Here is a 288,358-nt window from a genome sequence, read left to right as displayed (position 1 = left end):
GGGGAGTCAAGTAGGCTTTGTGTATAATGTATATTTGTGTCAGTCTGTCTGATAACTTAGGGGACATCAATCTGGTCCCTTCCAATATTTCATCCCAGTCTTCCTCCCCTATGGGGCCTATGTCTTTTTCCCATTCCATTTTTGCCTTTTGTGCAGTGGCATTTGACCTACGGTTTCTAATCTTTAGGTATAGAGTCGATACAAGTTTAGAGGGTTCTTCTCCCAGAATCCGACACCACTTCCATATTTGGTATTTGTGTTTTTAATGCATGACGAAGTTGCAAGTACTTAAAGGCCATCTGGTTAGGGAGTGTATATTCTTCCTTAAGCACCTGAAACTGCTTGAGTCTGGAGTCAGATAGCACCTGATGGATGTATATTATGCCATATGTAGCCCATACTGTCGAGTCTGAGAGGTATTCTAACTCTTGTAGGTGTTTGTTAAACCATAGTGGGGTGTGGGTGTGAATTTTCCCAGTGTTTTGCTTTTTCAGCGTGATTTCCCATATTTTTTGATGATGGAGCAGCATTCCCATATTATACCTTGGGGGTTTTTTAGTAATTTGTTTCCCTCTAAGGATAGGTTGAAGTGGGGTAAATGCTGGGTGACCCGGTTTGTTACATACTAGGGATCTATACCGTTGCATTTCCTCTTTATTAAAGTGATATATATGGGAGAGTTGAGCTGCCAGGTAATAATCTTGTAGATCAGGAAGGGACACTCCTCCCCTGTCTGTGGGGTTCTTTAAAACATGCCAAGCCAGAGAGTGGCCTAGACATGGCGGTGTGAGGACACATACTTACAGGGCTCCCGGCCAGTGGTAATCCCGCAGCATATTACTGCACATTACCGGTATTTAACGGCACCTACCTGCCTCCTCAGACGCCCGAGGAACCCGATCGCCATCCACCCCCTCCGGAGACCGGCATGGACCGTTACCTACGCTCAATGCAGCCGGCGGCTTCCACACCAATGGCCGCAAAGATGGCGCCGGCCCGCCACACAGCACGGGGCACAGCGGAGGTCTCCAGCGTTGCTGATCCCCCTCCACAGACAGCAGACGATCAAACCATGCCGCCCTTCTCACCACCCAGTGATCTTTCGCCTGGAATCAATTGTTCAGAGGATGGAGACAGCCTTGAAGGGCGAAATACAATCTATCAGACAGGATGCAGCGGTGCTGGACTCCCGTGTCACTGTGGTAGAGCAGGAACAGGTTATTGTATCCCAATCTGTGCAAACCCTGCAGACATCCCAATCCGAACTTACTGACCAAATCATACAGCTGCATCTACTTCAAGATGACCTGGAGAATCGCAGCCGCAGGCAGAACATCAGGCTGAGGGGGTTGCCCGAAAGTGTTCCAAACTCAGAATTGCGCTCATCAGTGGTTAATGTCTTTAACCGTTACCTAGACCGCCCGCCAGACTCTGAGATTATCATTGACAGAGTTCATAGGACCCAGGGCCCTCGACCGGATACATCTGACAGACCAAGAGACGTCCTATGCTGTTTACACTCCTTCAGCCTCAAGGAGGATATATTACAGCAGGCTTGGCGGGTGGGAGTCCTGGAATTTGATGGCGCAGCTGTCCACCTTCTACCAGATGTTTCCAGAAAAACCCTCCTTATGCGACGATCACTCAAACCTCTCCTGGATGGTCTTGGGGAGAAAGGTCTGACGTACAAGTGGGGGCACCCGTTTCACCTTATAGTCCGTAAGGGCCCAGACACCTTTTCTTTGCGTCACCCTTCGGAGCTTCCAGACCTGTTCTCCTTTGCCGACATGGAACCGTTTCCAGTGCCCGATTGGCTGCAGACAGTTATCGCCAAAGATCCGATGCGCCAAGCTCTCCCGGGTAGACCACAAAGGGCCCACTACGGTCGCCGTGGCTGTGGGAACCACTCTCAAGCTAGACGGGTGGGGAACTCTCGCTCACAACCCCTGAATGCAGAAGTGGCGGGCTGATCCTACACACGCAAATTGTTGACACGCATCCAGCTCAGTATTTCCCTATTTCTTGTTTCCCAGGTTGAATTTTGAGTTTAAATAACTTTACTGTTGCTTACGGGTGACATGCCAGGAACATTGTGTGTAAGGCCTGCAAACTGGGGGCCTTCCAGCTTGCCATTCAGCGCACACTGGTCCACGGATGAAAATAGGCCTCCCCTTTGCACTGATCATCCCACATAATCGTTGGCTTGTTTCCAATGTGACAAACCCAGTACTACGCTTGGTACCTTCAACTTTGACCCAATGCCTTCACACTGGTGTGCTCTGAAAGTACAGCTGGAGCATTGGTTCCTAGCCTACACGCAAGAGCAATTTCTCTCTTTTTAGGGTTGGGCTCCATTGCCGAGTAGACGTATATTTGGGGTGGGTTTTTTTTTTCTGTTTTTATGACCACGCCCAGGCCCGGAGTATTGGATTAGTGAGGAGGCTATGCCTGATTGTGGAACCGTAGACATAACAACGTATCACTTGCCATAGAGACTTGTATGTATGTGCAAATGTGAGTAGGTAACTGTTCCTTTAACTAACACCCTGCCTTTTTTACAGGTTTTACATTTTGGTTACAGTTTTTCGGGTACCACTTGGATGCCGTGGCCCTGCCTAGATTTGGGCGCCGTGCGGCTTCGGGGCTGGGGCGCGTGACCGGTGCTGTCCTAGGTTAAGGCTTGCTACTAAAGCAAATACTTTGTGATTTCGGCTCGTAAATCCGTCTTCACCAACTTTTTTTTTTTTTTTCTTCCCCAACCGGGTAACAATAATGGTGCCTTAATGGCATGACCACAAAGGCTGCGGGGGCCCATATGGCCGGGGCCCAAAACTCAGCTGTGCCTTACTACTCCCTGCAATAGGCACACTCTGCCCAGGTGGCAGTAGCTTCTCTCTGCGGAGTATACATTCTTGACTACTAGATCTCTTCTCTTCTTATCTTTCTTCTTCTTTCTTTTGTCAATCCTTTTTTTTTTTTTTCTTTTTCCTCCCCTCTCCCTTCCCCCATTTCCCTCCCCTCCTCCCTTCCCCGCGCACCCCGGGAGTCAACGCAAGTTGACCTAGACTTAGACAACATGACTGTCAAGATCCTCTCATGGAACATAAAGGGGATGAATTCCCCGGAGAAGCGTACTAGTTGTCTTGCCGAGCTCTGGAGACAAAGAGCGCATATTGCATTTCTCCAAGAGACTCACTTTAGGGCAGACAGGATACCTAAACTAATTAACAAACACTTCCCAATGGCCTATCATAGTCCGTCTTTGTCCTCTAAATCTAAAGGGACGAGTATACTCATTTCTAAGTCCCTCCACTGGCAATTCCTCGAAGAATTCCGTGATCGGGAGGGCAGATTCCTCCTCATAAAGGGAAAAATTTGTTCTCAGACCTTCACTCTTGCGAACATCTACCTTCCGAATTCAAATCCTCTCCCCACCCTTGAGGCTTTCTTATCCACTCTCGACTCTTTCCTCGAGGGAACACTTGTCTTAGGTGGGGATTTCAACCTAACATTGGACCCTCATAAAGACTCCTCCTCGAACCTGTCTTCCCTCCCTAAGGGAACCCGACTTCGCCTAAAAGATCTTTTACACTCACATCAACTAATCGATATCTGGAGAATAGTACACCCTCAAGAACGGGACTACACCTTCTATGCCACCGTTCCTGGGTCTTACTCCAGAATCAACCTTTTTTTCCTAAAACACTCAGCCATCCCCATGGTCACCAAGACGGATATAGGCCACATAGCACTTTCCGATCACGCCCTAATTCTGTTGGAGATGGCTATTTCACAAGCATCCCCCAGGACATCCACGTGGCGACTTAACGAGACGCTCCTAAAAGAAGCCGAGATTGCCGCTGACGTCCTTCGGGAACTCAAGTCATACCTTTCTGTCAATAAAGACTCTGTAGACAACCATTATATGGTCAGCGCATAAGTGCTTCATTAGAGCTATACTAATCAAACACGGTCATGCGGCCAAACAACGTCGTGCTAAAACCTTGTCTGACCTCTTGGCGCAACTTCACACTTTGGAACGTCAACATAAGAGTCGGCCCAATAGTGCTACCGAGACGGAACTGGTCCGTCTTCGAGAAGCTATACGAGACCATTCCATGTACGAAGCGAAACATGTACTACTGAAGGCCCGTCGTTCTTTTTACGAATACGGCGATGAATGTGGTCGGCTCTTGGCCAACGCTTTACGCGCGAAGCGTTCTCAGACATACGCTCTTCTCTCGTCATCGGGCTCCAGAGTCCATTGGTCCCCGGAGCTGGCGGACACTTTCCGTGCTTTTTACTACAAGTTGTATAATTTGGATCCAATTTCCGCCCCTCAGTTGCTGCCCCAAAAAGCCCTACACATTCGCAAATAACTTCAAGAGACTGACCTTCCTACGCTGACGACAGAAGAGCGAGTAGATTTGTCCAAACCTATTACCACGGAGGAATTTGCAGCCGCAATAGCTGACACCCAGCCCGGTAAAGCCCCCGGACCGGATGGTTTTACCCTCCCATATTACAAATTATACCTGGACACTTTGGCACCTTCATTTCTTGCAGCCTTCAATTCGGTGATCGACGGACACAATCTCCCTGCAGACATGCTGCGCGCCTCTATATCTGTGATCCCTAAGCCGGGTAAAGACCCACTACTATGTGCCAGTTATAGGCCCATTTCACTTCTGAACTGTGATATGAAACTATTCACTAAAATCCTGGCCTCTCGGATGAATGCCTTATTACCATGTCTAGTCGGAATAGACCAAGTCGGTTTCATCCAAACTAGAGAGGCCAGGGACAACACCACCTGGATGCTGAACATCATAGAAAAAGTGAAGCGTTCCCGAATACCCCTACTGCTCCTTTCCACAGATGCCGAGAAGGCTTTTGACAGGGTGGAATGGTCCTTCCTTCGGGAGACACTTAAATTCGTGGGTATGCCAAATTCCATCCTGTCATGGATTTCGGCCATCTATGATAATCCCACAGCGACTGTTCGGGTAAACGGCTTTGACCCCAGCCCTTTCTCTATCTCGAACGGCACCAGACAGGGCTGCCCCCTGTCTCAAATGCTGTTCATCCTCTCCCTGGAACCTTTTCTACGCCATATCATAAGTAATCAATCCATAAAAGGCATCCAATCGGATCAATGTCAACACAAAGTTGCGGCTTACGCCGACGACCTTTTGTTCTACATTACTGAGCCCCTCACCTCTCTACCCTCCTTGTTACAGGAGCTGAAGCGTTATGGCACCCTATCTAATTTTAAGGTTAACTTACAAAAATCAGAGGCCTTAAGTGTTTCCTTTTCAGATTCTACCATATCTAACTTACGCCCCTTCTTTCCATTCAAATGGGCTGCCCGCTCAATACAATATCTAGGAACAAAAATCTCTGCAAAACTACAAGACATCGTCACCCTCAACTTTCAGCCCCTTTTATCTACGCTCGCTGCTGATCTTGAGAGGTGGAACTCCCTGGCCCTTTCCTGGTTCGGCCGCTGCAATATACTTAAAATGAATGCAATGCCCAGACTCCTGTACTTATTGCTACCGCTGCCCGTTAAGATATCTCAAAAAATTTTTCATGCCGTTCGCTCATTATTCATCAGATTCATCTGGCGTGGAAAACACCCACGTCTCGGCAGAACACTCCTATTAAGACCAAAGATTAGAGGCGGTCTCGGATTCCCAGATCCAGCTCTATACTATACTGCGGCACATATGACCAGGGTCGTGGACTGGTGCCGTCACAGTGATTTGAAGCTCTGGGTGTCGCTGGAGCAGGAGGCAGCCAGAGCCCCACTGGCGGGACTACCTTGGGCTGGGAAAACTCTTGCCACCCACTTGACTACTCATCCACTGATTGGACCAACTCTTATGGAACTGAAGAGGTTTTTCCGATTAGCCTCATTAAGAAACTTTCCATCCCCACTGACGCCACTTATTGGTCATCCGGATTTTCTGCCTGGCCTCACTGACCCGTCCTTTCGATCGCAAGCCCCACAGGGACTCATGAGGGCCTCTACGCTCCTGCGATCCTCCGGTTGGCTAACTACAGAGAACTTGCTCTTAGGTCAAGCACCACTCCAATTAGACCACTGGAGGATCAACCAACTATTTCACTTTCTTGGCTGACTGCCCAAATCAACCCACTTTGTCAGAAAGCTCCACTCTTTTGAGGAACTCTGCTTGGGTGAGGGACCGATTCGGAGGTCCTTATCAACCTCCTACAAATCCCTGTTGGACCTTCACGTCACTGAAGATCCCCCATTCTTAGTAAAATGGGAGAGAGACTTGCAAGTCACCTTCACAGAACCCCAAAAAGAACGCATACTCTTTTTCGCACAGAAATCCTCTATGTGCAGCAAATACCAAGAGACCTCATATAAAATAGTGACGCGCTGGTACAGAACCCCTTCAGTGCTAGCTAAGATATTTCCTTTACAAAGTGACCGCTTCTGGCGCTGCAACCTACACCCAGGCACTCTATTACATATTTTCTGGGACTGCCCTGTGCTCAAAACTTTTTGGCAGCCGGTGCTTAAGCTCGTACAGAAACTCACGGATATCTCCCTTCAGGATAATCCAGCTGCGGTTCTTCTTAACCTTACTCCCCTGTCAAGGAAACTTTACCACAAATCCCTCCTCAAGCATCTCCTTAATGCGGCTCGGGCTAGCATTCCACCTCTTTGGAAGAAACAGTCTGCGCCAACGGTGGCCCAATGGTTCACAAGGGTGAAGGACATTGAGCAGATGGAGGATCTGACCTCTGCGTTGCGGGATAAGTCAGAGGAACATAAGTCCAGATGGTTTCATTGGAACCTTTTTCGCTTCTCCGGCGAATTCCACCAATACTTGTCAGGATCCATCGTCTAGGATCTCCATCGACAGTTCAGCATTAACGAATTTGGCTCCCCGGGGGCAACCGCCCCTCCCCTCCTCCCCCCCTCCCAGGAGTGTTGTTTGTTTAATTTTTATTTTATTTATTTATTTTTATTTTTTTTTTTTTTCTATCTCTCATTCTTTTTCTCTCTCCTCTGTCTTCTCTCTCTATCTTTACTATTTCTCTCTTTCTACAAAAAAGACACAAAAAGTGATGGGCACAGATGTTTAAGTTTACATTATATTAGACTTCAGCGAGTGGTATCTCAGTCTAACTGAATAATGACCTTCACTCACATGTAACTGTTAAGTTTCTGACTGTTATACTTGACGTGTTCATTACAGTTTAAATGCAATGCGAAGCTATCGTTATATTTGTATCTGTGTCATATCTTTAACCACTTCAATACCAGGCACTTAGACACCTTCCCGCCCAGCCCAATTTTCACCTTTCAGCGCTGTTGCAATTTGAATGACAATTGCGCGGTCATGCTACACTGTACCCAAACAAATTTTTTATCATTTTGTTCCCACAAATAGAGCTTTCTTTTGGTGGTATTTGATCACCTCTGCGGTTTTTATTTTTTGCGCAACAAATAAAAAAAGACCGAAAATTTCGAAAAAAAACAAGTTTTTCTTTGTTTCTGTTAAATTTTTTGTAAATAAGTATGCTTTCTCCTTCAATAATGGGCACTGATACGGCGGCACAGATGGGCACTGATACGGCGGCACTGATGGGCACCGATGAGGTGGCACCAATGAGGTGGCACTGATGAGGTGGCACTAACGGGCACTGATGATGGGCACTGATAGGCGGCACTGATAGGTGGCACTGATGGGCACTGATAGGTGGCACTGGTATGCGGCACTGATGGGCACTCATAGGTGGCACCGATGGGCACACATAGGCGGCACTGATGGGCACTCGTAGGTGGCATTGATTGGTATATATGGGTAGTACTGATGGGTACGTATGTGTGGCACTGATGTGTGGCACTGATGGGCACTGATAGGTGGGCACTGATGGGCACAGATGGGCACTGATGGGCACTGACAGGTGGCACTGATGGGCAATGACAGGTGGCACAGATGGGCAATGACAGGTGGCACAGATGGGCAATGACAGGTGGCACTGATAGAGCATTGCTGGGCAGATCTGGGCATATCATGGACATAATAGTGCCAATCAGTGCCCATTTGTGGGCACTGATTGGCACAGATTGGGAACATGTGGATGGCCATGGGGTACATACCTGGCCATCCACGTTGCCCCTTCCCTGGTGGTCCTAGTGGCATCCCTGGTAGTCCAGTGGGGTGATCTGAGGGGGGGCTGCGCTGATAAACAATCAGCGCAGACCCCCCCTGCCAGGAGAGCCACCGATCGGCTCTCCTCTACTCGCGTCTGTCAGACGCGAGTGAGGAAGAGCCGATCAACGGCTCTTCCTATTGGCAGCGTGATCAGCCGTGATTGGACATGGCTGATCACGTGGTAAAGAGCCTCCGCCGGAGGCTTTTTACCAAGATCAGTGTAGCGGTGTGTCAGACTGACACACCGCTCCACCGATCGCCGCGATGCGCGCCCCCGGGGGCGCGCTGTGGCATGTTATCCTGCTGGACGTCATATGACGTCCAGTCAGGATAACACAACCACTTCCCGGACGTCAATCCGCTATAGGGCGGGCGGGAAGTGGTTAAATAAAAAATTAAAAGAAAAAAAAAAACATGCCAAGCCAGTTTGTGTCTGCCATTACCCCATACAAATGAGTTTAGAATGGCTTCCATTTGTTTAAAAACTTTTAAAGGGATATAGAGAGGGGCATGCCAAACCATATATAGTATTTTGGGTAACAAAATCATTTTTATTATATTTATTCGTCCCATTACTGCCAGTGGCAGCCTGGACCATGTCTGTGTTTTGGATTTTATCAAGTCAAATAGGGGTGTAACATTTAGGTGTATGTAGTCCGTCAAGGTCCTGGTGATCTCCACCCCCAGATACTTAATTTTCTGGATAATGGAAGAGTTGGGTTTGTTTTGGGGGGGGGGGGGGAGATGTCCAGTGGGAGGATTTGAGATTTGTCCCAGTTAATACGCAATTCCGAGTAGCTACCCATTTTTTCAATAATTTCGAGTGCTGCCTGTAGTGAAGGTCCTTGGTCTGCCAGGTACAAAATTGTGTCGTCAGCAGTCCTCTCAGTCCCTTTAGTCCTCTCAGTCCCTTTATATTAGTGTCTGCTCTGATGGCAATTGCCAGTGGCTCTGCTGCCAGGGCATATAGTAGGGGGGACAGGGGGCATCCCTGTCTTGTACCCCTTTCCAGAGGGAATTGCTCTGAAAGCCAGCCGTTAACAAATACCCTTGCTTTAGGTGTCTGGTAAAGAAGCTTAACCCACTGTATAAACTGGGGACCAAAGCCATAGTTGTGCAAGCACTCCCACAGATACGGCCATTTAACGGAATCAAAGGCTTTGGCGGTGTCAAGTGCTACTACCACCCTAGTTCCGCAATCGTCATGTTGAGCCTGTATGTTCATATATAGTCTCCTAATGTTCATGGCAGTGTTTTTCCCTGGCATAAAGCCTGTTTGGTCAGGATGTATTAATGTAAGTATAACTGTGTTCAATCGATTGGCCAGTATTTTAGCTAGTATCTTTATATCCACCTGTAGGAGTGATATAGGCCTTTATGACTCAGGGTAATGGGGGTCCTTGCCCGGTTTAGGGAGTACAATTATTTGGGCCTCTTGCATGGATAAAGGGAGTGAATTTGTGTCAAATATGGATTGATAGAGATCCTTGAGTTTAGGTATGAGCGTATCCGAATATGTTGCATAGAACTCCAGGGGTAGTCCATCTAGTCCTGGAGCTTTGGACTTGGCCAGTTGGGCAATCACATCGATAATATCCTGTGTAGTTATGGGTGCATCTAGCAATTTCACTTGTTCTGGTTTCAATCTAGGGAATTGGATGGTGTTTAATTACACCTGAAGTTCCGTTTGTGTATGTGTTGTACGGGATTTATATAGGTTTTTATAGAATTGTAAGAACTGGGATGCTACTTGAGAGGGGTTTGTAATGATATTTCCCTCAGTGTCTTTTAGGGAGACTACTACCGGGGGCCTATCGTCCATGTGAGCTAGATAGGCTAATAACCTGCCTGCCCTCTCCCCCTGTTCATAAACTCTTTGCTTACAGAAAAATATACTTTGCTTGGCCTTTTCAGTGCATAATTGTGTTACCAAGCGGGACTGTATTTTTACCCTGTCTAGGTTTTCAGGGGTGGGATTGGAGTTATAAGTTGTTTCCAGCTCTTGTAACTTATCCGATGTTAGTTGTAGTGTTAGATTGGATGACTGTTTTAGTTTATTTATTCTGGTGGTAAGAATCCATCGAGCCTATTCCTTAAAGTCATCCCAGAATGTATTGAGGGAGAGTGGGATTCTAGGTCTATCCAGGAAGTATTTAAGCTCTCTTTCAATGGAGTCATGGTCTGTAAGGGCCGACAGCCAGTGGGGGGTCAATCTCCATGTGCGTATAGGGGGGGCATTCCCCAGAGATACTGTCACCCAACATGGGGAATGATCCGATAACATCCTTGGTGCAATCCCTGACCCTGTGACTTTAGGCAGTAGAACCTGGGACACCAATATAAAGTCTATTCTAGACATGGTATTATGGCTAGTGGAATGGCATGTATAGGCTCTGGTTGTAGGGTTGTTGTGCCTCCACACATCTACTAGGGCAAACTCTGTCATGGTGCAAGATAGTCTGGTCTGCATGGGTGCCCCTAGGGGATCCCCTATTTGTGTCAGTCTGTCTAGATATGGAGACATTGTCCTGTTAAAGTCTCCCATCCAAATTGCTGGTATTGTCGGGTGCTGCGCTACAAATGCTAGGCCCTCTGTAACTACATCAGATTTATATGGAGGGGGGATGTAGCCAGCTATGATTAGCAAGGGGGTTCCTCCAACAAGTGCATGCATAAAGATATATCTACCCTGCCGGTCAGTCTCCAGAGCAATTAATTCAAACGGGGTGGATTGAACACCATGACCCCCCTGGAAAAGTTTGCATGGGTGCTGTGATATGCCCATCCCACCCAGGGGCGCCTCAGTGCTGCCTGCAAATGCCCAGTAACATGTGTCTCCACCAGTGCAACAATATCTGCCTTTAGTCTTTTAAGAAATGTTAGTATAGCTGTTGGTTTAATTTTATCTCTCATACCTCGCACATTCCATGTCATAAATTTAATATCTGTCCCGTTGGTCATAACCTACTCTGGGTACATATACCGGCAGGGTAGCGTATCCTATTAACACATATTGCCTATTCATTTTAAGAATATCTCTACAATTTACACAATAACCGTATAATTTCGGGCTCTTTTTCCAATACAATAACTTGCGCACAACGGTGCAACATTTCCCAATGCTCTGATCTACTGATCTGGCATTTTCCTTCCCTCCCAGCTTTTCACCTCCCTAACTTGGTGAAAGCATACTGTACCCATGAACCAGTGTTCGAATTTTCTTCCAGTCTTCCGAACTGACTGGAGGTGTTCTACTTAAACCAGCAACCTTTGTATGATTTAGCGTCCAGCAGTCAACGTTGGCTGGAAAGTTCAATATAAAAAAGAGAAGAAAAAAATAGGGGTTGCATACAAAACGGGGGCGATTATTCACTGTGTGAGGCATGGATAGTGCACAAGGGATGTCCTATGTGTCTCTTGCTCTGTCTGAGTGAGACTCCCGCTGCAAGAATATGTAGTCATCCTGATGTGCTAGATATTTGGAGCCGCAGCCCTATAGTATCTACATAAATGCGCTGTGGGGGCAGTACAATAGACAGGGTGATACTCTCTGTGGTTCAAGTATCTGCAGGACCAAAGCCGTGTACACAGGAATATCAGCAAACTGAGGGTTTCCCCCTTCCCCCCAGAGATGTCATAAGGGGAACGGACCCTCTATCTTCAGGAGAGGGAGTCTCCGGTTTCACATTCAGTAATGTGTGGGTCGTAAGGATGGGGGGGAGGGGTGAAAAACAGAGGGAGGGGGAGGCTTTCGATCTTTTGTGTGAAAAAATAAAGGATGAGGTGAATTTACCCCCCCACAGCAAGGGGGACAGTTAGAAGAAAAATGGAGCCTGATATCTTCTGCCAATGGCAACAGTACTCACAGTATCCGGCTGTGTATCCGATCATCCATCCGTGCGTCCGCGCCGGTCCAACCAGTGTGCTGCCGCCTTCGGGTCTTCAAAGAATAAGGCCTTGCCATCCTCCTCCACTCTCAGTCTGGCCGGGAACAACATAGCATATTTAAGGTGTGCCACCCTGAGTCGTCTCTTGACATCTTGGAACTGTGCCCGCTTTCTTTGAACTTCATTAGAGAAGTCAGGGAACACCGCAACATGGCCGTTGCACAGGGTGATGTTACCTTTCTCTCTGGTCAGCTGCAGGATTTTATCTCTATCTTTAAAGTTGAGGAACTTGGCAATGAAGGTCCTGGGGGGGCTCCCACCGGTGGAGGTTTAGCTGGGATGCGGTGCGCCCGTTCCACTGCGAACATGACTGAGAAGGCTTCTCTTCCAAAATGTTGGATCAGGAGGGATTCCAAATATTCAGCAGGGTTGGTACCTTCAGGCTTTTCAGGTAAACCGATGAAACGGAGGTTGCATCGTCTCAAACGATTCTCCATATCATCTTGGTGAGCGTGTAGTTGGTGGATCTGTCGCTGCAGGTCCTCCGTGGTGTGGCTCAGCGGATGCAGGATATCCTCTGCTGCTCCAATGCGTGTCTTGGCCTCGGTTACCCTGTCTTTTACCTTAGATAAGTCCTGTCGCAGCAGGGAAATGTCAATCTTGACCTCATCTATTTTGGCGGTGGGTGTCCCCTGCAGCGTCGCTATAGCATCCAAGACCTTAGCTGTGTCTGCGCTTTGATGGTCCGTTGCTGAGCATGTGCCGTTGCCATCCTTGGCCTGTGGGTCTTGATCTTGATGGCGGTATTTTGCTAACTTATCCACTGCTTCGGAGATCCTTTTTGGTGGAGACATGCTTCCTCACTGCTCCGGAATGTGTATCCCCAGGCCCTCCCCAGGTGGAGCAAGATGGCCGCTGGTCCGGAGGTTAAGCTGGAGCCACGCTCCGCTTCCAAGACAGTTACAGACTGTGGGTATGTCTAGGCTGTGGGTGCAGACAATCTGAAGGCCCCTCTAAGATGGAGCGGAGCACAGTCCGGATAGGAAAGTCAGGAGAACACACTGTGGCCACTGCCGGGTGTTGCAAGATGGCCGCCGCTCCGGGGAGTAGGCCGAAGCCGCGGCCTGTCCTGGGGGCACCAGAGAACGTGGATGTACAGCAATCAGGACCTGCCAGGGAGGCTCGAAACACCTGCCCAGGCCGCCACCGGGTGCAGCAAGATGGCCGCTGCTCCGGAGGCTAGGCCGAAGCCACGGCCTTTCCTATGTGTAGTACCGGTCTGGAGGCTCCGGGCGGCGCTTCAGCGTTCCAGCAAGGCTGCAGGCTCCAAAAGCAGGGGAGAAGATGGATTTTGTCCCCAGATGCAGTGTAGAGTGTCGGATGGTTAGGATGCTATCAGGATGTTGAAAACGGAGTTTTGGTCAGCAGAGCTCTCTCAGCCTGCGACCTACTCCATTGCTCGCCAGGCGTGTCCCATAGACTTTAACGGTGTTCGCGTGTTCAAACAAATTTTTTGCCTGTTCGCAAGTTCTGGTGCGAACCGAACAGGGGGGTGTTCGGCTCATCCCTAGCCATGAGTAATCCATCTTTCGTGTAACTCATAAGGAAGTTTTTGTGCTAAAGAGTTAATACCTCTAGCAGAGTCAAGATAAGAAAGGCCAAGTAAGTCTCCTTCTGCTTTAGCAACTTGTAACTCCATACACAGGTCACTGAATTCTCTGAGTCTTTGGTAACCTCTGCTAGGTAATTTTGGGAAGTCTTCTATCCTTTTAAACAGTGTACACTCTATAGCCTCTGGTGAGCCATAACATTTATCCAGTCTGTTCCAGATGTTTGCAAGGCCTATCTCAGGGTGGTTTATATTAATGTCTCTGATCCTTTTGGCATGTTCAGCAGAATCATTGCCAAGCCACTTTACGAGGAGTTCTATCTGTTCCCTGCAGGATAGATCTAGACCTTAAATGACACTCTGGAAAGCGGATCGCCATGCCCTGTAGTGTTGAGGGCAATCACTAAATTTGACAAGTCCTTGGGTAACTAACTCTCTTTTGGCCAGGAACTTGGCAAAGTCTACAGTAGCCTGATTGGCATTGGGGTAGGCTGCTGGTGTATTGTGAAAACAACAGGAAAAAGACCAATGATGCTGCCTACTAATCAGAGGTGAATATGAGCGCCTCAACGGTTTATCTCCTACCTGCTCAAATTTAACACCTGTCTATATCCTCATCCCTGATTATGAGTCGTGAACAAATCACATATCACAGGGTGATGATCCTCTAAACTTTTCTAACAGCATACAAAAAAATATTGGAAAAAGATTCCAGACAGCAGTTCTTCAATGAGGACCCTACTGATATATTGTATTGATTATCTTTATTGAAAAACCCTTTGATGTAAAAGTACATATGTAAACAAAATAAACTACACAAGGACTATTCCTCCCTCCAGCCAATGATAAAAATAAAACAGACGTCTTACAGGGAACATAGGTGGCCACCTTGCCTTATAAACACACACCTCTCTCAATCGCTCGTCTTGCATACACACACAGACAAAAGTCTTAGACCCGGGTCAAATGGATGGATTATAGCCAAAGCTGCTCAGATGCTTTGAAAATAGACTAAAAAGTCCATGGGCTTATAATCAGAACGACTGTCTGTATAAAGTCTGCATTGATAGATGAGAAATCCACCCATAGGATCGACCCAGATATATCAGTTGTAAACCGACATCCAAAGCTATAGACAAAAATAATTCTGCGCTGCCAAGATATAGAATGAGCAGCTAACACAACCAGCAAGGTAAACAACAGTAAAATATAAAATAAGTGTAGCGCTATAAAGAATATGTAGAAAAGTCCAATGTCATAACATTAAACCGGCAGTCCAAAGTAGACCTGACAAAGAAGAGACTTCCTGGGGAATGGGACAGAAAGATCTTCAGGAGCTAGACACTTCAAATTCATGTAACATCTTTAGTAAAAATATACACACCACCACCAATATTGAAGAGGCTTACCAGATATAGTGGACATACGCCAAGAGGGGTCAGATAGGCTTAGGTGGTGAGTGTCTGCAGACGGCCTGGAGGAGTGATGAAGTGGCTCTCACGTTGCTGTGTCAACCAAACGGATGTCTGAACCGAGGAGTGTGGAACAGCCGACACATAGACCGGGTCCCTCGGAGTGATGTTGTAGACCAAATAATAAAAGGGCAAAGAAAGAAAGGGCCAAATAGTGTAAATCCTTATAAAACTGAGAATTTTATTAAAATGGGTATACACTCACATGCAGATCCATTAAAAGACAGCGCTGTAATAAAAGTGGCGACAGTGGGGTCCTGCCCGACGCGTTTCGTCTTCATAGACGTCGTCCAAACTATGTATCACTGTTAACTACGTGAGTCAGCGATTAGTGACCGGTCGGGTTAGAGTCCACTGATGTTTGCCATATAATAACATATATTGATCTCTCACCGTTTTGGCGTCTTGATCTGGTTAACTCTCAGTCCTCATATGTCCCATGCTACTGCCGTCTCCTTGCTAATCACACACCCGCGCTGGGAACCGTGCACTCCCAGCAGTATTGGTTCCTCCAGATGAAAGATACGGTGGGTCGCAAGGTTCAAAGTCAGCCGACTGGACCGTGTTCAGAGGCTCTATCAGCAATGATGTAACAGGCCACTTACAGAGGACAGTGGGAAGAGAGGATCTCTGTTGAGTTGGCGGTTATGGTCAATCCAAAGGTGGAGATATACAAAGGTGGTTCCAGGCTTTTGGTGGGCATCCAGAGGTCCCAGCCACTACTCACGTAGTGGCAGGATGCTTACGCGTTTCACCTGTTCACAGGTTTCCTCAGAGCATGCGTGCTGGGTCAGGATACGGGCTTTAAATAGCCAGACTATTGATAACAATTAACAATTAAAACCATCCACACCTGAACACCCATCACTACGTCATTCACCACAAGTGCAAGATTTAAAAACCAGTATAGGTGCGAACATACAACGTTGTTTAAATAACAAAAGTGTATCTATAATTTCCTCTATAGATCAGAAGATCTGTCACTCTTGTTGAGCGATAGCAGCCTTCATAGGGGATATATGCCTGAGCATCCCATGTATGATGGACACATGCAAATTTCTATGATTAATAATGTATAATAGATATCTACATGAAAAGATGTCCAGTTAAGGTTCCAAAAATACCGAAAGATTAAATTCATTAATTAAGCCAGAAGGCTGCAGACTTTTTAAATAGAAGATCCACATCTTCTCTTTTTGATACAGAATCCTATCATAATCCCCCCTTCTAGTTGGCAAGTTCAATTTGTAAATGCCCTTACATTTAAGCCCACTTGGTTCACCATCATGTACCTTCAAAAAATGTAATGAGAGGGGGCGATCGTCCTCTTTGTTGATAATACTCTGGACATGTTCACCAATTCTAGTCTTGAGCTGTCTCTTAGTCTTACCGACATAGATTAGTCCACATGGACAGGTCAACATATATATTACGTGTGTTGTAGAACAATTAATAAAGTTCTTAATCTTAAATTGTCTATGACCATCGGAACTGGTGAACATGTCCGTCCTATCAACATACTTACAGATATGGCACCTCCCACATGGATACATGCCTTTTAGGGGTGGGAGACTCGTAAACCAGTCTCGTCTTTGAGGGCTACTATACTCAGAATGGACCAAACAGTCTTTGAGGTTCCTTGCCCTCCTGGCTGTGAGGAGTGGTCTATCACCCACAATATCTCCTATAATTGGGGCCTCAGACAGTATTTGCCAGTGATGGCTTAATACCTTCCTGGTTTGTTCCCACTGTGCTCCATACCTAGTGATAATCCTAATTGGGGCCAAATTTGCATTACCTGGCTTACTCATTGTGTTTTTTGTTAGAAGGGACTGTCTATCGGACTCTAAAGCTCTTTTTTTAGCTTTTCTTATGGATTTGTGGGAATATCCACGATCCCGAAATCTCCCATAGAGGTCCTGTATCTCAGAGTGGAAATCTCTCTCACCCGAGCAGTTCCTTCTAGCCCTAAGGAACTGGCCAACCGGGATACCCTGTATGAGGGATCTGGGATGATGGCTTGAAGCCAGAAGCAGAGTATTAGCTGCCGTGTCTTTTCTAAATGTCCTAGTCTGAAGTTTGCCTCCCTCAATGTTAATAAAAAGATCAAGGAAAGACAAAGTCTCAGAATTATAGGTGTAGGTCAATCTGATGTTCCTATCATTTCTGTTTAATTCTTCCATAAAGGTGACAAGGTCCTCAGACGTACCATTCCATAGCATGATCACATCGTCGATGTACCTTAGCCACAATAAACAGTGGCCAAGGTACATCAACGAGGGATACACACATTCAAGCTCCCACAACCCCAAATGCAGACATGCATATGATGAGGCCCATGGAGCCCCCATGGAGGTGCCCCTGATTTGTCTGTAGTAGACCCCCAGAAACTGGAAACAATTGTTATCCAGCATAAACTGTAAGAGGTCTATGATAAATTCATTTTGAGTGGCCTGAAATGGAAATTTATTGTCCAAAAAATATTGTGTCGCTTTAAGACCCCACGTGTGTGGTATTGATGTATACAATGATTCCACATCAATTCCAACAAGAAGCACACCCTCTGGTACCAGGATATCTCCCAGTTTCCCCAGGACATCACGTGTGTCTTGTACATATGAGGGAAGTTCGCATACTAGTTCTTTAATAAGGGCGTCTACATATTTGCCTATCCTCTCGAGGGGACCTTGTATAGCCGAAACTATAGGTCTCCCTGGGGGGTCTGTCATGGATTTGTGGAGTTTGGGTATTGTATAGAATGTAGGGATATTGAATTCCTGAACACTGAGATACCTATATTCTTTACGTGTAATAAGACACTCTTCCAGGGCCATGTGAAGTTTAAAATTAAGATTGACAACAATTTGAGAAAAAGGATTTGTAGAGAGCCTCCGATATGTGGTTTCATCCCGAAGGAGGCATAAAGATTGATTCTCATACATAGTGCTGGATAGGAATACGGTGTTGCCACCTTTATCACTCCCTTTTATCATAATATCGGGGGCTTCCTCCAACTCTCTCAGAGCTTTTCTTTCCTCTTTAGTAAGGTTGTCATGTCCCTTGTAATTCCAGTTGATTTTGGAAAGGTCTTTTTTCACCTGTTCCAAAAAGAGCTGAATCCTTTTGTGTTTAGAAAATGAGGGCATTTTCAGTGATTTTATTGGTAGTTTCGACGGGCGGGAGCATATCTGTGAATGATCCGGAGTCTCTGTATCAGAGTCAAAGTCTTGGTTTTCCTCCAAAAGAGCAACCAAGGCTTCCAAAGACTCGCGTTCTTCCCGGCTTTGCTCATCTATTTGTGTGGACTGATTACCCCTATCCGAATGCCAATACCTAAAGATCACCTTCCGCAAGAACAAGTTCAGATCTTTAAAAACCTCAAACTCACTCATTGTTGCGGTTGGTGAAAATGACAGGCCTTTTTGCAATAGGGAAATATGATGTTGATTAAGGGGAAAATTGGTGAGGTTAACCACCCTGTAGTCAGATGGCAGCCCATCAATCCCCAGGGTGGGTATACCTTTTTGTTCATTATTCAGGGTCTTCGTGACCCTGATCTTAGTTCCCGTTGACTCCCCTTTGTCTCTTTCTCTCTTCCCTTGTTGGCCTTGATCTGATTTTTGCTCATAGTGGTGTCTTTTTGGTTGTCCTTTCTGGGGTTTTGTGCATCCATACTTTGCCCATCCTGATCTAAAAAAACTACTGATTTATCCTGCCGTTCCGGATCACTATCGGTAGAGGAATATCTAACACGACTAGTGTTCGATTTATTCCTCCTACCTCTACGTGATCTACTTCTCCCCCTGGGTATTGTAGGATCAAACATCTCTCCCTTCTCCCAATCCAGAAGGTTCTGTTTAAACCTTTCCTGTTTCGTAGTTTTAAGAATTTTTTGTGTTTTTTCAACTTCTCTTTTAAGGAGATCATTACTTTTAATAAACTCTGGATCGGTCTTAAATGGCTCAATTAGCTGTACACTGATGTCAATTTCCTTTTTAATTTCTTCTAATTGTGCTTGTTCCTCATCTACTATCATTTGTAGAATTGTTACTCCACGCTCAAGACAACTGTTTTTCCATAATTCAAGAAATCGTGGTGTATGCAGATGAGCTGCGGGGATGACTTTTTCACGCAGTCCTCTAGGGATTATCCTATTTTCAATATGTGATTTTAGCGAGGAAATGTCCCACTTTCTATTGAGGAATTTAATAGTGAGTTTCTTATGATTTTTTAATAGTTTTTTCAGACTATCATCAGTATTATGGGGAACAGAAGCATCACAAGAAAATGCTGTTTGTATCTCTAGATCAATTTCCTCCGCTAGAAGATAGGCCATATTTCTAGATTGTTTTTAAATGTGGTACAGCGCTGCGCTAAAGACAAACTGGGAAAGCAGCCAACACACCCGTAGACTCAAGGGCAAAAATAACAACGAAAAAATACAAAGTGTGGCGCTAATAGTAGCAATGAATGAAACTAAACATTAAGTAATATCACACAATGACAATGTGAACCAAAATTGATACGTGAACACAAGTGACAGTGACTAGTAAACAAAAATAATAAATCAATATATGTGTTCAATACAAATATTGAATATAATCTGAAACAACAAAGGAAATATGTGATAACAGTGCATAAACAGTTATCTAATGTAAAGTCCAAAACACCAAAAATTCGTGACATCAGTGTATGAACGGTTTTAGGCAGGTGTTTTCTTATAGGTGTAGAGAAACTTTCAACCCAGTAGCCTGGTAGGTACGTGGACCATAGAAGATCAGAGGTGCACGGAAGTTTAAAAACAGTGCCAGGACCATCACCAGAAGCTATGGAGGCTTACCGGAAGTTGTGGCCTGAAATGGCGTATGCCATACAGGTCAAAAAGGCTTAGTGACCAACAGGTCTAGACGTATTATCCGGTCAGAAGTTATCGTCACACAAACCATGGGGAGGAAAAATCGGTCAACACGACTTCCACATTGATAGATATACCACCGTAGACCATGCGAAAGATTCGTATTACATGTGAGGAATAAAAACACTCACATAGTGTAATAACGTAAAACTTGGATTTATTTAAAAAGTAACATTAAAAAACAGACTCACATTTTTTGCAGATAAAATTAGCGTATCAATCGTGTAGCGGTAGTTGTGAGGGATCCACCCGACATGTTTCAACTGAGAAGTCGTCTTCACCCCAGAAGACGACTTCTCAGTTGAAACATGTCGGGTGGATCCCTCACAACTACCGCTACACGATTGATACGCTAATTTTATCTGCAAAAAATGTGAGTCTGTTTTTTAATGTTACTTTTTAAATAAATCCAAGTTTTACGTTATTACACTATGTGAGTGTTTTTATTCCTCACATGTAATACGAATCTTTCGCATGGTCTACGGTGGTATATCTATCAATGTGGAAGTCGTGTTGACCGATTTTTCCTCCCCATGGTTTGTGTGACGATAACTTCTGACCGGATAATACGTCTAGACCTGTTGGTCACTAAGCCTTTTTGACCTGTATGGCATACGCCATTTCAGGCCACAACTTCCGGTAAGCCTCCATAGCTTCTGGTGATGGTCCTGGCACTGTTTTTAAACTTCCGTGCACCTCTGATCTTCTATGGTCCACGTACCTACCAGGCTACTGGGTTGAAAGTTTCTCTACACCTATAAGAAAACACCTGCCTAAAACCGTTCATACACTGATGTCACGAATTTTTGGTGTTTTGGACTTTACATTAGATAACTGTTTATGCACTGTTATCACATATTTCCTTTGTTGTTTCAGATTATATTCAATATTTGTATTGAACACATATATTGATTTATTATTTTTGTTTACTAGTCACTGTCACTTGTGTTCACGTATCAATTTTGGTTCACATTGTCATTGTATGATATTACTTAATGTTTAGTTTCATTCATTGCTACTATTAGCGCCACACTTTGTATTTTTTCATATTTCTAGATTAAAGTGCCGTGTGGGTAGCAATCATGAACAAGTGAAAAGCCTCCAAAGAGGATGTGTATCGAAACAGAAGGTCTCGCAATATCGGTCCAATTTAGATTGAGAACTGTATCACACCCATACAAATCATTATGCAAAACGTGTTAATAAAACATGGGCTGGAGAAAGGAATATAAGGGGAGGCATTGCAATCAAAAGGTCAAGAAGGGAAGTCTAATCCCAGAGAGAAATATATTATAATGAAAACAACAGGAAAAAGACCAATGATGCTGCTTACTAATCAGAGGTGAATATGAGCGTCTCAACGGTTTATCTCCTACCTGCTCAAATTTAACACCTGTCTATATCCTCATCCCTGATTATGAGTCGTGAACAAATCACATATCACAGGGTGATGATCCTCTAAACTTTTCTAACAGCATACAAAAAAATATTGGAAAAAGATTCCAGACAGCAGTTCTTCAATGAGGACCCTACTGATATATTGTATTGATTATCTTTATTGAAAAACCCTTTGATGTAAAAGTACATATGTAAACAAAATAAACTACACAAGGACTATTCCTCCCTCCAGCCAAAGATAAAAATAAGACAGACGTCTTACAGGGAACATAGGTGGCCACCTTGCCTTATACACACACCTCTCTCAATTGCTCGTCTTGCATACACACACAGACAAAAGTCTTAGACCCGGGTCAAATGGATGGATTATAGCCAAAGCTGCTCAGATGCTTTGAAAATAGACTAAAAAGTCCATGGGCTTATAATGAGAACGACTGTCTGTGTAAAGTCTGCATTGATAGACGAGAAATCCACCCATAGGATTGACCCAGATATATCAGTTGTAAACCGACATCTGGAGGAACCAATACTGCTGGGAGTGCACGGTTCCCAGCGCGGGTGTGTGATTAGCAAGGAGATGGCAGTAGCACGGGACATATGAGGACTGAGAGTTAACCAGATCAAGACGCCAAAACGGTGAGAGATCAATATATGTTATTATATGGCAAACATCAGTGGACTCTAACCCGACCGGTCACTAATCGCTGACTCACGTAGTTAACAGTGATACATTGTTTGGATGTCGGTTTACAACTGATATATCTGGGTCAATCCTATGGGTGGATTTCTCGTCTATCAATGCAGACTTTATACAGACAGTCGTTCTGATTATAAGCCCATGGACTTTTTAGTCTATTTTCAAAGCATCTGAGCAGCTTTGGCTATAATCCATCCATTTGACCCGGGTCTAAGACTTTTGTCTGTGTGTGTATGCAAGACGAGCGATTGAGAGAGGTGTGTGTATAAGGCAAGGTGGCCACCTATGTTCCCTGTAAGACGTCTGTCTTATTTTTTATCATTGGCTGGAGGGAGGAATAGTCCTTGTGTAGTTTATTTTGTTTACATATGTACTTTTACATCAAAGGGTTTTTCAATAAAGATAATCAATACAATATATCAGTAGGGTCCTCATTGAAGAACTGCTGTCTGGAATCTTTTTCCAATATTTTTTTGTATGCTGGTGTATTGTGGTGCGGTGTAAAGGCATACCTGGTAAAAGTCTCTTCTTTAGGCGCGCTGGGTTCAAACTTACATAGGGTTGGCAGTTCGTACCGGCTCGTTGCATACACCTTTGGAGTGAAGACTGGTGTTTGATGCTTGTATGAAGGCTGGGTACCTTGTGGAGTTGAAGGTTTGGTTGGAACTGGAAAGGCTGGAACTCAGATTTTTCTTGCTTGTAGCGCTGGGGTCCCAGGTTGTCTTGTTGCTGCTTTATTTGATGTGACTAACTGACGTCATATTTAATTGCTTGTTGTGGGATGCTGCTTGGATCCCAGTGCTGGTAGACATAATCTGACGTGCGAAGAATCTTCTTGGTCCTCCTCTAGACCAGGTATGCTGCTGCCTACTCTTGGCTCATTGTAGACGGCTACTTCTAAAGCTTCTGCTTCTGCAATGGCGGCGGCAGCATCTCATTCCACTGCCAGCTTCTCCATGTTAGCTTCTAAGATAGCTTGCTGCAGTTTCAGAGATGCCTCTTGCTGAGCTCTTTCTTGTTCCTTCTTGTTCATCTGCAACTCTTGGTCTGCGAATGCGGTCCTGGCTTTCGCTGCTTCGGATTTCGAACGGGCAATAGCTGCTGCATTTGCGACAGATGACTTAGATGAGCTTGCTCGTGAACGTGTTTTGTAAGACGATGTCCTACTGTGAGACATGGCTGCGGGGAAGAAGCTGTCTTGCTGTATAGAGACCATTCTAGTGTCGATGCTGCTTGACAGAGCACGTCTCTGTGTAGCGTGGCTGCTTGCTTTGCCTGCCTGTTTCTTTAAGGCTTCTGACTGCATGGATACTGCGTAGCTCCGGGCTGTACAGACTTCCGAAGTTGGCTTATATTCCCTTCAGAGGTCAGCTTAAAAATGTCACTGTTCTGTCTCTGGGACAGCTAGCTAAACTTTCTTATCCCATTAACTGTAGATACCATATTTCTTTGATCTCAGTTTTATTAGAACAAGCCAGGTGAAACTACAAATAACAGAAATAGACTTCAATAAGTATAATATTGCATACAATACAGCATACATTGCAGAAACAACGATGTACAATACAAGATGTGATAGTAAAAACGTACTTTTTAAGTTCTCTAAGGGGTGATGACGATAGATTGAGAAAGACATGTCCACCGCAATGTTGCAGTCCTACTAAAAATTGCTGATCGCCACCATTACTAGTAAAAAAAAATTACAATTCCATAAAAATATCCCATAGTTTGTCGACGCTATAACTTTTGTGCAAACCAATCAATATAAGTTTTCTGGGATTTCTTTTACCAAAAATATATGGCAGAATATATATTGACCTAAATTGATGAAGAAATTAGATTTCTTCCTTTTTTTTTTTTTTATTGGCTATGTTTTATAGCAGAGGCTAAAAAATATACTGTACTTTTTTTTTTTCAAAATTGTCAGTCTTTTTTTTGTTTCATACATTTTAATCTTTTTTTTTTATAGCGCAAAAAAAAAAGCAAAACCGCAGAGGTGATCACACACCACCAAAAGAAAGCTCTATTTGTGGGAAAAAAAGGACAATTTTACTTGCAGTATCGCAGAAAATGGCCTGGTTGGGAAGGGGGTAAAACCTTTCCTTAGCTGAAGTGGTTAACCTATCCATTTTCTGATTGCACTTTTATTTTTGTTTTATTGTTCTCATGTTTTAATGAATCAATTCCATAGATTAAAAGTCTATAGACTGAAATGTAAGGAAAGCATGCAAAATATTACAATATAATTAGCTATTTCAATAGCTCTGGATTTTGCTAAGCCCCCCGCCCGCAGACCCCGACAACCAACGGCCAGGGTTGTCGGGAAGAGGCCCTTGTCCTCATCAACATGGGGACAAGGTGCTTTGGAGTGGGGGAGGCGGCAGGGCGCCCCTTTCCCCAAAGCACCCACCCCCCCATGTTGAGGGCATGTGGCCTGGTATGGTTCAGGAGGGGGGGCACTCGCTCGTCGCCACCTCCTTTCCTGACTGGCCGGGCTGCATGCTCGGATAAGGGTCTGGTATGGACTTTGGGGGGACCCACACGCCGTTTTTTCAGCGTAGGGAGTTCCCCTTAAAATCCATACCAGACCTAAGGGACATTGTCGCCTCTTTCTTGCTCTCGCTGCAATAGGAAAATGTGTTTTTCCTATTGCAGCGAGCGCGAGATGTATAGTACCCTGTCGCCGAAAAACAGCTCGGAAACATTGTGCTGTAGCTGCCCTTGCGTCGTATTTGGTCCGTCAGACCAGCATACAGATGAACGTGCTTCCCGACAGGAACTGGGTCCAGCAGAGTTCCGGCAGGAAGATTTGAAACATGTTTCAAATCTAAAGTCCGGCGGATTTTCTACCGAAAAGGTCCGTCGGAAGTCCGATGAAGCCCACACACGGTCGGATTGTCCAACGGATTCGGTCCATCGGACCAGTCCGGTCGAAAAGTCCGCTCGTGTGTACAGGGCATAAGGCTCTGTTCACATATATGCAAATCAGATGCATTTTCAAATGCATCTGATTCACAAAACATGTGAACTGGACTGACTTTCAATGGAGCCAGTTCACCCATGTCCAGGGCGACCGATTTCGGGTCTGGTTCAGGTGCGAATTCAAAAAAAAAGCCCAACATGTCAACTGGCCCAGCCACTGCCCAAATTTGAACTATTGCTTTTTTCCCTCAAATTAGAGCTCACTTCTAGAGAGACATAAAGAGTCTCCGGTCCTCCACTTATAAGTGGAAGCTGGGGCTCTAACATACTCTTTAGATAAAGCCTCTAACCACTGACTGTGGCTTATATGCTCTGGTCAGTTTATTTAACCACTTCAGCCCAGGAAGGATTTACCCCCTTCCTGACCAAGCCCTTTTTTTGCGATACAGAGCTGCGTCGCTTTAACTGACGATTGTGCAGTTGTGCAACCTTGTACCCAAACAAATTGACATCCTTTTTTTTCCCCTTTCTTTTGGTGGTATTTGATCACCTCTGTGGTTTTTAATTTTTTTTGCGCTATAAACAAAAAAAGAGCGACAATTTTGAAAAAAAAGCTATATTTTTTACTTATCCCAAAAAATTATATATAAGTCTTTCATAGTTTAGGACAATATGTATTCTTCTATATATTTTTGGTAAAAAAATTGCAATAAACGTATATTGATTGGTTTGCGCAAAAGTTATCGTGTCTACAAAATAGGGGAATTTTATTACTATTTTTTTTATTAGTATCGGCGGCAATCTGTGATTTTTATCGTGACTGCGACATTGCGGCGGACAGAACGGACACTTTTGACACTATTTTGGGACCATTGACATTTATACAGCGATCAGTGCAATAAAAATGCACTGATTACTGTGTAAATGTCACTGGCAGGGAAGGAGTTAAACACTAGGGGAAGTTAAAAGGGTTAAGTGTGTTCCCTCAGTGTGTTCTAACTGTAGGGGGGTGGGCTCACTAGAACATGGACAGAGATCACTGCTCCCGATCACTGGGAGCGGTAGATCCTGTCATGTTGCGAGGCAGAACAGGGAAATGCCTGTTCTGTTCTGCCCGCGGGTTCTGTGGGACCCGTGGGCATGCTCCAGCATGGTGCGGCGGGCGCGAGCGCACGCCCGCTAGCCGCCGAACACAGAGTGATGTACGGGTATGTCGTTTTGGGCACCCATGCCACTTGCTGACATATATCTATATAAGTGCAGAGAAGGGCAACCAAACTGATAAGAGGCATGGAGGAGCTCAGCTATGAGGAAAGATTAGAGGAACTGAATTTGTTCACTCTTGAGAAGAGGAGATTAAGGGGGGATATGATCAACATGTATAAATATATAAGGAGTCCATATAGTGAACTTGGTGTTGCATTATTCACTTTACAGTCAACACTGAGGACAAGGGGGCACTCTTTACGTCTAGAGGAAAAGAGATTTCATCTCCAAATACGGAAAGGTTTCTTCACAGTAAGAGCTGTGAAAATTTGGAATAGACTCCCTCCAGAGCTGGTTCTGGACAGCTCAGTAGATTGCTTTAACTCCTTCAGATCTGCGCTATAGCCAAATGATGGCTACAGCGCGGATCTGCTTTGCCGAGAGGGCGTCAATTGATGTCCTCCCCTTTGCAAGCTGGCCGCGCCCCCTGCAGGGCGCGCACGGTGCACACTGTGATCACCACAGCCAATGAGACTCGGGTGATCACAGATCCGAGTAAGAAGTCAATCCCGACCCCTTACCACGTGATCAGCTGTTAGCCGATGACAGCTGATCACGTAATGTAAACAGAGGATCGGTAATTGTATTTTTTTCTTCTCACGCTGACAGCGTGAGGAGAAAAAAAAAGCCAATCACCGGCTCCTGTTGAAGGGACATCGGTCCCGAGCAGGGAGCGGCGAAGCAGCCTCATATGTGCCCTCAGTGCCCACAAGTACATCAGTGCCACCTATCAATGCCCAGGAGTGCCACCTATCAATGTCCACCAGTGGTGCCTTATCAGTGCCACCTAGCAGTGCTGCCTATCAGTGTCGCCTACCATTGCCGATCAGTGCCCATCACTGCCACCCATCAGTGCCCATCACTGCCACCCATCAGTGTCCATCAGTGCCAGCTATCAGTGCCACCTATTAGTGCCCTTCAGTGCCACCCATCAGTGCCACCCATCAGTGCCCACCAGTTCCACCTCATCACTGCCCACCAATGCCACCTATTAGTGCCCACCAGTTCCACCTATTAGTGCCCATCAGTGCCGCCTTATCAGTGCCCATCAGTGTCGCCTTATCAGTGCCCATCAATGCAGCCTATCGGTGCCCATCAGTGCAGCCTATCAGTGCCCATCACTGCAGCCTACCAGTGCCCATCAGTGTAGCCTCATCAGCGTACATCAATGAAGGAGAAAAATTACCTGTTTGCAAAATGTATTAACAAAATATAAAACGGTTTTGTATTTTTTTTTAATTCTGTCTTTTAAAAAAAAAAAAAAACCCAGAGGTGATCAAATACCACCAAAAGAAAGCTCAATTTGTGGTAAAAAAAATTATAAAATTTTAATGATTTAATTTGGGTACAGTGTTGTATGACCACGCAATTGTCATTCAAAGAGTGACAGCGCTAAAAGCTGAAAATTGGTTTGGGCAGGAGGGGGGTTTAGGTACCTAGTAAGCAAGTGGTTAAGAAAGGCCTGGATTCTTTCCTAAATGTACATAACATAACTGGGTACTAACATTTATATGTAAAGTTGATCCAGGTAAAATCCGATTGCCTCTCTGTGATCAGGAAGGAATTTTTTCTCCTGCTGTAGCAAATTGGATCATGCTTTTCTGGGGTTTTTTTTCGCCTCTGGATCAACTGTGGGTATAGGATTGGGTATACAGGATTGTATGATATTTTTTATTAATTTATTTATTTATGTTTGAACTAGATGGACTTGTGTCTTTTTTCAACCTGACTAACTATGTAACTATATCGGCGTGAGCCGGTCAGCAAGTGGTTAAATCTCTGCAAAGTGACTCACAAAACAGTACATCAGTATTGTAGAACCATAAACACAAATGTCTGACACCCTAACGCTATCTTTAGATAAAGAACATTACTGCACATTACTCACTGTGGCTCATATGTCCCTATCAGTTTATTTAGTTAAGTTAAGTTAAGTTTAGTTTACGCAAAGAGTCAATATTTTCAGTGTTGACCCTTCATTTTCGAGACCTCTGCAATTTGCCCTGGCATGCTGTCAATCAACTTCTGGGCCACATCCTGACTGATGGCAACCCATTCTTGCATAATAAATGTTTGGAGTTGCTCAGAATTTGTGGGGTTTTTTTGTTCACCCGCATCTTGAGGATTGACCACTAGTACTCAATGGGATTAGGGTCTGGGGAGTTTCCTGACCATGGACCAAAAATTTTGATGTTGTGTTCCCCAAGCCCCTTAATTATCACTTTTGCCTTATGGCAAGGTGCTCCATCATGCCGGAAAAGGCATTGTGCCTCACCAAACTGCTCTCTGGGGACATCTGGGGATGTTTTTGTACCATTCTTTATTCATTACTGTGTTCTTAGGCAAAATTGTGAGTGAGCTCACTCCCTTGGCTGAGAAGCAACCCCACCCATGAATGGTCTCAGGATACTTTACTGTTAGCACTCACCTTTTCTTCTCCAGACAAGGATGCCCCAAATCAAAGGGGATTCATCAGAGAAAATAATTTTCCTCCAGTCCCCAGCAATATAATCCCTGTACCTTTTGCAGAATATCAGTCTGCCCCTGATGTTTTCCTGGAGAGAAGTGGCTTGTTTGCTGCCCTTCTTGGCACCAGGCTATCCTCCAAAAGTCTTCTCCTCACTGTGCATGTAGATACACTCACACCTGCCTGCTGCCATTCATGAGCAAGCTCTGCAGTGGTGGTGCCCCGATCCCGCAACTGAACCAACTGTAGGAGATGGTCTTGGTGCTAGCTGGACTTTATTGGGCGCCCTGCAGCCTTCTTCACAAATGCAGTGGAAATGTTTTTTAATGGGATTTTATTTTTTATTTTATTTCAGGTACGTCAATTTACACAGCACTTTACATATACATTGTACATTCACATCAGTCCCTACCCTCAAGGAGCTTACAATCTAAGGTCCCTAACTCACATTCATACAAACTAGGGACAATTTAGACAGGATCTGATTAACCTATCAGCATGTCTTTGGAGTGTGGTAGGAAACCCACGCAGGCACAGGGAGAGCATGCAAACTCCAGGCAGGTAGTGTCCTGGTTGGGATTCAAACCAGCGACCCTTCTTACTGCTAGGCGAAAGTGCTATCCACTACACCGCTGTGCCGCCATTTGAGTTAATTTTCATGGCAAGGAGGGAATTTGCACTTAATTGCAATTCATCGGATCATTCTTTATAACATCCTGGAGTATATGCAAATTGCCATCATAAAAACTGAGGCAGCAGAGTTTGTGAAAATAATATTTGGCTGTAAATCTGTATTGCAGAGTCATAAACACAAAGGGGTTTACCACATCTCACTCCTGGAGTTATAACATGATTGTGAAGCATGCGATTTTTTAAAACTAAAATAATAATAATAATAATAATAATAATAATAATAATAATAATAATGTCATAATTACCTGTTGTTACATACTTACCATATGACAGTACTTACAGTACCAATGGCTTTGCATAGCCCCGATCCTCCTCTTCTCAGGTCTCTGTCGGTGCTCCTGGCTCTCCCCCTCACCAAGTGCCCCCATAAGAAGCCGCTTACTATGGGGGCACTCATGCAAGCTCAATCCTGAGTCTGGCTGTTTGCAACTATTCTATTTGTATCTCTGCTCACAGGTTTTGACTGACAGCAGCAGAAGCCAATGGCACTCACTGCTCTCAGCCAAGCATCTGAGATAGGCGAGAGGGGAGAAGAGCTGCTGTAGACATGCATAGTGCTGGACCGAGATTGGGCGGAGGTGTGCATTTGAGGGGGGCATGGGGGGGGGCTACTACTAAAAGGTTTTTTACCTTAATGCAGAGAATGCATTAAGGTAAAAAACCTTTTACCTTTACAGCCAATTTTTTATTGCAGAAACATAAATAAACTGACCAGAACAATGAGCCCCAGCCTCCACTTATATTATTTATATTTAAGTAATTCGAATTAAGGAGAGGTTTTCACCCTGTGGTTTATTCGGTGAGTGGGTATGCACACCCTTGTTTTTTTTTTTTGAACACTCTAACCACTGCAAACACCTTCTAGTCATTTGTAGTTTGTCTATGGGCACTCTTTACCCCTAGCAGCAGAGCCGATGATAAGCCAGTACAACTGGCCCTGTTGTACCGGGCCCGGCCAGCAGGGGATCTGACAGAAGAATGCATGCAGAGTAGAAAAAAAAAATTCTCCAAACAGCGCCCCTCCTGCAGCAGCGCACAGGGCCGATCTAAGTGCAGAGTCCTTCTCCTCTCCCTCCGCTTGTGTAACTAATCACACACAGAAAGAGATGGAAATCTCCCTCTGTGTCATGGAGCTGGGGTCTGAACTGTTTGGCGGCTGTCCACTCACTGTAACAAAGCCCCGCCTCCTAGATCATGATAGACGGAACACTGATCCAATACAGGGAAATTAAATCAGTGTTCTGTCTATCACAATCTAGGAGGCGGGGCTTTTTTACAGCGGATGGCCGCCGAACAGTTCAGACCCCAGCTCCATGACACAGAGGGAGATTCCAGTGTAATACTCTGTGTAATCAAGGTACTGGCAAGGCTGCAGATGGGGACAGTGAGGCTGAAATGGGCACAGTGAGGCTGCAGATTGGCACAGTGAGGCTGCATTGATGGCACAGTGAGGCTGCATTGATGGCACAGTGAGGCTGCAGATGGGCACAGTGAAGCTGCAGATGGGCACAGTGAGGCTGCATTGATGTGCACTGATGAGGATGAAATGGGCACAGTGAGACTGCAGTTGAGCACAGTGAGACTGCATTGATGGGCACAGTGAGGCTGCATTGATATGCACTGATAAGGCTGAAATGGGAACAGTAAGGCTGCAGATGGGCACAGTGAGGCTGCATTGATGGCACAGTGAGGTTTTATTGATGGGCACTGACCAGGCTGCAGATGGGCACAGTGAGGCTGCATTGATGGGCACTGGTGAGGCTGCATTGATCTCTTGTATCATGTCCGCAGTCTCTGACCATCTCCTGTAGTAAGTCTGCAGCCTCTGACCATCTCCTGTAGTATGTCTGCAGTCTCTGACCATCTCTTGTATCAGGTCTGCACCCTCTGACCATCTCTTGTATCATCACAGTATTTCTTTTGGATAATAACTGGCTGGGGAAAGATAAATATCACTTGAAGACAAACCTGCACTTTAATTCAAGGCGGGGTCTGGGGAGGGGCCAGGTGTGGGGCTGAAGGAGGGATCAGGGGCGGGGCTGAAGGGGGCCCCATCATGTAGGCTGTATGGGGCCCCATGATTTCTATCATCGGCCCTGCCTAGCAGACACCCTGTTTGGCCAATCAGTCTCTGGGGAAGTAAATGATGATCTCTGCTTGATAGTATTTTACCAAGATAAGGTACTCAGTGCCCTCTTATGGTATTAGAACAATAGGTGAATAGATTTTGTGACTGCCATCTGACATCTATATGCATCTTAAAGAGTTAATAATGGGATCATTGGAATATGCATATTAAGCAAATGTTTTAACACTTTGAGAAGAAATAATGGTTTAAAGAAGAGCTCCAGTGATTTTTGTGTTTATCAACAGTCAGCAGCTACAAAAAGCGTAGCTGCTGACTTTTAATAAACACACACTCACCTGTCCCAGGAGTCAGTGATTTGGTCACCCGAACCATCACTTCTCTCCCTCTCCTCTCACCCTGGAGCTGGCATTTCAACTGTGGGCACCCGGCTGTGACAGCTTTCGGCTTAATAGCCGGGTGCTCACTGCACATGCACAAGCCGTATTGCGCCTCTTGAATGGTACAGCGGTCTTCTGGAACCTGTGACATGTCCCAGAAGACTGCAGGGAGGGGGAGAGGAGAACTTCTGCTCGGATCGCCTAGCCTGAGCAGAAGTGGGGGCATTTACCTGTCAAAACCAGGGGGAGTGCCTAAAGTGGAACTTCCCCTTTTGAGTGAACTTGGGTTTTTGAGTCTTGTAAATAATTGTTTGTTTTCTGAAAAGCAACTAAAAATGCCTTGAAAAGAGCTTCATATGTTGGCCTGAAATTTAAATATGAACCATTTTTTATACAATATTTATTATTTAGTTACCTAAAAAAAAATTTGTCAATGTATTTTATAGTCCTGGACATAACAAATACAGTAAAGGTAGAAAGGAACTGTGGAGAGAAAAGGTAAAGTAAGCTGTTATAGCATCCAATTGTGGCTGGCAGAAAAGACATTTTTTCAGTTTTCTGCTCAGCCTTCTCTGTTTCTATTTAACATTAATTTTTCTTGTTTGTACAGAAATATGACAGGTGTAAGAAAGGTCTGCAGACAGCTGTGTGAACCTGGCCTAGCTTCCGTATATTTTTCGGTTCATCAAAGCGAAACACTTGATAATTTTAATATAGATAAGTGGATTTATTGTTTTTAGGGGAAAAAAAATCCACAGTACCCAGAAATATTATACACATTTGCAGTTCAGCCTAATTGTATCTTTGGTCTATAAAATTGAATAGTCCTTTGCTTTTTTAAGGAGACTGTAAAACTGAAGGCTTAGTTAGCAAGAGATATTAGGACATATTTATATATTAAGAGGCTACTGCATTTGGAGTGATTGTAACATGCACACAGAACAAATGATAAATTAGCAGCTTTATTAAACCCTTTGATAGGTAAACACACAGACTAACCAGAGAAAATGACACATTCAAGTGTAATAATTATTTATTAGTGGTCTTAGCTGAACCAGCTTTTCTACAAAGACGTGCTAAGTGCTATAGCCAAGTGAAGATTTAGAGACCCTGCAGAAAATAAACCAGTTAAGCTGGAAGACTGGCTGTGAATGGATATAGCTTAAGTTCCAACTAAGTTGTCAACAAAAAACCTGCCATTGTCAAAGGAAAAATGAAACAGCCCTTACAGGATATACTGCATCTGTGACAGCACTGTAGCTCCCCAGAACAGTCCTGAAGTGATGACCCTAGTTGCACAAACTCTGCTTCTGGTTAAAGTCCTTTCATAGATCACCCTCCACTGGCATCAGTAGCAGCAAGGTTAAATTACTTGCACATTTATTTTAATTTGGTTTATTGTTTGGTTTCATGTATTGTATTTTTGTGCATGTTGGTGCATTTAAACTAAACATAAAACTCTAAATAAAAGTTGCTGAAAGGTAGAGATTTTGGCAGCAGGGACATTACATAGCTCTTCTGCCAGAAATTTTACCTATTAATATTTGGTTTTATTTAGTTCAACTTTACCGACCAAAAATGTACTAAATGCATGGCATGAAGGGATGAGAGCACCAAGCTGCAAGAAATGGCCTAGTTATACATTTTTAATGCTGCCAGGCAACTTACTGAATAAACTGCTAACCAGAGTTTAGAAAGTCCCAAATGAAGGGGGATTCTACCAAGCATTTTTTTAATTTTCTTTCTACACTGTATAGTATATGCTGTGCATAGCTTCACATTATATCAAGTGCTCACGCAGCACACAGGGTGTTCAACTTTACTTGGGAACAATCATGCAAATCAGAAGTTCTGACTACTTTCTAATCTGTGTGTTTGTTCAAGATCAGTAAATCCAAGGTTAGAAATGTCAGCCCCAGTATTTCTCTAGTACTGGAAATAAAAAAAGATGTATCTCTGCACTGTGGTGGGGCGGCAGCTGACACAGATAAGATTATTTAGAAGTTTGGTATATTACTTAAGAAAAAGTGTGTAGCACCAAAAGTAAATGAACAGCAACAAAATACTGTGTTATAAATGGACAGCACATTGAAATAAAGTCCAAAAAAGTGCTGAAGTGAAAAAAACGAAAATCAACAATTGAAATAAATATAATGGATAAAATATAGATTTAAATGCACAGTCCCATGATAGGATCAGCATCATAAACTTATTGGTGAAAGCACAAAGTTCAGTGCAAAGATGGGTACAAAAAAATTGGCGGTGACTTGAAAAGTGAAGAGGTGATCCAGTACAGTTCTCCACAATCAGTGCACCCCTGTGAAATGGACACTCACAGAAAAAGCTGGCTGCCGTTACAGCAGCAAACATGCACTCAGTGTAGATCCCCTATTTGTTGTGGAGAAGGCTGTTCAGCAACTTGCAACATCCAGATGTAGCTGTGGTAAATAAAGCTGACCAGGAGCCAGATGAAGTCTCCATAGTGTAGTATTTATTGGATTTGTGTGTTGAAAGCCAAAATAAAATAATCATAAAAACATATGGCAATGGGTGCCACTGCCAACCCTGTATCGGACAGTGGGCTGACGTCAGCACTAGTGTCTCCTACCTGACGCATTTCATTCAATAGGATGTTATCAAGGGGTCCTCTAGGTCAGACATCAAACTAGTTTATATAGCCTCTCAAATCTGTTCAAATCACCGTGTCTCCTTAGAGAAATTGTAAACAGGAAGTGATCCATCGGCCATTTTGCCAGTGTGTGTCCATTTCACAGGGGTGCGGTCGATGATTCTGGAGCACTGTACTGGATCACCTCTTTAACTGGTTTGACGTCTGCATGAAGAATGCATGAAGATAAAGAAAAATTGAGCCTTTAGAACCACTTTAAAGGTAGGGTTATAAAGTATGGTAGCTAAGGGCAGGTGCAGTGAAAGCAACCCCCTGAACATTTCACCTGATCCCAAATTTTCAAAGAATGTTTAATTATTGGGTTAACTATGGAATTTCAGGTCACTGGGGTTATCCAAAGAATTATATTTATTACTATGTGGGCTATCAAATAAGCTTATATACTTACCCATAGAGGTGTGTTAAAGGTTGTATGGTAATAGGCCAAGGGAGCTTTTTGTGCCATTCGGTAGTAATGTATGATCCGTGGTATTGCCAGAACCCCACCAATTTTTGAGCAAAGAGAGGAGGTTTGGGTGAAAGACATGGGAAGGAAGGAGAAGATGGGGAGACCAACACTATCCTAGTGCCTCAGCCTTCAGAACATGGGAACTCATAGACCCACTCTCTCATACAGAAAGCCAAGACTGACCATCAAGGTGAGAAAGCCATCGATTGAGTAGATTGCGTGGACTCAACACAATTAATAATGTGATTTTTATTTAAGACACAACAAAAATGTTGTAATATACCAAATGCATTAAATAGAAATTGATTTAAAAAAAAATATAGTTAATTGCAGCAGCTTCTTTGACATTTTTTTTGTCAGCTATCTGGGTAAGAGATGTGCATAAATGTAACACAAAACATATCCTTTTAACAGTAATCAAACTTTAACTGGTAGGAAAGTGGAAGTTGTTACAGTGCAAAGTCTAGTGAATAAATCTTTAGCAGGCTTTAAGAGAATCAAGAGCTGTGCTAGCTCCCTGAGCCAGAAAGCTGTCCAAGGTATAGCCTAGAGCTGGCTTAACAGTACAGAAGCTTTTACTAACTGTTTCTATTGGTGATTCAATGTATTTGTAAGGTGCATTAAATTAGATCTAAACCAGTATATCTAACGCTAACATAAAAAAAATGTATTATATTACAGTGTACCAGTCCTTTTTACAGGCTAGGAACATTTACAGCAAGTATGGATAAATACCTGAATCCTTCTATCCTCTTATGTACTGAACTAAAATCTCAAACAATGTTACTAGCTTTCCAAGCCATCTTCTGTGATAAAAGGAGAGGGGGGAGACATTCTATAGTGCTGTCCTAAGGTGATAATGTTGCTCCTCTATAGATACAGTACAATGAGGGAGCCTTGTCACCCTAGCATAAGAAAAGTGTAACTGGCAGAGTGCCTGTGTGGAAATATAGGAAAAAATGTATAATAAATAAACTAACGCTGCCACCACATCTATGGAACAGTAAGCTGCAAAATATAGAAAATTTTGGTGTAGGGTTTGGATACACTTTAAGTTTTCCTGGTTACCAGGACTAACATCACAGAGACCACACCAAAACATGGCTGATTATGAGGTCCTATTCAGTGTGAGAAAGTGCATCACTACCTTACCTTGACAGTAGCCACTGGGCATTACATCACTTGCAATATCAGTGAACACGGTCACTGTGGTTTGAGGTCTGGTGAGCTGTGATGTTAATAGACCTTATTAACCACTTCAGCCCCGGAAGAATTTACCCCCTTCCTGACCAGAGCACCTTTTGCGATACAGCACTGCGTCGATTTAATTGACAATTGCGCGGTCTTGCGACGTTGCACCCAAACAAAATTGACATAATTTTTTTCCCACAAATAGAGATTTCTTTTGGTGGTATTTGATCACCTCTGCCATTTTTATTTTTTGCTCTATAAAAAAAAAGAGCGACAATTTAGAAAAAAAAGCAATATTTTTTTCCTTTTTGATATAATAAGTATCCCCCAAAAATATGTAAAAAACATTTTTTTTCCTCAGTTTAGGCAGATATGTATTCTTCTACATATTTTTGAAAAAAAAAAAATAAAACGCAAAAAAAGAGTATATTGATTGGTTTGCACAAAAGTTATAGTGTCTACAAAATAGGGGATAGATTTATGGCATTTTATTATTAACTTTTTTGTTATTAGTAATGGCGAGGCGATCTGTGACTTTTATTATTACTGCGACATTATGGCGAACACATTGGACACTTTTGACACTATTTTGGGACCATTGTCATTTATACAGCGGTCAGTGCTATAAAAATGCACTGATTACTGTGTAATGCCGCGTACACATGATTGGACTTTACGGCATACTTGGTCAGGCAAACCTGAGTCGGACAATTCGATCGTGTGTGGGCTCCAGCTGACTTTTTTTTCTCAAAAGTTTGACGGACTTAGATTTGAAACATGTTTCAAATCCTTCCGACGGCCACTGTCATACGAAGTACTGCCTCCTGGATGGGCTCCTATGATAGACTGCACACAGTGGCCGTGCCATATAAGTGAGAGATATTTGTAATCCGGCGGTGCTGGGGACTTCTGGTCACCCTAGGCTAGAGGCCAGCAGGACCCACAGGTCAGTGGCCAGCAGAACCCACAGGTCAGTGGCCAGCTCCCAGCCAGACCCACAAGCTGCGGACCTGTGGGTCCTGCTGGCCACTGACCTGTCGGTCCTGCTGGGAGCTGGCTGCGGACCTATGGGTCCTGCTGGCCACTGACCTGTAGGTCCTGCTGGGAGCTGGCTGCGGACCTGTGGGTCCTGCTGGCCACTGACCTGTGGGTCCTGCTGGGAGCAGACAATAGCCTATGGGTCCTGCTGGGAGCCGACCATGGCATGTGGGTCCTGCTGACCACTACACTACACACTGACCACTACACACTGACCACTACACTACACACTGACCACTGCACTACACATTGACCACTACACTGACCACTACACTGACCACTACACACTGACCACTACACTACACACTGACCACTACACACAATACACTACACAATACACTACACAACACAACACTATCCACTGACTTTCTGGCTGCTCCCTCTCCAAAGACCACATCTACTCCCCCCGGGCCAGCAATAAAACTTACGAGGGAATCTCTTACCTTATCTTCTTTCATCTGCTCTACCTCTGCGCAGCCGCCTGTCACACTGCCAGACTGCCTTCCCCTGATGGGGACATGATCTTGGATCCGAGGAGGATACAGCAGCTACAGCTCCTTCAGCCTTCGGGCCAGCCCCGCTCACCCTGCGATTGAGAACTGGCCAGCCCCGCCCGCTGCACATGACCCCTTTCGCCAAATCACAGGGCGCCAGGGGCTGACCTGAGGCTTAACATGGCGGCCGGAGCACCGGGTCACAGGAAATGGAAATTAGAAAGATGGAGACAAGGGTGACACATACACAGGCGTGGGATTTCGCCCCCCCAAATGTTGCGGCCGGTGCCATGGCCCCCCTCACACCCCCCACGCTATGCCACTGGTCAGACAGTACTTAACAAGGAGGGCACACAGTAAAATGCTTGGCTGGGGTCCCTGTGCAGGTGGTGCCCCCCAGGCAAGTGGGGCCCCCGGGCAACTGCCCAGCGTGCCCATGAGAAAAGACGGCTCTGGACGTACCTGTACGCCCATTTGCGCAGCCGTACCATTGTGCTGACGTATATCGTCGTGCACTGGTCGGCAAGCGGTTAAAAATAATAGTCTGTACTTTGCATTTTCTACTCCTGCAGGTGTCCACAAGATACACTTTCCTGGAATCACCCCAGGCAGTATGTGGTGTGCGAAGCACAATCCAATGACAATGGGAGAGGTATAATCAAGAATGAAATGAACAGAAGAAACACATCACCCTCATCTGCAGTAAGTGACAGCTTGGAAAAATGATAAAACTTTATTTTCACTGTATATATACAAAATTCCTCAATGCAATGCCCTGTATTGCTACACAAGATGTAATTAAAGTGGAACTTTAGTCAGAAAATGAAGTCCTGCTGGATCACTTTAGGCTGGCCCCTTTTGCAGGTATAGCTGCAAGTAAAACATTAAAAATAAGCTCCTATACTGTTTATAATCCAGTAATACATTGTCTCTCTCTCTGCACATGCTCAGTTGCTTTCTATTTTAAGCATTTTTAGGCAGTGCTGAGTTTGTGGAGGCCGATCTGCTGACAGCCTTAAAGTGAAATTAAACCTTCCTCTCCTTTACAGCTAAGGAAGCTGCTTCTATTTGATCTGCAACTGCCATTGTGCTGCACATGTGATCAGTTATGACACTGGCCATTTGATGGTTTGATACTTAGGTTGAGGGCACAAGAAAATGTGACAGTTAGCAATCCCAGCATTCTAGAAATGTAACTGTCATTTGAAACTGTTTGATTGGTTTAGTTCCGCTTTATGATTACTGCTGTTCAGGGGCTCTGGGCTTCAGCAAAATTGCAGTTTCCAGCAAGAAAAAGCAGGAGCAATGCTGGAGGCAATTTACAGAAAACACTCATTTTGGTAGCAGAATTATTAATGCATACCTCTCAACTTTGTGAGATGGGAACAAGGGACACCTATTAGCAAAAGTATGTAGGCATAGGACACACCCCCTGCCACACCTTCAAAGGAGAATTATACAAAAAAAAAAATTAAACCCACAAGTGCTTTTTTTTTAACCACTACTATTCCTTTATACTGGCTTTTGGAATTTACAAATGCAGCAATTTAGAAAATGAATGAAAGGTTTAGTACTGGGAAACACTTTTTGAAAGATGAAGTGCATTTTATATACATCTTGTGACAGCAGGCAGGTAAAACCACCTGGTTGCATCCAGGATGGAAAATATGTATGCCCTAGGTTCAGGCTTTATGCTGACTTATACCACTAGGGGGAGTGCTGGGAGTCCTGCAGGGGAAGAGTTAATGAGCCCAGCTGAAGTAAGTGGGCTCATTAAGACCTATAGAAAACACCCCAGAATGCTCAGGGAGATGCTCCATCCTGGAACTAGTTCTGTGTTTGTGTAGACTGGGGAGTGTGGTATCTGTCCTGTGCGGTGAGTCAACGCCTGTGTGGCAAACTTCTGAAATAGGGACTGGGGCAGCAAAAGATAGGAAATCTACATGTGTAGTAAGCGGTCAAGCTGACCAGGATTTCTTTTCATGTTTCTTTTTGTTTTGCTGTTATTTTTCAATGCATATAGTCTAAATAAACCGCACCTTTTTTTCACTTATAACACTGTCTGCTGTGCCTGATTTTGTGTGGTGAACCCATCCGGGGGGGTCACACACACCCGCTGCCGAGCTAACCCCCTCACAGTTGGTGGAGAAGCAGGGGCAGTTTTTTTTTTAAGGCCAGCATGGAGGAGATACTGAGACAGCTGGCTCTAGCAAATGCAAATCAGCAGCAGACAAATGCAACTTTGCAACAGAGCCTCGCAGCTCAGCAGCAAGCTCACCAGCAGAGTCTGGAAGCTTAGCAACAACCCCAGCAGCAATCTGAGACCTGCTTCATAGACCTGTTGCAGAAGCAAGATCAGAGACTTCAACAACAAATAGAGACATTAATGCAGCAACATCCGCAGACCAGTGAGGCAAGTGGTTCCACTAATACCGCATCCTTTGGTGTGAGCCATTTACTGACAAAAATGACTGGAGAGGATGATCCGTAGGTGTTTTTGACCACATTTAAAAGGACTGCTGAAAGGGAAAAATGGCCTAAGGAGCAGTGGGCTGGACTGGTGGCCCCTCTGTTAACGGGGGAATCGCAGAAAGCCTATTATGACCTAGAGCCTGACCAAGCAAAAGACCATGTTGTGCTAAAAATGGAAATATTGGCATGGCTGGGTGTCACCCTGGCCGTCTGGGCTCAGCGTGTACATAACTGGACTTTCCGGCTTGGAACCCCCCCCCCCCCAGGTCTCAAATGTATGATCTCATTCACCTGAGCAGGAAGTGGCTGCAGCCAGAGACTTTGACCGCACCAAACATTGTGGAACGTGTTGTTATGGATCGTTTCCTGAGAGCTCTTCTACTGCCATCCAAAAGTGGGTAAGCCATGGAGACCCAGAAACTGCAGATTAGCTTGTGGATCTGGTTGACAGGTACTTGGCTACAGAGAACCTGACCGCCTCTTCCAGGGACTCACGGACTTTCCACCCTAAGACCAGACCATCCCCTGTGGCGGGTAAGATGACTCCAAGGGGTGAGGGTGGAGAGAGTGAGAGGGTGGGAGTGCTACCTAATGTCTGGCGGGAGCAGCCGGGGAAGCCAAGGCTGCAAGAGGCAGCGAAAAAGATTATTTGTTACCGCTGATGGCAAGAGGGACATATTGCAGCCAATTGCCCAGTTGAGGATAAACCTATGCAATGTCACTTTATAAGGGACAGACGTCAGTCGCTGTTTGCGACAGTTGCATGCACTGCCATTCGGGGACCTGAGAAACATTTATGTAAAATGTATATTAATGGTAGAAATGTGGTTGTGTTGCTGGATTCAGGTAGAATAGTGACATTGATAAAAGCTGAATTAGTTACTACAGAGGTCTCTGGGAATAACAAGGTGGCTGTTATTTGTGTGCATGGGGACACTCGAGAGTATTCTGTGACTACAGTGGTTTTTGAGACCCCCAAAGGTAACTTCTCTCATCAGGTGGGATTGGTGTCTCACTTCCCACATGATGCCATTGTGGGAAGGGATTTTCCATAATTCTAGGAACTCTGGGATTGTTCTGAGCCCCCCACTGGTGCCCCTATAGACCAGGAAGGTGATAACCAGAATTCCTCTGAGAGTGGTGAAGACTCTCCAGAATTTCCCTTGTCGGTATTGGCGGGGGAAACTCGAGAAACTGGGGAGGAGCCAACATCCTCAGATGAAAACATGCCGTCTGTGGAGTTTTCGGATCTCGAGGTTCACAGGGAAAATTTTGCCACAGCACAGTTAAAAGACCCCACCCTAATAAAGGCACGGGAAAATGTGGTGAAAATAGATGACGAATTAGTGAACCCAGACAAGACTTGCCCTTACCCGTACTTCACTGTGGATAGGGACCTGCTGTATCGAGTGGCTTAAAGGGCAGAAGAAACCATTGAGCAACTTGTGGTGCCCAAACCTTACAGGAAGTTGGTGTTAGAATTGGCCCATGGGCACATTCTTGGAGGTCATCTGGGGACAGAGAAAACCAGAGAGGGAGTATTGCAGAGATTCTTTTGGCCTGGGGTCATAAAGGAAACAGAAAATTATTGTTCCTCCTGCCCTGTGTGTCAGAAATCGGCACCTATGCAACATTTCCGTAACCCGCTGGTACCTCTTCCTATCATTGAGGTCCCCTTTGAGAGGATCGCAATGGATTTGGTAGGTCCGATAATGAAGTCTGCTAGGGGGCATCAGTACATTTTAGTTATATTGGACTATTCCACCCATTATCCGGAAGTGATTCCTCTTTGAAATACCTCGGCCAAAACTATAGCCAAAGAGCTAGCTCTTGTTTTTAGCCGCGTGGGTATTTGTAAGGAACTGCTTATGGACCAAGGTACACCCTTTCCCGGGTTATGAAAGAACTATGCAAGTTGTTCAAAGTGACACAATTATGTACATCTGTGTATCATCCCCAAACAGATGGGTTGGTTGAAAGATTCAACAAAACCCTAAAACAAATGTTAAAGAAGGTGGTGGATAAAGATGGAAAGAATTGGGACTGTCTAATACCACATTTGATGTTTGCCATTAGGGAGGTACCCCAATCCTCTACGGGTTTCTCACCCTTTGAGTTACTCTATGGGAGACACCCAAGAGGGCTGTTGGATATCGCCTAGGAAACTTGGGAAAATGAGAGTTCTCCCCACAGGAGTGTGGTTGAGCATGTTGCCCTGATGCAAAATAGAATTGCACAGGTAACGCCAATCGTAAAGGAACATTTGGCCCAAGCGCAGTTAGCACAGCAGAGAGTGTACAACCGTAGGGCAAAGACCCATATCTTTTCCCCGGGGGATAGGGTATTGGTGCTAGTCCCTACGGTTGAAGGCAAATTCCTGGCCAAATGGCAAGGTCCATACAAAATAATTGAAAAAATGGGTGAGGGGAACTACAGGGTCAGACAGCCAGGAAGGCGAAAGTCAGAACAGATGTATCACGTCAATCTGCTGAAAGCCTGGAGAGATAGTTGCAGAGACTTTGTCACCGGCCCAGTCTGATTGCTTAGTTCCTGAGTTTGGAATCCCAGTTACCTTATCGAAACCCCAACAACAGGAGGTTAAAGAGTTTGTACTTCGCAACAAAGATTTTCTCTGAGCTGCCGGGACATACATCTGGCGTAGAGCATGACATTATCACCCCGCCAGGAGAAAGGGTAAAACTAAAATCTTATAGAATACCAGAGGCCCGATTGGGAGGCAATACGTGGGGAGGTTCAAAGGATGCTGGAATTAGGTGTGATAGAGGAGTCCCAGAGTGACTGGTCCAGTCCTATTGTACTAGTGCCCAAATCTGATGGGAGCTGACGGTTTTGTAACGTTTTTCGACAATTGAATAAAGTTACAAAATTGGACACCTACCCCATGCCTCATATAGATGAGTTGATCGACCAGCTGGGAACAGCCCGATACATGACAACTCTCGATCTCATCAAAGGGTATTGGCAAATTCCCCTGGCCGAGTTGCTCAGGGAAAAAACTGCGTTTGTAACCCCAGATGGGGCGTTCCAATATAAGAGAATGCCGTTTGGGTTACAAAATGCACCGACAACATTCCAGCGGAAAATGGACAAGATTCTGGGCCCCATCAGAAGTATGCTGCAGCTTACCTGGATGATGTGATTATCCATAGCACAGATTGGGTCTCACATCTGCCAAAAGTGCAAGCAGTCCTAGACTCTATCCGGGAAGCTGGGTTTACGGCCAATCCAAAGAAGTGTACCAGTGGACAAGAGGAGGCCAAATATCTTGGGTACACTATTGGGAGGGGAGTGATAAAACCCCAAGTCGATAAAGTCGAGGCCATACAGAGCTGGCCATGTCCCAACAGCAAGAAGCAGGTACGAGCCTTTCTGGGAATCGCTGGCTATTATCGGCGATTCATTCCCCATTTTACTTCTCAGGCTGTGCCCCTCACCAACCTGACAAAAGGGAAAGAGTCTGTCATGGTTAAATGGTCCCCAGAGGCTGAAGCAGCATTCCAGTCCTTAAAAACAGCCTTATGTAGCCAGCCACTGTTGTACTCACCAGACTTGTCTAAGGACATTGTTGTACAAACTGATGCATCAGACGTTGGGTTAGGAGCAGTGTTATCCCAGGTCTGGAACGGGGAAGAGCACCCGGTCATTTACCTCAGCAGGAAATTGAAGTCCCATGAGGTAAATTACGCCACGATTGAGAAGGAGTGTTTAGCGATGAAGTGGGCTCTAGATTACCTTCGGTACTATCTGCTAGGTAGGCACTTTGACTGGTTACTGATCACGCTCCTTTAAAGTGGATGGCTCAAAACAAGGAGACCAATAGAAGGATAAATAGGTGGTTCCTGGCCCTACAGGAATTCAAGTTTACAGTAAAGCATCGCCCTGGCGTTAAAATGGGGAATGTGGATGCTTTGTCTCGGGTACATGTGTGCCTGACTGCGTGTGTTCCAACCCCAAGGTTGAAACAAGAGGGGGGGGTATGTGACAGCAGGCAGGTAAAATCACCTGGTTGCATCCAGGATGGAAAATATGTATGCCCTAGGTTCAGGCTTTATGCTGACTTATACCACTAGGGGGAGTGCTGGGAGTTCTGCAGGGGAAGAGTTAATGAGCCCAGCTGAAATAAGTGGGCTCAATAAGACCTATACAAAAAACCCCAGAATGCTCAGGGAGATGCTCCATCCTGGAACCAGTTCTGTGTTTGTGTAGTGTGGTATCTATCCTGTGCGGTGAGTCAACGCCTGTGTGGCAAACTTCTGAAATAGGGGCTGGGGCAGCATAAGGCTGCACCTGGTTGTTAAATAGGGAATCTACGTGTGTAGTAAGCGGTCAAGCTGACCAGGATTTCTTATCATGTTTCTTTTTGTTTTGCTGTTATTTTTCAATGCATATAGTCTAAATAAACCACACTTTTTTTTTTTTCACCTATAACGCTGTCTGCTGTGCCTGATTTTGTGTGGTGAACCCATCCAGGGTCACACACCCGCTGCCGAGCTAACCCCCTCACAATCTATATAGATCAGACCAAAATGAGGGACAAATGAGGAGGAAACAGGAACAGAGGGCCATTGTTCCAAATCAGGGACAGCCCTTCGAACTCAGGGACAGTTAGGAACTATGTTAATGTGGAATGTATGTTCCTTGCTAAAGAACATTACTTTTTATCAAGTTAATATAGGTAAAGTTCCGCTTTTAAAGTGGATGTAAACCATCACATTGACCCAGTGAAGTGAACAGTCCCAGATGATACACAGAGATTAAACAAATCTCCCTACATAAGCTGTACTGGCAAGCACAACATTTCTGTGACTATACAGTTAATTTCCTCTAGATGACGCATGTGTGCTTACTTGTTCATTTATTTCCCCCATCATGCATTATTACATGCTAGCTTCCTGCCTGTTTTTCTTGCAACTGGAAGAAGATTATCTGTGCTGTTCTTGCAAGGTTTAAAGTGTTTTGTTTGTGTGTAAAGTAAGCCATCTACCAAGAATCTTCAAGATACAAAACTCCTCTCTTAGCTCACAAGCAGGCAAAAGTGGTATCTGTTATAAAGTTACAGGTGTCTGTGTTTTTAAATGTAATTCACTGTATGTCTGATTTGTCCTGCATATTTCTCTTTATTTAGTTCTACCATGTTGATGTAAGTGTTGGTGTAAGAACTTAATGTGTACATTAAACATCTGTGAGACAAGAACCTCAGCCTTCTCATTGTGACTAAGGGCGGCATATACGTTTTACATGTATATCTGCTGTCTTCAGCTTTATATACTGTTTAGAAAGTGCACGTCCTGTTTTCTCTTCCTGTTCCAGCAGGGGGAGGAGAGTCTTGCCATACACTGTGAGACAGCTGATTGGAGGAAAGGCGCACACACACCCTTCTCCTCATAGGCAGAGACTTGCAGAGCTGTGCTGTGAATTGACCAGCTTTCTGCTAATCTATTTATAGCACCCACCCTGACACAAATTTCAGGCTGGTTTTATCTCAGTTGACAGAGAACTTGTCAGAAGTTATCATGCTGATAACAGAAGAACGGAGCAGGAGAAAGCCACGGGACTTAGTACTTTGAAGAGAGATAAGAAAACACTGCAGTTATATGTGCCCAGCTCAAATTTCACGAATCGGGTTTCCATCCACTTGCAGCAGCTAGAATGACCTTTTTTTTAATATCAATAATGCAGTATTGGCAATGATGTTTATAACATATAGACAAAGAGGCAGCAAAAACCATGGATTGTTCCAGTACCCCAAGAATGTTAAACAATGTTTATAAATTTAAAATGTGCTCATATTTTTTCTCAGCTTACACTGAAGTGGCAAACTGCTGCAGCTTGCCTCTGCTCACAGCCTTTGCAATGCATAAAAGAAGAGAGATACATAGTAAATCTTTCCTAATGCCTGCTTATTCTGTACGTTAGCATTCACTGCTTTAAAAGGACACTGTTACACTGCTATTTCAGTGTAAAGTGTCAGTGTGTTTGCAAGGGGCCCTCCCTTAAGCCCTAAAACTCACTATATCAGTAGTAGCGGCCACTGCATTAGGGGCGCAGGGGCTCCACCCCTCCCAATCCATGCGCCCAGCCCCTAATCTACATGCAGGGTGCCTAATGCATGGATTTCAAGGTGTTTTTTTTTTGTGTTTCTTTCTTAAAGCACGTGATTAGAGCCTGAGGCTCTGACTTCAAAAAGGGTGGACTCAGGGCACAGAGCACTGTGCCACAAGCCCACCCACTTGTGTGACAATAGCGAATTAATATTTGCTATTGTCTTCCTGCTTCTGCTCCCGGGTAATCAGGAAGCAGGTCTTAAGACCCGATTGGGCGAGAGGAGAAGTGATCGTATTGGCTGGCTGGAGCAGAAGCAACGGGGAAGCCACCGAGGAGGAGACACAAGGGGAAACCGCAGAAGCTGCCCGCAACCTGGATGGTGTAAGTGAGGGGCTGGTGGGCGGATGGGCGAGCGACGTGGGGTTTGTTCACCAAGTGAAGGGGGGGGCTTTGTTTGCCAAGGGGTGGGGGGTTTGATCGACCGAACGGGGGGGGGTTGGGTGTTTTTTTTTTTTTTTTTTTTTGCTGCCCCTCCATAAAATTGAGCATCAGCCGTCACTGATAAAAAGTGCTCCCTCACTGCTCTTGCCTACATTGCAATTCCTAGTGTTGGATGATATGGAGAGTGATGATGTAACTCCCTCACTCATGTGAGAGTGCTTGGGCCTAGGGTATAGAAATCTCTACCACTATCACAGGGGGAGGGGTAGAATGCTACTCCATTAACAATGACTGAGGGGTGATTGCTGAATTAGTACAATGTGTTGTAATTGTACTCATTGTGAAATTATAAGGAAGAAAGAACTTTTATAGTTGCTCTCAGTTCTGTACAGGCACACCCTGCACTACTGTAGAACTTTGTACTGTTGGTACATATGTGTGTATGGAAGGATAAAAATGGACTTTAACGGCACGTATAGAAAAATATAACAATTTTTAATAGTTCACATACATAGACTACATGTTAGAAGGCTGGCCGGAGGCTAGCCTGAATTTGTAGGAGGAATCTGAGGGCTATATACCCCTCCTCCTCCTCTATATGATCCTTCGTTGGCTCATTTTTGGGTTAGCCGACACGTCATTTCCGGGTTCACGGGGCATTCTCGCATCACTTCTGTTTTTTGGCTAGCAGAGCAGCAGCGTGGTCGGCTGCGGGGGTCTCGTTGTTTCCTTTTCCCGGCGCTTGCGGTTCTGGATGGCATCAACGGAGGGCCCGCAGCGGATGTCACCCATCCTGCTCAGGTGTCAGCCCATTCTCAGCGGGGGGTCAGCCCGATCGGGGGGAGGGGGGGTCCGTTCTGTCGTACAAGGGATATATACTGTATAATGGTGATGTCCATCCCTCCCCAGTACAAGGTATAGATAATGGTAACGTCCATCCTTCCCCAATAGTAGGTGCTGGCAGTGATCTGAGTTACCAGACACACCCTTGTCAGCAGTGATCGGAGGCCGGATCCCAGTGCAGGGGGGGGGTTGGGTGTGTGTATTCCCCGGCTACACTCCGGGCAAAGCACCATCACCAGTTGTGACTGGGGGAGGGATGGAGGCGATCAGCTGACACCGGGCACGCTGCACACACATCACTTCCTTCCAGTTGTGTTATGTAAGCTGAGCGCTGATTGGCTGAAGGAGCGTCTTCCTCAGTGCGGCATGTCTTCTCCCCTGTGATATGATGTGACAGCCCAGTGACTGCTGAGGGCTCGCTGTTATGACACACTGTCCACTCAAAAAAAAAAAAAAAGTCCCATTGTTTATCAGCGTTAATAAAGTGGGTGTAAAATAGGTTCCGTTTTGTCGGTATCAATATAGTATTTTAAAAATAAATAAATAAATACCAGAACCTTCCAGCAGAACTTATCTGCTGCAGTCTACTTTTATAAATACATACCCTCAGCCTGCTATGACGTTTTCTGTTCCTGTTTTGACTGACATTTCAACAGATTCCATCATTCATGCTAAGGAGAGGGATGGACGAATCCCCTGCTGGGGGTATTGTACTCTAACACACAGTGCCAAATGGTGTTCAGCCAGCAATTTTTCACCCAGCTCCTGTGATTTTAATTCCAGAATGTCAGGTGGGAGGGTGCCCACAGGGCCACCGACTGGGTGCATTTTGGCCAGTTTGCTAGGAACTGGACAAAAAAAAACCAAAACAAAAACATGGCTCTCAACTGTCTCATTTACAGGCACTGCCCCTGGTTTGGTACCAGGTCTTTCTTCCCCCCTCTCCTCCTTAATTCTCCATACAAGGGAAGTTGGGCTGTAGCTTACCACAGATAACTTGTTCCATGGCAGTGGTGTTGTGCTGCCCCAACGGGGCATAGAATTTATATAGACTGTTTTCCTAACCATTTTCTACGGATGTTTATATTTAATTCACATGCTGCCATCTAGTGACCTTTTGTGGTAATGCACTTGTTTTTTCATGTTTCTTTTCCCTGATGTTATGACACACTTCCTTTTGTATGTACACCCTTTTTCCTGTGATTGTACTTTCTGTGTCATGGATGCAGCTACAAGCCACATGTAGCAGGGCACATGTATTCTGTATAGTAAGCTACATTAATCTTTTGACTACATAAATACCACAACCTATTCATCTGTTTGTATCCTGTCATCCGCTGTATCCTGATGTTCAGAATAAAAGCACCTCTGTGGAGGTGAGTTCAAACTGTCTGAGGATTGTCCTCAGTGATTATATCTTATACAGGCCAGGCATAGAGGTCTCACAAGGGATAAATCGCTTCACAGCAATCGGAGTAAGAATAGTCAAAAGATGTATAGAATTCCCACAGCCTGCAGTGTATATGTGTGCACCTGTTCTGCAATCAAGCTCCGTGCCATCCGTCATCTTGTGAAGCACATGGTCGCACGAGTTTACTGCACCTCATGTGAATGTTAAACTGTCTCTCTACATTGAACTGTGTTGCCCCACCTGTCTAAGCTGCTGTTTGTCTTCTTAAAGAGACATACATTTTTGCAAGAAATGGTACTAAGATGTCTAGACAAGACTGTGAGCACCCTTTTGTGGCTGAACCAATGCAGATTCAACATGCCTCTGGACCCGCAGATGTACAGGGAGCAGATTCTGCAGATATTGCCGAACAGAGTGTAAGACCCAAACATCCAATAAAACTTACACAGAACTATGAAACCACTAGAGATGAGTTCTCCAGCAATCTGTCAGACTTATGGGACAGAACTTCATATTGCATATCATTTTTTTCACACTTAAATGATCAACCAGCTGAACTAAGATTCTATAGATTGCTTATCTGCCGTGTACCAGCAGCTGTTTGCAAAATACAGAGCTTTCTTGCAGGACTGTAAAATAGAGGAGTCTTCAGCAGAACTGACCAGCGCCAATGCACTAAACCAACAAAGGGATCTGTTAGTGCAAAATGCCCAGTGTAAGGCAGAGCTCCGCATTGCTCAACTGCAGGAGACCAGATCTCACAGATCCACATCAACAAAGCACACTGCACGTTCTTCTAGATCCTCTCACTCTAGAAGTTCAACATTAAGCAACAAGCTAATAGAGGCCCGCGCAATTCTGGAAGTAAATAAAGCGCAAAGCTCCATTACCAGAATGGAAGCAGAAATAGAAACACAAAAGGCAAAGATGTAAGCTCAACAAGTGAGGAAGATTCCCAATTAAAGACACAAAAGGCAAAGATGAAGGCTCAACAAGCAGAGGCAGATACCCAATTAAAGATTCTGTAAATGCAAAAGGAGGAAGCAATTGCCTTAGCAAGGCTGAGGTTCCTCAAACAATCGATGGGAGAAAGTGCTAACTTAGACTGGTCCATCCCAGTGGAACTGCAAGACACAGTTGAACGCACCAGTGAATATGTACTAAAGCATAAGGTTTCCAATTATACAGAGTTATCTCCTGTATGCCTTACTAACAACACTGTTCTGACTCTCAGCAGAGAGACCTCTCAGCTTCAAATGCCTGAGCCTCTTCAAGTCTACAACACAAGTGCATCTATGCAGCAAACCGCATCACCTCTTGCTGACAACAAGGTGACTTCCAGCATCAAGCCACAGCCAGCACAAACCTTAGGGACTACACCACAGTTAAACGCTCCTGCAACATCATTTCATCCTGGTAAACCTCACCCTACTTCACCAGAGAACTTTCACACCCCAGGGGTTCCACAAGTTACTTTGGAACCGAAGAGTGAGAGATCAGACTTGAATGACTTTACAAGATATATGGTACGTCATGAGCTCATTAACACTACTCTCTCAAGGTTTTGCGACTGTCTGGAGAACTACAGGGCCTGGAGATCAACCTTCAAAGCTGCCATTGCTGATCTCAACCTTACTACCAAGGAGGAACTTGATTTGCTCATAAAGTGGCTGGGGCTAGAATCTGCAGATCATGTTAAAAGACTGAGAACAGTGCATATTGACCACCCAAATGCAGGTCTTGTTGCTGCATGGGCAAGACTTGAGCAAGCCTATGGTAGCTCTGAAGCCATAGAATATTCAAGAGACTGCAAAACTTCCCAAAAATAAGGAACAAAAACTACCGCAAGCTCCAAGATCTGAGTGACCTTCTCATGGAGCTGGAGTTGGCAAAGACAGACCCACGCCTACCTGGACTATGCTTCCCGGACACTGCTCATGGTGTCAATCCAGTGGTGTCTAAACTGCCATACAGCCTGCAAGAGAAATGGGCACAACAAGGCTCAAAAGAGACTATAACGTATCTTTTCCTCCATTTGCATATTTTTGCAGGTTAATCAATGATCAAGCCTGGACGAGAAACGATCTCAGCTTCAGCTTCATTGAACCCAACTGAAAAAAAAGTGTAAGGTTCCCCACAGGGCTTTTTAGCAGCAAATATTTTGTAAAAATCACAGATTTATTTCAAAAAATGGTTGGACACAAAACATATATAAAAAATTAATTAAAATATGAGCTCTGGTATATACAAGGCGTGACAAATTAGGCTAGGAAAGGTTATACATCAAGGGTGATACATTGTTACATTTGGAATTGCACCATCCGATGTATGGAAATGCCCCAATGCATTTCGACCTCAAAGGTTATGGTCTTCTTCAGGGGGTTCTTACATTTCCTTTCCGCCACGAAGACTCGCTTAACCAGAGACTTCTTTAAAACCAGATAATCCCCTCAAGTGCGATCCTGTACCCACTGAGAGCCTGTCCACGCCCTCAACCCAAGGGGGCAACCCCGATCTGTGAGGCTTACAAGTGGTCACATGTTTAACGGCCCCCCCAATGGGGAATCAAATGGGCAGGAGCACCTTATTGCGTTGTTGAAGTAATTGTGTGTTCAGATCAGAAGAGTATAAATACTGCATCCATCCATCCATCCATCTTGCAAAGCATATATTTGTGCTCTCCCTAGGCATCGTCAGACATTCTCAGAGTACGCAAGCAGTGCAATGGACCTGATGATGCCCCTTATGCACAAAAACTTGATCTAGGCTGGGTAATTGTGGGCGACATATGCTTGAATAGAATGCATACGTCATCCGAGATCCACTCCTTCAAAACTTACATGTTAGGAAACAAACGTGCATCCCACTTCAAACAGTGCCCTCGCCATTACGAAGTAAAAGAGAAGCCTCTTGACATCATCCAAGTACCTGATGTCACTCCTAACCTTTGTGATGACAACCTAGGTACCACAGTGTTTTGTACTACAAGCGATGACAACAAAATAGCCTTGTCAGTCGAAGACAGAGAGCTCATCAAAATAATGGACAAAGAGTTCTTCCAGGATGAGTCTAACAGCTGGGTTGCACCATTACCTCTTCGTGCTGCAAGGGTTAAACCCCCAACCAATCGTGAACAGGCTCTATTCAGATTCAACTCACTTCAACAAACACTAAAGAACAGGCCTGGAATGAAGGACCATTTCATCGCCTTTATGAAAATGATCACGCCGAACCAGCTCCACTACCAAAAGACCAGCTTTCAAAGTGGGAGTCCTGGAAACAATCTCTACATGCCTTAGATGGAATCCATATACCACGCTTCTACACTTCTGCCTCCCTTGCCACAAGTCAGAGGAAAGAGCTTCACATCTTCTCAGATGCATCCACTGAGGCCATAGCAGCTGTCGCTTACCTCAAGGTAAGAGATTCTTCTAATCAAGCCCACACAGGGTTTCTGTTTGGGAAAGCTAAGTTATCACCTAAGCCTAAACACACGATTCCCAAGCTTGAACTTTGCGGGACTGTGCTAGCTGTAGAAATAGCAGATTTCATACTGCGTGAGCTAGACATTCAGATAGATGACGTCAGATTCTGCACAGACAGAAAAGTTGTTCTGGGCTACATATACAACCAGACTAAACGTTTCTATGTCTGTCAGCAACCATGTAGAGAGAATCAGGAAATCATCTAAACCTGAACAATGGCATTATGTTCCATCTGAAATTAAACATGCAGATCATGCCACCAGGCCAGTGTCTGCAAGTGTCTTTGCAAATTCTTCTTGGTTAACAGGTCCTGAATTCCTGCTGGATCATCCAGAAGAAACCACAGCTGATGTCTTCAGTCTTCTAGAACCTGACAAGGAGCCAGAGATTCGTCCTGAAGTTAAAACCCTCATCACCAGAACTGAACAAAGACTCGTCTTGGGCTGTCAATGCTTTGAACGTTTCTCCAAGTGGAGAAGACTTGTATGCACCACCGCAAGGTTAGTTCATATTGCAGATTGCTTCCACACAAAACTCACAGATGCTCACTGTCAAGGTTGGCATGTGTGCCAAAAGCTTCTTTCTGCGAAAGACATTGCTGAAGGTGAACTGATCATAATATGCAGTGAACAACAGAGTGTCTTTGGCTCAGAAATTAAATGTATCTGTGACAAAAGGGACAATGCAAAAAACAGTCCAATTGCCAACCTGAATCCATTCATTGACAATGATGGTATGTTAAGGGTTGGTGGACGTTTAAACAAGGCTGAGTTGAGTGAGCAATAACAGAATGCTCTCATTATACCTGCTCGCCATCAAATTACCACTTTGCTCATAAGGCACTACCATGAAGGGGTTAAGCACCAAGGTAGACACTTCACAGAAGATGCCAAGAGCTGAAGGCCTTTGGATTATAGGAGCAAAAAGACAGATCACAGCTACACTACACAGCTGTGTTCAGTGCCGCAGACTGAGAGGGAAACACCAGCAAATGTCAGATTTGCCAGCTGACAGGTTAAGTACTGACCCACCTTTCACTTATGTTGGTCTGGATGTCTTTGGGCCATAGATGGTAACAGCCTGCAGAACTCAAGGTGGCCAAGCAAATAGCAAACAATGGGCAGTGTTGTTCACTTGCATGAATGCTTTAAGACGATTCCTAGCCATCAGAGGACCAGTCAAGACACTAAGATCTGACTGTGGAACTAATTTTGTTGGAGCCTGTCGAGGCCAATCCAAGACTTTTTAGCTGAAAGGCTCTACATGGATTTTCAATCCTCCTCATTCTTCCCACATGGGTGGCTCATGGGAGAGAATGATAGGCATCACACGTAAAATATTGGACTCAATGCTTATGGACTTTAACTCCACAAGACTTACCCACGAGATTCTAACCACCTTCCTGGCAGAGGCATCTGCCATAATCAATTCAAGACCACTTGTTCCAGTGTCCAAAGATCCAGAGACCCCAACTATCCTTACCCCAGCTACTCTTCTTACCCAGAAGCTTGGGTCTGTTCCTGTTCCACCTGGAAACTTTGAAGCAGGAAGTCTGCGCTATGACCAGTGGAAGCTAGTACAACACCTCGCCAACTGCTTCTGGAATCATTGGAAGATGGAGTATCTTTCTACTCTGCAAGGACAAGGAAATGGCAATGGTTGAACCCTAACATACAAGTTGGAGATCTTGTTCTGCTTAAGGACCAGCAAGCTGAAAGAATCGAATGGCCCATGGGACTTATTGTAAGGAGCGTTCCTAGTGATGACGGTAGAGTATGTAAGGTGGAGGTGAAGGTTTCAAGACAAGGGACTGTAAAGACTTTCATCAGACCTATCACAGAACTTATTCTGCTCTTACACTTTGGAGAATGAACTTGTTTGCCTACGCTACTGGGTCCTACCTGTGATTTCAAGAAGAAAGTGTTGAACTTTAGTTGATATAACTTAAAGCCTTAAATTAAGAGTTATTGTTATTGCATTATATGCATGTTCTTTTTATGTCATTCGGGTCTTTAAGACCTCTAGCAAATTGCACTGTTTGTTGTTTGCAGTTTTCCTAACCATTTTCTATGGACGTTTATATTTAATTCACATGCTGTTCCTAGCATTTCCTGTCACAGCATTTCGATCATAGCTTTTTGTTCCTAGCATTTCATTCGTAGCATTTTCTGTCATAGCATTTTGTTCGCAGCATTTTTTGTCGTAGCTTTTCATTCATAGCATTTCCTGTCATAGCATTTTATTCATAGCTTTTCATTCGTAGCGTTTCCATCGTAGCATCACCTGTCGTAGCATTTCGTTCATAGCATGTCCTGTCGTAGCATTTTGTTTGTAGCATTTCTGTTAGCTAGTGCTCACATCTAAGATCTGTCAAGTCTACAGATCCATAGGGGCTGAGGTTTAGTTTTTAATTGATTGTCATCCCACAATCTTCTTGCCCGTATACCATACGTCAAACATGCACGTTCACCATTACACCTTTACTACTACCCACCACGGTCTGTGGATACCTCAGCCCCGAGTGTTCATTTTTAATTACCTGTTTTGGCGCTGCAGGTTACTCGGGCTCACTTACTGCATACACTAGGGTGGTGTTGTCATTAGGCTCACATTCACGCGCTGTTGGTCTTGTCATTTCTGCACCTACATCCTCATACTTGTCAGTTACGAAGGGGTGTTGTTTCATGGGCTAGTTGTCTGTTCTCATTTTCTCTAGTTTGTGTTTTCTTTAGATCAGGGCATGTCGCACATTTCAGAAACGACAAATTCGCATTCATCTCTCCAACGCCGCATGGGGGTTCAGTGCATGGTAGCACCCCATCTTTAAGGGGTCGGACCATACCAAACTCATAGCTGAGTTTCATCGCTGGGGTACCCCTTTTCCTGGCCTCAGCTAGGGGGGCCAGTACTCTTCAGTTTATTATTCCCAACCTCTTCCATCCACCAGTCCACCATGCTACAATTGCTAGACAGGATGGAGGGGATCATAGCCCGCTCGACTAGAGCTGAGGTGTCAGCTGCACCCCCAACTCCTGCTCTTCTCAGGACACCTTCAGGTGATGTTGGAATTTCTTTACAGTGGCAGCCCCTTCACCTTTAGGGGGTTACCTTCAATGTCCCCAGCCCTTTCCATCTCTGCCTATATCAGGTAGGACATTCTGGTAGGCAAGATGTTAACCTGGCCTCTCTTCCAATAGCATCTTGGGACATTCCGGAGATCAAAGCTTTGCTTGCGGGGAGGTCTTGGTGGTGCTCAAAGCAAGGATCCCAGGCGTAGCCACAAACTTGGCATGGAGGAATTCGTTCTGGCATTCGGTAGATTTTGTCTGTTCTGTCAGCCCCGGTAGGACGGTAGAGCTAGATCCATACTTATATTAGGTGGTGGCTTAATTCCAGGTGGTGACATCTGGGAGCAATTTTGACATGCAACTTTTCTGCAGGCATTTCACCAACCAGGAATCCCCTGTGTGTGCCAAGTGGCAGTCATCAGCCCAACTTGGATTTTCAATAGGTTTTCACATGGGCCTCATCTCTCTCCCGTCAGATTTTTTGGATGTAGTTACTGGGCTTCAGCTGTCAGTCATGCTTCTATTGTCTGTGAGTTGCTGTAGGCCAGAAGTTTCCAAGGGGTTTGTGATTTGTCCAATTCTTCCTCCACCTTTCTGCATGGAGGGTCAGGCCCATTGGGGTGGTCAATGGCTATATTTTTAACCAATATCGGTCGTTTTGCGATTTGACTGCGCCTCTTTCATCTACATATTCCTAGCCTCAATTCCTCATTCCCTGGGTACAACGTTCGTTGGAGTATTTGTCTGTGGGTCTGGCTGTCCAGCAGTTAGACAGGGGTTCTTGGCTATCCAAGCTGATATTACAATGCATTCAAACTACTTCCTATCAGTCCTGCCCTCTGGCAAGTTTGCGCATACTTCGGCATTGTTTGTTATTGGCCCAATACTGGCAGCAACTGTATTTTTCTTTTCAGATGGTTGGCCACAGCCTATAAAGGTATATTGGGGCCCTTTCTCGTCTTGTTCTTCATGCAGGTGGACATGGCTAGGCCTGTCTTTCAAGTTTCACGTCCTGGGTCAGTTTCATCAGTAGGAATTACAATGGTGCAGCCGGAGTTTCTTGACTTTATATCAAGTAGAACTGGTGGGCAAGCCTCCTTGCACACTGTTGGTCATGGATCAGGCACATCCTGGTCACAGGTGATTGATATGGCTATGGTTCTTTATCCAGAATATTCTGAGGGCTTCAACCAAGAGCTGGAAGGTTTTTTAGGTTCATGTCTCTGGCTTTCGCTGCATATTGTCTCTGCGATTTGGCCTCATCTGCCAATGCTATCAAGTATCTATCAGGTGACCAGCATTTCAGGCCCCTACAAACTCCTGACAATCCTGTCCATTTTTGCAGCTCACCCTCTCTAACGCCGGATACACACGAGCGGACTATACGGCAGACTTTGCCCGGCGGACTTTTCAACGTACTTTACAACAGACTTTCTGAATGAACGGACTTGCCTACACACAATCCACCAAAGTCCGTCGAATTCGTACGTGATGACGTACAACCGGACTAAAATAAGGAAGTTCATAGCCAGTAGCCAATAGCTGCCCTAGTATGGCTTTTTGTCCGTCAAACTAGCATACAGACGAGCGGACTTTTCGACCGGACTCTATTTCAATGGATTGATTTAAAACATGTTTCAAATCTAAGTCTGTCCAACTTTTGAGAAAACAGTCCGCTGGAGCCCACACACGATCGAATTGTCTGACGAAATCCCGTCCGCCGGGCAAAGTCTGCCGTAAAGTCCGCTCGTGTGTATGCGGCATTAGTCATGTTAAGGGATATTCAGAGAAGTCAGGGATGTTCTCTTTTGGCACGGCTACCGGTTACCGGACAGGTTTTCGTGGTGTTTCAGACTTCCTGTCCTACCCTTGGCGCAGATCCCTGTTAGTGCTTTAGGCAGTTCCCTTTTACTACGCTTACAACTTCCCAATAATTAGAATAGATGGACAAGCCAGGGGTTCATGGTAATATTACTGCACCACAGTAACGCTGTCAGATTAAAGTATATGTCCTTCTCTGCAATTATTCCTCTGGTCAGCTCTTTTCTTCCTTTCCCTATGCATCCTCTCATTACAAACGGTTCATTCTCGCGTCCAGGTTTACTTGCCAGATTAGGCTCAATTCCAAAACCTTTTTCTGGATATTCGTTAGGATTGGAGGCAACTTTTGTAGGTCCCAAAAAAGGGGGTCCCTTCTTATTTCATCAAGTACATGGGGCACTGGAGTTCCTCCTGTTTTAGCAGTTACATACGTAAACCCCTATTCTGAAGTCATCCGGGCATTCGCTATTTTCTGGACTGATGGTTGTTGCCGGCCCTTCATCAAGCTTTCACATCACACCTACTTCGTGTCTCTTTTTGCCCTCTTTTAGGCACACCTCAGGTCTTGGTAGTTAGGGTTATCAAATTTCCAAGTGAAGACTCCGACTGCAAGTTAGAAGGCTGGCCGGAGGCTAGCCTGAATTTCTAGGAGGAGTCAGGGCTATATATCCCTCCTCCTCTATCTGATCCTTCGGCTCACTTTCGGGTTCCCACCCACCCGTTTCCCCCATACTTTCATTATTTCATTTACTTTTCTTACATATTCATTCAGGGTTTGCTCTCTTTTAGACATACTGACCAGCTAGGCCAAGGCACACCTCAGGTCTTGGAAGTTAGGGTTATCGCATTTCCAAGTGAAGACTCTGACTACAAATAGTGTACACATTCGATAAAACATATTAAAATAAATTACAGATAAAGGAACATATTGATCAACCCAAGAATTTGAAAAGCCACTAGTATACTTCCTCTGGGACTGTACTTGAACGTGGGCTTTTCTGACGTATATCAGGTACGGCTTACACTATTGGGGTGTTCAACGGTCCTAGAAGAGTTAAAAATTGCTCGACACAAATGTGTGTATCACACCTGTTATCACATTTACTACTGTCTCCTAATGCAAATTTGACATGCAGATTTTATTAATAGACCAATATAAATAAATGTTTCTTGTTTGTCTTCAAAATCTGAACTAAATGCAGTGACATTTATGTAATAGAATTAGGCTGTCCAACAGGGAATAAACATGCACATGGGAAAATGTCTCCCCCCTTTCTTCTAGTCTCACAGGTGTCTCTCATGAGTTCACATCATTAGAGGCATATCCTTCCAACTCATGCTTTAATCACAGCATTGCACTAATAGCATCACCAATGGGCAAGATTTAGCGACAGAAGAATCGGCCAGTCAGAGCTTCTGCTTCCACTTATTTGGTAGCTTCCTTGTAGATCTGCAGCTGTTGAATGGATGATGAAGTGAGTGTTGCCTTGGCATAAAAAGTAACTGTTTTGCCTACAGTAAGTGCTATATCATTCGCACCTGACTTGTCCTACACTGCTAGAAGTTTAGATCAAGTGAAAACTATTGCCTTCAGGTCTGCTGTAGTCGACCAATAGTGTGGGAAGACCAGGCAACGTCCATGATGGCTGAACCGTTTCAAGGGAGAGCCCTCTTCATCAGAGCCAAAATAGTGAATAGTGTTTAAACTGTAAAATAAAAATATATATTGGTAATGTACAAGGTCAGTGGTCCCTTTCTTGTTGTTTTTCAGTCCATTAGGATATGCATTGTCCTGAGGGGGCAGCAAGGCCACTGGCGCTGACAAAGATTACATATACTGTACGCCTCCTATGCTTACCACTCGAGCGCAGGAGAGTAGCTTTTAGAAGATAAAATTTAACTGAGCATAGGTCTGCTTTAATCTGACATCATATATGAGAGGATTCTTTTGAATTTTTGGCTTGAGGGGGTAGTATGTCTTGGTAAAACAGACGTGTCAAAATAAACCAAATTCAAGTCAGCTTAACAATTTCAAGACCAGACTGTTTCACCCCCGTCCTGCCCAGGCCATTTTTCAGATTTCAGCGCTGTCACACTTTGAATGACATTTACTCATGGAGTACTATACTTAATTAATTGTATATAATTTTTGGACCAGATTTGTGATATTTATTCACCACAGTTTTTTGGGGTTTTTTTTGCTATATAAAGGGAGAAAGACCTAGCATTAAAAAAAAAAAAAAATGTATAACAAAACTAAGAATACATTTTGTAAATAAATAAGCTTTCTTCATAAAAATAGGAAAAATGTATGTGCTGTATTTATTTGGTTAAAATAGCCAAAATCAGTGCATACTGTATTATTTATAACAGTGGTCCCCAACCTTTTTGGCACTGGGGACCGGCTGCGTGAAAGAAAATTGTGCCAGGGCCCGGGGGCACAATATATCAGAGCAATAGCTGGTGTTGGCGCGTTAATCATCATGGCACCATGGTTGTTATGGCGTCGGGATGATTGAACCTCATTATTTCTATTATTACATTGTAATATAAAATCAAATATTTTAACTCACCATAATGCAGTGGGAGCCCCGAGTGCGTCACTTGCCACGTCACCTGCCACTAGATGCAGCTTGTCACTTGCCATGCTGCCTGCCACCAGATGAAGAATGTCACTTGCCATGTCCCCTGCTACCAGATGAGGAATGTCACTTGCCACATCCCCTGCCACCATATGAGGAATGTCGCTTGCCACGCTGCCTGCCACCAGATGAATGCCACTTGCCACGCTGCCTGCCACCAGATAAGGAATGTCACTTGCCACTCTGCCTGCCACCAGTTGAGGAATGTCACTTGCCACCAGATGAATGCCACTTGCCATGCTGCCTGCCACCAGATGAATGCCACTTGCCATGCTGCCTGCCACCAGATGAATGCCACTTGCCACGCTGCCTGCCACCAGATGAATGCCACTTGCCACGCTGCCTGCCACCAGATGAATGCCACTTGCCACGCTACCATGTTACTATGTTTTTATTGATTCCTGCTCTTGGACAATTTTTGTTTTCTTTGCATATCTACTTGGATCCTATTTCAGTCCCATGTGCTCTGAGCTGTGAAATCCACACTCTTCTGTCATCCATCTGGACTTTGGGTTCAAAATTCCATCTGTCACAGGCATCCCAGCCCCTCCAATTGAGCACCACCACAGTTTCAGATTCCCATAGACTGTCACAAGAGCTCCTCATCTTAAAACCAAGTACTGTTAACTATTTGTGTATATTTCATACATGTGGATTTTCCAGTCCTGTTTATAGCCATTTCATTTGAATTTTTTCTAAGAGTTAGGCCATAGGACTGCCACAGATTTGTTATCAAGTTCTGTGAACTATTTGTTTACAGTTTTCATGTGTATCTCCCCAGTCCTTTATACAGCTACTTCATTTGAATCTTATCTGACACTTATTTTACCCTTAGTGATCCCCCACATTAATAATTTTGGTTTATGTCATATACCAGGACTGTGAGCGCCTAGTTTTTATTGCTTGTTTCAGGGCCAGTACAGGCAGTAGCCAGAGGTAACATTGCACTGGTGTGTTGGTGATCAGGAAGACTGTCGCTGGCTGAACTGGTCTGGTGACACTGCAGACTAGTGTGGTAGCAATCAGGAACACTGTTGCTGACTTACACTAGTCTGGTGACACTGGGGACTAGTATGATAGAATTCAGAAACACTGTTGCTGACTTACACTGGTTTGGTGACACTGTGACTGGTGTGGTGACAATCGGGGACATCATTGCTGGCTTACATTGGTCTGGTGTTAGTTCCACTAGTGTGGTAGTGTTAATGAACACGGTTGTTGGCATACACTGGTCTGGTGACACTTGAACTGGCATGGCAGTGATCAGGAAAAATTTTGCTGGCTGTACTGGTCTGGTGGCAATCGGGAACACTGATTCTAGCTACATTGGTCTGGCAACACTGTGATTAGTGCTGTGGTGATCACTTGTGACTGGTTGCACTAAAGTATTACTAAAACCAGTAATATGAAAATAGTTCATCTGCCCCACTCACAGTTCCCACAGCTTATAACTCTTCTTTTTACATTAAAATACTGCCACTATATACCTTTTTGGATGATCTGTATACCACGGTTACATGATAAACTAAACAGTTTATCCAGTGCTGAGAGTTCAGGTAGGAGGTGATTTCCACTACAGTCTGTATACACGCCCACATGTATGATGTCAATATTATGTGACCTGGCTAGCTCTGAGAACAAGTAAATGTTCTCTCCAGCATAAAAGACAAAACTGAGCATGTGCAGGTCGGCCACCCTGACTGTGTTAGCTGGCCTTCCCCAGATAGACAGTGCAGAAGGGAGGATCTATGCATACAGGATAAAAACAGCCTTTTTACACAATGCAGAGGATTAACCCCTTAAGTTCCACAGTGAGTATAACAAGCATGCTATGCTGCATATACAGACGGATTTTACTGTTGTGGGTTTAGTAACACTTTAAGGCTTGGTCACATGGGAGGTTGGGGGGGGGGTAAAACTGCAGCTCAACCCTTGTCCCCTTTTAGCACATCGCAGCTGTGATGCTTTGATTCTCAGCTGTGGAAAAAATTATGTACCCCTGACAATCGTGACCCATTCAAGTTAATGGGGGTGCTTGTGTGGGGTCCAAGGAGTTAATGCAGGTGGTGAGGAGGTGCCTCCTCACCCCCTGTCAAATGCTCTCTGAAGAGTGATCTGAACATGGATTGCTCTTCAGAGAGCATTGTACAAGGGAATGAGTCCTTATGATGCCCTATGGTGACAGTATGACTGGTGTGGCAGTGATCAGGGATGCTGGGACTGGTGTGGCTGTGATCAGGGACACTGACTAGTGCAGGGGCGATTAGGGACTCTGTAATTGGTGAGCGGGGATTAGGGACTGTATGAAGCTCTGTCATCATGTAAAGGGCACAGTGTTTGCACATTTGCTGAGTGAAGAACTACGAAGTGTTGAAAAGGTTGCAAACCTCTCTGTGGAAGTTGTACCAATAGGTAAGCCTAGAATAAGGCTTACCTATAGGTACTGTAAATATGTCCTAAATGTGCGCCATTTAAGAGATATTTACTGTGTTTTGCGCCATTTACTGTATTTTGCGCCAATGATGTCATCTGCGCATGCTCTGTGAAGAAACAGCCCTTCTAGCCGTTTCTTCACAAGTGAGTGCCTTGACTGGTGGCTCCTGTGCACATGCGTGGGAGTGACGTCACACGGCTCCGGCCAGTCGCAGAGCCGGAGTCTGAAGCCCCAGAAGGAAGAGGGGCGAACATGGCTGCGGCCTGTAGGAGGAACAGTGCGGGCGTCGTTTGAAGGTAAGTGTCACATAATGTGCTAGCATGCGATGCATGCTAGCACACTATGCTTTTACTTTGCAGGGGCAAAGGAAGGAAGTAAAACACATCAGGGTTTACTTCCTCTTTAATTTTGAGCAGAGAAAAGTGCTTTTGCAGATGTCAGCAGTGACATCCGCCGCTATCTGATCCTGTCCTCAAAATCCAGATGGATGGTGGTCCTATTTTCTATCCATCTGGCGGATTGGATAAGATAGGATTTGATGAAACCGGACAGGCGGTTCGTTCTCATCCGATTTCCCCATAGAGGAAAGCAGAACCTGCCATCTGCCTGCTCAGCGGGGAACAGTGGATCGATTCTCCGCTGAGCAAGTGGAGTCCATCAGGTGGCGCTCGTGTGAAAGGGGCCTTAGAGGGTCACCTGAGTGACAGAATCTGAATCTGCTGGGGTTTCTGACATCACATTCAAGATGGCGGTGCCCAGAAGCAGTCTCAGGGATTTTGCATGTCTATACAAGTGAGGCTAAAATATGTTAAATGCAAATATCTTATGAAAAGAAGGTGTTGAAATTATTGGTATGGCGACAAGGTCTCTTTAAGAAAGAAAGTTTTTTCTATAGGTTTCTAATCCTGAGTGCTGTTTGCAAAATTCTGATTTTTGTTTTTTACCTCAGAGTTGCTTTTATTGCCAAAATAAGACATAATAAGCAATCAAAGAGTTTGAAATCTAGAAACAGCAAACTAATGAAAGAAAATGCTAAGCCTTAATCATGTAAATCAAAAAGGGGGTATTACACCTTTGTAAATAAGTAACATAATAAAAAAATTAAAGGATTAAAAAAAAAATATATAGATAATATTTTTTTCATTGCATTTCATATAAAACTATATTTATAACAGGCCCTGTTGCTTTTGTGAGTTGAACCTAAAACTGTATTTGGAATTACTGGTTTTCGCACAAAGGAAATCTCTAGTTGTAGTATAACTCAAAGACGTCACATCACATTACTGGGAGGGATTTTTCTCTTAGCCTGTATTTTCCCACTTTTCATCCCGCCCTCGTGTGACAGGTCAACTACTGATTTCACCTGCAGTGAAAACTGATACTGGCTTGTGTACACTGTTTGTCATTGCATTTTGAATTGTGTAGTGTAATTGGCAAGGTGCCTGCAGCAAAATCCTTTCTACGAAACTCAATTCATTACTAGGTGCAGCCAGGACAAGGCTGTGTGGAGGTGTTGCTAACTACTTCTCACCAGTAAAATCTACAGGAAGCAACTTAACATTACATTTATGCAGTAAGGGAGGTACCCAGGAAAAAAAAAAAAAAAAAACAACCTGTCTTCACCAGGAAGTAAACTGAGCAGATATTCCAGCGTTCAGATTTACCTAGATACCATGTTCAGCAAGGTGTTTTCGTCATTCTTTAAAAATTTTAAAGACAGTGCTGGCTGATTCAGGACTACAGTTACCCCGCTAAGTATTACATTTCTTTCTGCGAATAATCTGTTTTTGCTCCTAACTTAGTTTTTAACCCTACAAAATCACATATTCTGTCCAGTTGCCTGCAATCTATTTTTTTCCACAGCACCTAGGATCATTCTGAAAATTTCACATCAGCAATGTTATTTCATAATACACAGCTACGACCATAGTGGTAAGGAAATATTTGTTCACTTACCTGGACTTGGAGTACAGGATCTGACTCTTGAACCTGAGTATGGGAAACTATTGTAGGAAAAATTGCAGCTGTTGCTTGACAACGTGCCCTTGCTTCTTTATAGAAAAGGCAGATAATTATAAACCAGATCAACCCACAGTTTTTGTGAATAACCATGTTGGGGATCAGACCGACCAACGTGTATCTTTCGCCTATCCGGTAGGACCTCCAAATGTAATTATAAATACTCAAAATAACAATGACTTATATGTGGCTTTATATGACTACAACGCTGTCACAACTGAGGAGTTAAGCTTTAAAGCTGGGGACCAATTGAAGATTCTGGACTTTACACATGAAAGCTGGTGGAAAGCTAGGGCCCTTGTTGCTCGTGGAAAATCAGAAGGTTACATCCCAGCCAACTACGTTGCTCTTGTCGCCAGCATCGAATCCAAGCCGTAAGTCTGCCATTTTATTACCGAACAGCTCTGATTAGTTAGTAGGTTGCATATCTACTTTGATAAATCATGAAGTATAAATGAAAATGTGGAGTTGTGTAATTCAATTAGAATTTGTCACCCCTTTTTCTGCATTATGTATAGATATTAGACATGATATTAAGGTGTCCTAATTATCATTGGTTTCAGCCTTCTTTTGCCAAAAACTGGGCATTCGGTGAGGACTGTTTATACGGCCCTCTCTTTCTACAATCTGTATGTATAATAGAGACCATTTTAAAGGGCATTCCTGGGTACAGAGTGAATTGGACCCTATCTTGCTGAATGCTGGTAATATTAGAAAATTCATATGGGTGTAGAGTGGATTGGGCATTTTGTTTTTGTTTTTTGCTGAAAACTGGGCATTCAATGAGAAATGATCATGTAGCACCTGTTTTACACCAACACAGAGCAAGTGATTTTTGTTTTGTACTGTACATGATACTGTTTTACTTGCACTAACATCTACATTTTCAGGGTGTACCCCTTCTTCAAAGCAGTACTGCTTGGACTTCAAAGAACGGGGTACAACCCAAAAGCTTGCCATGGAAATTTGGTTGTTATTGCAAATTAAAACCGTATTAAAGTATTGTTTTTATTGCTAGCGCACTAATACAATCACCTCAAGCATGTTTTGAACAAAACACTTTTAACATTTACATAGTATTTTATATGTGAAGACATGCTCTAGGAGAGAAGGTGCCAGATTGCATTACATTATAAGCGCTGATAATTTTGAGTCACCCTGCTGAGTAGATATTATTATCTCTTAGTACAGTAACATGCCTCTAGAGATGAAAAATGGGTGGTAATATTAATACCAGCATAATATTTTCAAGAAAACATATTCCCTATGGGATAGGGTACCTTGGAATAATTACCTAATGGGACCTTCATTTTTCACTGCCCCTAATAAACAACAGCAATACCACTATTGTTATAACTAATTTACGTAGCACTGACAACATTCACAGCACTGGTGCATGACTTGCATCACTTGGTATTGAGTCTGAACAGATTACATTACTAGACTTCTGCTTTAATATATTTTAATTAAAAACTGATGGTAAAATTATAGTGCAGGTATCATGTACCTGGTGACAACTGTAATGTTGTGGAAGCCTCTCTTGCACCACCTGCCCAGCACTCCTGAAGGTGGAGACAGAGAGTGAGGGCACATAGTGGCACAAGTGCCAGAGTAGCGGCAGCTGGGCAACAAGGGACTGAGGCAGCAGGGAGAGCAACTTCAGGAAGCAGGCCAAGGTCAGGAACAACACAGCACAGAACACAGCAGTCAAAGACGAGTCCAGTAAACAGGCCGAGGTCAGAGAGATCACGTGAACAAGGTTAATGCAAGAGCAAAGGCTAAATCCAGGAAAAAACGGTCATATACAGGTAAGCAGGTTCAATGGATCAGGTCACAGAAATACAGGTAGAAGCTGAAGACCATTCAGCAACTGCTCATGGTGACAGGCCAGTTTAAATAGGCCATTGGACTCCAAGTACACATGCTAATTCCTATGTGTATGTGTGCAAGTGCATGCACGAATGCGAGCACGATGAACTGAAATAGTACATCTATTGTCTCTTTGCCTAGAAGTATTAGCATGTGAGCAATGCGCACACACACACACACACACACACACAAATATGAGCATAAACCCACACTGGTTTTCTGGTGCTGGAAATCAGCCAGGTATTATCAAAATGTATATTTTGTCACATATAACAAAAGAAAGGAAATGTTCTCCAATAACAGATCATTGCTAGTGGGAGGTTGGAAACGAGAGATTACTAGGGCCTTAGCAACTTCCACAGAAAGGTGGCTATGTGGCAGAGTAGTAGCCACCCCCTAACAATTTTCCAGGCGGTACTTAGTAAAGGCATTATCTCCCTAACTGACATCACTTGTCTAATAAGGGTACCCCTTGTATGAAATCATAGCTCTAATAAGGAAATATTGTACTTAATGGGTCACTGAGATGTCAGATATTCTCATTACATATGTACCAGCAACCTAAAAGAGGACCTGAACTCAAAAAAGGTGAAGATTTAGAAACGTTAGTTGTGCCTAAGCAGCTTCCTAAAAATCTCCTGAAATAAAGCAGACCACTTCTTGGTATGTTAGTGTGCTTAGATGTTCCTGTGCCTACAGCCTTATGCCCTGTACACACGACCGGTTTTGCCGTCGGAATAAACTCTAAAGGTTTTTCCGACGGCGTTCCGACGAAATTCCCCACAAGCTCTCTTGCATACACATGATCACACCAAATTCCGACCGTCCAGAACGCGGTGACGTACAACACGTACGACAGGACTAGAAAATGAAAGTTCAATATCCAGTAGCCAATAGCTTCCATCTCGTACTTTCTTCAGAGCATGCATCGTTTTTGGTGCGTCGGAACAGCATACAGACGAGCGTTTTTTTCCGATAGTAATTTGTTCCGTTGGAAAAATATAGAACATGTTCTCTAAGTCCGTCTGAATTTTCGACAGAAAAAGTCAGATGAGGCATACACACGGTCGGAATATACGATGAAAAGCTCCCATCGGACTCTCTGTCAGAAATTACGCTCGTGTGTACGCGGCATTATTACTGTTTATCTGCCATGTTAGATCCCGCTGGTTTCAAGTATTATTGGAGGACATGCTGCACAATATGGGAATGAATCTGGTAAGTAAAATTCTATCCCAAAGTAAACCATCTGGATTAGGTCATCCCTAGTCAGGACTGATACATTCCTATATAATCAGATGACAGTTGCACTTTGTGGGTCATAGTAATCTGGCAACCATGGTCATTCAGTAACAAAAATGAAGGTCAAGACAAATGGCAGACAGGACAATCAGCAGAAATAAGGAGGCAACTAATGGTAGTAATATAATATAAAAGTGGATTGTGCTAACTTCTGTGCATGATATCACTGCTGAAATATGCAAAAATAGGATATCTATCCTATGTAGCGTGCTTTTCTTATTCAATTAATATTGTGTCAAAAATATACTGTCCACTTAGTGTTACTAGTGATAAAATAATATTCAAAAAAACTACCAAAAACTGTTTAAAGTGCTAAAAAGTATAATATGACAAAGTGTTAAATGTGCAATGTGCCAATATTACTTAGTGACCATCAAATATCACATATCACCATGCATATACAGCGGGGACGGAAACTATTCAGACCCCCTTAAATTTTTCTCTTTGTTATATTGCAGCCATTTGCTAAAATCATTTAAGTTCATTTTTTTTCCTCATTAATGTACACACAGCACCCTATATTGACAGAAAAACACAGAATTGTTGACATTTTTGCAGATTTATTTTAAAAAAGAAAAACTGAAATATCACATGGTCCTAAGTATTCAGACCCTTTGCTCAGTATTTAGTAGAAGCACCCTTTTGATCTAATACAGCCATGCGTCTTTTTGGGAAAGATGCAACAAGTTTTTCACACCTGGATTTGGGGATCCTCTGCCATTCCTCCTTGCAGATCCTCTCCAGTTCTGTCAGGTTGGATGGTAAACGTTGGTGGACAGCCATTTTTAGGTCTCTCCAGAGATGCTCAATTGGGTGTAAGTCAGGGCTCTGGCTGGGCCATTCAAGAACAGTCACGGAGTTGTTGTGAAGCCACTCCTTCGTTATTTTAGCTGTGTGCTTAGGGTCATTGTCTTGTTGGAAGGTAAACCTTCGGCCCAGTCTGAGGTCCTGAGCACTCTGGAGAAGGTTTTCGTCCAGTATATCTCTCCTTGGGAATATGTACTTGGCCGCATTTATCTTTTCCTCGATTTCAACCAGTCGTCTTGTCCCTGCAGCTGAAAAACACCCCCACAGCATGATGCTGCCACCACCATGCTTCACTGTTGGGACTGTATTTGACAGTTGAGCAGTGCCTGGTTTTCTCCACACATACCGCTTAGAATTAAGGCCAAAACGTTCTATCTTGGTCTCATCTGACCAGAGAATTTTATTTGTCACCATCTTGGAGTCCTTCAGGTGTTTTTTTTAGCAAACTCCATGCGGGCTTCCATGTGTATTGCACTGAGGAGAGGCTTCCACTGGGCCACTCTGCCCCAACTGGTGGAGGGCTGCAGTGATGGTTGACTTTCTACAACTCTCTCCCATCTCCCGACTGCATCTCTGGAGCTCAGCCACACTGATCTTTGGGTTCTTCTTTACCTCTCTCACCAAGGCTCTTCTCCCCCGATAGCTCAGTTTGGCCGGACGGCCAGCTCTAGGAAGGGTTCTGGTTGTCCCAAACGCCTTCCATTTAAGGATTATGGAGGCCACTGTGCTCTTAGGAACCTTAAGTGCAGCAGAAATTTTTTTGTAACCCTGGCCAGATCTGTGCCTTGCCACAATTCTGTCTCTGAGCTCTTCAGGCAGTTCATTTGACCTCATGATTCTCATTTGCTCTGACATACACTGTGAGCTGTAAGGTCTTATATAGACAGGTGTGTGGCTTTCCTAATCAAGTCCAATCAGTATAATCAAACACAGCTGGACTCAACTGAAGGTGAGATGAGAATCATCTCAAGGATGATCAGAAGAAATGGACAGCACCTGAGTTAAATATATGATTGTCACAGCAAATGGTCTGAATACTTAAGACCATGTGATATTTCAGTTTTTCTTTTTTAATAAATCTGCAAAAATGTCAAAATTCTGTGTTTTTTTTTTTTTTTTTTGTCAATATGGGGTGCTGTGTGTACATTAATGAGGAAAAAAAATTAACTTAAATGATTTGAGCAAATGACTGCAATATAACAAAGAGTGAAAAATTTAAGGGGGTCTGAATACTTTCCGTCCCCATTGTTTACTACATGCTGCAAAAAATGTCCTCAACATATGCATAAACACTACAGCCCACTAGATGTCCTCAGTGAGTGATTACTTCTGTGCAATGATGTTATGTGCTACCAAAAGCTATTTAAAGTGCTAGTGCTACAAAATATATATAAAAAAAAAATATTAATAGTAAGCAATGTGCCAATATTACTAACAAAATATCACATATCAACATGCATATGTACTACATAGTGCAAAAAAATATAAATAAATGTCCTTGACATATGCAAAAACACCACAGTACACTGGATGTCTTCAGTGAGTGATCACTTCTGTGCAATGACGTTCCTTTTCAGTATATTGTGCTCCTAATTCACCACTTATCGTGACTTCACCACCACCTCATGCAATGGCCACTTACTAGATGTAATCAGAATAAACGCCTTTGGTTCATTAAGGATAACCAATCCGTTTGTGATGGTCCAATAGCAGCCTTTCCAAGCAATGTATTAGTATCTCTTGCTCTGTTCAGTGCTCATAAAGACATATGGAAAGCCATCATGGTATAGTATGTAATTTCATTATATTAAAAAAGTTAAAAACATGGTTAAACTCACATGTTATGGTGCCCTTGAGCCGGCACCAAGCAAATCCAGCAGTGTATATGGAGAGCGGTGTCTCAGTTTGTTTCTCCTCCTTCACTGTCTCCTCACACAAATCAAAACAATTATCAGTTCATCGATCTTTTCACATGTCTCCAAATATTTGTTTAAAATACCTTTTTCAAAAAAATTTATACCTTTTCCAAACAAAAAAAATCTTTTATATTATAAGTAAAATGTAATAAAATACCCAATAGATTTATTCTAGATCTAACTAATCTCTGAAGGCCACGGATCAATGAATTAAATAATGAAAAAATAAAAAAATGATAAAATATATAAAGAGAGAGAAAAAATATTAAAAAGAAAAAGAAAAAATAATAGATAAAAAAATAAAAAAATATAAAAAATAATATAACAAAATAAAAATAAAGATGAAATTTAAAATAAAAATAAAAATATAAATAAAAATTAAAAAAATATATAAAAAATAATAAATGAGTCAGTAATCTTCTATGAAACAATTTATATTAGTTCCACGCTCATCCCTTGAGGTCTGATCGTATTGAGTTTAAATATCCAGTAGGTTTCATTACGTGATACCTCTCTACGTAAATTCAAGTTTCTCCAGTTTTGTTCAATTCTATCTATGGCATAAAATTTGAGTTGTCGTGGGTCCTTGTTATGTGCATCCCTTTGGAATATTATTTTATCACTAGTAACACTATGTGGACAGTATATTTTTGACACAATATTAATTGATACAGAAAAGCACGCTACATAGGATAGATATCCTATTTTTGCATATTTCAGCAGTGGCATCATACACAGAAGTTAGCTCAATCCACTTTTATATTATATTGATACTCTACCATTTTTGTGTAGGCTTACATGATTGCAGCAAACTAGTAAATTTTTAGTTTTGTGCCGGTAGCACATCTGGTCGGATTACAAGTAATGGTAGTAACCGGGACTGGAAAACATACAAGAACAGGGGTTGAAATACAGAGAACCTATATAATGCACCAACAATTCCTGTGGGGAATAAAGCTTATCCATGAGGAATTGGCTAAACCACATACAGGTGAGAGTGTGGAAGGTGTACATGTGCAGGCTATCCGGTAGAAGGAATAGCTGTCAAGAGATACTGAATGAGTCCATAGCCCAAAAGGTGAAAGAGTACACAGCAAGATACAAAGTCGCAGCGATAATTCAAAACCATTTCCTTATACCTATCATCATTATTGTCTTTTATAACTTGCCTTATGCACAGTTTATGATGCTGTGTACTCTTATTATATTCATTTTCTCCTGGTATTTATGTTTTTTTTTTTTTTTTTTTTTATTCCATCAATTTTTTCAATTCAAGGTTTTTTTTGTCTTTCTTTTTACAATTCTGTAATTCATTGATGATTTACAGTATATTCGTTTAAATTATGAATTTTAAACTGTCAGAGAACAGGGACAGAGGGGGGAGAATAGAGGGGATTTTGAAATTTTGTTTCTGCAAATGTCTATGAGAATATTTTTCCCTTTTTTGGAGATTTTTCCTCTCGCTTCCTGTTGTGTCTACAGGACAAGAAATGAAAAGAATTCTCTTGAATGAAAAACAAAAAAAAAAAGAAAAAGATATATAGTTAAATACTTAAGGACTGCATGCGTGCCGGCAGCGGGCTGCTTCTGCTGTGATTATTTACAGCAGAAGCCAATCTGCGGGTGCCGGGCAATGGATGCCAGGCACCCACCAATCGTCTGGCAGAGACACAAGGCAGAGCTCTGTTCTGAAAGGGGGTAGTCGTGGATTTTGCATCCCAGCCGAGCTGGGAATGAAATCAATCATTTCCCTCAGTAAAAACAGCACACAGTTTACACAAAAACACTGTCTGGGCACACAGTTAACCCTTTGATCACCCTAGATGTCTAACCCCTTTCCAGTCAGTTTCATTAGTACAGTGACCGATCACTGTATGTGTGTCACTGGCTCCCACAAAGTATCAAAAGTGTCAGTGTCCGCCAAAATATTGCAACCTCATTATGAGTTGCTGATCACTGCCATTACTAGTATAAAAAAATTAATAAATAATACATTTCAGTATATATACAGTACCATAGTTTATAAAGACTATAACTTTTGCACAAATCAATCAATATAGGCTTATTGGGATTTTTTTTTTTTTTTTTTTTTACCAAAAATATGTAGCAGAATACATAGTGACCAACATTTATGAAGAAATTAGATCTTTTCAATTTTTTATTGGATGTTTTATAGCAGAAAGTAAAAAATATAGGTTTTTTTTCAAAATTGTTGGACTTTTTTTGTTTATAGCACAAAAAATGAAAAGGCAATGGTGATCTACTACTACTAAAAGAAAGCTCTATTTGTGGGGAAAAAAATGATATAACCGTGTTGCATTACTGGGCAATTGTCAGTTAAAATAACGCATTGCCAGGTCGCAAAAAAGGCGTGGTCATGAAGGGGGTAAATCTTCCAGAGGCCAAGTGATTAAAGTAGTGCAATAAAAATGTGCTGCTTTTTCAGATAAAGATGAACCAGTTAAGGGGGTTAGGGATATTTTAGAAAGATGCCCTCTCAAGGGTTCTGCTGAAAAATTTCTGCATTCTTTTCTGATAGACCAGGAGTGTTTTGGAATCTTCAAGGAATATTTTGTTTACTGCCAAAGAGAAATCGGTGTTTTTTGCAGAGACCACATTGTAGCAAATGATCGCCCCTCTTTAAGTGGTCAGGAGAAAAAAGTGCACCAATAGAATAAAATACATTTATTGCTGTACTTAAAGGAGTTGTAAAGGCAGAAGGTTTTTTATCTGAATGCATTCTGTGCATTAAGATAAAAAGCCTTCTGTGTGCAGCAGCTCCCCTAATACTTACTTGAGCCCCCATCTCTATCCAGCGATGTCCACGAGTCCCTTGGCCATACTCTCCCTCCTGTTAGGCTGACACAAAGCAGCTGTGCTATTGGCTCCTGCTGCTATCATCCAAACTTAGCCAATTATGAGAGAAAGAGAGAGAGGGGACGGGGACAGGGCCGGGCTGCAGCTCTGTGTCTGAATGGATACACGGAGCTGCAGCTCGGCTTGGGTGCCCCCATAGCAAGCTGCTTGCTGTGGGAGCACTCAACAGGGAGGAGGGGCCAGGAGCTCCAGCCAGGGACCAGAGAAGAGGAGGATCCGGGCTGCTCTGTGCAAAACCAACTGCACAGAGCAGGTAAGTATAACATGTTTGTTATTTTAATAGAAAAAAAATGAGATTTTACAATCACTTTAACCACTTTAAAGCGGGGCGCGTTTAAAATATAATATATATATATATATATATATATATATATATATATATATATATATATATATATATATATATATATATACATATATATATAATTTTTTTTTTTTTTTTCTTATTTATTTTACCTTTTAGTCTTTATTTTTACACTGTTTAAAAAAAAATGTGTCACTTTTATTCCTATTACAAGGAATGTAAACATCCCGTGTAATAGAAAAAAAGCATGACAGCACCTCTTAAATATGACATCTGGGGTCAAAAAGACCTCAGATTTCATATTTACACTAAAATGCAATAAAAAAAAAAAGTTATTTAAAATAAATAAATTGTCCCTTTTAAGAGCTATGGGCGGAAGTGACGTTTAGACATCGCTTCCGCCCTGCAGTGTCATGGAGACGGGTGGGGGCCATCTTCCCCTCACTCGTCTCCATGTCAGCCCAGGGGACAGACGCTATCGCCTCCGCTGCTGCCGATGGCTCCGGTAAGCGGCGGAGGACACCGGATCACGGCGGGATGGGGGGCCCTCTCCCGCCACCGATAAAAGTGATCTTGCAGCAAATCCGCCACAGAGACCACTTTTATCTTGTAGCCTACCGCCGGCTGAACATGGGGATACTGGGGTTATGGCATCTAGCTGCTGCCATAACAACGATATCGGACGTACATTGGCGTGCGGCGGTCGGCAAGTGGTTAACAACTACGCTATAGCTGAATGACAACTACAACACGGCTCGATAACTCTGGGAGGGCGTACTATGACGTCCTTCCAGAATTGCGCTCCCCCGAGGCTCACGAGAGTATCCGTGACTGCTGGGTCCTGGGGCGCACACATGTTAGTATCCGTGACCGCTGGGTCCTGAGGACCCGGCGCATCACGGGTCACGGTAAATGGCCGCTGACACCGGCCGTTTATCACGTGATCGCTCCATCAAATGATGAAGTGATCCCTTGTAAACAAACCAGCGTCATATCCGGTTCCTCGGTCCCTTCTCTGTACCGATCGGTACAGTGTGAGTGGAGAGGGGAGAGATTGGGTGCAGCAGAGCTGTGGGCTGGATCTGTAGTGCCCACAGCGCTGCTCTGTGCCCATTGCAGCCTCATCCATCCATCCATCCATCCATGCTCAGCCATCCATACTCAGCAATACTCATCCATCCATTCATGCTCAGCCATCCATACTCAGCAATACTCATCCATACATCCATCCATGCTCAGCCATACCATCCATCCCCATCCATCCCCATCCATACTCAGCCATACCCAGCAATACTCAGCCATACCCAGCAATACTCAGCCATACCCAGCCATTCTCAGCAATACCTACCCATACTCAGCCACACTCAGCCATACTCAGCCATACTCAGCCATACTCAGCCATACCCAGCCATAATCAGCCGTACCCAGCCATACTCAGCCGTACTCAGCCATCCCATCCATACTCAGCCATACTTAGCCATACTCAGCCATACCCAACCATACCCAGCCATGCTCAGCCATACTCATTAATGCTCAGTCATTCCATCCATACTCAGCCATACTCAGCCATCCACATTCATGGTTCAACCAGGCTCAGCCATCCCCATCCACGGCTCATCCATCCCCATTCATGCTCATCCATGCCACATCAGTTTTCATCCATGCCACATCCATGCCACTACAGTGTCTCACAAAAGTGTCATAGGTAGTCAGATTTAAAATGTATGCCCCTAGAACACCTGATGGTGCTCTCTGCATGTTGGGCTTTTGTATGTGGCCAGGCTGTAGAAAAGTCTCCCAAATGTGGTATCACCGTACTCAGGAGGAGTAGGAGAATCTATTTAGGGGTGTCATTTTTGGTATGTAGATGCTATGTATTAGAAATATTGTATAAATAGGCAACTTTGTGTAAAAAAAAAAAAAAAAAAAAAAAAAAAAATGCATTTTCATTTTCTTTCCCCATTTTCCAAAAAATTACATGTTCAAAAGACTCATTATGCCTCATAGATTATAAGTTGGGGTGTTTTCTTTCCAAAATGGGGTAATTTTTGGGGCGTTTCCATTGTCCTGGTGCTCCAGGGCCTTCAAAGTACAAGAGGTAGTCAAGAAATTATATGTGTAATTTATACTCCTAGAACGCCTGATGGCGCTCCCTCCATATTGGGCCCCTGTATGTGGCCACGCTGTGTAAAAGTCTCACACATGTGGTTTCACCATACTTAGGAGGAGTAGTAGAATGTGTTTTAGGGTGTAATTTGTGGTATGCATATGCTGTGTGTGAGAAATAACTAGCTAATATGACAATTATGTAAAAAAAAAAAAAAAAAAAAGAAAAACAAATCTTGATTTTGCAAAGAATTGTGGGAAAAAAATACAACTTCAAAAAACTCACCATGCCTCTTACTAAATACCTTGGAATGTCTACTTTCCAAAAGGGGTAATTTGGGGGGTATGTGCACTTTCCTGGCATGTTAGGGTCTCAAGAAATTAGATGAAGAAGCTGTCAGTACTTCAGGTATGATCAATTTTCAGAGATTGGCACCATAGCTTGTGGACTATAGAGTAACTTTCACACAGACCAAACAATATACACTGATCTGGGTTATTTTTACCAAAGATATGTAGCAGTATACATTTTGACCAAAATGTATGAAGAAAAATGACTAGTTTGTTCAATTTTATAACAGAAACTAAGAATTTTTTTTTTTTTTTTACAGAATTGTCAGTCTTTTTTTTTCTTTTATAGCGCAAAACATAAAAAAAACAGCGGTGATTAAATACCACCAAAAGAAAACTCTATATCTGTGTGAAAAAACGGACATATAATTACAGTGTTGCATGACTGAGTAATTGTCATTCAAAATGTGAGCGCACCGAAAGCTGAAAATTGGTCTGGTTAGGAAGGGGGTTTAAGTGCCAGTGGGTAAGTGTTTAATAGGGACTTCTTTCTCCACATTTCTCATGGGTAGGGCAGCCTATTGAAATGAATGGGCTGCCCTACACGCAGCCCGCAGCTTGAAGCTCGCAGCCAGCAACCCGCACAGATCTGTTCAGCCAATAATTTCCCTAATGTCAAGTAGTACTTGAAGGGCCACCCATGGGTTGAATTTTGGCTGATGCAGCAGAAGTCAGCTGAAATTCAAGCTGTGTATGAGGACCTTTACATTTGTAGGAGTATGGCCCAAGAAATCTTGAAAATAGCTATTTTATTTTGTCTTCCATAGTTTAAGTGGTATTGGAATAAAGTGTAGTGATTTGTCTTGCCTTTATTAAACAGTTTCCTATACAAGGTATATTTTTGTTGATGCAGGGCTTATGGCAAAGCCACTGTTTATGAGTTGCTAATGACATTTATAGGTTGCTCAATAAACTCTACATACGGTACTTAGTTTGAGGCACAGCTTTGTGCACACAGATACTATTGCAGGAATCTCACGTTCTTGTTCTATTTCTGTCATGACTTATTTTTCTTTCTGTGACAAGGTTTTTTTCCTTCTCTGAATTTCTGTTTTCCTTTTTGTGATTTTTTTTTTTTTACTGCTATTTTATGCTTTTATGATTTTTGTTAAGCTCAGACATGAGGAAGTCCATTTGTATTTCTCATTGCCAGTAAGTATGTTAACACTAACATATTCCTGGAACATTAGTTGTGGTCTTTCAACAAAGCAATTGCGCAAGACCAGTAACAAACAATCCAAGACCATCTTGCTGCTAAAAGCTGACCCACAATTGGTTGTCATCCCTGGAGGTGCATTTGTAATACAGTTTTGTGACCTTACCATGATCAAACTGCGGCTTAGAAAAAAAAAAATGACCAGCACATAGCTAAGCACATATTCTTAGAAGCCCAAAGCAAGCAGAGCACAATTCATTTCAATTGATAGAAAAAAAAAATGGGCACTCCCCACAATGCAGGAACAGTGTTATCACTATTCCTTTTATTATTTATGAATAGGCTCTCTATTTATTATTGTGCATATTTGTATAAACCGCTTTTTTTCCTGTGAAAAAATGTATCACCTTTTTATATAGCAAATTTTAGCTGTACATGTAATATTGCCCCCGTGTTTGCCAGATTAAGTCACGCTTGCTACTTTTTCTAGGTTAAACAAAAAAAAGAATACAGAACAAAAGAATAATGCAGAATTTTATATTTTTACAGGCATTTTTATAGTTCCAACAATTTATGCAGCACTTTATACATTATTATTATACAGGATTTAAATAGCGCCAACAGTTTGTGCAGCACTTTACAACGTTAGGGCAAACAGTACAGATACAATATAATTCAATACAGGAGGATTTAGAGGTTCATGTTCTACATTTGTATCCTTTCTTTCCCTCCAGGAGCCTACAATCTAAGATGCCTTCCTCACATGCATACATACACATACTAGGACCAATTTAGATTGGAACCAATTAACCTAATGCCATGTGTTTAGAGTGTGGAAAGAAATCCATGTAAGCACAGGCAGAGCATGCAAACTCTATGCAGGTAGTGTCCTAGTTGGGATTCAAACAGAGGACCCTACTGCTACAAGGCAGTATACTTAGAACTAAGTTTAGTAACCTATTTTCTTAGCATTTCTTATGTTCTTGATTATGTTTGTTGACCTTTTCATATTTCTTACCCCTCCCCTATTTTAAATTTGCTGGTTGCCATGCATGAGTATTCTGTGTACATATGGGACTTTTTTGCTGGACTACATGCCATCCAATGAATTACCTGAATCATCCACTTTTTTAAGTTTTTGGCGTGCAAAAGTTCAATAAAAAGTGCCCCCGGCTCACATCATCTGCTCCAGATGACCTGTGGTTGGTGGTTTCTCTCAGTCTGATCATGTTACTGCCCCTTGCAGACTTAACTAGGCAGCACTCATATTATTAGGTCAGTGCTGCCTAGAGTTGGTGGATCAGTCTGAGAATCCCCACACCTGGTATTTCCCCACCAATGTACACCACTTTATCATCATTGTCACAGTACAGACTACATTCCTAAGTGCTCATTGAAAATAATAGTTCTCTGCAGGGAACCTTAAGTCCAATTGAAGGGAAGTACAGCACACTAAGATCCTAATTCATGGCCATAGGAGATTTCTATTTGCGTCGAAGGGCAACATGCTGGAACTTGAAACGCATAATCTAAAACTGGTATCCTGAAGATATCACCCCAGACTGAAATTTAACAACAATGTAAAAAAAATGCGACTTTATATATAATTCTTAGTAGACCGAATAACACTTATAAATATACGTAGACATAAAAAAATTCCAGATGGTTTATTATGTCAACATTAAAAAATCGAGGCAAGAACACCTCAGATATAAAATAGTAATATGTATTATTATTATACAGGATTTATATAGCGCCAACAGTTTGCACAGCGCTATACAGAAATGGAAATAATAGTGCCTTAACAAATTGTTAAAATGTAAACGTACTTCGCTTGAGCTGCTTTTTCAGGACAGAGGCACCAATCTTTAAAAATTTGAGATACAACTTTAAAGAAATTAATATTTAGAGAATGTCAACTCTTACACCCAACAGTACAAAAATGAAAAAAAAAAGTTAAAAAATAAATATATGTTTTTTCAGGACAATAATAATAATAATAACAAAATATAAACTTCAAGAAAAAGTTTTCCATACTGCTCAAAAAAGAAGAAAAAAACACCATCAAATATATAAACAAACAGAACACAGACCTGTCTGACACATTATGTCAGAATGACACCAGGTTTGTGGTCAGTTTACCCCAGCCTGAGGGGAGGATACAGGGGCACAAACACATAGATTCTGCCACAAGATTCAAGAAAAAATTAAAAGCTGAAAACTGGAGAAAAATAAACTAGAAAAATGCTGGATATTGACAAAAGGCAAATACTCTCAGGTAGAGGTGCACTAAAAACCCAACAGTATGGCCATCAACTAGATGGTGTGCTTATATAATAAAAGCACTTGATATTTCTATATATTACATCAAGAACAATAGGGGAGGGGTACCAAGGCAAAATCTTCCCTGCACAAGAAATAAATTGTGAAAAATATCGCACAAAGGCCAAATGGTTAAATGTGATAACATTATGTAAAAAAAAAAAAAAGTTTCTGTATACAGTCAAAGCTTTGCAAAAATCCATAAACACAAAAAAGCAATCCAACAAAACTTATAGATGGTATAAGTAGCACAACCATCAATCCCCACATGTACGGACTCACAAAAAGTCACAAGCCATACAGACTCAATGCAAAATCCCCACACCTGCGCAGACTAAAAAACAAGTGACAAACAAAAAAATATATAAAATATATATTAATAGAATAATATAATAAATAATAGAAGATGACCCAAGGTTGGATTGTTATGTGACCACTGCTACAGATTAACAAAGCTGCTGTTCAAAGATGTCTTTGTGGCTCCTCCATTCAGAGTGGAGACACTCTAATACAGAAAGTGTGTTAGTGGCCGGATCACCAAGTGAAAACAGAGGGAAGAAGTGAAGACTAAAAGAAAATTAACACAGCGACAGATTTTAGAATGTTATATGCAAAGTATCTTAAAGGTGCCGGAGTGCCAATAAATGTATGCTGGTGTCCATTTATCCATGTGTAGGGAATTCTATGTCGTATGGAGTAGAGAGCTGGATTCCATAGCATGGTTTGAGAATCTGCCAGCTGGGGACATACTATATAAGGCACTTTATGACTTCCTTTGAATAAAAGGGGTCATAGATGAGTGAGCTGTGCACTTAAACCTGGTAGAAAGGAAGAGCCTGATTTCCTTTGCTGTCATGTTTTTCACTTTTAGATTTATCTGCACTGAGCACTTCATTTGTTTTTCATGGATATTTTATCTTTATATGTATGTTTTGTTGAAAGCCATACAGAGACAGGGCACCCTTAAATACCTCCCATCAAGTCAACTTGTAGTTACAGGCACACAGAAATCTTTATCTAAACAATAATCGTAGAACTAAGACTAATTCTTGCTTGACCTTCCCTTCTGGTATCTGAGCAGAGAGGAGAGAAAGCAAGTGCATCCATAAAGTCTGCCATTACACTGAGAGTCTAATTCTCACTGAAAGGAGACAGGGTGGGGGTGGTAAGATCTAGGCCTGCAAAAATCTATAGGACATAAAATCCAATGAATATATGCCTGGAGTATCTAACCACCTGCCCCATGTTTCCTTACAGTATGTACCAATAATATACTGTACATTTGCTGCAGAAAAGAAAAAGCTTTTTTTTTTCTAGAACAGGCTTTACCCTCAGCCTCCAGTGTCTCCTATAGAAAACTCCTTCATTACTTCCTGGTATTTGGGGTGGAAAAACTGTTAGAAGGAAGTAGTTCAGCCGCTGACCTGAATAACACACACCCTGCACCTGCTCCCACTCTCTAGTAGATTACTCCTGCTCACCTCTGTAGTTACGTGCACTCATTATCAGTGAACACCATTCTCACTGAATACACAGTCAAAATATGCAGCCTGTGTCTTCCTCTACTGACCAATTGTTTTATACCTTACATTTATCTTGCATAGTTAATTTGGCAGAGTGTGCAAAAGTTGAGCGATCACATAACAGTCTATGTGAAGCAGAGTGTCAGGTCACTAGAGGCCAGGTGACAGATGCACGCCGTTGGGGTCAGGAGTGCACCACTGAGGAGGTGGACCCTACGGCTGACTGCTGCGGATGGAGCTCTGGGTGGTTCAGGAAAGCAGGTACTCTGGAGCACCAACACCGATCACACTCGGAGCTAAATCATGAGCTTTCCCAGGGCATGGAATCTAAGAGCCAGCGGGTGTTCACCATCGCCCCTGATGGTGGGAATGGACTTCGCTGCATTCTGGCTCCAGGTTGGGGCCCCCAGGGTCTCCCAGCTCATGCTCACGGCAGACTACTGGAGGATAGAAAGGAAGCAGCAGACCGGGACAACAAGGGATAGTCAGGAGATGAGCCAAAAAGTTAGGGCAACAAGCAGATAGGGATAGTCAAAGAACACACCAAAGGTTGGGCTATGAAGCAGACAAGGACAGTCAAGAACAAGCCAAGATCAGTAAACAGGATCAGACGTAGGACACACAGCAATGAGCAGACGGATGCAAATCACACAATATTGATCAGCGAGACTGACTTGCAATGCACAGGTTAATATAGTGTTCCTAATTAGAGGCTGGGGTGGAGCCATACTTGAGGGAAGATTACTTAAGCAGCCAGGTGAGAGGCGGCCAGTCTTTTAAGCTGATCACACGGAGAGGTAAGCAGACAGAAATATTACTGCAGATCCATGACACAGAGCTGTATCATTGAAAACAGGAGAAGTGTGTCCCCAGAAGTCCTGTAAAAGCTCACCATACACTATACAATTTGATTGTACATTTAGATCTACCATCAAATGTAGTGCAAGGGCCGGCCTGATTGGATACAGAGTGATTGGATAGAAAAGTGTGTCCTCCTATTATATAGTTTTGGTAAATCTAAAGGAGATTGTATAATCAGAATAGTGTATAGTGTATACACCTAAAATGAACTAGTCACGCTTTTGGTGCCATTAAACACTTGCGGACCTCCGCATGCCGATATGCGTCCTAAGTTTGAAGAGGAATATCATTGTTATGGCAGCAGCTAGCTGCCATAACCCTGGTATCCTCTTCTTCGACCGGCGGTCCGCTTTCTGATAAGAGTGGTTTCTGCGGTAGATTCACCGCAAGATCACTTTTATCGGCGGCGGGAGAGGGGCCTCCCTCCCGCCACGCTCCGGTGCCCGCCACCGCTTACCGGAGACGTCAGCAGTGGCGGATGCGATCGGATGTTATCCCTTACTGGGTATGGAGACGAGAGAGGAAGATGACCCCCACCCGTCTCCATACCATTGCAGGGCGGAAGCAACGTCAAAACGTCACTTCTGCCCATAGCTCGTAAAAGGGCCATTTATTTTTTTTTAAATGACAATTTTTTATTTATTTATTTATTTTTTTTTTTAAAATTGCATTTTAGTATAAATATGAGATCTGAGGTCTTTTTGACCCCAGATCTCCTCATATTTAAGAGGTCTTGTCATACTTTTTTTCTATTACAAGGGATGTTTACATTCCCTGTAATAGGAATAAAAGTGACACATTTTTTTTTTAAACAACAGTGTAAAAATAAAAAATATAAGGTAAAATAAATTGTAAAAAAAAGCGAACGCATACGTGAGTAGCGCCCGCATTTGAAAACCGTGTTCAAACCACACATGTGAGGTATTTCCGCAATCGTTAGAGCGAGAGCAATAATTCTAGCCCTAGACCTCCTCTGCAACTCAAAACATGCAACCTGTAGAATTTTTTAAACGTCACCTATGGAGATTTTTAAGGGTAAATGTCTGTCGCCATTCCACGAGCGGGTGCAATTTTGAAGCGTGACATGTTGGGTATCAGTTTATGCGGCAAAACATTATCTTTCACAATACAAAAAAAAAATTGGGCTAACTTTACTGTTGTCTTATTTTTTTATTCTAAATTTAAAAAAAAAAAAAAGTGAGCTTGTAAGACCGCTGCGCAAATACAGTGTGACAGAAAGTATTGCAACGACCGCCATTTTATTCTGTAGTGTGTTAGAAAAAAAATGTATAATGTTTGGGGGTTCTAAGTAATTTTCTATTAAAAAAAAAAATGTTTTTAACTTGTAAACAACAAATCTCAAAAAGAGGCTAGGTCCTTAAGTGGTTAATCCTTAAATGCACCAAAAACGCAGAAACAAACATACATTTTGGCACATGCAACAAACAAAGCAAAACATGCTGTAAAAACATGCAAACTGCAACACACCAAATGCCTGTGAGCTACTTTGCTGCATTTGTTGGCTGCAGAGCAGCCCAGTGCTTATGCATTGAATTCAATAGGCTGCCCAATGCGTGCCATGGGAAAAATGCACCAAAAATGTATGCTCCCACTACACTAGATGTGAATGAGGCCTGTAAGTGAATCATTTTTATTGCTTCCATAAGAAAAATGACAGCTGACTCCATTCACTCCCTCCCATGTACTTGTATAAAGCTGTCCATACACTATGCAATCCTTTTGCACTACCTCTGTACAATTTTGTTTAGATTTACCAAAACTATGGAATAGGATGAGCCACCTGAACAATCTATTCAATTTGCATTAAATCAAGCAGGCCCTTGCAAAAAACAGCTGATGGTAGATCTAAAGGAGATTGTACATTTATATTGTAGCGTGTATGGCCTCCTTAAAAGAAGTAGTAGGAAAGTGGTTGGAAATAAAAAAAGAGGTGGTATAGTAATGAGCAGGGGCGTTGCTAGGTCTACAAAAGATCTGGGGCTAGAGCCCTTAGCAGCGTAGTAAAGAAAGTCATACGCTTGGGCGGGCATACACATGTATATACAGTAATATACGTGTGGGTGTATATATATCCCCAGAGAGCCCCCCTTACATCACCTTACATCAGAGTCCCCAGAGAGCCTCCCTTTTCCATCAGGGTACCCAGAAGGTCCCCCCCACTTACATCAGGGTTCCCAGAGAGGCCCCCTTACATTAGGGTCCCCAGAGAGCCTCCCCCTTAAATCTGGGTCCCTAGAGAGCCTAGGCCTTAAAATCAGGGTCCCCAGAGAGCCTCTCCCTTACATTAGGGTCCCCAGAGAGCCCCCCACTTACATAAGGGTCCCCAGAGAGCCTCCCCTCCCCTTGGGGACCCCTGCAGAGACTCGGGGCTATTGGCCTCAGATTCGGGGCTATAGCCCCAAAAGCCACCCCCTAGCAACGCCCCTGGTAATGAGGGAGGTGTGATCCAGAGTGGTAAACACACCCTGTACTGTGATGCAGTAAGACAGTGCATGATGGGATATGATGTCTCCTGAATGGTTACATGATGCTACAGGAAGTGATGGGCTCAGAATGCATTTTTATACATTTTGAACCGAGAGGTGAAGATTCTATTTTGCCATGGACTAGGTACATGAGAGATGAGCACATTAGAAAAGGAAAGGCTTCTATTTATTCTCAAATTCTGCCTGATAAGGTGAACTTAGCTTTTAAGAGTGGTGATCATGGAGTGCTAGTATCTGTGTCATTTTAGGCATCTATAATGCATATGAATAAGAATATTTTTATTAGATTTGTTTTTACTACTAGGGAAAAGCTGAATGTACCTGGCTTTGGTTGTTGGTACATTTGCTGAACAGTTTGAACATTACTCCGAACCCCCTTAAGGTAAATGGCACCCAAATCTTTAAAATCAATTCTGATCATTTTCAGGGCTAATAGGCAAGGGATTGTCAAACAAATGGCATGAGGGTCTGGGCTAATGCAAATAATAATGATGAAAGGGGGCACCCTTGTCAGGTGCCCCTGCCCAATTCTAAAGTAAGCTACAGTCTTATAACTCCAGAAAGAGCAGCTACCAGATTGGCATATAGAAATTTATTCCAGGAGTTGAAGAGGTTCAGTTTTAGGAGTACCTTCAACACCGCCCAAAGATACAGTCGTTCTATATTATCAAAAGCCTCGGTGGCATCAAGGGACAGCAAGGGCCTAGTACTCCTATAATCTGAGGGAGTTTGCATATTAATAAATAATCTACAGTAAGGAACGGAGTTGGATATTTGTGTCAAAGTCAGCTTGATCAGGGTGAATGATTGAAGTGATGACCATACTCAATCTACTTAACAGATCTTTTGCCAGAATCTTAACATCACACTATATAAGAAAGTTAGCTCTATAACAATGAGGATCTTCTTGATCTTCACCAGGTTTAGGAGTAATACTATTAATTCTTGTCATGGGTGGTGGAAGATGTATATGGAAGACCTCATCAAATACTTTAAAATACCTTGGTAATATAATATCATCATAGCATTTATAAAACTCCATAGATAATCCATCATCACCATGTGCCTTATGGTTTAGGAAGGAGTTGGTAACAGCTTGTTGTTCCTTAAGGCCCCTTTCACACTGGGGCTGTGGGGGCGTCGGCGGTACAACAGCGCTATTTTTAGCGCTGCTGTACCGTCGTTCTTGCAGCGGTATTCGGCCGCTAGCGGTGCGGTTTTAACCCCTGCTGGCGGCCGAAAAAGGGTTAAAATCCCTCGTACAGCGCGGCTATAGCCGCGGTATTGCCGCGGTATAGCCGCGCTGTCCCATTGATTTCAATGGGCAGGAGCGGTTTAGGAGCAGTGAATACACCGCTCCTTCACCGCTCCAAAGAAGCGGTTTGCAGGACTTTTTTCACCGTCCTGCCAGCGCACCGCTTCAGTGTGAAAGCCCTCGGGCTTTCACACTGAACAAACAGCGGAGGCTGTTTAGGGGTGGTTTGCAGGCGGTATTTTAAGCGCAATACCGCCTGCGAACCGCCCCAGTATGAAAGGGGTCTTAGTATAATGAGAGAGCCTAAAAAAATATTAGTGTCTCCAAGTAAAGTAAAATTTGTAATATATAAACAAAGAGAAACAGTTTTTTTTTTTTTTTTTAGGAGCCTGGAAACTGCTTGAGCAGGCAGTTTGACACTGACGGGAATAATTAGCGAACTACCACAGTGCTCAACAGCGCTGTGATAGTTCATTAAGAACCACAATCCGACAGCTGCAAAGGCTGTCAGTAGTTGCAGTTTGTCCATTCACAAAACTGTGAATGAATTAATGACCTGACCGTGTGGGCGGAGCTCCGCATTGGCATACTATTTCAAAAAGTGACAGCTTGTGCGAGGAACCTCTCCCCGTACTGCAGTCACAGCAAGAGCTTGGATCGCTGAGCCCCTGCAGGAGCTGGAACATGTTACATGTTCCACGCTAAAAGCAGGTGGAACATGTAACATGTTGCCAAAGCTGAACTTATCCTTTAACTATTTCTTCTATCATCACTACAGGTGCATTAATCAGTTGTCTACTGGGGGCAACCAGTGCCTCAATAGTAGTGAATGGTTGATGAGATTGGGCAGTTTTCGCTAGCAAGTGATCCGTTTTTTTTCCCCCTCTTAAAAGTAGGCTATTTTATTGAAGATTGCTTTCTTTTGTTCAGATGCATTGGAAAGATGTATCAAGATATCCTGAGCAGCTAGCCATGCAGTGTGCATTGAAGAATGCAGGTTACACACAGAGGGTTATTTACTAAAACTGGAGAGTGCAAAATCTGGTGCAGCTCTGTATAGAAACCCATCAGCTTCCATGTATTTTTGTCAAAGCTTAAAGGGTAAGTTCACCTTTACAGAAAAAACTGTAAGGTGAACTTACACAGGACCCCCTGCTCCCCCCCCCCCGTCTCGCTGACCTGGAGCATGGCGATCTCCCATTATGAGCCCTGCTATAGCCGCATCACCGGTCTGGGGCTTAGAAATCCCATTGGCTTAATCTCCAAAACGTACCCTGTCAGGAGGTATGTTTAGGAGCATTCTAATTGGTCTGCGCCATCACGTGGGCGGCACCGACCAATCATAACCTGCGTAGCCCATCCTGTCAGTGGGGAAGAAGAAGAGAGAAAGCCGAGCTGATTTCCCAGGACCGATGACGCGGCTATAGCAGGGCTCATAACAGGAGATCGCTGCACTCCAGGTCAATGGGACTGGGTGAGGGGGCGTTTGAGCATGGTCCTGTGTAAGTTCACTTTATAGATTTTTCTGTAAAGGTGAACTTACACTTTTATTGAACAACCTGAAGTTATAAGCTGATTTGGCTACCATGCACAGCTGCACCATATTCTAAGGGCCCCAGTTTTAGTAAATTCCCTTATACTATTCTTCTGGTTGACACATCTAATGTTCCTCCCTTCACCAGGTCTGAGGTTAAAAGGGAAAGTCCCACATTAGAGTTTTTGTATTATGCAATATAAAAATAATACAATTACCGTATATAACAGTCCATTTATAAAAAAATTGTGAAACTTTCAAATACATTCATTCAGAATCAGTACAGTGTGTACATATTGTCGGTCTTAAAGGCTCATCACCTGTAACAGCTGGTATTGGAAATCTGGAGCTGCATTGTTGTCGCTTTTTGGTATCCTATTATCTAACTCTCACTCTAACTCAGTTTTTATTGCCTAATAAACTCTCCTAAAATGTTCTAGAGTGACTGATGCCCACTTCCTTTCACCCCACATGGAGTTGAGTATTTTGAATGATAGCCCACCAAGGTACCTGGGGGTCCCTCTCATCTGGCCAAAGGTAAGGGGGTGCTGCACTTCGTACCTACTGAATGTCTTCACTACGTGTGTTTTTAACCTGGTAGAGTTAAAGAAATTAGTATGGCTCAAAGTAAGGAATTTGTTCAGGAAGGATATAGCCAGGGCTTTTTTTTCAGCAGGAACACGGGGGAACGCAGTTCCGGTACCTCTACCACTGGATATATGTAATGGCAAGGGGTGCTGGGATATACTTTAGGATCTATTGATGCTATCTGCTGGAAGGGGTCTATAGTTAGGAGGGTCTGTTTTTGCTGGTGGGGGATCTATTGTTGAGGGAGGTGCCTATTGCTGCTTGGGGGGATCTACTGTTGATGCAAGGGTCTATTTTTGCTGTGATGGATCTACTGTTGGAGGGGTCTATTGTTGCTTGCTGCTGAAGGGTCTATTGATGTTGGCTGCTAGGAGATATCTTTTTGCTGGAGGGGGTCTATTGTTTTAGTGGGGGCATCTATTGTTGCTGGGGGATCTATTGTTGGTGTTGGAGTCTGTAATTGCTGGAGATATCTATTTTACTACTTTTCTTGTTATAATTAACACATTCCATACAAATTACTTGGCACCAAAAAAAAAAAAAAAAAGATACTTGGTTCTGTATTTTCTAAAAGGGGCGGACTGGGAGGTGGCTAGGGGGTGGTACCAAAGGATGTGTTCAAAGGTGGGTAGGGGCAGAGACAAAGGGTGACTCAAAAGGGGGGAGTACCTGCACCTATTCTCTGAGAAAAAAAAGCCCTGGATATAGCTAGTGTATTTTGCTAACTTTGGGATGTCAACTACATAAAATATCTTATTTGAGAGAGCCCCCCCCCCCCCCAAAAAAAAAATAAGTATCTACACCCCTGTAAACAACTGAAATAATTAAAAGTTTAATAGGTTATTCATCTTTGTTTTCAAGTTCTCTGTTCTTATAAGGTCAATCTATGGTTTGTGGGAATTCTACTCAGCCCTTTGTTTGACTGCAGTGGCATCTGTCATTTTTGCTATGTATAGTTCTGTTATTATAGCTTCAGTAGTGAAAAGCAAGAATGTATTTACATGGCTACTTAATAGAAGACTTCAGTATTATAAACTGTATAATACACAGTAAACTACTGTAAGCACTAACAACAGAATTGTTCTAACAACCTTGACATTCTTCTTTATAGGAATGTATAAGCCTTTTATTAATCTTAATTCCGGCTGATTGGTCTGTGCCATTTCCTTTTATAATGTGTGGCATTGAATGCTGTTGTACATGATTGCTCATTGATTATATCTTGCATTCCATGTAAGTGGTAAATTGTTGTGTGTGGGAGAAATACCTTGTGGGTGGCTTTACGTCACCAAAGTCAAAATGTCTGCACTGGGATTGTCGGAAACAAGTGGTTATCTATCTTTACTCCATGTGGTACATAATCCTACTTGTAGGAGTTTGCTACCCTAGGCATCTAGAACAGGGTCACTTCCCTGGCACAGGGGGTACCTTTACTTGTGCTAAGCATTGTATTTAGCCACTTAAACAAATAAACTGGACTCAATGTATGTACTTTATTAACTCTTCCTCTTTCATACCTGTGCGCAGGCTGAGGGTCCCAGCAATGCAGATATGCTCCTGCTATGGGAGACAGATCACTGCAAAAGGAGTGCCAACAACATTTCCCTCAATGCAAGATGCTATCTTACCACCACATGTACATACTTATGGCAGGCTGCTTGCCCAACCTTCGTTACCCTTGGTAACCACTGTATCCTCACACTATATTACCACTTTTTACTGTTTGTGACCCAACTGTAGACTATGTGTGCCAGTTACTTGCATTACACCCCTTTAGTAACTTCAGACCAGGCAAAGTCAGTGTTTTAAAAGCTTTACTGGAATGCAGTATGATGGGAATCACAAGATAACAGTTCAACATAAAGTGCAGTCTATTTCTAACATCCCTAATCCCTAATTACAGGCTGGTGGCTGACTCAGCATTAAGGATGAGCTCCAGCGTGTTTGCACACACCGCGTGCCGAGCCCGCCAGGAAGTCGGCACGGCACTTCACTAATCACAGGCAGTGAGACATTTCCCGATCTCTGCAGCCGCACTGCAGGAAATGTCTCACTGCCAGTGATTAGCGCAGCGTCGTGCCGATTTCCTGGTGGGCTTGGTACGTGGAGTGTGCGAACACGCCGGAGCTCATCCTTACTCAGCATACCTGCACAGGAAAGAATTTGTATTTGGCAGAGTCCGCAGTTGGTATCTTCAGGGAGGATTGCAAGTGCCAGCAATCCCCCTACATGTGGAAGGCTCTAGGACACAGGATCTGGCAGAAACAGGGACTCCCAGAGAGGCAGAGAGCCCTGGCAGAAGAAGCAGCTGGAGGTTACCTCTTGCTGGCTGTCTGTGTCTTTCCTTCCCATGCAGCAGGCTGTATAATGTGGGACTACAGGGCTCAGCAGCCCCTCAGCAGTTTCCCATACAGGTTCCTCTCTCCCCAGGTGGTTGCCTGACTGAACTAATTATATCTGCACCTTACAGCCTTTAATTTTTCCCCACATGGCTGGAACTACCGGTAATTCGGGCAGGGCCTCCTTCCTGAATTCATGAGCACAGGGAGGGGGGCTGAGCCCAGCAGAAAGATCCGGGAAACAGGTTAACTTGTTCCCTCCTGGCTGGGGCAGCATTAACCACTACCTGCCTACATACTAACCATACCGGAAGACAAAGCACAATCTCAAAGTATTGGAACATGCACCACCTGAAAGCCATTGGACAACACATAGCTCCCACTGATGCCTGAAAGTGGTTTAGATACAAGGATAGCAAACGTTATGGTTGTAATGGAGCCCCTGCTTGTGGGACCAACATAGTTATATCCGAATTCCCTCCCTTTTGTTTTTATGTTTTAACATGTTTACAGCCAAACTGTTACTCCTGGCGGAGAGAAGACACACTGTGTAATATGTAGGGGTTTATAAATGATGGAGGGGGGTTATTTATGGAGGAGTGGTTAAAAGGTACAGGAGGTAAAGAAGTAGGCATATTACCTTCAAGAGAGTAGGGATTGGAGATGTACATTATGGAGCAGTGGATACAGGGTCAATGATTTGGTGCTCTGGCTCATATTTTGCACTAGGCCCAAGTGTATTAATCTACACCACTGCCTTTCAGTTTTCATGTCACAGTGATGCCCTAATGAAAATTGGCTTTTGCAGAAAGGTTGGCATTCACCTTTAAGGTGAGTGGATATAGAAGAACATCTCACTAACTAAAAAAGCTATAACTGTGCCCCTTCCATTTGTTGTCTGTCATTAGTTCTTACTTTCCAAAATAGTGCATATAAAAGATGAAACACAAAGCAAGAGATGGGGAATGTTTACATTTCTTTCACCCTTTCTGATGACTCTGATTTTTCTTCTTTTACATACTGCAGGGGCTGGTAAGTACTGGATTGTGTTAGAATGGGGAAATGGATGGTTTATCTGCAAGGATCTGCTCCCTCTCTATCCTTATTTAAAGCTGTCAGCAGAAACTGATTGCACTTGTGCATGTGTTCATGACAGTGAAAGATGATTCACACTCAAGATAAATGCTGCAAACTGATCCATCACTGTCTGGTATGTATTTCCAGAAAAAAAACATAAGAATATGGGATCATACAAAAGAGTGCTAAAATAATAAAAATCAATTTTAATGGCAAGCCTCAATTACACCTCAGCATTAATACCCCAGTGAAACTAATATTCAGTAGTACTAATAAGATTAGTACCACAGTTAAAATATTAGAACTGCACCACAGTCAAAATGCAGATTAATGCCACAAAATGCTTATTACCACAATGAAAATGCAGATTAATACCAAAAATGTTATTTTTATCAGATTTTTAACAGTGAAACTACAGATCCTATAAATACAGAGATCCACGTATGAACAGTAACAAACCGCAACAGTGCCACAGTGAAAGTTCATTGACACCAATTTGAAACTACAAGTTAAACTGGTATTAAATCCAAAATCAAACATTTACTATATTGCAGCCTACCAATTTTTAAATGTGGTGGCAGCATTCCTTTTCTTTTTAAGGCTTTCTTTCCTTTATTTTCACCTTATGATCCTGCCAGTAAGTCTTTTATTTTTCATCATAAAAAGCTCTCCTTTAGATGTAGCAGTTGAAGGGATGAGACAAACTATTTAAGGCCCCTTTCATTCTAGAGATCAGATCGGGTCTGGCTGTCTGTTTTGCAGCCGGACCCGATTCAACCCTTCATTTCCCTCTATGGAGCGCTGGATGTAAATGGACTTGTGTGCTACCCCGGAGTCTGATCCAATCCTGCAAAAAAAAATAGAAGGGCATTCATCACCTTCCAGGTGGCCAGATCGGAGGACAGCTGGGTGTAAACAAACAGACAGTTTACATCTGGCCGCCCATAGAGCAGAGCGGGTTGTGCTTGTGTCCACTCTGGAGCAGGCACAGACCGTTCATCCGCCCACTCCACTCAGCTCAGCAGGTGATCAGCGGACAAATCCAGGCTGAGCAAAAATAGATCTCTCCCCAGTGTTGCCAACCGCCAGTATTTTTACTGGCAGCCAGTAAAAAATGGGTACTTTTCTCCTGCCAGTAAATGCCAGTGAAAGAAAAAGGTTGCCAGCAAAAAATACGGCTCTGAGGCTTGGCCGAAACCATCCAAGTGCTTGCTACAGTGTGTCACATGAAGTCATGATACGAGGGAACAGAGCAGCCAGAGCCTCATGTGCAGGTCTGAGGAACAGGAGGAAAGCAAGCTGGGAGTGGACTGAGGGGACCACCTGGCATGGAGAGAGAGGGTCACTGTAACTCTCCATGCCAGGAGGGGACGTGTCATGTTGGTGAGATGCCATCGTCACCTGTGCTGCTGCACACTGCTGTCAGTGTCACTGTGAGAGTCAATTTCATGTGTCTGTGACGCCCATTCTAAGTTCTTGCCCTCTCGATTCCTGTGCCTGAACTACTTATTTACTATATCGAAAAAAAAAATAAGAAATATGTTTTTGCCTTAATATCTACCTTAAATCACTTTGCTAATTGCATATTGTACTTGTTTGTAGCCTAAATACCGACATTTGCACTTAAAACTGTCATTTTGTAACTTTTAGATATGCCAGTAAAAACTTGTCAGTGTCAGAAAATTTTGGGTGTCGTGTCAGTAACTTTCAATCTGGTAGGTTGACAACACTGTCTGTCCCATGTGAAAGGAGCCTGACACTGACAGGAGTACTTACAATGACCAGCATCCAGATAGACAGTGTCCAGATCGGACACTTTTGACACTTTTTTGGGACGGTTGACATCTATACAGCGATCAGTGCTATAAAACGATTACTGTGTAAATGTCACTGGCAGGGAAGGGGTTAACACTAGGGGGCAATCAAGGGGTTAAATGTGTTCCTAACCTGTGTGTTTCTAACTGTGGGGAGATCCTAGTAATTAGGAACAGTGAGCAGCAGATCTGTCTCTCCTCTCCTGTCAGAACGGGAATTGTGTGTTTACATACACAAATCCCTGTTCTGGCTCTCGTGCCCATGATCGCGGGTGGGCGGCACACATCGCGGCTGCCGGCCATGCGCATCGGGTTCCCGCACCTTGCAGCGAGCGTGCGCACGCCTTATATGGCTCTTAAAGGAGCGATTAGCGGGAACGAGCCAACCTGCCATCGCATAATGACGGCAGCTGATCGGCAAGTAGTTAATGCATAAATTGCATTAAGATAAAAAAAGATCTTCAGAGAGTCAGCCAAGTAGGCTGATGAAGAGTCAGCCAGGTTGGCTGGTGTAGAGGCAGCCAGGAGGGCTGGTGAAAGAAGCAGCTGCAGCCAGATGGGCTAGCATTGCCTGAAGAAGTGGTGCTGGGATTAGTGGCCACAGAGGAATCAGAGAGAAAGGTTACACACTGTTTCATTACACATGTGCTACTTTTTAAGGGACTGTGAGTTCCTGCCTGTAATGGGCAGTGACTGAGCTGAAAAGGAGTCTGTCAGTTTCCTCAGGAGTGAATCAACAGAAGTTGTGCAAGTAAGGAACAAAGGTGTGCAGGAAGAAAGCTGAAGAGGAGTCTGTAAATAGGAAGTTGTCCCTGAAGTTCCTGTTAAAGCCAAGTGGGCATCCCAAAACCTGTTATCCCCATCCAAGTTGTTAAACCCCCTAATAAAACAACAAAAACAAAGCTACATACTGTTTTCTGACTTTTGAGTGCCTGTGAAATTCGGTGTGCCTGGCTGTGCAGGAGTGGAGGATCCCTGTTCGTCTGCAGCTCCTACCTAGAGGGGGTTCTACACCAATATTAATGTACTTGGAAAATCTCTTTTTGTGTTGTGAGTGCTGCCTGTCCGCTGGTCACCTCTTCCCACAATTACCTTTATTCTCTGGATGCTTTGTATCATCTCCTTATATACCTCCCAACTTTTTGAGATGACAATGAGGGACACCTATCAGCAAAAGTATGCAGGGATAGGACACACCCCTTGTCACGCCCCCTTAAAGGAGAATTGTACAAAAAACAAGATTGGTTAAACCCACAAGTGTTTTTTTTACCATAACTATTCCTTTACATTGCAGCAATTTAGAAATCAGATGAAAGGTTTAACTCTGGAAAACACTTTTTTATAGATAAAAAGTGCATTTTATATACAACTATATAGATCAGACCAAACTGAGGGACAAATGAGGAGGAATGAGGGACAGAGGGACATTGCTCCAAATCAGGGACAGTTGGGAGCTATGTAAATATTGAATGATACCTTGCTTCCTACAAGCAATGATTCCTGAACTCCATCTCCTGAAACTCCTCCTCTCAGCTTCTCTGTAGTTCAGAAGGCAGGCTCTGGGAAATGTGTCACACAGCACTGCCTACTCACAGGGTATAATGAATACGTGTCACAGTATTCAAGGAAGTAAATGTGTGGGGATCTTGACAAAGTAGGTTTGCAAACTTCAAGATAATTCAGATTATTATTAGTAGGCTAGAAATCATTGAAATACATTGTGGAAATGTCTATAGGTTTTTACATTTTGACTATAAATACAGTATGCTTTAACGTGTTTGAAACTTGCAAATAAAATATTGATTGAAGTCGTACTTCAGAATTTCTCCTGCAACTCCCTCAATATCTCAATATTCAAAGCTGAAATTATTTTTTCCACAGCTACCAATCAGATCCAAATTTTCACCAAAGTTGATTGGTACCTGTGTGCCTCATATTGACAGTATGATACATTAGGGCATAGCTTCCAACTGTCCCTGATTTCAAGGGACTGTCCCTAATTTGGAGCAATGTCCCTCTGTCCCTCTTTCCTCCTCATTTGTCCCTCATTTTGGTCTGATCTATATAGATGAATATAAAATGCACTTTTTATCTATCAAAAAGTGTTTTCCAGCACTAAACCTTTCATCTGATTCCTAAATTGCTGCATTTGTAAATTCCAAAAGTGACTATGAAAAGTGACCGAATACTTAGCAAAGGGAAACTCTGGTTAAAACACTTTAAGTGATAGCATTGCTGCCATCATTACACTTCTTTGAATTTCTTCCACTGTCCAAAAATGCTTTTCTGTCAAAATGAAGCAGAATTAGCAGCACTGAAATCAGACAGGATGTTTATTTTCAGCACTTCATGGCAGAGAATTGGGTATGAAGATCAAATGTTAATCCCACTACAATCACCCATGTGTCTCCAAATACTGTACAGTGGAACCTTGGATTACAAGCATAATCCGTTCCAGGAGTTTGCTCGTAATCCAAAGTACTCGCATATCAAAGCGAGTTTTCCCATTGAAGTCAATGGAAATGAAAATAATTTGTTACGCATTGACTCCATTCCCAAGGTTTACCGAGGTCAGCCGAGCTGTCCTTGGGCCTTTCCGTGCATTTTCCAATGGCGCCGATCGGCGCCGCTCGGCTCCGGCGCCCTCCCACCTCAGGCCAAACGCGGTACTGCACACGCTTTGGCCTCAATCGTGCTCTATTTGCGAGACAACACCCGCAAACCGAGTTGCGATTTTTAAAAATACAGTGCTCTTATTGCGAAACGCTCGTTAACCACGTTACTCGCAATCCGAGGTTCCACTGTATCTCTAATCCCTAACAGTGGGGGGCATTTCACTTCCTGTCCTGGAGACACAACATTAAAGCCTGGTACATAGTTTTTTTTTTTTTTTTGTTCTACCAAGTGGGCTAAACGAAAAAAAACTGAAGAGCTCAGGAGGAGCCACTGTATTACCAATCCAATATTAGTATAGCGATCTCCCCTGTTGAGCTTTTGTGTTCCGACAGGGAACAGCCCCCCTCCTCCAGAACACTGGCTGAGAACGCTGATCGGATGCAGGTCGGAAGACCTTTTTCGGTCATGCCCCTTTGACAGGAGCTGGCTTCTGTCGGACCGGCCTGCCGTACACATGGGTTGAATGTCGCCCGACATTTGGCCCATGTGTACTAGGCTTTAGTGAGAAAAAAATCACTTCAGAGTGAGCAAAGTGCATCGAAAGAAGTATCCTCTTTGAGAGGTTTCCCTTTGATTGTTCTGACAACTGTAAAATTTTCACTATATGTCCTTATCCTATGGCAATGGTTACCAGGACAAATAGAGAAGGTGATTATCCCAAGAGGCAAAGACCGCAATAATAACCAGACAGGTGTTCTAATATTGCCAATATCTGTTCAACACGAAGAATATTTACACTATATTACCAAAAGTATTGGGACACCTGCCTTTACATGCACATAAACTTTAATGGCATCCCAGTCTTAGTCCGTAGGGTTCAATATTGAGTTGGCCCACCCTTTGCAGCTATAACAGCTTAAACTCTTCTGTGAAGGCTCTCCACAAGGTTTAGGAGTGTGTCTATGGGCATGTTTTACCATTCTTCCAGAAGGGCATTTGTGAGGTCAGGCTCTGATGTGGACGAGAAGGCCTGGCTTGCAGTCTCCACTCTAAATCATCACAAAGGTGTTCTATCAAAGTTGAGGTCAGGACTCTGTGCAGGCCAGTCAAGTTCCTGCACCCCGAACTTGCTTATCCATTTCTTTATGGACCTTGCTTCATGCATTGGTGCGCAGTCATGTTGGAACAGGAAGGGGCCATCCCCAAACTGTTCCTACAAAGTTGGGAGCATGAAATTGTCCAAAATGTCTTGGTATGCTGACAAGTTAAGAGTTCTCTTTACTGGAACTAAGGAGCCAAGCCCAGCCCCTGAAAAACAACCCCACACCATAATACCCCCTCCACCAAATGATTTGGACCAGTGCACAAAGCAAGGTCTATAAAGACATAGATGAGCGAGTTTGGGGTGGAGGAACTTGACTGGCCTGCACAGAGTCCTGACCTCAACCCAATACAACATCTTTGGGATGAATTAGAGTGGAGACTGTGAGACCCTGCCAAAATATAACCACTAGCCATATTTGGTCAATGATCTCACCACTATATCCCTGCCCCTTCTCTTATATAGATGATGACAGCTGTCATTTGGAGTAGCGTCAACATTGGTCATGTGTGTTGGGTCTGTCAAGGTTTTTACTTTAAGCGAATCAGTGGGTGGCGGGCATTGTGATTGACATTAGATTTACAATTTTTTTAATAAGGGCTTGACAAATATTTGGGTGCATTTATTTTTGGTTACGTGTTTTTTGTGAATGAGTAGGGGTACAATGTATGTAGTTGGGCTGGTATCTGGGGTGTCCACTTATTTTTAAAGGAGAAGTATAGACCAAGATATTTTGGCTATGCTTCTCCTATGGATCACAAAAGTGCATTTCGCCTTGCACCCCTGTAACATGTTTTCAGCGGACAGCAGGCTAAAGCCCGTTGTCGGCTGAAGTCACACAGCTGATCCAGGCTCAGGAAAAATCCCAATTTTACAGTTGGGATCCATCCAGATGCCTAAACCAGCAGCTGAATCAGCCTCTCAGCAAGCCGCTGAGAGATTGAGCCAACCGCTTTTGTCCCCTTCACAGACCAATGCTCCAAGGAGCATTGGAGGGCTGGAGGAGCAAAGCAAAGAGCCGGTGACTGGCAGTCACCAGCTCTCTGCAAGCTGAAGATCTGGAACTGAGTGATCAGAGGCAACAGGGGAAGGCTGCAGCCGGGATTGGTCCTGCAGCCTTCTATTGAGTTATGATTGGTTTTTTTTTAAATGCTATACCTCATTTTTAAAGGGGGCCTTTAGATTTTGATAACCCCCCCACCTGTAGACTCCCACAACCACTGGGCCAGGGTTGTGGGAAAGAGGCCCTTGTCTTCATCAGCATGGGGACAAAGTGCTTTGCCACAATGTCCCCCCAGCAAAGCATCCCCTCTGTTGAGGGCATGTGACCTGGTATGGTTCAAGAGGGGGAAGTGCATGCTAAATCCCCCCCCCACCCCTGTCCTAGCCAGCCAGGCTGTATGACTGGACTAATGGGGGTCTGTGTGCTGTTTCTTTTTTAATAAAGAAGATAGCAAGTACATTTAATATGCTGACAATTTTAAATGCTTTTTTTAATTTGTAAAAGCTGTAGCAACACTTTCAGCACATCAAAGGCAGGATTAGGGCACCCCAGACATGTTTTATAAAGGAATCGGCCATTTTTAATGTTTCACAAATCACAGGCCGAATAGATCTATTTTTTTTACACTTGTTTTGAATTGGGACATGGTCCCTAGTTCCCCCATGCTGTTTTTGAAAGTATATTGCCTATTAGCCCAATGATTTATTTGAAGCTTGCTTCGATCAAACCATACCCAATAAGACTCACAAGTAGAGTCACTTCCTGCGATATGAACTGAAAGTGTAAAACAGTATTAGACATAATACTTTACTCTGTCCTTTCACTTAATTACATTATAATTATTTAATTACTGATCATTTATTTATTTGGGTGCCGGCTCATAACAATCAGCACAAAACACTGCAAATCTAGCGAAAAAATGCTCAAAAAACACACAAATTGTGTGTTTCAATGCCTTTCTATGAAGAAAAAGAAAACACTTAAAAGCACATCAGAACAAGCTCTAGAACTTTTTTGAGCTTCAGGCATTTGGCTTACGGTGACTTGGAATGGAGAGGTGAACCATCTTCATAGAGAATGCCGTAATTGATTTTTTCTCCCTGAGCATTTGAAGCTTCGATGCTTCAAGCTACAAAATGCTCAAATGTGAATGGGGCCTTAGGATTTAGGATAAGGAATAGTGGTATGTCAAGGGTATGATCTAAAAAATATATATTTTTTTTTGTAAAGAGATCCTTAGGGCTTTTACTTTAATTTCCCAAAACTGATTGTTCCTTTTTTTTTTTCCTTACATAAATAGGAGTGAACTTCTTTTGGTTTGTCTGGTGCGATCATACTGACAAGCTACCTGGTTGAGGAACGTGGGGGCTTGCATGTTTTATTCTGTACTAGGCACTACACATTCACAGATTGCTTTATGGGAAGCCAATATGGTGAATCTTCAATGACCTATTGGCTGTGTTTGGTCTCACTGATGTATTATTTGCTCAACTTTTACAGCTAAATGTAATTAACCTTTTACCAATGATTAGTTATGCTTAAGAGGTTATACGTTACTTAACATTGCTTTCATAAATTACATTTAGTCATAAAATATTGATTGAAAAATATCTAAATACGTGATTTTTTTTTTTCTTTTGCCCATGATTTTTTTGTTACAGCTAAACAGATTTATAATCCAATGACAGGCCACAGCATGCCTGGTTAGAAGTTTTACTAATGTTCTTCACTTTTTGATTATCAAGCACCTTATTCTATTCAGGCAAAAATACTTCTTCCATATTTGCTGCATGCCTGAGACAGATCTGTTGAACATTGTGAGCCAGGGCTACATGCTGTCCAATTGTCAGTGCAGCATGTGTTAAGAAAAGACTGTATTTGACCTGTTTTGCTCAGAGTACAAATGATAGGACCTACTGCATCCAAAGAAATGCAGTGCAACATAAATCAGCTCAAATGCAGCTTCTGAACTGTTACAGATACTGCTCCATTAAAGTCAATGGCAATTTGCTGACTTGCATTTGATGTACGTTTTAAATGTGTAGGGATGAACCAAATGGCCAAATGTACCTTGGTTCAATCCAAGGCAGGTTTGCAGAACATGACTAATGTTAAAGTGTTAAATCTGAACCCCAATGAAGTCAATGGGAGCTGAATGTTAAAAACAGTAATAGACATTTTCTAAGATAATAATCAAGGGATTATCAAAAAAGTGGCATAGGGGTGGGTGGGGAGGGTGATGAGCAATGCCCTGGGGAACATGTACAAAAGCAAAAAAAAAAGTTTTAAAAGTTCTGTTTAGTGGGGGACAATTATTAGTGCTTTAGGGTCATCATTGAAAAATGCAAAATAAAATGCTTGGGGATGCCCTTAAACTGCCCGTGAAGTGGCGCACCTGTACCATGTATACAACCTACTATAAGCAAAACTGACATTTACATAAGAAAAACAATGCCATTAAAATTGCTGACAAATGACAGCTACAGCCATGTTACTGCCTTTGTGATCAAGGAAGACAGGGATTCTCTTTATCTATACCAGACCCTTATCTAGTATGGAGTTTTTTTTTTGTTTGGGGGGGGGGGGACTCCCCCACACACAAAATAAAAGGAAAAAAAACATGGGGACCCTCACAAAATCCATACCAGGCCCTAACTTAAGCATTAAGCCTGGTTAGCCAGATAATGAAGTGGGCAAGGGATAACCCCTATCCTGAACCATGCCGAGCCATATGTAATCAAAATAGGGGTACTTTGCTAGGGAGGACTCCCTTGGCAAAGCACCTTGTCCCCATGTTGATGAGAACAAAAGCCTCTTCCCCAAAATCCTGGCCTGATGGTTGTGGGGTTTTGTGTCTGGGGTACTTTTCATAATCTGGAAGGCCCCTTTAATGATCAGGGGCACCCAGATACCCAGATCATACTATTTGAGAAGGTTATGGAATATATCATAAGAATCTGTTCTCGCATTGATCCCTGTCAGCTTTTGTTTGTCATGACCATATTTAGTCAAGGATGTCACCCAGCTTCCCTGGCCCCTTTATTTCCTTACATAAGCTGACTGAGGATCTGCCATTTGTGACAGAAGTGATGGCAGGTGAACATCAGGTTGTAAGATTATTGTGATAGATTGTGGTCCAGCGAGCTGCAAAATGGTTGTGCAGGGTGAGGCTGAAAGTGCCTTTGTTGCGTACCAGTGACAGCTTGTGTGACCAGTCATTTGTCACAAGTTGGTGAAAGTGGTATCGAGAAACTAGTATATCAGACTGTATATAAGCACTCCTATGCCTCCAGACTAATAGCATCATGAGATTTTGAGTGAGATTTGGTAATGTCACTATTGTGCTGCTTGCTAGAGAGGAAGCATCAAGATCTGTGGTGCAAGGATATACTTGCTTCTGTTTAGTTGATTTTGTAGATTTGTGCTATTTCAGCATTCCTACTGCCTTTAGTCATTGGGGGGCACTTTGACATAATGACTCAAAGCCCTGGCTGCTACTCTACCAAAATATGTGGACAATAAGGATAAGCTCAGTGTTCAGACCAAGCATAACTTTAGGGCATCAGGTGTGGACAAATGTGACAGCTTCTGGTTGTCAATGGCTGCAAAGAAAGCGGCAGGTACCCCTGCCGCTTCCTTACCAACCATTGATGTCACCAGGCCCATTCACTCACATGGCTGGGAATACCTGACCATGCAAGCAAATGGTGTCACCACAATCCCTGCTCCTTTCTTTATATAGCTGATGACAGCTTGGGGAGCTGTCTTAGGGCTTTGTGTCGTATCAGGATAGGTCATGTGTGGTGGGTTGTTGTTGTTTTTTACTTTGGCGATTCAGCAGGCATCGCGTTTGATGATGGATTTATGAGGGATTTTTATGTGGATTTTTTGTTTTTTTAATAAAGGACTTGTCAAACATTTGGGTGTCTTTATGTCTAGGCGACAACTTGTTTTTTGTGAATGAGTACTGGTCATTGTCCTTTCAGATGCATAAGAAATATGTATAACATTGTTCTAGACAGAATGATGACATATGCCCCATCGTAACTGCTTCAGGGGTGTCCAAAGTTTTTAAAGCAGGAATGAGTGCTTTTGATACTACATGTGAAAAATTCTTATGTACTGTAATATAGGGTCAAAAATCTCAAATGTACCTGATTTCCTGTTAAATAATACATTCTACAGCAATTTTTTCTTTACGTGAACAAGACAAAATTCTTTGATTGTTACGGGAAAAATCTAGTACACATTTACGTAACTTTCTTGTCTTACTGGTTTTTCTTCATTTTTTCTTGTCACTAAAATATATGAGCATGTAAAAAATATGTGCATTTAAATTATGCAAAGGTTTCCTTTTCTATCTAATTTATAGTATATTTATTGAAAACAAGGCCGTTTTATTTTTTATTCCAAAGTTTAGGCTAGAGGTAGATCATAAGACACTGTTTAGGAAAAAATATAATTTCTGTAAATCTAAAAAACAAAATTTAACATGGGGTTTTGTTTTTGAATGATTCTGTGCAAATCCACCTGATTTTGATTCGCAAAGGTTTTCTGTAAATCCTGTCTGAAATTTGGTAAACCTGAACTCAACATTGAATTCCATTGCAATGGATATATGGCATACGTTGTTAAACAATTTTGGAGATATTAAAGTCCAATAAAACTATTAGAAAAAAAGGCAAGGAGAACTGGACACTGCCAATTGTAATTTAAAAAGAAATACAGTACAATGGGGAGAGGGTCCATTTTAATCAAGGCTGACTTGGAAAAAAACACAAATCATTTAAACCAGTGGCTCTCAACCACCAGCCTCCCTCCCCCTGGGCCTCCAGCCAGCTGCAAATCCCCTAACCTACCATAGTGCTTCCCAGCTCCCATAGTGCATCCAACCTTATAAATCAGGTGGTGAGTTCATGCCATTTCTACCTGAGACTCCTAAGGTCGACTTTTCGCTATAGCGCAGACTCTGATAAGATCGCCATGGTCAATGCCATTATCAACAGTCGACTGGACTACTGCAATGCCCTGTACCTGGATTTGCCTGCTTGTACTATCTACAAGCTCCAGTTGATTCAGAATGCTGCAGCAAGGTTACTGACGGGTGCGGGTCATCGTGACCACATCACTCCATCTCTTAGAGCCCTGCAATGGCTGCCCATGAAAGAACAGGTTCTGTTCAAAACTGGATGTCTTGTCCATAAGGCTTGCCCATGGATGTCTTGTCCATGGATGTGGCCCAGGGTACCTGAAGGAAAAAAATTCAAAAAGAAAACATGCGGAGGGCGAACGAGTGAAGTACAAGGAGCTGAATTTTGGAACTCCTTGCCTCTGAAACTGAGACTTGAGAATGACTTTCTGAAATTCCTAAAGAAATTGAAAACTGTACTTTTTGTACAAGCTTTTGGAGTCACCTAATTTTAATGGGGTGTGATGGACAGACCCCCAGGCTTTTATTCTGTATGTTGTCATGCTGGTATGTTGATTCTTCTAAGGTCTTTTAATGTCAATGTCTTTTGTGCATCGAGGCCTTCGGGTAAGACTGCGTAGGTTAAGCATTTTAAAAAATAAATAAATAAAATATAAATTAATTGACCACAGTGCTTATCAACCCCCAATAGTGCCCCCAGGCATACCCCCCAACTTCCTGAAATAGGAAAGAGGGACACCTATTAGTAGAAAAATGTAGTCATAGGACACGCCCCCTGCCACACACCCCTTAAAGGTGAATTATAAAAAAGAAAATGATTGGTTTTAACCCACAAGTGCTTTTTTTACCACTACCATTCCTTTTATATTGGATTTTTGAAATTTAAAAATGCAGCTATTTAGAAATTGGATGAAAGGTTTAGTACTGTTAAACACTTTTTGATAGTGCATTTTATTTACAACTATATAGATCAGAAAGGAGGGAAAGAGGGACATTGTTCCAAATAAGGGACAGTCTCCTGAAATCAGGGAAAGTTGGAAGCTATGGCCCCAGGGCCCCATGAGGATTCTCAGCACCCACAGTGCCATCCAGCCTCCCACTGTGCCCCCCCTCCAGTTGCTGCAGAATCTTTAGCCTCCCTTTGTGCCTCCAGCCTCCAACATTGCCCCACAGTGCCTTCCAACCGTCCACAGCGCCTCCTAGCCTCACCCCCTGGAGATACCCAAGCCCTCTCCAGAAACCTTGTCCCTGACATTGTCACCAAGTCAGATGCAGTTTCCTATCCCCCACAGTGACACCCAGCCCTATCCAAAGACCTTGAGCATTTTAGAACATATTTTGCATTTCCATACTTTTAATGTGTGGGTTTAAATTTACCGGGCCCTGATCTCAATCGGGTTAGAAACGAATGCTTGTGGGATGCCTTAAGCCTGTATGTTGCTTAACAGAACAGTATTAATACTGTTAGCCTCAGTGGATCCATACTCTCACACTGCATATGTGGCTACATACTGTACATACTGTATACAACAGCAGCCCTGAAACATGTCAGCGGAGATAGATATTTTTTTCTGGATGAGTTATGCTCTGACCAAGTCCTCACTTTTATTCATATTTACTCAATAAAAACTATTGCAATAGTATTACTCTGAAATGACGGATAATAGTATAGTCTTTTGTTAAATCTACTTGTGCACAAGAATTAATTTTCAGGAAATATTCCGGAGCTTTTTTTTAAATACAACTTTTCAAAGAACAGTGATGTGCAACAATCCATGGCAACTAGCCACAGCTAGTTGCCCTTGAAGAAGTGTTTGTGCCCTCAACAAAAAAGTCTTAATGAACCTGCATGGAGTAGACATGCGATATAGGGTAGATGAGGGTCAGAAGCAATGACAGTTCAGTATAACGGTGGTAAAGAGTTGGTATGGGTGCAGTATAGACTTGATGTGGTACACGTGGTATGAGTTGGGTGCTAACAATCTCTGTTAGCAATGTTAGTAAAAGGTTGATAGCCCCTCACCAATTCCCAGAGCACAGCTGCAGGCAGAAGGGGCCCCCTCAGTCTCTCCTCAAAGCCTCTGACGACCAGTGGTCTGAGCGGGTGGTTGACCAATACTCTAGTCTCTCTATGACAGTGGTGCAGGTGCTGCTAGTGTGACTAATACTGCGCTGTACTAAGAGTCCTCACTCCCAGTCTCTAGATCATGTCTCCCCTGCCCAGACTTCCAGTGGGTACATATACAGCCAACCTCTCTCTTCCAGTCACTGGACACCAAAATCCCTGAACCTTGCTGGGCACTGTTATAAAAATCCCCCATGATTCCAAGCAAAAGAATCTATGGGCTTGCTTGACTAGCTCTCCTCCTCCCTGATTGGGGATACTCTGATACCAAAAAAGAGGGGTCGAGCAGGGGGGTGGGGGGTGGCTGGGGAATCCACACAGAACCCATTCGGCTCACAGTATGCACAGTGGGGAGAAGAGGAGAGAGAGAGAGAGAGAGAGAGAGAGCGAGCAGGGAAACACACATTCCATTCTGCAGACAGCAGCTGTGTGGGGAGGGGTGAGCGGGGGATCGCTTGGGCTCAGCCAAGAGAGAATTGCATATGTTTTCCTTCTTGTAATGCCTTGCTAGTTATTCCAATTCTTTCTTTTTTCATTCCTCAGTGACAACAACTAGCCACATTTTGCAGACATTCATAATATTAAAAAGATTTGTTTTGATAACAGTATAAGAGCCAATGATGAAGGGCTTTGAGCTGAAAATGCAACATGGTTTTGACATCAGTTTGAGACACTTCCTGAGATTGGTCAAAATTAATTTACAGATGCATTTGACCTGCAGTTGACCTCCTTCTGACCTGCATTTGACCTGCTTCAAGCTGTTTTTGAAATCTTATAAATTTGTAAGGGGAGATAAGCATTTCTGATAAGAACAAAAGCTTATTGACACTGACTCTATATGAAGTACAGTAATTATTTTGTGATTACTGACAAGAACTTTAAAACTTTACCCTCTAGTGGTCCCTGACATCTAGTTTGAACATGTTGCATTATCACAAGCTATTAAATACGATTTCAAGTTCACTATTTGGCCAAATGTTTGTGAATACCCCTCCAAATGATTGATTTTAGTGTATGCTAGTGAAGAATGCTATTAATGCTGCAGCATATAAAAAAAATGTTAGACATATGTATGCGTTCTTCCACCCCTTTGGCAACAGTTTGGATAAAGCTTTTTTGTGTTCCAGCATGATTGTGCAAATGTGCCCAAAGCCAGGTCCAAAAAAACATAGTTTGGTGTATTTGATGTTGAGGAACTCAAAGGCCTTCACAGAACCCTGATCTTGATCCTTCTTAAAACTTTTAGGATGAATCAGAGTGTTGATTGTGAGTCAGGTCTTTTAATCCAACTTCACTTCAGTGAATTACTTGTGACCTCACAAATGCTCTTTTAGCTGAATGGGCAAAAATTCCCTTGGGCACATTCCAACATCTTTTAAAAAAGCTTTCCCATCAGAGTGGAGCTTTCCCAACTCCATAGTAATACCTATGGCTATGGAATCGGATTTTGATAATTTATGCTTGATGGTCAGTAGTCCACACACTTTTGGCCCTAAAGTGTTATTTGTTACATGAAGATTAAAGCTGAACTCCAAAAGACTAAAAAGTCCCCTGCAATAAGACTGCATCTGTACTGCAATGGTTAATTGCTTGCTTAATCTAAAGGATGTGAAACAAATACTGTGAAAATGGGCCTTGCGACATCTTCTCCCCCATGCTCCAGCGGTCTTAGGTCCTGACATCATCATAACTATTTCTGGGTTCATAGCCCTACATCGGGTGTGACCACGTCGAAGGAAAGTCAAACAATATAACATAGAGGAGTGCTGCCTGCTGGGGGGAGGTGAGAATCGGGTAATTACAAGCATTTTTACTCTCCTTAGACTAGATCCTCCAATTTAGGAGTCAGTCTGGAAAAGACACGCTGAAACAAACCGCTATTTTTTCAAAACAGAAAAAGATAAAAATCTGCAATGCTATTGATGAGAAAATGACTACCTCTAGGGAGATTGCACAGACCTTCCGCAATTATTATTACCAGTTATACAATTTACGGGACCCTCAAGAGATTCACTATTGCCTTCTCAATGTCACTTAAGCAGTGGATCTCTGTGCAACAAGTCAGTGCCCCTACGCCTTTTTCTGTCTTGGTGTGGTTACCCCCGCCAGGTGAACCCTTAAACTGTTTATCATTCCCTCGGATGATTATCTCCCTCCAAATATATATACTGTATCTGTCAAACCACATTTACCAAACCCAGATAAGGAGGACTATTTCACCTTCACATCAGGCATCTCTGTCTAAAAGATTTCAGGACTGAAGTTAAAAGCTCCTCACACAATGGTACTGGGTTCCTACTCTCCATCACAAACACTTTCCACAGGTCCACGCACATTGCCAGCAAGTCCTGAGTTCCTTATCTCGCATTTTTTGGAACTGCTTGTTACTTTTGTCCTTTCTGGGCGGAAGCACGTAAAATATTTTGTCAACTTACTTCAGCGGATTTAGGGAGCAACCCTATTTGTTATCTCCTGCAGATTAATGTAGTACCAGTAAAATGCTATAAATCTTATTAATAATAAGACACCCCCCCTCAATTTGTATGTGGTTCATCAAAGTCGATGAAATTTACAAGATGGGGTATTTGACAGCTACTTTGTACAACCGTGAAGAAACATTTCTTAATACCTGGTCTCCTTTGACAGTTATTTATGATAACTTGCTAGGAAATCAAGCATTACCCTTGTTCTACTTACAGGTGTTATCAGTACGCCAATAGAGTGCCAAGTTCTAGGACCCTAATGGGGGCAGATTGATGTAAAGAGTTCCAGAGGATGGGAGAGGCTCAGGAGAAGTCCTGGAAATGAGCATGGGAGGAGGAGACAAGGGAGCTAGAGAGAAGTCTGTCTTAGAAGGAGCAAAGAAGAAGGTTTGGGTGATACAGGTCAGTGCCTGTCCAAGACATGGTGCTGCCTGGGACCAAGAATGAAATGCTGCCCCCCCCCCACAAGAAAAACAAAAAAAATCACGCCCACCAAAAGGCCATTGGTCATTATTTTATATAATAACTAAAATTAAATTAAATCTTTGAGGTGCTGTAGGAGCGGTGAATACACCGCTCTTAAAGCGCCCCTGCCCATTGAAATCAATGGGCAGCGCCTCTGAACCGCCGGCAAAGCGCCACTGTAGCGGCGCTTTGCCGGCAGTTTTAACCCTTTTTCGGCCGCTAGCAACTCCTCAGTGTGAAAGTAGCCTTACTGACAATCTGATCTATTTTGCACAGAGAGGGAATTGAAGCACAGCAGTAATTAACCTCTTTTATGCCTGTTCCCAATAAAATTCACCACTATTGTACCACTATTGCATCTCAATTAGAAGCCATCAAAATCATACAAATAATTTTATAGTTTGTATGCAAAAAGCATGTTTCTTTTGTAAATCTGCATGATCATTTACAAACAGTAGAGAAGAAAAGGCCTCATCAAAGTGTTTCCAGGGAAAACATGGGTACAAAAGAAAGATCAGTCACATTCAATCCAGCTTGATTCCCTTATACAAGAAATCTTAGAGAGAAATCACTTGTAGTTGTACTACCAACCTATCTAACCCACCTTGTTTTTCAGATAGGCAGAGAGGCTGCCCAGGGTCAGCTCACACTCTGTCACGGGCACAGCTGCACAGGCAGCTCTCCTCAGACCCTTCCTTCCCTCATGCTGGAGATGGAAGATGGAAGAGGTGGGCGGAGCAATTGATTGGCGCAGAGGCTGAGTGCTGTGAATGCTGGGGCGGCAGCGGCCTCTGATGTCACCAGTTGGTAGGCACCGTCCGGCAGGCGATTCTAACAACCAGTGCAGGAGACAGCGCACAGTGCACAGCCGACCAGCATCAGCTCCCCTCTGCTCTGCTCCTGAGAATCTTGCTGACTGATCTGGGATTCCTGGCGGCTGGGGCGTACCTAGAGCATTTGGCACCCGGGGCGGATCCTATATCTGGCACCCCCCACGTTAAAATGCAAAAACACTCCACTGTGCCCCTGCATACCTCTGCATCCCCCAATATCTCTTTGTCACTACTGTGTACCCCCTCTCCACAACTGCACCCCTGGACCCCTTTACATTACACAGCACCGCACCTCTAGACCCCTTTACGTTACACAGCACTCTGCACCCCTGGACCCCTTTTACATTACACAGCACCCTGCATCTCTGGACCCCTTTACATTACACAGCAACGCACCTCTGGACCCCTTTACATTACACAGCACCATGCACCTTTGGACCCCTTTACATTACACAGCACCCTGCACCTCTGGACCCCTTTACATTACACAGCACTGCTGGGCCCCTTTTGCATTAAACAGCACCGCAACTCTGGACCCCTTTACATTACATAGCACTGCACCTATGGACCCCTTTACATTACACAGCACTGCACCTCTGGAGCCCTTTTACATTACACAGCACCACACCTCTGGACCCCTTTACATTACACAGCACCGCACCTCTGGACCTCTTTTTACATTACACAGCACTCTGCACCCCTGGACCTCTTTACATTAGACAGCACTCTGCACCTTTGGACCCCTTTACATTACACAGCACTCTGCACCTTTGGACCCCTTTTACATTACACAGCACTCTGCACCTCTGGACCCCTTTACATTAGACAGCACTCTGCACCCCTGGACCCCTTTCATATTACACAGCACCACACCTCTGGACCACTTTTACATTACACAGCAGCACTCTGCACCCCTGGACCCCTTTAGATTTACACAGACATCCCTGCCCCCCACTTTGTACGCCACTGCCCTGCGGTAACTTCTTGCCGGCCTGGCTGCCGCCCCCTGTTAAATGCTGCCTGGAGCCATGGTCCCATTGGGTCTCATGGTAGGGCCGGCCCTGACACAGGTGATACTCGAAAAATTAGAATATCGTGCAAAAGTTAATTTATTTCACTAATGCAACTTAAAAGGTCAAACTAATATATGAGATAGACTCATTACATGCAAAGCAATATAGTTCAAGCTGTGATTTGTCATAATTGTGATGATTATGGCTTACAGCTCATAAAAACCCCAAATCCACAATGTCAGAAAAATAGAATATTGTGAAAAGGTGCAATATTCTAGGCTCAAAGTGTCCCACTCTAATCAGCTAATTAAGCCATAACACCTGAAAAGGGTTCCTGAGCCTTTAAATGGTCTCTCAGTCTGGTTCAGTAGGAATCACAATCATGGGAAAGACTTCTGACCTGACAGTTGTGCAGAAAACCCATCATTGACACCCTCCATAAGAAGGGAAAGCCTCAAAAGTTAATTGCAAAAGAAGTTGGATGTTCCCAAAGTGCTGTATCAAAGCACATTAATAGAAAGTTATGTGGAAGGGAAAAGTGTTGAAGAAAAAGGTGCACAAGCAGCAGAGATGACCGAAGCCTGGAGAGGATTGTCAGGAAAAGGCCATTCAAAAGTGTTGGGGACTTTCACAAGGAGTGGACTGAGGCTGGAGTCAGTGCATCAAGAGCCACCACACACAGACGGATCCTGGACATGGGCTTCAAATGTCGTATTCCTCTTGTCAAGCCACTTCTGAACAACAGACAACATCAGAAGCTTCTTACCTGGGCTAAAGAAAAACAGACCTGGTCTGTTGCTCAGTGGTCCAAAGTCCTCTTTTCTGATGAGAGCAAATTTTGCATCTCATTTGGAAACCAAGGACCCAGAGTATGGAGGAAGAAGGGAGAGGCATACACTGCAAGATGCTTGAAGTCCAGTGTGAGGTTTCCACAGTCTGTGTTGATTTGGGGAGCCATGTCATCTGCTGGTGTTGGTCCACTGCAATGGCGTCCCTTTTTTTTTTTTTTTTTTTTTTACAAAAAGGCAATGTCTAAGAGGGAGAGCGTCCCCAGTCAGCTCCTGCGGATGATTCCTCCCCCCTCCCTCTGCTAACTGACACTGCATAATGCGAGCGCTCACACAACCATGGCTGCCCGATCTGCTCCTTCCCCTGCATCCTCATTGGCAGGGAGAAAAGCGAGTTGCAGAAAGGACTCCACCAGTACTCTCAGTTACTGAAAAAACAGACTGATTTCTCCCGTCCTTAGGACAGAAGAACCAGCCCGTAAATTCCAAGAGATGCCAGACCAGCGCTGTCAATAGCAGGAGCAGGACAGCAAGAAGAGGCTGGGGAACCCCACAGTGGCAGAACACCAAGGCCCGGTGGCAAGACATCCTTTGCAACCCTGGTAGTTCTCCCACTGCCCCAATACAGTAGGAAGGGAGTTCACTGCAGAACATGTGAAAGGGCAGTTGTGGGATCCTAGTAAAGGGCCCCAGGATAGATATATATATATTTTATTTTTTATTTATTTCAGGTACTTATATAGCGCTGTCAATTTACGCAGCGCTTTACATATACATTGTACATTCACATCAGTCCCTACCCTCAAGGAGCTTACAATCTAAGGTCCCTAACTCACATTCATACATACTAGGGACAATTTAGACAGGATCCAATTAACCTACCAGCATGTCTTTGGAGTGTGGGAGGAAACCGGAGTACCCGGAGGAAACCCACGCAGGCACAGGGAGAACATGCAAACTCCAGGCAGGTAGTGTCGTGGTTGGGATTCGAACCAGTGACCCTTCTTACTGCTAGGTGAGAGTGCTACCACTACACCACTGTGCCGCCCCGTATATATATAATTGCATTTTATAGTTGCCCTCCTACTTTTGTCCCTGTCCCCCCCGTGTGCCCCCCCTAAATATGAAAGCTGGAGACACCACTGGTCCACTGTGCTTCATTAAGTCCAGGGTCAACACAGCCATCTACCAGGAGATTTTGAAGCACTTCATGCTTCCTTCCACAGACGAGCTCTATGGAGATGCTGACTTCATTTTCCAGCAGGGCTTGGCACCTGCCCACACTGCCAAAAGCACCAAAACCTGGTTCAATGACCATGGGATTACTGTGCTTGATTGGCCAGCAAACTCGCCTTACCTGAACCCCATAGGGAATCTAAGGGGCATTGCCAAGAGAAAGATGAAAGACATGGGACAGAACAATGCAGAAGAGCTTTAGGCTGCTATTGAAGCATCTTGGTCTTCCATAACACCTCAGCAGTGCCACAGGCTGATAGCTTCCATGCCACGCCGCATTGAGGCAGTAATTGCTACAAAAGGGGCCCAAACCAAGTACTGAGTACATATGCAAGCTTATACTTTTCAGAGGTCTGATATTTTTCTATATACAATCTTTGTTTTATTGATTGCATGTAATATTCTAATTTTCTGAGATTGTGGAGTAGGGGTTTTCATGAGCTGTAAGCTTTTTAAACCAGTGTTTGATGTGGGCCAGTTGGGTGGCTCTGGATCTTTGTTTTGAAAGTTAGGAGACTTTAAAGTTTGTTGGTGGGCTACATTCCACAATGGACCTGAGGAAATCCCCTTTTTGCTCTTATATCAAAATTGTGATAAACTTTGTATGCATGCTGTGAGAAGTTCCATTGTCTTATGTCACACCTATCAAATATGTGGCCAGCATGAGCAGACTGAAATGCTCTCTGTAAGAATAGAATTTACATTGCTGATTAATAAATTAATTTAAAACATAAAATTCTCTCCAAAAGATCAAAGCATTGTCTCTTTCCACCTTGTGAGCTACAGCAAAAGAATGCAGGACAACACAATTTACTGTAATGAACTGCAAGACAAAATAAATTTTTAGAAGCAGATAAGCAGGTTTAAAAGAAGCATTCATGTGATAATGTATTTATTTATATATACACAAAACAATGCTCTGTCTGTGCACTACTAACAAAGCTTTGTGTTTCATTTTGTTGAAAATTGAACAGTATTTGCTCAGTTGATCGCTTTGATCACTGAAGAAACTAAGTGAAACAGCTATTAGTTTTATAAGCTCAGTCCATTCTTTGTATGTGGGAAAGAGAAGCAAGCAGGCACAGTTTTTTTTAGCACATGCCACTAAATGTAAGCATTATGTGTATCCTCATTTCGGCAAGTTTAATAATGAGGCTACATTTTAACGGCTGAGTAGCAGCAGCTAGGGGTGGTCACTGGCAAGAATCAGTAGATTGTAAGCAATCCCTGAACACATTGTGTGTGAACAGCAGCAACATCAGTGGCAGCTGTCAGATTTGTCCTCTAAAGTGTGGTAGACACTATAAGAAAATCGGGCAAACGATCATCTGAATTTTTCATTGTTTCACAGCAAGTCGGAACCCGAGAAATAATGTACAAAAATTCTCGTACGACAAAGGCTTTCTTTTTGTTGTTTTTTATTGTTTCTGATCATGCACATTTTGTTTCTGATTTTCCTTGTACGAAAATCGGATGAAAACGGTACATATTAAACAAAAATCGTTCGTTCTGATCCTGTACGAGAAAAAAATTTGGGGTTTGTCCCTTAAGAAATTTTCATTTGGAACATCGGCAGTCGAAAGTTGTGTACGCACAGACAATTGTATGATCTTTCGTCAGATGAAAATGTTCACCTGATTTTCTTATAATGTGTACGAATGGCTGGCACCACTTCTCCTGAGGCCCATTTCTCACCTGAGCGCTTTTGACCCTATAGATTTCAATAGAAATGCCTGACTTGAGCATTTTTACAAGCGTTTTACAAGCGTTTTCTGCTCAAATAGCAGCTCTCCACCCCTAATTTACTCTCCCTCTCCTTCCTCTAGTGCTTTCTATTGGCTAAACAAAAACGCCTAAAGCTGTAAAATGCTTGCAATACACTTCTAAAGTGCTTTAAAAATGCTTGTAATACACTTCTAAAGCGCTTTAAAAATTATTGTAAAAAGCTGCAAAAACACTTAATAAAAAAAGCCTGAAAAATGTCAGAAGGGCCCCTTTCACACTTGTGCAACCTGAAATTCACGCAACGCTACTGTGCTCAGGTTCTCCTCCCCCTGCCCAACAAACCATGGGTGGGCGGAGCCTAACCTCGGCACATCGGCGTCATGTAAGCGCATCCCATCCTCGGTAATTTAGGTTGCCCTGGAATGGGAATGTGCTGTACACATCCCACGTTTTGGCGGAGGTAGGCGGGCGTCCACAGGTTCTATCCACATATCACCTGTGGAGGCCGCCGTCCCTCCCCTTTGCCATCATGAGGTATATATGACGCTGGAAGGGCTATGCAGCCAGAGCCAGGGTGTTGCGGACCTGGAGCAGACCTACGTCTCACTCGGCCATTATCATCCATGCTAAGCAGATTCCCCATATCTCACTCCCTCTCAATCAAGGTAACTTATAACTGTTCCACCTTTCCTCCTTTCGTCTCTCTCACTCCAACTCATTCACACTCACACTCACTCATACACACACATACATATATACATTTCTTTACACATGATCCCACACACTGACACTAACATTCACATCCACACACACTACACATTCATGCACACACATTTACATTCATACATTGTAATTCTGAGGAAGCTTTGTATTTATTAATAGAATACAATGCTTTCTGTGAATGGCTGAGTGCCACTGTGATACTCTACCGTGTTCCGGGTATGAGACCAGAAGTCTCTACTGTGTTCCAGGTACGAGACAGGAAGTCTTGGCTCCAACCCAGAACACAGCACACACAGTTTATACCGCACACATCCAGCGGCATCACATGTTAGTAAGGGACATAGTTTATTTGGGCCAAGCTGGACCCAACAAACTATGTAAAGGCTAACAAAAGATGGAGTTTAGCTTTAACCCAGAGATGGGTTTTAATTGTACACACCCACCCCTGCATACAGTATATACGCCTAACCTTTGCTTCCCTGCCACTCACAGCTGCCTTAAGAGAAGAAAAATACTCACTACTCAGTATGAAGAATATTTAACTCTCTTCCAGTCTTCATATGATGCTTTATTAGAAGCCCAAGAAGCCAATAACCAGGCACCAGCACCAACTTCGAGTTTGCATGGAATTTCTGTTCCTCAAACCCATAGGCAAATGGAACACCAGGGGAGCAAATGGAAAGAATCTTTAAGTGGCTGGGAATAGAAAGGCAGCATTTATTGAACCCGGTGCTTGGTGCTGCATGTAATATAGCAAGGTGACTGCCTAGAAGAGATAATAGTAGAAATTTCTTGTGTTTTATAATGTACGGTACTAAATTTATGTGTTCTGCAGTGACTGATAACCTATCAAAAGTTGTAATTACAGGGGCAAAAACAAAAAGTTGTAATTACAGGGGCAGAAAAATTGGGCCTTGGGTGGTGGTGGTGCCACAACTCTTTAACCCCTCACAGATACTTGTGTTGGGCACTGGAATGAGCCCTGCTGTGAAATATTACATAAAAAGTTGTAACTACATGCCCCTGTTAAATAGGGGCAGAAAAATTGGGCTTTGGGTGGTGGTGGTCACAGATACTCTTGTTGGGCGCAGGAACGCCACACTATCAAACAAAATACTCCTGCTAAACGCAAACCTCTCAACGGAACAAACACTCAACTCCCTAAACAAGGTATTACTACAAACAGCAGACTCAGTGGCGCCAAAACGCAGAATACCTATCCGCAATAAAAACTCGAGATGGTTTAATGCCACGCTCACCCTACTCAAGCAAGAACGTAGAAGAGCTGAAAGAGCATGGAGAAGAAATCCCACCAAGGAAAACCGTACCGATTACAAAGAACTTACTGTGAAATACCACAAGGCAATCTTCAAAGCCAAAAAAGAACATTTCTCGGACACCATCTCAACTGCCCTAAACCGTCCACGAGAACTTTTCAAATTAGTCACTCAGTCAATGAACCCAACTTGCTTAGAGCCACCTGGAAACAATACTCAAGAATTCTGCAATGAATTATCAGATTACTTCATCAACAAAATCGACAACATCCGGAAATCAGTTCATCAGAAAAGAACAACCAACCTCACTCAACCAAAGCAAAAAGAGGATATTAACACGAACATCACACAACCACCGAATTTTTCTTTGTCTCGTATCACCACTGACACAACTATAAACATCATCAGAAGCCTTCGCGACAGCACATCCCCAAACAACATAATTCCCACAAAACTCCTTAAAGAATGTTCCGACATCCTGGCCCCTACTCTTACACACCTCATAAATCAGTCATTCAAAGAAGGGGCTGTACCAACCTCTCTCAAGCAAGGCATCATCAAACCTCTGCTGAAGAAACCCAATCTTGACCCTAATGACCCTAACTGCCGCAGACCGATAACAAGCCTCAACACCATCTCCAAGATTATGGAGAAAGCAGTAGTACAGCAGCTACAACGCCACCTGGACACACACCAACTCCTGGACCCTCTGCAATCAGGCTTCCGCCCGGGCCATGGCACAGAAACAGCACTCCTCAAAATATGGGACGACGCCCTTGAAGCAGCAGATGATGGAGAATCCAGTCTCCTGGTACTGTTGGACCTCAGCGCAGCATTTGATACAGTGGACCAGAATACTTTACTTGTCCGCCTCTCAGAAGTGGCAGGAGCCACAGGTCCGGCTCTAAAATGGTTTGCATCCTTCCTAGAGAATCGCTCTCAGATAGTGAAGCTAGGAACATTCACCTCGGAAACCCGGGCAATCTCCTGCGGAGTTCCTCAGGGCTCACCCCTGTCACCAGTACTATTCAACATATACATCCGCCCACTTCTTAATATCATCAGGAAAACCGATCTCTGCTTCCACTCATACGCTGACAACACCCAACTCTACTTTCGCATCACCGGACAAAAAAAACCATCATCAACAATTAGAAGAATGCCTCAGTTCAATTGACTGGATGACCTTCAGCTCCCTCAAACTTAACGGCGCAAAAACAGAACTTCTTCTCCTACATGCCAACAAAAATTCCAAAATTAAGACCCCGTGGACACCTCCCACTATCCTAGGACAGACCATCGCTCCAAGCCTCAAAGCCAAGAGTCTCGGAGTCATCTTTGACTCAGGAATGACAATGGATGCACAAATAGGATCAGTGGTGAGCGGTTCCCACCATCTCCTCCGCCTCCTACGCAGACTCATCCCTTTCATCCCAGAAGAAGACAAAGCGGCAGTTGTGGGAACAATCATCAATTCCCGACTCGACTACGCGAATTCGCTATACTTAGGACTACCCCAATATCAGCTTGCGCGCTTACAACTCATTCAAAACACGGCGGCAAGACTGTTAACAGGAAAAAAACCCTGGGAATCTATTTCACCATCCCTAAAGCGCCTACACTGGCTAACCGTAAAGAATCGGATCAAATTCAAGACCCTCTGCCTCACCCACAAATGCATACAAGGAAACGCTCTGCTATATCTTCAGGGGAAAATAAAACACTATACACCCAATCGCAGCCTTCGATCAGCTAACCAAAACCTCCTCATCATGCCCAAGTATCGCTACAAAGCAAAGGGAGATCGAAGATTCGCAGTCCAAGGACCTCGACTATGGAACGCTCTTCCGACCCACATCCGCATGGAAGAAAACCATCAGGCCTTCAGGAAAAAACTAAAGACCTTCCTTTTCTAAAGAGCTGGCAACAGAGAACGCATTTCTAGCGCCTTGAGGCGATTCAGTTCGCATTTGCAGCGCTCTACAAATCATTCATTCATTCATTCATTCATTCATTCAACGGGCCCTGCTATGAAACATGACTGCCAGTTTCTTGTCCTTCTGTGGCAGCCCCTCTCTCTAGGCTCACATTACTCCCTTCCTCAACCTGGGAAGCAACATCGGAGCCTTCAAATCGGTGCGCATCCTTCAGCAGCATATAACCGACACTGTGGTTGAATAATTCTGGGGACTCCTCCGTGCATGATAGTGGGGCTACGGAAGGAGTGACTCTGGACAAGGAGTCGGTGGAATAGGCCACTTCGACAGCTGCGTTGAGTAGGCAAACTACTCTGAGCCTGGGTGACAGAGGATGAGGAGGATGAGGACAGCTTCCTTAATCAGCCCACCAACTTTTCTGCATGTTGTGGCTCAATAACACGGCCAGCAGCAGCAAAAAATGACAAGCGTGCCCCACGGCCACCTGCAGAGGATGCACCATGTCCACGACAACCACTGTTGACTGTAGACACAGAGGCTGCTTGCCCTGTGAGCGTCTGCCTCTCCTTGGTGGCCTTCCGGACATGATGTATTTTTTGTTTTCCAACACCACACTACACTGTATTATATACTGTGTACACTGCCTAAAGTGTATTAGAAACAGTACACCACGGAATGCACTGTAGATATAGGCTACACTGAATGCAGAGTATATATATATATATATATATATATATATATATATATATATATATATATATATATATATATATATATACAGGGCTTTTTTTTCTCAGGAAAAAAGGTGCAAGAACTCTCCCTCCTCGGCCAACTTCCCGCCCCCAACCACACCCAAACTCCACCCCCAACCATGCCTTCCTTAGGGTAGAGAAGTACAGTGGCACCAAATAATAGTAATAAATAGAAATCACCTTTCTGCACAAATCTCCCCCTTTCCCAGCTCTCCTCTCTGCACAAATGTCCCCCTTTCCTAGTTCGCTTCTCTGCACAAATCTCCCCCTTTCCCAGCTATCCTCTTTGCACAAATCTCCCCCTTTCTCAACTCTCCTCTTTGCACAAATCCCCCCCCTTTCCCAGCTCTCCTCCCTCCAAAAATCTCCCCCTTTCCCAGCTCTCCTCTCTGCACAAATCTCCCCCTTTTCTAGTTCTCCTCTCTGAACAAATCTCCCCCTTTCCCAGCTCTCCTCTCTGCACAAATCTCCCCCTTTCCCAGCTCTCCTCTCTGCAAAAATCTCCCCCGTTCCCAGCTCTCCTCTCTGCACAAATCTACCCCTTTCCCAGCTCTCCTCTCTGCAAAAATCTCCCCCGTTCCCAGCTCTCCTCTCTGCACAAATCTCCTCCTTTCCCAGCTCTCCTCTCTGCACAAATCTCCCCCTTTCCCAGATCTCCTCTCTGCACAAATCTCCCCCTATCCTAGTTCTCCTCTGCACAAATCTCCCCCTTTCCCAGCTCTCCTCTCTGGGCAAATCTCCCCCTTTCCCAGCTCTCCTCTCTGCACAAATCTCCCCCTTAACTAGTTCTCCTCTCTGCAAAAATCAACCCCTTTCGCAGCTCTCCTCTCTGCACAAATCTCCCCCTTTCCCAGCTCTCCTCTCTGCACAAATCTTCCCCTTTCCCAGCTCTCCTCTCTGCATACATCTTCCCCTTTCCCAGATCTCCTCTCTGCACAAATCTCCCCCTTTCCCAGCTCTCTTCTCTGCACAAATATCCCCCTTTCCCAGATCTCCTCTCTGCACAAATCTCCCCCTATCCTAGTTCTCTTCTGCACAAATCTCCCCCTTTCCCAGCTCTCCTCTCTGCACAAATCTCCTCCTTTCCCAGCTCTCCTCTCTGCACAAATCTCCCCCTTTCCCAGTTCTCCTCTCTGCACAAATCTCACCCTTTTCCAGCTCTCCTCTTTGCACAAATCTCCCCCTTTCCCAGCTCTCCTCTCTGCACAAATCTTCCCCTTTCCCAGTTCTCCTCTCTGCACAAATCTCCCCCATCCTGCTCTCCTCTCTGCTAAATTTGCCCCCAGGTCCCCTATCTGCATAAATCCCCTCTCACCACACACTTTCCCAGTTCTCCCCTCTGCAAAATCCTCCCCAGCTTCCCTCTCTGCTTGACTCCCCACCCCCCAGTTCTCCTCCCTACTAACCCCCCAGCTCTCCTCTCTGCTAAAATTTCCCTCCAGCTCTCTTCATCTTCATTGCACAGATCAACCCCCCGCCCCCCAGTTCTCCTCTGTACAAATTCCCCAAAACCTCACTTTCACCTTCTCTCTGTCCATGTTCACTCTCCCAAAAGCTCTTCCCCTCCCCCTTTTACTGCCCCCTTACCTCCTTCTCTGGAAAGCAGCCACTGCTGTATAGTATGCACGGGCTCTTTTCTTTCAAACTCGTCACAGTAAAGTGACGATCTGAGAGCTCCGCCCATCAGAACTGTCAGAGTAGCTGTGGAGGTGGCAGGCGGAGATGGAAGCTGCCTCTTGGATGGCCACAAGGAGCTGCAGTGCTATGACCCGACCCAATCAAAGGGTCACCATATCTGAAGGAACATTGGACTCACATTGGAAAAATAAATGATAAGCTCCGTGCTCAGGACAGTACGGGTTGCAGCCCCCCCTGTGGGTTCCCAAGAGAACTTAAAATATATAAAAATGTGAAGATGGGGTGGTTGGCGCTACCCTAAAAATGTGTGTGTATCAGGAGGGTATGTGAGCAGAAAAGGAAAATTTGTATATATTGTGTATGATTGTGTGACAGGGAAGTGTCTATACTATACAACTACACATTAATGTGCTATCCCAAATGGGTAAAAGTGAGTGTACCATCCAGGGATGAGTGTACCCGTATCTGTACATGAAATGTAATAAAGCAAATAACAGTACATATAAACCACATGTGAAGAAAGTGCTGTGCGTGGTCACTCAGACTTCACCATACACAACCCTTCGGATATATATAAGTGTATACCATGAGCAAAATAGGTATGAAAAGAAATCACAACAAAAGCTAGATTAATCCAGCCCTAAATTAGAGTCCATAGATTAATTCCATGTGCATGTAAAAATAAATGATAAAAATAATAATATATATATCCAAAAAACAAAGTCCCACAGTGTAAAAAAAATGGTAGTGCAACCAATTATATATTGCAAAAGAGTAGTGTCCAGTTGTAATTCTTCAAAGTGACTTCGGTGCTCAGCAGCATAAAGTGACTGGTAGTGCTCCCCCCTATCAGGTCCCCACTCACCAAAAGAAGGAACCCCTGCAGGGGTAATGGGCTTTATGGATAACCGTAGATGGAAGTCCTCCTCCACTCTTATCAGTGTCCCATCTATGGGTCTATCGGTCACCCGCAGCTGGCTCCGCTCGATCAGGCTGTCTCAGCTGTCTCCATTCATTCAGGGGTGAAATGCTTCAGTCAGTTCTTACCAAGCCGTCACTCCACATTTCGGTCCTCATATGAAGGAAAGAAGGGCTCCCATAGTCTAGTATTAAAGGGAGTATTCTTTTAGACACATGCCCCTTCTATGACACTGCAGTGAGAGGACAGCCTCCACTGCAGCATTTTTATTAGACAGCTTGTTCCATTGGTGCTTTACCATTGGTCCAAGGCTCCAAGCTGTTCATTAAGCTCAGTGCCTCTGACAAGAAGTGAGAGGCACTGTGAGCTCATCCTCTCAGTCTGCTGCAAACAGAGTGTGCCAGCTTGTATTTAAACTGTCCTCTATGTATGTAGCTTCTAATAGGCTGCACAAGAATCCCCGTGGCAGGAACCCCAAATATTGACCAGTGGTGGGGTAGGACTTTTCTGTGACCCCAGGTCGCCAAGCTACGACCGTCGAAGTTCAATCGTTTATTTTTCTTGGTATTTTTTTTTTTTTTTTTTTATGTTCATGACAGGTGAAGCTCTGCCTCCCTGAGTGCACATCCCTGTTACATATTTGAATTATTACTGTTGATTTAAAGCCTAAGTTTTGTTCATAGAAGCTGTAGTATAAATGGAGCAGCTGAGCGGAAACGAAGGGCTTAGTCGGGCACTCATGATGAGAGCCTGTGACAGCCCCTTAGTTGTATTAATCTCCACCACACCAGAAGATTACAGCTGTGAGGGTGAGGGGGCACAGACAGAAGAGGATTTCAAATAAAAGAGACATCAGCATAAGGGACATCCTACTGACTGTATGTTATGTCCCCTGTACTGATTTTCTGTTTTTATTTTGGGTGCACTTAGGCTTTAAATGCCATTGTATTTGTGTACAGGCCTGTTTTAGCTTTCCTCTACATTTGACATCTATAGTCTATACCAGGGGCAAACATTTTTCTTTTTATTTGCTTATGTCACGCCTTAAAACTATCACTTACTTGTATAAGTAGAGAAAATAAATTGTCAACATAAAAATAAGATTAGACATAAGTAGTGGAAAAATCAGTGCTTGTTATGTTGCAAACTTCTTTCTTGTGGTTCCGGTATATGTCATGTTGGAAATCTGTCACAAAACTTGGAGGGGGTTCAGCAGTACCATACTGATACAAAACACAGATCGTGACAGTGTATTTATTTCTGCTGGATTTATCATGGAGCTTAGTGAGTCACCTCCCTGCTTTTTTCTTCTGGTCAGATCTGATCTGTTCATACAATAAATAGGGGTGTGTGACTACAACCTCTGTGTACACTGGGCGGTCATATGCTTATATGACATTAGCACTGGACTTTGTGCTATTTTGCCATTATTGTATGTACAGGTGTAAAATAAAAGTTAACACACAATGGGGGTGATTTACTAAGACAAATGCGCTGCGCCAGTTCATACCTTAATCGGTGCGCTGGAAAAGTCATTACCCAATCGTGCGAACTGGCGCACTTTGACGATAATAAATATATAAACTGCAACTGTCGCTAGGTTAACTGCAGTTTTCTCATTGATAATAGAGCATGCCCAATACAATTGGTTAATTTCATCTCATTGGATGTGTCTTGTTAGGCAATTAGTAGGTGTTCTCAGTTAATTAACCCTTTTGATGCTAATCTCATTCCTATTACTTCTAATATATCTTTGAAATGTGTTTTTTTTCTATTTTTACCCAAATCTTTCAATACAAAGAGCAGAGAAGTGTTTCTAAACCCAATAAATTAATATTTTCAGATCTTGATCTTTAACTGCTTCAGCCCCGGAAGATTTTACCCCCTTCCTGACCAGAGCACTTTTTGTGATTCGGCACTCCGTCGCTTTAACTGACAATTGCGCGGTCGTGCGAAGTGGCTCCCAAACAAAACTGACGTCCTTTTTTCCCCACAAATAGAGCTTTCTTTTGGTGGTATTTGTTAATCTCTGTGTTTTTTATTTTTTGCGCTATAAACAAAAAAAGAGCGACAATTTTGAAAAAAAAACGTATTATTTTACTTTTTGCTATAATAAATATCCCCAAAAAATATATAAAAATTTTTTTTTCCTCAGTTTAGGCCGATACGCATTCTTCTACATATTTTTGGTAAAAAAATCGCAATAAGCGTTTATTGATTGGTTTGCGCAAAAGTTATAGCGTCTACAAAATAGGGGTAGTTTTATGGCATTTTTATTAATTTTTTTTTTTTTTTTACTAATAATGGCAGCGATTTTTATCATGACTGTGACATTATGGCAGACAGATCGGACACTTTTGGCGCTATTTTGGGACCATTCACATTTATACAGCGATCAGTGTGATTAAAAATGCATTGATTACTGTGTAAATGTGACTGGCAGTGAAGGGGTTAACCAGGAGGGGGCGCTGTAGGGGTTAAGTGTGTCCTAGGGATGTTTTCTAACTGTAGAGGGGATGAGCTATGTGTGACATGACACTGATCGCTGCTCCTGATTACAGGGAGCTGTGATCAGTGTCCTGTCACTAGGCAGAATGGGGAAATGCTTGTTTACATCAGCATTTCCCCGTTCTTCCTCTCCGTGAGACGATCGCGGGTATCCCCGCAGACATCGAGTCTGCGGGACCCGCGATCACACACCCGCGCCCACAAGCCGTGTCCTAAAGGGCAATGTACAGGTACGTTAAAATGCCTGTACATGCCCTTCTGCCGATGTATATCGGCGTCAGCTGGTCAGCAAGCGGTTAAAGGTGCTCCCGTTCAACCCACGCAATGGCATTTACGTTGCTTGACATTTACTAAGATTTTGGCCGTGCAGTGAACAAACGCATTTGAACGAGTGCAAGAGCGGCTTGCGCATGTGCAAAGCTTACGTTGATCTTGCGCAGTTCTAAAAGTACTTGCAGGCACAGCAAGCTTGCTCTGAAAAAGTTATTTTCTCATTCTATTTTGGGCATATTTGTTACTTGGGCAGTTGTTACTAAACTTCCTCACATCACCCCACATCACCCCATAATATTGGCACCTCCATCTTCTGTTAATATTGACTTGAAGATGCCGTACGCCATGTCAATAGTGGAGCACAGATTGCATTCTCCCATTTGGCGAGATCGCTATAGTAAATGGGGGATTCGCGCTCTGTTCCCGGCGCACCATTTCGTAAATATTAAAATGTGCGTTGCGCATCACCTTCGTAAATAAGCCCCAATGTCTCTTACAAACCTGTATGGTTAAACAATAAAAACAAAGCTGATTTCAGTTTATTACATGTATCCAGATTAGTAAAAGGCAAAATCTGATTTATTGCTACTAATCACTGTGTGAATGCTAAACTCCAGCCAAAACTTTCTTTTGTTTTGGATGTGTGGAATGTTGAGAACCTTTTATTTGCTGCCTGTGTTGACATTTGGAAGATTTCTCCTCCCTTTGTCTCTAGTTTAAATGTTGTCAGACAAATCATGACGTAAGGAACTCCCCTCCTTCTCCAACGGAAACACCAGGAAGAATTAAAACACAATTTCATGGGGAAGGCTTAGATTCTCTGACAGGGTTTTTTTGCTGTCTATCTCTACATGATGGAGATTTCTCCTCACTTCCTACTTGGGTGATAGCTTCAGACAGAACAGGATGTGAAGGGAAGTCTCCTTAGCAGGGGCACAGGTAGCAGTGGCGTCACTAGGGGGGCAGAGGGGCCATGACCCCCCAAAATTATACTGTGCCCCTTATGTGCCCCCCCAATTAAAAGAAACTGACACTGGGACTCTGAGGGCAGTCTGGAATGCAGGGGACAGGGACAGACTGAGCCGCCGTAGCACTGGCTCTGGCTTCATCTGACCCTACTTCTGGCCACTGGTTGTTAGAGCCACCTGGCGTCTAGCAAACAGTGACGTCACGGCCGCCACTCCCTCTCCGCCCAGCGCTGAAATCGGAGGAGGATTCATTTCCTCCTCCTCTGCGCCTAGTGCTCCTGGGGCTCAAAGCAGCTGCCCGGTGGGACGTGGTCGCCTGGGTAGGAGGGGCGGCTGGGCAGCACATAGGGGAACTGAACCGTCCATTTCTCTACTGCTGCCGCTGAATTCCCGCTTCTCCTCCTGCAGGCGTTCAGCGTGGCAGGCGATAAAGTGACGTAGATGGTGGCCATATTGCAGGGGACCCATGTGAGCACATCTATTTATGCAACCAGGGAGCCTATAGGTTACTGCTGGTTTCTCTCCCAGCCTGCAGCTACACGGGCTGACTGAGCTGATGGGCATGGTGGGGGTGTGGTCATCTTCACTTACATGCACAGGTGGCTGCTGAAAATTGTAGAGGACTTGGAGGAGGAGCATAGATGGTGACCCCGGGAGGCTTCACCTCCATCCATATGGTGAGTGACTCCTGCAGCATTTCCCTCCATGTGCAATTCTTCAGCTCCCTACTGTGGTTAGCACACTTTATGTGCCCCCCCATATACTGCTCCCCATTGTATAATGGTCACTGCTCCCCCCAGTATACTGCTTGCTGCATCCCGTCACTGTATACTGTATAATTGTTTATTTAGATTGTATTTTATTATTATATTTTAAGGTCCGTATATTGCTCACTGCTTTCCCTCCACACTGTATACTGCCCACTGCTGACCCCCTGTATACTTCAGTATGTTACAGTGTATGTTGGCATTCATGGTTCCCTCAATGAACTGTAGCTCCCCAGTGCCAGCAGCACTCATGCAGCCCCAGACCATGACACTCCCACCACCATGCTTGACTGTAGGCAATACACACTTGTCTTTGTATTGCTCACCTGGTTGCCGTCACACACGCTTAACACCATCTGAACCAAATAAGTTTATCTTGGTCTCATCAGACCACAGGACATGGTTCCAGTAATTCATGTCCTTAGTCTGTTTGTCTTCAGCAAACTGTTTGCAGGCTTACTTGTGCACCATCTTTAGAAGAGGCTTCCTTCTGGGATGACAGCCATGCAGACCAATTTGATGCAGTGTGCAGCATATGGTCTGAGCACTGACAGGCTGACCCCCACTTCTTCAACCTCTGCAGCAATGCTGGCAGCACTCATACATCTATTTCCCAAAGACAACCTCTGGATATAAGGATAAGCACATGTACTCAACTTCTTTGGTTGACTATGGCGAGGCCTGTTCTGGGTGGAACCTCTTCTGGTAAACCACTGTATGGTCTTGGCCACCATGCTGCAGCTCAGTTTCAGGGTCTTGGCAATCTTCTTATAGCCTAGGCCATTTTTATGTAGAGCAACAATTCTTTTTTACAGATCCTCAGAGAGTTCTTTGCCATGAGGTGCCATGTTGAACTTCCAGTGACCAGTATGACAGAGTGAGAGCGATAACACCAAATTTCACATCCTGCTCCCCATTCACACCTGAGACCTTGTAACACTAACGAGTCACACGACATCGGGGAGGGAAAATGGCTAATTGGGCCCGATTTGGACATTTTCACTTAGACGTGTACTCACTTTTGTTGCCAGAGGTTTAGACATTAATGGCTGTGTGTTGAGTTATTTTGAGGGGACAGCAAATTTACACTGCTATACAATCTGTACACTCACTACTTTACATTGTAGCAAAGTGTCATTTCTTCAGTGTTGTCACATGAAAAGATATAAGAAAATATTTACAAAAATGTGAGGGGTGTACTCACTTTTGTGAGATACTGTGTATGTATATATACACCGTATTTATTGGCGTATAACATGCGCCGGCGTATAACACGCACCCCAAGTTTAGGAAGGAATTTTAAGGAAAAAAAGTTTTAAGGAAAAAAAACTTACATTTAAATGCCCATCAATGCAGCCTTGTCAGTGTCATCTGCAGCCTTGCACAGCGTCCATCTGCATGCTTGTCCAGTGTCATTTTCAGCCTTGCAGCCTTATCAGTGTCCATTTGCAGCCTTGCAGCCTTGTCAGTGCCCATCTCCTGTTTTGTTATTGTTCATTTGCAACTTTGTAAGTGTCCATTTGCAACCTTGCCCAGGCTGCAGTTAAACTGCAGTGGCTTGCCAGTGTCACTGCAGTTTGAAAATTGCGCCGCCGAGACACACAGAGCCGGTCCTCGGCTCTTCTCGGCCACTTTCGGCTCCTCTCGTAGTCCCGTCCGGGATGGGCGTGACTAAGCGGAGCCGAGCGCTGCCCATATACATATTCGGCTAGCTCCGCTCACAGTCACGCCCAGTCCATCATAGGGCGGGACTGGGCGTGACTGTGAGCAGAGCTAGCCAATGTATATCGGTGGCCGGCGATCGCTCCGCTCACAGTCAGCGGGGGATCGCAGGGGATCGGTGTATAACACACACCCGCGATTTTCCCCTGATTTTAAGGGGAAAAAGTGCGTGTTATACGCTGCTAAATACGTTGTATATATATATATATATATATATATATATATATATATATATATATATATATACATACATACATACATACATACATACATACATACATACACATATATATATATATATATATTGTGTGTGTGTGTGTGTATGTGTGTATATATATATATATTGTGAAGTGGAAGGAAAATGGTAAATGGTTTTCAAAATTTTTTACCAAAAACATGTGAAAAGTGTGGTGTGCATTTGTATTCAGCCCCCCTGAGTCAATAATACTTTGTAGTACCACCTTTCGCTGCAAGTCTTTTTGGGTATGTCTCTACCAGGTTTGCACATCTAGAGAGTGACATTTTTGCCCATTCTTCCTTGCAAAAGAGCTCAAGCTCTGCCAGATTGGATGGAGAGCATCTGTGAACAGCAATTCAAGTTTTGCCACATATTCACAATTGGATTTAGGTCTGGACTTTGATTGGGCCATTCTAGCACATGAATATGCTTTGATTTAAACCATTCCATTGTAGCTCTTGCTGTATGTTTAGGGCCGTTGTCCCGTTGTCCTGCTGTAAGGTGAACCTCCACCCCAATCTCATCTTTTGCAGACTCTAACAGGTTTTCTTCTAAGATTGCCCTGTATTTGGCTCCATCCATCTTCCCATCAACTCTGACTAGCTCCCCTGTCCCTGCTGAAGAACAGCATCCCCACAACATGATGCTGCCACCACCATGTTTAACGATGGGGATGGTTTGTTCAGGGTGATGTTCAGTGTTAGTTTTCTGCCATATATAGAGTTTTGCTTTTAGGCCAAAAAGTTCAATTTTGGTCTCTGACCAGAGCAATGGTTGGAGCAACAATGGCTTTCTTCTTGCCACTCTTCCATAAAGGTCAGATTTGTGGAATGCACGACTAATAGTTGTCCCGTGGACAGATTCTCCCACCTGAGCTGTTGATCTCTGTAGCTCATCCAGAGTTACCATGGGCCTCTTGGCTGCTTCTCTGATTAATGCTCTACTTGCCCGGCCTGTCAGTTTAGGTGCATGGTCTTGGTGGGTTTGCAGTTGTGCCATACGCTTTCCATTTTCGGATGATGGATTGAACAGTGCTCTGTGAGATGTTTAAACCTGGGGATATTTTTTTTATAACCTAACCCTGCTTTAAACTTCTCCACAACTTTATCCCTGGCCTGTCTGGTGTGTTCCTTGGCCTCCATGATGCTTTTTGTTCACTGAGGTTCTCTAATAAACCTCTGAGGGCTTCACAGAACAGCTGTATTTATACTGAGATTTATACTGAGATTAAATTACACAGAGGTGGACTCTATTTACTAATTAGGTGACTTCTGAAGGCAATTGGTTACACTTTTCAGATATTTATTTGTAAAAAAATTGAAAACCATTTGTCATTTCCTTTGCACTTCACAATTATGTGCCACTTTGTGTTTGGTCTATCACATAAAATCCCAATAAAATACATTTAAGTTTTTGGTTGTAACATGACAAAATGTGGAAAATGTCAAGGGGTGTGAATACTTTTTCACGGCACTGTGTATATATATGTATATATACAGTGGGGACAGAAAGTATTCAGACCCCCTTAAATTTTTCACTCTTTGTTATATTGCAGCCATTTGCTAAAATCATTTAAGTTAATTTTTTTTCCTCATTAATGTACACATAGCACCCCATATTGACAGAAAAACACAGAATTCTTGACATTTTTGTAGATTTATTAAAAAAGAAAAACTGAAATATCACATGGTCCTAAGTATTCAGACCCTTTGCTGTGACACTTATATATTTAACTCAGGTGCTGTCCATTTCTTCTGATCATCCTTGAGATGGTTCTATGCCTTCATTTGAGTCCAGCTGTGTTTGATTATACTGATTGGACTTGATTAGGAAAGCCACACACCTGTCTATATAAGACCTTACAGCTCACAGTGCATGTCAGAGCAAATGAGAATCATGAGGTCAAAGGAACTGCCTGACGAGCTCAGAGACAGAATTGTGGCAAGGCACAGATCTGGCCAAGGTTACAAAAAAATTCTGCTGCACTTGAGGTTCCTAAGAGCACAGTGGCCTCCATAATCCTTAAATGGAAGACGTTTAGGATGGCCAGAACCCTTCATAGAGCTGGCTGTCTGGCCAAACTGAGCTATTGGGGGAGAAGAGCCTTGGTGAGAGAGGTAAAGAAGAACCCAAAGATCATTGTGGCTGAGCTCCAGAGATGCAGTCGGGAGATGGGAGAAAGTTGTAGAAAGTCAACCATCACTACAGCCCTCACCAAAGACCTGAAGGACTCCAAGATGGTGAGAAATAAGATTATTTGGTCTGATGAGACCAAGATAGAACGTTTTGGACTTAATTCTAAGTGGTACATGTGGAGAAAACCAGGCACTGCTCAACACCTGTCCAATACAGTCCCAACAGTGAAGCATGGTGGTGGCAGCATCATGCTGTGGGGGTGTTTTTTAGCTGCAGGGACAGGACGACTGGTTGCAATTGAGGGAAAGATGAATGCGGCCAAGTACAGGAATATCCTGGACGAAAACCTTCACCAGAGTGCTCAGGACCACAGACTGGGCCGTAGGTTTACCTTCCAACAAGACAATGACCCTAAGCACACAGCTAAAATAATGAAGGAGTGGCTTCACAACAACTCCGTGACTGTTCTTGAATGGCCCAGCCAGAGCCCTGACTTAAACCCAGTTGAGCATCTCTGGAGAGACCTAAAAATGGCTGTCCACCAAAGTTTACCATCCAATCTGACAGAACTGGAGAGGATCTGCAAGGAGGAATGGCAGAGGATCCCCAAATCCAGGTGTGAAAAACTTGTTGCATCTTTCCCAAAAAGACTCATGGCTGTATTAGATCAAAAGGGTGCTTCTACTAAATACTGAGCAAAGGGTCTGAATACTTAGGACCATGTGATATTTCAGTTTTTCTTTTTTAATAAATCTGCAAAAATGTCAACAATTCTGTGTTTTTTTTGGCAATATGGGGTGCTGTGTGTACATTAATGAGGAAAAAAATGAACTTAAATGATTTTAGCAAATGGCTGCAAAATAACAAAGAGTTTAAAATATAAGGGGGTCTGAATACTTTCCGTCCCCACTGTATATATATTTAGCTCCAGCCACAGTGGGGCAGGGTGGATTTGCATGGTGCAATTGTTGCACTGACAGTGCTCCATAGCACAGATGGCTGTCACATTTGCCTCAAACAGCTGGAGCTTCCCGCAATGAAATGTGCTCCATGAATGGAGGAGGCAGACCTTTCATTTACCTGCCCATCCTTCATTCATAGAGCACTTTTGATTTATGGAAGCCACTTCTATGAATGGAGGAGGGGAACTGAAAGAGCAGGCACAGTTGGTATGCTTAACGAGTGCCTATGACAGGTCCAGTGGCTGTATTAACTCTCAAAGCACTGGAAGATTACCAATTCAGGAGTATGGGGAGGGCAGCAGAGTACCGGAAGATTTAAACTAAAATAGCAGTACAGGTGACACTTCTCATTAAATGTAGGTACTGTCCCTGGTGCTGATTTTTTTAAACATCTAACCAACCATAGCCCATTCATTAGTAATGGCATAACAGCAAGACCAAGCAAAATGCTTGAATAAAAATGTTCAGTTTATTAATATACACATCAGGGAAGCATTCAAAGGAAATAGTTCTGTTCTGAAAAGCACAACTCCAACATTTTTATTTTATTTTACTTTATTATAGTATACAGAAGGATAACAGGACACAGATTGTTTTAAATAAAACAGACAGAGGTCCTAAACCCTTTTCACTCTGTAGAAAATGAAAATAAATCTTTGGATGAAGTTAGCTTTAGGCTGCTCATAGAATTTAAATATAGCTATAACTGTTAAAACGAAAATCAATTCTGGCATATTAATCAAAACAGGTCCTACAACAGGGCTCTGCTAATTTGGATACACTCAAGCTTTAGGCTGCTCATAGAATTAAAAAGGGGATGTTGGATGAACAGGAAATGAAATCAAAAGAACTGCCCAGCATTTAAATGTAGCTACAGCAATGAAATCACTGCTGGCATATCCATCAAAACTGGTCCTACAATAGGGCCCTGATACTGTAATTTGGAAACACTAAATATGTAAATAACTAAAAAAATAATTAATTTTAAAATGAAACAGTACAACTGTACACAACATTTTTATCAGTAATAGTACTAATAAAATTAATAATAACAACAATCACAATAATATTGCTTCCAGAGCCTCAATATTAGACATTGAGGCTATCCATCAATAACAGAACCAAAAGAAAAGTTTGGGAGGTGGGAAGCACAAGCCAAGCTCAATTGTGGAGATTTACTGTATGCTTGTAGCATTGATTTGCAATATTATACTTTACTTGATATGATTTAAAAAATGTATACATTATAAGATGAATGCTTTTATACGTGTATATGAGCTATGCTATAGTTTCTCAGTCTTGCATTATACACAAATGCTTCCCACATTAAAGTAGTTGAAAGGCTGAAGGTTTCTATGCATGCATGAAGGTAAAAAAACCTTCAGTATGTAGCATCCCCCCCCCATCCCCCTCCCCCTATACTTACCTGAGCCCGATCTCAATCTAGCGATGTGCACAAGAACAGATGCTGTCCCGGCTCTCTGCCTCCTCTTTGGCTCAGAGACAGCAGCGAGAGCCTTTGTCTCCCGCTGCTGTCAGTCACAGCCAGCAAGGAGGAAGTGGGGGGTGGGGTCGAGCCCCGCTCTGTGTGTCTTATGGACACAGAGTGGGGCTCAGGAGCGAGCGTGCACGAGTACCCCCCGTAGCAAGCAGCTTGCTGAGTGCACCCAGCAGGGGGGAGGAGCCGAGAGCAGCTGAGGGGACCTGAGAAAAGGAGAATCAGAGCTTCTCTGTACAAAACCATTGCACAGAGCAGGTAAGTATGACATGTTTGTGATTTAAAAAAAAAGAAATGAGCCTTTAGTATCACTTTAGCTTGTTTTTTCTAATACACATTCTGGAGCTAGTCATACTACTACATCCAAAATTTGCAGTTTGGGCCTGCCAACTGCTATGCTAAAAACATCCGTACCAGCAGCTCTTCTTAGTGAACATGCACTGTGGCTCCAATCATTCCTGTGAGTGAACTATATTCCACAGGATGGGCGTGGAGATATTTTTAAGGAACAAGGTCGTATGGTGCCAGCCATGGCTGCTCAGTAAAGATTGCTGGAACAGGAATGGCAGGGGGTATTAAATGTGGTCTTCTACATTCAGGGGAGTGGGGGAAAATATTCAAACAGTTTTTTTTTTTATAAATGAAAATATTACATGATACACAGGAAATGTACAAAACGCTAAAAGAGGTGAAAGTATTTATGAGAAAAAAAATGTATGAAGCAATCTGATATCAATTGTCTATCACATTTAGGTATTTACTAAGAAAGTTTAACAAACATTTAGAATGTTTGTTATTAAGTAATTATATTATTGTTATTATTATTATACAGGATTTATATAGCGCCAGCAGTTTGCGCAGAGCTTTACAAAGTGAAGGCAGACATTACAGTTACATTACAATTTGGTAAATGAGAAATCAGAGGGCCCTGCTCGTTAGAGCTTACAATATAAGAGGGAAGGTCAATTGATAGCTGTGGGGGATGAGCTGATGGAGAAAGTAAAAAACAGTGTATTCGTTAGAAGCAGGATAGGGTTTTCCAGGATCATCTAAAGATGGATAGATTAAGAGACAGTCGGATAGATTGGGATAGGGAGTTCCAAAGGATGGGAGAAGCTTGGGAGAAATCCTGGAGGCAAGCATGGGATGAGGTGACAAGGGAGCTAGAGAGCAGGAGGTCTTAGAAGGACCGAAGAGAGTGGCTTGGATGATATTTTGAGACCACGTTAGTGATGTAGCTCGGGGCAGAGTTGTGGATGGCTTTGTAAGTTGTTGTTAGTACTTTGAATTGTATTCGTTGGGTGAGCGGAAGCCAATGGAGAGATTGGCAGCGAGGGGTGGAGGACACTGAATGGTTGGTAAGGTGGAGGAGTCTTGCATCAGTATTCATGATGGACTGTAAAGGTGATCCAATGAGGAGGGAATTGCAGTAGTCAAGGCAAAAGATAACCAGGGAGTGAATTAGAAGCATTGTGGTGTCATTGGTTAAAAAGGGGCATATTCTGGAGTTGTTGCGGAGGTTGAGGCAGCATGATTTGGACAGGGATTGGATGTGGGCCTGAAAGGACAGTTCAGAGTACAGGGTTACTCATAGCAACCTGGCATGTGGGGACGGACTGATAGTTTTGCCATTAATCTTGACAGAGAAGTCAGGGGAAGGGGCACGTGGGGGAGGAAATATTATAAGCTCGGTTTTGGATAGATTAAGTTTGAGGAAGTGTTGTGACATCCAGTCACTGATGTGGTAAGCTGAGGGGTAGAGAGATAGTTTTGGGTGTCATCACCATAGAAATGGTAGTGGAACCCATGGGAAGCTGACCCAGGGAGGAGGTGTAGATGGAGAATAGGAGAGGTCCAAGGACAGAGCCTTGGGGGACCCCAACGTTAAAAGGATTAGAAGAGGAGGAAGTAGAGTGACACCAAAGGTGCGGTGAGATAGGTAAGATTCTTGGGTTATTAACAGTGAAGTATTATAAATAATTATTTTGAAACAAAAACAACATGAAATGTGGAATCTAAGGACTGTTCATCAATAATAGACTGTGCATAACGTAGTTGGCAACATTTGGATATATGAGGGTTCTTCAAAAATGTTCAGCACTTTTTTAACTCTATTAAATATAAAAAAGTGTGTAAACCTTTTGAAGACCCCCCGTAATTATGGGGGGAGGATACCCTGAAGGGCTTGTAAAGGAAACCTGGAGGCATAGCTGGTTGTGACCAGTGAGGAGGATGTGACTTCATGTTGTATAGTTTGTAGTGTGGCATCTGACAGAGGTCAGCATGGAGGACAGGGTCTAGGAGGGGCAGCCACTTGCCCAGATGAGGACTGGGAACCTTTAACCTGGGGAGAAATGCAATCTACTTGTCCTTTCACAGAAATCACAGTCTATATCATTTTGCAAACATAGCTAAGTGTATAGAATAAGATGACGTAGAACAGGGAATGCAAAGCACAACATAGAGAATGGGATGGTGTAAAAAACAGACTATACAGCACAGTGTACAAAACAAGACAGTGTGGAATAGGAAATGTACAGCACAGCTTACAGAACAGGACATTGCAAAATAATGAGTTTTCAGCCCTAATAAAGTCAGAGCGTACAGAGTGAGGTCTTGTGGAAAAGGGAATATACAGTACATTGCATAGAATGAGGTGGTTTGGAATAGGAAATACACAGTGCAGTGTACAGAATGAGGTGGCGAGGAACAGAGAATGCCTCCTAGCTTGTAAGCTCTAACGAGCAGGGCTCTCTGATTCCTCCTGTATTGAATTGTATTGTAAGTGTACTGTCTGCCCTCATGTTGTAAAGCGCTGTGCAAACTGCTGTCACTATATAAATCCTGTATAATAATAATGTGCAGTACAGTATACAGAATGAGGCAGTGTAGAATAGAGAATGCACACCACAGTGTATGGTATGGAAAGATGAGTAACAAGAAGCGAGAAGGGGAACTACCTTCCACCTAGTTTGACTCTGTATCTACCACTCTATCCACCAGAATCAGGATACTGCCTGATACCCAGGGCATCTAACAGCAGACTGCCAAGCACCTGGATTTTGTCAGACAGCCCACAGGACACAGACGTGCAGGCCAGTGTTTAAAATCCTGGGACTGTCCAGCAAGATAATGGACACTTGGAAATTATAACACCAGTATGTGATACCTCATGGACAAAAAACAGCTGTTAAAGCTGGTGTACAAAGAAAAAAAACTGCTAAATGCACAGATTAAACACATATAGGAAGTTATTTAATATGCCAAATGATTTGTTTTTCTGTCCATACATTTCTGAGATTACACAGATCTGCCACATAGCACTGCTCTGTCCTTTCAAGATATGAGACCTATTTTTCAATGTTGCAGTTAAAGTGATTATAAAGTCTTGTTTTTTTTAGTTAAAAATAACAAACATGTCATACTTACCTGCTCTGTGTAGTGGTTTTGCACAGAGCAACCCAGATCCTCCTCTTCTTGGGTCCCTCTTCAGTTCTCCTGGCCCCTCCCTCCTGTTGAGTGCCCCCACAGCAAGCAGTTTGCTATGGGGCACCCGAGCCGAACCGCAGCTCGGTGTGTCCATTCAGACACAGAGCTGCGGCCCGGCCCCCTTTCTCTCCTTATTGGCTGACAAACTTTGATTGACAGCAGAGGGAGCCAATGGTGCCACACTGCTGCCTCAGCCAATGAAGGGGGGAGTCCTGGGCAGCCGAGACACTCCTGCAACATCGCTGGATCTAGAGGGACCTTAGGTACGTATTAGGGGTGCTGAAGAAGGCTGCTGCACACAGAAGGCTTTTTATATTAATGCATAGAATGCAATAAGATAAAAAACCTTCTGTCTTTTCAATCACTTTAAATATTTGTTATGGATACTATCCCTCCCCCAACGTGTGACTGGACAGTAAAAGGAGAAGTAGCACCCTGATACGTTTATCTCTCTTTGCTCTCTTCTCCTATCAGCATGTTGTTTGTTAGCACATAAGCACTCCAGCACAACTAACTGGCTCTCTGTGCTGTTTCTCCATCTCCCAGTCTGAGCCCTAAGGTACAGTGGATTGCAAATTGCTGAATCTAGGTACTTACACTGCTTGTTTAAAAAAAAAACATTTAATGATGTATTGAAGAATACAGAGCTGCATTAATCTGTTTCTTTGATATGGGCTTGTGGTTTAACTCCAAAAGGTAAATTCGTACATATCCCTGGGAAATTTAGTTTACTGCAAGTACCAATAGTTTTTTTTTTCTTCATGTGGTATGAAAATGATAAGCTGTCAAGGTTACAAAACATGAGCTGATTGAACAGTAGTATACCTCTGCCCTGTTTACTGACTGAGTGTGAATTTTTTTTGCAGGTGGTTCTTCCGTTCAATAAAAAGGTCAGAGGCTGAGAAGCAGCTCATTCAACCAGGAAACCAAACTGGATCTTTTCTCATCAGAGAAAGCGAGAGCCAAAGGGGAGATTACTCACTTTCTGGTATGTTACTTTAATACAATCAAAACTGTTCCAAAACTATATTCTAAATATATTTGATCTATGTGCATAAAGCAAAGTTTTTTAGTTACTATCTATGATAATATTTTTTATGGTGTAATGTTTATTTTTTCGAAAAAATTGGAAAAAAAGGTTCATAAAAACTCATGAGTGTAGTGGGTCAGAAATAAATGATTGTAAGTTATTTGCATTGCAGAATAATTTGAAAACTGGATAAAAAAACTGTAATGCCCTGTATACACGGTCGGATTTTCTGACAGAAAATGTGTGATAGGACCTTGTTGTCGGAAATTCCGACCGTGTGTGGGCTCCATCACACATTTTCCATCGGATTTTCCGACACACAAAGTTTGAGAGCAGGCTATAAAATTTTCCGACAACAAAATCCGTTGTCGGAATTTCCGATCGTGTGTACACAAATCCGACGCACAAAGTGCCACGCATGCTCAGAATAAATAAAGAGATGAAAGCTATTGGCTACTGCCCCGTTTATAGTCCCGATGTACGTGTTTTATGTCACCGCGTTCAGAATGATCAGATTTTCCGACAACTTTGTGTGACCGTGTGTATGCAAGACAAGTTTAAGGCAACATCCATCGGAAAAAATCCTAGGATTTTGTTGTCGGAATGCCCGATTAATGTCCGACCGTGTGTACGGGGTATTACTCTGTTATGAACTGAATTAATGGTCAATTGCTCGATGCCTGCAAACGCACCTTAAAATTTGTAAACGTGTTAGACACTTTTAACAGCGTCACACGTTTTTTTCTGCAAATACGCTGCTGGCTTCCAGGACAGTTGAAAAAAAAATCCTGTATGCATGCACCTTATAGGAAAAACAGGAAATGGTGGCACACCACAGACGTAGTCAAAGTTCTTTAAAGATATTTATTGGAATCCAGCCAGAGAATTACACAAGGTATACAGATATGTTGACACGTTTCACTCGAGTCACTCGAGCTTACTCATAACAATGCTATTGTTCAGACATCTGCTATTTAATAGTGCAATAAAATGCAAATGCTCCAACAATCAGCTGATGCCCATCAATATAATTAACCTGGACAGGAACATCACACTTAAACAAGGACATTTAAAATCATTGATTTTGATAAAATATAGAGACTAACTTAAAAAAAGGAACATAAATAAATAATAATATAATACCATAAATGTGTAAAAATGAATGAGGGATCATAAATACTTACTAAATTAATAAAGAAATTCCTCATAATCAACACATGTGGACAACACCAAAAAGGTTTGAGTGATCCCACTAGTGACATAAAGATAAAAATAGAAAATATACTTTTATTTAGGTTCTAAACATGAAATAAAGTGTCACATAAAAATATATAGCGTAACATGTAGTGTCACAGCAGAAAAAACCCTCAAAAACTATATACCGGTACTTACAAAAAAAGCCTAATTAAAAAAGCAAAAAGACAAAAAGACTAATAGTTGTAGACATGAATAGAGACACCTATATGTATATATGCACAGAATTTGCCCATAGACATCAGAAGCATCCTTTACTGTAGTTAGAAGCTATATGGGTACTTTCCTGAACTCACTATGTAAGAATACCATAATCCTACTCCATTGTGTAGATACAGGCTAAAGAGAAGAATGGGTAACATCACATATATAAACCCAACAAAATAAACATATTAATCAATCATGAAAATGAGTGATGTCCCATTCAAAGTTTAAGCCATGGGGCATACGAGTCTTAAAATGAAAGATTCAATATACTTCTCTTTTACAGAGAAGACAAAAGACATCTCCCCACCTCTTAGGTACGTTAACTTTTTCAAAAACCTCTACTCCTACAGCTGAAAGATCTTTATCATGCTGGCTATTAAAATGACGTGCTACATTAGTAGATTTATTATTTTCTATGCTATAAAGATGTTCATAAAATCTATCCTGCAAACATCTGGTGGTACATCCTATGTACTGCACATGGCACATCCTGCAGGTGATGATGTATATGACATATTTAGTATTACAATTGAAAAAAGATTGATTTTTTTTCCCCTATCAGTAGAATAAGAACAAATCACATCACCTCTAATGATGTACCCAGAGCAAGGTCAACCAGTGCCACCACAACGATAGCTGCCCTTGCAGTGCAGCCATGTGAGGGACAACGAATTACCCATAGTGGGTGCTCTTCTTGGAACAATATTGACACCTTCCCTAAGAAGATCAGCACATATCTGATCCTCAGAAAGGACGGGCAAATATCTATGAACAATATCTTTTATGTTTTTAAATTCTGAACTGAAAGGAGTACTCAGAGTGAGTCTATTCTTATTAAAATTATTTTTCTAAGGCATGAAGCCTTTGACTGCAGTAGAATGTTCACCTTTTTTGATGGTCTATTGCTTTCAGTATTATGGATATAATATATAATTGTATAGATACAGGGATAAAACTGTGAACCTAAGCAGAGAATTTTTTTTTTTTTATATAAGTAGGCCCCTAAGTTTTAGTTTTTCAAACTATTCATTCTTGTTCCTCAGTGGAATTATGTATATGTGTGCCTACAAGTGGCACCATGTCCATTTCATGAAGGTTGACAATTCTGTCTCCTAAGACTTCTTCAAATGAAAATACTGCTTTTCACTGACTTATGCAAAAATCATGCAGATTTCTAAGCGACCCTGCAAAACTGAGATAACTGCAATGGTAAGCTTACATGCTACAGCTAATGAGTTGCATTTCATTTACTGTACAAGCAATTTCCTTTGCAGATGCTGAAACAATAAATGGAATGATCAGTTGTATTTTTCTTTTACCAGCAATGTAAAAAAACTGTTTAGATTGTAATGAAACAAATCTATTTTCAAGCTATGCTAAGTTGCCAGTTTACCTTGTTAATTATCAGAAGTAAATTGCAAACTGGTAAAGTCAATGAAGATATAGTGCTGACTGTAAAATTAAGTGAAGAAAAAATATCATGCTAAATTTTATAATTCAAACCAATTCTTTCAAAATAAGTGGATTCATTTATGATATACTTTTTCCATTAATAAAAAAAGCTGCTTTTAAATTGTTTATTACTTGGTAGGATTGTTTAGTTCTTAATTATAAACTCAATTTATTTGAATAAGAGGAAATTGCCAGAAAAATGTTTAATATTGCATAAAAGTAATATGCAATTAAAGAAGGGCTTTTCAAAATATTTCATATTATTTGTGTGTCCTTTTCATGTACCGTAATTCCTAATAACGGTGTAGTGATGACAGTGTTGGGCACAGTAAATTGATGCTGATATACACAGAGTGTCTGTATTATTGTATTAGGGTTATTACCTGGTTTAAGAAATTTTGCCCCTGTCTTTACAGGGTCAAAATGAAATATAACCTCCTTGTAAAAACATGATATATACTTCCCCTTCTGGTGGTCCATGTCTTAAAATTCCACTGCGTTGCAATCCCTGGTCACTGCATATAACTGACACTTCAAATGCATGCTCTCAGTATTCAACATACCCAGAAATGTTGGATATCTGCAGCAATTGGAAAACAGCAACAATTTTTTTTCTTTTTAAATACAGACTGCCAGAAATGTAAGTATATAGCACTTCTTTTTACAAGGAGGCTTTACTTTAATTTTGACCCTGTAAAGTCAGGGTCACTTTGAGAGAATTATGTAGATGCAAGTGCTAACCTTCTATTGAGAGTACCAGTTGTCTAGCTGCATGGCTTTAATACTGAGTCACTGATGCAGGATCCACCCAATTCAGTGCCTCAGAAATGATTGCAGCCACTGGATCAACTTGATAGCCACTTTTTGTCAAGGTTAGTCACCTCATGTTCTCTAAGTAAGGGTTTTCTATGGTTTGATTTTATCTATTCATGTATTTATTTTTAGCTACTCTTTGTGCACCTTTCAATACTGATAACTTTTCTCTCTCCATGATCATTATCTGCCAGTCTGTGTTTTCAGTTCTTCTCTGGTATTATAACTGTGTCATGGCTGTGCCATTTGGCACAGCCAAGGGGACACGTGGAAGTACTGCCCTCTTCCTTATGCTGCTCTGTATCAGTGGTCTGCTGGTAGGAATGTTTATTACTGGTGAGAGGGTGTTTATGCAGGTGGGGATATTTATTGCCTTGGTGTTTATGTTTGAAGGGATGTTTATTGCTGATTTTTATTATGGGGATGTTTATGGTGGGGGTCAGTAACATGTTTATACATCATCAGTTTCCCTGGTGTCTATAGTGTTTGTTACCATTAAAACTGGTATTTTATAGCAACTTGTATACCTCTGGTGTCAGATTGTCACTTGATCTGTGTATTTATTTTTAGTTCTCTATTGGGGAGTTGAAAGTATATTTAAAGTGTTACTAAACCCAGGACCCTGCATTCACTATATCTAGTCTCCCACAGTACACAGAACATGGAAATACAATTATTTTAGTAAATATAGGCTACTAAATACCCTTTCTCATGAGCAGTATATAGCAGTCTTTTGACTTCTATCCGTGTCTGGTTAAAGCTTGTAGGAGGAGTTTTCATTCTTCTCTGACTGTCCTATTAGGCCGCAGGACCCCTGTGTCTGTCTAGACAATGCTGATTGGCCCTATGCTGAGTACATGCATCCTCCCAGGAAAAAAAAAACTCTCTAGCAATACACACCAAACTGAGCATGTGCAGAGTGCCCCCAAGGTTCTGTTCTATCAGGAGATGGATTGGGGACTGTGGAAGAATGGGAGGATCAGAGAAGATAGGATCAAACAGAAATTTTACCCAATGCAGAGCATTTACCCCTTAGGTTTCACAGCAAGTATAACAAGCGTGCTTTACTGAATATACAGACTGATTTTACTGTTGTGAGTTTAGTAACACTTTAAGCTAAGGAGTAACTGCCCTTACTTTGCTGCTCAGAGGGAAATGTAGCATTTTCTGTTTCTTATCTGTTTAAGAAATATTGGCCTCTTAGAAATGGACTCTGCTTGGCATAACACCTGTATATTTTTCACAGAATTTTCGACTTTAAAACCCAATTACAAACACCTTTGAGCTCTTTTACTACACCCAAATTAGGGGTAAAAAAAGTTAACAATCACAAAAATATCTTGCTGAATCTCAGAAATCTTAATACATTTCAAATTCAAAGGAGCAAAAAATTTGGAAATGGAAAGTTTTCTTTAACACAATTTTTAACAGCGTATGTATTGTTCATTCGATAAATGCCATTCATTCCAAAACCACAAGATATTGTATCTTGTTTGTCTTGCATTGTTTATTTATACATATTGTTATTTCTGAGATTTGTTACCACTTCTTGTAACCTGACAAAAACTTGTATTTCCTGTTAAAGTAGAATTCCAGGCTAAACCTAGCTAGACTTAAAAAATGCTCCCTTCCCCCCTCCTGGCACCTATACAGTGTGTAGGGTGTCTCTTGAGAGTGAAGGCAACAACATTGTTTTTTTCTGGGGGAAAAAAAATCAATGTATGTATGTGGAGTGGGACAGAGAGGGGTAGGGGATAGGTGTAACTGTATTTTAGCAGACAGGGCTGACCGCTCTACTTTGGGTTTCAGTGCAGCAAAGGCACTGTGCTGCCAACTCATACACGAAGTTTGGAGCACACTGATTTTTTTGGCAAATATTTTTCTGGTAGGTATTTTTCTGTACTTGAATTATTTTTAAAGGTATAAAACATGCAGCAACATACATGTATTGTAGAGATATACTAAATATGTTTTTTTTTTTAATATTATGCCCTGGAATGCACTTTAAGACACAAAAGGTTTGTGCAACAATTCTTATATGTTATATACTTTTGTAACATTAGTGGAGTGATCATTGAACGCTAAAGTTTTAGTTGTACATTCAGTTCCCCTTGGTCAGGGGGCTTTTTAAGCTTTGCTCAAAACTACAGCTAGGTACATGCACACTTTTCTTATTTCAATTTAGTTATTCTTTGACACTAACAAAAAGACACAAATACAACAAAAACCAACATTGTTTCTTTCTGCTTTAAATTGTACGTCATAGTTCCATTTAATCATCATAGGATATGAATTATTAGCTCATTCTGCACAGACATCGACCTGTCTGATAACATTTTATTATTTGTAATATTACTTACATTCTAAAGGTCACCTGATAAGGTATGTGATACTTGACTATTTTCCAATTCCTGTTTGGTTATACTTTAATTTTGCACATATTATGCTAACCTGGACTGAGCTGGGAAACATGGTACACAATGATGAAGAGTGAATGCAGTTATAGGTAATTTACTGAGATGGCAGAAATGTACACAGTTGTTTACACTAACAAACTGTGTATAACTTTATGAGAGTTTGAGAAGACAATTAGAGTAAAGACACTCATACATTAGCTCAGATTGTAGTATTGTTTGTACAATCTCCATCTCTTTAATATGTACGTTGAATACGAAAGGGTAAGAACCAATGTCACAATGTTATTGCTGCCTCTGCCCTAATGGGAAGATCTCCTCTCTGTCTCTGTGGTCACCAGGACAGGTGAAATCATCAATAAAAACATGACAGAGGTTCAGACCTTTCCAACATAAGTATTGGCTGAGGTACTTTGACAGATAAGTGTGTTTTTCTTTTTTTTTGTTGTTGCAATCTCACACCTCTCTTGGGGGGGAGGGAACAGAAAGGGCACATGCCAAGAGCTCTATGTTGAGGGGGCACCCAGGAAATTCAACCGCTGGTCCCTTTCCTCACTGACAGGAGTGACTGCAGCACCACTCCTGTAAGGAGTGGCAGGAGCCTACTGTGAGAACAAACCTGAGTCTCAGTAGTGCCACAGGGGAGTGAGGGAAGACTACCCTTATAGTACTGGCATCTCCTAACACTAGCCCTGTACTCCAGTAATTGCTAATCAGTAAGAGTTACTATGCGTTCTATTAGGTACTTAACAACTCCCCTGCACAGGAACCCTGATGTGCATACAGTGGGGCTGATTTACTAAAACTGGAGAGTGCAAAATCTGGTGTGACTCTGCATAGTAGCCAATCAGCTTCTAACTTCAGCTTATTCAATTAAGCTTTGAAAAAAAAGCTGATTGGTTTCTTTGCAGAGCTGCACCAGATTTTGCACTCTGCAATTTTAGTAAATCAACCCCAATGTCCTGCCAGTAGGTAGCAACAGATAGACAGACAGGGGAGAAGGAGTGCTTGGAGCAAGTTGCTGTGTTTGCAGTTTTCCCTTCCCTTCATGCCTTGCACCTCCCAGCACATACCATGAGGCAGCATGGAGCCTGAGCCTTCCTAAAGCCACCATGGTGCCCTGAATAGGACCACCCCTGGAATTACACAGCCCTAAAAGCATGCCCTAGCAGGATGGCACTGCCAGCTCCTCTACTTTACCAAGGTAAGTGTTTGTGGCCCCACCGCTGTACTCAGGAGCTGTAGAACATGTCTGCCATTCCAGGTACACACACTACCAGATACAGAAGGGGCTCTATGGCAGAGGAGGAGGTGTATTTTGAAAATTGCATTCTATGGATCTTCTAGAGGAGCCCACCCATATACAGGAAGTGGGCAGATCGGCAGGTACCAGGCTAGTCCAGGTGCAGCAGGCATGAGCCCAGAATGCACCCCTGTGCCCCTTATTCTATATTATTCTAACAAAATACAGCAGCTGTGACTTCAATGATAATGCCAAGCAGTGGGGACACCAGCCTGATTCAGGGTGACCACACGTTTAACCTGTGTTATTGTATTATAACCACGTTTAATGGGTCAGCATTTTCAGGGATAAAACAAGCAGCAAGGAAGTGACATATTGCCTCCCTACAACCTGTCAAACATGCTCTGAAAAGCGATTCATGTGATGTAGCACATTCCACAAACATTACATAAATTCAATAGATTTCGCTGCATATGCCACTGTTAGCCCCATCCCCTCGGGGGGCATGGTTTGCCATCTTCACCCTGGGCACCAGATGGCCTTGTCCCGACACTGCCTGTGGGTCTTTTCCCACTCATTTGAGTGATGTTTTATATGGGCACATGTCCTGTAAAATGACCATTCCCTATTTTATGTATAAAATTAAATAATTGATCATCAAGTGCAGAAATTCCCCAATAGTGCTGTTTAAAAGGGGAGTGTGGGAACCCTTCCATGTAGCTACAGAGTTGACATAATTAAAAAACAAAAAACAACAAAAAAACTTGTTCTAGGAGACAGGGCCATTTTAATAGCATCATGGGCTCCTGGGCAAAGTAATGCATTGGGGTCCCTACCAGCCTGCCCCAAATTTACACACCTACTCTCAAGAATTAAAGTATACACAGTTGATAGAATTAAACATATATTTATTAGTAATTTCAATAAAATTGATTTTAAACAATAAGAAAACATGCCATAAATCAAAGACTAAATTAACCCCCCCTCCTGGTCCCCCCAGTACAGGGGGGGGGGGACCAGGAGGGCAAGATACTAGGATCAGGAGGACAAAGTACAAGTTTCGGGATGCTGCTTAGGACACGGGCATCCTGGGAAAACTTAGTAAAATGCATGCCTATCCTAGCAGATATGGGACAGTTGGCAAGTATGATGTAATGCAAGATTATCATGGGGTCCCCATGCACCTGGGGCCCCTGGGCAGTCCCCAAGTGTGCCCAAGATTTAAGACAACCCTGCTAAGAGAAGAAAATTACTTTTCTTTCTTTTAAAAGTATAATCATGTCACTTTAGACAAATGATAACATTTTCTGTTAAAACAAACTATTGTGATCATCATATGATGTTTTCTTTCTTGTACAACCACTTCTCTTTGGTTTGTCATAGCTGAGTATTTTTGGACGTGGAAAAAAACAATCTGTTCCCATAGTGCAATAACTGTTTCCACATGCACATGGTAAAGGTATTTCACCAAAGATAGAATGTGATCTCAAGCTCTAAGCAGAGTGGTGAAAAAGAACAGTGAACCAATTGCATGAGCAGGGGAATAGGAAATCTAGGAAGTCCTGTACACAAATAAATTATTGCTGCCACATTTAAAATTTGTGTTTAGAAATTGACAGCTGACTGAAATGGAAGGGTCATTTTCATTAACATTGAATAACAAAATGACTTGTGTATTAATGATACTGTATCCTGTATGTTGTACCAAAGTAGAACTTTAGAATTAAAACAAGACTTCGCTGGCATATTGCTTAGATTTATCAATGCAGTTTGGCTTCATCAAATAAAGAATTTGCTTCTTTTTTTTCTAGTGTTCGATGGCACTGCTGTGAAACACTACAGAATTAGACGGCTTGATAATGGAGGATTTTATATATCACCGGGAAAAACGTTCAGGGATTTGGAGGATCTTGTGCAAAGTTACAGAAATGTAAATGACGGTCTCTGCTGCAGGCTCACAAACGCATGTAAAAAGGTATTTACAGATTCCTCATTTACGTCTTTGTGTGTGTAACATTTTCATGTATTCAGCTGAGTGGGCTATGTCATTCACAGTATGCTATTCTGCATTGCTTAGAGAGGAACAGATCCCCTGTACAGAGAGAATGTGTTATATATTCAAACTAGCAGCTGTTACTCTACACTAATAATCAGAAACCGAGCTGTGTGGTTCCTAATCATGTGATCACTATAATAGCCAATCCTAGTGCTCACATGGGATTGTTTACAAACCAAACCTGTCAGCTCAGCTTTTTACTGTGGCTTGCCCACAAATAAGCAGTCTGTAGATGTTGCAGAACAATACAGAAAGTAAACAAAAAGAAAATGAAAACGTTGAAATAATTAAAATGTGTGTAAGATAACAAAAAACATACAATAAAAAGGTAAATGTGTTAGTGTATAATACATGGAAACACAAGTAGGGTAATAATTAAAACAGTGCACCAAACAAATATCTTATAGCCTTGAAAAAATATTTAAGTAGGCAAATTAGTCATAGAGTTATTGTGAAGTTAACTGACACACACTGACACTACTAAGCTGTGTTAATTTCCTTGTCGAAAATATTATTGTAGAATAAATACGACTAAAACTAAAATGCCATTTTAGTCAAAACACTATGACTAAAACCAAATCAAAATTTGATGTCAAAATTAACACTGCACTACCACATAAGAATAAGTAAGAGCCATCTACTAAGTTGCTGACGAAAAAAAAAAAAAAAGAAGAAAAAAACTTTTCTTTTTTCTTAATATTCTTAACTTCCCTGACGGTTTTCCCAAGTGTGGCTCGGGGTTAAATTTCAGCACCAGTAACCCTGAGCCACACTCGGGATTGCATTGCAGGATCCTGGTGCGGTATACCTACCTTGTCCCCAGGATCCTGTGATGTCCCCCCGCTGTGTCCGCGAGCTGTGTCCTCCGCCCGAAGTCTCTGTGTGCCGGGCTCCGTTCCCTGCGAGCGTCATGACGCATGGGGGCGGAGCCTGGTGGCAAATTCAAAAAAGTGAAAAATCATAATACATACAGTACACTGTAATCTTACAGATTACATTACTGTATGGAATTATTTCACATCCCTTTTGTCCCCAGTACTTTGTCCAGTGCCCTGCATGCAGTTTTATATTATATATACTGTTCTTTCTGCCTGGAAACTTGAGATTGTGAATATCAACCAAAAAGTGTCCCTTTACGTCAAAAGTGGTTTTAGACCAGCTAGAAAACAGCGATAGTAAATTAGAGCACTTGCAGAATTGAGCGATAGTGAACCGTGGGGAAATTAATTTTATTATTATTTTTTATAATTATTTATATTTATTTATTTTATTATAATTTATGATTTTGTGTTTCAAACTTCATCATGCCCGGGATATCTTCTAGACTCTTGTTTGGACAAATTTAAGTGTGTTATTGCTAAGAATTACAGGCCTACAATATAAAACGTCAATTTTTTATGCAAAATAATTTTACCGCTTTGAGACACAAAAATCTGACATAATCATACCGCCTGGGAGGTTAACATTTAATGTTGGTAATATGTTCTGGTAATATGTGCAATGGCATTACAGCCAAAACAGTTTACAGTTTTTTTTTTTTTTTTTTTTATATTTTAAAGTTGAACTTCTGTTTGTCAAAAAGCAATATTGTTGCCTGTTTAGGAAACTTGGTTTTATTTATAAAGACATTGTGGGGTACATTTACTAAGAAAAACGGGGAGTAATGGTCGCTCTGCATTTAGTTATGCACAAATAAGCCAATTAAGACTTCAATTAGGTGAACATGCGAAAGGAAAGCACGCTAATACCTGCGAACATGCCCTTGTAAATGTCAAATCGGCATATCCGTGAATTTGCAAGTGCCAATAGGTACAGAGTTTAATAAACAGTATGGAACTGAACTGCAGTCATGATCACATAAATGTGAATAAAACATTTTTATGTGAGATGTGCTGTACCTTGTGTGCATCTATTTATGTATATTCCAATTAGTATTCATAGTTTGTTTTCTTCTTTTGCTAACAAATGCAGTTATTAATGAGTATTACAGAGTAATGTCTGCTATTTTGTAAAGTTACATGTATTGAACATTTACAGTTACATATCTGTTATGTTTTTTTTTTCATGTTAATTTCGTGTTTTATGAGACTATAATGCAGTAATTATTTATGTTTATTCTTTAATCATACTACACTATTATGCAGGGCTCAGCGTACTTAACACAATGGCTTGGTGTTGTGCACTGATGTCTACAAAGCACTCGGGTTATGAGTTCAAATCCCAGCCAACCTACCACCCACCTAAGGTAGCTGTGTTGATTTTTCCAATACACAAGCGAATTAAAAACAAAAAACAAAAAAATGTAAACTATTACCCTGCACGTTAACTAGTGTGTGATTTTTGGAATTCCACACCATAATATTATTGAATACTTACAGACCATTGCATGCATTTGAAGAGTTACGTTTATGGAATTAACTGAACTGATGTGCATTGGTGATAGGTGATACCACGTGTGAGATTTGAACTCATGGCCTGAGTCTTTCAAGGTAGGAGGGCAGACCACTATCGTGCTGAGCACAAGCATACTTAGAAAACATTTACATTTACTAGTGTTTCATTCTTTTCATTCTATACAATAATGTTTTGCATTTGAGGCATTAATATTATGGAAACAATCATGTCCATGCTGATGTGGCATAGGCTATTGGGCATTCGCCTATTGCAGGGAAAAAAGTTCTAGCGAATATGCAAACGCTATAAAAGTCTATGGGTCACGAACATGAAAAATTTAAGGCTTATGTGCAAGTTATTGCCATAAAAAGTGTATGGGCACCTGGGTACTGCCCTAGGGGACATGTATCAATGCAAAAAAAGTTTTTAAATCAATCATTTTTAAAGGAGCAGTGATTTTAATGATGCTTAACCACTTGACCACTGGGCACTTAAACCCCCTTCCTAACCAGACCAATTTTCAGCTTTCGGTGCTCTCACAATGACAATTACTTAGTCATGTAACACTGAACCCATATAACATTTTTGTCCTTTTTTTCCCACAAATAGAGCTTTCTTTTGGTGGTATTTAATCACTGCTGGGTTTTTTATTTTTTGCGCTATAAATGAAAAAATACTGAAAATTCTGTAAAAAAATGCATTTTCTTCGTTTCTGTTATAAAATTTTGCAAATTAGTAATTTTTCTTCATACATTTTGGCCAAAATGTATACTGCTACATATCTTTGGTAAAAATAACCCGAATCGGTGTATATTATTTGATCTGTGTGAAAGTTATAGAGTCAACAAGCTATGGTGCCAATCTCTAAAAATTGATCACACCTAAAGTACTGACAGCCTATCTCATTTCTTGAGACCCTGACATGCCAAGACAGTACAAATACCCCCCAAATGACCCCTTTTTGGAAAGTAGACATTCCAAGGTATTTAGAAAGAGGCATGGTGAGTTTTTTTAAGTTGTAATTTTTTCCCACAATTCTTTGCAAAATCAAGATTTTTTTTTTCTTTTTTTTTCACAAAATTGTCATATTAGCGGGTTATTTCTCACACACAGCATATGCATACCACAAATTACACCCCAAAACACATTCTACTATTCCTCCCGAGTATGGCGATACCACATGTGTGAGACACAGCGTGGCCACATAGAGAGGCCCAACATGCAGGGAGCTCCTTCAGGCTTTCTGGAGCATAAATTACATCTAATTTCCTGACTACCTCTTGCAATTTTGAAGGCCCTGGAGCACCAGGACAATGGAAACACCCCAAAAATGACCCTATTTTGGAAAGAAAACACCCCATGGTATAATCTATGAGGCATAATGAGTCTTTTGAACATGTTATTTTTTTTTTCTACAACTTTTTAGAAAATGTGGAAAGAAAATGAAAACGCATTTTTTTAACACAAAGTTGTCCATTTATACAATATTTCTAACACATAGGATGTACATACCAAAAATTACACCCCAAAATAGATTCTCCTACTCCTCTTGAATATGGCAATACCACATGTGGGAGACTTTTCCACAGCCTGGCCACATATAGAGGCCAAGTACGGCCGGGCATGGCTGAGTATGGCTGGGTATGGCTGGGTATCGCCGAGTATGGCTGAGTATGGCTAAGTATGGCTGGGGGTGGATGGGATGGCTGAGCATGGATGGATGGATGAGTATTGCTGAGTATGGCTGGGTGGATAAGTATGACAGAGGGATGGCTGAGCATGGATGGATGAGTATGGATGGCGGGATGGATGAGTAGGGACGGCTGAGTGTGGATGGCAGGATGGCTGAGTGTGGATGGCGGGATGGCTGAGCGTGGATGGCGGGATGGATAAGTGTGGATGGCTAATACAGAGGGTTGGATGGCTGGATGAGTGCTGCAGTTGTCACTGAGTAGCGCTGCGGGCACTACACATCCAGCCCACAGCGCTGCTGCATCTGTTCTCTCCCCTCTCCTCTCACACTATACGGAGAGGGAAGAGAAGAACCGGACATGACGCCGGTTTGTTTACATGTGATTGCTCCGATCATGTGGTAAATGGCCTCTGTCAGCAGCCATTTACCGTGATTCATGATGCGCCGGGTCCTCTGGACTCGGCGGTCACGGATACTCCCGTGTGTGCACCCCAGGGGGTGCGTCGGAGCGCGATTCTGGAAGGACGTCAATGTACGCCCTCCCAGAGTTATCGCGCACTGTAGCCGTCATTCGGCTATAGTGCGGTCGGCAAGTGGTTAAAGTGAGACAATAAAAATGAAATATTCCTTTAAATATCGTGCCTGAGGTGTCCCCTTGGTCTGCCTATAAAGTGGCGCATCTGTGCAATGTATCATAGAACATAGAACATGCTTCAGCAATAATGACATTTCTAAAGGAAAAATGTCATTTAAACTTGCTTGCGGCTGTAATGTATTGCTGGCTCCTGGCAATATAGATGAAAAAAATTATAAAAGCGGCGTAGGGTCCCCTCCCCCAGTCCATACCAGGCCACACACTTTTGAGGGCCTTAATGCAAAACTATACCAGCAAACACATAAAGCAATCATCAAATCACAGCCTTAGTGGGGTGTGGGTCGGGCATTATGCACACCCCCCCAAAAAAAGAACATGTCTATCTGTAAACCTATATAAGCACAGCAAACAAAGATTCTGGCCTCTTCTCGGGCCAAACAACTGCCACAACTGCAGGTCTTTATATAACTTAGCTAGGATTGCTAGCACACCTACACCCACCCAGTAAAGTACACACCCAGCAGTGTAAATGATTCTGTCTCTTCATGTATGCCTCAAATGCTCACACTTGTTCATCAAGAACACACACTCTTTACAAATGAAAGAATGCATCAGCATATATATATCTGTGCAGGGAAAACCTAAAAAGAAAACATGTCAAAGGCTCTGGCCATGATCAGGGATACCAAAAATCTTCAAATTAAACTTGTACATTGTTGGGCATGTGGAGGGTACAAATCAGGAGATGACAACTTTGTGAGGGCTGCTTCACACAAATTGTTGACAAAGCGCATTTGTCATTCATCATCAGCATACAACATTAAAATATGTGTGCAGGATCACACCAGACTTATACATCCATATCTGGCCCAAAACGCACAGTTATAGACTTGGTGGAAACCCACGCTCGCTTGATTTATAGTGTTATTTTTTGGGTTTGCATTATGTGAAACCCGTCAAAAATGTAATCACTGGTAAAAAATAAACTTTAACACCACAACAGAGGAAGAACATACAAACCTCTAGCCAGGTAGTGGCATAGTTGGGAATCAAACCAACAACCCCAGTGCTGCTAGGCAGAAGTGCTAACCAGTTAGCCACTGTGCTGCCACATGGATGGAACCTGCATCTCTGTGGTGTTAAACAGTCCTAAGTCCCCGGGGTGCAATAAGTTAATCAATGTAGATGTACTGTGGAAGGCCAGAGAACCATTGAACATATGCATATGCCATCTGTTTTGAAGGCTGGGTATGGCTGATTACTATCAGCATGCTGAACCAAACAAATTTTGTTGCTTTTTCCTTGGTAAGAGGCAATTAGTGCTGGTGGGGAAATCTGAAGGCTGATTATTGTCCTTGCCCATGGAAAACATGTGACACAATTTGCGATGGTGGTGGAACCTTCCTCCACATAAAAACTGCATTTAGACATAATTTGTGTAAGGTCATGAGTCAGGAATTATGTTTACAACATAGGGAGAACAGACAACTTCTTTACGTGAAGTGGCATGTTTGGAATTTAAACCAACAGCCCCAGCGCTGATAAGCAGAAGTGCTAACCAGTTAGCCACTGTGCTGCCATATGGGTGGAGTCTGCATCTCTGTTGTGTAAAACAGTCCTAAGTCCCAGGGGTGCGATAAGTTAATCAATGTAGATATGCTGTGGAAGGCCGGAGAACCATTGAACAACCTGTTTCTGGCAAGTGCCATCTGTTTTGAAGGCTGGATATGGCTGATTACTGTCAGCATGCTGAACCATCTCAAATTGTGTTGCTTTTTGCTTGGTAAGAGGCTGCAATTAGTGCTGGTGGGGAATTCTTAAGGCTGATTATTGTCCTTGCCCATAGAAAACGTATGGCACAATTTGCAATGGTGGTGGAACCCTCCTACACATAAATACACATAAATACTGCATTTCTTTGGGCATATACCTATAGGTGGTGGAATGACAATAGTCAGGAGTAATGCACTTGATTTATACTGTTTCTGTGATATTTGGTGGTTCTTGGTGTGTGAGTGTAAAATAGTAATGTTACCCTCTGAATTTTGGGAATGACATTTTGATTTATAATGTTGGTACACGTATCATTTTTTGGGGTCAAATTATGATCATTTGTAAATACAGCACACAAAACTGTGACTCATTAAAAATTTGCATCAACAATGGTGTTGTTTGTGGTTTGTGAAGACACCTGTGGGGGTTTTGGATTCAATTTTTGTGAGATGGAGAGCAACAAGTGAGAGAGACAGAAAAAAATATTTTACCAAAACATGAAAACATTACATTCTTAAAAAAAAAAAAAATATGAAGAAGAAGCAACATAAAAACCCAGCAAGGACAATTTAGTTTAGAGAAATAAACAGTTCATCTCAAAATAAATTATTATTTTTTGTGGAATTAACAATTGTACAATTATAAGCAATAGTTGAAACTTGCTTCTCAGGCCTGCAATTGTTGTTCCTGTTCTACTTTTTTAGGCCTCTCCAGCCTGCTTGTTACCACGCTACTGAACTCTGCCCAGTTTTTTTTTCTGAGGACCCTTTTTGTTTTTCAATTTTTTAATTTTTATTTTTCATGCTAATTGTTGTGTATCTCTTGCCCTCCAGGTTACAGTGTACTGTATTATTAGATACAAGGCTACTGCTCTGTTGGGATTACTCAATGCACTAAGGGTACTCCGGCTATACTAATTTACCCCACTTATGGCTCTAAAGATATTGTCCTATAACGTGAAGGTTTGAACTCCATCAAGAAACGATGGCTGGCTCTGAAGGAATTCAGATCCTGATTCAGGAGACGCACTTCAAAGCTGGAGGTTTATTAAAATTCACTTCCAAACACTTCCCGGTATCATATCTGGCATTGGACTCATCTGGCAAAGCTAAAGTTGCAGTACTTGTCAGGTGCTCCTGTCATCTCCAGATTCAGTCCTCCCACTTGGACCCGCATGGTCGATACATAATACTGCAATGTGTGTTCATGTCTAGTCCCCTTACCCTTATGAATGCTTACGCTCCTAATTCAGGTCAGCTTAACCACTTCAGCTCAGAAGAATTTACCCCCTTCCTGACCAGAGCACTTTTTGCGATTCGGCACTGCGTCGCTTTAACTGACAATTGCGCGGTCATGTGACATTGTACCCAAACAAAGTTGACGTCCTTTTTTCCCACAAATAGAGCTTTCTTTTGGTGGTATTTGATCGCCTCTGTGGTTTTTGTTTTTTGCACTATAAACAAGAAAAGATCGCAATTTTTGAAAAAAACGCATTATTTTGTACTTTTTGCTATAATAAATATCCCCATTTTTTTTTTTAAAAAAGCTATTATTTTCTCATTTTAGGCCGATATGTATTCTTCTACATATTTTTGGTAAAAAAAAATCGCAATAGGTGTATATTGATTGGCTTGCGCAAAAGTTATAGCGTCTACAAAATAGGTGATAGATTTATAGCATTTTTATTTTTTTTAAATTTTTTTTTTACTAGTAATGACGGCGATCTGCAATTTTTATTGTGACTGCGACATTATGGTGGACACATCGGACAATTTTGACACATTTTTGGGACCATTGGCATTAATACAGTGATCAATGCTATAAAAATGCATTGATTACTGTAAAAATGTCACTGGCAGTGAAGGGGTTAACAATAGGGGGCGATCGAGGGGTTAACTGTGTTCCCTGGGAGGTGATTCTAACTGAAGGGGGGGGGGCTGACTAGAGGAAGTGATGGATCGTGGTTCCTAGCTAATAGGAACACACGATCTGTCACTCCTGTCAGAACAGAACAGGGAAGTGTGTGTTTACACACACTCGTCCCTATTCTGTGTCTCCTGGTCATGTTCTCTCGTGGCCAGCGGTCACCGCGACCGTCGGCCACCAACATCGGCACCCCCACTGTGCAGTGGGCGCGCGCACGCGCCTGCTATCCCGACCCAGCGAGCCGACGTATGGCTACGACGGCTTGCGCAGGGGAGCCAACCTACCACAGTATAACTGCAGTGGTTGGACGGGAAGCAGTTAAATTCCTTCACTGAAATGTTTGATCAGTTGAAATGCTTCTCTAGGCCCTTCACGGTTGTAGGTGGTGATTTCAATGCTATCCTTTCTCCTACAAGAGATGGGAGATCTCTATTCCAAACAAAGCTACCTCTCCCAGTGCAATCACTAGCCTCCTCCTTTCGTCAATTGATATGGGCTCATCACCTCTTTGACGCCTGGAGGATAAAACACCCCACCAGTAGACAATTTACTTTCTACTCCCCCCTCCCCCACAAACTGTTCTCCAGGCTAGACTATTTCATTGTAACCGCCCCCCTTCTGCCTAACATGGTGTCTTCTGATCTAGGCCTATCACCTGGTCAGACCATGCCCCACTAACCCTAGATCTTTCCCTCTCCACTGCTTATCCCAAGACATGCCATTGGAGACTCAACGAGTCTTTATTGAACCACCCTGAAACCAAATGTAAACTTCTCTCGGCACTAACTGAATACTTTCAACTCAATGCAGGTTCTGTCTCCAGTTCGTCCACTCTTTAGGAGGCTCATAAGGCCTTCTTTAGAGGGCAATGCATTTCTGTAAGCTCCCGCAGAAAGAAAGATACAGCCTTTTTAAAAACCTCTTTACTAGCCAAACTGCTAACTGCTGAACGTTCTCTGGTGCACGGTGGCCCGACTGAGGACAGTAACCTCTTTGAGAAATCAAATAAAATCTTTGTACATGTCTGGTATAGCTAAGTCCCTTCTTTGGGCAAAACAAAAATTTTATGAGTTCTCCAATAAGCCTCACAGTATGTTAATCTCCAGACTCAACCCTAGACCCTTTCAATCCTTTCCTGACCATTTGAAACAATCAGATGGTATGCCTACTCATTGCCCACAGACTATGACCTGAGTCTTTGGCAACTTCTATGATAAACTGTACAATTGTCTAACCCCAGCCCTCCATCCCCCATTTGACCAAGGGTCATTTGAAACCTTCCTGGACGGTATCCAGCTACTTATTCTGGGCAAGACGGACTTATTAACATTAAACGCCCCCATTACTGAAGATGAACTGACCAACACTATCAAACACCTTCCCTCCCGCAAATCCCCTGGACCAGATGGCCTTCCTTGTTCTTACTACAAGACGTTCTCACTGACCTTAATGCCCCATTTACTATGCCTATATAACTACCTTTTACAAGGCAAGCTTCCCCATCACACGTTTCTGCATTCCTACATCTCGGTCATACCCAAGCCGGGCAAAGACCCATCCCTTCCAGACAATTATAGACCAATAGCTTTTTTTAAACGCTGACTACAAAATCTTTACGAAGATCCTGGCCAACCGTTTATCCCAATTCCTGACAAGGATCAAGTAGGTTTTGTCCCTACCAGACACGTGGGAGACAATACTAGACGCACCATAGACCTCATAGACATGTTAAAGAGAGTACACAGACCTGCCATAATTCTTGGCTTAGACGCTCAGAAAGCATTTGACAGGTTGAGCTGGCCCTACATGTTCACCACCCTAACCAAATTCAGATTCCGAGGCTCGGGTAAGTATTAGGGGGGCTGAGGCACACAGAAGATTTTTTTATCTTAATGCATAGAATACATTAAAGGGTTTGTAAACCCTTGTGTTTTTTCACCTTAATGCATCCTATGCATTAAGGAAAAAAAACTTCTGTCACTGACCGGCCCCCAGCCCCCCATTTTACTCACCTGGGCCCCGTAATTCCCACGCCGGAGACGCGCTCTTCCCCTCTGCACGTTGTCCCAGCTCTTGATTGGATAGATTGATAGCAGCACAGCCATTGGCTCCCATTGCTGTCAATAAAATATAATGACGCGGACAGCGGGGGGGGTTGGGGCCAAGTCCGGCATTCTGGGTTTATGGATGCAAATGCTGGACTCAGGAGAGCCTGGGAGAGCGCTTCTCCTAGGGGGTTATACGATGCAGGGAGGAGCTACCAGCGCCGCCGGGGGACCCCAGAAGTCGAGGATCTGGGCCACTCTGTGCAAAATGAACTGCACAGTGGAGGTAAATATAACATGTTTGTTATTTAAAAAAAAAAAAAAAAAACGAAGCTTTACAATCAAACCTTCTGCCTTTACAGTCACTTTAACATGTTACTAGATTTTCACTCCAGGAGTATATAATGAGTTTGTTAATTCTCGAAAAATGTTAAAATAATGCATTACAATTTAACTAAACCCATTAGATTTTAGTCGACTAAATTGTGGTGGAGATTTTAGTTGACTAAAATACGACCAAAACAAAAAAGCCATTTTAGTCAAAAGACTAAAATACAACTCATATGGCATTTTAGTATTGGTCATATTTTAGTCATCTGAATTTTTTAATTTTAGTCATATTTTAGTTGACTAAAATCTCCAGACTATGACTAAATCAAAATTTGAGCATACTTTGGACATCTAGACATTAATGAATTTTGGCCTAACCTTGGCTTGGCATAGAATGCATTACCGGTTCCTGACCGTCTCACATAGATATACTGCTGGACAATGGCTTTCCTGGGCAAAACCCCATATTGGTACGTCCTTCCCTTTAAGAGCCGCCAGAGGGCGCATGCGTGCCCGCTGCATGGTGGGGAACCCCATGACAGAAATCCCTGTTCTGTCAGGGGAGAGGAGACATATCGTTTGTTCCTACTAAGTAGGAACAACGATATGTCTCCTCCCCCAGTGAGTTAGAACACATCTAAAGAACACACATTTAACCCCTTGATCGCTCCCTAGTGTTAACCCCTTCCCTACCAGTGACATTTACACAGTAATCAGTGCATATTTATAGCACTGATTGCTGTATAAATGTCAATGGTCCCAAAAATGTGTCAAAAATGTCCAATCTGTCCATCACAATGTTGCAGTACTGCTAAAAATCACAGAACACCGCCATTACTAGTAAAAAATAAATAATAAAAATGCCATAAATCTTTCCCATAGTTTGCAGACGCTATAACTTTTGCGCAAACCAATCAATATATGCTTATTGCGATTCTTTTACCAAAAATATGTAGAAGAATATACATTGGCCTTAACTAATAAAGAAACTTTTTTTTTTTTAATTTGGGGGATATTTATTATAGCAAAAAGTAAAAAATATTGTTTTTTTTTTTTTCAAAATTGTCGCTCTTTTTGTATATAGTGCAAAAAGTAAAAACCGCAGAGATTATCAAATACCACCAAAAGAAAGCTGTATTTGTGGGTAAAAAAGGACACAAATTTTCTTTGGGTACAGCATTGCATGACCGCGCAATTGTCAGTTAAAGCGACGCAGTGCCAAATTATAAAAAGTGCTCTGATCAGGAAGGGGGTAAAATCTTCCAGGGCTGAAGTGGTTAAGTTAAAAAAAAATTTCTGGCTTTAGAACCACTTTAACCACATGAGCTCCAGAGAGTTTACACTCCTTCATGACCAGGCCATTTTTTTGCGATACAGCACTTTGCTTTAACTGACAATTGCGCGGTTGTGTGATGCTGTACCCAAATACAATTTATGTCCTTTTATTCCCCACAAATAGAGCTTTCTTTTGGTGATTTGATCACCTCTGCGGTTTTTATTTTTTGTGCTATAAACAAAAAAACACCGACAATTTTGAAAAAAAAAAAAAGAATATTTCTTACTTTCTGCTATAAAACAAATCCAATAAAAACATGAAAAAAAATCTAATTTCTTCATCAATTTAGGCCAATTTAGGCCAATATGTATACTGCTACATGTTTTGGTAAAAAAAAAAAAAAATCCCAATAAGCGTATATAATAAGTTATAACATCTACAAACGATGAGACAGATTTATGGAATTTTTATTTATTTATTTTTTTTACTAGTAATGTTGGCGATCAGCAACTTATAGCGGGGCTGCGACATTGCGTTGGACAAATTGGACACTTTTTTGGGGGACCAGTGAAACCAATACAGTGATCAGTGCTAAAAATATGCACTGTCACTGTACTAATGACACTGACAGGGAAGGGGTTAACTTCAGGGGCGATCAAAGGGTTAAATGTGTTAAATGTTCCTAGGGAGTAATTACTAACTGTGGGGGATGTGCTTTTACTGTGAGAAGGCAGAGATCCATGTTCCTGCTTAGCAGGAACACAGGATCTCTACCTCCCCTTCTCATAGAATGGTGGTGTGCCTTGTTTACATTGGCAAACCACCATTCTGTCTCCCACTGTGTCACAGCGTAAGTGGGTTTGCTCGCAGTGCACTTGTGCACCCCAGTCCTGGAAGTGCAGAATCATGTACAGGTACATGATTCTGCACAGGGTATATGTACAGTATATGGTCGGCAAGCGGTTAACAATAGCTACTGCCTCAGCAAAAGTGGTGTAAACCACCCTACTTAAGTTTTCTTTGATACCAAAGATCACTTCATGTATGGCAAATGATGAAAAAGACAAAACTTCCTAACCCCCTACTTTGGAACCAAACCCATAGGCGAAACCCATACGTTTGGAATGGGAGGGGAATGTGGACACTCCCCCATTCTGCCTAATTGCACTTCCTTTTTTAATTTGTCCATGCCTTCCTGACCTAATACCCAATTCTTTGCCCAATATACCCCAGCTGCTCATGGAACTAGGGATTCTAAACCCCTCTAGAAAACATGGTGCAAAAAAGCCACATCCTGTTTATCTGGGTAGACATTTAACATGTGTGCATCTTACTTAGCTTCACTCGTGTAATCCCCTTTTCCAGAGGGCTGAGTGCCACCCAATATAGCCATAGATCTCTTCTTACAAAAATGCCTGTAGAGTGGTTGGCTTGATTCTCCACATCTAGAGCATTCATGCTAGAATTGTAAGAAACCCCCCATTTACAGTGTCTTTGTGAACTTCCAAAAGACTCTTTTTTTTGTGGGTTGCGGACAAACCAGGTAGACCTCCTATAACTGAGGGTCAACCATCACATGCATCCAAAGACCAATGTCTTTATAGTCCCATGCTAAACTCAGACACACCCACATGTGTTGTCTATACTGCTCATCATAATGTAGCAAAGCCATACCCCTGTATGTCTGATGAACCTCGACTCAAGGTAACAGAATAGACAAGAACAATGTTATGGCATTTTTCCCCAATACACTTCTTAAACGAAACTTTAGTCAAAAAATAAAGTCCTGATAGATCACTTCAGACTGGCTTAATTTGCAGGTATAGCTATGTAAAACATTAAAAATAAGTGCCTATACTTAGTTTAAAATCCAGAAATGCACTGTCTCCCCCTGCTCTGCACATGCTCAGTTGCTCTCTACTTTCAGCACTGTGCCTAAAATCAAAGTCACTAGAGGCCAGATAGCTGACAGCCTTAACCACTTCAGCCCCTGAAGGATTTACCCCCTTCCTGACCAGAGCACTTTTTACAATTTGGCACTGCATCGCTTTAACTGCTAATTGCGCGGTCATGCAATGCTGTACCCAAACGAAATTTGCGTCCTTTTCTTCCCACAAATAGAGCTTTCTTTTGATGGTATTTTATTCCCTTCTGCGGTATATATTTTTTTGCGCTATAAACGAAAAAAGACCGAACATTTTGAAGAAAAATTATATTTTCTACTTTTTGTTATAAAAAAAAAATCCAATAAACTCAATTTTAGTCATACATTTAGGCCAAAATGTATTCGGCCACATGTCTTTGGTAAAAAAAATGTCAATAAGCGTATATTTATTGGTTTGCGCAAAGTTATAGTGTCTACAAACTAGGGTACATTTTCTGGAATTTACACAGCTTTTAGTTTGACTGCCTATGTCATTTCTTAAAATGGCAGGGCAGTAAAAAACCCCCCAAATGACCCCATTTTGGAAAGTAGACACCCCAATGAAATTGCTGAGAGGCATGTTGAGCCCATAAAAAATTATTTTTTTTTGTCCCAAGTGATTGAATAATGATAAAAAAAAAAAATTACTAAAAGTTGTCACTAAATGATATATTGCTCACACATGCCATGGTTATATGTGAAATTGCACCCCAAAATACATTTAGCTGCTTCTCCTGAGTATGGGGATACCACACGTGTGGGACTTTTTGGGAGCCTAGCCGGGGCCCCGAAAACCAAGCACCGCCTTCAGGATTTCTAAGGGCGTAAATTTTTGATTTTACTCCTCACTACCTATCAGTTTTGAAGGCCGTAAAATGCCAAGATGGCACAAACCCCCCCCAAATGACCCCATTTTGGAAAGTAGACACCCCAAGCTATTTGCTGAGAGGCATGTTGAGTCCATGGAATATTTTATATTTTGACACAAGTTGCGGGAAATTTACAAACTTTTATTTATTTATTTTTTTTTGTACAAAGTTGTCACTAAATAATATATTGCTCACACAGGCCATGGGCATATGTGGAATTGCACCCCAAAAAAACATTCTGCTGATTCTCCTGAGTATGGCGATACCATATGTGTGGGACTTTTTGGGAGCCTAGCTGCGTACGGGGCCCCGAAAACCAAGAACCGCCTCCAGGATTTCTAAGGGCGTAAAGTTTTGATTTCACTCCTCACTACCTATCACAGTTTTGAAGGCCATAAAATGCCCAGAAAGCACAAAACTCCCCCACATGACCCCATTTTGGAATGTAGACACCACAAGCTATTTGCTAAGAGACATGTTGAGTCCATGGAATATTTTATATTTTGACACAAGTTGCGGGAAAGTGACAAATTTTATTTATTTTTTTTTTTTGCACAAAGTTGTCACTAAATGATATATTGCTCAAACATGCCATGGGCATATGTGGAATTACACCCTAAAATACATTCTGTTGCTTCTCCTGAGTACGGGGATACCACATGTGTGGGACTTTTTGGGAGCCTAGCTTCATACGGGGCCCCGAAAACCAATCACTGCCTTCAGGCTTTCTAAGGGCGTAAATTTTTGATTTCACTCTTCACTGCCTATCACAGTTTCGGAGGCCATGGAATGCCCAGGTGGCACAACCCCCCCCCCAAATGACCCCATTTTGGAAAGTAGACACCCCAAGCTATTTGCTGAGATGCATGGTGAGTATTTTGCAGCTCTCATTTGTTTTTGAAAATGAAGAAAGACAAGAAATGTTTTTTCTTTTTTCAATTTTCAAAACGTTTTGACAAAAAGTAAGGTCTGCAAAATACTCACTATACCTCTCAGCAAATAGCTTGGGGTGTCTACTTTCCAAAATGGGGTCATTTGGGGGGGGGGGGGTTGTGCCACCTGGGCATTCCATGGCCTCCGAAACTGTGATAGGCAGTGGGGAGTGAAATCAAAAATTTACGCCCTTAGAAAGCCTGAAGGCGGTGCTTGGTTTTCGGGGTCCCGTACGCGGCTAGGCTCCCAAAAAGTCTCACACATGTGGTATCCCCGTACTCAGGAGAAGCAACAGAATGTATTTTGGGGTGTAATTTCACATATTCCCATGGCATGTTTGAGCAATATATCATTTAGTGACAACTTTGTGCAAAAAAAAAAAAAATTGTCTTTTTCCCGCAACTTGTGTCACAATATAAAATATTCCATGGACTCGACATGCATCTCAGGAAATAGCTTAGGGTGTCTACTTTCCAAAATGGGGCCATTCGGGGAGGTTTTGAACTGTCATGGCATTTTATGCACAACATTTAGAAGCTTATGTCACACATCAGCCGCTCTTCTAACCACTTGAAGACAAAGCCCTTTCTGACACACTAGAAAATTACTTTGAACCCCCAAACATTATATATTTTTTTAAAGCAAAGGCCCTACAGATTAAAATGGTGGGTGTTTCATTTTTTTTTTCACACAGTATTTGCGCAGCGATTTTTCAAACGCTTTTCTTGGGAAAAACACACTTTTTTCATTTTAATGCCCTAAAACACACTATATTGCCCAAATGTTTGATGAAATAAAAAAGATGTTCTTAGGCCGAGTACATGGATACCAAACACAACATGCTTTAAAATTGCGCACAAACGTGCAGTGGCAACAAACTACATACATTTTTAAAAGCCTTTACAGGTTACCACTTTAGATTTACAGAGGAGGTCTACTGCTAAAATTACTGCCCTCGATCTGACCTTCGCGGTGATACTTCACATGCATGTGCAATTGCTGTTTACATTTGACGCCAGACCGACGCTTGCGTTCGCCTTTGTGCGAGAGCAGGGAGGAACAGGGGTGCTTTTTCTTTTTTTTTTTTCTTTCTTTCTTTATTTTTTTTAAATCTTATTTTTAAACTGTTCCTTTCATTTATTTTTTTTGATCATTTTTATTGTTATCTCAGGGAATGTAAATATCCCCTTTGATAGCAAAAGGTAGTGACAGGTACTCTTTTTTTCGAAAAATTGGGGTCTATTAGACCCTAGATCTCTCCTCTGCCCTCAGAGCATCTGACCACACCAAGATTGGTGTGATAAGATGCTTTCCCAATTTCCCAATGGCGCTGTTTACATCCAGCGAAATCTAAGTCATGAAATGCTCGTAGCTTCCGGTTTCTTAGGCGATAGAGATGATTGGAGCCATTCTGGTCTCTGATCAGCTCTATGGTTAGCTGGCCAAATCACCGGCTGCATTCTCAGGTTCCCTGTTGGGACAGGAGAGCCAGAGAAAACCATGGAAGACGGTGGGAGGTGGGGGGACATTCCCTCCCACTGCTTGTAAAAGCAGTCTAGAGGCTAATTAGCCTGTAGGATTGCTTTTACATGAAAGCCGACTGCTGGCTGAAAAGAATGATACCAAGATGATACCTAAACCTGCAGGCATCATTCTGGTATAACCACTCAAAGTCCAGCAACATACCAGTACGTTGCTGGTCCTTGTTGGGCATATATTGTAAACTTTTTTTTCATGCAACCTGTGGGCTGAACGAAAAAAAGATATTGATTGGTGAGTATGCCCACCATTAGAATACCTCCCTTCATCCATCCACTTCTAATGATGGGCATACATGCACCATTTATATATGTCGAAGCATGGGGGCATCTGCCCCAAAAGTTAGGAGCAAATCGCTCCTCCGCCCTCTGCTGCCCCATGCTTCGGCATATATGCTGAAGTATGTAACTGTGGTGGTGAAATCACCTCCGACAGCAATGGAGTCACGGCTTTAGGTATCGTGGGAGCAAACGCTGTTGCTGTCAAAATGAATAAATCCGCGCTACAGCTGAATTGCGTACCTGAAAACAAAAAAAATGGTTAACAATAAAACACAGTAAACCGTAAAGTATAAAAAAAAAAATGCATATCTGAAAAGCAAACATGATAAAACATAACAATAAAACATTGCAGAATAGAAAAAGAGCAGAACAATAGAGAGAGAATAGAGAGAGAGAGAACAATAAAATGACAACTATTTTTGTTTTTTTTATTTTATAATTTTTTGGGGGTTTTTTTTTTTACTTTTTTTTTTTTTACACTTCTTTTTGTAACTTTAACTTTTGTAACTGGTACCAGGTTCGGGTCTCTCAAAATGCGATGGCATCTTGAGAGACCCTGTGAAAGTGTGTCCTAGTCTGTGCAGTGCTGTACCCTACGCTAATACTCAACTAGTGTATGGTAGTGTTCAAAACATTCACCAATGCAAAGACCAGGATTGTCAGGACAGGAGGGACAATAATAGCGGGTGTCACGCCTATATCCGTGCTTTCTGCAGACACTGCATATTCTTTGGGGGGCTCGTTGGGTAGGGGTACGTGGGAGGACATAAGGAAAATGCCTCTCATGCAGCCGGCTTACTGCATTTGGATTGGAAAGGTGAGGTGGAGAACCGTCTGGAAACAGAAGGGCTCTGACGATCTCTTCCTGGAATTTAAGGAAGGATCCAGTCCATCCTGAAGCTCTGTATAGCACATGAGCGTTCAGCAAAGCCAGTTGAAATAAGTATACAGACACTTTTTTATACCAGCGTCTGGCCTTACGGGCAACTAGGTACAGCGCTAACAACTGGTCGTTGAGGTCCACCCCTACCATATTGAGGTTATATTCGTGGACACAGAGGGGTTTCTCCACAACACCAGTCGCCGTAGGAATTTGGACCGTCGTGTCTGCATGAAGGGAGGTAAGAACGAAAACATTCTTATTATCCCTCCACTTCATAGCAAGCAAATTATTACACTGCAAGCAGGCTCTCTCCCCCAGCCTAAGACGGGAAGCTACAAGCCGCTGGGGAAAGCCCCGGCAATTAGGTCGCACGGTGCCACATGCTCCAATCTGATGATCAAAAAGGTGACTAAAAAGTGGCACGCTCGTGTAATAATTGTCCACATATAAGTGGTACCCCTTTCCGAATAAGGGTGACACCAAGTCCCACACAATCTTGCCAGCGCTTCCTATGTAGTCAGGGCAGTTTGTCGGCTCTACGAGACTATCTTTTCCCTCGTAAACCATCAAACTACATGTATATCCTGTGGCCCTGTCACAGAGCTTATACATCTTGACCCCGTATCTGGCACGCTTTCTGGGAAGGTACTGTTTGAATGACAAGCGGCCAGAAAATTTAATCAGGGACTCATCAACGCAGACAACTTGATGGGGAGTAAACAAGTCTGCAAAACGTTGGTTGAAGTGGTTTACGAGGGGCCGAATTTTGTAGGGCCGATCGTATCCAGGGTCTCCACGGGGACGACAGCGTTCATTGTTGCAGAAGTGCATGAACCACAAAATCTGCTCGTATCGTGACCTGGCCATGGAAGCAGAGAACACGGGCATATGGTGAATTGGTCTAGTGGACCAATATGACCGCAACTCACTCTTTTTGGTTATGTCCATGAGGAGAGAAAGGCCCAGAAAGATCTTAAATTCGGAAACCGTAATTGGTTTCCAATCTCTGGCAAGGGAGGACTGGGGAATAGTGGTGATGTGTTGACCAGTGTACAAATTGCTTTGGTCCACAATAGAGCTATAGAGATCTTCGGTGAAAAACAGCGAATAAAAATCAAGTGGCGTAAAATCAACTGTTTCCACATGAATGCAGGGTTGGCCAGTGAATGGGGAAGTACGGGTGCTGCAGAAGTGGTGGGTTCCCAATTCGGATTGGCGAATGCAGCAGGAAGGGCACTATGGGCACGACGGGCCTGTGTTCGTCTTCTTGGTGGCAGCGGGACACTACTTGTGCTTGCCACCTCACCAGCTTGAACTGCACTTATGGGACTCGCCACGTCACCAAGTGTTACTGCAGTGCTGGATGTACGACCAGGGTGTACTAGGCCGCTGGTGCTTGCCAGTTCACCAGAAGGAATAGCGGCGCTAGTACTTCTCTGCTCCATACGAGAGCCCTGCGGTTCTTGCACCTCAACAGCAGAAGAAGAAGTTTGGGGTCTGGCACGCCTGACCTTGGCAGGGACCACAACTCCATCGTCAGAGCTATCTGTCATGGAGCCGCTGCTGTCTACAAGTTCGTATTCTGAGCCTGAATCTGACAGATGAGTGACTTCCTCTTCACTATCTGTCATGCTCAGAAACGTGTAGGCCTCTTCACTAGTGTACCTTCGATTTGCCATTTTGGGCTCTAAATTTAGTGGTACACTAGTGAGACTCACAGGCAAAAAAGCTCCTGACTGTTAGCGACTGATTCAAAACGCTACCAAAAAACTGTTAGCGATCGCAGGGATCAGGCCTGACTCTGCGAACGCTGCAGTTATGTGTTTAGTGTTTTGTAAGTGACAGTGATCGATCGATACTGCACTTGGGTGGGCTGGTCAGGGCTGGGCCAAGGGGCAAAACACAGGCGCTAGCAGGTATCTGGGTATCTGGGCTGATCCCGCTAACACTGCGTTTTTGGGGACCCTAAACTGCTGGGGACCCTAGTATAGATCTGATCGGATCAGATATTGATCCGTTCAGAAACTATACCACTAAGGGAGGTGTATGCTGCGTGAGTGGGTGTTCGGTTGGTACTGGAACTAACCTGACGCTGCCTGGGGCGACGCAGACCCTATCTGACCCTAAAAACTTCACTTATATCACCACCGGGCAATTAGTGGGTTAAACCTTTTATTAGGTAATAAACGGCGGGTGTCCTGAAACTATAAAAAATAAACTAACCAACCAGCATCACCCGTAACACTTATACGGTGATCACTGGTGAAAGGGTTAACTAGGGGGCAATCAGGGGGTTAAAACCTTTATTAGGTAGTATATAAGGGTCCCTGACGCTATAAAATGCTGACGGCGAATCTATATACTTACCTCCCTAACTAGCGTCACCTTTGACACTAATACAGCGATCAGAAAAACGATCGCTTGGTGACACTGGTGACGGTGGGTGATCACTGGGTTAAAACTTTATTGGGGGGGTTAGGGGGGTACCCTAGACCTAAAGGGGGCTAACCCTAACTGCCCTACCACTTATAACTGTCACAAACTGACACCAATGCAATAATCAGAAAAAAAAACTGCTATTGGTGTCACTGTGACAGGGGGTACAGGGGGGTGATCAGGGGGTGACTGGGGGGTGATGAGGGGGTGAAAAGTGTGCCTGCGTGTTCTACTGTAAGTGTAGTGTTGGTGCAACTCACATCGATGTCCTCTCTCCTCGGTGCCGGAATGAAAAGACCGGCTCGAGGAGAGATGACATCACTTCCTCCGCTTCTGTTTACATTACAGAAGCCGAGGAAGCCTGTCATTCGCCAGGAGCGATCGCGAGGGGGTGGCCACGAATGAGTGGCCTCCCCCTCACCTCTGATTGCCCCTGACTTGAATCCGACCGCCGCAGGCACCGGGGGGGTCCGATTGGGCCCCCCGCCTGCGGGCAGGCAGGGACGTACAGGTAAGCCCTTATGCCTGCCCGTGTGCCGACGTACATCGGCGTGCGGCGGTCGGCAACTGGTTAAGCCTTGTACACATGATGAGAAAACTGAAAGAAAAATTCCGCTTTTAACGTGATTGTAGGATAATCTGATCGTTAGTACACAGCTGTCGTCCGAAATTTTCCAAAGGGACAAACACGAAAATTTTTTCCCAGACGATACCAGATTGTACAATTTTTGTTTAATCAGTAGTTTTAGTCCGAAAATACACTACTTATACTGTACACTACAACACTTCCGAATTTATTTTCTGTCGTACAAGAATATTCATACTTTAGTAACCTATTCGCATTCGATATCATGACTAGCATGCAAAAAAAAAAAAAAATGACGATCATTTGTCCAATAATCTCTTTGTGTTTACTAGGCTTTAGGGTTTACTGTTGCTGAAAGGGGAATAAAACAACAGGAATAAGCCAATTTGTGCAGAGGGAACACAGATTAGGAAGGGAAAAAAGAAAAGCAGAAGTTATAGAACTCTGCTACCAAGGAGACACAAAAGAGTTAAGCTTACAAGGATAGTGTCTTATCTTATCTCCCTGATATTCTCTCCTTTCTCCTTCATTGGCTGCCTGTAAACTTCAGCACTGTAAGCTTCTTACTGAGCCAAGACATACAATCAAGTCTGGAAATGTACATATTTTAATTGAAGAAAGTGACATTAGTTGTTGAGAACAAGGAGGGAGAAAGAGGTTCCAATAAGGAAGTGCATGCTCTGGCCTTGAACAAAATGGTGGCCTCCAGCAAGCTGAAACAAAAGCGATGCTGGAGCCAATTTACAGCATTGCCTTATTTTGGAACCATAAGTAACGCTTTAACCACTTCAGCCCCAGAAGATTTTCCCCCTTATTGACTGGACAATGCGATATGGCACTGCGTCGCTTTAAATGACAATTGCGTGGTTGTGCTACCTTGTACCCAAACACGATTGACGTCCTTTTTTCCCCACAAATAGAGCTTTCTTTTGGTGGTATTTTATCACCTCTGCTGGTTTTGTTTTTTTGCGCTATAAACAAAAAAAGAGTGACAATTTTGAAAAAAAAAAACAATATTTTTTAAGTTTGCTGTAATAAATATACCCAAAAATGTTTTTAAAAAACAAATTTCTTCATCAGTTCAGACCAATATGTATTCTTCTACATATTTGTGGTAAAAAAAAATCGATGTAAGCGTATATTGATTGGTTTGAGCAAAAGTTAGTGTCTACAATTTATGGAAAAGATTTATGGCATTTTTATTGTTATTATTTTTTTTACTAGTAATGGCGGTGATCTGCGATTTTTTTTTTTTTTTTTTTAGCTGGACTGCGACTTTGCAGCGAACAGATCGGACATTTTTGACACATTGTTGGGACCATTGACATTTATACAGCGATCGGAGCTATAAAAATGTACTGATTACTGTGTATATGTCACTGGCAGAGAAGGGGTTAACACTAGGGGGCGATCAAGGGGTTAAATGTGTTCCCTCGTGAGTGTGTCTAACTGTGGGGGGTGGGACTGACTGGAGGAGGAGACATATTGCTCTTTGTAATTACTACGAACAGCAGATCTGTCTCTTCTCTCTTGTCAGAACGAGGATTTGTGTGTTTACACATACATCATACTCCTCCTGACGTTGTTCTTTCCATTTTCCAATTTATCAATATGAAACAGCAGTAGGATAAAAATGTAAATGTACTTCCTGTGCCAAATCTTATCCTTTATTTCCTGTTCTAGATGAGCTCCTAAGGGACCTTCAAAGTAGACACAAGTATGCCCCGTACACACGGTCGGACTTTGTTCGGACATTCCGACAACAAAATCCTAGGATTTTTTCCGATGGATGTTGGCTCAAACTTGTCTTGCATACACACGGTCACACAAAGTTGTTGGAAAATCCGATCGTTCTGAACGCGGTGACGTAAAACACATACGCCGGGACTATAAACGGGGCAGTGGCCAATAGCTTTCATCTCTTTATTTATTCTGAGCATGCCTGGCACTTTGTCCGTCGGATTTGTGTACACACGATCGGAATTTCCGACAACGGATTTTGTTGTCGGAAAATTTTATCTCCTGCTCTCCAACTTTGTGTGTCGGAAAATCCGATGGAAAATGTCCGATGGAGCCCACACACGGTCGGAATTTCCGACAACACGCTCCGATCGGACATTTTCCATCGGAAAATCCGACTGTGTGTACAGGGCAGTACTGTTCTTTGCATTGTCTTCTCTTATTCTCCTTTGCAACTCTTCTCCTTATTCCCCCTAGAAGCCTCTTCTGGCTTAACCATCAGAGTCTGCAGTGTGCCCTGCATCCCCATCACCTCAGGGGTCAACACTGAAATCACCTCCCCTTCACTCTGCTGTTATGTCAAAGGGGCCCCCCATAGCTGTGGCGCTTTTAGCTGAAGCAACTAAAGGGGCCCTAACACATGATAACCAACTTAAACCCTACCTCTGACTATCCCAATGTTCTAGTACCATCTTCATGTTCCCTAAAAGGTCTACTAAACCACTAATCCCTCCAGCCCTAACACTATCTGTGGTGCGTAAACTGGAAGCGAGGAATGAAATATCACTAGACCCACTGAGCTACAAAATTCCAGGTGGATGACTATGATAATAATTTTAGTGTCTTAGGCAATTGTGGATAATAAGTTCATAATTAAATGAGTCCATAGTCACCAAAATAAAAATAAGTGGAACTTTATTATATCACACAATCCCATAAAAAAAAAAAATACACGCAAAAGGTAAAACAAATAACATATCAGTGTAAGGTAAACAAAACTAGAAGAAATAAAAATGGAAGTTATAAAAATTTGCTTCTTGCCCGCTCCCTGCAGCTTGTGTGAGAAGGAGGAAGTGACGTATCTTAGGCTAAGAGAAAGGTAAAGAACAGCTGTTGGAATATGTCAATGTATATGTGCCGACAAAAATAATGTCTTTGTGTATCAGCATGAGTGTGGATGAGTGTGTGTAAATGTGTGTCCTTATGAGTGTGCCCTCTCTTTTATACACTTCAACTAGATATAAGACCTCCTACTGTAAAATTATGTTTCCTAATACACCTAAATTTGTTATAGCCTTTTTGGTAGTTGTAGATAGAGATTCTCCAAATATATACTGTATATATGCATTTGATTGGCACATTCTTCATTACCTCAGATACATTCTAACTGACAGAAGTGTGCTAAATTAGTCTGCAAAATAGGTAATATTTTAAATAAATACATGATATAAATATTTATAACTGAAAATTTTCTATCACACACTAATCTTAACTAAGGTGCTGCATTATTGATTATGAATGATTCTTATGGTATAAAAATATGTTTCTTTATTTGATTTTCAACTCTTAACTGCACACCAATGTAGATATTTTAGTCCAAGAATACTATGACTCACTGACCTCCAGTTATACAGGTTGGTCATATAATTTGGCAATCTGTTTTAAGCAGCGCAAATACACACCTTTTTTCAATCAGCACTTACCATTGTGGGAACACAATTTGTATTTACAGCAGCTTAGAGGTCAATTTAAATAAGGTCACTGGGGGTTATTTACTAAAAGCAAATCCACTTTGCACTACAAGTGCAAACTACAAGTGCAAAGTGCACTTGAAATTGCACTGAAAGTGCACTTAGAAGTGCTGTCGCTGTAGATCCGAGGGGGGCATGCAAGGAAAATAAAAAACTGAATTTTAGCTTGCACATGATTGGATAATAAAATTAGCAAAGCTTCCCCTCAGTTCAGATCTTCCCCTCAGATCTACAGCGACTGCACTTCCAAGTGCACTTTCAGTGCAATTTCAAGTGCATTTTGCACTTGTAGTTTGTACTTGTAGTGCAAAGTGGATTTGCCTTTTCGTAAATAACCCCCACTGTCTTTTACATATCACTTTGGCATCGCGCTGTGCCATTTTTTTTTATTTTGCACACAGCTATACAGTAGAGTATCATATTGAACGTGAACAGTTGTTGCAGAGCCCATTCACATGCCTATTTCCAACCTGTTGTTTCTACCCAGACTTTGTTGGGAACCTAAGGACATAGCTCCCAACTGTCCCTGATTTGGAGGGACTGTCCCTGATTTGGAGCAATGTCCCTCTGTCCCTCTTTGCCCCCCATTTGTCCCTCATTTTGGTCTGATCCATATAGTTGCATCCAAAATGCACTTTTTATCTTTCAAAATTGTTTCCCAATGCTAAACCTTTCATCCAATTTCTAAATTGCTGCATTTGTTAATTTAAAAGCCAATATAAAGGAATAGGAGTGGTAAAAAAAAAAGTCCTTATGGATTTAATTAACCTTTTTTTTGGTTAATTCTCCTTTAAGGGGGTGTGTCAGGGGGTGTGTGTCCTATGCCTACATACGTTTGCAAGTAGGTGTCCCTCATTTCCATCTCAAAATTTTAGAAGGTATGCCTAAGGATAGAGTTAAAAAATACAATACACAATACAGACACACTTGTTGATACACTATAGTACCAAAAGTATTGGGACACTTGCCTTTACATGCACATGAAATTTAATGACATCCCAGTCTTAGTCCGTAGGGTTCAATATGGAGTTGGCCCACCCTTTAGGCTGGGTTCACACCTATGCAAATTGGATGCGGCTTTCCAGGATCCAATTCGCATAGCAGGAGAATGTGACCGGCTCTCTATGGAGTTCACATGTCTCCGGGGCAGCTGCGGAGCGCACTGCACAGAAAAGCTGTGTGTTTTTGCCTCCATTTCAGGGCCAAATTCAGGCAAAGATTCTGTCCTGATTCGTCCCTGAAATGGAGAACAGGGATGGACAGCATTGCTGTGCGATCCGTGGCCGGTTTAGGTGTTAACCAAGCCTTACAGCTATAACAGCTTAAACTCTTCTGGGAAGGCTGTCCTTAAGGTTTAGGAATGTGTCTATGGAAATGTTTGACCATTCTTCCAGAAGCGCATTTGCGAGGTCAGGCACTGATGTTGGACAAGAAGGCCTGGCTCGCAGTCTCCGCTCTAATTCATCCCAAAGGTGTTCTATCGGGTTGAGGTCATGACTCTGTGCAGGCCAGTCAAGTTCCTCTACCCCGAACTCACTTATCCATGTCTTTATGGACCGTGCTTTGTGCACTGGTCCAAATCATTTGGTGGAGGGGGTTGGGCTTGGCCCCTTAGTTTCAGTGACAGGGAATTTTAAGGTGTCAGCATACCAAGACATTTTGGACAATTTCATGCTCCCAAATTTGTGGCAACAGTTTGGGGATGGCCCCTTCCTGTTCCAACATGACTGTGCACCAGTGCACAAAGCAAGGTCCATAAGCACATGGACTTGACTGGCCTGCACAGAGTCCCAACCTCAACCCAAAAGAACACCTTTGGGATGAATTGAGAACCGGATGAGCGGAGACTGTAAGAATGGTCAAACATTCCCATAGACACACTCCTAAACCTTGTGGACAGCCTTCCCAGAGTAGTTGAAGCAGTTATTGCTGCAAAGGGTGGACCAACTCAATATTGAACCCTTCGGACTAATACTAGGATACCATTAAAGTTCTTGTGCGTGTAAAGGCAGGCGTTCCAATACTTTTGGTAATATAGGGTATATTAATAAAAGTCAAATCAATAAAATAATTCTTAAATGATCAGCTGCACCTCCGGATCCTGTTTCAGAAAAGTCATCGCATTTGTGGATCTGGCACTGCCATTGCAGTCGTGGGCCCCTATGATACAGATGCCTGCAGAGAAGAGGGAAAGAAATGCTGTTGCAAGGCCATGCATATCAGGACCAGCACTTTTCTTGTTTGCTGAACCTGAATCCAAAGCCACAAGCCTTCTGCCCCTGCCCCCCCCCTCCCCCAGCAGACAGAGGACCTGTCAACAGACAAGGGGATCCTGAATTTATGTCCGTGCTGGGAAAATCCAGGCTCAGCAGAAAAGCTGAAGCTTTCTGATGGCTGACTCTGCCTTTCCCTCTAGCCTGGCAGGGGCTACATAATTGAATGAACAACATCAATCAATTGAACTGTTGTACTTACCAAGTTCTGGTTAATGTGCAGCCATTGGGGGAACATTCATTCATCATTTCCTGTTTCCTCAGTGAGTATCTGATGCGTATGTTTTCAGGTCATTCACAGTTCATTGGATCCCACACTGTCTGCGGACACATATTTGAGATTTTGGCCCTCTGTTTTTCCTCATCCCCAGGACTGTTCCATAATAACAGCATTCCCTTCAGCTATGGATTGGTGTCCCTTGGATTTTTTACAACGGCTGTTGCCTTTATTTCATCCAATAGGACTGCCTGGCCTGGTGGTGCCATTTCCTCTTATTGCACTTATCCATAGTGCTTTATTGGTCTATTTGTATGCTTGTTTGGTGTCAGATGCTCTGTCTTTGTGTGTGTTTGTCTTTGTCCCCAGAAAACGTTGTCTATAGATGTTGTTAGGTGCAGAATCTATGCAAATTCGAAAGCCGCGGAACACCCTTTAAAAGTCTATGGGAGAAATCAAAAGTGTTAATTTTAAAGGTTTATATGCATGGTATTTTAAAAACGGCAGTTTTTTCAGGAGCCGTGATTTTAATAATGCTTACAGTGAAACAATAAAAGTGTAATATTCCTTTAAATGTCGTACCTGGGGGGTGTCTATAGTATGCCTGTAAAGGGGCGCATGTTTCCTGTGTTTAGAACAGTCTGACAGCAAAATGACATTTCAAAGGAAAAAAAGTCATTTAAAACTACTCGCGGCTATTAATGAATTGTCGGTCCGACAATACACATAAAAGTTCATGGATAAAAACGGCATGGGATTTCCCCACAGGGGATCCTTGAACCAAAATTTTAAAAAAATTGGCGGGGGGGTTCCTCCTAAATTCCATACCAGGCCCTTCAGGTCTGGTATGGATATTAAGGGGAACCCCGCGCCAAAATAAAAAAAAATGGCTTGGGGGTCCCCCTCAAAATCCATACCAGACCCTTCAGGTCTGGTATGGATTTTAAGGGGGACCCCACACCAAAATTTAAAAAAAAAATAGCATGGGGTCCCCCCAAAAATCCATACCAGACCCTTATGCGAGCACGCAACCTGGCAGGCCGCAGGAAAAGAGGGGGGGAGAGAGAGAGAGAGTGCCCCCCCTCCTGAACCTTACCAGGCCACATGCCCTCAACATTGGGAGGGTGCTTTGGGGTCCCCCCAAAACACCTTGTCCCCATGTTGATGGGGACAAGGGCCTCATCCCCACAGCCCTTGCCCGGTGGTTGTGGGGGTCTGCGGGCGGGGGGCTTATCGGAATCTGGAATTCCCCTTTAACAAGGGGACCCCCAGATCCTGCCCCCCCTGTGTGAAATGGTAAGGGGGTACAAAAGTACCCCTACCATTTCACAAAAAAAGTGTCAATAATGTTAAAAATGACAAGAGACAGTTTTTGACAATTCTTTTATTTAAAGTCTTCTTCTTTGCATCTTCTATCTTCTTTCTTCTATCTTCCTTTGGTTTCTTCCTCCATCTTCTTCTTCCTCTGGTTCTTCCTCCGATCCTCTGCTTCTTACTCCGGTGTTCTCGTCCGACATCTTCCTCCGCGGCGTCTTCTTCCAATCTTCATTCTCAGGCAGCTCCGCATCCATGATGGGAGGCTCCCGCTGTGTGATGCTTCTCATCTTCTGACACTTCTTAAATAATGGAGGGCGGGGCAACCCGGTGACGAGGACTTGATGGGACTTCCCTATGGGTTTTCCCGTGGCGTCAGGGGGGGCAGGGTCAGCAGATTACGTAACGGGTGACTCTGTCCCCCTCTGACGTCACGGGGAAATCCATAGGGAAGTCCCATCAAGTCCTCGTGCGTCAGAGGGGGGCGGGGTCACCGGGTGGCCCCATCCTCCGTTATTTAAGAAGTGTCAGAAGACGAGAAGCGTCACACAGCAGACCCTGAAGGGCCTGGTATGGATTTTGAGGGGGACCCCCATGCCATTTTTTTTATTTTGGCGCGGGGTTCCCCTTAATATCCATACCAGAACTGAAGGGCCTGGTATGGAATTTAGGGTGACCCCCAAGCCATTTTTTTTAAAATTTTGGTTCGGGGTTCCCCTGTGGGGAATTCCCATGCCGTTTTTATCAATGAACTTTTATGTGTATTGTCAGACCGACAATTCATTAATAGCCGCGAGTAGTTTTAAATGACTTTTTTTCCTTTAGAAATGTCATTTTGCTGTCAGACTGTTCTAAACACGGGAAACATGCGCCCCTTTACAGGTATACTATAGACACCCCACAGGTATGAAATTTAAAGGAATATTATACTTTTATTGTTTCAGTTTAAGCATTATTAAAATCACGGCTCCTGAAAAACGGCAGTTTTTAAACTTTTTTTTGCATTGATCCGTGTCCCCTGGGGCAGGACCCAGGTCCCCAAACACTTTTTATGACAATAACTTGCATATAAGCCTTTAAAATTAGCACTTTTGATTATTCATGTTTGAGTCCCATAGACTTTAACGGTGTTCGCGTGTTCAAACAAATTTTTTGCCTGTTCGCATGTTCTGGTGCAAACTGAACAGGGGGGTGTTCGGCTCATCCCTACCCAGCGGTACCGTTGTGTACCCCCTATTTAGTTGGTTCCCCCTCCCCTCTGTTGTTATAGGGGCAGCATGGTTGCCAACATAAAAAAAAAAAAAAATAGGGACGCTTACTTTTCCAGAAAGCCAGTGTAGGTGGAGTATTATGTTAATTAGGGGTGGGGCATTCACTTGATGGGTGTGGCCAATGTGGCAAAAATTGGTGTGGTTTAAATTATGCTAAGTATTGGGTGTGGCTTAAAGGGTGTGTAGTTAAATTGAGTCTGAGATTTTGTTGGGCCACCCCCATGCAATTTTGCTCTCCACCCTAACATCCCAAAAAACCTAATAAACACACACACATAGACTTATCTCAATAATTAATAATGTAAATATGAAGAACTGGTCAACACTTACTGCTAGAGGTTACAACACATAATTACGCTCACATCGCTCACTGATTGGTTGCTAGAGACATAGTACAGAGACTGAAGGCCACGGCATACTACAGGAGAGGCTCAGAGACTGAAGATGTACTACAGGAGAGGGTCAGAGACTGCAGACTAGTACAGGAGGGGTGAGAGACTGCTGGCATAGTACAGGAGAGGGTCAGAGACTGCTGGCGTAGTACAGGAGAGGGTCAGAGACTGCTGGCGTAGTAGGCGTAGTACAGGAGAGGGTCAGAGACTGCTGGAATAGTACAGGAGAGGGTCAGAGACTGCTGGCGTAGTACAGGAGTGGGTCGGAGACTGCTGGCGTAGTACAGGAGTGGGTCGGAGACTACTGGCATAGTACAGGAGAGGGTCAGAGACTGCTGGCGTAGTACAGAAGAGGTCAGAGAATGCTGGTGTACTACAGGAGAGGGTCAGAGAATGCTGGCATATTACAAGAGACGATCTACAACTGCATACCTTAATTTGGGCAAACTGTAGCTTACAGGACCAAAGTGATACAGAAACTAAATAGTTCTCCTCTATGCGTCTCCCAATGGCCCTTGAAATCCTGTGATTTGTTTGATGAGACCTTAGGGGTAAGCATGGGACAAGTGACTCCCCTATCACAGACATTAGCCATCCCCATGAGATACAGAGGACCCACTGCTGCCCCCCCCCAAAAAAAAACCCCACAAAAACAGCCCCCCCCCATCAGCCATTTGTCTCCATACAGGCCACCCACCGCCGCTTCCTCTTACCCCCTGTGCAGCAGTGTCCCACTGGTTTGCGACTCTCCTAGGCCTGGTCACCGTTGCTCTCCCAGGGTATTTCCAGTGTTTTATATCCCGCTCCTTTCTCACAGGCAGCAGTACAGGAGAGGGTCAGAGACTGCTAACTTGTGGCCCGGGCTGCTCCCATCCCATGCAGCAGCAGCCCCCTCTGCCTCTTCTCTCTCAGCTAGCCATGCCCCCGCTCTCTATTGACCAATCGCAGAAATGCACCATGAGACTTGTGACTTCACTGATCAAGCGGGGGAGGCAGTGGGATGATCATTATCATCAGAAAGATGATGCTTACACCAGTGGCGCCACTTTAACCATGTCAGTGCCAAAAGCCCCAGATATCTGTGACGGAGCCCGATTTTTGGGACAGGCTCATACCGGAACATCGGTCTGATTTTCGGGAATGTTCCTGACAAATAGGGACTGTTGGCTACTATGGGGCTTCGGGAACCACATCCAATGCTTCTGGATCCAGTCAGTCCTACTCAGGAGAATCTGATTCTTGATTCTGCAGATCAGCTCCCAAGATCCTTGGACATGGTAACAAAAATAGGGAAAAAAACTAGCTGAAAGAGAAATAACTGTTTACTCACCTCACTGTAACATAATAGGAACAGAAAAAAATAGCAGTTCCTTGCCTGCTTGGACCTTGTTTACCCTACTCATCCTCCAGCTCTAGGCTCCATTCACACCTGGGCAATTTGAATTGTGGAAAAACACGAGACGCGTTTGCGATGCCATTATTTCTCAATGACACCCCAAATTGCGGCAAAATCGCACAAACAAAAATTGCGGGATACATGCCGCTCAAAAGAAGTTCCGGAACTAAATCCCACCTGTCAGGTGTGAGCAGTATTTAAAATGAATGTATGCCATCAAAACTGCAGCATTAATCCTTACACTGTCTGGACTAACCCCAGTTAAGTCTTCCTTTTGCCTATTGCTTCAGGGAGATATTCTGATTTACTCATTATTTAAGATTTGTTCTAACCTTCATGTGTATTTATAGCTTCAGTTTACTCTAGGTTTTTTTCATGTAATGTTTTTGCCTTGAAATAAAAGCATTACTTCCTTGTTTGACATTCCATTAATAGTTGTTCGGCTACAAAATGCACAAAAAGTAGATTCATGTGCCATCTTGTGGAAAGAAACACAATTGCAGCTCCTTCTTTTCTGTGTTCATATTCCATTTTTATTTTTCAGGTACAGTATTGATAATAATTAAAGATATAAAAAACCTCTGACGGTGTATCTGTTTTTGCTTATAAAATATTTGGTTTAATTAAAGCAAGGCTTTCTATAAAACAAATAGCTTGGTTGGATAAAGAGTTTAAATGTTTATGTGTAAAATAATTGTTTTGCAGACAGAGCAGGTGTTGAGGCGCTCATCCTTCAACGTGTTGGGAATAATAACAATTCCACAAGTCAGCCAAGAGCAGAGAGAGTTCCCAAAGCACACCTACATTGAAATTAAAAGTAGAGTGTCATTTGTGGGGCTGCCATTAAAGTAAACCTGTATCTTTGCTCGGAATGGGAAAAGCACAGGTTTACTATAAAGTGTAAATAGAAACAATATATATCTAAGTTACTTAATTACCTTTAGGTAAAATAAACTTTAAATGAATGTATTGAAAATAGAAACACGTATTTGTTATAATACCTCAGGTAATTAAGCACAGAATCAGTCACTATGAACTCACTGAAACTATTTATGCCCCCTCTTCCTGAAATTACACACACAGCAAGTGGAGGGTGACAGAGAGATAACTTCACTTTAAAGCAGGGGTCTCAAGACTTTCTAAACTAAGGGCCAGTTTACTGTCCTCTAGACTTTAGGGGGCCCAGACCGTGCCCATTGGAAGTAGAAAAAGTCCTGGCGTCAGTGGAAGTAAACAATGCATCTTTGGTATTAGGGGGAGAAATAGTACCACATCATTGGTGTCAGTGAGAGGAAGAGTGCCCCATCGTTGGTGTCAGTGGGGCAAATAGTGTCCCATTGTTGGTGTCAGTGGGAAAAATAGTGCCCCATAGTTGGTGTCAGTTTGAGGGTATGAGGAATAATGCCCCATTGTTGGTCAATGGAAGAAATAGTGTCCCATTGTTGATGTCAATATTAGGAATTAAGCCCAAATATTGGTGTCAGTGGGAGGAATAGTGTTCCAATGTTGGTGTCAGTGGGATAAATAGTGTCCTTTATCAGTGAAAGGAAAAGTGCCTAAATGGCCCGGATAAGGGCGAGCAAAGGGTCGCATCCAGCCCCGGGCCGCTGTTTGGAGATCACTGTTCTAAAGAATGCCACCAGACATCTTGAGTTCAGGGTAGCTATCAGTGGCAGCCGCTCATGCAGGGCGCATGAGCGCCTCCCCTCCTAATCCATGCATCCGGCCCCTAATCTACATGCAGGACGCCGGACGCATGGATTCCAATTGGGCATTATTTTTTTTGGAAGCACATGATTAGAGCCTGAGGCTCTAATTGGGTAAAAAAAAGGGTGGGCTTGGAGCCCACCCAGTTGTGTGACATTAGTGAATTATTATTCGCTAATGACTTCCTGTTTTTCCTCCCCGCCAGTCAGGAAGCGGGTTCCTGGGACCCAATTGCCCGGGAGTCTGAAGACCCCGTTTCTAGGACTCCTGATTGGCTGGAAGGAGACTGCCGAGAGTCGGGGAGAGAGACGCAGCAATGAAGATAAGTGCGGGGCCTGGCTGACGACGGGCGACCAATGGGGGTGGGTGGTGGGAGGGTAGCAGCATTCAATCGAGCGACGGGGGGGGGTGGTAGGGGGGTTTGGTGGAGGTCAGATGGCTGGCTGGAGGGGGATTTGAGCAGCAGCCGCCACTGGTAGCTATTGCGAGACAGATGGCAGGAAAAAGTCTCTGTATTCATGGCAGTTTCTGCCACTATTTTTACATGTGACTACTGCCATATTGTCTGAGGAGGTTCATATGTTCTACTGTGGCCCTAACGTTGGTGGGCGCATAAGCTCCTGGTGGGACCACAAAAACCAGAGAGGTCAAAAGGCAGAAGTCTAAAAAATTATTAGTTCCAAACAAAAGGGCAGGGCTCTTTTGGACTGGTGATGCCAACTTTGCTGAAAGAGTAGACCCTTTACAGAAATTAGGAAATTGGAGTTGATCGATGTTCTGTCCATCCAAATACCAGGAAACATTAGCAGCATTAGACATGGCCTGAACACCTGTAGATAACCTGGCAAAGGAAAAAAAAGATTTATCATTTGTGATCCAGAACCATTAAAAGATTTAAGTCCTTATTAAGAGGATAGGGAAAAAATGTTCCCCGTGGAATGGAATGCAAGTATTCTATGCCCTAAACCTACATATATACATTATTTTAGGATAGATAGATAGATAGATAGATAGATAGATAGATAGATAGATAGATAGATAGATAGATAGATAGATAGATAGATAGATAGATAGATAGATAGATAGATAGATATCCCTGCGCTAAACTTCATATGTAACATTTCAAATGATTTTAAATCATCACACCTAAAATAATGTATGGCTATAGAACTGAGAAAATAACAAACAGGCATTAGGCATTGAGAATTATGTCACCGACAGATCAGATGTTCTGTTTTAGGCAAATAATGGGAAAGACATAAAGATGTGGAATAGAAAGGTGTTATCTGCTGGGTTCCCTGTAGTGCAGCATATGGCAACATCAAAAAATAAAAATAAACAGTTGCATAAAGTTTTGAGAAGAGTGGGTATGCAAAAAAAGCTGGTGGGTAAAGTGGAAAAAATTTATCATGATAGACAGTACAGCATACAGTAGATGTGCATCCAGTCATCTTTTGCAGTGGCTTTGAATAATATCATTGACTGAGAGTGATATCGGGGTACATTTTCTTTAATGTGGCATTTTGGAAAGTTATTAGAAAGGCAGGCATAAAAAAAACCTCAGGTCACGTCTTTACCAAACAAGTGCAGCTATTGTAGTATTTTGATGATAAAGACAGTGATGCAAGTTTATTTTTTATTTTATTTTTTTATTATTTGCCGAGAAAAACATGTTAAACCAGCATGTAAAATAGGTAGATACATTGGTAAGAAATACTTATGCTCATGGATACACTGTATTCTTCTATTTTATAACAATAAGTCATTATTCGGTTTCACTAGACCTTGTTAGTTGAGGAAGATACACTGTGCAGTAAAGTGTAAAAATTCTGGTCTTTTACTTGTATTCTGTGTTGATATGTTTAATATATTTTTTTTTTGCCTCCAAACCAGACAGAAATACCGTTGCCACCAGATTTGTGTTACCAAACTGCAGATCACTGGGAAATTGACCGAAACTCTTTGATGTTCCTGAAGAAACTGGGACAAGGTCAATTTGGTGATGTTTGGGAAGGACTGTGGAATAACACCATATCAGTGGCCATTAAAACTTTAAAACCTGGTATGTAGTGCTGATATATGTGGAAAGTGTAATGCTACAGTAATGTGTACAATAAAACAAACTTGTTTGACTTTGGCGGATGGGGTTTGGAATGGAGCATTGCCAAAGTCTCGGAAAATATTACAAAAATACAACAGGGGTTAGAAGGGAACACAAAAGGAGTATTCCAGGCTAAACGATGTTAATAAATAAAATGACTTAAAAGTTTGCTTTAAACAAGGTTCCAATAGAAGTCTAACACAGGTTTATCATGACTCAGGATACAAGGTATTAGAAAGTATCAGGTTTGTTGGATAGCAGATATGGTAAGCAGCTTCTAGTTATCTTCCACATACTTCTACATTAGCTTCCATTGGCCCATTAACCCACTGAGGACCCAAAAACACCCTGGTACTTCTGGGTATGCAGGAGCACATAGTTCTCTCCTACTTCTGCCTTCCACAATGCAGCTGGTGATGCCTAAGTAGTGAAGCACTAGGCCTCAGGATTATCACATGGGGGCATGGAGAAAGTCGTTAGCCCTGTTTAAAGTGTTACTAAACCCACAACAATAAAATCAGTCTGTATATGCAGTAAAACATGCTTGTTATACTCACTGTGGAACCTAAGGGGTTAAACCTCTGCATTGTGTAAAAAGGTTGTTTGATCCTGTATGCACAGATCCTCCTCTTCTTGCATTGCCTCCAAAACATGTCCGGATAAGACAGAGTTAGTGGAGTCAGACTGCACATGCTCAGTTTGGTGTCTATTGCTAGAGAGTTTTTTTTTCTTGGGAGGGTGCCTGTGATCAACACAGGGCCAATCAGCACTGTCCAGACAGAGGGCCAGGCGTCCTGCATCCTGATAGGACAGCCAATGCAGAATGAAAACTCCTCCTACAAGCTTTAACCAGGCACTGATAGAAGTCACAAGACTGCTATATACTGCTGATGAGAAAAGGTAATTAGCAGTTTATAGTTACTAAAATTATTGCATTTTCATATTCTGTGTTTAGGACCCTCCTAGGTAGGTGCTAGAGAGTGTATATCGTTTTTGGCTTTTCTGCTTAACAGAGAAGTAGATAGGCAAATTTAGGTGCTGTCTTAATAGAGAGCAGTGTTTGATTAGTGAGGTCTGCTCAGTGTTCTCTGGTGCGACTCATGCTGTCTTGCAGATTTCACACTGGTCCAATAGTAATGAGTTATAATGGATAGTGGGAGGAAACTCAGCAGGTGGGAGCATGGATATAGATACAGCCCTGGCCAATTAGAAGGTGATGTGCCCCATTGCATGGTAGGTGACTGTATTTATATTTGAAGCGCACATGGGCTCGGGGTTCCAGTCCAGCCCACCTCTAAGGAGAGAGGTGAAGGTGGGGAGGCCTATGCGGCTGCCTCGCATAGGCTGCCATGCCGCATAGGCTGCCATGCGGCCTCAGGTGACTGATCTGAGGGCCTGAAGCCTGAAAGCTACAACCCAGGGTTCCTGTGCAAGCTGACTGAAGGAGGAAGTCTACAGATCTGGGCTTATTTTACTGGTATAGAGTGTCGCATGGAAATTGGAAGGAGGCTACCAGCTGTCCCAGGACATTTTGTGAGTACAGACCCCTAAAGGGAACCCTGAGACTGAGTGTGTTGCTGAAATCCCCCTCTGGTCCTAGAAGTCAGCATATTGGGTGTGTGAGCTAAAGGGGACGTGTGCTAGTGTCTTGAAGACTTAAAGTCCACTGACAAAGTCCACTGAGTCTCTTCTGCTACAGAGGGACTTGTTCTTCCATACAGACACTGTATGGTTCAGCAGATAATCTACTTCACAGTTCTACAGAAAGAGAGAGCTGTCCTCACCTGTGAATAGTTGCCGTATTTATCGGTGTATAACACGCACAGGCGTATAACACGCACCCCAAGTTTAGGAGGGAAGTTTAAGGAAAAAACCTTACATTTTAAATGCCCATCAATGCAGCCTTATCAGTGTCCATCTGCAGCCTTGCCCATCATTGCAGCATAGCATGATCAGTGTCCATCTGCAGCCTTGCCCATCATTGGAGCATCATTTGTGCCCATCTGTTTTAATTTGCCGCTGTTTGCAGCATGATTAGTGGCCAACTGCACATCAGTCTTTCCCCTGCCAAGGAGGGAACGAGCGCCACTGAGATAGACAGAGCCAGATGTCCTGTGTACACAGGTGATTCAGCTCTGTCTATTTCGGCGGCACTCGTTCCCTCCTTCCCCTCTGAGGCAGCCATTGGGCGTATAACACGCACCTACAATTTTGCCCTGATTTTAATGGGAAAAAAGTGTGTGTTATACGCCGATAAATACAGTAATTTGGAGTATCCTACTAATTCCCTTCTCCTATCCAAGTTCCCCAAATAAAACATAAAAACACATATCCCTGGACTGATCATTGAAGATAACGAGCAGAATAGTGTATGTATTTGACTGTGTGAAAATACCGTGTAACTGTCTGTGGATTAATCAGTTGGAGACCCGGGTACAGATATTCAAGCAGTTCCTGCGGGAGCAGTGCTACATGTATACTGTGGGTGACCAGATATAGTAAATGCAGGGTCCTGGGTTTAGTAACACTTTAAGTTCTGATCTCGCAAGTGTATGATCGAAGCATACAGAATGAATTGGGGGCTCAAGCAGCTGCACAGGGTGGTTGTATGTTTGCAAAAGAAAATATCAGACTCTTTACTAAGCCTGCTATGTAACAGACTTGTTACTTTACCTATCTGGGCAATTCACACTCTGCTGCATGCTTGAGTATGTCCATTTATAGCCTCCATGTTCATAGCAGGAAAACCCAAGGAAAGGAAACGTTTCCGTTATTGTTATGCTTTACCGCTGCTATATACATACCAGTGATTCAAATGTAATAATGCAACCATCCTACTATATCTAGTGGTGAAAACCAGCATTGCTTTTAAAAGAGATCCATTAGCAATGAGCATGCTAATGTTTTATGTTGAAAGATATAAGCTAAGGTCAAGTATCTCTACTACGTTATAGTGCGTTGCTATGAGAAACAGATGGACAAGCCTGGTGAATGGATACTAATAGAGGGCCTAATAGGAAACGAGCAATCAGATCCCTATTGTCAGCCTTGGGAGAAAGATATTCTCTTTATGCTCTTGATTTGACATCAAGTTAAGTGCATCAAAAACAAAAATGAACAATTCCCTTTACTTTTTTATGCATTATAGGCTCATTTTTGTATTCCACTGACTTAATAATAGGTTATTTTAGAATATGCCGCATTCTTTTAGGTGTAATACTCCAATCTATCTACTAGAAAGGAACAGTGTAGAGGAAATTGCAATAAAAATCCCGAACCTCCTAAACTTTTCATTTAAAAAAAATCATTTTGGGTGGCAGCTTTCTTTCAGTTTTGCATTATTTATAACCCTATGTTGCTACATGAAGAAGATGTGCAATGATTAAAGCGGTATTAAACCCAAAACCAAAAAATGTAATATATTGCAGCTTAATAATCTTTAGATATAGTGGCTGAATTTGTTTTTTTTATGATTTTTTCCTTCTGTTTTCACCTGATGATCTGGCCAGTAACACACCTCCTGTATTAGAGTGTCCCCACTCTGGATGAAGAAGCACAGGAGACACATTTGGACAGCAGCATTGTTAGTCTTGGGGGAGAGAAGTGTTATGCCGCGTACACACGGTCGGAATTTCCAACAACAAATGTTTCATGTGAGCTTGTTGTCAGAAATTCCGACCGTGTGTAGGCTCCATCGCACATTTGTTGTCGGAATTCCCGACAGCAAAAATTTGAGAGCTGGTTCTCAAATTTTCCGAGAACAAAATCCGTTGTCGGAAATTCCGATCGTGTGTACACAATTCTGACGCACAAAATTGCACGCATGCTCGGAATCAAGCAGAAGAGCCGCACTGGCTATTGAACTTCATTTTTCTCGGCTCGTCGTACGTGTTGTACGTCACCGCGTTCCTGACGTTCGGAATTTCCGACAACATTTGTGCGACCGTGTGTATGCAAGACAAGTTTCAGCCAATATCTGTCCGAAAAAAATCCATGTATTTTGTTGTCGGAATGTCCGATTGTGTGTACATAGCATTATATGTACTAGCAGATTTAGATACTAACAAACTGTAGTCAAACTCCAGCTAACACTTTATAATCAGTTACAGCAGTTTTTTTTTTTCTTTTGGGATAAAGGTTTTACATAAATCACTAATGACTCATCACTGTAAACACCCTTGCTAGTGTTAAAGAGTTTGTCTCCACTCTGCAAACGGATACATATGGAAGAGAAATTGTTGTTTTGAACAACCGACCTACTGGCTGGATCATCAGATGAAAATAGAAGAAAGAAAGCCTGAAAATGAAAACAAATTCAGCCATTATATCTAAGAATTGATAAGCTGCAATATAATAAATGTTTGCTTTTGGGTTTAATACCACTTTAAAATCTCTAGGCAAACATTTTTTTTTAAGTTTTGCATTTGGTGTGGAAGGGTTAGAACCCCTTTCAGGTTTTATTGCTGTCCAGAGCTCCATTAGAGGTTTTCTCTCACTTTCATGAAGCAGGTAGTGTGGGAAAATCTGCCACAGAAAGACAGACAACAATAGAAGCTGATAAACAGATTAAAGTGGTTGTAAACCCTTACATATACCCCAGTGAAATGACTGGCCTCAGGTGATACTCAGGAATTAAACAACTCATACTACATAAGTTGTACCTGTTTATCTGCAGTCTTCTCTCCTTTACATCTGTTCAAAGTTCAGAATTTATAAAGCTTGTCTGAGCTGTCAGAAAAAAAGAGGCGGAAAGCTGTAGTTACAATCTGCAGAGCTCAGTGACAAGAGCTCTAAGAGCTGATTGGAGGGAAGGGACACACCCCCTTCACACATGAATAGAGCTGAGACTGTCAATTAGGTGGAGATCCCTCCCCTGTCCCTTTTCTTCTCTGTGACAAGAAAACTTGATAACAAAAGTTATTCATGCTGATAGCTGAGGAACAAGGCAGCAGACAGAAATGACACTTTGGGGGTTATTTACTAAAGGCAAATCCACTTTGCATTACAAGTGCACTGCAAGTGCACTTGGAAGCGCAGTCGCTGTAGATCTGAGGGGAAGATCTGAAATGAGGGGAAGCTCTGCTAATTTTATCATCCAATCATGTGCAAGCTAAAATGCTGTTTTTTTATTCTCCTTGCATGTCCCCCTTAGATCTACAGCGACTGCACTTGAAAGTGCACTTGCAGTGCACTTGTAGTGCAAAGTGGATTTGCCTTTAATAAATAACCCCCTTTGGCTCCATGCACACTGGACTTAAAAAACGTTGATTATACAGGCATTTGACTTTTTTTTCTCATGCATCTAGAAGCACTTCTATTGTGTTCTATGTGTCTTTGCACATGTAGCAATAACTCACGGTGGAGCTGCTGGTTTAAAGCGGGCTCTTACCATCACATTTGTTACCTCAATTTCACCAGAACCGAGTCTAGGGTCCCGTTGAGCTTAATACCAGACAGGGTAGGCACCAGACACTTGAGTATCTTTTCCAATGCTTTAATAACAAGTAACTGAAGGAAGTAGCAGGAAAGAGGTAGAAGGAGAGTTTCAGGGAAGTTCAAATACCTTTTCTTAGTGTAGTATTAGGAATTGGAATCTTGTAGATGAATGTACTTTCCTCTTAGAGTTGAATCTTTGCCCGCCCGGATAGGTTTCTCTCACTAACCTAGCAGCCGGTACGCAGCACAAACAAAAGTCTCTGCCACAGACTTGAATGAAATAGAAACCCGTACGATCCTCTGCCACAGGATGTAATGGTTTATAGCAAACACAGCACTAGAATATTTAAGCCGACCCGGCAATACTTTGTGGTAGGTTAACTTTAGGATGCGTCCTCCAACTGAGTCACCAGGCCCCTCTCCAGACCAGCACTCTGCATGATCCTTCCATGACGGGTCCTCCCCTGGGATCTTCTCGGTTGTCTAGCTTCCTCCCGTAGGACAGACAGCCCAGGACCATTCCTTCGCCGCTGTGGTAGGCCCCGGACAGCCTTCTGGGCTCACCCACACGCTACAGCAACGCGGTCCCCCCGGTCGGAGGACCACGAGGTAGTACTCCTAACACATACCTGTCAGCTAGGAGGGCCAGCAGGTGGAATGAAAGACCCTAAAACATGACATCTGTCCCATAAATACCCTCTCCCAGAATGCAACTCGGAGGACCACCCCCACTGAGTTATCTCCGGGACAGAGGAGCACTCATACGCTTCAACACGTTGCCTTTCAAACACCGACCCATGGCGACAACGACACCCACAGGCACAGTGTGAAACTACATGCAACACAGCCAAACTGGAACAGAGGCCAAATCTGACTATGTATGAAACAGATAACCCACTAAATTTACCTATAAGCAGTAGATTAAAAATCTACCAGCGCTACACACATTATGACTACTACAGGCGTTTTCTGTCAGGGACGTTCAGAGGCAGGAAAAAAAGCCTTCTCTATCGTGTTTTCTGGCGAATATTAGGAGCTGTAAAAACGTCAGTCTCTCCTAAACCCCTCTTATCTCTTCTGAACGTCAAGTTTCAATGTTTTTTTTCGTTAAAAAAAAGGTGTGTTGTCACTGTTCATCATTTCCTGGCTTTTGCAGAGGGGCGTGTAGTGCAAAAAAAGCCTGTAAACGAAATGCTCTTAAACTCTCATAGACTCGCCTAAACTTTGTACAATATCCTTTCAATTTGCGTCTTTTATGCCACGTTTTTAAGCTAAAAATGTTGACGTTTTTTCTTCTCCTAGTGTGCATGGAGCCTTTTAGGGGGTTATTTACGAAAGGCAAATCCACTTTGCACTAGAAGTGCAAACTACAAGTGCAAAGTGCACTTGAAATTGCACTCGCTGTAGATCCGAGGGGGATATGTAAGGAAAATAAAAAACAGCATTTTAGCTTGCACATGATTGGATGATAAAATCAGCAGAGCTTCCCCTCATTTCAGATTTACCCCTCAGATTTACAGCGACTGCACTTCCAAGTGCACTTTCAGTGCAATTCAAGTGCACTTTGCACTTGTAGTTTGCACTTGTAGTGCAAAGTGGATTTGCCTTTCAGAAATAACCCCCTTAGTGCTCTTAACTGAGACAAGTACACACTATAGAGGCATATGCTTTGTTCATATTTCATGTCTGAGGTTTACAACCACTTTGGACACAAGGAAGTCTAGTTTCAGCTGACCAAAAGTCTATTTTCTATTGAAAATCAACCCTTGTTTCTGTCTGTGTTGTCATTATAGATTTACCTTTCTCTTCCTATTTAGAAAACTGCTGTCTGCAGAACAGGAATAGTGGTATTTTTTTGTAATGGAATCCTGTATAGCAATAAAACCAGGCAAGAATTCTAACTATTTAGGTTATTTACAACTTAAAAAAAAAAAGTTTCGGCTAGACATGCTTTTTAATTGTTAATGAAATGGCTTTTTATCAAGCACTTGTACGTATAGTAAAGATCATAGACAGTATTGGAAAGAGTAGATAGCAAAGAGAATATAATTTCAGCACCATTACTAGAATACTCCCTTTAAAGGGTTAAATATGGTTTGGTGCTTCCCTTATGTTGTTACAGAGTTTTCTCATTTGATTTTTTCAAAGGCCAGAAAGACATAAAAAGGTTCTTGTTCTTCTAACCCATTCAGCATCCTCCAATTATACATTTTCTTCAGCTGAACTGATATGTTTTGATGGCTTGGAAGATTTGCAGCACTCTTCTTTTTAGATTACAGAAAACAGAAAGCAATTTTAGCTATTCCCACATGGTCCCTGTGTAGATAGGAGTAGTCCTTAATAACATCAACTCTTTGCTGTTTTCTTTCTGCCGTTTGTATCTCAGGATCAATGAAACCAGAGGACTTCCTAAGAGAAGCACAACTTATGAAGAAACTTCGACATCCAAAACTGATCCAGCTGTACGCAGTGTGTAGCTTGGAGGAGCCTATGTATATTATTACTGAGCTCATGAGATACGGTAGCCTGCTTTCATATTTAAAAAGTAAGTATGTATAATATATTTTAGTGTTTAAAAAGCTTTTTTCTGTCCACTGCTGCATGTTTTACATGGATAGTGGAAATCAATACAGTGCATATCATACATCCACTCTTGTCATCTTACAGAGGTCGATTTAGGCAAATAGACTGTTACCTTATTTTTCCCAGCGTAGTGAATGTGGTAAAGTTTCACTTTGCGAGGAATGCCCAATCACATGCAAGGAATATAAAAAATAACTAACATTCTGATACTCCAGTGTGCTACTGATAGTAGTTCTTTTTTGTGCTCATAGTATTTTTGATTGCACATAATCGGAGGAGGGAAGTCAGCAGAGCTTCACCTCATTCATTAAAGGGGTTGTAAAGGCAGAAGGTTATGTATCTTGATCAGGGGCGGACTGACAACTCATGGGGCCCCCGGGCAATAGGAGATCCTGGGGCCCCTTGTCCCCGCTCATGTGTTCCCACCCACACTCAAGCCACACCCACACAAATTCCCACCTACATTTTGCACTGCCCACACTACATGCGTTCGTCACAGAATTACATTAAAGAAAGTGCAACAACGGTACATTTCCAAAATTAAAGTGATTGTAAAGGCTCTTTTTTTTTTTTTTAAATAACAAACATATCATACTTCCCTCCACTGTGCAGCTCGTTTTGCACAGAGTGGCCCTGAACCTGGTCTTCTGGGGGTGGCTCTCGCGGCTCCTCCCCACATCAGATAACTCCCTAGGAGAAGCGCTCTCCTGGGGGAGGGGGGGGGGTTACCTTTCAGGTGCGCTCCCATGTCCAGCATTTGCGTCTATAGACACATGTTTACATACATGTGCTCATCCTACATAAAGCTTTTCATATAGAGCATGTGCGGGGATCATGGGGGTGCTTTACATTTTTTTTTAATTATTATTATTTACTTTATATAATTTTCACTGACCACCAATGTAAAGAACATTCTTCCCACAGACCACCAATGTAAGGAACATTCTTCTCACTGATCACCAATGTAAGGAGCATTCTTCTCACTGATCACCAATGTAAGGGACATTCTTCTCACTGATCACCAATGTAAGGAACATTCTTCCCACTGATCACCAATGTAAGGAACATTCTTCTCACTGATCACCAATGTAAGGAACATTCTTCTCACTGACCACCAATGTAAGGATCATTCTTCTCACTGATCACCAATGTAAGGAACATTCTTCCCACTGACCATCAATGTAAGGATCATTCTTCTCACTGATCACCAATGTAAGGAACATTCTTCCCACTGACCATCAATGTAAGGAGCATTCTTCTCACTGACCACCAATGTAAGGGACATTCTTCCCACTGACCACCAATGTAAGGATCATTCTTCTCACTGACCACCAATGTAAGGATCATTCTTCTCACTGATCACCAATGTAAGGAACATTCTTCCCACTGACCATCAATGTAAGGAACATTCTTCTCACTGACCACCAATGTAAGGAACATTCTTCCCACTGACCACCAATGTAAGGAACATTCTTCTCACTGATCACCAATGTAAGGAACATTCTTCCCACTGACCATCAATGTAAGGAGCATTCTTCTCACTGACCACCAATGTAAGGGACATTCTTCCCACTGACCACCAATGTAAGGATCATTCTTCTCACTGACCACCAATGTAAGGATCATTCTTCTCACTGATCACCAATGTAAGGAACATTCTTCCCACTGACCATCAATGTAAGGAACATTCTTCTCACTGACCACCAATGTAAGGAACATTCTTCCCACTGACCACCAATGTAAGGAACATTCTTCCCACTGATCACCAATGTAAGGAACATTCTTCCCACTGACCACCAATGTAAGGAACATTCTTCCCACTGACCACCAATGTAAGGAACATTCTTCCCACTGACCACCAATGTAAGGATCATTCTTCTCACTGATCACCAATGTAAGGAACATTCTTCCCACTGACCACCAATGTAAGGAGCATTCTTCCCACTGATCACCAATGTAAGGAACATTCTTCTCACTGATCACCAATGTAAGGATCATTCTTCTCACTGACCATCAATGTAAGGAACATTCTTCTCACTGACCACCAATGTAAGGAACATTCTTCCCACTGACCACCAATGTAAGGAACATTCTTCCCACTGATCACCAATGTAAGGAACATTCTTCCCACTGACCACCAATGTAAGGAACATTCTTCCCACTGACCACCAATGTAAGGAACATTCTTCCCACTGACCACCAATGTAAGGATCATTCTTCTCACTGATCACCAATGTAAGGAACATTCTTCCCACTGACCACCAATGTAAGGAGCATTCTTCCCACTGATCACCAATGTAAGGAACATTCTTCTCACTGATCACCAATGTAAGGATCATTCTTCTCACTGATCACCAATGTAAGGAACATTCTTCTCACTGATCACCAATGTAAGGATCATTCTTCTCACTGATCACCAATGTAAGGAACATTCTTCCCACTGACCACCAATGTAAGGAGCATTCTTCCCACTGACCACCAATGTAAGGATCATTCTTCTCACTGATCACCAATGTAAGGAACATTCTTCCCACTGACCACCAATGTAAGGAGCATTCTTCCCACTGATCACCAATGTAAGGAACATTCTTCCCACTGATCACCAATGTAAGGAGCATTCTTCCCACTGATCACCAATGTAAGGAAGATTCTTCCCACTGATCACCAATGTAAGGAGCATTCTTCCCACTGATCACCAATGTAAGGAACATTCTTCCCACTGATCACCAATGTAAGGAGCATTCTTCCCACTGACCACCAATGTAAGGATCATTCTTCTCACTGATCACCAATGTAAGGAGCATTCTTCTCACTGACCACCAATGTAAGGAACATTCTTCCCACTGACCACCAATGTAAGGAACATTCTTCTCACTGACCACCAATGTAAGGAACATTCTTCTCACTGATCCCAATGTAAGGAACATTCATCCCACTGATCACCAATGTAAGGAACATTCTTCCCACTGACCACCAATGTAAGGAACATTCTTCTCACTGACCATCAATGTAAGGAACTTTCTTCTCACTGACCACCAATGTAAGGAACTTTCTTCCCACTGACCACCAATGTAAGGAACTTTCTTCTCACTGACCACCAATGTAAGGAACTTTCTTCTCACTGACCACCAATGTAAGGAACATTCTTCTCACTGACCACCAATGTAAGGAACTTTCTTCCCACTGACCACCAATGTAAGGAACATTCTTCTCACTGACCACCAATGTAAGGAACTTTCTTCCCACTGATCACCAATGTAAGGAACTTTCTTCCCACTGACCACCAATGTAAGGAACTTTCTTCTCACTGACCACCAATGTAAGGAACTTTCTTCTCACTGACCACCAATGTAAGGAACATTCTTCTCACTGACCACCAATGTAAGGAACTTTCTTCCCACTGACCACCAATGTAAGGAACATTCTTCTCACTGACCACCAATGTAAGGAACTTTCTTCCCACTGATCACCAATGTAAGGAACTTTCTTCCCACTGACCACCAATGTAAGGAACTTTCTTCTCACTGACCACCAATGTAAGGAACTTTCTTCTCACTGACCACCAATGTAAGGAACATTCTTCTCACTGACCACCAATGTAAGGAACTTTCTTCCCACTGACCACCAATGTAAGGAACATTCTTCCCACTGATCACCAATGTAAGGAGCATTCTTCTCACTGATCACCAATGTAAGGAACATTCTTCTCACTGACCACCAATGTAAGGAACATTCTTCTCACTGACCACCAATGTAAGGAACATTCTTCTCACTGATCCCAATGTAAGGAACATTCTTCCCACTGACCACCAATGTAAGGAACATTCTTCTCACTGACCACCAATGTAAGGAGCATTCTTCTCACTGACCACCAATGTAAGGAACATTCTTCCCACTGATCACCAATGTAAGGAGCATTCTTCTCACTGACCACCAATGTAAGGAACTTTCTTCCCACTGACCACCAATGTAAGGAACATTCTTCCCACTGATCACCAATGTAAGGAACATTCTTCTTACTGACCACCAATGTAAGGAACTTTCTTCCCACTGACCACCAATGTAAGGAACATTCTTCCCACTGATCACCAATGTAAGGAACATTCTTCTCACTGACCACCAATGTAAGGAACATTCTTCCCACTGACCACCAATGTAAGGAACATTCATAGTGTACAGATTTTAGTGATATATATATAATAAACGCACTTAGCCCAGGTTCACACTGACAGCGGGAATGAAAGTGTGTGAGTTCAGCTAAACTCGCACAATTTCATACCCACATATCAGTGCGAGTTTGGCAGCGATTTCAGAGACATCTGTGCGGGTTGCTGCACAGATGTCTATGGAAATCGCACCCAGAAGTCACCAAAAGTTGTACAGAAACTACTTTTGGGAATCAGTGCGGTGCCACAAATGTGGCATCGCACTGATTCGGGTAGTGCCATTGCCGGCTATTGCCGCTGATTTGCCATGCGATTTGCCATGTCAAATCGCATGGCAAATTGCTTCAATGTGAACAAGGTATAAGTGCTATTCCCTATATATAACACTGATATCTATACACTGAGTGCACTGAGTGGCATTCAATGTACCAGATGTCAGTGTGCACTAGTGAATAGCACCTGCCACCTGGTAAATAGGCACAGCACAGGGCAAGAATGAAGTGGAACACTCAGCAGCATGGCTCTCTCGTTTACAACACACATTATACACTAACTGGCAACTGCTCTCCTCTTTGTCATTATCACCCTGACCTGCTGCTGCACACAAGGCAGGTCAGTGTGGGTTCCTTTGGGAAAGGGAAATTCTTCTCTCCAGATGACTTCACTCAGCCTGTGCGGCGCGCTCTGCTGCCTCCAGCTTCTTTACCGGTCCCCCGCGCCAGTGACGAATGGCCCGCCCCTCGGCTGAATTCCCCAGGGGGAGAGGTGGCCAGAGCGCCTGTCATTAAAATCATCCCCGAACGGCTGACGGCTCGCCTCTGAGCTGATGAATGATGCATCCTGGCCAGCTCTGCTTATATAGCCCCATCAACCAGAGGTAAAGGCTACACATTACTGCTTCGGAAGGGGTATTTTTTTTCACATTATGCCGCGGGCACCTCCTGGGACAGACGGACTGAGCCGGCCCGGGCCCCCCCCACCACGGGGCCCTCGGACGGCGACCGACTGACCGAATGGTCAGTCCGCCCCTGATCTTGATGCATCCTATGCATTAATATAAAAAGCTGTCTGTGTGTAGCAGCCCCCCTCAGCCCCCCTATCACTTACCTGAGGTCCCTCTCAGTCCAGCGATGTCCACGAGTGTCTCAGCCATCCAATATTCTTCTTCCTGATTGGCTAAAACACAGTGGCGGCACCATTGGCTCCTGCTGCTGTCAATTAAAGTCAGCTAGCCAATCAGAGGAGAGAGGGAGCAGGGCTGGGTTGGGGCTCTGTGTCTGAATGGACACAGGAAGCTGTGACTCAGCTCGGGTGCCCCCATAGCAAGCTTCTTGCTGTGGGGGCACTGAACAGGAGGGAGGGGCCAGGATCACAGAAGAGGGACCCAAGAAGAGGAGGACTCGGGCTGCTCTGTGCAAATCCACTGCAACAGAGCAGGTAATTATAACATGTTTGTTATTGTTATAGTGAACATAAAAACAAGCCTTTACAGTCACTTTCTCATACTATCTATTATTTATAATAAGTTATGTAAGTTATGTAAGAAAGATATGCAAAAGAAATGCTAAAATGTTTTAAGGCCTTTTAAGGCCTAACATTGGCGCATAGTCTACTTTTTTGTCCTTGTGTTAAAATGTTTTACACATCCTCTTATACCTGTCAGTCATTGGACTCACTTTTTATTCTTGTCAGAAATAGTCAGTTTCTGTGTGAGGGGAAGTATGGTAAAATATAGAGAAGTGAACAGAAACAATGGGCTATACTTTTCCTGCACGGAATTGGAGGATTCTGTTGACTTTATTGCAAAAGACTGTCTTGCAGCTCATGAAAAGAAACAAATGGAGGTGTTTTAGAGTCCACTTTTAAAAAATGCACAAATTTGTGCTTTGCAAGGGAGCTAATCATTTTCTCTTTTTCTGCCAGGATTTTTACACACCCCTTAGTCGCTTCTAACATTCCCTTACCATTTATTGTCTTATAAATGTAGCGGTGCCCCGTGGGGTCGCTGCATGTAGTAGTCCCACATGTCACCCTGCTTGGCCAGGCATTCACTTCAGAAACACTTTGCCAGTCAATGAACAGTCCTTTTAGCTTGTTTTTTTGTTATTTTATTTAGGGGATTAAACTTGGATGGGGAAAAGGGACACGGGTTGTCCAAATAATGAATCTTGCTTGTGTGAACAAAGATAGTTGAATCTATATTGACAGTCTCTACAGCTCAACACTCCTCCAGCACGCTACTTGAAATCACTTTGCTTTCTCTACTGTGCAATCCGAGATTCCTGTCACCATTAGCACATGGTTAGGCCTCACTCTGAATAAGTCCCAACAGTTCAGTAATAGTCATTTGCTGGCAGGGGCCTGCAGTCCCCTTTTGTGTACCAACCAAATAGCATAAATGTCTTTTTCCATCGTTAACTGAAACTTGGTGGACTACTGATCCCAGAAAGTCTGGTGCAAGCCCTGCCAACCCTCATGGCTGCAGCAACTTGACTTCAACAACACCACAGTCTCTCCCTCTGGCTTCACATCCAATCCTGGCATGTCCCTCCCAGAGCTTCTCATTGTGCTTCTCACTCACCGGACCCAGAATGGATCCCTCCTGAATGACTTGCCCGGCAGAGCTCCCCACTGTCCTCCTGCTCCCGTTCAGGACACCTCTCGATGACTGTGTAAAGAGAGGCTCCCTCCCAGCTCCCGAGCTCCAGGCCCATGTTCACCCCCCAGAAAGTGAGTTCCCTCAGGGGCCACGACAGTCTAACACTCCATCACTCAGTTCTTCAACCTGACAACTCCTCCCACAACAGGCTGACCATGAGTTTATATAGGGGGCCTGCCCCCTGCCAATCCTAGCTGGGGATTGGCCAGGGCTCCCAGATACACTCCATGCCACTCCCATACTCTGTCCTGCCTCTTTTCCGGAACCCTCTGGAAACAGAGGAGGCGCCAGAGAGATGAAGTATATGTCAGTCACCTGCTGCTACTAAACTACTCCCCAGGCCCAGATCAAAAACAAACTGGCCTAGCTCAAACTGGCAGCTAGGCCTGCCTAAATTTACCTGTACTGGCTGTAACAAAAACGCACTACTCTAGCAACCTACCTACCTAAGGTAGAGGGTGCTACATAAAATTTCAAGTTAGTGTGCCCAGCCTGGTACAATTCATGTACAGTTAATGTCTGACCTGATCCCAAAACACATATATGTAAACTGGAAGGATTAGGATAATGCCAATTGTTGAAATGAGTGTGACCACATCTAGTCAAGACAAACAAAACAACAAGAATTAGTATGTAGTCATCCCAGAAATCTTAAAAATATAACTTCTTTTTCAACTAATTTTTATTCTCCAAGAAAATAATCACAGATTACCACAGATACAGAAAATGTTTTAATGAAAGGAACTTGAAAAATAGGATGGAAAGACAATGTTTGTAACAGAAAAGCATAAAAGGAAAACATTGAGGTTGATTTACTAAAACTGGTTCACTCAGAATCTGGTGCAACTGTGCATGGTAGCCAATCAGCTTCTAACTTCAGCTTGTTCAATTAAGCTTTGACAATAAGACCTGGAAGCTAATTGGTTACCACGCAGAGCTGCACCATATTTTGCACTCCAGTTTTAGTAAACCTCCCCCTTTGTTTTCACTGACTTGCGCAGGTTTGCTATTTTTCAATTTCTGCATATGTACAGTATTTTCAATCTGTGCTAAGGTAAATTTGAATTACCAGGGTACAACGCTGTGGTAGTGTAAATAAGGTGATTGTCCAGCAGATTATCATGGTAAAGGAAACATCTTATGGTATGGGGCATCTTTGAGGTCTTGTCATGTATTAGAGGGTCATTTTTTATACTCTTTCAGAAAAAAATAGAACCCTCATTTGTAAGTATTAAAATATGAAATATAAAATACCCTATACCATGAACAGTGGCGGCTGATGGTTTTTTCTTTTGAAGGCGGCAACCCCCCCCATAGGATAGTTGGGACATCAAAGGCCTGCACTTACCCCATCTAGGAAGCGGGCGGGCAGCGTGTCCTGCAGCTTTCTTCCTCCTCCTGTGGTGTGGATCACAGCGGCTTCCGCCGTGCATCCCCCTCCTCCTCCTTCTAGGCGTCCAATAGGATTGCCTGACCTTTCAGCCAATCAGGAAATGGGTATCAGACCCGCGTTTCTTGATTGGCGGAGAGGCGATTCAGTGTTAGAACAGTGAATAGCTTTTCTAGCACACCTGGGTGGGCTCCGAGCGCAATGCTCTGCGCCATGAGTCCACCCTATTTTGAAGCCTTTTAAAATCCTGATTTTATGTTTGGTCATGAATGGAAACTTCCATATTTTAACTTAAAAGTTAATGATAAAACAGTTTAGATCTATGTCTATGTTCATCCCTGCAGGTTGGAGAGTATCAAGCAAAAAAATAAATTTTGTCTCGTTTTGTGAGATTTTTATCTTCTTGTTCTCTCCCCTCCAGTGACCTTTTATTTTATCTATGGCATAAAAGATCATACGTGATGGGTCTCTCCTGTGATAATCTCTAAAGTGCCCGGATAAGCTATGTTTGTTGAATCCCTTTTTCATATTGTTGATGTGTTCTCGGATTCTAACAAACAGGGGTCTCGTTCTGCCCACATACTGTTTGTGACATGGGCATTCTATAATGTACGCTACATGGGTGCTAGTACATGTTATTAATTTTCTGATTTTATATTCTCTTCCTGTAACTGTGGATGCAAAGCCTGTTCTCTTTCTATCTGTTTTCTTACTGACTCTGCATGGGAGACATTTTCCACATTTGTAGAACCCTCTTAATTCCTTAAACATTTTTATCTGTCTTGGTGGGTCTAGGGCATTATGAACCAATCTGTTTCTTAAAGAACATGCTTTTCTATAGATGAAGGTAGGTCTTTGTGGCAATATTGTTTTTAGGACCTTATCTGATTGCAGGATGGGCCAATGCTTTTTGACTACCTTTTCCAAGGATTTGTACTGTCTATTGTAGCTGGTAAGAAAAGCCATATCCATGTATTTTCATATGGCCATGTACATTCATCAATTTGACTTTTTCTTTTAAAATTAACAGTTCTTTCTTTTTATATCCTTTTTCGATAAACCTGTTTATCAATATGTTTGATTGTTCTTCGTAATCTGTTTGGTTGCTACAGTTTCTATACAGATGCATTTATTGGCCTTTGGGTATATTCCCTATCCATTGCAGATGATGACAGCTGTTAGTGGGAATATACCCATTCCTGTCAGTTTTTAAAAAAACTTTACACTTGTAGGTCTAAATAGTCGATACTTTGTTTGATCCAACTACCTGTGAATGTTATCCCATAAGTATTTTGGTACATCAAAAAATTCTTGTAACTCATCTTTAATGCCACGCCATATTATCACGATATCGTCAATGTACCTACGATACAGTTTAAGATTTGCTCTTCTTACACTATGGGGGTCATTTACTATAGCGCCAAAAAATTATCCTGCAGTGCCAAAAAATAGCCCTCAAAAAAGGCCAAAAAAACTTCAACTTACTGAGCGCTAATGCAAATGGAAAGCAGCGCTATTGCTGGCAATAATGCCTGTCAGATCACATGTGCTGGAATAATGGAAGTCAATGGGGCTCGAACCTGCAAAATCCAAAGTTCTCACTGAAGACTGATATGCAAGTTATTGTCATAAAAAAGTGTTTGGGGACCTGGGTCCTGCCCCAGGGGACACGTATCAGTGCAAAAAAAAGTTTTAAAAACGGCCATTTTTTCGGGAGCAGTGATTTTAATAATGCTTAAAGTGAAACAATAAAAGTGTAATATTCCTTTAAATTTTGTACCTGGGGGGTGTCTATAGTATGCCTGCAAAGTGGCGCATGTTTCCCATGTTTGGAACAGTCTGACAGCAAAATTACATTTAAAAGTGCTAGCACTAGTGCCAGCTATTAATCAATTGTCGGTCCCGACAATACACATAAAAGTTCATTGATAAAAATGGCCTGGGATCCCTCACAGTGCATTACCAGGCCCTTTGGGTCTGGTATGAATATTAAGGGGAACCCCGAACCAAAATTTAAAAAAAAATGCGTGGGGGTCCCCCAAATTCCATACCAGGCCTTCAGGTCTGGTATGGATATTAAGGGGAACCCTGCGCCAAAATTTAAAAAAAAAATGGCGTGGGGGTCCCCCCTCAAAATCCATACCAGACCCTTCAGGTCTGGTATGGATTTTAAGGGGAATCCCGTACCAAAATAAAAAAAATTGGCGTGAGGGTCCCCCTAAAAATCCATACCAGACCCTTATCCGAGAATGCAACCTGGCAGGCCGCAGGAAAAGAGGGGGGGATGAGAGCGGCCCCCCCTCCTGAACCGTACCAGGCCACATGCCCTCAACATGGGGAGGATGTCCCCATGTTGATGGGGACAAGGGCATCATCCCCACAACCCTTGCCCCGTGGTTGTGGGCTTATCAGAATCTGGAAGCCCTCATTTAACAAGGGGACACCCGGATCCCCTCCCCCGTGTGAAATATTAACGGGTATATTGTACTCCTACCATTTGACAAAAAAAGTGTCAAAAATCTTTTCCTGTGGCCTGCCAGGCTGCGTGCTTGGATAATAATGCTTAAAGTGAAACAAAGTGAACAAAAAAAAGTGAAAAGTGAAACAATAAAAGTGAACTATTCCTTTAAATTTCGTACCTGGGGGGTGTCTATAGTATGCCTGTAAAGTGGCGCATGTTTTCCGTGTTTAGAACAGTCTGACAGTAAAATGACATTTCTAAAAGGAAAAAAAGAGTAATTTAAAAGTGCTAGTGCCGGCTATTAATGAATTGTCGGTCCTGACAATACACATAAAAGTCCATTGATAAAAACGGCCTGGGATCCCCCACAGTGCATCCCTTCAGGTCTGGTATGGATTTTGAGGGGGACCCCCATGCCATTTTTTTTTCTTAAATTTTGGCATGGGGTTCCCCTTAATTTCCATACCAGACCTGAAGGGCCTGTTATGGAATTTGGGGGGACCCCCATGCATTTTTTTTTTTTTAATTTTGGTTCGAGGTTCCCCTTAATATTCATACCAGACCCAAAGGGCCTGGTAATGGACTGTGGGGGAATCCCAGGCCGTTTTTATCAATGAACTTTTATGTGTATTGTCGGGACCGACAATTCATTAACCACTTGCCGCCCACCCTATTGCAAAATGACGGCGGCAAAGTGGTTTGATATTCCTGACCAGACGTCATATGACGTGATCAGGATATCGAGCCAACTGGGGGCGCGTATCGCGGCGATCGTTGTTGCGGGGTGTCAGTCTGACACCCTGCAACACCGATCTAGGTAAAGAGTCTCTGACGATGTAAATAGGAAGAGCCAGTGATCGGCTTTTCCTCACTCGCGTCTGACAGACGCGAGTAGAGGAGAGCCAATCGGCTGCTCTCCTGACAGGGGGGTCTGTGCTGATTGTTTATCAGCACAGCCCTCCCTCAGATCCTACCCAGGACCACCAGGGAAGCCGCCCAGGACCACCAGGGAAACCAGCCACACTGGACCACCAAGTATGCCCCCTAGACTCCCAGGGAAATACTAATCAGTGCAAAGGCAGCTGCCAATCAGTGCCCACTCCAATGCCTACCACTGCCAGTGCCACCAGGGATGCCTATCAGTGCCTCATATCAGTGCTGCTTATCAGTGCCCATCAGTGTCATGTATCAGTGCCCAGCAGTGCCGCCTATCAGTGCCACCCTATCAGTGCCCAGCAGTGCCGCCTTTCAGTGGCCATCAGTGTCGCCTATCAGTGCCACCCAGTGCCATCTTTCAGTGCCCATCAGTGTCGCCTATCAATGCCCATCAGTGCTGCACATTAGTGCCACCCATCAGTGCCGCCTACCAGTGCCCATCAGTGCCGCATATCAGTGCTCATCATCAGTGCCCGTCAGTGCCCGCTCATTGGTGCCACCTCATCGGTGCCGGCGTATCAGTGCCTCTCAGTGCCGCCTTATCAGTGCCCATCAGTGAAAGAGAAAACTTACTTATTGACAATTTTTTTTAACAGAAACAAAAGCAAAACTTTTATTTTTTTAAAAATTTTCGGTCTTTTATTTATTTGTTTAGCAAAAAAAAAAAACCGCAGAGGTGATCAAATACCACCAAAAGAAAGCTCTATTTGTGGGAACAAAAGTGGTTAATAGCCGTCACTTTTAAATGACTTTTTTTTCCTTTTAGAAATGTCATTTTGCTGTCAGAGTGTTCTAAACACGGGAAAAATGCGTCACTTTACAGGCATATTATAAACACCCCCCAGGTATGAAATTTAAAGGAATATTACATGTTTATTGTTTCACTTTAAGCATCATTAAAATCACTGCTCCCGAAAAAACGGCCGTTTTTAAAACTTTTTTTGCATTGATACATGTCCCCTGGGCAGGACCCGGGTCCCCAAACACTTTTTATGACGATAACGTGCATATTAACCTTTAAAATTAGCACTTTTGATTATTCATGTTTGTGTCCCATAGACTTTAACGGTGTTCGTGTGTTCAAACAAATGTTTTGCCTGTTCGCATGTTCTGCTGTGAACCGAACAGGGGGGTGTTCGGCCTATCCCTAGTTATCATTGAGAATCATGGGGTACAACTTGTCAAGCAACTCGGAGGTCCAAAGTCGCCCAACTGTGAAACAAGCCATATATATTTTAATAGAAAGGAGCTCTCATTTATACTTGCATTTACATCAGCAGAACAAATGCAGGAAGTGATGTGTGCACATGGGCCAGAAGCAAATGTGTGGGGATGCCAAACAAATCAATGAACCCCACCCACATCAAATCTAACTACCACATCCACCCCCACATTGATTAAGCACAAGTACATATCATACCCTTATCCCGAAAATGAGCAGCACCTACTCTTTGCTAAAAAGGGACCTCGCCATGTCACCTAGATGGAGATCTTGACCAGCACAGGAACTTCCGGGTGATTACAATGACTTATTTCTGGGTCAGAAGGCGAAACCACGCTCTTTTGATCGCTGCTGCGAATATTTGATCGCAACCACAATTAGAATTTGATTATTTTTGTTTATTTGCAGATATGCAAATTTGTATTTCTACTTACGATATTTTAAGGCGTTCGATAAGAAATGGTGTCCCTGGGATAGCAGCAGGTGAATGACAAAAACAAATGGCTCAGTTTGAGCCCTGGTTCACACTGACAGAGGGAGGAAATCGTTCAGCTGAGCTCACACAATTTCATTCCCGCATGTCAGTCCCGACTACAGGGGGAATTTCAGAGACATCTGTGCAGGTTTCTGCACTGATATCAATACGAATTGCACCCCAAAGTCGCACCAATTAAAATGGTGCAATTGCCACCGCTTTGACATGTCAAATCGCACCAATGTGAACTAAAGCTGACACATACAACACTGCCTTTCCACCAGCTGAATTCATTACCTGCAATTCTCCACAGCTGTTATATATAAAGAATCCACCTTTATCATTTACTTGCAGGTGTGCAGAAGCCTAGGTTTACATTGTAGCAATTTGTCATGCGACTTGAGAGATCAAATCACATGACTATTGGCAGCAATGGCACTGTTCCAATCGATGCGACACCGATTTTGTGGCGCCGCACCAATTTGCTAAAGTAGTTCCTGCACTACTTTTGCTGATTTCAGGTGCGACTTCAATAAACAGCTGTGTATGAAGCCACACGGATGTCTATCAAGTAGCACCTGAAATCGCGCTGACCTTGCTACTTTGAAATCGTGCTACTTCAAGTGAAGTAGCGTGATTTCAAAGTAGCATCAATGTGAACCAGGGCGAAGAGATTCGTTTTTTGGTGCACAAATACATACAGAAATAAGATAAGAGATATTGCACTTTCCCAAAACCACCACCACAAAAACTTAAGAGAAAGAAAAAACGAAAAAAAAAAAAACACAACAAAGCTCAATAATGTACTTTTATTTTACCAGCAGCAAAAAAAAAAAAAAAAACGTACATTCATTTACTAGCCACTTTAAGACCAGCCTCGTTTTGGATTTTAGGTGTTTACAAGTTTAAAACAGGTTTTTTTGCTAGAAAATTACTTAGAACCCCCAAACATTATATATTGTTTTTTTTCTAACATCCTAGAGAATACAATAGCGGTCATTGCAATACTTTTTTTTGCACCGTATTTGCGCAGCGGTCTTCTAAGCGCACTTTTTTGGAAAAAATTCACTTTTTTGAAAAAAAAAATAAGACAACAGTAAAGTTAGCCCAATTTTTTTTTATATTGTGAAATATAATGTTACGCCAAGTAAATTGATACCCATCATGTCACGCTTCAAAATTGCGCCCGCTCGTGGAATAGCGTCAAACTTTTACCCTTACAAATCTCCATAGGCGACGTTTAAAAAATTCTACAGATTGCATGTTTTGCGTTACAGAGGAGGTCTAGGGCTAAAATTATTGCTCTAACTCTACCGGTCGCGGCGATACCTCACATGTGTGGTTTGACCACCGTTTTCATATGCGGGCGCTACTCACGTATGCATTCGCTTCTGCGCGCGAGCTCGTCGGGACAGGGCGCTTTAAAAAATTTTTTTTTTTTTTTATTATTTATTTTATTTTATTTTATTTTTTCACTGTTTTTTAAAAAAAAAAATTTGGATCACTTTTATTCCTATTACAAGGAATGTAAACATCCCTTGTAATAGAAAAAAGCATGACAGGTCCTCTTAAATATGAGATCTGGGGTCAAAAAGTCCTCAGATCTCATATTTAGACTAAAATGCAAAAAAAAAAAAGTCGTTTAAAAAAATGACACAAAAAAAATTGTGCCTTTAAGAGAAGTGGGCGGAGCCGTCGTAATGACGTCGCTCCGGCCGTCACATGGTATGGAGACGGGTGGGCGCCATCTTGGCCTCACTCGTCTCCATACCTAAGCAGGGAAAGGACCCGATCGCCTCCGCCCCTACCGACGGCTCCGGTAAGTGGCGGAGGGTGCGGGAGAGCGGCGGGAGGGGGGGTGGCACCTCTCCCGCCGCCGATAACTGTGATCTCGCGGTGAACCCGCCGCGGAGACCACCATTATCGTGTACGGAACCGCCCGCTGAAAAGATGGATACCTCGGTTGTGGCAGCAGCTGCTGCCATTACCGAGATATCCATCTTCAAAAAAATGACGTATATATACAGTGGGCGGTCCGGAAGTGGCTAGCTTAAAAAAATTTGGACAGGATATATGGTGCTACATTTAGCAATTGGATTTTAAGGGCCCTGCTCATAGGAGCTTACAATCTAAAATTTGACAAAACCTTAGAGTGGGCACAGCTTTACTTTTAGTGTATAACGGGCAACACATCACATTTTTATCTGCAAGATTATAGAAACATACTTAACAGTCATTATTCTTACAAAGCATTCCAACATAATATTAAAAAAGACTTATTCAAAACACCCACCACCAGCCCACAATCCATACATACATACATTGGTGACCATGTTCTGCAGGAAGCTGCATTTCGGTGTACACGATTAATACATTGGTGACCATGTTCTGCAGGAAGCTGCATTTCGGTGTACACGATTAAGCAACGAGATCAAAAAGAGTAGAAGGTCAGCAGATGCTTCCAAACGATGTTTGCATGGTCAGACAGGAACAATACACACACAACATTGACAACACGGCCACATAAACCCACTTTTAATTGACAAGAATTTCAGCAAATATCCTAGTTGGGCATTTGTCAATGGGCACAACATCATTCCTTCTCCCCCACAAATCACAGCAAAAAACCTGACCTTCTCAGGCCAAACGAACCCCCCCCTACTGCAGGCCTTTATATAAGAGAGGTTGTATTGTTAGCACACTGACACGCCCAATAGAAGTACACGCCCAATAGAAGTACACGCGAACCAGTATCTTTCAATCTATTTCTTCATGTATGTCTAAAGTGATTGCACCTGATGGGCAGGAATACATAATACTATTAGCAACTGTGTTAGTCCTTGGCTATGTGCATCAAATCTCCAACTACAGGCCAAAGATCGAAGTCCATTTGCATCCACACAAACAAAGCAACAGTTTTCTAAGCATATGTACCCGTGCAGTGTAAACCCTAAAATTTTAACTGTCCAAGTCCCTGGGCATGATTAGTGCTAACAAAGAGGGATGAGCTTCGTGTTTGAGTCGAACCTATGTTCGACGCGAACATCATGTGCTCGGTCATTCACCGAATTACGACCGATATGGGCCGTTTGCGCCAAATTCGAGTGGCGCGTCATGGCCCATAATTCACTGCGGCATCGCAGTGCATTGCTGGCTGATGATTGGCTAAGCATGCACTATGACCCGCATGCTTGGCCAATCACAGCGCCGTCTGAACAGAGAGCCGTAATTGGCCAAAGCCAAGGAGACTTCGGCCAATTGTGACTCAGTGTCATTTGATTTAAGCTAGATAGAGTAGGCAGGTCGAGTCAGTTAGCTGCAGTTAGTGTATTGTGTGTATATATATATATGCATCCCAGGTGTTGTGCATATATATATATGTATATATATATACACACTGTATTCAGTTTAGCTAGATCCTGTTCTTCTCCTCCTAATATACTGACAGGCAGGCAGGTGTTTTTACAGTATTTCCAGCTACTGTACTGTGTACCCTGCACAGTCTCACCTACAGTTTAGCAACCTGCAGCCAGGTGCTTGTGTAGGCTCATTGAAGTATTTCCAGCTACTGTACTGTGTACCCTGCACAGTCTCACCTACAGTATAGCAACCTGCAGCCAGGTGCTTGTGTAGGCTCATTGAAGTATTTCCAGCTACTGTACTGTGTACCCTGCACAGTCTCACCTACAGTATAGCAACCTGCAGCCAGGTGCTTGTGTAGGCTTATTGAAGTATCTCCAGCTACTGTACTGTGTACCCTGCACAGTCTCACCTACAGTATAGCAACCTGCAGCCAGGTGCTTGTGTAGGCTCATTGAAGTATTTCCAGCTACTGTATTGTGTACCCTGCACAGTCTACCTACAGTATAGCCACCTGCAGCCAGGTGCTTGTGTAGGCTCATTGAAGTATTTCCAGCTACTGTACTGTGTACCCTGCACAGTCTCACCTACAGTATAGCAACCTGCAGACAGGTGCTTGTGTAGGCTCATTGAAGTATTTCCAGCTACTGTACTGTGTACCCCGCACAGTCTCACCTACAGTATAGCTACCTGCAGCCAGGTGCTTGTGTAGGCTCTTGACGTATTTCCAGTTACTGTACTGTGTACCCTGCACAGTTGCCTACAGTATAGCTACCTGAAGACAAGTGCAGGTGTTATCATACTAATAATACTACAGGCAGGCAGTTGATTCTGCTAGCTGCAGTATAATAGTATAATCGGTGTGTGTATATATATATATATATATATATATATATATATATATATATATACATCCCAGTAAGGTCCACAAGGAGAAGAAGACAGTCACAAGCCAATAAAAGTGGGCAGGCAGGCTCTGTGTCTAGAGGCAACAGTGATGGTCGTGGACACGGTGCATCCTCATCAGCACGTGGCCGTGGGACACGCTTGGCCTTTTTTTCAGCAGCTATCCTCATCCTCCTCATCCTCTCTCACCCAGGCTCAGCATACTTTGGCAAAGCAGCTGCCAAGGTGGCTCTTCCCTCGGCTCAATGGCATCAGTGACTCCTTCCCTAGCCCCACCATGTCCTCCTGAGGAGTCCCTCGAACTGTTTGACCACAGTGTTGGGTACATGCTCCAGGAGGATGCCCAGCGTTTTGAAGGCTCTGATGATGGTACTGAGCTAGATGAAGGCAGTAACGTGAGCACGGACAGAGGAGTTGCCCAAGAAGGACAGCAATCTGGCAGTCATGTTCCCCCTGCTGCAGCATACTGCCAGGTTTGCTTCAGTGATGAGGAGGGAGGGGATGATGAGGTCACTGACTCAACGTGGGTGCCTGATAGGAGAGAGGAGGAGGAGGAGGAGGAGGCACATCACCAACGAGGCAGGATGCCCTCCAGGGGCCAGCCTAAGGGCAGCACACTGACTGCATCACACCGCAGAGCTCCGCATGTGCAGGGCACTGCTGTCTCTGCGCGTTATTCCAAAAGTTCTTTGGTGTGGGCCTTTTTTGAGACGAGTGCATCAGATCGCATCGCTGTTATTTGCAACATATGTCTCAAGCGTATCTTGAGTGGCCAAAACATCTCCCGCTGGGGCACCACATGCTTGACCAGATATAGGTTGACCTGCCATGCAGTTCGTTGGCAAGCGTACCTAAAAGACCCACACCAAAGAACAAAGAGGACCTCTCCTTGCTTTTCATCAGCTGGGATTTCCAACCCCACTATACCTTCAGTCCTCTCTGAGACCTGCACTGAGAGGAATGAAGGTGTAGAATTAGGTGTGTCGCAGCCAAGTACTTGTGGGCAATCTGCTATCGGTACACCAACGTCTGATTGTACCAGGCAAATTTCCCTGCCCCAGCTGCTGCACCGCATAAAGAAGTTTGCTCCCAGCCATCCACATGCCCAGCGGTTGAATGCTAGCTTGGCTAAATTGCTAGCACTTCAACTGCTGCCTTTTCAGTTGGTAGACTCTGCCCCCTTCCGTGAGTTTGTGGAATGTGCGGTTCCTCAGTGCCAGTTTCCCAAACGCCACTTTTTCTCATGGAAGGCGATTCCGGCTCTCTACCGGCATGTGGAAGGCAATGTCTTGGCCTCGCTGGACAGGGCGGTCAGTGGTAAGGTGCATATTACCACTGACTCATGATCCAGCAGGCATGGACAGGGACGTTACCTAAGTTTCACGGCGCATTGGGTGACTCTGCTGGCAGCTGGGAAGAATGCAGGACAAGGTGCAGTAGTGTTTGAGGTTGTTCCGCCACCACACCTCCAAAATGCCACTACTGGTGATTCTGACACACCTCTCTCCTCCACCCCCTCCTCTTCTTCTTCCTCCATGGCCTCTTCCTGTGCTTTTTCCTAGGAACCAGCGGTGCTCCGTAGGCGTTCAAGGGGCTATGCAAGTACGCAGGCCAAAAGATGCCATGCGGTGCTTGAGCTGGTGTGCTTGGGGGACAGGAGCAACACTGGGGCAGAGATTCTGTCAGCTCTGCAGGGGCAGGTTCAGAGGTGGTTGATGCCACGCCAACTTAAGGCAGGAATGGTGGTTTGCGACAATGGCACCAACCTCCTCTCTGCCCTCCGACAGGGACAACTGACCCATGTGCCCTGTTTGGCTCACGTCCTTAACTTGGTGGTGCAGCAGTTCTTGGGCAGGTACCCAGGCTTACAGGATGTCCTGAGGCAGGCCAGGAAAGTGTGTGCATTTCTGCCGGTCATATAATGCCAGTGCTCGGCTGGCAGACCTCCAAAAGGAATTTAACCTGCCTAAGAACCACCTAATCTGTGACATGCCCACCAGGTGGAACTCAACGTTGGCCATGCTGCAGCGGCTGCACACGCAGCAGAGGGCCATCAATGAGTACCTGTGTGACTATGGTACCAGGACAGGGTCAGGGGATCTTGGTTTTTCCCCCACGCCAGTGGGCCATGATCAGGGATGCATGCACTGTCCTGTCACCATTTGAGGAGGCCACGAGGATGGTGAGCAGTGACAGTGCATGCATCAGTGACACTGTGCCCCTTGTCCACCTGTTGGAGCACACGCTGCATGGAATAATGGACAGGGCACTTGAGGCAGAACAGAGGCAGGAAGAGGAGGACTTCCTTAGCTCTCAAGGCCCCCTTTATCCAGACAGTGTTCCTGCGTGCCCGTCGATCACACAGGAAGAGGAGGAGGAGGAGAATTGTGTCAGTATGGAGGTGGAGCCTGGCACTCAGCATCAGCAGCAGTCTTTAAGGGATCAGTCCCAAGAAACACATGGACTTGTACGTGGCTGGGAGGAGGTGGCTGCGGACCATGTCGTCCTTAGTGACCCAGAGGACTCCGGACCGAATGCCTCAGCAAACCTACGCTGCATGGCCTCCCTGATCCTGCAAAGCCTGCGTAAGGATCCTCGTATTCGTGGTATCAAGGAGAAGGACCAATACTGGTTGGCAACCCTCCTTGATCCATGTTACAAGAGTAAGGTTGCGGACCTTATCTTGCCGTCGCAGAGGGAGCAGAGGATGAAACATCTTCGGTAGGCCTTGCAGAAAGGTCTGTGAAACACGTTCCCAGAGACTGGGAGGTTACAAACTCCTGTTTCTGGACAACGTGTTGCTGAGGCCTCGGTCAGTCAAAGAAGGAGCGGTTGAGAAGGTGGCCGTCTGACCGATGCGTTCAGACAATTTTTTAGTCCGCAGCCCCAAGGTATGATCGGTTCCAACAACCATCACTAGCGTCTGTTTTACATGGTGCAGGAATACCTAGGTGCAAGATCTGACTTGGACACCTTTCCCACCGAAAATCCTCTGGGGTACTGGGTCTTGAGGATGGATCACTGGCCAGAGCTTGCACAGTATGCAATTGAGCTACTGGCCTGTCCTGCATCCAGTGTTCTTTCGGAACGCACATTCAGTGCTGCTGGAGGCTTTGTAACCGATCACAGGGTGCGACTGTCCACCGACTCAGTCGATTGACTGACTTTCATAGAAATGAATCAGTCTTGGATCACCACCAGCTACCAAGCACCTGATGCTGATGTAACCGAATAATTTTTTCTTAAATGTCAGATCCCTTCAAGACTGCCTATGCTGATGCTGAGTGACTATCCTGTTATGCTGAGTAATTATCTTCTTCCTCCTCAATGATCATGCTGATAGCTTGTAAGAACATTTTTGTTTCTGGGCGCCGCCACCAGTGCCTAAGGCCCAATTTTTCAGCCCCTGTTTTACAGGGGCGTATAATTACAATTTTTGATGCGATTCTTTGCAGCTGGGCTAGTTCCTGCACTCCAACTAGAGTATCTGTGAGGGGTTGCAGTGTTGTGGCACCAGTGCCTAAGGCCCAATTTTTCAGCCCCTGTTTAACAGGGGTGTGTAATTACAATTTTGGATGCAATTCTTTGCAGCAGGGCTCGTTCCTGCGCTCCAACTAGAGTATCTGTGAGGGGATGCAGTATTGTGGCACCAGCACCAGTGCTTAAGGCCCAATTTTCTGCCCCTGTTCAACAGGGAAATGTAATTAGAATTCTTGATCTAATATTTCACAGCAGGGCCTGTTTCTGCGCCCACCAAGAGTAACTGTGAGGACAGTGTTGTGGCACCAGCACCACCACCAAAGGCCCAATTTTTCTGCCCCTGTTCAACAGGGGCATGTAATTACAATTCTTGATATAATATTTCACAGCAGGGCCCGTTCCAGCGCCCACCATGAGTAACTGTGAGGACTTATTCCCCGTACACACGGTCGGATTTTCTGACGGAAAATGTGTGATAGGACCTTGTTGTCGGAAATTCCGACCATGTGCTCCATCACACATTTTCCATCGGATTTTCCGACACACAAAGTTTGAGAGCGGGATATAAAATTTTCTGACAACAAAATCCGTTGTCGGAAATTCCAATCGTGTGTACACAAATCCGACGGACAAAGTGCCACGCATGCTCAGAATAAATAAAGAGATGAAAGCTATTGGCCACTGCCCCGTTTATAGTCCCGACGTACGCGTTTTACCTCACCGCGTTCAGAAGAATCGGATTTTCCAACAACTTTGTGTGACCGTGTGTATGCAAGACAAGTTTGAGCCAACATCCGTCGGAAAAAATCCTAGGATTTTGTTGTCGGAATGTCCGAACAAAGTCCGACCGTGTGTACGGGGCATTACAGTGTTGTAGCACCAGCACCACCACCACCATCACCAAAGGCCTAATTTTTCTGCCCCTGTTCAACAGGGGCATGTAATTACAATTCTTGATCTAATATTTCACAGCTGGGCCCTGTGAGGGCTTACAGTGTTGTGGCAACGCCAACACCTATGGCCCAAATTTCTGCTGAGTATATAGGGCAGGCCCCTACTTTCAAACATCCAACTTACAAACGACTCCTACTTGCAAACGGAAGGAGACAACAGGAAGGGAAATTCTCTCCTATAAGAGTTAATATGGGAAAAACGTTTCTCCTTTCCACTGATGCTTTATCACCAATCCTTGTTTCACTAAAACCCCCAAATTTTCAAAAAACATTTGTCATTGGGACAAAAAGTGAGGTGAAATCTTCTGAAGAGGAGCACAGACAGCAAAACAAATGTCACAGGGGTGATAACCCTTCCCTATGTTTTCCAAAAAGCTTAAAAGATTTTTTTGCTGGAGCTAAACACGTTAAAAATGTACCAGTTCAAAATTACAAACAGATTCTATTTAACCACTTGAGCCCCGGACCATTATGCTGCCTAAGGACCAGAGGTCTTTTTCCAATTTGGCACTGCGTCGCTTTAACTGCTAATTGCGCGGTTATGCAATGCTGTACCCAAACGAAATTTGCGTCCTTTTCTTCCCACAAATAGAGCTTTCTTTTGATGGTATTTGATCACCTCTGCAGTTTTTATTTTTTGCGCTATAAACGGAAAAAGACCGAAAATTTTGAAAAAAATGATATTTTCTACTTTTTGTTATAAAAAAATCCAATAAACTCAATTTTAGTCATACATTTAGGCCAAAATGTATTCGGCCACATGTCTTTGGTAAAAAAAATGTCAATAAGCGTATATTTATTGGTTTGCGCAAAAGTTATAGCGTCTACAAACTAGGGTACATTTTCTGGAATTTACACAGCTTTTAGTTTATGACTGCCTATGTCATTTCTTGAGGTGCTAAAATGGCAGGGCAGTACAAAACCCCCCCAAATGACCCCATTTTGGAAAGTAGACACCCCAAGGAAATTGCTGATAGGCATGTTGAACCCATTGAATATTTATTTTTTTTGTCCCAAGTGATTGAATAATGACAAAAAAAAAAAAAATATTTACAAAAAGTTGTCACTAAATGATATATTGCTCACACAGGCCATGGGCCTATGTGGAATTGCACCCCAAAATACATTTAGCTACTTCTCCTGAGTACGGGGATACCACATGTGTGGGACTTTTTGGGAGCCTAGCCGCGTACGGGACCCCGAAAACCAATCACCGCCTTCAGGATTTCTAAGGGTGTAAATTTTTGATTTCACTCTTCACTGCCTATCACAGTTTCGGAGGCCATGGAATGCCCAGGTGGCACAACCTCCCCCCCCAAATGACCCCATTTTGGAAAGTAGACACCCCAAGCTATTTGCTGAGAGGCATGGTGAGTATTTTGCAGCTCTCATTTGTTTTTGAAAATGAAGAAAGACAAGAAAAAACTTTTTTTTTTTTTTCTTTTTTCAAATTTCAAAACTTTGTGACAAAAAGTGAGGTCTGCAAAATACTCACTATACCTCTCAGCAAATAGCTTGGGGTGTCTACTTTCCAAAATGGGGTCATTTGGGGGGGTTTTGTGCCACCTGGGCATTCCATGGCCTCCGAAACTGTGATAGGCAGTGAAGAGTGAAATCAAAAATTCACGCCCTTAGAAAGCCTGAAGGCGGTGCTTGGTTTTCGGGGTCCCGTACGCGGCTAGGCTCCCAAAAAGTCTCACACATGTGGTATCCCCGTACTCAGGAGAAGCAGCAGAATGTATTTTGGGGTGTAATTTCACATATTCCCATGGCATGTTTGAGCAATATATCATTTAGTGACAACTTTGTGCAAAAAAAAAAAAAAAAAATTTGTCTCTTTCCCGCAACTTGTGTCGCAATATAAAATATTCCATGGACTCGACATGCCTCTCAGCAAATAGCTTGGGGTGTCTACTTTCCAAAATGGGGTCATTTGGGGGGGTTTTGAACTGTCCTGGCATTTTATGCACAACATTTAAAAGCTTATGTCACACATTACCCACTCTTCTAACCACTTGAAGACAAAGCCCTTTCTGACACTTATTGTTTACATGAAAAAGTTTTTTTTTTTTGCAAGAAAATTACTTTGAACCCCCAAACATTATATATTTTTTTAAAGCAAATGCCCTACAGATTAAAATGGTGGGTGATTCATTTTTTTTTTTCACACAGTATTTGCGCAGCGATTTTTCAAACGCATTTTTTGGGGAAAAAACACACTTTTTTAAATTTTTATGCACTAAAACACACTATATTGCCCAAATGTTTGATGAAATAAAAAAGATGATCTTAGGCCGAGTACATGGATACCAAACATGACATGCTTTACAATTGCGCACAAACGTGCAGTGGCAACAAAATAAATACATTTTTAAAAGCCTTTAAAAGCCTTTACAGGTTACCACTTTAGATTTGCAGAGGAGGTCTACTGCTAAAATTACTGCCCTCGATCTGACCTTCGCGGTGATACCTCACATGCATGGTGCAATTGCTGTTTACGTTTGACGACAGACCGCCGCTTGCGTTCGCCTTAGCGCAAGAGCAGGGGGCGACAGGGGTGCTTTTTTCTTTTTTTTTTTTTTTCTTTATTATTTTTTTTTTTTTTTTTTAAATCATTTTTATTGTTATCTCGGGGAATGTAAATATCCCCTATGATAGCAATAGGTAGTGACAGGTACTCTTTTTTGAAAAAATTGGGGTCTATTAGACCCTAGATCTCTCCTCTGCCCTCAAAGCATCTGACGACACCAAGATCGGTGTGATAAAATGCTTCCCCAATTTCCCAATGGCGCTATTTGCATCCGGCGAAATCTAAGTCATAAAATGCTCGTAGCTTCCGGTTTCTTAGGCCATAGAGATGTTTGGAGCCACTCTTGTCTCTGATCAGCTCTATGGTCAGCTGGCTGAATCACCGGCTGCATTCTCAGGTTCCCTGTTGAGACAGGAGAGCCAGAGAAAAACACGGAAGATGGTGGGGGGGGGCATTCCCTCCCACGGTTTGTAAAGGCAGTCTAGAGGCTAATTAGCCGCTAGGATTGCTTTTACATGAAAGCCGACCGCTGGCTGAAAAGAATGATACCAAGATGATACCTAAACCTGCAGGCATCATTCTGGTATAACCACTCAAAGTTGTGAATGGCGTACCTGAAGACAAAAAAATGGTTAACAATGGTTAACAATAAAGCACAGTAAACAGTAAAGTATAAATAATTACATACCTGAAAAACAAACATGATAAAACATAATAACAATAACAATAACAATAAAACATTGCAGAATAGAATACAGTAAAAAAAGAGCAGAACAATAGAGAGAGAGAATAGAGAGAGAGAACAATAAAACGACAACTATTTTTTTTATTTTATATATATATTTTTTTTTTTTACACTTTTTTTGTAACTAACTTTTATAACTGTAACCGGTTCCAGGTTCGGGTCTCTCAAAATGCGATGGCATCTTGGGAGACCCTGTGAAAGTGTGCCTAGTCTGTGGAATGCTGTACCCTACGCTAATACTCAACTAGTGCATGGTAGCGTTCAAAACATTCACCAATGCAAAGACCAGGATTGTCAGGACAGGAGGGACAATAATAGCGGGTGTCATGCCTATATCCGCGCTTGCTGCAGACACGACATCTTTTTTGGGGGTTCGTTGGGTAGGGGTACTCGGGAGGACATAAAGAAAATGCCTCTCATGCAGCCGACTGCATTTGGTTGGGGATGTGAATGGGGGAAGTACGGGTGCTGCAGAAGTGGTGGGTTCCCAATTAGGATTGGCGAATGCAGCAGGAAGGGCACTATGGGCACGACGGGCCTGTGTTTATCTTCTTGGTGGCAGCGGGACACTATTTGTGCTTGCCACCTCACCAGCTTGAACTGCACTTATGGGACTCGCCACGTCACCAAGTGTTACTGCAGCGCTGGTTTGACTACGACCGGGGTGTACTAGGCCGCTGGTGCTTGCCAGTTCAATAAAAAGCTTCCAAAAAAACTGTTAGCGATCGCAGGGATCAGGCCTGACTCTGCAAACGCTGCAGTTATGCGTTTAGTGTTTTGTAAGTGACAGTGATCGATCGATACTTCACTTGGGTGGGCTGGGCTGGGCCGGGCGGAGGGGCAAAACGCAGGTGCTAGCAGGTATCTGGGCTGATCCCGCTAACACTGCGTTTTTGGGAACCCTAAACTGCTGGGGACGCTAGTATAGATCTGATCGGATCAGATATTGATCCGTTCAGATACTATACCACTAAAGGAGGCGTATGCTGCGTGCATGGGTGTTGGTGGTACTGGCGCTAACCTGACGCTGCCTGGGGCCGGTGCTTGCTAGTTCACCAAAATGCTACCAAAAAAACTGTTAGCGATCGCAGGGATCAGGCCTGACTCTGCGAACGCTGCAGTTATGCGTTTAGTGTTTTGTAAGTGACAGTGATCAATCGATACTGCACTTGGGTGGGCCGGGTGGAGGGACAAAACGCAGGTGCTAGCAGGTATCTGGGCTGATCCCGCTAACACTGCGTTTTTGGGAACCCTAAACTGCTGGGGACGCTAGTATAGATCTGATCGGATCAGATATTGATCCGTACAGATACTATACCACTAAGGGAGGCGTATGCTGCGTGCGTGGGTGTTAGCGGTACTGGCGCTAATCTGACGCTGCCTGGGGCGACGCATATCACCGCCGGGCGACCGGGGGGCTAAACCTTTATTCGGTAATAAACGGCGGGTGCCCTGACACTATAAAAAATAAACAAACTAACCAGCGTCACCTGTAACAGTTATACGGTGATCAGTGGTGAAAGGGTTAACTAGGGGGCAATCAAGGGGTTAAAACATTTATTAGGTAGTATATGGGGGTCCCTGTCGCTATAAAACGCTGACGGCGAACCTAAATATTTACCTCACTAACTAGCGTCACCAGCGACACTAATACAGCGATCAGAAAAATGATCGCTTAGCGACACTGGTGACAGGGGGTGATCAAGGGGTTAAAACTTTATTAGGGGGGGTTAGGGGGGTACCCTAGACCTAAAGGGGGGTAATACTCACTGTCCCAACACTGTAACTGTCACAAACTGACACCAATGCAGTAATCAGAAAAAAAAAAAAACTGCTGGTGTCAGTTTGTGACAGGGAGGGGGGGGGGGTGATCGGGGGGCGATCGGGGGGGGGATCGGGGTGTTTTGTGTGCCTGGCATGTTCTACTGTGTTGTGTAGTGTTGGTGCACTCACATACCAGTCTTCTCTCCTCGGCGCTGCAACGGAATACCGAGCCGAGGAGAGATGACATCATTTCCTTTGCTGCTGTTTAGCATACAGCAGCAAAGGAAGTAATCTGATTGGCCGGCGGCGATCGCGAGGGGGGGGCCACGAACGGATGGCCTCCCCCTCACCTCCGATCGCCGGGGGACAAAACGGGACCGCCTCGGGCACCGGGGGGGGGTCCGATCGGACCCCCCACCCGCGGCAGGCAAATCACGTACATGTACCTGATTTTGCCTGCCCGTGCCGCCTTGCTGACGTAAATCGGCGTGAGGCGGTCCTTAAGTGGTTAACAACAAACCTACAGTCCCTGTCTTGTTTGCACTGCATGTATACTGCTGTTCAGAGTATATAGGGCCCCCACACCTTTCCTTTTTTTAACCACTTGCTTACTGGGCACTTAAACCCCCCTCCTGTCCAGACCAATTTTCAGCTTTCAGCGCTGTCGCACTTTGAATGACAATTGCGCGGTCATACAACACGGTACCCAAATGAAATTTTTATCATTTTTTTCCCACAAATAGAGCTTTCTTTTGATGGTATTTGATCACCTCTACGGTTTTTATTTTTTGTTAAAAAAATTGAAAAAGACAGAATTTTTAAAAAAAAAATTATATTTTTTTTATATTTTGTTATCAATTTTTGCAAACAGTTAATTTTTCTCCTTCGTTGATGTACGCTGATGAGGCGGCACTGATGGGCACCGATAGGTGGCAGTGATGGGCACTGATGAGTGGCGGTTATGGGCACTGATGGGTGGCAGTGTTGGGCACTGATTGGGCACTGATTGATGGCAGCACTGCTAGGTGGCACTAATAGGTGTCACTTGTGGGCATTGATAGGTGGCACTTGTGGGCATTGATAGGTGGCACTTGTGGGCATTGATAGGTGGCACTTGTGGGCTTTAATAGGTGGCACTTGTGGGCACTGTGGGCACTGGCAGATGGCACTTGGAGGCACAGATGAGGCATCTGTGCCTCCTTCCTCTTCGGGACCGATGTCCCTTTGACATAAGCCGGTGATCGGCTTTTTTTCCCTCCTCACGCTGTCAGCGTGAGGAGAAAACGAAACCGATCACCAAGCTTTTGTTTACATCATGTGACCAGCTGTCATTGGCTGACAGCTGATCACATGGTAAGGGGCCGGGACCGGCCCCTTACTCGGATCTGTGATCATCCGAGACTCCGTGACTCGGTGATCACAGCGAGCACACAGCGCGCCCTGCAGGGTGCGCGTAGTGCGCGTGCATAGGGGAGGACGTCATATGACGTCCTCCCGGAGATTGAGGTCCGCGCTGTAGCCGTCATTCGGCTATGGCCCGGACCTCAAGTGGTTAATTTGGGTGCGGGGTTCCCCTTAATATCCATACAAGACCCAAAGGGCCTGGTAATGGACTGGGGGGTACCCATGCCATTTGTCTCACTGATTTTCATCCATATTGCCAGGGCCCGACATTACATTAAAGCCGCAAGCAGTTTTAAATGACTTTTATTCCTTTAAAAATGTCATTTTGTGCAGGACTGTTCTAAGCATGGGAAACACGCGCCACTTTACAGGCATACTATAGACACCCCCCGGTACGATATTTAAAGGTATATTTCACTTTTTTTTTTTCTACTTTAAGCATCATTAAAATCACTGCTCCCGAAAAAACGGCCGTTTTTAAAACTTTTTTTTGCATTGATATATGCCCCCTGAGGCAGGACCTGGGTCCCCAAACCCTTTTTGGGACAATACCATGCAAATTAGCCTTTAAAATTAGCACTTTTGATTTTGAACATTCGAGTCCCATAGATGTCAATGGGGCTCTAACGTTCGTGCAAATTTTCGGTCCGTTTGCAGGTTCTGGTGCGAACCGAACCAGGGAGTGCTCGGCTCATCCCTACTAACAAACATTAACATCAGTCCCTGGCTGCAATGAGCTTCCAATCTGAAGTCCAAAAGTAACTTTCTTACATTAGAACCTATTTTGACAGGAGACAAATAAAATGCCAGCATGTCTTTGGATTATGGTGAGAAACCCACACAGGGAGAACATATAAACTTCAACACAAGCATTAGCATGTTGGGGAATTGAATCAACATCCCAAGGCTAGACAGAACTGCTGCCCACTTAGCCACCAGGCAGCCTCACACATGTTCTCTGCATCTCTGTGGTGTGAACCAGCCCTAAGTCCATAGCCATGCTCAGTGTCACAAGCAATATACAATATATTGGCCTAAGTATTGGGACACCTGCCTTTAAACGCACATGAACTTTAATGGCATCCCAGTATTAGTCCGTAGGGTTCAATATTGTGTTGGCCCACCCTTTGCAGCTATAACTGCTTCAACTCTTCTGGGAAGGCTGTCCACAAGGTTTAGGAGTGTGTCTATGGGAATGTTTGACCATTCTTCCAAGTGCATTTGTGAGGTCAGGCACTGATGTTGGATAAGAAGGGCTGACCTACAGTCTCCACTCTAATTCATCGCCAAGGTGTTCTGTTGTGTTGAGGTCAGGACTCTGTCCAGGCCAGTCAAGTTCCTCCACCCCAAAATCACTCATCCATGTCTCTATGGACCTTGCTTTGTGCACTAGTCCAAATGATTTGGGGGAGGGGGGATTATGATGTGGGGTTGTTTTTCAGGGGTTGGGCTTGGCCTCTTAGTTCCAGTGAAGGGAACTCTTAAGGTGTCAGCATACCAAGACATTTTGGACAATTTCATGCTCCCAACTTTGTGGGAACAGTTTGGGGATGGCCCCTTCCTGTTCCAACATGACTGCACACCAGTGCACAAAGCAAGGTCCATAAAGACATGGATGAGCAAGTTTCGGGTGGAGAAACTGGACTGGCCTGCACAGAGTCCTGACCTCAACCCTATAGAACACCCTTTGGCTGAATTAGAGCAGAGACTGCGAGCCAGGCCTTCTCATCCAACATCAGTGCATGGCCTCACAAATGCACTTCTGGAAGAATGATCAAACATTCCCATAGACACATTAAACCTTGTGGACAGCCTTCCCAGAAGCTGTTCTAGCTGCAAAGGGTGGGCCAAATCAAATTTTAACCCTATGGACTAAGACTGGGCTGCCATTAAAGTTCATGTGTGTGTAAAGGCAGGCGTCCCAATACTTTTGGTTAAATAGTGTATCTGGAAAAGATTTACAATGGTGGTGGAACCCTCCTACACATAAATACTACATTTAGACATAGTTATTGGACCTGGGAGATGAGACAACTTCTCTACATGAAGCAGCATGTTTGGGATTTGAACTCAGGCACTGATGGGATACTAAGCAGAAGTCCAACCTCTAAGCCACGGAGCTGCCACGTGTGACAACCTCCTACACATAGCTACACATAAATACACATAAAAACACATAAATACTGCATTTCTTTGGACATACAGGTGAGAGAATTACATTACTCAAGAGTTATTCTTCTTGATTTATTCTGTGATATTTGGTGTTTTTTTGTGGGTGAGAGTAGAATATTACCCTCACATTTTTGGGAATTACATTTTGATTTCTGATGTTGGTACACATATCACATTTTTTGGGCTCAAATTATGAATATTTGGAAATAATAAAAAGCACAAAAAATTGTGACTCATTTTAAATTTGCATCAGCAATGGTATTGTTTGTGCTTTGTAAAGACACCTGTGTGAGTTTGAAAAATAAGAGGCTCCCATCATACCACATAGAGTAAGGTGGTCTCATCCCTATTTATGAGAACAGAAAAGTGGTAACCCCCTCAATTGGGACTTTAAATAGACCACCCACTCAGAGAAATACAAAAAATAAAGACTTTAATAATGAAAAAGCATAAAAAATCCACAATTCACAAAAATGCACAGCATAAATTACATGGAATATCATTAAAATGCTATGTACATATTGGTATGAGATATGAATGCCCAGATGCCCGACGTGTTTCCAGTATGAGATGTTCAAATATCTTCATCGGGTCAGGGGTTCAAACAATTTTTAGCATGCAAATATGTTCCAGTGTGATGATTCCATATGAGCCGGCACTAAGGACCAAATAGTCCAAAATGACACTATAGAGTGCACAGGTTGAGAATATTGTGTGTATAAGGTACAATCTTAAGGTGCATAATATCTGCGACATCTGTTAAATAACATATGTCCATATATTTAACGTCTGAACAGGAGGGACAACCAGTTTGCTGAAACTAGTGGTGTAGGCTAAATAGCCCCGGAATAAATGTCCGGATGTCCCACTACAAACGGGTCCTGTTCCTGAAGTTATCCGCCATGTGACGTGTGGTGCCTAGATGATGGCCTGGACATCCCCTCCAGGGGGGGTCAAGGACGGGCTGGAGTGGTGTGTGATTCACTGAATTGTGAATAAGCCCATGAACTGTGCTATGGTAAAAGCATTATTTGAATTGTGAATAACTCCATGCATTGCACTGTGCTCTGATAAACGCATTACCTGAATGGTGAATAAGATCATGTATTACATTCTGGTAAACGTACTGCTTGAGCTGTGAATAAGTCCATACACAGCGTTCTGAAAAACGCATCTGAATTGTGAATAAGTCCATGCAACAAGCTTTGATAAACGCACCAGTTAACCACTTGCCGACCGCCTAACGCATATATACGGCGGCAGAATGGCACGGGCAGGCAGAATCACGTACCTGTACGTGATCTGCCTCCCGCGGGTGGGGGGTCCGATCGGACCCCCCCCCGGTGCCATAGGCGGTCGGCTCTCGTTCGCGGGCGATGAGAGGTGAGGGGGAGGCCATCCATTGTTGGCCACCCCCTCCCGATCGCTCCCGGCGAATGAAAACGCTTCCTTTCCCTCTGTAATGTAAACAGAGGGAAAGGAAGTGATGTCATCCCTCCTCGAGCCGGTCTTTTCGTCCCGGCGCAGAGGAGAGAAGACATCCAAGTAAGTGCACCAACACTGCACTTACAGTAGAACACGCAGGCACACTTTTCACCCCCCAGTCACCCCCTGATCACCCCCCTGTACCCCCTGTCACTCTGACACCAATAGCAGTTTTTTTTTTTTTTGCATTGGTGTCAGTTTGTGTCAGTTACAAGTGTTAGGGCAGTTAGGTTAGCCCCCTTTAGGTCTAGGGTACCCCCCTTTAGGTCCAGGGTACCCCCCTAACCCCCCCCCTAATAAAAGTTAACCCCTTGATTACCCCCCCGTCGCCAGTGTCGCTAAGCGATCGTTTTTCTGATCGCTGTATTAGTGACACAGGTGACGCTAGTTAGGGAGGTAAGTATATAGGTTCGCTGTCAGTGTTTTATAGCGACAGGGACCCCCATATACTACCTGCTAAAGGTTTTAACCCCTTGATTGCCCCCTAGTTAACCCTTTCACCAGCGATCACCGTATAAGTGTTACGGGTGACGCTGGTTAGCTAGTTTGTTTTTTGTAGTTTATTATAGTTTATTACAGTTTATTATAGTTTATTATAGTTTTAGGGCACCCGCCGTTTATTACCTTATAAAGGTTTAACCCCCTAATTGCCCGGCGGTGATATAAGTTAAGTTTTTAGGATCTGATAAGGTCTGCGTTGCCCCAGGCAGCGTCAGGTTAGCGCCAGTACCGCTAAAACCCACGCACGCAGCATACACCTCCCTTAGTGCTATAGTATCTGAACGGATCGATATCTGATCCGATCAGATCTATACTCCCCAGCAGTTTAGGGTTCCCTGAAACACAGTGTTAGCGGGATCAGCCCAGATACCTGCTAGCACCTGCGTTTTGCCCCTCGGCCCAGCCCAGCCCACCCAAGTGCAGTATCGATCGATAACTGACACTTACAAAACACTAAGCACACATAACTGCAGCGTTCGCAGAGTCAGGCCTGATCCCTGCGATTGCTAACAGTTTTTTGGTAGCGTTTTGAATCAGTCGCTAACAGTCAGGAGCTTTTTTGCCTGTGAGTCTCACTAGTGTACCCCTAAATTTAGAGGCCAAAATGGCAAATCGAAGGTACACTAGTGAAGAGGCCTACACGTTTCTGAGTATGACAGATAGTGAAGAGGAAGTCACTCATCTGTCAAGTTCAGGCTCAGAATACGAACCTGTAGAGGACAGCGGCTTCATGATAGATAGCTCTGATGACGGAGTTGTGGTCCCTGCTAGGGTCAGGCGTACCAGACCCCGAACTTCTTCTGTCCTTGAAGTGCAAGAACCGCAGGGCTCTCGTATGGAGCAGAGAAGTACTAGTGCTGCTACTCCTTCTGGTGAACTGGCAAGCACCAGCGGCCTAGTACACCCTGGTCGTACATCCAGCACTGCAGTATCACGTGGTGACGTGGCGAGTCCCATAAGTGCAGTTCAAGCTGACGAGGTGGCAAGCACAAGTAGTGTCCCGCTGCCACCAAGAAGAAGACGAACACAGGCCCGTCGTGCCCATAGTGCCCTTCCTGCTGCATTCGCCAATCCGAATTGGGAACCCACCACTTCTGCAGCACCCGTACTTCCCCCTTTCACTGGCCAACCCGGAATTCAGGTGGAAACAGTTGACTTTACGCCACTGGATTTTTATTCGCTGATTTTCACCGAAGATCTCTATAGATCTATTGTGGACCAAAGCAATTTGTACGCTGGTCAACACATCGCCACTATTCCCCAGTCCTCCCTTGCCAGAGATTGGAGACCAATTACGGTCTCCGAATTTAAGATCTTTCTGGGCCTTTCCCTCCTCATGGGCATAACCAAAAAGAGTGAGTTGCGGTCATATTGGTCCACTGACCCAATTCACCATATGCCCGTGTTCTCTGCCTCCATGACCAGGGCACGATACGAGCAGATTTTGCGGTTCATGCACTTCAACGACAATGAACTCTGTCGTCCTCGTGGAGACCCTGCATACGATTGGCTCTACAAAATTCGGCCCCTCGTAAACCACTTCAACCAGTGTTTTGCAGACTTGTTTACTCCCCATCAAGTTGTCTGCGTTGATGAGTCCCTGATTAAGTTTTCTGGCCGCTTGTCATTCAAACAGTACCTTCCCAGCAAGCGTGCCAGATACGGGGTCAAGATGTATAAGCTCTGTGACAGGGCCACAGGCTATACATGTAGATTTATGGTTTACGAGGGCAAAGATAGTCACGTAGAGCCGATAAACTGCCCTGACTACATAGGAAGCGCTGGCAAGATAGTGTGGGACTTGGTGTCACCCTTATTCGGAAAGGGGTACCACTTGTACGTGGACAATTATTATACGAGCGTGCCACTTTTTAGTCACTTGTTTGATCATCAGATTGGAGCATGTGGCACCGTGCAACCTAATCGCCGGGGCTTTCCCCAGCGGCTTGTAGAGTCCCGTCTTAGGCTGGGGGAGAGAGCCTGCTTGCAGTATAATAATTTGCTCGCTATGAAGTGGAGGGACAATAAGAATGTTTTCGTTCTTACCTCACTTCATGCAGACACGACGACCCAAATTACTACGGCGACTGGTGTTGTGGAGAAACCCCTCTGTGTCCACGAATACAACCTTAATATGGGAGGGGTGGACCTCAACGACCAGTTGTTGGCGCCGTACCTAGTTGCCCGTAAGGCCAGACGCTGGTACAAAAAAGTGTCTGTTTATTTATTTCAATTGGCTTTGCTGAATGCTCATGTGCTATACAGAGCTTCAGGACAGACTGGATCCTTCCTTAAATTCCAGGAAGAGATCGTCAGAGCCCTTCTGTTTCCAGACGGTGCTCTACCTCACCTTCCCAATCCAAATGCAGTAAGCCAGCTGCATGGGAGGCATTTTCCTTATGTCCTCCAGAGTACCCCTACCCAACGAGCCCCCCAAAAAAGATGTCGTGTCTGCAGCAAGCGCGGATTTAGGCGTGACACCCGGTATTATTGTCCCTCCTGTCCTGACAATCCTGGTCTATGCATTGGTGAATGTTTTGAACGCTACCATACACTAGTGGAGTATTAGCGTAGGGTTCAGCACGGCACAGACTAGGCACACTAACACAGGGTCTCCCAAGATGCCATCGCATTTTGAGAGACCCAAACCTGGTACAGTTACAGTTAAAAGTTAAAGTTACTAAAAAAAGTGTTAAAAAAAAATAAAAAATAAAAAAAAAATAAAAATACAAAAAAAATATAAAATAAAAAAACCAAAAATAGTTGTCGTTTTATTGTTCTCTCTCTCTCTATTCTCTCTCTATTGTTCTGCTCTTTTTTATTGTATTCTATACTGCAATGTTTTATTGTTATGTTTTTATCATGTTTGCTTTATAGGTATGCAATTTTTTTATACTTTGTTTTTTTATTGTTAACCACTTTTTTGTTTTCAGGTACGCCATTCAGCTGCAGAGCGGATTTATTTATCTTGACAGCATCAGCGTTTGCTCCCACGATATATAAAGCCGTGACTCCAGCGCTGTCGGAGGTGATTTCACCACCACAGTTACATACTTCAGCATATATGCCGAAGCGTGGGGGCAGCAGTGGGTGGAGGAGCAATTTGCTCCTGCCTTTTGCGGGAGGATGCCCCCGTGCTTCGGCATATATAAATGGTGCATGTATGCCCATCATTAGAAGTGGGCGGATGAAGGGAGGTAATCTAATGGTGGGCATACCCACCGATCAATATCTTTTTTTCGTTCAGCCCACAGGCTGCATGGAAAAAAAAGTTTACAATACAAGGACCAGCAACGTACTGGTATGTTGCTGGAATTTGAGTGGTTATACCAGAATGATGCCTGCAGGTTTAGGTATCATCTTGGTATCATTCTTTTCAGCCAGCGGTCGGCTTTCATGTAAAAGCAATCCTAGTGGCTAATTAGCCTCTAGACTGCTTTTACAAGCAGTGGGAGGGATCCCCCCCCCCCCACCGTCTTCCATGTTTTTCTCTGGCTCTCCTGGCCCAACAGGGAACCTGAGAATGCAGCCGGTGATTCGGCCAGCTGACCATAGAGCTGATCAGAGACCAAAGTGGCTCCAAACATCTCTATGGGCTAAGAAACCGGAAGCTACGAGCATTTCATGACTTAGATTTCGCCGGATGTAAACAGCGCCATTGGGAAATTGGGAAAGCATTTTATCACACCGATCTTGGTGTGGTCAGATGCTTTGAGGGCAGAGGAGAGATCTAGGGTCTAATAGACCCCAATTTTTTCAAAAAAGAGTACCTGTCACTACCTATTGCTATCATAGGGGATATTTACATTCCCTGAGATAACAATAAAAATTATAAAAAAAAAATAAAAATGAAAGGAACAGTTTAAAAATAAGATAAAAAATCAAAAAATTAATAAAGAAAAAAAAAAAAAAAAAGCACCCCTGTCCCCCCCTGCTCTCGCGCAAAGGCGAACGCAAGCGTCGGTCTGGCGTCAAATGTAAACAGCAATTGCCCCATGCATGTGAGGTATCACCGCGAAGGTCAGATCGAGGGCAGTAATTTTAGCAGTAGACCTCCTCTGTAAATCTAAAGTGGTAACCTGTAAAGGCTTTTAAAGGCTTTTAAAAATGTATTTAGTTTGTCGCCACTGCACGTTTGTGCGCAATTTTAAAGCATGTCATGTTTGGTATCCATGTACTCGGCCTAAGATCATCTTTTTTATTTCATCAAACATTTGGGCAATATAGTGTGTTTTAGTGCATTAAAATTTTAAAAAGTGTGTTTTTTCCCCAAAAAAGCGTTTGAAAAATCGCTGCGCAAATACTGTGTGAAAAAAAAAAATGAAACACCCACCATTTTAATCTGTATGGCATTTGCTTTAAAAAAATATATAATGTTTGGGGGTTCAAAGTAATTTTCTTGCAAAAAAAAATAATTTTTTCATGTAAACAAAAAGTTTCAGAAAGGGCTTTGTCTTCAAGTGGTTAGAAGAGTGGGTGATGTGTGACATAAGCTTCTAAATGTTGTGCATAAAATGCCAGGACAGTTCAAAACCCCCCCAAATGACCCCATTTTGGAAAGTAGACACCCAAGCTATTTGCTGAGAGGCATGTCGAGTCCATGGAATATTTTATATTGTGACACAAGTTGCGGGAAAAAGACAATTTTTTTTTTTTTTTGCACAAAGTTGTCACTAAATGATATATTGCTCAAACATGCAATGGGAATATGTGAAATTACACCCCAAAATGCATTCTGTTGCTTCTCCTGAGTACGGGGATACCACATGTGTGAGACTTTTTGGGAGCCGCGTACGGGACCCCGAAAACCAAGCACCGCCTTCAGGCTTTCTAAGGGCGTAAATTTTTGATTTCACTCTTCATTGCCTATCACAGTTTCGGAGGCCATGGAATGCCCAGATGGCACAAACCCCCCCCAAATGACCCCATTTTGGAAAATAGACACCCAAAGCTATTTGCTGAGAGGTATAGTGAGTATTTTGCAGACCTCACTTTTTGTCACAAACTTTTGAAAATTGAAAAAAGAAAAAAAAAAATGTTTTTCTTGTCTTTCTTCATTTTCAAAAACAAATGAGAGCTGCAAAATACTCACCATGCCTCTCAGCAAATAGCTTGGGGTGTCTACTTTCCAAAATGGGGTCATTTTGGGGGGTTTTGTGCTATCTTGGCATTTTATAGCCTTCAAAACTGTGATGGGTAGTGAGGAGTGAAATCAAAAATTAACGCTCTTAGAAATCCTGAAGACGGTGATTGGATTTTGGGGCCCCGTATGAAGCTAGGCACCCAAAAAGTGCCACTCATGTGGTATCCCCGTACTCAGGAGAAGCAGCAGAATGTATTTTGGGGTGTAATTCCACATATGCCCATGGCATGTTTGAGCAATATATCATTTAGTGACAACTTTGTGCAAAAAAAAAAAAAAAAAATTGTCACTTTCTCGCAACTTGTGTAAAAAAATACAATATTCCATGGACTCAACATGCCTCTCAGCAAATAGCTTGGGGTGTATACTTTCCAAAATGGGGTCATTTGGGGGAGTTTTGTGCCATCTTGGCATTTTATGGCCTTCAAAACTGTGATAGGTAGTGAGGAGTGAAATCAAAAATTTATGCCCTTAGAAATCCTGAAGGCGGTGCTTGGTTTTCGGGGCTCCGTACGCGGCTAGGCTCCCAAAAAGTCCCACACATGTGGTATACCCGTACTCAGGAGAAGCAGCAGAATGTATTTTGGGGTGTAATTCCACATATGCCCATGGCATGTTTGAGCAATATATCATTTTGTGACAACTTTGTGCAAAAAAAAAAAAAATTGTCACTTTCCCGCAACTTGTGTCAAAATATAAAATATTCCATGGACTCAACATGCCTCTCAGCAAATAGCTTGGGGTGTCTACTTTCCAAAATGGGGTCATTTGGGGGGGGTTTTGTGCCATCTGGGCATTTTATGGCCTTCAAAAATGTGATAGGTAGTGAGGAGTGAAATCACAACTTTACGCCCTTAGAAATCCTGAAGGCAGTGCTGGGTTTTCGGGGCCCCGTACGCGGCTAGGCTCCCAAAAAGTCCCACACATGTGGTATCCCCGTACTCAGGAGAATCAGCAGAATGTATTTTGGGGTGCAATTCCACATATGCCCATGGCCTGTGTGAGCAATATATCATTTAGTGACAACTTTGTGCAAAAAAAAAAAAAATTGTCACATTCCCGCAACTTGTGTCAAAAAATAAAATATTCCATGGACTCAACATGCCTCTCAGCAAATAGCTTGGGGTGTCTACTTTCCAAAATGGGGTCATTTGGGGGGGTTTTGTGCCATCTTGGCATTTTATGGCCTTCAAAACTGTGATAGGTAGTGAGGAGTGAAATCAAAAATTTATGCCCTTTGAAATCCTGAAGGCGGTGCTTGGTTTTCGGGGCCCCGTACGCGGCTAGGCTCCCAAAAAGTCCCACACATGTGGTATCCCCGTACTCAGGAGAAGCAGCTAAATGTATTTTGGGGTGCAATTCCACATATGCGCATGGCCTGTGTGAGCAATATATCATTTAGTGACAACTTTTTGTAATTTTTTTTTTTTAGTCATTATTCAATCACTTGGGACAAAAAAAATAAATATTCAATGGGTTCAACATGCCTCTCAGCAATTTCCTTGGGGTGTCTACTTTCCAAAATGGGGTCATTTGGGGATGTTTTGTACTGCCCTGCCATTTTAGCACCTCATGAAATGACATAGGCAGTCATAAAATAAAAGCTGTGTAAATTCCAGAAAATGTACCCTAGTTTGTAGACTCTATAACTTTTGCGCAAACCAATAAATATATGCTTATTGACATTTTTTTTACCAAAGACATGTGGCCGAATACATTTTGGCCTAAATGTATGACTAAAATTGAGTTTATTGGATTTTTTTATAACAAAAAGTAGAAAATATCATTTTTTTTCAAATTTTTCGGTCTTTTTCCGTTTATAGCGCAAAAAATAAAAACGGCAGAGGTGATCAAATACCATCAAAAGAAAGCTCTATTTGTGGGAAGAAAAGGACGCAAATTTCGTTTGGGTACAGCATTGCATGACCGCGTAATTAACAGTTAAAGCGACGCAGTGCCGAATTGTAAAAAGTGCTCTGGTCAGGAAGGGGGTAAAACCTTCCGGGGCTGAAGTGGTTAAACTGTGAATGAGTCCATGTACTAAGCTCTGGTAAATGCGCTGCCTGAACTGTGATTAAGTCCAATATTGTGCTTTGATAAACGCACTACTTGAATTGTGAATACGCCCATGTACTGGGCTCTACTGTGCCCGATAATCGTGCTATCTGAACTGTGAATAAGCTTACGCACTGTATGATGATAACTATGCTAGTTGAACTGTATGCATATCGCTCTGAATAAATGCATTATCTGAATTGTGAATAAGCCTATAAATTGTGCTATGGTAAACACATTTTTCGACCTGTGAATAACTCCTTGAGCTGTGTATAAGTCCATACACATCATTTTGAAAAACGCACCATTTGAATTGTGAATAAATCCATGCAATGTGCTTTGATAAACGCACTGTTCGAATGGTGAACTGTGAATAAGTCCATGTACTGTGCTCAGGTAACTGCACTACCTGAACTGTGAATAAGTCTATATACTGTGCTCTGATAAATGCTCTACTTGAACTGTGAATAAGCCCATGTATTGGGCTCTACTGTGCCCCGATAATCGTGCTATCTGAACTATGAATAAGCTTATGCACTGCGTGCTGATAACTATGCTAGTTGAACTGTGAAGAAGTCCACATACTGCGTTCTGATAAATGTGCTAGTTGATCTGTAAATGATGGCAACAATGAGAAGAAGAGGCGAAGAGCAAATGCAGCCAGAGAATGTGGGGACACAGCAATTACGATCCTCAAAGGAAAAAAAAACCCAGCAGGTGACTGCAGCTGTAACGGCTGTAGCAAAATTAGAAAGATTTACCCATACCCCTACGCAGGCACCTATAAAAGGGGCCCAACAGGTTAAAACACAACAGGGGGCACTAGCGGATAGGAAAATTCAGGGCCATTCATCAGCCATAACAACAGCTGCTCCAATAACAAAAATAGTGAACGTCAAGAGTACAGGCCCGATAGAGCATCCTCAAGAGACACTCTCTGATCCCAGTCCTAGCTCTGCGAAGGAACCGTCATTGAAGGATATACTCCAGGCTGTAAATGCATATAAATTTTTGTTAAAGCAACTATGTGATCAAATGAAGGGGGTAAAGGAGGATTTGATTCTGGTCAGACAAGATCTTTAGAAAACGGCAGAAAGAACAACAGTCTTGGAAGGGAGAATAAGTCAAATAGAAGATGAGATGTATCCAATGAAACATGACGTAAAAAACACGAAAGTCCAGATGAGTATATATGCTTCAAAAATGGATGAGATGGAGAATAGACTCCAAAGAGATAATGTGAGACTGGTGGGCTTGCCAGAAAGGACCGAAGGCCTGGATCCTATAGAATTAAAAAAAAAATGGTTTATAGAAGTATTTGGAAGAGAGACATTCTCGCCGTTGTTCTCAATTGAGAGAGCACATAGAGCCCCTTTTGGGCCCCAACCACCAGGAGGATACCCAAGACCAATTCTGATGAAATTCCTTAATTATAAAGACAAAGTGATACTGCTATGGAAGGCAAGGGAGGAGGGAAATATCTCTTATAAGGGAACCAAAGTCTCGTTCTACTCAGACTTTTCGCCTGACCTGCAGAAGTGCAGAGCCGCATTCATTGAGATAAAACGCTCTCTACAAAAATATATGATTACATATGCACTACCCAGCAGGGCTGCGAATAGTAGCACTGTGAGGAACACAGATTTTTGATACCCCTACGGGAGCAGTAAAGTGGCTGGAAGACAACGAGGAAAAACTGCAGAGGGGTTGAGGGAGGGGGGGAGGTGGGGAGGCGAGATCTGTGTGGATTTAGAGACAGGTTTTTTTTCTTCTTTCTTTATCTCTCCCCTCTCTCTCTTCCTCTCCCTTCCTTCTCCACTGGAGGGAGTTACGGACTGATCTATTGGAGGGGAGGGTGGGCGAATACACACATGTGGAATGAGGTTGGTATTGTAAGTATATGGAAGGAAGGGATGTATGGGTAATGATTTTTTCAATATTGTTTGCTTTGATGTTAATGCCCCTGATGTCATTTCTGACGAAACGGCCGTAGGGTAGACACGCTCGTACCGACGGCGCATGCGCGGAGTTTCGTTTTTGAGCTGAGTTGTTTTTAATATACGTCCTTGCAAGGATAAAGTTTTTTGGATGCCGATGCAGCGATTTTAATAAAGGAAAAGTCTAAACGCTCTACACTACTGGAGTTTCCTTTCTTTTCCCCTTGGTTATCTGGGAGTGATTTTTCCTTATTGGGTTGCTGTCTGGAGGCTTATGGAGATCGTTTGCTGACATACATTTACCACCCTGGAAGAGGTCCATTCCCTGTGAGGACAACACCACGAATTGATGCTATTATGCCTCTGATCAGAGGCTGTCTGGTAAGCCTTTAATCTACACAAGGTGACGGGCGTACATCACGGTGACAGTCACGAATTTATCTCTGCAACAAAGTCACTTCAATCTTTAACCTTCTATGGACACTTTTGTTTTATTTCTTGAATTTTACTGAGATATGTCATTATGGTGGTATTAACCACACACGTATTCCTATGGTGAAGCACTTGTTTTACATAGGTGCATATATTTGTGCTTGATTTATTTCCAATGTACATGTTTTATATATAATAATTATTTAATAGCACCATTTAACGGTTTTTGCATATATCCAGCGCTGCACTTTTTTCTGTATTTGATGTTAATAGGGAAGGGAGTAAGGGAGAGAGAAGAAAGTTTGCTGCACTGAATGGAAAGGAGGAAAATGCAGAGTGGGAATTGGTCACAATAAGGCCCCTTAAGGGTACACCTTGAGAGGTGGAGGGGGAGGGTGGGGCAGGGAAGGGGTGATGTGTGGGTGGGGGGGATAGAAGAGGGGGGGAGGTGGGGATAGAGGAATAAGACACTCACAAAGAGAACTGGAATGTAAGTTGAAAATCACAGTGAGAAGGAAATATACACTTGAAAATCGTAGTCTAGAGAAAGATACACAGAGGCCACAATTTAAGGCACTTGGAATTAATGGTAGAAACAAACAGAGAACATTTGAATTTCACATGAATTTATTATTAATTTTTCAGGTCCAATTGATATTAATACCTCCCTTGAAATTAGATGCAGGCTAAAACTTTTAATAATTGCTCCTGGAACGTTATGGGACTGGGTAGCTTGGTTAAAAAAGCTGCAGTCCATGCCACGCTGGATAGACATGGCATAGGATTGGTCTGTTTGCAGGAAACACACCTAACAAAACATACAGTGTCACAACTAAAGAGTAGGAGATATCAGACACAATACCATTTGACGTACTCCTCCTATTCCAGAGGGGTGAATATCATGGTAAAAACTGGAGTGTTTTTTTCTTGCATAAAGGCCAATATTGATGAGAAGGGTAGATTTGTCTTTCTCCAATGTCTAATAGAAAAATGGATGTCATGTATAGATTAATGGAATTATTATTATTATTAAACAGGATTTATATAGCGCGAACAGTTTACGCAGCGCTTTACAACATGAGGGCAGACAGTACACTTACAATACAAATCAATACAGGAGGAATCAGAGGGCTCGTTAGAGCTTACAATTTAGAAGATTCTTGGTAGGCAATGAGAACACACCGACAATAATTGTAGGAGACTTTAATGAGGTATTAGATAAAAAGATCGATGGGTTTCCATCGGGGGCATGCCCAGCGAATATAGGAAAGAGCTGCCTTGGTCAATTCTTGTAGGAGGTGGAGTTGGTGGATGACTGGAGAGTATGAAATCCAGGAATTCGACAGTACTCGTACTTTTCGGCTACCCACTCCACACTCTCCAGGATTGACATGGCCTTAGGAAACACAAAAATGCTACAAATTATCAAGAATATGGGGTATTTACCAAGAGGGGTCTCGGACCACTCCCCACTGGTTCTGGTATTGAACCTAGGGGGAAAAATAACACTATGGACCTGGAGAATAAGTCCATACTGGCTGGAAATTATCAAGAAATCAGATGAGGTCCTCCATAAACTGAAAGAGTTTGTGAAGTATAACAAAGGTACAGCCTCAGCGGGATCCTATGGGACACTTTAAAGGCATTCCTTAGGGGGGTACTGATTCAACAGGTGGCAAAAGCCAATAGGGAATCAAGGGAATGGGAAGCAAGCATCAGAAGAGAGGCAATGATGGCTGAAAATAAATGTAAGTGATCCATCACGGAAATATGGATAAATAGACAACAGGATTATAAATTAATTAGAGGGTTTTGTATCACCACAGAGTGGTACTGTGGATACTAGGAAAAGTACTCTGTGCCACATCCTAAATTGAAAGGCAAAAAATGAGATTGGAGGGCTATAATTAGCTATTATTAGGAAAGCTGAAAATAGGAGACTTTTCCAGAAACAAAGCAGTTTTGGCGAAGGGGAAACGGTGGACCGAATGCTGGCACAATTGGTGAAATCTAATTCTCCCCCCTGTACTATACCTACAATTAAGATGACAGGATGAAAGATAATGTCACTCATTTCAGAGATTATAGATACATTTAGTGACTATTATAGAAAATTGTATACCTCACAGAGGAGGGGGCGGGAGGGAGAGATGGATACATTTTTGAGGAGTCTGAAGATACTGTCCATCTCACAAGAAGATAGAGAGGACCTGGAGGCTCCAATAACTCTTGGAGAACTTCAGCAGGTAGTAGCCGGAATGGTAAATCAGAAATCCCCTGGGCCGGATGGGCTCCCAATGGAGATACACAAATATTACAGGGAAGTAAAGAAGAACTATAAAAGCCTTTGCGCTACTATAGTGTGTTGCACAAAACAAGATATAACTGAAATAAGTGTCCAACATATAAATGTGTCAAAAGTGCAATGTGTATGCTGTCCGCAGCAAGATCTAATAGTGTCACAAACACATATAAACAAGAAAAATAAATAGTGATCTCGCGCAACAGTGAATAATTGCTACGTAAATCATATGCAATATAAATATATAAACCAAAAATGGATGTGAACCAGTGAATAATAAATTACTTGATATAAAGTTAATAATGAATATAAAACAAAATGATGGGACAAAGAAAAGATGATGGTGATCAATAAAGAATGATGATTGATAAAAAAAGTTCATATAGCAAATCCTCTTCTTATTGGGTAATCAGCTCAATTGGATCAGTCCCAAAATGTGGTGATGTTGTATAATGGCCCACAAAATAAATAATGAAGAGGAATGATATCAAAAATCCACAAATGTGCTCACAGAACTCTCACATCCAATCCATGGATAATCAGCATTAAAGTAGTTGGACGCTCCTCTGCTGTGTGGGTTGATGACCACCAGGGTGTGCTCCATCACCGTGTAGCTGATATCTTGTATCCAAATCTACACATCTCCACAATAAATGTAAGAGGAGGGGGAAGAAAGAGCCTCCAATGGTGTAGTATGTTTACAATGCAACAATTTATTAAGCAAATTCAACTCTTACATCAAAGTAATAATAAACAAGCAGGATTTCAAACAGTGTGGCGTGTTAGCGCCGATCTCACGTCACTTCCGGTATCTCGTAACTCCCGGCCACTCCCAGATACAGAGCTTACTATACCCCCGAGAAGTTATTCAGGTATGGCAGGAGACCGAATGCGAAATGCCCCAGATGCCAGGAAACTGGGGACCTCATATATATGTTGAGGAGATGCCCGAAGTTTCGTTATTGGGAGGGGGTTTTGGATATCATAAATGGGATCTTTGGGACATCTTCGGGTCAAGAGGTTAAGCTCTGTGTGTTGGGCTATAGGGAGAAACTAGGTGAGGGTCAGAGTATGACAGTCGCGATATTAAGGTGCTTATTCCAGGCCAGAAAACTGATAGCGCTGAGATGGCAGTCGAGGAAACCCCCAGCAGTGAGCGAATGGATTAATACAATTAATGAAACTATAGTGAAAGAAAAACTAACTTACATAAAGAGAGGAAATCTTAGAGAATTTGAAAAGATGTGGAGCGCATGGCAAGTGAGAATGGGTCCCCCTCCCTAGTGGCTTAAACTTACAGTAAGAGCGGTGAACTATTAAAAGGGATAAATTTGAAAGATATTCTCTAGATAAATTAATAGTAGTAGAAGGGAACACTGAATTCTAACAAGGTTTAAAAGTGAAGATAAGACTTGGTGTAGTATAGCAGTGAAATATAGGAAAATTAGGAAGCCAGCATGGGTGTTTATAAACAGCGATTATTTTTCTAATGGAGAAGGGAGGGGGGAGAGGGGAGGGGAATTGGGGAAAGTTTGATGGATAGTATAACAATGCTGAGCTATAAACTATACAAATATCATGCTTGGAATACATGAATTGTTTTTTTAAAGATATTTAGTAATGGAAGAAAATAATGAATAAATAATTAAAAAAAAAAAGCAGCTGTAATTTGAATATTTTTATTTTGCCAAACAGTAGGAGAGGAGGGTGGGATGAATGTCCCATCCTTCTAAAATGTAAATTTTATGCATTTTTGTGTATTATTTTATTAAAATAATATTACATGTCCTATTACAGTCATACAAAATGTAAAGATCTTTCTTATATCCATTCCCTAATAAAGAAATATTACGGCAGAAAAATATCACTCATAACTTATATGCTTTATACACTTTTACATAATCTAAGTGGTGTCATAGTCTAGCTTGCTTGACTTTGAGGCTGGGTTCACATCTAATATCGATGAGGCTGACAGCAGTGGTCTAGTGCATCCCTGTTTTCCATTTCAATTTTTGCCTAAATTAGGACCTGAAACAGAACCAAAGACGCACAGGACCCCTGTGCAATGCGCTCCGCAGCGGCTCTGGAGATGTGTGAATAAGCTTCATTGAGAGCCGGTCACAATCTCCTGACATGCGCATTGGATGCGGGAAAACCCACATCCAATTGGCACTAGTGTGAACACAGCCTAAAAGTGGGGTGCAGGAAACCAAAATAATAAACATACATACTTACCTAGATGACTGCAGCATTGGATACGCTGATCATTTAGTTCTAAGGTTCGCTCTGAGCAGAGAGCCGTGACTGTCAGTCACGGCTCTCTGCTCTGCTCAGCATTGGACTGTGGAGGGGCGGGAGTGGCTGGCTCAGGCGGTCAGTGGTGTGCTGAGAGGCTGAGTCACTTGCCAGTCTGGAATCTAAGAGGATCCAGACATTATTGTCAGGATCCCTGCAGAGCCTAGACCAGCCCTGTGTAATCAGCCAACAGCAGTCGTCTGAGTCACAGGAGTGCAGAACTAAGTGCACTCCTGTGACATACAGGAGAAGTACATAGTTACATAGTTAGTCAGGTTGAAAAAAGACACAAGTCCATCCAGTTCAACCATTAAAAAAAATTATCGTATAATCCAATATACCCAATTCTATACCCACAATTGATCCAGAAGAAGGCAAAAAACCCCAGCAGAGCATGCTCGAATTTGCTACAGTAAGGAAAAAAATTCCTTCCTGATCCCCCAAGAGGCAATCGGATTTTCCCTGGATCAACTTTACCTATAAATGCTAGTACCCAGTTATATTATGTACATTCAGGAAAGTATCCAGGCCTTTCTTAAAGCAATCTACTGAGCTGGCCAGAACCACCTCTGGTGAGAGTCTATTCTACATTTTCACAGCTCTTACTGTGAAGAAACCTTTCCGTATTTGGAGATGAAATCTCTTTTCCTCTAGGCATAAAGTGTGCCCCCTTGTCCTCTGTGTTGACCGTAAAGTGAATAACTCAACACCAAGAGAGCTTTGGCCATACTTGTCCTTTAACTTGATTGATAAGTGCCATTTGTAAGGCTTTGTATTGTAATTTTTTTAAACACATAGATTTAAAGCTCTCTTCACATAACTAAAATAATGTATATTATAAATAATATATAAATGATATACTTTTTCAAACTGAATAAATAAAAGTAAAACAATCAATAATTCAGGATCCTTCTCATTCACACATAAATATATAAAAATAATATTCTATACTGATGTTTCTCAGCCTGTTTTCAGTCAAGGCGCACTTTAAAATGATGCACAATCTTGAGGCACCCCTTTCTAAAATGTAAAAAACAAAACTAATAGTTTTACATAATGCAGCAAAATCCACACATGTAGGACAACTAATGTTATAGGGGATTTATTCTTCCAAAACAAATTCACCTTTGCATACTAATACTGACGACTATTTCTCTTCTACCTCATTTTCTCTCCCTTACTCAGCTAATGTGCCCCAGTGCTGATGGAGAGGGGCGGGGAAGGGTCAAATAAGGATCCTGTGCAGGCCCCTGATGTTCTCCTATCAACTGATGACGTCATTGGTTGTTAGAATGCCAGCGGCTAGAAGGCTGTAATGGTGCACAATGAAAACCTGTGATTTTGTGTAACTAAAAGGCAGGCTTCATCCACCCACTGGCCTGTATGCGATTGTTGAACAATTTTTAGGCATTTTGCCAAGGCATCCCTGAAAAAACTTGAAGGCACCCCAGGGCGACTGGGCACCCTGGTTGAAAAAGACTGCTCTATAAACACCATGAGTGTTATTTAGAAATTATTCTAACACAGTCTTGTCTACCATCTTCCCCATCATCCATTCCCCAAAATGTAAACAGATATTGGGGGTTATTTACTAAAGGAAAATCCACTTTGCACTACAAGTGCACTGCAAGTGCACTTGAAAGTGCACTGAAAGTGCACTTGGAAATGCAGTCGCTGTAGATCCGAGGGGGACATGCAAGGAAAATAAAAAACAGCAATTTAGCTTGCACATGATTGGATGATAAAATCAGCAGGGCTTCCCCTCATTTCAGATCTACCCCTCAGATTTATAACGACTGCACTTCCAAGTGCACTTGCAGTGCACTTGTAGTGCAAAGTGGATTTGCCTTTCGTAAATAACCCCCATTGTATTATTGTTGAGGAAAGGGTGTTTGGAGCCATTTCTTTGCAATGTTAAGTTTTGCATTTTATCTTTTTTTATTTCTTATGTATGGTATTGCTAATGTATTTTGTAATGTGAATACCTCTGTTCAATATAGTGTTATATTGAACCATTGACCTGTTGAAAGCATATGGCCCAGTAAAAATAGGTCTGAGCAATAAAGAATAATTGCCCTAAAAAGAAACCTTATTAATTACTTTACAATTTCTGGACTATTGCAGTTCAGCAAGCTCACAGTAACTGTAAAGTCTCTTTACTTTGAAAAATGTGAATGAATTTGTTCCTGGTTGAAATTGCATTGCCGTGTACTAGTCAGGGATAAGAGTTATTGCAGTTTTGGGAAAGAAAAGTAAAAGAAACGTAATGAATTTCCCTGTCAGTAACACAATTTCTGCCATTAGCAGAATATTGATTACTAGCTGTTCATAGTAATGCATTTTTTCGAATCGTAAAAGCACCTAATTGCTTGTCATTCTTACTGGATTTTTGATTTTAAGACTTATATACTGATGTGCTGTATTTAAAACGATCCATGTACCTCACTGAACCTAACCTATAATCTAAACAACTTATCTGTATAGTGATAGTGTAAACTAGTGGTACATAATATATCTCTGAATACGTTTTGTGCCTCCACTTATTTTTTTAAGTGCACCAAAAAATGTTACGTAGACAAAAACAAAAACAAGCCCTGGCGGGCTCTGCACGTGGAGTGTGCGAACACGCCGGAGCTCATCCTTAATTATATGCCCATCAGCTCATCATATCTGCTATGTAGCATTTATATAAATAAACTTTTATTTATTTATATTTATTTTTGTCCAAACACACATGTCACTCAAAGTCCCAAATTCCCCCTTTTTCTTAATGAAGATAATGAGAGCTAGCAAACTGCATTTACTGTAACTGAATGTTCTTATTAGGATTACTATCTGTATCAAAAAGAAGTCTAAATTCTAGCTCTTGGCAACCACCCCCTTTGTTGCTTTCTTTCTTTTGAGGGTACTTTTATCTGAAACTTTCTTTCCATTTGATTTTAGTTGGTGCTCAATTTTATCTGTAGTTCAGGTTTATCTGCTGCTGTCCCATCCACCCACCCATAGCAACGTTTTATTTCAAACATTTTTACTGCAAGACTTTCCTTTAAAAAAATAAAGGTGTTTTTGTTTCTGGGGGTGATATTTTAGGGTTTTTACTTGTTTTGGATGTATTAAAAATCTAAATGTCCCATCTCTGTGGTCTCAAAAAAAGAAATGGGGAGAATGGACATCCCTGGAACAGAAAAACATACAGCAATAAGAGACTAAAAGAGGTTCCAAACTTTCCCCCACTCTACTAAATAAAATAGTTTTGTTCCTTTCTGTGTTCAAATTTGGAGATTAACCATCATTTTACAGAAATCTCTCCAGTCGGGAAATTTCCAATTTTGTTCCCTGCATTGCTTGTAGTTGGGCTACAATAAGCTTTCAATCTAATGAAAGATTATTTTGCCTACATGGTTAAGTGGAGTACAGGTTTATGTAAATCGCAAAATTGCAGACACTCTTGCTGCCACTTTTCTTTTCTCTTAGGAGAAAAAAGGGCCAACATTAAAAACCTAGGAGACAGCCTTTTTATTGAGAGAATTCTGTGACACTAAGTCGTCTAAGATCCGTGACAACATACAAATATTTGTTGTAATACTTTAATAGGCACAGTGATGATGTAATTTTTTTTTTTTTTTTTTTCAGATGATAATGGCTCAACAGTTAGAGTACCTCAACAGGTGGACATGGCTGCTCAAGTGGCTTCAGGAATGGCATATCTAGAAACACAAAACTTCATCCACAGAGATTTAGCTGCCAGGAATGTACTTGTTGGGGAAAACAGTGTTTACAAAGTAGCAGACTTTGGACTTGCAAGAGTTTTTGAGGTAAAAACATAAATTTTACAACCAACTATAATTTGCTCTAGGTTTGGGGCACTGAAAATTATATTAACTAGATTCAGGTATGCACAATCTGCGACTTTCAACTTGTTGGCAGTGGAAGGTTTCCTTCCATTTCCCTTGGAAAAAATGATCCTTAAGATCCCTCAGCTCCAGAGATTTTCTAATTTTTAAATTGCTGAAAATCATAATGAATATGCCTGTTACATGTACAGACTGTTTATGGCAGTTCTTTGTGTCAGTTTCTCTCAATATTTGTATCTGTTTTACATTTAGTCAAATTAAAAACAAAAATCAGCACAAGTGGCATCACTTGATATTAAAGAGGAAGTAAACTTCCTCTGCAAACGTTTACCTATAGGTAAGCCCAGGACTTTTTTAATCGGAAAATAGGTGCAGGAACTCAACCACGACCCCCTAAAATACCCCTCTCCCCACACACACCCTCCAAACCGCATCAAATAGTAGGTGTGGTCAAATTTCACTAACAGTGGGAGTGTCTTAAAGGGGCATTAAATACCAGGAGTGCAGGGACGTGCGGTGAGGTCAGTGGCTGGTCAGGCACTGGCTAGTATCAGAGCCAGATACACACAGGTTACATACACCACAATTGTTAGAGCGAGAGCAATAATTCTAGCACTAGACCTCCTCTGTAACTCTAAACATGTAACCTGTAAAAAAATTTAAAGCGTCTCCTATGGAGAGTTATAAGTGCTGAAGTTTGGCACCATTCCACAAGTGTGTGCACTTATAACCACTTAAGGACCGGGCCTATTTTTCAAACTTGTTGTTTACAAGTTAAAATCTGTTTTTTTTGCTAGAAAATTACTTAGAACCCCCAAACATTATAAATATTTTTTTCTAACACCCTAGAAAATAAAATGGTCAGTCGTTGCAATACTTTATGTCACACCGTATTTGCGCAGCAGTCTTACAAGTGCACTTTTTTGGGGGAAAAAATACACTTTTTTGAATTAAAAAATAAAACAACAGTAAACTTAGCCCAATTTTTTTTATATATTGTGAAAGATGATGTTACACTGAGTAAATTTATACCCAACATGTTACGCTTCAAAATTGCGCCCGCTCGTGGAATGGGTGACAAACTTTTATCCTTAAAAATCTTCATAGGCGTTGTTTAGTTGCATGTTTTGAGTTACAGAACAGATCTAGGGTTAGAATTATTGCTATTGCTCTAATGATCTCAGAGACACCTCACATGTGTGGTTTGAACACAGTTTTCATATACAGGCGCTACTCGCGTATGCGTTCACTTCTGCACGCGAGCTCGTCGGGACGGGGCGCCTTAAAACATTTTTTTTCTTATTTATTTTACTTTTTATTTTTTATTTTTACACTGTTCTTTTAAAAAAAAAATTGTCACTTTTATTCCTATTACAAGGAATGTAAACATCCCTTGTAATAGAAAAAAAAATTATAGGACCTCTTAAATATAAGATCTGGGGTCAAAAAGACCTCAGATCTCATATTTACACTAAAATGCAATTAAAAATAAATTAAAAAAATGTTGTTTGAAAAAAAATAAAATAAAATGTCTCTTTAAGAGCTATGGGCGGAAGTGACGTTTTGACGTCGCTTCAGCCCTGCAATGGTATGGAGCCAAGCAGGGACAATCTTCCCCTCACTCAGCTCCATGCCAAGCAGGGGAAAGGACCCGATCTCCTCCGCCACTGCCGGCGGCTCTGGTAAGTGGCGAAGGGCACCGAGGACGGCGGGAGGGGGGCCCTCTCCCGCCACCGATAAAAGTGATCTTGCAGAGAATCCACTGCTGAGACCACTTTTATCTAAAAGCGGACCGCCCGCCGAAGAAGTGGATACCAGGGTTATTGCAGCTAGCTGCTGCCATAACAACAATATACTACTTCAAAGAGCCGCCGTATAATGACAGTGGCATAACATCATCTTTTATATTATACAAAAAATCGGACCAATGTTAGTGTTATTTTTTTTTTATTCATTAAACGTTTTTTTTACCAAAAAAAAAGTGCGTTTAAAAAAATTGCTGCACAAATACAGTGTGACATAAAAAGTTGCAACAACGACCATTTTATTCCATAGGGTGTCTGCTAAAACAATATATATAATGTTTGGGGGTTCTGAGTAATTTTCTAGCAAAAAAATTATGATTTTAACATGTAGGAGAGAAGTGTCAGAATTGGCCTGGGTGGCAAGGGGTTAATTACCATAAGTAATATACAAATAATTATTATATATTATTTTTAAGGTAATTTACTATATTTTCTAAATCTGTACTCAAGCAGGTGGCTTAATGAATAAATTACTGAAGTTTGAAGTTATAACTTCCAACCAGTAATTTCACAGTAAATACAGTATTTATCGGCGTATAACATGCTCCGGCGTATAACACGCACCCCAATTTAAGAGGGAAGTTTAAGGAAAAAAAAGAGAATAAGCAAAATAATGGTCAGTGAGCATCAATGTAGCCTGATCTGTGCCCATCTGCAGCTTCAGTGCAGCCTGATCTGTGACCATCTGCAGCCTGATCTGTGCCCATCTGCAGTCTAATCAATGCCCATCTGCAGCCTAATCAGTGCCCATCTGCAGCCTTGCTCCTCACTGCAGCCTGATTAGTGCCCATCTGCAGCATTGCTCCTCACTGCAGCTTGATCAGTGTCCATCTGCAGCTTTGCCGAAATATAGGCTGCCACCAAGGGGAAGGAGGGGACAAGCGCTGCCGAAATAGAGCCGGATCTCCTGTGTACTCGGCTCGGCGACACGCCCAGTCCTGCCCCTTGGCCCGGATCCTATGATGGACATAACGCCGGTCCAATTCCAGAAACATCAATGCTAGGAGCCGTCCAGGGGGCGGGACTGAGCGTGACTGCGAGCCAAGCTGAGTACACAGGAGATCCGGCTCTATTTCGGCAGCGCTTGTCCCCTCCTTCCCCTCGATGGCAGCCTATATCGGCGTATAACACACACACACGATTTTCCCCCTACTTTAAGGGGGAAAAATTGCCTGTTATACGCCGATAAATACGGTAGCTAAATAATAAATTATTATGTTAAAACATATAGCATATTAATATATGATTTAGCTTGAATAAAACAGTACCTTTTCAGCAGCAGAATATTCTCATTCTCCCTTTTAACTGTGTGAGAAAAACATGGGATTGTGGGTAAATCTTATACACATAAACACATATTTTTTCCTTGTAGTTAAGAGGGCTGGGCTGGAAGGGAGCATGTGTCTTTTAGACACATGCAATGGAAATCAAAAAATGTATGTATAGGGCGCACAGGGCTAGCGTAGTCTAAATAATGTCTCTGTGTATAAGGCAGTCCAAAATAAAAATGAGGGTGCTGGTAGAAGTGATGAAAGTTGTAGGATGATAATCTTCAGCACAAAGGGCTGCAACTTTAAAAGACTGAAGCAGGGTCTATAGGAACACAAAAAGACAAACAAAGGCGCCTCTATGTGCAGAAGAAAAACAAGTTTAATGCCCCAACTGGGTTCAAAAAGCACTTACAAGATGGAAGGTGTAATCAGGCATTTCATAAGTAAGGCTGCATTGGAAGGGGTCACGGTGGGAGGAAGCATTCAGAGCAGATGGATGTTGTAACTGGCAGCAGCAGAGTGGAACACAGGGAGCCGCTGTGAAGCCGGCGTCGTCAGCATGGAGAGACGGCGTACCCGGAAGTGATGTCATCCACTAGAGCGGCTCCTTAACCAGCCTGGACCGCAAACAAACAGCCGAAGGGAGGATGTGATGTCATCAATAAGGGACGCATTTCTTAACCGTCAATCGTTCCTTTTTCAACCTATGGCTATAATGATGACTATGCATGATATATATACACACACACTAGCAGTGGGTTGGCCGGGGGCGGGGGCAACAATCAGAGTTTGATTCATGACAATGACTTCATATAAAAACGTCTAAATACATTTAAATACATAGAAACACGTGTAGCAGCATTCTAAAAAGGAGGCAATGAAAAAATATAAAAAAAATATATATAAGATATATAAAAAAGAAGGAAAAATAAAAATTAAGACAATGGAGAGTTAAAAAGGCAGAATATATAATGTGTTTATATAATATCTAAATAATTAGGATGTCTGATATAGACGGACCAACAACCATACATGCACAACAGCATGATATAAATGAATAGGAGCAAGCAAGCGTATGTATATAACAGTATAAAATATTAAATATTAAAATTGGGACATGTGTGTCACCAATACTATCAAATTATTGTAATATTAAACTACCATGAATGAAAAACTATTGTGATAAAAGAAGGGGGCCTGGATTAGTATCTACAAAAAAGAATATATTATCATAGTATGGCACTAACTTCAAAATCCTCGTTTAACCCTCCAGGGGCTAAAACATTTAATAGAAAAATCCAGTACATTTCCCTGTGACATAATCGTCGGTAGCGTTCAGCTGGGGGAAGATCTTTTGGCATTGCCTCGATGACCCATACTCTGAGGCCATTAGTGGACTTATCGTGGTCGTGGAGATAGTGTCTAGGGACACTATGGTTGTCTAATCCACCTTCAATGAACCGGCGATGTTCGCCAAAGCGTTTACGTAGTGGCCGAATAGTCCGTCCTACATAAAATAAACCGCAGGGACATGTGAGACAATATATAACATGGTCGGATGAGCATGTATGAAAACCCTTTATTGGGTATGTTTTGCCTTTAACATGAAAGTCTTTCTGGCCATGTACCACAAAACTACAGGTCTTGCAGAGAGGCTTAGGGCACTGGTACATCCCAGAGATGGCTAGGAACGTGGGCATATGGTGGCCAGGAGGCAAAGGTGTGGCCTTGAGTTTACTGGTCGCTACCTTACTTTTGATGTTAGGTGCCTTTCTATAGGCAAATTGAGGTCTATTAGGCAGAGTGGAAAGAAGGTGTTCATCTTGTAATAGCAGAGGCCAGTGTCTTTTTACAATATTTTCCATTTGCTTGTGTTGAGTATGGAATTGAGTGATGAAACGTAAATTACTCTTCTGGGGGCGTGGACGAGAGTTCTCAATGGACGGTGTGCTCTTATATTGTTGATAAGCTGCATCTACAAGATCAACAGGAAAACCCTTTTCGAGAAATTTTTCTTTCAAAATTTTACCTTCAATATCATAGTCATTCTTTAGGGTGCAATTCTTTTTTAGCCTACAGAACTGACTTTTAGGTACATTGTTTAGCCATAGGGGGTGGTGACAGCTATTGTAGTGGAGAAAAGAATTCCCAGCTGTTGGCTTGATGTAATTTCTAGCATGTATCTCCTTACCTATCCAAAAAAGTTTGAGGTCCAAAAAAGCTAGTTTATTTTGATCGATGACAGAGGTAAAAGTAAGGCCCATGTTGTTAGTGTTACAGTATCTGACGAAGTCAGAAAAGACTGATGCATTGCCATCCCATATAATAATCACGTCATCTATATACCGGCCATAAAAAACAATGTGGGAAAAAAACGGATTGTTATTCCATATATATTGGTGCTCCCAGTGCCCCATGGTAAGGTTCGCATATGAGGGTGCAAAGTGCGCCCCCATAGCTGTACCTTGTATCTGCAGAAAAAAATCATCCTCAAATTTGAAATAATTATGTGTAAGGCAAAAAGAAGTGGCTTCAACAATGAAGGAGGCTTGTCTCGGATTTAGCATGGGGTCTTGGCAGAGAAAAAACTGTAGGGCATTGAGGCCCACTTCGTGGGGTATGGATGTATATAAGGATTGGACATCTAGAGAGGCCCAATGATAGTTGTTGTCCCAAGAGTACGTTGTTAAAATCTTTAGCAGATGAACACCATCTCTAATGTGAGACTGGAGGGATTGGGCCAATGGCTGGAGGAACTGGTCTATATATTGTGAGAGTCCGCTACTAATACTGTCCATTGACGCCACAATCGGTCGCCCGGGTGGTGCTTTTAGGTCTTTATGCACCTTGGGCAGATGATAGAAATAGGGTGTAAAGTGTACTTCTTTAACCAGAAAGGAAGCTTCTTGTTGAGTGATAATGTTATCATTCAGTGCTCTCTTGACGAGGGAAGAAGCTTCGAGGGTAAATGAGGGTAGAGGGTCTTTGTTAAGTCTGATATATGTGTTAGTATCAGATAGAAATCGAGTGGCTTCGGAGACATAATCAGCTCTATTTTGTATCACTATACCTCCCCCTTTGTCGGCACTCTTGATAACCAAATCCAAATTATTGGTAAGTGTGTCACATGCCCCTTCTATGACACTGCAGTGATAGGCGTGCCTCCACTGCAGCATTTTTATTGGACAGCTGGGACCAATGGTACTTTACCATTGGTCCAAGACTCCAAGCTGTTTATTGAGCTCAGTGCCTCTGCCAAGAAGCGAGAGGCACTGTGAGCTCAACCTCTCAGTCTGCTGCAAACAGAGTGTGGCAGCTTGTATTTAAAGTGGCTGCTCTGTATTTAGTTTCTGACAGGCTGCGCAAGGAGCCCCATATTTCTGTAACCATGGGTCATAGGAGTCCCAATTGTTTACCAGTGGTGGGGTAGCACTTAGGCTACATACCCCCCCAATTTTTTTTTAATGTTCATGGCAGGTGAGGCCCTGCCTTACCTGCCTCCCCTGACTGCATGTCCCTGCAGGAGTGTATTATGTACAGAGTTGGGGGGGTTCTCACAGAGTGCAGAGTTCAGAGGTGCACTACATGCAGAGTTTGAGGGTGTGCGTTACATACAGCGTGCATAGTTCAGGGGTGCGCTGCATACAGAGTTCAGAGTTCAGTCTACTTCCACAGCTGCTTAACTCTGCATCTTCCATCCACATCTCGCTTTCACCCCTCTTCAACTCTGACCTCTGCATGCAACCTCCCCTCCTCCTTAAAAGCTCCACCATCTTCCACGTGTCTTACTTTTGTTGCTGTATTAAAGTGAAGCACCCAGCCGGCTCTAGTACCTCCCCGCACACTGTAGGTGGCTCCCCCTCGCTCACTTGTAGGGAGATCATCTGATATGGCCATTGGGAACATCCACAATGCACCCCAGGCACCTGCATCTACCTTGTCCCCACCCTGCACTCTGCAAGCCTGGATTTCTGCGTTTACAAGTGATGGAGGTGAGCAGGGAGCAGAGGGCCTGAGCCAGAGGTAGTGGAACTAAGTTCCACCAAGTTCCAGCTGAAAAAAAGCCTTGGGTAAGCCTATAATAAGGCTTACCTATAGTATTGAAAATATTTCCTAAACCTGTACAGTTTAGGAGATACAGTATTTCCAGTGCATGCAGCCAGTGACATCACTGGGGCATGCGCTCTGAAGGAACGGCCCACGGGTGCCGTTCCTTCCAAGCCCGTGCCATGAACGGCGGCTCCCGCACACATGCACGGGGGCGACTTCATTGTGGCTCCGGCCAATCACAGAGCTGGAGCCCGTGAACCTGGAAGAAGCTCCAGGAAAGATGTCGGCTGTGACAGCAGTGTGTGGGGAACACTGCAACAGCTTTGTTTTAAGGTAATTATTTCATAATGAGCTAGTATGTGACTCATACTAGCTCATTATGTCTTTGTCTTGCAGGTTTTTTTTGTTTTTTTTTAGGAATTTTTTTCAGAGGTTTACAACCTCTTTAACTTGATGTGTCCCTTGTACTGCTGTTTCCTGCTTTCCTTGAAATCTTCATCACCTGACACCCTTCACCCAACACCACTGCTGTAATATTCAGTTGCAGTGGGTGTTAATAGTACAAAGGAAGATGTGACAGACCCTCAAGAGTGCCTGACTAAGCCATTTATAAAGGCTGGACTACAGCTTATATGAATGAAACACAATCTATGGATAGATGATGGCTGGATGATTGAAAAGTCCACCCCCTCCATTCATAGATCAGGTTTAATTTACAGAAGCTGCAGTGCAGTGTCTATAGATGCAGAATGTGAGCGAAATGTGCGGGCATAGTTGGCACTCTTTTATGAGTGCCTGTCACAGCTCCATTAGTTCTATTAACCCTTGAAGAGTAAAGTGATTCTAAAACCAATTAAAAAAAAAATAACAAACATGTCACACTTACCTGCTCTGTGCAATGGTTTTTCACAGAGCAGCCCTGATCCTCCCCTTCTCGTGTCCCCTGCCAGTGCTCCTCACTCCTCCCCCCTGCCTAGTGCCCTCATGCACTCATATATGCTCAATCCCAAGCCAGTTTTGTGTGTCCATTGACACACACAGTGCATCATGACCCCTCACTGGCTGTGATTCACAGCAGCAGGAGCCAATGGCTCCAGCCAGGTTTTCCCTGCCAGGGTTTTAAAAGTTATAGCTCTCTCCAGGAAATGTCTAAACTTATCCTATCTGACACCTCTTACCTGTATTTACATTATCTCACAAAAGTGAGTACACCCCTCACATTTTTGTAAACATTTTATTATATCTTTTCATGTGACAACATTGAAGAAATTACACTTTGCTACAATGTAAAGTAGTGAGTGTACAGCTTGTATAACAGTGTAAATTTGCTGTCCCCTCAAAATAACTCAACACACAACCATTAATATCTAAACCACTGGCAACAAAAGTGAGTACACTCCTAAGTGAAAATGTCCTAATTGGGCCCAAAGTGTCATTATTTTGTGTGGCCACCATTATTTTCCAGCACTGCCTTAACCCTCTTGGGCATGGGGTTCCCCAGAGCTTCACAGGTTGCAACTGGAGTCCTCTTCCACTCCTCCATGAGGACATCATGGAGCTGGTGGATGTTAGAGACCTTGCACTCCTCCACCGTCTGTTTGAGGATGCTCCACAGATGCTCAATAGGGTTTAGGCCTGGAGACATGCTTGGCAAGTCCATCACTTTTACCCTCAGCTTTTTTAGTAAGACAGTGGTCGTCCTGGAGGTGTGTTTGGGGTTGTTATCATGTTGGAATACTGCCCTGCGGCCCAGTCTCCAAGGGGAGGGGATCTTGCTCTGCTTCAGTATGTCACAGTACATGTTTGCATTCATGGTTCTGTTAATGAACTGTAGCTCACCAGTGCTGGCAGCACTCATGGAGCTCCAGACCATGACTTTCCTACCACCATGCTTGACTGTAGGCAAGACGCACTTGTCTTTGTACTCCTCACCTGGTTGCCGCCACACACGCTTGACACCATCTGAACCAAATAAGTTTATCTTGGTCTCATCAGACCACAGGACATGGTTCCAGTAATCCATGTCCTTAGTCTGCTTGTCTTCAGCAAACTGTTTACGGGCTTTCTTGTGCATCATCTTTAGAAGAGGCTTCCTTCTGGGAAGACAACCATGCAGACCAATTTGATGCAGGGTGCGACATATGGTCTGAACACTGACACGCTGATCCCCCACCCCTTCTGCAGCACTCATACGTCTATTTCCCAAAGACAACCTCTGGATATGACGCTGAGCACATGCACTTAACTTCTCTGGTCAACCATGGCGATGCCTGTTCTGAGTGGAACCTATCCTGTTAAACTGCTGTATGGTCTTGGCCACCATGCTGCAGCTCAGTTTCAGGGTCTTGGCAATCTTCTTATAGCCTAGGCCATCTTTATGTAGAACAACAATTTTTTTTTCAGATCTCAGAGAGTTCTTTGCCATGAGGTGCCATGTTGAACTTCCAGTGACCAATATGAGAGAGTGAGAGTGATAACACCAAATTTAACACACCTGCTCCCCAGTCACACCTGAGACCTTGTAACACTAACGAATCACATGACACTGGGGAGAGAAAATGGCTAATTGGGCCCAATTTGGACATTTTCACTTAGGGGTGTACTTACTTTGGTTGTCAGCGGTTTAGACATTAATGGCTGTGCGTTCAGTTATTTTGAGGTGACAGCAAATTTACACTGTTATACAAGCTGTACACCCACTACTTTATATTGTAGCAAAGTGTCATTTCTTCAGTGTTGTCACAGGAAAATATATAATAAAATATTAACAAAAATGTGACGGTGTACTCACTTTTGTGAGATACTGTAGTTTACATGTATTTTTAATTCACACATTTTTTGCATTTTTTTTTTTCAGGATGATGATGTTTATGAGTCCAAAAATGATATAAAGCTTCCTCTAAAATGGACAGCACCAGAAGCAATCCGCCACAGCAAGTTCACTGTCAAATCCGATGTCTGGTCATTTGGTATTCTACTTTATGAAATAGTGTCCTATGGAAAGATGCCTTACCCTGGTACGTAATGGGATTTCACTCAATAGGTGGATACAATTTGGTTTTCGGTAATTCACAGATCAACTTTTTTATTTAAAAAAAAATTGACCTGTTTGTATAAAAATTTGTAAAAAATATCTATCTGGCAGAAGTGCCTTCCCTGAGCCTCCTTATGTTTGCATTTCTCCCTTCTTTAAAAATCTTATCAACCCTCTCATGGGTATGTACAGAGCCCTAGATAACAACAACAACAACAAAACAACCTGACAGTGTTCTAATCCTCCCCTATCCTTCCCCACTCTATCCAAAACTAAAGATAAGTTTGGGTTGGACATATATTTTAACTCAATTTAATCTTGTTAACAAACCATTATATTACAAATTTAAAATATATATTTTTACATAAAACTTGCATAGGTACCCAAAACTATCTTGATATGCCTCTACTGAGTACAAAAAAATGCTAATAGCAGGGAAGAGCAGTGGGATGGCCTCCTCAGTATCCCGCTTTACTGCTTTATCTGCATAGTCCAGTCGCAGTATCGATTGGTTGCAGGATCAGACTGAAATACCTAAATGCACTGTAGTCCGCATGGAGGTCTGCAACCTGAAATTTTTTTTGCAAAAGCACAGTCTGGTATGGATTTTGGGGGGACCCCACGCTATTTTTTTTTCACTTTTTTAAAGCAATGCAATTTGCAATGTGTTTTTTTTTTATTCAGCGGGCAAGCCCATTGACAGCTCATGACTCATCGGTTGTTAAAGATGCCGTGGCCAGCTTCCCAGTTCATTTCTTAACAACAAACTTTTCACTGCACCCTGATTGGGAAAAGCTTTGCCTAATCAGGGCTTAGAATGCACTCTGCAGCACGCAGTGCATTGCAGGGCATTCGGCGGGGCGAACACCCTGCAAATTCGGGAGTTCGGGCCCGAACCGTTCACCCAGCTCTACTTAAAATATATAGTGGATAACTAGGGCTGCTGTTAGAAATCTCAGGGACCTGTACAGCCTGCCTGACAGGCCTCTCAATAATGATATTTTTGCTTAAAATACACTAAAATGATTATTAGTGGACACAAACACAACGAAATTCCTGCTAAGTCTAAAAAAATAAAACTGTATTGAGTTAATAAATAAATGAATGAGGTCTTGGGGCTCATGCACAGTGGTGCTGTGGCCTGTACAGTGTCACTTAGTGGTTTGTTTATGTGGCTGGAGCCACCTGGCACAGCAACTCTCCGAATACAGCCGCAGGTCATAATTTGATAGGCTTGTGAGTGCAGGTGTAAGACCCTGAACACAGACAGTGTGCATTCAGGGCCACTCACTCATGCCTGCTCACCTATCAAATTAGGACCTGTGACTGTGTTCGTACAGCCACTGCATCCCCTTAGAATAACAGGTGGCTCCAGCTGCATGCACAATACATTCATTTACATGGCCAGAGTAACTGTGCTCTTAGGGCTCATTTACATGTGACGTTAGAGTGCGGTGTTACCGCCCACCAACCACTTCCCCTTAGTAACAGAGGCAGTGGCTAGGGTTGTAAACATGCCACAGCTGCAATACTATGCTTTGCAGCCATAGTAGAGATTATACTCTCTTTGAACGAGACCCATTCAAGGGAATAGCACTGCTCTGCAAGTGTCCTGCAACTGTGTGTAAAGAACATGTGGAGTTAAAGTGGATGTAAACCGTATTTATGAAATTTGACCTAGGCACATATATCTGTAGTATTTACTTATCTCTCTCCAAAGCACTAAGTCCCATGTCTTTCTGCTGTTTCGTTCCTCTGTTATCAGCATGATAACTTCTGATAAGTTCTCCGTCAGCCGAAATAAAAGTAGCCTTAAATGTGTGTCAGGGAGGATGCTATAAATAGATTAGTCGAGAGATTGTCTTGTCACAGCACAGCTCTGCAAGTATCTTTGTTCTTCTGCCAATGCGGAGGGGGGGGTGTGCCTTTCCTCCAATCAGCTGTAACTCACAGTGTATGCCAAGAATTCACTCCCACAGCTGAATGAGGAAGTAAAAATTCTACCACAATGTTAGAATTCTAAATATATAAAGCTGAAGACAGCAGATATGAAAGTAAAACTTATGGAGAGAGATTTGTTTCATCCCTGTGTATCATTTGAAGCTGTTCACTTCACTGGGTATATGTGAGGGTTTACATCCACTTTAAATCAGGAGGTGAGGAGGCAATAAACTTCCTCACCGCCTGTCAAATGCTCTCTGAAGAATGATCAAAATATTGACCGCTCTTCAAAGAGCAAAGGACATGTGAACAAGCCCTTCATTTTTCTTTAACTTGTTTTTTCAATTTTGTTTTTAGAATTATTTTTTGTACCTTTTTTTAACAGCCCTGTTGGGGGACTTTAGTGAAATATTAGTAGTCTAAACTTGATGTCTCGCTTTTGAGACAGAAAAATGAAAAAAGGACAGAAAATCCTTTGCAGCCTCAGCTGTACAGATGAATGAATAGGAAGTGCTCTGAGGCTTCCTGTTCATTCACAATGTGAAGCATAGTCAACACAGTTCACTATGCTTCAGTGATGAATAGACTTAGGGATTCAGTACTGATCGCTGACTGTGTTTATTTAGAAAAGGAAGGGGCTAGTAAATATGACATGTTTACAAGCCGCTCACACTTTATCCTGAAATGTGCCCTCTGCAGCTGCCAAGGAGAGCAGAGAGGAGGGAAGCCGGCAGTGCAGACACAAAGAGGGGGCTCGGACAGTGGGTGGAATAGGGGGGCCTGGACAGCAGGGGGGTGTGGGCAGAGGTACTGGAATGAATCGCTCTGCAAGACAGCCAGAGGGAGGTATGCAAGGAGGGAGAGAAAATCTGGCAGCACTACAGGGGGAGCCACAAGAGAATCAGTGTCAGCAATGAGGCAGTACAGCCATTCCTCCTACTTGGCAGATGCCCAGGACCCCCTTTTGAACTGATGGGGCCTATGTCTGGTACAGGAGAGCTATCTGTACTGCCTTACCACCGACCAACTGTACTGCCTTATCAGAGAAGTAGGGGTTCACAAAAAAAAACAAACATACATACTCACCTAGATGGCTGCAGCATTGATCCATTGGCTCTATACTGAGAATTGAGTTATCAAAGACTGCCCATCTCTCAGTTCTAGGTCTTCAGTGAGCAGAAAGCCAGTGACTGACTATCTGCTCTGCCCCTCCAGCGCTCACTGTAATGCCAAGCTGCGAAGGGTGTGAGAATGGCTGGCTCAGGTTCTCAGCGGCCCACTGAGATGCTTTGTCAGCTGCTGGTCGGGCATTTAGGAATATCCTGACATTATTGTCCCTGCAGAGCCTGGACCGGCTCTGTGATGTTGTGGGCTTTTGCCTGCAGTTGGCTGAATCTGGTTTCTGGCCATACTTCTTTTAAATAATTTGGTTAGGTATAGAAACACAGTTCTAGAAAAGTAATTGTATTAGAATGAGAAATACCACATAGCTGATTGTTTGTAAGGAGTAATGCTCAAACATTAATTTTCCTTCGAAAATACAAGTTGCTCATAAAACGCTGGAAACAAACAGTGACAAGACCACATTTTCATTTAATTGAAATTATCTACCTATTATTAAAATAAAACAAAGTGCTTCAAATACTTTGCTGTAAATTTTGGTTTCATTTGAAATTCTTTAATGAGAAACTCAGCATGCAGAGAGCAATTACAACTATGGCTTACCTGCCGTTTCACCAGCTGAGCATTTTCATGTTTTTTAATTGCTGATCAAGGTCTCTTTACTTTAACCTCTTTACAAGGTTATCATGTAGTTAAAAGAATCCCACTGAGAACACTGATGAAAATGCATCCCTTATGTACATTCTTAAATTACAGGGCTTAGTTTTAATTTTTCTCTTCTTCTTTTCCCTTTGTGTAGGTTGGAATGGAAAGCAGACACTGGCAAAACTTGAGCAAGGGTACAGGATTCCCAAACCAATCAATTGTCCTCCACAACTTTACGACATCATGTTAGAATGTTGGAATGCCAAGCCAGAGACCCGACCAACTTTTGAAACATTACAATGGAGGCTTGAAGATTTCTTTGAAAATGAATCGTCATCCTACCTTGATGCAAATACATTTTCAAATCCTGATTAGACAAAATTGAATTGACCTCAAATAGAACTAATTAAAAAACCTTTATCTCTGCCTAATAATATACTGACTAGAGGGAAATACAGTCAGTGATATCTATTAAATCTTTAAAACAGTGAAGGAAAATCAAAAGAATCCTCATTTCAACAGCTGACACATGTCTTACCTAAAGGAATTGTTCAAAAGCCTTTGACATGTTTTTTTTAAGGGATTATGTGAAAAAAATCTAGCACTTTAAATCAGCAGAAACACTCCCAAAACAAATGTTTATGCAGTATACAAAACACATGGTGAAAAAGGTTCCTTATCTCATTTCTTTTTGTGTTCTCCAGCAGAAGGAAACATAATCTGGATGGTTATCTCTTTTAGGATTAATTAATTACTAAAGTGTTCCTAATTTGTTCTCCAAATAATCATAAACAATACATGCTGTACAAAAGAAGTAATTCTGAAAAAAACTATCTTTATTTTATTATATATATTTTAGGGTATTTCAATACACTTAAGCAGTGTTTCAAATATTTGGTGACTTATATACCATCATTACTATCTATATAACAAATAAAACAGTACCACTTGAACTTAGCATTAAATAATAAAGTATACTCTTTGTCTGTGATGCCAACATCAGATCACATCACACCCATATCATATCCAAAATATCTTCTGAGAACAAAGAAGCAGAAATAATTGGTTAAAACAACATGCTGCTGTGGCCTGCCCAGACTCCTGAGGTCAGATGATTCAGCACTCAGTGTGTATTTGTAAATAATAGGGCATGGATTATATTGTATGTGCACAGAAAGACTTTCCACTATTTTCTGAGGCTAGGTTGTGGTTCTTGTGATCTGCTACCCCAAGCGTCAGTCTCCATTGAGATGTAAAGTCAGGCAGGCACTTTTTAAATGTTACTGTTGAGCTTATGAAATAAAGTGCAACAAGTCAATAGGTTTAAGTTACTTACAGGAACCAATAGGTTATTATGTTTTGCTAATGTGCCCACATCAAACTGGAATCTTATTGTCTGTCAAGCATTATTGCTCACCATTACTCTTAGAACTGTTAATCAATATGTCAGTTTCTATTCACATTTGTATGAACTCATTTTCATTGACATAATATGTGCTGTTTGATGTTTGTATAATCTGTGTAATTTAATGCCCCTATATTTGTAACTGTGAACGTTTTACTTTTTAGAGAATGATATTAGAACAGCACTAAAGCAGGCCATAGATGAATATTGCTTCGAACAAAAATTCTTAAGAAAATTTGTACAAACATTCTCAAAATGTGCTCAGAAGATTCAAATATTGTTCAGAGTATTTTGTTTGCTTTTAACATCTGATTTTGGAATGAATGGACTAATGAGTGAAAACAACATACACTATTATAAATGTGTCCATTTGAGAAAAAGCTTTCATCCTGCTCCTTTAGCTTTTCTTATCATTGCAGTTGAAAATGAACCTACTAATGAGTAGAAAAAACAAACTGTCTTAGAACATTCTTGAGAATTTTTATTCAAAATTCTACCAATCTATGGCCTCCTTTATTATTTCTAAAAGAAAGCAGTTGCTTTTTTGTGCTGTTCCATGTGTTATTAGTAAGACCATATTGGGACAAGTTCAGCAAAGCATTGCACATATTTACTAACCTAATCAAGCTTTTTGCTAGCAGTACAAATCTTCAATCTGAATGGTGGGTGGTGGGGAAATATTTTGCTATTGCTGACAATAACAAATGCAGCAGGATATTTTAAATTGTGCGACAGAATTTTCCCCTCCTGTGGTCTGTAGTGGCTGGGACAGAGAAATGCTTTGATTAAATGCTGGCTATATCTGAAAAGGCCATGCATTCAAAGAAATAAATCTGTACCAGGGCATAGAAAAGAGACTGGAAATTGTAGCGTTACTAGGTATAGCTGAAAAATACATGTGGGTAGATAATATATTGTATGTGCCAAAATAGCCCTGCTGCATATGAAAACTGTAATGCTCTGTACACACGATAGGATTTTCCAACAACAAAATCCTGGATTTATTTCTGACGGATGTTGGCTCAAACTTGTCTTGCATACACACGGTCACACAAATGTTGCCGGAAATTCCGAACATCAAGAACACAGTGACGTACAACACATACGACGAGCCGAGAAAAATGAAATTCAATAGCCAGTGTGGCTCTTCTGCTTGATTCCGAGCATGCGTGGAATTTTGTGCGTCAGAATTGTGTACACACGAACGGAATTTACGACAACGGATTTTGTTATCGGAAAATTTGAGATCCAGATCTCAAAGTTTGTGTGACCGAAATTCCGATGGAAAATGTCCGATGGAGCCTACACACGGTCGGAATTTCCAACAACAAGCTCCGATTGAACATTTATTGTCGGAAAATCCTATCGTGTGTACAGGGCATTAGACTGCTGGAGTTGCTTAGACATGTTAAGGAGTGCAATGGTGGTAAATGATAGTTTTGAAATCACTAGTTTATTTCAACTTTCACAAAATTGAGTTTATCGTTATCAGAATGATTACGTTATAAATTAATCCACATTAAGCATTCAGTTTTGACACATATCATAGCACCGTTATATAAGAAGTGTGAGTATGGTACTTAAATGATGATATATGCATCTATGCAGAAATTGTAGGAATTCAAGGAGAATGCAAAATTGATTTACTGTAGACAACCCAGAAGATGACTTTCGAAATTAAATGATAAGGCACCAATAAACCGGTGCACTCAAACACATCCACAGTCCATTAGTCTGCATCTTCGACTAACCTAATTATAAGTATATTCTTTTTTTGAATAGCTAAAACTTTCACACAGGTAAAATATACATTGTTATAATATGAAATGAAATGTTTTCTCCATTACAGCTGAAGGCAATGTCTTTTCAGTCCTTTGACTGGCCTTTCATGCCCCATAAAAGACTGATAAACATCTTGCTTATACCTTTTATTTTTGTTGCTCCTCAAATAATTCAGCTTGTTACAACTCTTGGTGTTCACTATGGCAGCCTATTGATTGCATTGTATACACGTATATCTGTAGCATCTATTCCTACTTAACACTCTTATGGTTGTGATTTAAAAGCCCAACTCCTGCCAAACTTTTTGGAGGAAAGAATCAGAATTTATGATCAATTTGTATTTGTTCTTCCTGTGAATGCACTGGGAAGACTCATAATTACTTTGTCTACCAGTTACACTACCGTGGCACCAGAACAAGTAATAAGAGACTGAAGGTTACATAGGTTTAAACCTTTCTGAATGTGCTATAAAATATGTTTTTGTTGCTGTCCTTGTTCCCCATAGGAGAGATTTCTCATCTCTTTCCATCTGGCTCTACCACCAAAAAAGCAAGTGAGGGGCGTTAAAGTGGATGTCTATTCAATGGGAAGACAGGCAGCAAAGGAAACTTAAAATATCTAGTAATAGTTTACAAATGTGCCGAGCTGAGTAAAATTTTGACTCTTTATTAAGCCACCATATACCACATTATTGCAGTAAGTATAAGAGAACATCTCACTGTGATATATTGTGTTAAAGTAGTTGTAAACCCTAAGGCTTAATGTACATGGGACGTTTTTACAACCTCTCCTGAACGATTTAACTTGACAGATAAAGACCCACGTTTAAAACGTCCGTTTTGCTGCGTTTACATGCCGCGTTTAGCTGCTTTCAGCCACGTTTGCGTTTAGAAGCGTTTGAAAAAAAAATATTTATTTATTTTTTTCAAAATAGCCAAAAATGAAAAATGCCTGTAAACGAAACTAAGCTTAACGCCGGTACCCGCGTTTAGCTGTGTTTTGGGTCTGAAACGTCGGAAACTTTGGCGTCTGAACTCATTTTTTTGCCTTCAAAGAAAAGCCCCTAAACGCAATTGCCTAAAAACGACATTAAATGAACCTGTGTACATGTACACATAAGATAACAGTGAATGAGTTCAGGGGAAGCTAAAAAAAGCAGCCAACTGCCTCTGAACATCCATTTACCAGCAGCAGTGTACATGAGGCCTAACTGAATGACTTTTGTTTTGCTAAAGCACTGTGTATCATGAACAATTTCTATGATTCTTTTTTTAATAAAATACTTTCCAGTGCTGCTGGTCTTCTGCAGCCACATTCTGTTTACATGCACTTCAGCAATTATTGCATGGCATTTCCTGAGAAATTTGGTATGGCCAGATTTTTTTAATGAAAAGCTTACAATTTTAAAAATACTGGAAATTACTTTAAGATTTGTATCAACATGTTAAATTGCATATAAGATTTTAGTGATTGGGTTTATACAGTACATCATTTTTTCGGGGGGTGTAAAACACACCTCCCTGCTCCTGCTCAGTTGGGTCACCCGCACCCCCCCGGGGTCTCACGGTTGGTCATCCAGCCCCGTACTTAACCCATCTAAGTTGTGGGCGCACAATGCTCCTATGAGCGTCCCGAGTCCACCCTTTTTTGAAGACTATTAGAGCTTCTGGCTCTAATCACGTGCTTCAAACCCTACCCTCCCCCAATTGGAATTCGTGCATTCGACACCCTGCATGTAGATTAGGTGGCCGGACGCCCATAATGGATGGGCCGCCACTGGCAGAAAGTGACTTTTTACCTGCATACCAATACTCACTGCAACATAACACAACTTTTACTTATATTGTGCCTTAAGTACAAATCATTCAATCATTTAAAATGTAATATACTTTTTAAATGTTTTTAGCATGATATGTTTACACAATTTTCAACTGAAGGCCTATCTGAGTTTAAATGCACCTGGGTTACAGTTGCACTCCATATCTAATATTTAATATTACTGAGTAACCCAAGGGTAATTTAATATGGTGGTGAAAAAAGAAACAGGCACAGTTTAGTACCCCTTAGGTATATATCAATTATCAGTTTACCTTATTCTAATTAGCTATTATAGATAATTACACTTTGGATGGTGCTCTTTAATTAACGGAGCCTTGATATGTATTCCAATTTGATTGTTAATTGTGAATGCATTTCCAAGAAGCATGCAAAGAATTGCTGCACATATTAACTAAAGCGTTTGTGAGCCTACAAACTTATTTTAATGTAGTGTACAAATTGGATGCTATTATTTTTATGAAGGAAGTTTTACTGTTGTCGTGTACTTTTATGCTTTTGTTTATATGCAGCTCTTGTACATTAGCAAGTAAGGAAAACCCATTTTGAATTCTGAAGTATAGGAAAAAAAACAAAGTGAATTACCCATTGTTATGTTTTTAAAATGTTATTTTAAAATATTTAAATATGTTTACTATAAAAATTAAAGTAGATCTAAACCCTAACTGGGTTACAGTTTGCTGTAAGTACTTTGTATCATAAACAATTACCTTTTTTTTATAAAATAGCCACTTTTTTTAGGAAGTGCATAAACACAGACCTTTGTGGTATTTTTTTTATTGAGAGTGTATACCGTATGTATCGGCATATAACACGCACCTTTTTCCCCTGAAAACAGAGGATAAACAGTGCCTGCGTGTTAAACGCCGATAATATTTTACCAACAGGGGGCAGGGATAAGGTGGTCCGCCCTGGGAACAACCCATTGGGGGGGTGTCAGGCCGGCCGCCCCGCCTCTTCTGGCCCTGGGACAGCTCTGCCTGCATAGTCTAAAGTTGAGAAAAAATCACTTGCCAGCCCCTTCTCATATACTGCTCCTCCTGTGTCAGTGTCGTAAAACTAGCTTTAGATTGGAGGAGGACAGCGGTCACATGACCATCTATGTAACATCAGAGGAGAGCAGTCATGTGACCAGGTCAATGAAAGAAACTGGACCAATGAGGTATATGGAGGCTTCGTTTTACAATGAGTGACACAGAAGGAGCAGTGTAGAAGGTGCTGGCAGTGATTTTTTCTTAACTGTATGCTGGCAGTGCTGTCCCAGGAGACTGGAAATTTCCTGGGAGTGAAGGGGGAGGGGGGCTGTATACTGGATAGGGTGTTGGTTACTGTGCAGGAGGGGGTGTATTGGATGGGGGGCTGTGTACTGGGGAGGGGGCCTGTGTACTGTGGAGGGGGCTGTATACTGCATGGAGGCTGTGTACTGTGCAGGGGGCTGTTTACTGGATGGGGTCTGTGTACTGGATGGGGGGGCAGTGTACTGGGGAGGGAGGCAGTGTACTGGGGAGGGGGGATGTGTACTGGATGGGGGGCTGTGAAATGGGGAGGGTGGTTGTATACTGGATTGGGGGCTGTGTACTGGGGAGGGGGCTGTATACTGGATGTGGGGCTGTGTACTGGGGAGGGGGGCTGTATACTGCATGGGAGGCTGTGTACTGTGCAGGGGGAGGGGGGCTGTGTACTGGATGGGGGGCTGTGTACTGTGCAGGGGAAGGGGCACTGTGTACTGTAAAGGGGGCAGTGAAAACATTTTTTCCTTAAACTTCCCTCTTAAAATTGGGGTGCGTGTTATAGGCCGATAAATACGGGTATTAAAAAAAAACTTTTGAAATTACAATAACATGGTATACCTATATGGGATGTTGACTGAGTTTAGATCCACTTTAGGCTTCCAAAGTAAAGTGTAATTGTATACCTTTTCGGTCACATTTACAGATTGCTTATTTTTTGCATGACAATGCATTTAAAAACCGTCTGCCTTAAATAGAATTGTTAGTGTGGGCATGTTTAAATCTCCTGCCAGGCCTTCCTTGCTTTCTGGAACACTAGCATTGTTGTTCCCTGTTTTCACTCGCAAGTTTGCAATGTATTTCTAATGGATCCAGGTTCAAGTTAGCTGAAAAACTACATTTTGTACACCACCCTGTAGAAAATTCTCTATACAAATATATTGAGAATTCATCCACTGGAAACTCCTGGTAGAGACCTAGCAGGAGACTGAAGCTTGCCCTACTCCATCCAATTGAAAAACATACATACATTAGCTATTCACATACTTACTGGCATCTACAGTATATGGATATGATTTGTTGAACCTTTTCCAGTTCAGTGAAAATTGTGCATATTTCAAACAGTTATACTAGTGGAATATAAATATGTATAAATATGTATGTGAATGCTGATAAACAAATAGTTTTGTCAATTTTTTGTAATATGAAGCATACCTTTACTACTGTGCCTTGCATAAATGATTGCCATTTGTAACTATAGCCATAGCATTAGGCTAGCATTGCCAGTTACAGCATTAGGAAGTATGCATTGTGATTAGCTAAGATGTATGTACTAAATGCAAAAACTGTTTGTCCTTTGGAAATAACTTAAGAAGTACTAGATATAAATATTTATATACTGTATAACACATAATGCATATGATAATAAATGCAAATTAATTTAAATAATAATAAATACAATTATATTTTTTTTCTTGTACAAAGTACATGTTAAAATTCTAAACTCTACAAATAAACTTGACTACATGAAAATGAAATGATTTTCTTTTACTATAATACTGCCATGGGTGCTTGGGCAGCAACTTATTTTTTTAATTATACAGTAAAAATATTCAAACTATGTGTATCATAACCAAATGTCACCTTTTTTCTTAAAGCGGAGTTCCGGAGTTCCGCCTTGGGGAAAAAATGTAACAGTCAGCAGCTACAAATGCTGTAGCTGTTGACTTTTACTATATGGACACTTACCTGTCCAGGGAGTCCATGATGTCGGCACCCCAGCCGGTCTTTCGGTTCGACTGTCAGGTGCAGCCACTGCCATTCCAGGTAAGGGAACCCGGCAGTAAAGCCTTTCGGCTTCACACCCGGGTCCCTACTGCGCATGTGCGAAGATCGCTGAGCTTTCTCATTGGCCCGGCGGTGGAGGAAGGGGCCAAAATTCTTTGAGACCGGGCCGTGGCCCGGTCTCCCAGAAGTGGGAAAGGGGACCTCTCAAAAACAGGTCCCTGTTCCCCCTCCCCCCCTGAAAGGTGTCAAATGTGACACCGGAGGGGGGAGGAAGCAATTAAGCGGAAGTTTCACTTTTAGGTGGAACTCCGCTTTAAAACACTTTATTCAACTATTTTCATCACTTTGTACATCTCAGTGGTATTGAAATCCTCCAGCCTTTTTTAAAAAATCCACTTCTGGTCTACCTGTTCCTATTGCAGTGTAAGGCAGGCCATACATGATTCATTTTGTTTCATTCAACCAGTTGGTTGAATGAAAGAAAATTAATTGTTTCCCCCATCCACACATTCAAGGTGGATGGGGCAATCCCTCCCATGGAGCTATTGTATTTTGAAAACGGGAGGCTTCCCCACCATCAGAATACACTCATCAGTTGCAGCTGATCGAGTGAAAAATTTCCAACAGGTTGGTTTACAGAAGTTGTTTGAGAGACAGATTTCTGTACCAGCCTGCCCATAGATGGATCAATATTTGGCCAATCCCTGCAGAACAACCTGTATTTCTACCCATTTGTGGCCAGCTTTAGCTGCAAAACAGAGATTAGGACCAACTTCCTTGTAGTGACAATAGTGAGACATGCCTGTCTTTGTAGCAAGGTCTTTTGTAGTTGACTGTAGTTCAGGAGTACAATTGGGAGACCGTTGTCACCCCTAACAATGTAAAGCCCTCAAAATTAGTGTGTAAGTTCCAGGTTTGCTGTTAGTCAAACCTAACACCTAACCACAGTCTTGCAGGTTCTGCATACCTTTGAGAGAGAATTTTATGCTTCTCCTCCTTCTGCTCTAGGTTTCCTGGATTGTGAGTGTATTAATTTATACGTTACTGTTACCGTATCTGTTATCTTCTTAAACTACTGTTTAAGTTTGTTCATCGGCACTGCGTTGCTTTAACTGACAATTGCGTGATCGTGCAGCACTGCACCCAAACAAAATCGACGTCCTTTTTTTCCCACAAATAGAGCTTTCTTTTGGTTGTATTTGATCACCTCTGCTGTTTTTTTTTATCTTTTGCGCTATAAACAAAAAAAGAGCATCAATTTTGAAAAAAACACATACATGTTTTGTACTTTTTGCTATAATAAATATCCCCATTTTTTTCAAAAAGCTAATTTTTTCTCAGTTTATACCAATATGTATTCTTCTACATATTTTTGGTAATAAAAATTACAATAAGCGTATATTGATTGGTTTGCGTAAAAGTTATAGCATCTACAAAATAGGGGATAGATTTATAGCATTTTTATTATTATTTTTTTTTTTTTTACTAGTAATGGCAGCGATCTGCGATTTTTATCAGAACTGCGACATTATGGCGGACACATCGGACACTTTTGACATATTTTTAGGACCATTGGCATTTATACAACGATCAGTGCTATAAAAATGCACTGATTACTCTAAAAATGTCACTGGCGGGGAAGGGGTTAACACTAGGGGGTGATCAAGGGGTTAATTGTGTTCCCTATGTATGTTTCTAACTGTAGGGGGAGGGAACTGACTAGAGGGGATGACAGATCGTGATTCCTAGCTATTAGGAACTCACGATCTGTCTCTCCTCGCAGAACAGAACAGGGATTTGTGTGTTTACACACGCACGTCCCTGTTTTGCCTCTCGTGCCCTAGATCGCTCGCAGCCGGCAATCATCGCAACCGTCGGTCATGAGCATCGGCACCCCCGCACCAATAGAAAAAAAAAATACAATATACAATAAAATATATATATATATATATATATATATATATATATATATATATATATATATAGTGACAGACCTATCCGGGAGAGAGACTTTTGGAGGGGACTGTATGCTAGCCTCTTGCATTTGGGGGAACGGTGCTCTTTGTGAGCTGTATGCCTGGAGACTCTTGAGGTGGTATTACTGTGGATTCGGGTCCTGGTCCCCCAGGACACACAGACTCTGGGGACCCTGGATTTGCCATATTGGAATAGTGGCTGATTCATAATGCTGAGACAGATACTGTTAGGAGATGCTGATGTAAATTCCAACACCTGTCTGTCTATTGTCTGCTAAAATGTGTTTTGTAAATAAGTCTACTATGGGATCTAAGAGTCATTAGATCCCCATTGTTATTTGTGTTAATTAACTCTGCTATTGTGTGAAGAAGAGTCTATGTTGATTGTGATAATGTTGATTGGATTTTCTGAACTACAAGACGGCCAGTCTGGCCTAACGGTCATGTCTGAGTCATCTAGGCTGTCTAAAGGGATTAGTTAATTAGCTCATGTTAATTAGGTTAATTAGGTTACAGCTGTATTGTTAGAGTAATATGAGCAGGAGGTCTGTACCTCCACTTTGAGTGTATAAAAGCCTGTATTTTGTCAATAAAGATAGATTCCTGTTTGAACTTACATACAGCCTGCCTGGTGTTTGTTCTGAGCTTTCACAACTGGGTTAGAACGGCACATAGCTGAAGTTCTAGTCCCGGAGCATTGGATGACCGAACCATCAGACGTTGCAATCTGATTCTATAGCTGCAGAGGAGTGTCGGGAGAGTGGAACCGAGCGAGCAAGTATATATATATATATATAACTATATAGGGCAGCTAACAATGGCCCAAGATACAGTATGTCAATTTCAAACAGACCATAAAATATACGCCGTGCCTAACAAATAAATTATGTAATACATAAACTTAATATAGGAATGCTTAATAAAAACTCAAAAAATCATGCACCATAAATAAACAAGTGAAAAACAATGTGATGTTTGAATCCTGGATCTTCAAATAGTGGAAGTGGGGCACCAGTCACCTAGAGGTATTAGGCTTACCAGAGCTTCAACCTCCCAAAGAGAATACATGCATTGCAATTTATGGGATTGATAGGTGGATGGATGAATCTGTGCCTCGAGTACACTACAGCCTGATCCACAAACACTTCTCACACAGCAGCCCTTCTGTTTTCTCCCTGCCTTGCAGGTTAAATACTGCTCAGTATCAACACAAGCATGCAGGACAACATAAAAAGAGGGCTCTCATAGTGCAGCATTGGAAAATTTCAATATGAAATCAATCAATTAAAGTGAAACATATCAACCACCATTGTGAAAAACAATGTGACATCAAAATCCTGTATCCACAAACAGTGGAAATAAGGCACCCGTCACTCAATTAAAAGCACTAAGACCCCTTTCACACTGAGGTGCTTTACAGGCACTATAGCGCTAAAAATAGCACCTGTAAAGCGTCTTTCCTTTCACTCCAATGTGAAAGCCCAAGGGCTTTCACATTGGAGCGGTGCGCTGGCAGGACGTCAAAGAAAGTCCTGCAAGCAGCATCTTTGAGGTGTTTTAGGAGCTCCGCTCCTAAAGCGCCCCTGCCCATTGAAATCAATGTGCAGCGCTGTCGCGGCGCTTTGCGGAGGCTTTTAACCCTATTTTGGCCGCTAGCGGGCGTTAAAAACGCCCCGCTAGTGGCCGAAAAGCGCCGCTAAAACGATGGTAAAGCGCTGCTAAAAATAGCAGCGCTTTACCGCCAATTCCTCCAACGCCCCAGTGTGAAAGGGCTCTAAGTGTCCTATCTGTCTATTGCTTCCTTCCTCTGCTATCAGCATGAATCACTTCTGACAAGTTTTCCTGGCACCAAAAAAGGTGACAGGGAAGGGAGAAGATTGATAGGTACAACTTATGTAGGGGGATTTGTCTCATCTCTGTGTATCACCTGAGGCCATTGACTTCATTGGGTATATGTAAGGGTTTACAACCACTTTAAAGTGGTTGTAAAGCCACTTATCAGAATTCCTGCAAACCCCTCTGTAATACTAAGTTATACTTCACAGTGTCAGTGTTTTTAGAAAATCCGGCAGCTACATACCTTTTTTAACATCGCAAATCAGGTGACCGCCTACCGCTCTAATCCCTCAGTCTAAGGACTACAGTGGGAGGGGCTGAGATTTCTTTTTGACATCAGCCAGGCGTTCATGTGACCGCACATCGGCGATGTGAAAAAAAGGTATGTAGCTGAAGAGTTTTCTAAAAACACTGAAACCGTGAAGTATAACTTAGCATTACAGAGGGCTGGCAGAAATCTTCATGAGTAATTTTACTCCCGCTCAGGATAGCGGCTGGAGGGGAGAGGAGGTGCAGGATTTTTTTTTCAGCTCACACACAGGAGCTAACAGGCAGGGAGGGAGGGGGACAGGAGAGAGGGATAGCAGCGGGATGATGGAGGCACATGAACTGACTATGGAATCATGGATCAGCAGCTATAATCACCATGGTCACAGGACACAGGAACTGGCAGAATCAACCAGGTTTTTTTAAAGCATACAAAGGGACAAATACCACTACACAAGCACTGTGTGGTTTAACAGGCATTTAAGGAACAGGATCTTTTTTATTTATTTTATTTATGTATTTATTTTTAGGGTTACAACCCCTTTAAGCTTACCAGAACTTTAGTATTTAATTGCATTATCTATGATAAATATTTTAAGTTATTAACTCAGAAAACAATGCCGTGTCCAGTTGCATCCAATTAAGTTGTTCTTTAACCACTTGACTTCTGGAAGGTTTTACCCCCTTCTTTACCAGGGCTTTTTTTGCTATTCAGCACTGTGCTACTTCAATTGGCAATTGTGTGGTCATACAACACTGTGCACAAATTATATTTATTTGATTTTATCGCACACATAGAGCTTTGGTGGTATTTGATCACCATTTGTTTTTTTTTTAATTTGTATTATATAAGTAAAAAAAAAGACCAAACATTAAAAAAATATATATTTTTTTTTTCTACTTTCTGTGATAAAACATATCCATAAGAAAACAAAATTTCTTTATAAATTTAGGCCAACATGTATTTTGCTACATGTTTTGGTAAAAAAAATCCCAATTAATTGGTTTGTGTGATTATTTATAACGTCTACAAACTATTAGACTGTACATACAGTATATTGGAATTTACGCAGCTACAGTCAGGTCCATAAATATTGGGACATCGACACAATTCTTATCTTTTTGGCTCTATACACCACCACAATGGATTTGAAATGAAACAAACAAGATGTGCTTTAACTGCAGACTTTCAGCTTTAATTTGAGGGTATTTACATCCAAATCAGGTGAACGGTGTAGGAATTACAACAGTTTATTTATGTGCCTCCCACTTTTTAAGGGACCAAAAGTAATGGGACAATTGGCTGCTCAGCTGTTCCATGGCCAGGTGTGTGTTATTCCCTCATTATCCCATTTACAAGGAACAGATAAAAGGTCCAGAGTTCATTTCAAGTGTGCTAGTTGCATTTGGAATCTGTTGCTGTCGACTCTCAATATGAGATCCAAAGAGCTGTCACTGTCAGTGAAGCAAGCCATCATTAGGCTGAATAAACAAAACAAACCCATCAGAGCTATAGCAAAACATTAGGTGTGGCCAAATCAACTGTTTGGAACATCCTTAAAAAGAAAGATCGCATCGGTGAGCTCAGCAACACCAAAAGACCCAGAAGACCACGGAAAACAACTGTGGTGGATGACCGAAGAATTCTTTCCCTGGTAAAGAAAACACCCTTCACAACAGTTGGCCAGATCAAGAACACTCTCCAGGAGGTAGGTGTATGTGTGTCAAAGTCAACAATCAAGAGAAGACTTCACCAGAGTGAATACAGAGGGTTCACCCCAAGATGTAAACCATTGGTGAGCCTCAAAAACAGGAAGGCCAGATTAGAGTTTGTCAAACAACATCTAAAAAAGCCTTCATAGTTCTAGAACAACATCATATGGACAGATGAAACCAAGATCAACTTGTACCCGAGTGATGGGAAGAGAAGAGTATGGAGAAGGAAAGGACCTGCTCATGATTCAAAGCATACCACCTCATCAGTGAAGCATGGTGGTGGTAGTGTCATGGCGTGGGCATGTATGACTGCCAATGGAACTGGTTCTCTTGTATTTATTGATGATGTGACTGCTGACAAAAGCAGCAGGATAAATTCTGAAGTGTTTCGGGCAATATTATCTTCTCATATTCAGCAAAATGCTTCAGAACTCTTTGGATGGCGCTTCACAGTGCAGATGGACAATGACCCAAAGCATACTGTGAAAGCAACCAAAGAGTTTTTTAAGGGAAAGAAGTGGAATTTTATGCAATGGCCAAGTCAATCACCTGACCTGAATCCGATTGAGCATGCATTTCACTTGCTGAGGACAAAACTGAAGGGAAAATGCCCCAAGAACAAGCAGGAACTGAAGACAGTTGCAGTAGAGGCCTGGCAGAGCATCACCAGGGATGAAACCCAGCGTCTGGTGATGTCTATACGTTCCAGACTTCAGGCTGTAATTGACTGTAAAGGATTTGCAACCAAGTATTAAAAAGTAAAAGTTTGATGGATGATTGTTAATTTGTCCCATTACTTTTGGTCCCTTAAAAAGTGGGAGGCACATATACAAACTGTTGTAATTCCTACACTGTTCACCTGATTTGGATGTAAATACCCTCAAATTAAATCTGAAAGTCTGCAGTTAAAGCACATCTTGTTCGTTTCATTTCAAATCCATTGTGGTGGTGTATAGAGCCAAAAAGATTAGAATTGTGTCGATGTCCCAATATTTATGGACCTGACTGTATATACACTACACTGATAATAGTGGCGATCAGTGACTAATAGTGTGACTGTGATAGTGTGGCAGACAATCTGGCACTAACAGACCCTAGCTGGGAGGTACACTAACTGACTAACCGACACTGATGTTACTAATGATACTGATACAGTGATCAGTGATAATACTGTAAACTGTACACTGTACTGATGACACTGGCTGGGAAGGGGTTGACATCAATGGCAATAAAGGGGTTAACTGTGTGCCTAACAAGTTTAATGCGTGCTGCTTTTACGTACTGATCTAGCTGTTATTTTTGTCCCTGCGTGTTCTGTGTGTTTGTAAACACTGGACCCTGTGTTGTGATTGGACACAGTTGATCAGCAGGTTTCAGCTGAAATCCTTGGCTGAAATCCGCTGCTAAACTCGTGCTGTGTCCCGTCACAGCATGGATCAGCAGGGGCCGTGTGCTTGCGCGGCCCAAACATGGAAGAAAGCCGGAAAAGCTTAAAGAGTGCTGACTATAATCCCATTGTTGACTCCAAGTATGACAAATATACTTTGGTTGTGGTATTTTATGCCATCTAGTATATTCTCACACCCCAAACATCAAATGCATTTTCCTTCACAGTTCTTTAGAATAATGTTGGATAGATCATATAGTGAATAAGAGAATCTGGAACATTTTAATTAATTACTAAGTTTCTGTGTTTACGTATTCTTAAAAAAAAAAAAGAAAAAATCATTCAAAGTGGTTGTAACCCTAAAGAAAAAAAAAAAGGCATCCTGATCCTTTAAAGCATGGTGGACAGCACAGTGCTTGTGCTGTGTCATTTACCCCTCTCTATGTTCTAAAAAAACAGGTTGATCCTGACAATTTCTGTGTCCCCCTGTCTGTGCTAACCACAGTAATCATGGCTGTTGAGCCCTGATACCATAGCCAGTTTGCGTGTCTCCGTCAGCTTGCTGCTCTCCTTTCTATCCACTTTCCCCCTCCCTCCCTGCCTGTCAGCTCAGGAGTCTGTAGCATTTACATTAAGAGATCCTGTAATCTGCTGTGTTACAGGATAATATAACATGCATTGTGTGTCTTTGTGTAAAATATTTGCGGAAAATACCTTATTTACAGTGCCGCTGGGTGCTCACGTGACCTCCCACTGCTCTCCTCCTGGCTTACATCAGTGGGGAATCTCGGCCCCCCTCTGCAGTGCTTGGAGTGGAAAAGGAGAGCTCTGGTGGGTCACGTGGATGCCCAGTGGCGCTGTAAATAGGGTATTTTCCACAATAATTTTACACAAAGACACACAATGCACATCGGATTAGAGAATTTCTAATAACGACTTTATAACCACATTAAGTTGAATTATTTTTTATTACTATATTCATTTTTCTTTTTCTTTCACATGTTTTTATTGATGTTTAAACAATAAAAGCTTAAATCAGAAGCAATGCATTGAATGATAAACAGTAGCTTACAAATATTTTTAGCAAATGGTTCCTCTATGGGACCCACAAGTTGAGAGAGCACACGCACCCTACTTCATTATGTGGTTGCTACTTACACCTGTATGGTCTAAGCAATAGACTGATAATTGAATATTACCATAATGATTTATGCATATACTTGAGCTAATACAGAAAAAGGTGAAGAAAAGTAATAAAGTAAGAACAAAAGAAACAAAACCTGTACCGCAACCTGAGGATTGCTTGGTTACATACATGCTTGTAAAGATTGTCAGTAAAATTAGTTATCATCTGTATAATGTGAAGTCCATGGCGTCCATTGTGATAAGATAGAGCTTGAATTATTAAAATAGACAGCCAAGTGTTTTTCGTAAGAGTTTTGGACTCTTATGAAAGTAGTACCCTTTGTACTACTTCATTGATATTAGGTGTCATAGTAGATTTCCATTTTGCAGTTATAGTCAGACGTGCAGCTAGATGTATTATCATACTTCTAAATTGGGTTGGTATATTATTAATAGAGAGGTTGAGCAGGGCAAGGTGAAAGGTAATGAACTTCCAAATGAGTGGTGTGAAAATACTGCAATTGGATGCGTGCATAAGAAAAAGGCTCAGGCTGTTTAGACAACAGTTCCTTAAAAGTCAATACGTTGTTCTGTAACCATGGGGAGGTTTTTAAATTTGGTATAAGGTATTCATAAATTTTGAGAGGTAAGGTATCCCGACGTACCTTAAGTTCAGGGTCAATGTGATTGTTTAATTTCTCCCATGCAGATAGGGTGGCTGCTATTGAAGGAAAATTTGGGCTATGTAGTTGCAATTTTGTCAGTTTAGCTATTAATTTTTCTTTTTAAACAATGACAATACATAGATTTTTTTCATTTCAGTCAGGCCATTGTATTTATGAAATCATAGTTATGACAATTCAATTACATTTTTCACAAAAAAATAATATTAGTCTTAGACCCAGATACACATTTCAAAAAAGATCCAAATTGGAAAAAAAAAGTTATTTTATTTGTAAATAACCTTGCTATATTTTGCAATAGAAACAAACTTTTAATGTCATTATACACAAGAAAATATAGATTGAAAAGTACTCTTTTTATTTGTAGAAGCACTTTTTTTTTTTTTTTTAAAGCGAACGCTAGTCAAAATAGAATAAAAATTGCATTTTTTTTGTTTTGTTACATCTTTTTTGTATCCATTTCAAAGAAAATAAAATACATTTTTTTCAAGACATAAGGTCTTGTATATGATGAAAAAACAACAATATAAAGTATTAAATATTATTTGTTATATTAGCTAATAACAAAGTTATTATAGAATAAATAGGTTCATGGATGAAATATAAAAATTGCTCTGTTCCATAGGGGGTGTACTGTACAGGCATCAGAGCTTAACTTGTTAAATTGCTTTATTATTAATTGTAATAGTGCAGCTGTATCCGATAATTGGATAATTGGACGAACACTGCAGCATGAAGTGCAGCATGAAGGTTTTTATTTTTGTCAATGGAGCCTCTGTACAGTATATGATCATTATGTCAACTCGTTTTTGATCATCAGTGCGGACCCCAGCTGTCACTTACAGGCAGGAATAATAATCAACAGCTGCACAAAGTGTTGGCTGCTAGTTTTTTTTAAATATACTTTCATATATTGATTTGTTGTATAGCTATGACCAAAGTAACTATGTATATACCATACCTGGCCAATGCCCTTGCAAGCTAGAAATCAGACACTGCTACTTCAGTGATCTCCATTTGCTTCCAAGTTCCATGTTAAGTTGCTGAACCTCTGCTTTCTGAACACAGGAGGTTGGCCTCTTGGCATGGGTGCCTTTCAGAGAATGCTATATACATTCATGCAAAGCATTCCCTGAATGGCACCCATGTGCTGACCTCATGTGTTCAGTAAGCAGAGGTGCAGCTGTTTGACACAGTACCCGGAAGCAAGTGGAGATCATTGAAGTGGCCAGGTATGGTATATACTAAGTTGCATTGGACCAATGTAACTATATAAAATAATCATGCCTAGAATTACTCCTACAAGGGGAGAATGTAATCCTATTGTTTCCTAGGTATGGATCAACAGCCCCCAGGAAGAGGTTAAGGATGCTTCAGCTCATGTTCTTTGTATGAAAAATATCTAACTTAAAGAGCGAGGAAACTTTTATAAAAAGTTCCCCTTCCCTTTTTTCCCCTAGCAGCCTAAGCAGATGTTGACTAACCCCCTAAAGTTTTATACTATGAATGAGTTTTGAGTTCGGGTTGATCTTTAGCTCTTCACAGTTCGATAAAATGGCAAACTCTTGTGTTTGTTTACTACCATAGCAGCCATTACCAGTAATGCATTGTTTACTCTCTGAACTGTGGTGCCGTGGCTTAAAAGGAGGGGTTTTGCCAATGTGCCAGCCCCCTCCCTATAAAGGTAAGTGTTCTAAAGAGCCTTTGTTTGTGTTTCAAAACAAATGAAGTAGTTAGGGGAATCTTGTGGAAGGCAGGAAAAGCTAGGTGTTCATACTGTTGCTTATATCTTTAAATGTTTACATGTAGTCACAGGCAAACAAATACAGTGTTCTAACGCTGTCTTGCAGATTTTGGAATTATTTGATATAGCAGACATTGGAGAACAATTTAAGGATCATAGGTCTCCCTGAATAATTTACTCCCAGCTCCCTACAGGAAATGTGCACCATGCGTATTCCTGAGGCTTTGAGGATCACAAAACCATGTATAGTTGAATGGGGACACCACCTGGTGACCCCCCTAATGAAAGGTGCTCTCCTTGCCCTGTTTTTGTTTGATATCTCAATTACTCAGACAGGGTGGTCATCTTGAAATCCTTCCGAAATGCCAGATCCTTTCAACAAGATGGACACAAACTTTTATTGTTTGCTGACTAGTCCCAAGACGTGTCTCTCAGACGGAAGGCTTTTCAACCTATTTGTGAAGTGCTATTCCAAAGGGGTATAAAATTCACATATTCCGCCATACTCCCCCTCACCAAACCAGCAGGGGAAAACAATCCTTCTTGCACCCAGAAAAGGTGACCAACTACTTGCAAACGTATCTAAATATGCTGCTGGAACCTTCCTCGCCATCTGTCTCTCCTCACCCAGCTGGTCCTAGGGATCAATGCAGCCCAAGGAAGGACCCACTGAAGAGGCCTTGCTACTCAAATAACCCAGGCCACACCAAGCCTCCTTGATATGTGTACTGTTGGAACCTATCAATGTCGGTATTCTCCTCCTGAACTTTACAGGCTATATCTGTCCTAACATGCTGGTTTTGACCTCTACTGTGCCTTGAAAAAGTATTCATACCCCTTGAAATTGTCCACATTTTGTCATGTTACAACCAAAAATGTAAATTTATTTTATTGGCATTTTATGTGGTAGACCAACACAAAGTGGCACATAATTGTGAAGTGGAAGGAAAATGATAAATGGTTTTCAAAATGTTTTACTAAAAAAATATGTGAAAAGTGTGGCGTGCATTTGTATTCAGCCCACCTGAGTCAATAGAACCACCGTTTGCTGCAATTACAGCTGCAAGTCTTTTTGGGTATGTCTCTACCAGTTTTGCACATCTAGAGAGTGACATTTTTGCCCATTTTTCTTTGTAAAATAGCTCAAGATCTGTCAGCTTGGATAGAGAGCGTCTGTGAACAGCATTTTTCAAGTCTTGCCACAGATTCTCAATTGGATTTAAGTCTGGACTTTGACTGGTCCATTCTAACATATGAATATGCTTTGATCTAAACCAGGGATATGCAAATAGTGGACCTCCAGCTGTTGCAAAACTACAAGCCCCATCATGCCTCTTCCTCTGAGTGTCATGCTTGTGGCTGTCAGAGTCTTGCTATGCTAATAAGGTTAAAATTGGGGGTTTAAGGGACTTTGAGTGAACCTGTGGCCTGGTAAGGCCAGCTGTTCCATCTCTTGGGACTTTAAATGAAAATGTGGCCAGGTAGGGTCACATATTTCCATCCCTGCCATCTATCAAGAAAAACGGGGGCAAAGAGCAAGGGGGTGGGACTTTATATGAGGCGTGTGGTGGCAAAAGAATGAAAGGTGGACAATATGGAATCTTGTTGTTGAATGGTTTATATTGGAGTCGATTGCCGCTAAGTGCAATCAAACAAGACAGGTACAGAATGTAACAATGGTACAATGATAATCCAGAATGCATAACATCATACAAGCAGTATCACATATAAGATTCTTCCACGGTGCTACCATAGGGCAACACAGTGTGGCTAAAATCACATAAATAATATCGCATAAATAGCAAACAAAATTCATTCATAGTGCACCCAAATGTAGTTGAATAAGACAGTAGACCACGGTAGTAATTGCAGGGTCTATGACCTCTGTGATCCAAGAGAAGAGAGATACAGTTAAGCTTGGTATGCAGGTAATGTGTGTTGTAATCATGGCGTATGGCAGCTCTACGCGTTTCGTGGCTAGAGGGCCACTCATCAGGAGCAAGCACAAGATGTATCTGTGGGTGAAAAGGATTGACCAATTGGTAGGAAGTATGTACAATGAAAGAATAATGGGGTAACAACCCCCTAACCCAGGGTTAAGAACTTACTGAGGTTCGCATGTTGGCTGCGTGATGCCAGGCACCATGAACCGTCCGAAGGAGTGCTCCAAACCGGGAGCTGCAGCAGACATCTCGCCCGAACTCCCCCAACAGGCGCTAACCAGAGCAGGTCACGGAACACAAGGCCACCTAAGTGTGAGTGAAAAGGAAAAAATAAACTACGGTGGGACTATGTGCATGGGGCGTGTGGATGATGGATAAATGGACTGACTAAAGTGGGGGAAACCCGGGGGAACAGTGAGGAGCAAGGAGGTTGACATAGAGTGAAAGGAGCACGAGTGGAAAGTGAGGTGACCTATCCATAGGGCTGTGGCAGTGCAGTGAAATACAAGGGAAGGATAGACAGTGACTGTTACCTGTGATGTGGATCGAGTGGGGAAGATGAGTGAGGTGGGAATCCTGATCTGCCGTGGTGGTGAGAAGGAGCCCTGAGTGCCGAAGCCAGCCCGGGAGCCGCCTATAAAGGGGTCGCAGCGATGATGTCGCCGATGTCACGCCAGCGCAGCGGAGGTGAGAGGGGGAGGAAGGGGGCAGGAAGGAACTGGCAACCAGTCCCGAACCCTACGCCACCGTCCATCCCTCAATCCGCTCGCGAGCGTAGTAACCGCAACCAGGGACGCAACGGCGCCAGGGAGCGCCGGACATCCGACGTGGGGTGCGTGACGTAGACGCGCAGTGGCGGTGCCCACACCCCCGCAGGCTTGGAGGGAGGAGGTCCGCCAGGCGCGTCACAGCTCCCGGATTCGGAGATCAACACGGGCGGCAGTCAGCCCGGTCAAGCCACACAGCCCCCAAGGATGGACCAGAGCAAGGCCAATTAGCCTGGGAATTTGTAAAATAAAAATCAATTGGTAAAAGGTCAATTGATCACTAATTAATGAAGTAGGTAAAGGGAATAAAAATTGTAAGAAAAAAAGTATTCTGGTAGTCAATTATAAAAGGGATAGCTGTAATTGAAAGGTAAATTAGGATCAAGGGAATTGTCATAGATTCAACAGTTGCAATGAGGGTGATGCATATTAATAAATTAGAGCCAAACCACATGCTTCCATCCCTGTGTCTACTAATAAGGTTAAAATTGGGGGTTTAGGGGACTTTGAGTGAACCTGTGGCCTGGTAAGGCCAGCTGTTCCATCCCTTGGGACTTTAAATGAAAATGTGACCAGGTAGGGTCACATATTTCCATCCCTGTCATCTATCAAGAAAAAGGGGGGCAAAGAGCAAGGGGGTGGGACTTGATATGAGGCGTGTGGTGGCAAAAGAATGAAAGGTGGACAATATGGAATCTTGTTATTGAATGGTTTATATTGGAGTCGATTGCCGCTAAGTGCAATCAAACAAGACATGTACAGAATGTAACAATGGTACAATGATAATCCAGAATGCATAACATCATACAAGCAGTATCACATATAAGATTCTTCCACGGTGCTACCATAGGGCAACACAGTGTGGCTAAAAATCACATAAATAATATCGCATAAATAGCAAACAAATTTCATTCATAGTGCACCCAAATGTAGTTGAATAAGACAGTAAACCACAGTAGTAATTGCAGGGTCTATGACCTCTGTGATCCAAGAGAAGAGAGATACAGTTAAGCTTGGTATGCAGGTAATGTGTGTTGTTATCATGGCGTATGGCAGCTCTACGCGTTTCGTGGCTAGAGGGCCACTCATCAGGAGCAAGCACAAGATGTATCTGTGGGTGAAAAGGATTGACCAATTGGTAGGAAGTATGTACAATGAAAGAATAATGGGGTAACAACCCCCTAACCCAGGGTTAAGAACTTACTGAGGTTCGCATGTTGGCTGCGTGATGCCAGGCACCATGAGCCGTCCGAAGGAGTGCTCCAAACCGGGAGCTGCGGCAGACATCTCGCCCGAACTCCCCCAACAGGCGCTAACCAGAGCAGGTCACGGAACACAAGGCCACCTAAGTGTGAGTGAAAAGGAAAAAATAAACTACGGTGGGACTATGTGCATGGGGCGTGTGGATGATGGATAAATGGACTGACTAAAGTGGGGAAAACCCGGGGGAACAGTGAGGAGCGAGGAGCGAGGAGGTTGACATAGAGTGAAAGGAGCACGAGTGGAAAGTGAGGTGACCTATCCATAGGGCTGTGGCAGTGCAGTGAAATACAAGGGAAGGATAGACAGTGACTGTTACCTGTGATGTGGATCGAGTGGGGAAGATGAGTGAGGTGGGAATCCTGATCTGCCGTGGTGGTGAGAAGGAACCCTGAGTGCCGAAGCCAGCCCGGGAGCCGCCTATAAAGGGGTCGCAGCGATGATGTCGCCGACGTCACGCCAGCGCAGCGGAGGTGAGAGGAAGGGGGCGGGAAGGAACCGGCAACCAGTCCCGAACCCTACGCCACCGTCCATCCCTCAATCCGCTCGCGAGCGTAGTAACCGCAACCAGGGACGCAACGGCGCCAGGGAGCGCCGGACATCCGACGTGGGGTGCGTGACGTAGACGCGCAGTGGCGGTGCCCACACCCCCGCAGGCTTGGAGGGAGGAGGTCCGCCAGGCGCGTCACAGCTCCCGGATTCGGAGATCAACACGGGCGGCAGGCAGCCCGGTCAAGCCACACAGCCCCCAAGGATGGACCAGAGCAAGGCCACAGGTTCACTCAAAGTCCCTTAAACCCCCAATTTTAACCTTATTAGTAGACACAGGGATGGAAGCATGTGGTTTGGCTCTAATTTATTAATATGCATCACCCTCATTGCAACTGTTGAATCCATGACAATTCCCTTGATCCTAATTTACCTTTCAATTACAGCTATCCCTTTTATAATTGACTACCAGAATACTTTTTTTCTTACAATTTTTATTCCCTTTACCTACTTCATTAATTAGTGATCAATTGACCTTTTACCAATTGATTTTTATTTTACAAATTCCCAGGCTAATTGGCCTTGCTCTGGTCCATCCTTGGGGGCTGTGTGGCTTGACCGGGCTGACTGCCGCCCGTGTTGATCTCCGAATCCGGGAGCTGTGACGCGCCTGGCGGACCTCCTCCCTCCAAGCCTGCGGGGGTGTGGGCACCGCCACTGCGCGTCTACATCACGCACCCCACGTCGGATGTCCGGCGCTCCCTGGCGCCGTTGCGTCCCTGGTTGCGGTTACTACGCTCGCGAGCGGATTGAGGGATGGACGGTGGCGTAGGGTTCGGGACTGGTTGCCGGTTCCTTCCCGCCCCCTTCCTCCCCCTCTCACCTCCGCTGCGCTGGCGTGACGTCGGCGACATCATCGCTGCGACCCCTTTATAGGCGGCTCCCGGGCTGGCTTCGGCACTCAGGGCTCCTTCTCACCACCACGGCAGATCAGGATTCCCACCTCACTCATCTTCCCCACTCGATCCACATCACAGGTAACAGTCACTGTCTATCCTTCCCTTGTATTTCACTGCACTGCCACAGCCCTATGGATAGGTCACCTCACTTTCCACTCGTGCTCCTTTCACTCTATGTCAACCTCCTCGCTCCTCACTGTTCCCCCGGGTTTCCCCCACTTTAGTCAGTCCATTTATCCATCATCCACACGCCCCATGCACATAGTCCCACCGTAGTTTATTTTTTCCTTTTCACTCACACTTAGGTGGCCTTGTGTTCCGTGACCTGCTCTGGTTAGCGCCTGTTGGGGGAGTTCGGGCGAGATGTCTGCCGCAGCTCCCGGTTTGGAGCACTCCTTCGGACGGCTCATGGTGCCTGGCATCACGCAGCCAACATGCGAACCTCAGTAAGTTCTTAACCCTGGGTTAGGGGGTTGTTACCCCATTATTCTTTCATTGTACATACTTCCTACCAATTGGTCAATACTTCTCACCCACAGATACATCTTGTGCTTGCTCCTGATGAGTGGCCTTCTAGCCACGAAACGCGTAGAGCTGCCATACGCCATGATTACAACACACATTACCTGCATACCAAGCTTAACTGTATCTCTCTTCTCTTGGATCACAGAGGTCATAGACCCTGCAATTACTACCGTGGTCTACTGTCTTATTCAACTACATTTGGGTGCACTATGAATGAATTTTGTTTGCTATTTATGCAATATTATTTATGTGATTTTAGCCACACTGTGTTGCCCTATGGTAGCACCGTGGAAGAATCTTATATGTGATACTGCTTGTATGATGTTATGCATTCTGGATTATCATTGTACCATTGTTACATTCTGTACCTGTCTTGTTTGATTGCACTTAGCGGCAATCGACTCCAATATAAACCATTCAACAACAAGATTCCATATTGTCCACCTTTCATTCTTTTGCCACCACACGCCTCATATAAAGTCCCACCCCCTTGCTCTTTGCCCCCCTTTTTCTTGAGAGTCTTGCTATGCCTCATGGGACTTGTAGTTCTGCAACAGCTGGAGTTCCGCTAATTGCATATCCCTGATCTAAATCACTCCATTGTAGCATTGGCTGTATGTTTAGGGTCATTGTCCTGCTGGAAGGTAAACTTCTGCCTCAGTCTCAAGTCTTTTGCAGACTCTAGCATGGTGGAGATGGTGTGCTTATGGTGATGTGCAGTGTTAGTTATCCGCAACACATAGCGTTTTACTTTTAGGCCAAAAAGTTCAATTTTGGTCTCATATGACTAGAACACCTTCTTCCACGTGTTTGCTGTGTCCCCCACATGGCTTCTCGCAAACTGCAAACAGGACTTCTTATGGCATTCTTTCAAAAGTGGCATTTTTCTTGCCACTCTTCCATAAAGGCCAGATATGTGGAGCACAAGAATAATAGTTGTCCTGTGGATTATTGCTCTCCTTGCCCGGCCTGTCAGTATAGGGGGGACGGCCATGTCTTGGTAGGTTTGCAGTTGTGCCATACTGTTTCCATTTTTGGAGGATGGATTAAACAGTGCTCAGTCAGATGTTTACAGCTTGGATATTTTTTATAACCTAACCCTGCTTTAAACTTCTCCAAAACGTTATCCCTGATTTGTTTGGTGTGTTCCTTGGCCTTCATGATGCTGTTTGTTCACTAAGGTTCTCTAACAAACCTCTGAGGGCTTCACAGAACTGCTGTATGTATACTGAGATTAAATTACACACAGGTGGACTCTATTTACTAATTAGGTGACTTCTGAAGGCAATTGGTTCCACTAGATTTTTAGTTAGGGGTATCAGAGTAAAGGGGGCTGAATACAAATTCACGCCACGCATTTTAGATGTTTATTTGTAAAAAATGTTGAAAACCATTTAACATTTTGCTTCCACTTCACAATTATGTGCCACTTTGTGTTGGTCTATCACATAAAATCCCAATAAATTACATTTACGTTTTTGGTTGTAACATGACAAAATGTGGAAAATTTTAAGGGGTATAAATACTTTTTCAAGGCACTGTAGCTTGCTTACAGTCTGAGTTTGCATATACCTCTGTTTTGTTGCCTTTATTCCTACAGCCTTCTTGGGGAAACATACTCACTGTCTTTACTGGCTGTGTGCCGGGTCCTCACACTGCACCCCTTATCCCGGGTTTGCTCAAACTTTTGAAGAGTGAGGGCCACTTAAGGGACTTGGTAACTGGTTGTGGGCCACAATGAGCGGAGCGGGAGGATGACAGGTCCATGTCCACTCTGCATATGCAGAGCAGACACGGACACAGCCCACTCTATTCTATGGGCCATCTGATCTACCCAGACGGAAGAGGACGGATCACCTTCTGTTTTTTTTTTAGTGGATCGGATTGGAGGTAGGTGGGTGTAAACGGACACAAGTTTGTTTACATCTGCCGCTCCATAGAGGTGAATGGAGGGTCAGATTGGGTCATACAGATTGTGTGAAAGGGACCTAAGGCTGCTTTCACATGGATGCGCTGCGGTTTACCCACACCACGGGTGTAGCGCAGCACATCTGTGGCTTTCCTGTGGGTTAGCTGCACTTTGCCAAAGATTTCTATTATATCCTGCAGGTGTGGTGCACTTTCTAAAAGTGCACCAAACCCGCAGGTAATAACAGAAGTCTATAGCTCAGTGCAGGTAACCCACAGGTGTACTGCGCTGCACCTGCAGATCAGTTTGAAAGCAGCCCAGTAACCACTGCAGAAAAGATATGCCCATATATACACTGTGATTTTAGTAATAAACTTACCCTTAATAACAGTTTTACATTCAGGTATCGTCGGCTGTTGCTGTGCATTTGGTATCACTTCGCCTGTGCCAGGAGCCGGCGCTATACAGGAAGCATCAGCTTATGCAGCTCTGCTCCAAAGCTGCTTAGTTCCTCTACCCCTGGCTTTATTCACAACACTGATGCTTTAGGATGGCAATCCGGATCTGTGATTGCCAACCTGCCATCCCAGAACAGGAGGTTGGGCACCCCTGCCCTAGGGTGTGATATCAACTAGCCCAGTCCACAGGCAAGTGCCACTTAAATCTCTGTGCACCTGTTGGTAGTATACATACATCCTCATGTCTCTCTCCAAAAATTATACCTCCCCAAAGAAGTGGGGAGGGGGCAACCTGATGAATGTTACTTATCTTGCCTCCTGTGAGTGGGTCTAGACTGGATAACTTAGGCCTCTAGATAAATTTGAGCTGGAGTCCCAAATGGTAGACCCTTGTAGTCTGTCCGCTCTGCTGCATTGTAAACTCCGGTTCCTTCCTTCTCATTTGAAGCATAACCTGCTATTATGTGACACGCTAATAGCCTAGAGGGAGCTTAGAAAGAAACCATGTCTGTCTCCCTTGATCTCTCAGTACCTTTCATTCCACAAGCACCCAATTTTTTCATAGGGCAGCAGCATCCAGAATTTGCTACATGGGTCTCTCAAGGGCTCACAGGTTTTGTACATCTTTTTGATCCTTCTATTGGCAAAGTTCTGCCCTTCTCTCAACTCATGACCCAATTTAACTTACTTGCCCACCACCTTATATACGCCCAGCAAGCAGTGATCTTTGTTGTTAGGCTATGCCCTGCCAGAGCTCAAAGATTTTGCACCTCTCTCTTTGAGCTCTTTCTGGATCATCAGCGACATACGATCTCTAAAATTTACAAACCTCTGAACTCTCACCTCACCAAATCACTACATTCTTCCTCAACAGCCTCCTAGAACAAGGAACTTAACTCCACAGAGGCAATAGACCAGATATTAACTGGCTGCAACACCACCTTTATCACAACTGAGTTCTGGCGGGAACAACAATTTAAAATTACACATCATGCTTATATCCCTCACCTGACATCCAAACATCTCCTAAATTGGCAGCAATGCCTGTTGTGCAGTGATAACAAACTGTCCCTCTACCACATACTGTGGTCATGCCATCACATCTCGTGCTTTCTGGGACTAGCTTGAGAACTTTGCTGCTCTGGTCACAGGCTACCAGCCATGCAAGGACCCTTTCCATTGACTGTTTGGTTTCCTGGATAGCCCCTCTCCAGGGATACTGAGAGTACAGGTGGTGATCATTTAACACAACAAGGCTCTCCACCTGCTTCATGGCTACAAGGAGAGTTATCCTCTATATGGCTGACCTGGCAGAAAGCTCTCTCCCCCCACCCCCTCTACCTCTGATGCATGCATCCTTCTCCTTTTTCATGGGGCGTCTATTAAGACTTTAGCTTCTCCATTTACTACTCCCTCCCATGGTCAAGGGCCAGACCTGCAGCCATATTACCTCCCTCCATTTACCTGTCTAGCAGTGTCAAGTTTTCAATTCTGTCTAGTATAAATGGTTACATGTCTTCCGGTCCATGCTCTCCTGTCTATAGTTTATAGTCCTAGGCTGCTAAATGTACCCATGAGATAATGAGCACATTTTCTGTGGGTCTTTGTAGGATATAAATATACCTGTGTGATGGCAGCTGCACTCCTTTTTTTTGCTATTTTGTGTATGCTACCTTTTTCACAATAAAGTTATTCTGCTGCTTTCTACAAATATGTGGCCACTTCACTCTTCTTGTCTCTCCCTCTTTTTTTACAGCTCTGTGTCATGTAATCCTGTTGTGGCTCGAGATTTTGTGCATTTGTAGTTTGGCCTTTGCAAATGGAGCATGTGTGGGAGGGATGCAGTGAATGGTGACCATCTTGTTGAGAGCAGACTTTGGTTTGTGTCTCCTGTTAGAAAGGCAGGAGCATGCTCATTTAGTGTTGCTAATCTCGGAGAGCCATTTTTAATTAGGTTGCCCTCCCATTTTTCCATCATATGCCTATGCACAGTGGAGGAGTGGCATATAGGGAATCTATTTGCTTCTGTCTTTCAGGAAATAGGCTGCTTATTTACCGCCTTCCTGTATATGTAATTTCTCCTCTATTACTACTACTATCCAGTGCTTCTGTTTTTTCACTTTCTTCCTAATCCTTCATATCTTCTCTGCAGCTACCAGCATGGAAGAATTACCACAACATGCCACTTTGTAAAAAATTGGGCTTAGGGAATTATGGCTATTAAAAAAGAATTATCATAAATCGTATTATTCTTTGAAGCCCTAAACTGAAAGAGATTCATAGGTAATCAGGAAGAAATTTTAGGTCACATAGTCATAACTCTTCATCTTCCCATAGATCCAATGGCAGAAGCAACCATTCATCTAGGAGTAATTCTTTGGGGTTAGTCCTTCTACTGGCGAGTGTTGGGTATGCAGGAAGTCTTCTCTACCTTTTCTGCAAGTTTCACAGAGGGCTCTAATAAAACAGAGCAACATAAACAAGATGTGATGGGTTTGATCAAACATGTGGCACAGGATTCTCTTATAGAGTTTACTTCTACTCTGATTCTCCTTAGCCCATCATCAGCTAGAAGCACTGCTTCTTCACTCACTGAACCAGAAGGAAACAAAGTTAGGATTCATCAGAGGAGGGTGAGATGATGGAGGTTGTCAATTCTTCAGTTGGTTTTTCTCTTGTTGACCCTTTGATTGCAACAGTTAAGCATTCCAGTGGAAAGAACAGGTGAGGACTCCCAGTAAGAAGGGAACTTTTTTTTACAGCTTAAGAAACGTTTGGTGGCTCTTCCCTTGATCAAGGAAAATAATGATCAAATTTTGCAAGCATAGTAGATAAAAGGATAAGCTTTTCTAAGCTGTACAACCTCTTGGAGACAGATGCTCAACTGTTTGATTCACCTGCTACAGTAAATGGGATGGTGATGTGATTGGCCAGAAACATTGTGTTACTATTGGAGGATGCTGTGTTATCTTGAGATGTGCTGGATTGCACAACAGACATTGATCTTAAAAGGGGAGCCTCTTGTATGCCAGAGGTCACTCTAAATTCTGGTTCTAGGGCTATGAGGGTATGGACAGATAATATTAAATCAGATTTAATGCGGGGTAAATCTCCTTATGACATCATTTCACCCCTTACGAGTAGAAACTATTAGGAGCTAGGAAGAAACTCCAAGCAAACATGGTCCTTTATTTCTGTATGATGTCAAGGCAATATTTGTGAAGAAGCTGAACATGGCCATTAGCAGAGTCACTGTCAGTAAAAGTGGATTGATCCCTCGGGATATGTTCAGGGAAATAAAATTATTCACTAGATACTCCTTCCAGCAAAACCAAGGCTATTGCTCCTCTCAAGATTCCTCAAAATCCTTTTTACGGATTGCCTATCCAGGTCTGCAAGGTGGGGGAAAGATTGAATGCATTCCAGTGAACACAGCGGAAAGGCAGCTTGGATTGATAGGCATTTGCTACTATCTCAGATGGTAATTTCTGGCTCCTTGAAAAGCAACCTCCTTCATCCTAACCAAAATCTCCAAGAACATGCTCAAAAGAAAGTATTCTGACAGTATGTTATCACACTAATCCAGCAGGAGACAATTATTCCGGTGCCTCAGTCACAGAGATATATCAGGTTTTATTCCCCAGTCTGCATGACAAGAAAGAGTATAGGTGGTTGGAGGCCTGTTCTAGACCTAAAGAGACTGAATCACTATATTCTAGTGAAAAAATTCAAAATGGAGTCGCTCAGTTCAGTAGTATTGGCTGTTTAACCAGGCGACTGAAGGATTGTGACATTTACCTTTAAGTGCCATTCAAACAGATTTTCAGAGGTTCCCCAGTTTCTAGGAACTGCGTCTACAGTTTCAATGTCTTCTTCCCTTTGGCCTTTCAACAGGACCAACAATTTTTATTCTAGCATCTTTAAAGCACCAGGTGCCCAGAGTATAAAATGACTTGGATTACATTCTATTATTATCTCAAGATAGAGACTTGCTGTTGAGAAATCGTTAGATACTGATAGACATCCTTCACAAGCATGGATGGGTCATAATCCAAATATCAGCTCTTGCAAACTCAGATCATGATTTGTTTATGGCCATTATTTTTAGGGACATAATTCAGCACATGCCTTCCTTAAGCAATCAAGTAAGAAGTTGGGTAGAATAGGAAGTGGCAAACGGAGTACTATACAGCTGTTCAGTGTCAGAAGATAGTAGAAACCTTTTTCTCATACCTTCCAATGGTTTGTTGGGCACTCGACTTGTTAAGAACCCTACCCTTTTAGACCTTCTTTACTGGCCCGGATTCCTTCAGTTCAAAAGGGGTCTTTTGACTATTATGCCTTTTATGACTTTTATCCCTATTATGACTTTCTATTTCTGGCTGCTCTGCAGAGGAATGGGCTCTAAATACTTGCTAACTGTTTAATTTTTGCAGCAGGGGCAGCTGCAAAGTCTTTGCCTTTGGCTCTGAGTCTGCCGGGCCCCGAAACTCCCCCTCCATCCCCTCCCACCTAAAATTACTAGCTGCGCTTTCAGTGCCATTAATTGTTAACGGCACACCAAACACAGAAGCAAACACACATTTTGCCATGTGAAAAAACGAAGGGCAAATGTTGCAAAATGCACAGTAAAAAACATGCAACCCACAAAACGCCAACATCTCCCATTAACCACATGTAGTGCAGCCAATTGAAATCAACAAGCTGCCCTATGCGTGTCACAGGAAAAACTAGCCACAAAATATGCGCTCCCAGTATGCTAGATGTGAATGGGGCCTGAAAGTGAAATTGGTGCGGTAACACAAGAACAATTAGGCTCCATTCATATCTGTGCGTTTCCTTGCATTTCAGAAATGCACTGCACCAAAAATCACAGTAAAAAATGCACCAAGCTCCACTCTAATGCCGCGTACACACGGTCGGACTTTTCGTCTACAAAAGTCCGACAGCCTGTCCGACAGACTTCCGGCGGACTTTCGGCGGACTTGCAGCAGACTTTCTAACGAACGGACTTGCCTACACACGACCACACAAAAGTCCGACGGATTCGTACGTGATGACGTACACCGGACTAAAATAAGGAAGTTCATAGCCAGTAGCCAATAGCTGCCCTAGCATGGGTTTTTGTCCGTCGGACTAGCACACAGACGAGCGGATTTCGGGGTCCGTCGTAGTTACGACGTAAAGATTTGAAGCATGTTTCAAATCTAAAGTCCGTCGGATTTGAGGTTGAAAAAGTCTGCTGAAAGTCCGGAGAAGCCCACACACGATCGGATTACCAGCCAGCTTTAGTCCGTCGGCGTCCGTTGGACTTTTGTAGACGAAAAGTCCGACCGTGTGTACGCGGCATAAAAAAAGTTCTGAAGCTTCTTTGGAGTGATTGCCATGGGTAGGGCAGCCCATTCAGGTGGATGGGCTGCCCTATGTGTGCTGAGTAAAAAGGCTTCAAAATGCCCCCCCTCTCCCTCACTGAAAAAAAAAAAACACATGTAGGAATGCAAGTTCCCCGCAATGCAGAGATGTGAACGGGGCTTGACAGCTGAGTGTTTCTGTGCACTCCCTCCTATGTACTTGTATAAAGATGGCCATACACTATGCAATCTGATTGTATATTGTGTATTTAGTGAGAAGGGTGATCACTGATTGATTGCATTTCATTTAAAAAAGCATGCACCTGGAGATGGGCGATAGGTAGGAGGGTGGATGATGCAGGTTATGTGTTTATGAGGTCAGCTGGTCAACTCCTTCCTGTGTCATGACCTATAGTCTGTCCAGAAAGTAAGACATTACAAATGGGTACATCTGGAAACATGGATGAGGACAAGTAAAGTAAATGTCTGTAGAATTAATGGAAAACGTTGATATTTTTTGCAAAAATTACATGAATGCTATATTGGTACATAGGGGAGCTGGAATTTAGAAAAAAAAAGTGAAAAAAGTTGAACTTATCCTTTAAAAAGAGAGAGGGTTACTGTTATGACAGTGATACCAATATGGCCAGACAGGTTATGGTTCACTCTTCTCTTTTCTAGCATTTGACAAGCCTCTGAAATTACCAGTCATGTCAGGGCAAATTCAGCAAATCTCAAGATGTTAGACATGAGGGCATGGAAAACAAACAAAGTAAACTAATAGGAATGAGCTGGGGGTCTTTTCCAAACTTAGGTTTTCACTAAATTCGGGTGTTTGTAAAAATGCCCAAACATTTGCCCATTCATGTCCCTGTTTGACAGGAGCTGAACATTGTATATAACAGTCCCCACTGTCAATGGTTCCTAAGGAAGCAAAGAATGTTGGCACCTGCTGCATCCCTAGCAATAGCTGCTGTCACTGGAACCCCCCCCCCCCCCCCCATGCTATTCTTTTGACAACCCTTTGCCCAGTAGCCCAGAAAAGGGGCATTTTGAATTTGGCAAATTCATCTCCCAATGATTTCAATAGGGTTCATGTTCAGCATCTGGGCTTCTTTGAAGTTCGCTGAACCCTACTTAAAACAAACCTAGGGATCATCCCTAGATGTAGCGCAAGCCTGTATGCTATTTCCATCATCATTGTCAAAAAAGACCCTGATTTTTTCTTTTCTTGTGTTGCTGACACTGTTCCTGAGAGCCATAATGATCAGTAATTCAAAAATGTGTGAAATAGTAAAAATACGATTTTTAATGCGTAATGTATGCCCATTGAAAGTACATTACTGCTTTGTAAAAAAAAAAAATCTATGCTCACTTACTTTCTTTTCAAAAAAAGTGGCAAAAACAGAATTTCAAAATACTTAGTATGTCTCCTACTACAGCAGCCCCTAACCTTTGTGCCAAAGACCGGGGGGTGTCACCCGGGGGGTAAAGATTTTTTGCGGGCAATGGCTGATGTTAGCGCTTCAATCATCACGGCACCATGCTTGAAATGGTGTTAGGGTGATTGAAGCATATTATTTCTATTATTACCTTGTAGTAATAAATGAAATAGTTCAACTCACCATAATACAGAATCAGTGGGAGCCCTGAGTGTGTCACTTGTCACTGTCACCTGCCACCAGATGCGGAATGTCACTTGCCACGCTGCCTGCCACCAGATGCGGAATGTCACTTGCCACGCTGCCTGCCACCAGATGTTGAATGTCACTTGCCGTGTTGCCTGTCACCAGATGTGGAATGTCATTTACCACGTCACCTGCCACAAGATGTGGATTGTCACGTGACACGTTGCCTGTCACCAGATGTGGAATGTCACTTGCCATGCTGCACTGGTCCATTTAGCACAGAGGCAGGCCTCTGTGCAGTAGTGAGTTCCGAATAAATGCAGGAGAGCGGTGATGCGGGGCGGGCAGTGAGGGATGATGTCATCTCTCTGCTCCCTGCCGCACCTCCGACACTGAGGCTGACAGGACACCGGCTGTGAAGGCAGAATATGCTGGCCGCTCGGCTATCTCATGCCGCCCGCCTGGCTCTCTTATGCCGGCC

At 42.8% G+C, this 288,358-nt stretch overlaps 1 protein-coding gene across 1 annotated transcript; it reads left to right on the top strand.

Moving 5' to 3' along the window:
- The first annotated feature begins 63,886 nt into the window (after positions 1-63,886).
- Positions 63,887-259,998, top strand: FRK (fyn related Src family tyrosine kinase). Its single transcript, XM_073627115.1, has 8 exons — positions 63,887-64,926; positions 136,053-136,174; positions 145,411-145,574; positions 181,093-181,261; positions 189,123-189,281; positions 239,726-239,907; positions 249,930-250,089; positions 253,969-259,998. The coding sequence occupies exons 1-8, from the start codon at positions 64,529-64,531 to the stop codon at positions 254,187-254,189; spliced, it is 1,575 nt and encodes a 524-aa protein (XP_073483216.1). The 5' UTR covers positions 63,887-64,528; the 3' UTR covers positions 254,190-259,998.
- Positions 259,999-288,358: the final 28,360 nt, after the last annotated feature.

This window comes from Aquarana catesbeiana, linkage group LG04 (genome assembly GCF_042186555.1).
Source record: "Aquarana catesbeiana isolate 2022-GZ linkage group LG04, ASM4218655v1, whole genome shotgun sequence".
Classification (NCBI taxonomy): domain Eukaryota; kingdom Metazoa; phylum Chordata; class Amphibia; order Anura; family Ranidae; genus Aquarana; species Aquarana catesbeiana.
This window is presented reverse-complemented; position numbering and strand designations above follow the sequence as displayed.

Bases quoted from the DNA above. Each gene is read 5' to 3' on its own strand.
- FRK (XM_073627115.1), top strand. From the start codon at position 64,529: ATGGGAAACTATTGTAGGAAAAATTGCAGCTGTTGCTTGACAACGTGC. The intron at 189,282-239,725 runs GTAAGTATGTAT...TTTTTTTTTCAG, and splicing joins CCTGCTTTCATATTTAAAAA to ATGATAATGGCTCAACAGTT. The intron at 239,908-249,929 runs GTAAAAACATAA...TTTTTTTTTCAG, and splicing joins GACTTGCAAGAGTTTTTGAG to GATGATGATGTTTATGAGTC.